Genomic DNA, 283,459 nt, shown 5'->3' with positions numbered 1-283,459 from the left:
TGCCCGGGCGAATGGCAGACTCTGCCGCCACCTCTCCCAGGGGCGTCTGGGAGCCTGAGAGGAACCTCATCCGGCTCCCCCTCCTCTCCCTGTCTCCAGTTACTCTCAGGGAACCCGTCACCTGGCACCCTCCCCTGAGGCCTGAGAAACCCAGCCCTTTTCACAAGGAGAAACGGAGGGGCTTGTCTGGGGTCACTCAAGCCTTCCTGGTAGATATGGAGCCGAAGGCAGGACTCCTGCACACTGCCCCCCATGCCCCAACCGCCTGGGACCCTGGCCTCTCCAGGCACCAGGAAGCCGCTGTCAGTACAGTCACACCCCACCCCCTTCCCTCTTGGCCTTCCAGGGCTCCGCCAGGGGAGCCCTAGTTCGCTAGGCCCAGGAGAGGCCCAGGAGTGCCAGCGTGTCTGGGCCTAGGGAGCCTGCCCTGCCCCGCCTCTTGCCCGGCTGTGTGGTTCCAGCTGTGCCTGCCTCCTAAACCAAGACAAGACTGGCATTGGGAACGTGGGCTGGTGTCTACTGGTGGGGGTGGGGTCAGAGACCATTAGGACTGGACTAGCCAGGGATGCACCCATCTCCCACATTTATTGACTCCCAAAATAGCTCCTTTAAATATTTGTGGGATTTGATCAGGACTGAGAATGACGGCCTGTTCCAGTGGGGGAACCCTGCAGTTTTCTCTAGGGATAAGGGAGGGGGGTGGGGCTCTGGGCAAGGGAAGGAAACTCAGGAGCCCCCCCTTCCCTTGGCGTCCTTCACTCGATATGGGGAAGGGTGAGAGTTAGCCACCTTGGATGGTGGAAAAGAGTTTCTCCTGCCTGCTCTGATGTTGGACAAGTCACTTTTCCTTTCTGAACCTCAGTTTCCTCATCCGCAAAATGGACATAACAGTTCTAACCCGGTAGGGATGTTGAGAAGGTTGTTGACAGTAACACTTCCTTCTGGCACCTAACTGGTGGTTTCCTTCTCCCCCATTCCCCTTCCCGCTGCCTGTCATGTGGACCTTCAACATGATACTTAGTGTGGTGGAAAGAGTTTTGGGGGGCTCAGAGCCTGTCTACGTCTGTGGAGGAAAGAAGAGGAAAGAAGAGCCTTCCTATTAGGCAGACCCCAGTAAGCCCAGAGTGCCATCCTGGAGCCTTCTAGACCCAGAATAAGCGAGGTCGAATCCCCACCTGTCCCTGGTTATTAAATCAGTTTTCTGATCTGTAAACTGTTAATAACAGGAGTACCCACCACAGATTTTTTTTGGGTTAACTGAAATCATGTTTTGCCTGGCATAGAGAAAGAGGTCAGTAAATGGTAACTACTGCTTTTGTCCCTCTACCTTTTACATAGTGTTTTTGCCTCCATTAGTGCATTTGCTCCTCAGAGGTGACAGAGCAGGGATTCCTATCAGATTCATTTCTCAGATAAAGGAGCCTGAGGCTCAGGGAAGTGGAGTCACTGGCCCCGACATGGCCACAAGTAGAGAGGGAAGCCATGCGGTGTGTCTGGGGTGGAAGTGCTGGGGCAGCCTGGCCTGTGGTGGTGTCCCAGCCAGGCCTTGGACCCAACCCTCAAGAAGGTCTGAGCACTGTGCTTGAGTTTTGGGGTCAGGCTGAAGCCACTGGAGTTAAGGTTATATATTTTTTTTTAATGTTTAATTTTTATTTATTTATATTTTCTTATTAGTCACCCATTTTATACACATCAGTGTGTACAAGATTAGATTTGATACCCGCTGTTGGCTGTGACTTGCTCCTCACCCCTCAAGGCCCTCAGCTGGGATCAGCGTGATCATTGTTTTATTTGCAGAGAAACTGGAGCCCAGAGAAGGACTTGCCTGAGGTCCCAGAGCAAAGCCAGCGGCAGACAGCTTTCTTTGCCCTGAACCTCATGGCTCCCTGTCTCCCAGTTAGTGCTGACTTTGAAGGAGGGCTCTCTCCTTCTCCCACACGTGGCTTTTCCCCCCACCTCTTTGGAAACCATAAATATTCTGTCTCAGTCCCTGCCCTGGGTTTTCCTTTCGTCCAGCTGCCTGGAAGGGTGGTTCACCCTGGCCCCTCCATACGCTTATTTCCAAGAGGACTCCCTCTGACCCTCGGGCTCCTCTACGGGTTGTCAGAGAACTCCATGAGAATGGGTAAAAACAAAGCTGGTTTCAACAAAGCTGGTTCATGGTGGTAGGCGGGGGACGGAAGATCTATTCATCCTTATTTATAATGTTTATAATGAAAAATATAAATAAAGCCCAAACCATAATACGTATTGAGCACTGACTGTGTGTCGGGCACTGTTAGAGGTGTCGGTGAGTCTGCGGAATGCGTCCATCTCTCTTCAGATAGCGCCAGCCCTCTGGGGGAGGAGGTAGACAGCATGACCAGGGTGCAGATAAGTGGGGTGCTTGTGGGTAGTGGTGACGCCAAGAGGAGAAAGATAAAGCAGGTGAGGAAATGATGGGTGGTGTCTTTGTTTGGGTTCTTCTAGAAGCAGATGCTGAGATAGGGATCTGAGTAAAGTCACTTATTTGGGAAGAGATCCCAGGAAATGTTCGTAGGAGAAGCAAGAAGGGAAAGGAGTCCAAAGAGTGGACAACACGAAGCCAGTTTCCATTGTGGGCGGCTGGGATGCCACCTGTGGGGAGCTCTGGAGCAGTTACTCCATTTGAGGGGCAGTTCCTGTCAGTGGTGGGAGGGGGCTGCTGGGAACAGGAGCTCTTACTGCCCCAGCCCCCATGGGCATCTGAGTCTCCGGCAGCCAGAGAGTGGCGTGTCAGGTGGCGTGTGTGGAAATGGTACCCGCCGAGGAGATAAAGGTGGGGCACTGAGAGTGTCAGTGCAGGGGGTCAGGGAAGGCCTCTCGGAGAAGGTGTGGAACACACATAAGAATACAGTACAAGGAGGGAGGAATCTGGGAACAGCATTCCAGCCAGAGGGAACAGCAAGTGCAAGGGACATTTAACTGGAGGCTGGGACGCTGCTTCTCACAGGTCTGGCGGCAGAGGGAGGGGTGTGTGGCTTGAAGGAGTCAGGTCACCCACTGCCCACTGAAAGTGAGCCAGACGCTCCTTTCAGGCAGCCTCCAGGACAGGATACCCGTTCTTGGATGACCCCGAGCCTGGCCCTGCTCATGGGAAGGGGCTTGGTGGGCTGCAGGAGAGGGCAGAGAGCACAGCTATGGATTCAAGGCCCAGCACTGTGGATTGAGTCATGGCCAGACACCTCTGAGCGTCTTCATCTGTGAAATGGGAGTCCTACTATATCCTTGACTCTTCTCATAAAGTACTGCAAATGGCTATGTACACATTAAGGCTCTTTGCACTTGACCCTTGGTAATGACACAACACTCACACTTGGTATCTACCAGGTACCGTTCTAAGCCTACCTCGTGTATACTAATTTCATCCTCACAGCAACCCCATAGGGTGGGTACAGTTGTTGTCCCCATTTTTAAATGACGAAACCAAGGACCAGGGAGGTAGAGTGACTATGAACCCCACAGCCCGTCTCCAGACCTCATCATTTTAACCTTGACAGCATATTTTTTTCTTACAGTAAAGTAGGTACTTAGGAATGGTAGCTGCTGCTATTATCTTTTTTTTTTTTTTTTTTTTTTTGGCCGTGCCCCACAGCTTGCAGGATCTTATTTCCCGACCAGGGATTGAACCCGGGCCCCCGCAGTGAAAGCGCCGAGTCCTAAACACTGGACCGCAGGGAATTACCTTTTTGAAATTATTATTTTCTTTTGATAGTCTTAACAACTTCTCCAATTTGCCTCGCACTTTTCACATGCTGAGCCTTTTTCTGATGATGCTCCTGCAGGCCTGAGCCCATTTGTCAGATAAGGAGACTGTGGCCTAGGGAAGCAACCACACTCCAGGTCACAGCAGAGCTTGGGTCCTCTTTTGAGGTGTCACTCTGTGGCTTCTGAGGCCATATCCCCACCAGGCCGGAGGAGGCTGGAGGCCAGGACCCCTGCTGGAGGTTCCCCCCTGGCCCATGGGTTTGGCTGCAGCTCCGATGTTCCAGGCACCAGCCAGGCTGGGTCTCCCAGGGCAGCAGAAGGGGCACAAGGGCACAAGAGCTCTGACGCCTGCGCAGGGGCCCGCTTAATAAGAAAAGAGTATATGTTTGCAGCTACAAGTTAGACTGGGCATATGGTCCATCCATCCCCAGCTAATTCTGACAGCAGTTCATCTGTAAAATCGTAAAGTTAAAATAGTGCAGTCATTACCCACGACCGGGCCAAAAATAACGAGGACCGGAACAGCGCTGTGGACTCAGGCCTGTATTTGCCTGGGGGCCTCTGGGAGCTCTTCCTGAAACCCTGGGCTCCTCCTGGGAAGGAGCACATGGCCTCCAGCCTATCCGAGGTGGCTGGATGGTGACCGGGCCGGTGTGGCAGTGAACCCTACCTCTGTCTTTATTGAGTGCTCTTTGGTTCCGGTTTCTTCAGGGAGGGAGTGGGGTGTGAGAGAACTTATACCTCACTGAAGAGATGAATCATGCCCAGAAGTATGGGCGCGGAGGCAGGGTTCCCTGGAGGGGCAGGAGGATCTCTGCTGGGCCTGGGAGGGGCAGGGAGAAGTAGAATGAGACAGCAGCAACATTGAGCGGGGATGCCCCTTCTCCATACTAGCTCCTGGGGGAGGCAGACATGCGTGGCAGTCCTTCAAGAGGAAAACACACAGCAGGCAGCAGCTTGGTGGTTGTGATATGGCTGTGGGAGGAAGAGAAGGAGATCCATACTCAGGAGGGGCAGAGAAACCCCTGACAGCAGGGACAGGCCCCAGGAGGCAAAACCATGGGTGGGGCCCTGTGCTAAGCACATTACATTTTATTGGCTCATTATCTCATCAAAGGGTCACCACAGCCCTGTGAGCTGGAGACATTTGCTTCTCCCACTTTATAGAAGAGAGAGCTGAGGCTCAGGGAAATTAACTTGCTCAGGCTCACTCAGTGGATTCGAGGATTCAGGCCCTTGCTCTTAACCACTAGGCTATACTGCCTCAAAGAAGGCCTTCCTGGAGGAGGCTGGGTGCGAGGGGTTTCAATCAAGCAAAGGGAAGGGCATTTCTGGTAGAGGGAGCTCCTTGAGCAAAGGCACAGAAGTGGGAAAGTAAATGTAACGTCATGGGAAGAAGCTGTGTCTAATTGGATCGTCTGCTGTGTGCGTGCCTGCATGTGTGTGTGTGTGCTTGCGTGCAGGGATATTGGGGGGAGACGAGGCTGGGCAACCTGTAATTTCGCAACAGTCCTTGTGGGAGTTGCCTGTAGTGCTTTGGGAGCTGGGGTCCCTCTGGTTGCTGTGTGACCTTGCACAAGTCCCATCCTTCTCTGGGCCTCAGTTTTATCGTCTGTCAAGTGAGGAGGTTGGGCAGAGGGTCTCTGAGGCTGATGAGTGGCAACCAGTCTACCAGGGCTCTGTTCCAGGAGGCCATAGAAGAGGGGAAGGGTCAGGCCAGGGAAGGAGGATTGCAGAAAAATGCCGAGTATTTCAGAGGTCAGGGGGGACTGGGGAATGTTTTGACAGCAAAGAGGTCGTCTGTGACCTTGGCAAGCTTTGGCCCTTTTGGAATGGAGGGAGCGGAAGTGGATTTGGAGAGGGGCCAGGAAAGGGCTGAGCTGGCGGAAATGGGAGAGAGAAGACATGAAAATGGGGAGAGGAAGGATGTTTGCTGTGGGGCAGGGATGGGTAATGAGATGAACAAGGCCACCCCTGATGGATTGGTATTGCCAGCCAGGAGCCTTTTATTGAGAAACAGTCCAAAGCCTTTAAATCAGAGGGAATAGGGCTGCAGTTGATTAGCAATGTCTGCCAAGGACACAGGCGACAGGCATGGCAGCACATAGTCTGCCGCCCTTGCTTAGATGAATATTGAGTTGAAAGTGGTGGTCCAGGCATCTCCATACAGAGAGGAAGCCTCAGGAATTAAGAATTATGGGGGGAAATACCTCTGGCTCTAGGAACTTCTCCATGACCTTTTGCTAAACTGAGGGTAGTTTGCCTCATGGCAAGATAGCGTTCGCCTGATGGTTAGGAACTTGGGCTTTAAGTGTCAAATAGACAAATAATTTGGCAAATTACTTGTCCTTTGAGCCTCAGTTTCCTCCTCTGTGAAATGGGAATGAAAGAATGCCAGCTTGCGAGGTAGCCGTGAGTGTTAGAGGTAGTGGTGAGAGCTGCTGCTTTGTTGTTACTGTAGCTCTGTTTTGCCCTGACGGTGGCAATATTCTTGGTTTCTTTGAGAGCAAGGCCCATGTCTGAGTTGCTCCAGGGTTCCCATCACCAAACCCAGGACTGGGACACCTCGGGGACTTTCTGATTCTCTTTGGAGGATCAAATGAAATAGACTCATGGTTGATGGGACAGAGGATGGGGTCACTTTGGGGTCTTCTCAGTGGGGGTTGGCTTCATGTGGGGTGGAGGCCTAAGGGCAGAGGCTGGAGGGCAGTGGTCCAGGGTCCAGAGCTGAGGATGGGGTTGGGGCGTTGCAGGCCTGAAAGCCTTGGGGTTGTCTGGGTTCCTTCACTCAGGAATGCCAGCTGCATGCCAGGCTCTGGATGACAGGTTAACAAATTCCTCCTCACCTGGGTCTCAGTTTGGGAGACGAGGTACTCCTGTGAATTCTTGTATGACCCCTCCCACAGTGAAGACCACACTTCCCCTCCTGTCCCTCTGCCTGCTCAGGGCCTTCTCTCATGTGGGTGGGGTGAAATGGAGGCCTCTTTTCAACTCTCCCTCCTGGTCTGTTTCACCACCCAGTGAGCCAGGCTCATCCCCTCATTTCCCAACCTTCCTGACCTCAGTCGTGATCAGAGCTTTCAGAGGACCCTTCCCATGTGTCCTGCTGTGTGCCGTTGCTGTAGCCCAGGCATTATTAGTCTCAAAGAGGAGAGGGGCCTTCCCCAAGACCATGCAGGTGGGGGGAAGCAGAGCTGGGATTCGAACCCAGGTCTTCCGGATTCAGTGGCCTTCCTATGATGGTTTTTGAGCAGTCACCTCCCCCTTTCCCCACTAAGCCTTACCCCACGCCCACCCTCCTTGGGCTGCTGTCTCTTTCCTGGTCTCCCTCCTCCCTACCTTTTGGTCTCTGTGGCTGTGCAGATGGAGGAAAGCAGGCCAGGCTGGGGCCATGGGAACCACCCAGTTTTGAATTCTGACTCCAACCCTTTCCTCATTGTATGTGGCCTTTGTCTGACGACTTCACCTCTCTGAGCCTCAGTTTCCTAATCCGTAAAGTGGGAATAACACCCATCTCACCGGATTGCGTTGAAGATTCAATAAGAAAATGGCATGGTTTGCCCTCAGCAAGTGTTAACATTGAAGTTAAGAGTTTGGGCTTCGGATTTGAAAATAAGAGTTTGATTCTTGGCTGTTGCACTTGCTGGCTCTGTGGATTTGGTCATGTGATTTCGCCTCCCTGGGCCTCAGTGTCTTTGTCTGTAAATGGGTATGATAAAAGTGTCTGCCTCATAGGTCCTCATGAGGGTCAATGAGAAGATTTTATGTAACACTTCCTACCATGGTGCCTGGTACGTACTAGAAAATGTTATTCCTTTATTAAAGATAAAAGTAATGATAGATGGGGGGACCCCAATGTCCCTGCTGGGTCTTCCTAGGAGACGGGGGCTGCAGACGCTGCCGCTGTGGTGGGCCCTGCCCAGCGGGGTCTGAGCGCCTGTCCTCCTGTGCCCAGAGCTGCCCGAGAACTGGACAGACACTCGGGAGACGCTGCTCGAGGGCATGCTCTTCAGCCTCAAGTACCTGGGCATGACGCTGGTGGAGCAGCCCAAGGGTGAGGAGCTGTCGGCCGCCGCCGTCAAGAGGATCGTGGCCACGGTGAGCCCAGTCAGGGTGGGGCGTGGGAGCACGAGGAAGGGGTAGCTCCTTCTGGGGCTTGGGGGGTCAGCACCCATCCCCTGCATATCACCCTGACTGAACGTGTTACAGCTGCCCTGCCCCTGCGTCCCCCCGCGTCCAGCTTAGAGAGTCGAGAGGGCAGCCATTGGGCTGGCAGGGTCCGGCCAGTGTCCTCCTCTCCAGCTGCTGTGGCCGTGGCCTCTCTAAGCCTCCCCTCCCTCAGCTCAGGCCACCGGCCGAGGGTTGGTAGCTTCGTGCCAGGGAGGGATAGTGGGAGGGCTGCTGGCACCCAGCCACTTGCCCTGTGGCCTGAGGGACTGGATTTCCTCCCCAGCTCTGAGTGAGCACGTGCCCTATGAGTTCGCCTCTCTTGGTGGTCTCGGCCCCCTCTGCTCAGGCCCTGGCAGGTACAGTGGGTGGAGCGTGGAGTCCCCATCCTGCTGGGCTGTGATAGTGCGTTCAGCCCTCAAAGTCTGAGGTCCCTCCTAGCTGTGTGTCCTTGGGCAACTCCCTTAACCCCTCTGAGTCTGGTTTCTCCTGAGGCAAGTCCCTGCCGCCTGTGAGGATGACTCGAGGTCCCGTGCTTGGCAGACAGCAGGTACTCAGTGAGTGACATTTGCCCCTATTTTTATTAGAAGAAGGTCTTGGCTGAATTGTCTTCCCCATCATGTCTGCCGGTCACCTAAGGTGAGGCCTCCCGTGGGCCTCGCGTCTGGGGCTTAGAGCAGCTGGGTGTAGCCCACGAGGGTGGGTCCCAAGTGGGTAGGTAGGCTTCTCTGACCCACGTCTGCCCCAAGGCCAAGGCCAGTGGGAAGAAGCTGCAGAAGGTGACTCTCAAGGTGTCGCCACGGGGGATCATCCTGACCGACAACATCACCAACCAGCTCATTGAGAACGTGTCCATTTACAGGTACGCTCAGCATTGCCCACATTCAGTCTGCTGCTCGGGGCAGCGGATGGAGTGCTTTGTCTGAATCCAGACCCTACCACTTCCTATCTGGGTGACCTGGGGGCCTTAGTTCCCTCATCTGTGTGTGGGGTTGGAAGCAGGTCCCGCCCGGTGTGCGGTTATGAAGCCCTGGATGCCCCGCGCCTGGCTCACAGTGAGCGTGTGGCTAATGGCAGTTGCTGCTGCCATTATCACTAGTTGCAGCCGGCCTGGGACACCCCTGCCCCCCACCCCACCCCCAAGTGTGCTGCTGAGTCAGGCTTGGAGCAGAGAGCTGCACAGTCACTGCCTTTTTCGCTGGGAATGCAGCAGCTCAGCTCTGGACATCTGGCCAGGTGTCCAGGGAGGTCTCAGGCAGAGTCTGAGGCCAGAGTGTAGATGATCTCTGTAGAGGGTGGGCACTGTTCACAGGGCAACAGACCCGGCCCTTGGAGCCTCAGGCTGTCCCCGCCTCTCTCTTAGCTGGTCAGTTGTAAAATTTCAGAGCTGGAAGAGACAGGCAGCTCAGGTCCATTTTCCAGGTGGGGAAGCTGAGACCCAGAGAGGCAATTGCCCAAGGCCACGTGGTGAGATAGTGGCCGAGCTACGCCCAGGACACCGAGGCCAGAGTTCTGTCAGGCCTCTCGTCCCTGCACTCTCTTGCCTTGTCTCCGAGCAGGTGGCTCAGCTGGCTGGAGCAAAGCCAGTACTGGGGTTGGGGGGTGGTGGTGGGAGGGTGGATGTGTGTTGAGGGCATGGTTTTCGAGTTTCTAGCTGGTGTCCAAGTACCTGCTCTGCTGAGGTCTGTGCCGGGTGAGCAATCAGACCCAGCCCCTGCCTTCAAGGAGCTTCCAGTCTAGGAGGGGATGGAGCAGAGGACATGGGAGATAGAGTATAAGTGTTTCCCAAGAGGGCAGAGAAGGAGAGGCCTGCCTGGGGAAACTTGGGAGGACCTCTCACGGGAGGAGGCGCCTTGCTGGGGCTTGAAAAATAGAATCTAGTTGAGTGATACCGAAGACCCAGGGCATTGAGGACAGGAGGCTGGATCCCCTGGGTTGGAGAAGAGGCAGTTGGGAACCTGGCACCCCCTCCTTCTGCCCACCTGGGGGTTTTAAGTGGTGATGATCCCTTTGTCAATGCCTGTGATTGAAACTGGGGCCGCATGAGGTGAGGGCGTCTGCTGAGCTTCTGTCCCACCCCTGGGCTGCCAGCTCCTCTTCTGATTGGGATTCCCAGGATGACTGGAGACAGCGGGGAGGGATCAGACAAGGGGGGAGAAGGTGTTTCAAGAGAAGGGAGCTGCTGTGTCTCCCTCCTACGCCCCCGCCCTACTCCCAGCTCCTTTTCCCCTGGCCACAGCTCCAAGAGAAGCTGTCATTAGTCTCAGTCACCCTGGGAGAGATGGGCCTGTAACTCATCTGACCTGTGCGCAGGGGTGTGATCAAAGGGAGGGCAGGTGGGGGACACTCAGGTGAAGGGCATTGTGGGCAGGGTAGTGTCCTGCCCCCCTTTCCAGCTGGTTAGCACAAACTCTTAAGAGGCAGCATGGCAGTGGTTATGGCCTCCGGAAACTAGCCTGGTGGTCTGAGACTCTTAGCCTTAGTATTCTCACCTGAAAAGTGGGGATAGTACTAGAACGCATCTCAGAGGGCAGTGAGGTGATATCTAGAACATTGCCTGGTGTACAGTAAGGGCTCACCTACTACTATTTAGGGATGTGGCTCAGTAGAGGGGGGATGTGCCCTTCCTCCAGTCTTTTTTTTTAAATTTAATTTATTTATTTTTGGCTGTGTTGGGTCTTCATTGCTGCATGTGGGCTTTCTCTAGTTGCAGTGAGCGGAAGCTACTCTTCATTGTGGTGCGCGGGCTTCCCATTGCAGTGGCTTCTCTTGTTGCAGAGCACGGGCTCTAGGCACACGGGCTCAGTAGTTGTGGCTCGTGGGCTGTAGAGCGCGGGCTCAGTTGTTGTGGCGCACGGGCTTAGTTGCTCCGCGGCATGTGGGATCTTCCCGGACCAGGGCTCGAACCTGTGTCCCCTGCATTGGCAGACGGATTCTTAACCACTGTGCCACCAGGGAAGCCCTTCCTCCAGTCTTTACCACCACTCCTTCTTGCCTAGCCTGGGTTTCCCCACTCTCCCGCACCCCATGGATGGCCCAGGATGCTAGGCCCAGAGTCCCACCCTGGTGGAGTGGGATGGCAGGCTTTCTGGAACTCAGGGGAGATGCTCTAAGGGGCTTTCGGGATGCAGTCAGGCCCCTGTGCCGGAGTCTGGTGACACTTGCCACTTGCCTTTCAGAATCTCCTACTGCACAGCAGACAAGATGCATGACAAAGTGTTTGCGTACATCGCACAGAGCCAGCACAACGAGAATCTTGAGTGCCACGCTTTCCTCTGCACCAAGCGGAAGATGGTCAGTGGGGAGAGGCTGGGCTTGAGCAGGCTCTAGCCTCGCCTTGGCAGCCCTGCCTTGGGGGCCCTGACTGGGGGGAAGGCAGGACCCAAAGGTGACATCAGTTAAAGAAAGTCTGAAGTCCCTGGGAACCTCAAGTGGGTGCTGAGAGCTGAGGGCACCGTGTAGGGCTACAGTCAGGTGGGCCACCTGTCAGGATGGGCTGCCCTCGGCTGGCCTGTGGGCAGCGACAAGCCCTCGTTCCCAGTGAGTGCCCTGAGCCGCTTCCTCTCTACAATGTGATTTGATGGATTTGAGGTCTGGGGCGGGGGGGGTCTCCTGTCACTATAAGGTGCAGGGCCTTATAGGGATTAGTCTCTAGAGACTGGTGATCAGAGGTGCCCAGTGTGAAAGGCAAAGGCGAGAGCCCTCAGAGGACCCGGCTCGCTGTGGCCGGAGAAGGGAGGGAAATGGCCATATTTTGGTACCTACTCTGTGCCTGTTTCAGTGGTAATCTTTAAGGTACCGTCTCATTTACTCCTCGGAACAACTCTGCAAGGTGGGCGCTGTAACTGCATTCATTGTTTTTATTTTTAATTTTTTGTTAATTTTTTTTAATTTTTATTTTTTTGCGGTACGCGGGCCTCTCACTGTTGTGGCCTCTCCCGTTGCGGAGCACAGGCTCCGGATGCGCAGGCTCAGCGGCCATGGCTCACGGGCCCAGCCACTCCGCGGCATGTGGGATCTTCCCAGACTGGGGCACGAACCCGTGTCCCCTGCATCGGCAGGTGGACTCTCAACCACTGCGCCACCAGGGAAGCCCTTATTTTTATTTTTAATGAGGAAACAGCCTCACAGAGGTCAGCTCTCTTGCTGAAGATGATGTAGCTAGCTGTCATCTAGCAGAGGGTGCCGTTAGCTAGCAGAGGGTCTAAACCCACGTTTCTTCTCTCTTTGCATGGCTGTGAGGAGCCAGGAGTCCCTCACCCCATTTCCAGGACGCCCTGACACATCTAGCTGGGACGAGCTGGACCTCAGTGGTCTCTGGGCTTTTGTCTTGAACTTCGTGGCAAGCAGCTGGAGGGAGTCAGCCTTTGGCATTGAAGTTTTTGTTTCTGAGGCCCCCGAGATCTGAGCATCCGCCCTGTAAGGAGGTTCCCGACATTTATTGATTTAGTATTGTCCTCTGTTAACCTCTGTGTGCGAAGCCCAGAGCCCCAGTTCCTGTGCCCTGTGGTCCTTGTAGCCAAGGAGACAGGATCCATTCCCCTTCCCATGTCATCAAGGACATATCCAGGACATCACAGTCTTAAAGTGACCCCCACCCCGCCCAGGCTTTCTGCTACCCCTCAGGGCCCTCTTCTCCAACTTCAGAGCCAGTGGAGCATCTTCCAGTCTCCCTCTCTGCTCTGTCATCACATTGCTATTTCTGACTCTCACCCTCCTGCCTCCCTCTCATAAGGTCCTTTGTGATTGGGCCCGCTGGGTAATCCAGGATAATCCCCCATCTCAAAGTCCTTAACTTAATCACATCTGCAAAGTTCCTTTTGACATGTATAGTAACATTCACAGGTTCTAGGGATCAGTATGTGGACATCTTACCAGGGGGTGGGGTGGGGTGGGGTGGAGGGAGTACGATTCAGCCTACCACAGGTCTTGTGGGAGGAGCACTGTAGGAGGAGACAGACCAGGGGCCTGATCCTCTGTGACTGTGGATAAGACCCTGACCTTCTTTGGGCTGCATGCCATCAACAGAATGAGGAGGTCACCTCAATGACCTCCAGGATTGTTCTGAAAGGTCTCAGTTTCTTTTGTGCACCTTGTTTCTTCCCTGCAGACTCGATGTCGCCAGCCACTCACCCGGGGCCTCATGATGCCCTAGGTCCCTGAGCTGCGGTGGCTTCTCCCGTGACAGCCTTGTTCCCACAGAACAAGCTCATTATGTCCCCATTGTTTGTCTCTTCCTCCCCACTGACCAGAGCAGGCACTGGGCAGGGGCAGCTGGCCCTCAGCCATTGCTGCAGTGCAGGGGCTCCCAACATGTAGAGGCTTCCTCTGGGATGGGGAGGTCGGGGGTAAAAGCAAGTGGATGCTGGCCCAGTGGCTAAGGGAGCCTGGCCTTGGGCCAGAGGACTTTAGACAGGCTTGAACAAAACCCGTCTACCCCAGGCCAAGAGGTCAGGTACTGGGGAAAACAGCCAGCCTGCTTGGCGCTGACAGCAGAGCCATCGGGCAGAGGGACGGGCTCCTGCTGGACACCCAGGGCCCAGACTCTTCGCTTTTGGCCCATGTGCATCAGGAGCGGCTGGATATTGGCTTGTCCATCTCCAGCCTTTCCCACCTGGCCTCCCCATTTCAGGGAGCCCTGGGGAGGTCCCTTGGAGAGACAGCCCAGCCCAGGGCGGTGTCAGTAGACCACCTGATGTGTGTGGTGTCCTTGTGGCTCCCAAGGCCTCAGCTGAGCCCAAGCTGCCAGTGTGTTATGGCCTTGTGGTCTGGCCACGTTGGAGACCTTGAGACTCTCAGGGCGGAGCGGACGTCTCTGAGGAGGAGGCAGGAGGTGAAATGGGCGCCTCAGTCCACATCCCGCCTGCTGGCAGGTCCCTCCACGTGCTTGCTGCTGCCTGTCCCAGGCTGAGCTCCGTGTCGGGCACTGGGGACCCAGGGTGGCCGTGAAGATGCGAACCAGGCAACGGGAGAGAAGAGCCGGGATTCAGTAACGGGCATACAGGGAGCTTGGTTCTCAGGCGGAGGTTATTAAGTCACTCTGGAGGTGGCACATGAAGAGTTCTCAGAGGAGACATTTTGAGGTGGGCTTTGAAGGTTGAGTAGTAAGTAGGAGTTTGCCAGGCCAAGCAAAATGGGGCAGGGTGGTGGGGGGGGGGTGCACTCCAGCACAGGAATCAGCACGTGCAAAGACACAGAGGTGCAAAGTGAAGTGGTATGATTGGGGGTTGGGGGTTCAGACGTCACCAGAGCCTGGGTGGATGGCTAGGTAGAGTCAGCCTCAGGGGAGCCTTGAATTTGCACGCTGACGTAGCCCTCAGTCGTTCTGGCCAAGGGCCCAGAGCCTCCACATCCCCACCCTTCCTTGCTGGGCTGCCTGAATGAGCAAGAAGCCTAGGACCCACCCAGATCGAGGGGCAGATGGGTCCCTTTCTGGGTCACCCACCAGTTCAGCTCAGCTCAGGCAGCCCAACCGCCTGGCCTCTCTTTCCCTGTGGCTTCTATTGGGCATGGCCAGGATAAGGTTCTGTACAAAGAAGTGTTTCCATCTGCCCACCTGGGAGCCCTCAGCCAGCACTTCAGCCTCTGGGCTCTGAAGTGAAGGTGCCGTTGCTGGCATCGGTGGGGAGCCCAGGGTTGTAGTACAGGTGGGCTCCCTGATTCCACCTGGGGTCGGGCGCGGCAGGGCTATTCTCCCTCCCAGGCCACTGGCATTCCTCAGGTCATCCTTTTGTGCAGTGATTTATGCTTCTGGGCAGCAGGGCTGTACAGGGCACCTGGCCCGACTTGGTTTGAGAACCTGGTTGGGGTCCTGGATTCCGGGGTCCTGGCCCAGCTCTGCAGCCCTAAGCTAGACCTGGTCCCCGTGAGAAGCTAATAGCCTGGTTACCCAGAACAAGACAGGGACGTCAAAAACTAGGCAAGGCAGTACCTGGTCAGGGTAATAAGACAGACCCAGAGGCCAGAGGCACTCAGGAGGGGCAGGCTCCTGGCCTGCGGAGTCAAGGAGGGCTTTTCGGTGGGCAGGCCTGAGCAATCCTTCCATCGCTAGTGCCTAGATTCCTGCAGTCGCCCAGGAAAACGGGGCCCACCCCCTCCCAGTCTCTGCCCAGCCACCTGCATGCATCTGCATCTTGAGTTATATTGGGTTTAACTTGCAGCTCAGGACTTCGGGGTGAAAGGGCGGGGATGTATGCAAATGAACAAGCAGATTTATGCAAAAACAGTGTCAGGCTTGTGCCCTCAGATTTCCTGGAGGCAAAAATAATGGCGTTCCCATCTCCCTGCCACACTGGGTGACCAGCCCTTGCTTGGGTGTATAGTGATCTGACTCTGGCTGGTAATTAGCCCATATATTTATTTCATGGGCAATTCTCAATGGTAACTGGGTCTATTAAACTTGATCCAGACGTGACAGCTTAAATTGTAAACAGCTGTGAAGAGTTTCATACTTAATTACCATATTTAAGTTTTGCCATAAAGCGCCCGTACTTCCATCAAAAATGTAAATGACAGAGACATTCAAATGAGATTTTATACTTCGTGAAATTTAATTGGCATGGATCAGTCAGCTTGTTTAGGGATTTTAAATTTTAAAAAAGTTTTAAAGGCAGTAGCCACAGATTCATTTCTCAATTAAATTGAGTTGTCTGGCGGAGGCGAAGGGAGTGGGGCCGAGGCGGGTTAGGCCTGAACCTGTCGTACACTTGAAAGAGTCTGGCGGCTTTCTTCCCCAGGCCGAGCTTGCAGAGGACGCTACATGTCGCTTCCGGCTACAGTTGCGAGCTCTGGGACTTCCACTCCCAGAAGCTGAACTGATTAACTCTGAACTGGAATCAGAGAGGAAAGGGCTGGGTTGAAGGTGGGCTAAGGGTAGGTCCTGGCTGGAGTGTAAGGCCTCAGGAGACCTGCCCCTGGGCAAATGCAATTCAGCCACCATCCTAGACACCCCTGGAGGGCTCTGGGAAACAGGGGTGTTCAGAGTCGATGCTTGCCTTCAGGGAGCACCCAGGTGGGGTGACACAGGCATGTGAGCTGGTGACACTTTCATATGCGTGACACCAGAGAGAGGTAGGCAGGGCTGTGGAAGCCCAGTGCCTGTGACGCGACATGATGTGACGTGAGAGAGGTGGTGACATTTGAGTTGGGTTTGAAGGAGTAGATGGGAGTCCCCCAGGGATTGAGGGACAAGGTGTGGCCCTTCTTTACAGGTGGGTTATGGCACTGGATGGTTTTAGTCTTCTGCCCTGGGCCCTCATTGACATATCGCGCCTGCCAGGAAATGTAGAAGCCTCCTCCTGCCTCTCTGGCATTCAGTCATAAGCCCCTCTGACCCAGCGTAGTAGTAACCAGAGTCTAACCTTTGCCTCTCCAGCTGTGGCTCATTCAGGCAGTGGCGGGGCCCTTTCCAACTCTGGCTTTTCTGTTCTCTCATTTTAAGGACTAAGTTACTGTGTGCAGTCCTCAGGTAATTAGAGAGGACTTCTCGGAGGAAATAAGCCTCACAGTTACTTGCATTTAGGGGAACTCAAAGGCGAAGGAAAAAAGTAGAGGTGAATAGCCATTGCCAAGGTGGGGACTGGAGTACCCGTGGGAATCTTGGCTGGGCTCCACGTAGTGAAGAGGGGGCCCAGCTGCCTGGGGAAGGTGTGACCTCATTACCTCAGCTTTGGTGGTGTGGGAGGGGCCAGGACGCTGCCTCCACCAATCAGGCATTCCAGAGCCTGGGACAGCCAGGGTGGGCCTGGCCTGGAGTCCCTGGGCCTCCAGTTGAGACTTGCGTTTACCTGCCTAACACTGTACCCCTCCCTCGACCCCACTTCCTGTTTTTCAGGCCCAGGCTGTCACCCTCACAGTAGCCCAGGCCTTCAAAGTTGCTTTTGAGTTTTGGCAGGTATCCAAGGAAGGTGAGTCTTGTTTGCGGACATGGTGGGTGGGGTGTGCAGGGGCATTGAAGGCGACCAGCAGAGCAGTTGGGGCGGGGAGGATGGTAAAGGCTCTGGAGTCAGGCCTGGACTGGTCGTCCGCTTCATCGCCTGTCTGGTTTGTGGCTTTGCACAGGCCCCTTCACCTCCGAGTCTCAGTTTCCCCATCTGAAGAATTGGGAGCAGTTGTCTCCGTCCCCCAGGGTCCTTGTGAGGATTAAGTGAAATATGCAGAGTTCCTTTTCTCCATTCTGGAGACCTAACACCTGCCCGCTGAGACTGGCCACAGCCTACCCCTTGCCCAGTGATGGCTAGGGATGGAGTGCTGGGGTCGGGGGCTCCAACGCGCTGTGCCTTGGTCCCACAGAGAAGGAGAAGAGGGAGAAAACCAGCGAAGACGGAGGGGACATCCTGGCGGGGGGCCGCCGAGACAGCACCCCTTCGCTGAAGAGCCGTGAGTCTTGGGCGGGGGAGGGGCTGCATGGCATGGGACCCTTCATCCAGAGGGCCCCCCTCCCTCCTGGGCTGGGGTAAACTCCTGGGTTTTTATCTTTGTTTTGGTGTTAAATAAATAATGCTTGTTTATTATAGAGAAATTAGCAAATGCAGGTAAAGGGGGAAAATTACTTGTTTTGGTGCATGTTCCTCCAGATATGTCCCTGTACAGGTATATAAACCTGTGTATACATCTCTCCCTATACACTTTACATCTTGTTGTGTGATCTCTTAAAAAACTTAATACCTGTTGTGAATATGGGTTTCAGCCTAAACCATGAGTGGGAGAGAGCTTCCCACCCTGTGGGCAGCCGTCCAGCTGCTTCGGGAGGTGCAAGGTGGGGCTCTGGGTGGTCTGGGTGGAAAGGGCTGGAAAGGCCATGCCCAAGGAGGGAGTCGGGACCAGGGTAGCCCAGGAGGCTCCAGGATGGGGCTGGGAGACAGGAACCTCCTCTCCTCCTGACGTACCTGACCCCTCATAGTGGTCGCCACTGGGAACCTGCTGGACCTGGAAGAGACAGCCAAGGCCCCACTGTCCACGGTCAGTGCTAACACCGCTAACATGGACGAGGCACCGCGACCTCAAGCCTTAAACAGCAGCAGCGTTGTCTGGGTGAGTGGTCGTGTGGCCTGGGGACCCCCCAGGATCCAGTGAGCCTTGGCCTGATCCCTGGATGAGGCCTAAGGCAGCTCCAAGGTGCAGACCCTGGAGCCCGTGACTTGCAGGCCTCCAGGAGGGCCTGACCCAGCCCAGCAGCCAGACCCAGGGTAGGGGATGAACAATGTCCCCTTTGAACCTAGGGCTGCGTCCCCAGCAGCCTTGGCTCCCGGCACAGCTGTCTCCTCACAATGCCTGGCCTCTTGGCCTGAGCATCCATGGCTCTGCCCACTGCAGGACCAGCCAAAGGCCCCCTTGTTCTCGGCATGGGCACTTCGCTCCTGAAGCCTCTCCCCGTCGGCCCCCTGAACGCGGAGCCTGAGACTCAGGCAGGCAGCCTGGCCCTTGACTCACTCTGTGACCCGGGGCAAGCACTCTGACCTCTCTTTGTCTCAGCTTTTTCACTTCTTTAGTGATGATGATGACCTCTGCCTGCAGAATCTCCCAGAGGAACATAATTTTTTAATTTAAAAAATTAGAAATTTTTTTCATTTGGAAATAATTTCAGACTGATAAAAAATTACAGAAATGGTACAAAGAATTCCTGTTCCTCTTCATACAGATTCCTCAGTTGTTAACATCTTACATAACCACGTTACAAAGATCAAAATTGTTAACATTTATGCAACACTTATATAATCTACAGACCTGATTCACATTTCTCCACTTGTCCCTCCAATGTCCTTTTTCTAGTCCAGGATCTATTGCAGAATGACATGTTACTTTACTTGTCATGTCTCTTTTTTTTTTACGTTTTTGCAAAATCTTTTTTTTTAATCTGTATTAGAGTATAATTGCTTTACACTGTTGTTTTAGTTTCTGCTGTACAACTAAGTGAATCAGCCACATGTATACATATGTCCCCATATCCGTTCCTTCTTGCATCTCCCTCCCACCCTCCCTATCCCACCGCTCTAGGTTGTCACAAAGCATCGAACTGATCTCCCTGTGCTATGCACGTCTCTTTAATTTTAAAAATCTGGAACATTGATGGACTTGAAAACCTATCAAATCCCATTGCCTGTTGGGGGCCACCCAGTGTCCCCCAAGCAGGCGCTGCGAGCCTGTTCTCTGCAGTCTGGGAACCAGCCTTGCCACCTGCCCGTCCTCCCGGAGGCTGTGGAGGGAGCCTTGCCCATTGTTTTCCCACCTAGGCTGTGGCATTCCTGCCATCAGCTATCCCTTGTGAGCTTGGAATTTGGGCTCAGCTTCTGAAAGTGGATGAAAGCTAGAAAACCTTCTTCCCATCCTCCCTCTTGGAATTTGAAAGCTGTAGAGGTCGTCCGGTCCAACCCCCTCATTTTGTGGAAGGAAAAGCTGAGTCTCAAAGAGGAGCAGTGACTTGCCTAAGGTGTTGCTGAGTCGTGGCAGAGCTGGGAATTGAACCCCCAGGTCTTTAGGCACCTAGGTGCCCTTTCTCCTGTCCCACATCCCAGGTTTGGGTCCCTGTGCTGAGATGCTGGTGGCAGTAGCCAGGTGGGAGGCCTGCCTGTGCCTGTTCCTCTAGGCGCCCACCAGACTCTTACGCTTGTGTGCCACGTCCCTATAGCTTACCCAGGGCTGGGACAAACCCCGGCTGCGAGCACGGGCTCCCCCTCTGAGGGTTCTTATCTCCTGCTTTGTTTTCCCCAAGGAGCTGGATGATGGCCTGGATGAAGCATTTTCAAGGTAACGTTAGGTGGGCTCCTGGTGCTGGGGGAGGAGGCCTGGCCCTTGGGGGTTGGTCTCCAGGGCCCTTTGCCATGTCTGAGAATGTGAACTCTGACCTTCCCCAGAGCAAAAATCTCAACTCAGATACCTCCAGGGGTGGGGAGCTCACTATCTGGCTAGGTCTGCCAGAAAGTTCTTGCTGTTGAATCAAAAGCTATTCCTGGTGACCGCTCTACCACAGGTTGAGCTGAACTGAACACACTACAGCTCAGGTTGGCTTCCTCTTCCTACACCTGGTGTAGCCTTCAAAAATGGGCTTTTCTGCAGGCTTTGTTCCTTCCAGAGGTTTTGCATTTATGGAAAGGGGCAGGGAGAAGGCAGTGGGTTTTTTTTTGTTTTTTTTGGTTTTTTTTTGGCAGTACGTGGGCCTCTCACTGTTGTGGCCTCTCCCGTTGCGGAGCACAGGCTCCGGACACGCAGGCTCAGCGGCCATGGCTCACGGGCCCAGCCGCTCCACGGCATGTGGGATCTTCCCAGACCGGGGCACGAACCCGTGTCCCCTGCATCGGCAGGCAGGCTCTCAACCACTGCGCCACCAGGGAAGCTCAAAGGCAGTGTTTAATTAAGCCCATGGAGCATTACGTAGAGGAGGGATGTGAGTCCCATTAGGAGATATTTGGTCTAACCAGAGGCTGGTGGCATTTCCCCCTTTTCCAGGGGCCATCTCTGTCCATGGCTGCCTTCAGCTTGGGGACACGCCACCAAGAAGGCTGGCTGAGGAGAGGCCTGGGCAGCTCAGGCTTCCGAGCACTGGGCCCTGGTCAGCCAGGCCTTCCTTTCTCCCTTGGGACCCTCAGCAGCCCCCTACAGCCCTCCCCCACTTCCCCATCCCCTTCCTGCCAGAACCAGTGGAAACCTCTCGGTGCAGCCCAGGTCGGGGGAGCGGCGTATGTGGCCCCTTCATGATTCTTTTTACCATCTTCCCAGCTTCTCTGACTGACTACAACCCCCTTGTTTGAAGGAAATCTTTCATTCACTTTTTCCAGATTACTAAATTGTCTTGTGCCCTTAATGAACAACTTGGAAAATCAGCAAAGCGTTAAACAGGAAATAACACCATCCCATAATCCCACAGCCCTGACTTTGGGGCTTAATTCACGCTAATCCTATACATATACATTTTTTTGCATTGATCAGCTCATCATATTTGCATTTGGGGATCCTGATTTTCACTTACTGCTGGTGTATCAGGAGCATTTCTCCAGGCTGTTAAAAACTCCTTGTAAACACCTCATTCACTGACTGCCTCATGTTCTTTTAAGGACATGGGCCGTAATTTATTTAACTCTCCCTATTCTTGGTACGTTCAGTTGTGCCCCTTTTTGAATTTACTTTGTGAACAGCACTGTGTTGAACATAGTTAAAGCCAGTGGTCTTCCATGGTTGCCCCAGGCTCGCTCTCACGCATGCCCCTCTCTGCGCTGGCAGCGCTGCCCTTTCTCCTCTTTCCTGGCATTTCCTGATGGAGCTGTGGACGGTGTGGGTGCCCCAGCCTCTCCGTGGTGGGAACGCCACTGCCTGCCCCACAGTTTTCTGAGCCCCTTGACCCTCAAGGGTAGGCTCTCTGGTTAGAGGCGCCACCTCTACTGACATCCGGGTCTTGCTTCTTTGGCCATGTGTCCTGCCGTTTTCCCACCCACGTCCTCTCACTTCTGACCCTGGTGCTGGCCAGGCTGGACCAGCTCCTCGGGGCCCCGCCAGCCCCTTGCCTGGGCCCCCGGCTCACACAGCTCTGCCTTCCAGGCTTGCCCAATCTCGGACGAACCCTCAGGTCCTGGACACTGGACTGACAGCACAGGACATTCATTACGCCCAGTGCCTCTCTCCTGTCGACTGGGACAAGCCTGACAGCGGTGGCGCCGAGCCGGATGACCTCTTCAACTTCTGAGGCCTGGGGCTGGCGGGACACGTGACAAACCAAAGCCACCCACGTCGGGGGCGGGGGCCAGCTCCAGGACCCCCAGCCAGTGTCCTTCAGTCGGCAGCGCTGTCAGTCTGCAGATGAGAGCTGCAACCAGTCAAGCAGAGGGAAGGAGAGATTCTTTTTTAACCCAGTTCTTTCTCTGAGAACTGAAAGTTGCCTTGAATATTTATTCAGTGACTCCTGGTTCAACTCAGAAGCTGGTTGTGCATCAGGCGCGAGCGCAGTGTTATAACCAGCTTTCTGCCCTCTCTTGAGCGAGCTCTGCTCCACTGTGGGTGTCAGGATGGTGGCCAAAGCATTTCTTGTCCCTTCTCTTCAAGGGCCCAGATTTCCCTGGAGGTGCCCTTGCTCCTTACTGAAAGTAGTCGGATCGTTCATTTCTGTCATCCTTTGAGCACAGGAGGGCGACACAGCCGCGGGAGGAGACTGTGACATCCAGCCCGCCTTCCGTGGGGGGCCCAGCGGGCCGGGGCTTGGGCTCCTGGCCCTGGGGGCTCTCAGAGACAGAGGGGCAGCCCCTGACCAAAGACAACACGTGGCAGGCACTTTAAAGCACACACAGCAGGTGTGGCCCCCAGCTCCTCGACGGTGCTGCGTTGCGTAGAGCTTTCTTTCTGCCCTTCTTCCGAGAGACGAGGCCCAAAGTCCCCGGCGGTGCTTGGAACCGGTGTAACTGGCTGCCCTGGACTCCCAGAGTCTGCCTGCCGCGGTGGGGTCATCTGTGTGACCACCTCCTGCAGAGCTCCCATCCCGCCCTTCCCCCTCCACGTGGATGAAGTTTTCCCGCGCCGCTCTTTGGTCTGAGCCCCACCTCCCCGTACTTCCTGAGATAGTGCGTGAAACCTAACACCTAGATTTGTTTGCGAATGTTTGGTTGCCAGTTTCTAGATGAGGAAACTGAGACCACGCGCGTGGAAGGGGTAGAGTCAGGAGTAGAACCCAGATCTGGTGCCAAAGCTGCCTTCTCACCCACACCTCTCACAACTCGCACCTCCTTTTTTCTAGCTTTGTTGTCCTCCCAGGAACCAAAAAGCCCCAGCTATTTTCTGACCAAAATGTGTTTCATAACAAACCATCTGGTGCCTTTACTCACGTAACTGGCATGAGCCTGTGTGCCCTGCTAGCTGTCTCGCTGTTGATTTCTGTGGAAATGGAAGTGTTTGAAGTCTGCTAATTCAGAGGGTGAAACAGAACCAAACTTCATAAGCATCACGCTGTTCCTTCCTGATGCTCCGACCCCAGGTCGGGGACGTACCAGCAGCAACCTGCCTTCAGAGTCTCCCCTCCTCTCCTTTCACCCCCATGGGGCTCCCAGCAAAGCCGCCAGCACCTTCTTCATCCTCGGGTGCCTCCCAGGCCTGGCTTTACCAAGCTTAAGTCTCTGGTGATAGTCGGAGCAGGTTTCACCAGCCCAGGAAACACACCGTTTCTTAGAATCTACGTATCTAACTAAGCATCTGAATCAAAACACAGAGACAGGAGTGCCTGGGTGAGAGGTGGGGTGGGATTGCCTTTATCAAAATGTAAAGATAACTTCCGTTCCCTGGCCCAGCTCCTGCACCCCCGCTGCCCACCCCAGATCTCCTTGGTATCAGCCCCTGTATTTGTCATGAGGCAACAGGGCTTGGACCTGACACAGGCCACCCTTGGCACGAGAGTCCAGGAGACCTGAGAAAGGCTGTGCTGTGTTTGTGTGAGTCTCCATGGGGCCTTCATCTGGTCTCTGGCCAACAGTGGTCAGTGTGCTCCCCTTGTGTCTACAAATAAGTTTTGTTGTGCTTTACTTTGTGTTGCTGTAAAGGAAGTTCTAATGAGGAAAAAAATAAGTAATAAATGTTCTCTTTTTGAAATACAAAGAGCACTTGCGTGGAGTGTCGTGGTGGCCGCGTAGGAGCGTGGCCTTGGGCAGCCCCTGCCCTGGGTGGTTGGAGCAGTGGTGGCCACAGACCCAGACATGGGGGATAACGGTCTGTGAGGGCCCCCTTGCCACCAGGCAGATGGGTTGTGCCATGAGGTCATCTCTGGATAGCTTAGTGAGCTCAGCACTGGAGAGGCCTCTGAAAACCTAGGTCAAGGCCTCCTAACCAGGGTCTGTGACCCCTTGAAATGTACATTATACGTGTGGCCACACATGCATTTTTCTTGGGGATGGTGTCTCTCATTTCCATCACATTCTCAAATGAGTCCATGATGTTTATTCATTTGACAGACTTTGTGCTAAACACAAACCAGGCCTGGGATTCAGTGCTGGGGACAGCAGTCCAGACACCCTCCCTGTCCATGTGGACTCAGAACGTGTGGCTTGGGTGTGATTGGGGACTAGGGTGGGGGATGAAGGAAAGTGTGTTTTCGTGACTTGGGAGACCCAAGGTCTAGCTCTGGCTCTGCCACCTGGGGCTGTGACACTGGATCAGTCACTTCTTTCCTTGAGCCTCAGTTTCCCCATCTGGGAAAAGGGTACAACAGTCACCACCCTTTCTGCCTCCCTGGGTTTTGTGAGATTCGGGTGACAATTATATTGTTGGTGATGTACTTAGATGGCTCAAAGCTTATCTCAGAGCAAAAGGCAATTGGGACCAAATACATTTAAGGAAGTCAAAGTCAAATTGATAACAATGGGGGCTACTGTTAACTGAGCTCTTCGTCTGTGCCCAGGGCCGTGCCAGGCTCTCAACTCTAGCTCATCGTGGCGCTCCTGTCGAGCCCCGTGGTGCTAGCTCCCTTTCCTGCTGCAGGCACCGAGGCTGCAGGCGCTGCTGCCAGGGCTTGACAGACCACAGCCCAGACTCCGATCTCTGTGGCCCTTGACCCTGCCACGTCCTGATCCCCCGGGGGGCCACGTCTGCAGTCATGCTGCCTGTGGCCTCCTGTAGAGCCGCGCAGAAAGGCCGCTCTCTTCAAGCTCCAGTGGGGGTCTTCTCGGACATTTACCTCTTTGTCCCTTTCAAATAGTGATCGTAAAAATATCCGGAACCCAGGGGCGGAGACCTCTGATATCAGCCATCGTCCGGCAGACTGGCTGTGAATTCTGAGTGGATGGTAGATGACTAAGAAATTCTCTCCTTTCTTCTTCTCCCATAATCTGAGAAGACACTCAACAAGTCCGTCTTTCGGTTTAAATTTGGCCAACGCCTTTAGTCTCCGGATGTCTCAAATTATGAATCCTGAGCACTCGCCATCTGCTCTTTCATGCATAACGGATGAAGCTGCAGAGAACAAAGTCGCCTTTCAGATTTGATGTGACCTTCAGCTTCGCTGGGTGGATGTTGGGCTCTCCTCTCCCAGGGGGAGAGCCCATCCCAATTAAATCTCTCCAAGGACTTTCTGACAAGCCCGGAGAGTGAATCTGGGCGCATTCTGGGCCCTCGGTGCTTGTCTGGGGTCTGTTCTTCACCTGGCCTTCTTCCCTCTACCACTCCCCATGCACGGAGTACAGAGGTGGCCTCTTTGTTATCAGGGAGTGAGCTTTTCCCCAGGGCGTACATGCCAGGCCCTGTTAGTCCTTTACACCTAACATCAGAGATACTAGTCTAACAACCATGCCAGGAGGTGGGTGGTCCTAGTACCATTTTCAAGATGAGGGTCAAGGAGGATAAGTGAATTGACCAAAATCTCACAGCCAGTAAGGAATGGACCTTGGGTTTGAACCCCAGTCTGCCTGACGCCAGAGCTTGTATATTTCCACGGCACTACCTACCCTGTAGAGTGAAGGGCAAAGCCAAGCCGAGCTGCCCATGTCCTGTTCTGGGGAGCCTCTACCATGGCACAGATGGGAGCGGCAGGGCCCAGGCCAGGCTAGGTACCTGGGGCAGGGGGCCGTCTTCACAGACTGGTGGAAATAGATCTTTCCCACTGCTAGGGGGTGCCCTTGGGGCTGCTCCTCTGGACATGACCAGTTGAGGACTCGGCGGGGCGTGTCTCATCACATCAGGGCCCTGTCTTGCCCCCAGCCAGCACTGCCCAGCCTATGTTTGTGTGGGGTGGACAGAGGCCCAGAGTGAGCTTTGGTGTCCCTCGAGGGGGAAGGTGTCCTCTGGGAGTAGACTCAGTGTGTCGGGGTGGTGAATGCCAGCCTCAGAGGGCCCGGGAAGGAGGGGAACACATCTCTGGAACACTGGCAGCATCTGAACCCGTTAACTAGTTTAAGCTGCTGCACAGTGACTGTGCTAGGAGGTGTTATTAGCCCATTTTAGAGACGATGACACTGAGGCCCACAGTGTTTATGTGACCTGCCAGCCTCGCACAGCTGGGAAGAGGCAGGCCTGGGATGCAGAGCCCCTGTGTTCTCCACTGTCGCAAGGTGACCCTGCCCCTCTGCAGATTACTCGGAACGTTTGGGCAACACAATGTCCTCGCTTACTTAGGAGCTTCTGAGCCCAACACATGGGTGCTGGGTCAAACTGGTGCCTTTGCTTCCAGCCAGGACAGATGTGGGCTGTGTCCTAAGTCCTTGTGCCAAGCGACAATTCTGACCACAACTCCTGAGCCCCAGCACGGGGTAGGGCTGCTGGGACCTGTCTCGACCTCTTCACAGGCCAGGGTTTGCGGGTCCTGGTGCTCTGGAAAGCTCCTGGGCGTGGGCTAGGCTTGTACCACACCACGGGGACATTAGAAGTCAGAGCTGGAAGCCAGGGAGAATTCCTGGAAGAGGGGTGTTCCAGCTGGGCCTTGAAGGAGGGGAGAAAGGTTAGGAGCTCTGAGACGCCAGGGCTGGGTCTGATTCACCTGAACCTCAGTGCCCAGCATAGCACCTGGCACAGAGTGGCCGTCAGTGACTCGAGTCAGCTCATCAAAAGGGGGACAACCAGCCCAGCTTCCTGTAAGAACCTGCTGAGAGCAGGGGCAGCCTCGGATTGGCAGGCAAGGCTGGAGTCTCTGCAGCCCAAAGATCCACTTTGCAGTTACCGGTTCTGAAGGCAAAGCCACTCGATGGTCAACGTCCCCATGCACACTTGCCTTTGGCTCTCTGGGCCTCCGTCACGCAGCCAGCAGCCAAGCACTCCCAGCCCAGCCTGGTTTAGTGAAACATGTGGTCCACTCTCTGCCCTGACCGAAGATCTTGATTTTCAAAATGTCTTCAAAGCAGGAGTCTAGAATTTTCAGAGCTAGAAGAGCCATAATGGTCCTCCAGCCCACCTTCTTTGCTTATAGTCGGGGACTGGGGCCCACAGAGGGACGGGCCGTGTGGGCAGTTGAGAAGCAGAGCTGAGATGGGAGTGTTATTCTTTTCCAGGGACCCCATGCCCTGTCCCCCATCCACCCCATAGAGAGAGAGGTCCCTTCCCCACGTGTGCTGGGAGGGCTGATGTGCTTGAGGTCTGCAGGGCTTGTGGGAAAGTGGAAATGATTAGATAAGAAGAGCCTGGAGAAAGGGCATTGGTGAATTCTCAAGCATGTAATAAGCATCAGCTCATCACCCGTCTCTTCACGGCGCCTCCTCCAGGGCCCCAAGGTCTCATCTGCTGCTCCAGCTGCTGGCACAGACGCCTGGAAGAGAGAGCAGAGAGCTGTGATTATGAGCGCGGCCCCTAGAGCCAGACTGGGTTTGAATCTCAGGTTTGCCACTTATTAGGCATGTAAGTGACTGAAGAGCGGTTGACTCAATAGTCTGGGTCTCAGTTTACTCCTGTATAAAATAGGATGATAACAGCACCATCCACACGGGACTTTTTGAGGAGCTAATGAATGAGTTGGTACTTGTGAGGTGCTGAGAACTCCGCCCACTGTGGCTGTCAATTGCCGTGAGGGCTGCTGGGGGAGGGGGACATGCAGGACCAGTCTCACCGCAGGGCTGTGGCCCCACCCAAGATGGCAAAGGCGGGCACTTCCCTGGCAGTCCAGTGGTTAAGACTCCGCGCTTCCACTGCAGGGGGCACGGGTTCGATCCCTGGTCGGGGAACTAAGATCCCTCATGCTGCGCGACACGGCCCGAAAAATAAAAAAGATGGCAAAGGGGGAGGAGCCATGTCCTACCAGCTTCCATCCTGATGCCACCCAAGTGCACGCTCTGGCCCTTCTCTACCATCAAAGTGTGCCCCAGGAAAAACTCCAGAAACTTCGATATCCAGTCAGGATTCAGGCAAGAATACCTTCCACTCCAGCTGTTTCAAGTAGGAAATAAATCTCTTAATATATTCGGCTCACGAAACCGCTGGGAGGGCTGGGGGTGTGAAGGAGGCCCCGCAAGGGTTCAGGGAATCAGGAAAGGCTGGAGCCGAGGGAGCTGCAGCCAGTGGCCCGGCGGCTCTCTCCTCCTAAGGTTGGTTCTGTGAGATCCGATCTCACTGGCAGAAGCCGATGTGAAGCCTGCTGGCCAAGGGAGGTGCGAAAAGTGGTTCCCAGGCGTCTAGCCTCCGAGAGGGCACGTAGAAAGGGAGGGAGAAGGCGCTGAGACCACCGGGGAGCCCCGTCCTCCCCTGACACTCCTGTGGGAGGTGGGGGACAGGGAAACCGGGGTGCTGGGCCAGAGGAAACCTCACCACCGTGTGGACTGTCAGATGCTGTGTGGAGAGCAGACACATGTTATCTTCGATCCTCACGACAGCCGTGTGAGAGACAAGCCTGAGAGGTGAAGTGACAGGACCAGGGCTGGACCCCAGGTCTGTATGCACATCAGCTTGGACCCTGCCTCTGGGTGCTCCCGGAGCCAGGCTGGCGGTCAGGAGTGATTCGTTCAGCACCCATTGACGGAGCACCAACCATGCACACCAGGCTGGGTGCCGGGTGCTAGGAGCATGGCAACAAACAAAACAACGAAGATCCCATCCCACGGAGTTGCATTCCACTGGGGGAGGGGGATACTGACCCTCCCCGCTCCCCAAAAATGTACTAGGAAGAAAAAAAAAAAGCCAGGGCTGGGGATAGAGGGGGAGGCGGGCAGTGCTGCTTTATACAGGGGTGGGAGGTCAGGGAGGTTTGAGCAAAGGACCTAACGAAAGTGGGAGGAAAGAGCACTTGAGACAGAAGACACAGCAAGTGTACCCCCTCCTCGGCCCCGCCCCAGGCAGGGGGGAGAGTGAGATGTGAGAGAACAGAAGGGGCGAGGAGGTCAGTATGGCCGGAAGGAGAGAGCTGGGAGATGAGGTCAGAGAGCAGGTGGGCACCGGGGACCTGGGGCAGGGGCGGGGCTTCTGACTTGCTTGAGATGGAGTGGGAGGTCTGTGCAGAGAAAGACAAGATCACAGAGGCTGCAGAGACCCCCGGGGGCTGAGGCAGTCGTCCAGGGTCAGGCCCAAGAGAAAGCGGGCTCAGGGCTAGAAAAGGGGCGGGTGGGAGCTTGACAACGGGACGCACTTTCTCCTCTGTTTCCGACGGAGGCCCGGGTTTGAGGCGTCACCGAGTCTGTGAGTCTGGGTCCCAGGCTTGTGCATCCTTGTGTGATGTGGAGGGCTGCTCACTCCAGGTCCCTGCCGGCGTCAGGCTGTGGTGCGAGTGTCCCTGGGCACGTGTGTCATTCCTCTGGGAGTGTGGAGTGAGCATGTGTCAGCTCTGTGGTCTGTGTTGTGCTGCAGGCGTGCGTATCTGAACGTGAGCATGTGGACGTCTGGTCTGGTGGGGAGCAGGCCTGTGTATTTCTTTGTGCATGTGTGGGTGCCTGCTTGTCTGTAGGGGGCAGCAATGGGGAACGTCTTTAATTTTGGCCCCTTCACTACTATCTAGTTCCCCTGCTTCCTTGACGTTCTGCAGAGCTCAGCTCTAATTTTTACAGCAAATCAGAACAGATGCCCCTGGGACCCAGGGGGGTTGGCATATGCTTCTTGGGGACTTGGGTTGAAGGTCTGTCCCGTGGGGTTATCTGACAGCTGAAGTAGGGAGGATGCCCAGCCCCTGGTTCCCGCATTGGCAGTGTTTTAAACCCAGAGGCCCCCTCCCTCCCCAGGGACTGAGTTGGACCAGGGCTTTCACCACCCAGTTAGGAAGACTGTCTGAAGTTTGGGCCCTGCCAGCCCTCAGTAAGAGTCAGATTCCTAAGCCTGGAGGCCTTCAGGAGAAGCCAGGACTTCAGCACTGTGGAAAGAGCACAGAATTAGGAGTCAGAGGGACCTGGGTTCAAATCCCACTTCTGTCACTTACTAGACATAGTAACTAGTTCATAACCGTGGTCAAATGATGGCTTGGTTTCGTCTCTGTAGAGTGTGGACCTACCTCATGATGTCATTCTGAGGATTCAATGAGAAGTTACTATGTGCCAGGCCCTGTGCTAAGGGCTTTGCATGAATCACCTCATTAAATCCTCACCATGACCCTCTCGAGTGGATGGTGTTCCCATTTTACTGAAGAAGAAACTGAGGCCCAGAGAGGTGAAGTTACTGGCCCAGTGTCACTCAGGGGGAATGGGAGAGCCTGGCTTTAAAAAGGCAGTGTGACTTCAAAAGTAGCAGCGTGACAGTGAATATAAAGCCGAGTGCCTGACTTTTGGTAGGAGTTTGGTCAGTGGTGGTTGTTATTACTGATGCCACACGGCTGTCAAATTCTTGACCCCCAAAGGATAGCTCTGGACTCTCCTTTCTCCTTTTAAATTTTAAAGAGGGCAGTGGAAAAGCACCAGACTTGGGAGAGTGAAGTTCAGACCCTGACTCTGACTCATTCACTGTGTGACCTTGTACTAGTCACCTCCCCTCCCTGAGCTCCATTTTTCCTCATCTGTACAGCGAGGACACTCATTTCTGGCCTGCCTGTAAGGATCAGGTGTGTGCAAAAGAGCTTGCAGCCTAAGTTGACTGTGTCCTCCCCAAAAGATTTGTCCAAACCCCCAGTACGTCAGAATGTGACCTTATTTGGAAACAGGGTCTTTACAGAGGTGATCAATTAAAACAAGGTTATCAGGGTGGTGTCCTTATAAAATGGGGAAATTTGGACACAGGGCCAGCCAGGCGCAGAGCGAAGGCTGTGTGAAGAGACACAGGGAGGAGGCCATGTGAAGGCCAGGGTTATGCTGGCACAAGCCGAGGAACATCTGGGGCAATCAGAAGCTGGAAGAGGCGAAGCAGGATCTTCCCCTACAGGTGAAGGGGGGGATACGGCCCTGCTGACGCTTTGATTTTGGTCTTCTGGCCTCCAGAACTGTGAGACAATACATTCCTGTTGTTCTAAGCCACCCACTTTGCAGTATAGGTTTCCACACGATCCCAAAGTTCCTATGAAACCTTTTGTAAGCTGAAATGGTATAAAGCGAAGAAGCGGTTACTTAGCACACATCTTGCTAACGATGCAGAACATAAATCCAGTTAAAGCACAGATGCTCTCAGACACAGTTCAAAGCTAAAGTGGCTTGAGATGCTTTGATGCTGAGACGCTGAGGGTAGTTTCCTGGAAAGGAGCTTGGCGGTGCCACTCTCACCCCTTGGGGTGCACGCTGAGTCTATGACGGCTGCTGCAAAACAAACGCTGAACGCCATTCTCGCTTTTTCGTAAATGCTAAAATCCTCTATTTATTTTATTCATCTTTTTTGGCTGCGTCAGGACTTAGTTGCGGCACTCAGGGTCTTCGTTGAGACATGCGGGATCTTCCTCGTGGCGCAGGCTCTTTGCTGTGGCTCAGGGGCTTCTCTCTTGTTGTGGTGCTCGGGCTTCTCTCTAGTTGTGGCGTGCGGGTATTCTCTCTCTAGTTGTGGCACGGGGGCTCCAGGGCGCGTGGGCTCTGTAGTTTGCAGCACGCAGGCTCTCTGGTTGAGGCGCACGAGCTCAGTAGTTGTAGTGCACGGGCTTAGTTACCCTGTCGCACGTGGGGTCTTAGTTCCCCGACCAGGGATCGAACCCGTGTCCCCTGCATTGGAAGGCGGATTCTTTACCACTGGACCACCAGGGAAGTCCCCGAAAATCCTCTTTGGATGTCTTCCAGTTGGGGAAAACAGGAACTAACATAGGTCTTTCGTAAACGTGAAGTGGCATAAAGCATACTTCTGAAAAGCGGGGGATGCATGTTCCTTGTTACAGCAGCCCCAGGAAACTACAACAGGTCTGTGACATAAGATCCATAATGCCCACCATTTTTTTCTGGGGATACAAGCGTGCACCCCATTGACGCTGTGAAGAGAGCGAGGTTCAGAGAGGTGAGGTCATCAGCCCATCACACAACAGGTGAACACAGTGCCAGGACCGAACCAGGGTCCTCCTGACCCCAAAGTCAGTGCTACTCTGCCGAGCAACAGAGCCTGAGGCTGGAGGCCAGGTGACCGGGGGAGCCTGGGGCAGCCCAGGAGCGGGGGCCCGGCCCTTCAGCTTTGCTCTGCAGCCTTTCCCCATCCTCCTCTGAGCTCTGGGGCAGTCGCCCTGCCCCGCCTGCCTCCAGGGCTATTGGGTCTCACGGCCTGGGTCACTAGGACACACAGAGTATCCCCGGCCAACTGGCACTTGCAGGGGGAGGTGGCAGCTGGTGGCTCCCTGGTGTCAGAGCCAGAGAGCCAGGTTCAAGTCCTGACTCCACCGCTGCCTGATTGGCTTGAGTTTGTCACCACCCCCCTCTCTGAGCCTCAGTTTCTCTGTCTGTGAAATGGGACCGTGAACCATCTCTGCCTTCCCTGAAGGGTGGTCTAAAGGTACATTGAGGTCAGGTGTGGGTAGAAGCTCAGAGACTGCTGTGACGGGGCTGTTGCCTAGGCAGGGCCTGTGAGTGGAGGGTATAAAGTCCTGCCTGGGGTCCCCAGGGCACTGTGTCCCCAGTGCTGGCTGGTGGGTCTGGTCTAAGGCAGAGTGGGAAGGAAGATGGGCCAGGTTTGGGAAGATTCTAAAAGTTCTGCCTCCCCCGTTCAGCTCCCCTGACCTGGGTCCTCTCTCAGCCCCCTAGGGTTGCTGTGGCGAAGGGGAGATGGACTAGGATGATTCATGGTTATAACTTATCAAGCACTTAGTCTGTGCCTAATTTTTGTTTTAAGGTAACTTTACAACAGCTCTCTGCAGAGTAGGTGATGTTGGTCCCATTTTACAGGTGAGGAAACTGAGGCTCAGAGAGACAACGTGACTTGCCTCAGGTAACACAGCCAAGAAGGGGCAGGGCCAGGATTTGAGGCCAGGCCTCACTCAACACACCCTGTCAGCCCGACATTCGGTGGAAACTGGGGTGGGGCCCAGAGAGGGGATGGACCTTGACTAAGGCCACATGGAAGGGCAGGGGTCGGACCTCAGGTCCAGGCCTTTCTTCCTCTTCAGAGAGCAGGGCTGAAGGGAGAGGCGGACACCCACGTGTTTAGCAAACCCCAGTTACAAGCCTGGAGCCTTTGCCTGCCTCTCCTGGTGTGGAGGAGGCCATGTGTTGCCAGGCGGAGGCGTCAGGCTGGCCTGAGGCACAGACCGGAAGAGGGCCAGTGTGGCCAGGCCAGTGTTTGGGCTCTAAGAACAGACTGACTTCTGCCCAAAGCATGGCTGAAGGGTGCCTCAGTCAGGGGTGGCTCAGGCCCGTGGCAATGTCCTGTGAGCATGGCATTCAGTCCCAGCCCTGCTGAGTCACCCCCAGGCAGAAAAGGCCCAACGCCGTGTCAGTTCCACTGCCCAGGAAAGATCGCGAGAGGATGTCTTGAACGCGGCAGCTTTATTGCAGTAAGTTTGTCGATTCAGCTCATTACATTTAATTAGGATTATTTAATTAGAATCTTAATAAAAGAGTAAAACAGGAAGGAGGCTGAGAAGCAGAGGTAAGCAAATCTGTGCTGAGCGTATGCAGTAGACCCAGCTGGGCGGTGGAGTGGCGCAGGGGCTGCCAGGACATTTGCCTGGAAGGTTGGGGATAGGGGTGCGCATGTTCCGGGACCACCAGGGCCCAGGGATCTGGCAGTGGGGAGAAGGGAGCTGAGGGCCTGGGGCCGGGCTCTCACCCACCCATTCCGTGTGCCGGCTCCTGGCCTGAGGACACTGGGCCTGTGGAGATGAGTAGGACCCGTTTCTTGCCCTCAAGGGAAATAGACAAGAAGCCAGACAGTTACAGTGCCCAGTACCCCTGGGGGGCAGAGTTCACTGCAGCAGCCATAGACGGGTGTCTCACCTGGGCTGGGGGTGGAAATCTTTCTGGAACATTGATGTCTGCCTGCGGTGACACCTGAACATTGAGTTGCAGTTACGACAAGGAAGAGGAGAGCTTCGAGCAGGCTTCGGGGAGGCTCCTGTGGGAGGCAGGGAAGAGTGGAGGTTCAGAGTAAGGACCTGGATCCGGGTGGCTGGTTCCCCATCCCAGCGCCACATCTGTGGGCTCTAGCAAGTTACCCCACCCCTCGGAGCCTCATTTTCCTCACCTGTGAATGAGATCCACAGCGGAACCCGTCTCCTAGGGCTCTTGTGTAGTTAGATGAGCTGATTCACGGACAGCATTGGACCAGCGGCTGGTACATGGTCAGTGCTATGTGCACTAGCTCTTAGGATTCTTCTTCTTCTCCTCCAGGGTGAGATGTTCGGGGTGGTCAGTTACACATGTCTGGGCGGGGGTCTAGCTCTGATGGTCATCAGTGAAGCCACGGGTGTGGGTGGGCACCTCAAGAGAGAATGGTGGGCACTGCTGCCACCCATCACCTCCACTTCCTCTTTCCTCATTCCCTGAAGGACCCAGTTTGTTCAGAGACCTGCCCCCAGCAGAGCCCTTGCTCTTCCCGGCAGCTGATCCCACGCCCCAGCTCCAGAGGGGGTCTGGGGAGACTCAGGCAAGCATGGTCCTGGCATTCCCCTGCTTCTGGATCTCCGTGAGGCTGGAGAGCCGGCCTGGTTCCAGAGTCAGGGGAGGTTCTCCCTCTCCCCACCTCCCTCCCCCTGCCTCTCCCATCTCCCCCCTCCCCCTCCCCTTTCCCTCCCTGTCTCCTCACACTCTCCCTCTTCCTCTCCCTCCTGGGAACCTACACAAGCAGGTGGTTCCATTGCCACCCCTTAGGGAATGAGAGCTGGGATAAAGCCAGTGATGTGCTGGTGTTTTTTCCTCTCCAACTGAAAAAAAAAAAAAAAAAAAAAAAAAGCCCTGATTTGTAGCGCTTGCTGATTTCCGTGGTGTAAATATCTCCTCCACAGCCAATTTCAAACTGCCAACATGATGCCACTGAACACAGAGTTAGGACAACACACAATCACCTCTTGCAAGCCAGCATGAACCAGCTCCAGTGCGGCTAGATGTAGTCAACCCGGAGGAGGGCAGAGCTGAGAGAGAAGAGCATGGGCACCTCTGACAGCACTGGGAGCTGCTGGGAGCTGTGCATTCCAGGAGTCTGCCTTCCCTGGACCTCCACTGTCGCAGAGTTTTCTGTTGCTTGCAGCCAAATGCATCCCATGTGCTGTGGGGATGCAGAGTAAGAAGAGAAGCGGACCCAGGGTCAGCCTCAAGGAACCACCAGCATGAATGCAGCGGGCAGAGGAAGAAGAGGCTGTGAACTCAGCTGCCACTGTAGTTTGACAATGCAAAGGATCACGCTTTGCATTTGGTTTTCCACAAACTTAATCCTACTGCAGTAAAAGATAAGAGAACTTTTAGTCCAGTTATAGAAAGTTCCTAGGCTCCAGTTTATGCCTTGAGTCAAGAATTTAGGTATTGAAGTTTGTTATTCTTTTTCTTTTAATTGTGTCATAGAATTATGAAATTTCTTTTCTAGTGTCATAGATGCAGCCACCCCATCTTTGCAATCGTGCCATTTTTGTGTTCAATGGCCGTGACCACTGAGGCCCTCACAGCTTTGCCTTCAATGGCACTCTTTTCCAGATGGCCACAGGCCATAATTTAATTAATTAATTTAACTTAATTAGCTGTTTCACCACTACATACCACAGGCTGCTAGATTCTCATCCTGGATACTAACTGGATTTTGGCCACCTTCAGCCCCAACTAGAATAGATGATTATTTCCTTCCTTTCCCTGAGGGTGTCTTGTCTGAAACCCACCCAGTCAGACCAATTTCCAAACCAGTCAAGTTTCTTGGTTGAAAACAATGGAAACTGACGGTCATTAATTTAAGCAGAACAGGAATTTATTGGAAGGACACCAAGGAGCTCACAGAATCGACTGAGAGCGGGGCTCAGGGAAAGGGCGGATGTGAAGGAGGCTGGCAGCTCAGGACACAGGCAAGGGGCCCGTGTGGGCAGCGTGTGGGTCTGGTGCTGCTGCCAGGGCCGCCTTCGCTGGGCATCACGGCCTGGGCACGGCCTCTGGTCCCCAGGAATGACCCCCGCCCCGACTGTCCTCTGTAGCACCGTAGTGGTCCCTGAATTCAGGGTGGGCTCCTGATTGACGGGTGGAGTCTGGTCACGTGCCTGGTCCTACTGACCCGGGGGCATGTCAGCCTCTGCAATGGGAGGGCAGAGCCGCCTTCCTCTAAGATTCACCCCACAGGGGAGTCCCCCAAACAAGAAAGGGGTTTGAATGCTGAGCAGGAGAAAAAACAAAATCATAGAAACGGCGAATATTCGCCTTGGCTAGGCACCGTGCTAACGTTTTGCCTGAATTATCTCTTAATCTTCACAATTATTTTCGGAGCGGCATTACTTCTATCAACCTCACATTACAGTTAGGGAAACAAGCTCTGAGCTTCTTTATCAGTAATAACCCCAGACTTTTGGGGTACTGTGAAGACCAGCCTGGACGCCTCAGAGCCAGGCTTCTGGAGGGGTTGCCCTAAATGGGGCATCACAGAGGTGGAAGGAACGTGTCCAGTCTGAGCACTGCCTAATTCTAGATGCTACTGCTGTTGGCCTGCCTGGAACAGGTCCTGGACCAAGGGGGCACCATCCTGGGGACGGTGGCAGACACAGCTGAGCCACCAAGAGCAAACGGTGTGTCAGGAACGTGTGCTTTCTGGTGGGCCTCAGCACACGGGCCGTCTGTCACGAAGCTGGCTGCAGCCAACAGCCTGAGGTGGTGCCCACTGCTATGTAAGCAGAGTTGCTGGGTTCTGAGAAACAGAGGTGTGAGCCCCCTCGCCCCACAACTAGGAAGAGGAGAAGGCATCTGAAAGGGAGAGAGAAGCCAGCCAAAACCCAAGCACGGACCCAGGAGCCTCCTGCTGGTGGCCCAGGTCTCCCCCATCAGACCAGGAGTTTCTGAACCTGAGTCGGGGCAGGGAGTCTCCCCGCTTAGACGAGGCTCCTGCGAGTGGAGTGTTATCTCTTCCAACATATCAGGAGGTCCTGTGTGCAGGGCTATGTCCCCCATCTCCGACTGGGGCTTCTAAGGGAGGAGTGTCTCTTCCTTCAGACTAGGGGCACCTGAAGGCAGGGCTGAGGGTTCTAAGAAGTCTGTGTCAGCGAGAGCCGTGCAGTTTGGAGGAGCAAGACCAGCAGAGCTGGATGGAACCTGGTCACACTGAAGGGGAATTGAGACCTAGAGAGGGGCAGGGGCCTGCAGAGTTCATCCCCCAGGGGATAGCTGTCCAAGACAATATCCTAGGACTCTTGCCTCCCAGCCAGGAGGAATTGGGGTGACAGGGGAAGTGTGGCCTTAGGAATGCAGCTCCCAGAGCCAGGCAGGAGGGGGCAACTCTGTGGGGACCAAGGCTTGGCCCTGGGCTGCCGACCCCACCCCTTGGAAACGCCTCTGGTTGTTCTGTCCTGGATGTTTGCATCCTTGGCCAGGTTCCTGGGCAATTGCCTCATCCCACGGTGGCCAACAGATGTGCACAGCTGGAGGAGGGGCTCTGGGTGGAATCCAGTCCTGCCCGGTGCCAGCCTGGGCCAGGGAGCTGGGACTCTGGGTCCTGGTCCCCGCCTCCACCTCTACCTGGTTGTGTGGCCCTGGGTAAGGCCGTGGCCTCCCGGGGCCTCAGTTTCTTCTCTGTCTCATGGGGAAGACTCTTCTTTCATCAGATGTTGACTGAGGAGCCGGGCACATCCAGCGGTCCCTGCCTTCAAGTATTTTATGCGCCTTGGAGAGCTGACGTCGAACATCTGTAGCAGTTTGTGGAGCTCTCGGCCTACAGGGGGCTTCACAGGAAGCGGTTTCATTTTTCTCCGATCTCTGGCCCCAGCTGTGCGGTGGCAGATCCCAGGGTGCTGTGGTCACTTTGTTATTACAAGGCCATCTGTTTGAAATCCCAGTCTCAGAGGCAATTCAAAGCTTTTCCTTCCTTTGTCCCCAGCTACCAGGCTTATGGGACTTGGAGAGTAGTGGGTATGTGTGTGTGTGTGCGTGCACGCACGCGCGCGCGTGTGTGTGTTACCCCGCACGGGGGGCTGGCAGCAGGGGTGCTGGTTCTTTCCTGGTGTCCTGAGTCTAGTATCTTAGAGTATTTGGGGTTCCATGGTCTTCTCCTGGGATACTTCCCCCCTCCATCTTTTTAAAATGAAATTTTTTATTTTTAAGAAATTGTGGTAAAATATACAGAACATAAAATCTACCGTCTTATCCATTTTTAAGTGTACAGCTCAGTGGCGTTAAGTACATTCACACTGTCGTGCAACCACCACTACTGTCCATCTCCAGAACTTCTTTATCATCCCAGGGTAAATCCCCCTCATTTTAAAATGATAGCTGTATTGAGACATGATTCACATAACATACAATTCACCCATTTAAAGTGTACACGTTAGTGGTTTTGAGTCCAGTCGCAGGGTTGTACAACTAGTATTACAATCAAGTTGAAAACATTCCATCAGCCAAAAGGACATTCCCTTCCGTGAAACACCTCAACCCCATCCTCCGTGACCAGCCCCGCCCCTTAGCCAACCACTGATCTATGTTCTGTCTCTGGATTTGCCTGTTCTGGACGGTCCCTATAAATGGAATCACACACCACGTGGCCTTCTGTGTCTGGCTTTTTTCACTTAGCATAATGGCTTCAATGTCCGGCTATGTGGTAGCAGGTGTCAGGGCTTCATTCCTCCCTCTCCATTCTTAAGGTGTAGCCTCTCTGGTGTAGGGGCTGAGAGAATCAGGGCTCAGCAGGCAACAGCTCTGTGTTACCACTCACGGCCGGGCTGCTCTCTGTGGATTGATGCTGCTGGCGGCCCAGCCAGTGCCCTCAGCGTGGCAGGTGTCTGAGTGCTGGCTCACCGCCTTGCACGTGTGTGCGTTCCTCGTGGGTCCTGAGGGGTCAGTCCCTCCCCTCTCTGATTGTCAGTTTCCTCATTTGTCAAATACCTTTCTGAATTTATTTTACTCCCATTTTACAGATGGCCCAGAGAGGGGAGGCGAGGCAGTGGCGCCCAGGCCCCCAACACCCAGCCCAGGGCTCTTTCCTCTACCCCTGGCCATTGTCCTCTCAGGAGTCTGGGCCGGGCCAGTCCCAGGGGACTCACAGTGGGCAGTGGATGCGAGGTCCAGCTTTCTGAAGATGAGCAGCACTGGGGTTCTCACGATAGTCGTGCTGGGGGTACCGCAGCCTGAGCCACCTCCCCTCTCTGCACCCATCTCTGGGCCTGCCTGGAAGCTGACTCTGATTGTCCTGGGGCCCCATTGATGTGTGCAGACGTTCCCCACAGACGCCAGGCTCCAGCAGTGCCACAGTGTTCCCAAGGGGCTCATACCCAGATCCCTGCATCCCATACACCACGTGGCGGGATCTGGGGCCCAGCATGGCAGTGGTGGTGCAGTTTGGGCTGTGTCTGGGCTCGCTGGGCCTCTCGTGCCCACTCCTGGGCAGGGCTCTTCATCCAGGCCTCAGGGCCTGGGAAGACAGAGACCTAATGGTCCTTAATCCAATCTCAGATGCAGATTCACATCCTGGAGCCCCAGCCCAAGGCTTAACCTTGACTCAGGTTCCAGGCTAAGATCCCAAACTGTCCCTAGACTGAGACTTGCCCCCAGCTCCATTCCAAGCCCTGATCACAGTCCCAGACTGAGCCCTGCCCCTGGTTCCAGGCTGAGCCCTTACCAAAGATTAAGCTCTAAACCGAGCCCCCAATCAACTTGACTCTGGTCGGAAATTCAATCAGGAGCCAGCTCTAATTTCAGTCCTGACCTCAGTCCGTGGCTGAACTGTGACCATGGCCACAGACTGATCTCTACTTTCCAAACAACAAACTAACCCTTGACCTGAAATGTAACCCAAGTGGGAGCCCAGGAGCCCATCACAGGGCAGAATTTGTGCTGGACCTAGAAGGAAAGTTAGTGCTTCACTGGGCAGAGTTGTGGGGACTATGTTCACGGAGGCTCAGAGGGGGAGAGTGGAGAAGGAAGTGGCATCTCAAAGAGGAGAAGCGAGTGGCCGGGGGAGTACTGCTGTCCAAATGGGGAGAGGGTGGAAGGACTCCGGACTCAGAATCCATAGCTGTGGTTCTAAGATAGGCTCCCTCATCTATTGCAACCTTATTTGGGAGGAAGCGCTGGCCTCTCTGTTGTTGCTTCTTCATCTTAAAATGGATCCACCTGGGCTTCCCCGGTGGCGCAGTGGTTAAGAACCCGCCTGCCAATGCACGGGACAGGAGTTTGAGCCCTGGTCCGGGAAGATCCCACATGCCATGGAGCAACTAATCCCATGAGCCACAACTACTGAGCCTGCGCGCCACAACTACTGAAGCCCACGTGCCTAGAGCCCGTGCTCCGCAACAAGAGAAGCCACCACAATGAGAAGCCCACACACCACAAAGAAGAGTAGCCCCTGCTCACCACAACTAGAGAAAGCCCGCGCGCAGCAACCGACCCAATGCAACCAAAAATGAATAATAAATTAATTAATTAATTATTTTTTAAATCATAAAAAAAAAGTATCCACCTGCTTTCCTCTTGGGTCATGTAGCTCCCTGAGAGTGTAGTCAAGATATCTTGCCCTTAGTTCTTCTTACATACGGACCCTTTGCCTGGACCACTCCTCTTTCCTTGCCCACTCCTGCATCCCCAAAGCGAAATGCCCCTTCCTCTAGGCAGCCTTCCTGAAGTGCTTTGTGGTAGACATAACATGAGCCCTGATCACCCTTCAGTGAAAGATTTGGTGCCCTGGGTCTGGCGCGCTGTCTGCAGGCAGCCTTCACATTTCAGCGGTCACCCGCTTCAGGGCTGCCCACATCCAGTGACTGATGAGGGACTGATGGCAGGAGGAGAATCAAAGACCTCCTTGCAGCCATCTCTGACCAACCCCAGACAACTCCCTTCCTGCCCCTCCCTTCCTGCCCCTCCCTTCCTCAGGTGTTGATCTCAGAACACTCCCCGCTAAGCACCTACATGCTGACCTCCATCTCAGATTCTGCCTCCAGAGAACCCAGCCTGTGACACCCCCAGGCCAAGTCCTAAATTACACCCATGGCACTTGGTCACCTCCTTTAGAACACTTATGAGAATGTAGGGTCCTTCCTTTTTCCTGTCTCCTTGTACTGGAATTGTCACGCAGAGGGCATGGACACAGCAGTAGCAGCACACGGTGCATATGGAGATCGCAGGGGGAAAGCTCAGAGGCAGAGACGTAGTAGGGTCTGCAGTGCCCTGAGCTCTCATCATCCCCCTCCTGGGTTCTCAGCACGGCAGGCACGTCCTCCACAGGGCCAGTGCTGCTGCAGAGGGGCCTGCCCCAGCCAGCCAGCTGGACATGCAACCGTCACCAAGAGAAAGGACCCACTCTGGACTGTTGGCCAAAGAGGTAAGAGGGAATGCGTAACTTCTCTAAGTAACAAGAAATACAACAAGGGATGTCTGGGTGTTAGTGACACTAGGGAGTATGCTTGCCAAGGCCCAGGGCTGCACCCCAAGGACGCGGAAGAGTCTTGAAGAGTGTCAGCAGGCAGGAACACGGATACGCACCAAAGCTGGGGTTGGCTGTTGCCTGCAGACGAGGCTGGTGCAGCCCAGCCAGCTCTCTGCTAAGCTACCAGAAGTGGGAAGAAAATGAGCCTCCAAGGCTCTTCAGACTTGTCTCTCATCAAAAATGTATGCTTGGTGAGGGTAGGAGCTGAGTCTGTCTTGTTCCCTGCTCAATAAATTGGATGTGTGTTATGGATGAATAAATAAATAGATCAAGAGATCAGGAATGGAAAAGCAATTTACACTTCTGAAGCATTATGCGAGACAGGGGATAACTGGGGAGAAAGGCTTCTTCTAGAAGTTATTCCTTAGGAGAGGCCAAAAAAATAAAGTCTATTAATAGATTCAATTAATAAACGTCAGCCAAGGTAAAGGTTAACAGGAAGCACCTCCGCAAATGTTGGCGGTCTCTCAGGCAGGGCTCGGGGTTGGCTGGCATGCAGGCAAAGAAGGCATCCTCCCTCCTGTTTGCTCAGAGCACGGTCTCAGCCCTGGGGGAGCCTCATCCCTACATCCTGAGTGGGGGCCACAGCCCAGATGCTTCCTGGAAGCTCACCCCACTCCAGCCACGCTGGCCCCTTCTGTGTTCCGTAAACACACCAAGCCTGTTTGTACCTCGGGGTCTTCCCCCTTGCTGTTCCTATTGTCCCTCTTCCCCTCACTTCCTTCAGGTTTCTGTGCAAACATCACCTCCTCAGAGAGGCATTTTCTGACCCCAATCTAAAATAGCAGCCTCTGTCCCCATCACTGCCCATCTTTAAAAGAAAATTCGGGCTTCCCTGGTGGCGCAGTGGTTGAGAGTCCGCCTGCCGATGCAGGGAACACGGGTTCGTGCCCCGGTCCGGGAAGATCCCACATGCCGCGGAGCGGCTGGGCCCGTGAGCCATGGCCGCTGAGCCTGCGCGTCCGGAGCCTGTGCTCCGCAACGGGAGAGGCCACAGCAGTGAGAGGCCCGCGTACCGCCAAAATAAAATAAAAATAAAGTCCTGAAGGCAAGAGAGAGCCTGGGAAGTTGATAGAATGTAAAAAAGTTTTGTGTGTCTGGATCAGAGTGGGGAGGGGGAAGAGGCACAGAAGAGACTGGATGGTGGGCAGGGGTCCGCTCACAAAGCATCTAGAGCAGACGATAAGGCAGGAAGTAACGTGACCAGATCATATTTCTGCTTACCAGTGTTTTCTAAACATTCATAATCTTCGGGAACTTTGCCATATCTGGCATCTCTTAACCCAGTGATAAATACTATTCACTTAATACTTTACATGTAACCGACTCATTTTACTTAAATACGTTCATTTAAAAGGGAAACCCGGGCTTCCCTGGTGGCACAGTGGTTGAGAGTCCGCCTGCCGATGCAGGGGACACGGGTTCGTGCCCCGGTCTGGGAAGATCCCACGTGCCGCGGAGCAGCTGGGCCCGTGAGCCATGGCCGCTGAGCCTGCGCGTCCGGAGCCTGTGCTCTGCAACGGGAGAGGCCGCAACAGTGAGAGGCCCGCGTACCGCAAAAAAAAAAAAAAAAAGGAAACCCTTTGTAAACTATCCTAACTTCTGTCATATACACAAACTAACAGTAAAACTAAACCTAATGAAAGCGAAATAATGTTCCATGTCACCACCTGCTAAGGTTCTGATTCCGAAGTCTACCTTCTCCTGTTAAAAAAAAGAGATTAACATGTCGGCAAGGTGCTAAAGATGAGATAGCACTAAACGGGACTTTCTCCTTGACTAGATCATCAGAAAGATTCAAAGAGGATTCAAAGGAAATATTAATATCTTTCTTACTGTGTGAGGCAGTGTTACTTCAGCTGTATCTGGATTTCTTCTAAGATTATTTCATAATGACATAAAATAATCTTAAACATGACCAGTGGTACGATTTCCACAGCGACTCGCTATAAACCTTTCAGATGTCTTTGAGTGAACAGAAGTAGGGTATGGAAGACAAAATGGGGTAGATGGCCAAGAAAACTGAAAAAGCCAATCAATCAAATTGTATCCCTTCACTCCATTACATTGTAAAACCTTCCATCTCACCACCTGGACATCCACCAGCCTGCCCATACGCCCACCCACCTTTTTGCTTATCTGCTTGCCCACCCACAAATCCATTTACTTACCCATTGTTCACCTGCTTCCCCATATACCTGAGTATCTTCTCACCTGCCAAATACATGCACCCATTCCCTCCATACAACTACTCTCCTAAACATTGCCCATCCACTCCCCTGTCTACCTATCTACCTATTATCCATCCATCCATCCATCCATCCATCCTTCCATCCATCCCATACATTACATTCCACACTTAGCGTCTTGACCCCTAATTCTCCTGTTCCTTCTAAAATAGAAACTGTGGCTATGACCCCTTTAGCTGAGTTCTGATTTGGGTGTTCATTGCCTCTTACAAGCTTCAGTCCTCCCTGAGCTTCCCTTTGGGTTGTCCCCAGATGGAATCTCTGAAAATCACCTTATTCTTGCTGCCCTTGACCTCTTCCCTTCATACACTTCTCCTCACCAGGGGTCTTATTTTCCTATAACCGTACCAGGGCAGAGTCCTAGATTGTCAAAGATGAAAGGGAAGGTAGAGACCGCTGAGCCCAAAGCTTTCAGTTTCTAGATGGGAAAGCAGAGTGGGCAGGTCACAGGATGAGCCAGTCACAGTATTAGGAACCTTTTTATTTCTCAAGATAAATCCTCCGGTGCCTATAAACTACTCCTGCATTTCTAAAATGTCAGGGCTCAAAGCAACCTTAGACATCATCTCTGAGTGGTTTTCCAGATGGGCCTCACAGGGTGGGTGTTTTGAGTGGTCTAGTCTCCAATTCCCTACAGCCCTACTTAACTAGAGGATGGGAGTATGTGGGATATTTTTTGAACAAAGGGTTTTGCTGCTAAGAGGAAAAAAATGTTTAAACTCTTTGTTCTCAACCAGTGCCCTCATTTTATGGACAAGGAAGTAGGTTCAGAGAGAAGGTTCCTGCTCAAGGTCACACATCAGGTAAGTTGCAGAGCAAGTGTGCTAACCCAGGTTTCTTGGCCTTGTCTTTTTCCTTTGCTGAGCATCTGCTGGCTTTAGAGGGACCTGAGTTATGGCAGCCAGGGAAGAAGGAATGCTATTCTTCTAGCCCAGGAATTCCTAGGGAGGGCCAATGATCCCAATCACTACTTACGGACTGAGGACATATATTTTAAAAATTAACTGTGGTCCTCTGGATTCCTTGGCTCCCTTCACTGGGAACTGGATGCCAAGAGGAGGCAAGCAGGGGCACCAGTTTTACTCCCAACCTCTCTTTTATGATGACCCCCTCTCCTCAGCAGCATCTCTTTGCTCTACAAAATTCTGCCTGTTAAGCTTATGGGCACAGAGCACACTTTGTCCACTGTGACTGTGGACTTTGCCACTGAAACTGATAATCCCTCTTGGGAGAGACACGAGATGTTCTCCTCCCCTGACGCACAGTGTGCGCTGCTCTCCGCTCCCTAGTGGATGGCGGCAGTGTCAGGGCTCTGTGGACACCTCTGGCTCGGTGGTATTTGAAATGCCACCTATCGACGTTCTCTAGGAGGGGGGCCAAGCTCCACAGCGCCGACCTTGTCCTGAGACCCTCCACCTGCGCCTCCTGTCACTCTCAGAGTTTTCTGGGCTCGTCAACATTTGCTGAAGTGTCATCCTTGCTTATTTGCAGGTCAGCTTTAAGCCCTGCCCCTGGCCTTTTAACACAGGTAAACTCTCTTTGCATAACATAATCATCTGTTAAGAGCAGGCTCTGGAATCAGGCCACCTGAGTGCAAATTCCAGCTGCATTGCTTACTGGTTATGTGCTCTTTGGCAAATTACTTAATCTCTCTGGGCCTCAGTTTCCTCATCTGTAAAAATGGAGAGATAAAATAATAGGAAGATACTTGGGCTGGGCTCTGAGGAAGAGGGGGGAGAAGGGGAGAGGGAAAAGAATTGTGGGCAGAAGGGAACAGCATGTACAAAGGCCCTGTGGAAAGAGGAAACAGAGCACTTTACCTGGGACTGAAAGAAGACCCAGGACCATGGAGACGCCCTAGCTTGGCTTACTCAGCATCTTTCGTAGTGTGCCTTCCTGTACTAGACAGACCTAGAAGCTAGACTTCTGAAGCCAAGCATACAGATGCGATTTAGGTTCTGTTAACCATGGACATTAACACAGGAAGGCTGAGGTCATACTTTTCTGATTTTCAGTCAAGCGGAGTTCTGGGTTGTTTTTTTTCTGCAGCTGCTGTTGCAGAGGGTTCAGGGTCTAGCCCCTTGTTCGTGATTGCAGAAGAAGAGCTGGGGGCACCCCACCTGCTGGCAGGGATCAGGGCAGAGTATAGTCCTGCAGCCAGCAGTGGTGGTGGCAGCAACCAGATTCCCAGCTTCCCAGTCATGACAGAGGCTGCAGTGTTACTCTGGGGATCTCAGCCTAGGACCAACCTCTCCAGCCCTCCCAGCAGTGTGTGAGCACTGTTTCCCTGTATTACATTCCTTTCTGCTTAAATGGACTGCGGTGGTTTCTGTGATCTGCAGCTGAGCTGGACTGTGGTGGACAAAAGAAGGCCACACATTCTTCCCATCAAGGAATGGAGCTCGTTTCCCCTCCCCTCGGCCTGGGCTGGCTTGTGACTTCTTCACCAAAAGAAAGTGGTGGAGGTGATACTCTATCAATTCCAGGCCAAGCCTTGATGTTAAGAGGGGGAGGTTTTTGCTTTTTAACCTGTGGAAAGTTCACTCTTGAGAGACGCTCTCCGAATCCAGCTGGCACGCAGTGAGAATCCCAAGCCACATGGAGAGGCCCCGTGTGGCCTCTATCTGACAGTTCTAGTTGAACTCTCAGGCAACAGCCAGCATCACCCACCAGACACGTGAGTGATCACCTTGGAAGCCCAGCCCAGTCATGCCTGCAGATGGTTCCAGACCCAGAAGAACCACACAGCTGAGCCTAGTCAAACCCAAGAATCACGAGAGAACTAAGATTTGGGGTGATTTGGGGGGCGGCAATAGACAACCCAAATACTGACGTGTACAGGCAGATGGAGTAAAAGGAAGTGGGATGAAGCTGGAGAAGATTATGTGGAGCCTGGTAAGCCACGGTTAGGAGTTTTGTTACTATTCTAAAAGCAGTGGGAAACTGCGGAAAGATTTTAGGTAGAAAGGTGACCCTATGGCATTTCCCTTTCAAAGGCATCACCTTGCCTGCTGTGTGGGGAACAGACTGGAGGGGGAGCCAGAGAGGTGAGCCAGCCTGGAGATAAATGCAGGTGTTGAGGCAAGAGCTGAAGGTGGTTTGGACGGGAGAGTGGGGTGGGGCTGGGGGTTAATGGTTGAAAGGGAGCAAAGTGGATGATCAGTGATATTTAGGAGATAAAATTATAATGACTTGGGGAGTGCTGGTAATCTATGTGGGCTTTACCTAACTAGTTCCTTCTATTCTCTGTGCCCCATACCTCTACAGAGTCGACAGTGGAGAGAGCAAGGACTCAGGTATCAGACACATTAATCCCAGTTTACTACTTAGCTGCTGTGTTACCTTGGGCAAGTCACCTAACTTCTCTGGACTGCAGTTTTCCTCAAACGGGGGCAATATGAAGCATGATCACAGTAGGTCCACTTGTTTACTGAACAGTGCCTGGCACATAGCAGGCACACAATAAATCTTTGTTGGATGAATTTAGTGGGTTGGAATTAATGAGCTACAAAGAAGAAATGACCTTATTTTTCTCCTCCTCCTGAAAACTTCTGTCAAGGAGGGCTTTCCCTTCCTGCATGTCTCCGAGCCAAAGCTGAAAAGAAAGCTCCTGGAGCAGGACCTGGAGGAGGCCACTGTCTGGCTGGATGGAGAAAGGGGAGGCACAGAGAGAGCAGGGGCCGGGAAGTTGACAGGAACAGGCTAAAGGGTATGTGTTTGGGGCCACGTCCTGTCCTCTCGGGCCTCAGGGCCCTCATCTTAGCCTGGGTGGTTGAAGCAAATGTTCTGCCCACCAGCCATTCCTGCTCCAGGCCCCTTGCTCATTCTTTCTAACTCTGCATGGCAGCCTGGCCTTTCTGCTGCCCCTTGCAGAGTCCTCCTCCGGGGAGAGACCGCTTCTGCTGGGTTTCTGTGTCCGCCACCCTCCCCAACACGGACACCTGGGGCCTGGCCCCAAGCGGGCTGTGCCTGCCCATGCGAGGGACGGCCTCTCTCCCCCCGCAGTCCTCAGGCCCTCAGGAGCAGTAACTGGGTGCAGGGGAAGACAAGGCAGAGAAGGGGCCCACTCTCCTGTTTTGAGCCCCTCCCGCCCTTGGCCCCTGTAGGTAATCACTGAGCCTTTTGGGGGTTCTGTAGTATAAGTTGGGTTACCTCTAGCTTTCTCTGTTGGCAGTTTAGGGTTCAGGGTTCTTGGTTGCCCTAAGTTACAACCCACTGATCTGCTTTTCGGCCTTCCAAATTTTGTTAATGTTATCTCCTCTTCTGGGCTAATTATCCTTGTGGTTTTATGCCTTAAAAAAAAAAAATCCCTTTTGCCTTCATGTTAGTGGAGGGTCAGGAGGGAGTGGAGTTATGTGTGTGTGCTCGATCTGTCTTATTTAGCCAGAATTCATAGTCAGTCTAATTTAATCTTCACAACAATACCAAGGGGCCGTATTATTATTCTCATTCTCAGAGGCTCGGAGAAGAAGTCCACAGAACTAATAAGTGGTGGAACCTGGTGCCACCCACAGCCCTTGGTCTCCAACACTCTTCACCTCACACAGCTCTCCTGGCAGTGCTCAGAGAAGGCTGTGTCCTCCTCACTTCCACAGAAGTTGGCATCGTATGTGGTCAAAGCTCAGTTTGCCGGAAGGACGCCGTGGGGTGATCATACCTTCCTCCATCTGAACGTGTCCTCTGACCATGCCTTCTGTAGGAGCCGAGGCATTGTAAGAGTGGTAAATGCAATTAAGAATGGGAATGACCTTAATGTCCAACAGCAGTGGATTGGGTAAACAAATTTTGGTCTCCCCGTTTAAAATATCCTATCTGGCTGTCAGAATGATAAGGCAGAAGAATATTTAACTTCATGGAAAAATGCTCCTGACGTATTGGGACATTGAAGAAGTACACTTTCTTTCTTTCTTTCTTTTTATTTTTTTGCGGTATACAGGCCTCTCACTGCTGTGGCCTCTCCCATTGTGGAGCACAGGCTCCGGACACGCAGGCTCAGCGGCCATGGCTCACGGGCCCAGCTGCTCCACGGCATGTGGGATCTTCCCGGACCGGGCCACGAACCCGTGTCCCCTGCATTGGCAGGTGGACTCTCAACCACTGCGCCACCAGGGAAGCCCGAAGAAGTACATTTTCTAAGCAGTGGGTGCTGTATAGCTACAATAACACATACATAATAACAAATTAATAAAAGAGGAACTAACATTTACCTGAAACCCTTGATCCTTGAGTACAGGTCCCAAGCCAACATCCAAAGTTAAAAGGGATCCTGTCTACCCCAGGGTATGAAATCAAATTCACCCTCTCCCACCCTTACGCCCTACTCTGCCCCCAGCACCCCATAATTCCTCATGACCTTGAAGTCTACAGTTCATATCCTGTGGAGGGAAAGTGCATCGGCTGCTCCCCTACCCTCGCCTCCACCTGGGGTTTTGTGAATCTACTCCTGGAATACTGTGGGTATTGAGAACATGCTAAATAATCATAGTTTTTTTCTTTACTTTTACCTGGGCCACTGGAAAGCTCCCGCCCTCTTTTTCTTGGAGGAAGAGTAGGGCTGAGTGATTAGCTAAAGTGTGGGAAATGACAGCCATTTGTTATCCTGGAAGAAGAAGTCCCCCCACTGCAGGCGAAATGAGGAAAAATAGAACTAAAATCTAGCCACAAGCTATGTTACAAGACACTGGATTTCCTTTGCTAAAGATCCTCTGAGATGGGATAAAGATTTATGTATTCAGCCACCTTAGAATAGTGTGTGTCAGCGTGAGGGTTATTAGCCATTATCGCTGTGCTGTCCGGTCCAGTAGCTACTAGCCACACGGGGCTTGTGGCACGCTTGAAACGTGGCTAGTCTGGATTGAAATGTGCTATAAATGTAAAATACACACTGGATCAGGAAGACCCGGCATGTAAAAAAAAAAAATGTAGCCGATCTCATTCCTGATTTTTAAAATAATAATCGAAATGATAATATTTCGGATATATTGGATTAAATAAAATATATTATTAAATTTAATTTAACCTTAAACATTTCCTTAAGTTAAAAACTTTTTTAAAGCCCTGTGGTCTCAGTGCCTCAACACAGCACCTATTAATTTCTCATGTAAGCTCCGTGCCAGCGCAGCCAAAGCAGATGTGCAGAAGGTCCTGCTCGTCATAGTCACGCAGGGACTCTGGCTGAGGGAGCAGCTGCCATCTAGATCACTGTCAGTCACCTTGCCAGAGGGAAAGCCAGAGCTCTGGAGGATATGGCCCTGGCAATTAAATGTTCTGGCCTAGAAGTGACACCCGTTGTTTCTGCTCACAGCTCATTGGCTGGAACCAGTCACATGGCTCTACTTAACCACAAGGGGGCAGGGCGATCCTACCCTGTGCCCCAAGGGCAGAGATCCAGAAATACTTGGTGGACATGACTAGCTTGGTTTCTATCGGCTTTTTTTTATTCTTTAGAATATATAGAATTGAATAATAGTAAAAAGTAGAGTGGAATAAAATAGGAAATATCAGAGGGCATCACAAAATTTTAAAGTTATGATTGAGGCTCAATAAATATTTGTGAGATGGTGAAAATTCTTTCTGAAAAGGGATCATAGCCACAACGAACATGTCTTTCTTGCTTTATCACTAACAAAGTGTTTGCCCACTGGTTATCTCATGTGGGGTGTTATGGGCCCCCTTTATGGATGACGAAACTGGCTCAGAGAAGTGAGTGATCTGCCCGGGTCACGCCGTCAAATGGCAGAGCTGGGACTTGGGACTAGTAAGATACTAATGCAACTCCCTCATCAAACCCCAAACTTTTTTCTCTTTCATTTATCAACCCCGATAACTTGCTATTCTTTACTTCTTTTAATAATACTAACATTTAACATATACTGAGTTTAATACTATTATCATTGCTATTTTATAGCCGAGGAAACTGAGGCTCAAACAGATGAGATGACCACCCAAGGTTACACAGCCCCTGGTAAGCTCGGCAGGACTTGGGTTCATAGGCAGGTCTATGAGAGTCAAGGCTGTAGTTGTAATGCTCTTTTGCCACTCTGGCTTTTTGAGCTGGTTCTGGAAATCACTTGAATGGCATAATGGATAAGTTTTGAGGGAACTTCCCATGATTGTTTGGTTCACGTGGTTCCTGCAACTCCTGCCTATTACCTTGGGCCCTTCTTACATTCCTAATCCCAGAGGGGCAGATAGTTTGAGATCCTGCATAGAATCTGGAGCCTCAATAACCCACGGACATTAAGAAACACACACACACGCGCACACTAAACAAAAGATAAAGACTCCCTGATATTAGTAAGTGGAACCGGATGACTAAGTTATGCCAGGGTTACCTTTTAAAGATCCTGTTTCATTTCTAGCTTTATGGGGCTTGATGTAAGCTTTTGGAAATGTACTTTTATGAGATTCAAAGATAGTTATTCTACATGTCCTTTAAAAGTGCCCATACCATAAATAATAATAACTAATATTTAGTTCCTGCTATATGCCAGGCACTGTGCTAAGACATTAACGTGGATTATTTCATTTAACCCTCAATGACATCAGTGAGGTAAATGTAACCCAGGACTGTGGAAGTGAGAAGAAACCTTATGATACGTGTGGAAGTGGCCTTAGCTGGGATTCTCAAGTACTGATGAGATCCAGCCTCTGCTCTGCCTCTAACTGCAAATTACTTACGGGCACTTTGATCCTTAGATTTCACATCTGCAACATTCTACCTTTGAGCTGGATGATCTAGAAACTCCTGGAGAGGAGGGGCTTATCTGAGCAGTGCTTAGCGCAAGAGGACTGCATAAACAGCACTATTATGACAATCCAGATAGAGACCATATTTTCTGAAATGAAAATCGGTGTGTACAGTCTGGCAAATGAAAGCCCTCATAGAGACCATGAACAGAGTATTTGAAATTGGAACTTCCCTGGAAACCCTGAGTTACAAAGTTTCAGTCTGGTTGCTAGCTTGTTTGCCACTGGGAAATGAAGCAGCACTAATTCTTATCTTATAACATTGGTTCACACTTATCCACTGCTCATGGTGCACCAGACTCTGTGCTAAGACATTTACAACGGTTGGCTCCTGTAGTCCTCACAACCACCCTATGTGATCATCTCCATTTCACAGATGAGGAAGCTGGGGCTTCAAGAGATGAGCCATTTTCCCAGGGTCTCGCTACTGGTAGGAGATGGAGTCCAGACTGGCGCTCTGACTCCAGGGTCCTCATTCTTACCACCCTGCTTTCCCTTCTCCAGCGTACTGAGGACTTAGCTTGGGGAGGTAGATCAAGAACAAGTCCAACCCAGGCCCTGCTCACATGGAAGATGAGTAGAACATATGCTTCGGGCTCTTTGCAGCCAGTTATCTCATGTATTCCTCCCGTCATCTTTCTGAGGTATGCATTACTATTGACCCCATTTGACAGATGGAGAACTTGAGGCTCAGAGAGTTCAGACAAGTTGCCCAAGATGAACTAGCCAATGTGTGGCAAAGCCGAGATTCAAACCCAGGCCTCTCTGACTTCAAAGCCTTGGCTTTAAGCCAGGGTTTCTCACCCTTGGCACAGCTGACATTTGGGGCTGGACAGTTGGGAAGGGGGGACTGTCCTGTTCACTGGAAAATGTCTGATAGCATCCTTGACTTCTATCCACTAGATGCCAGTAGAACACTCCTCCCCCAATTGTGACAACCACAATTATCTCCAGACGTTGTCAAATGTTCCCTGGGGGCAAAATTGCTCCCCGCTGAGAACTCTTGCTTCCGGCTGGCTGACTGGGCCACCTCAGGACTGGGGACTCAGGCACAGTGTTGAAAAGAAACTTTCATGATCTTCTTTTAAGAGACTGAGAGCAGGTGTTCTGGCTCTGTGCCCCTGAAATTAGCCACCCCCTGCACAACAAGGTACCGACCGGGACCTGCAGCCTGCTGGAGAGAGTCAGGGACACCTGCGGGAACTTTTGTCTCTAGACCAGCCTGGTGTGCTCTCACCCAGCAGGCCCCGTCATCCGTGCCTCTCTTGCCCGGGCTGAATTTGTCTGGAGGCCTTTAAGGAAGCTGCCCGATGATCGTCTCTTGGCTCAGTTTAGCTTTATCTCTAGTTTTTGATCTTAAATGGAACTAATGACCATTTGAGATTCAGATTCCACACCAACTGCCCAGAACCTTCTCAATGAGCAGACTGGAAGCCCCGTACAGCCTAATTCACGGCTCGCACCTCAACAAATGCCCCTGGCAAGTTAGACACCTGGAATCCTTGCAGACATCTCCCTCTCTATCAACGTGGAATCTCAAGCCATCACCAAGTCCTCTCAGTTTGGGATTCTAAGCATGATTTGGACCCTGGGGTCTTGTGCATCTCCGATCTCCCCAATCCAAGCCACCATAGGCTACTGCAACATCCTCTGAAAGGCACCCACATCATTCACTCCTGCCTCCCGGTCTGTTTTCACACTGTAGCTATAGTAGCCTTTTAAAAATGTTAATCTGAATCCACCCACCCACCTACCCCTTCACGCACATCCCTACTCCTGTCCTAAGTCATTCAGTGATGCGTCCTGTCTTTCCCCTTCACTCTCTCTACTCCAGACATACTGGCTTGTCTGTTCTCAAAAGCATCATATTCTCTCCACTGCAGGGTTTTTGCATATGCTGTCCCCTCAGCCTGGGTGTTCTCACAATCCCTCTTTGCTTAGGTAACTACACTCATCCTTAGAGGATGTCTTCCCTGACCACTTCTCACTCAACCCGAGTCTAGGTCCATCTCCATCGTTACATGTTCTTAGAGCAGCCTCTCTCTCTTTCCTCACTTTTATCTCAGCTTGCAGGGTTATTTGGGGGTTGTTTATTTGTTTAGATTCCTCTTCCCCATAAGACTGTAAGCTCCACAATGGGAACAACGTGTCTGTTTTTGCTCGTCATTGCATCACCAAAGCACAGTATATTGCCTGGAATATAGCAGGTGCTCTTTACATACTTATTGAATGGCTGAATGAGCTCATATAATCCTCCCAACAAGCCTGTGAAAATTCTGCCTGAGTCCAGTGCTCTTTCCCTGCTCTGACTTCCTATAGCACCTGCTCTCTTGGCATTATATGATGGGGAGCAATAGACGCTGAAAGACATGAAGGGCTCTGGAGCCTGACCAACTGGATTCAAATCCCCCCTCTGCCACTTCCCAGCTGTGTGACATTGGGTAAGAGCCTTAACATCTCTGTGCTTTAGTTTCCTCTTCTATAAAATGCCAGTAATAATAGTACCTGTCTCATGGGATGGTTGTAAGGATTAAATAAGTGAGCTTCTACGAATTCTGTTATAAGGGTTTGGCACATAGTGTGTGCCCCATTAATCTTAGTTACTATTTGTATTATTAACAGAAAGAGCATTGATTCTGGGATTAGATGAGTCTGGTTTTCTCTCATATTTGCAAATTATTCCCTGGGTGGACAAGTCACGTCACACCCCTGAGCCTGAGTTTCCCCATCTGTTAAGTTGGGATCTCAAAGCCTACTTCTGAGAAGGCCATTGTGAGAGTAGATAGGATGAGAACAAAGCGCTCAGCACAGTGCCCAGTGCATGGTAGTTCCCTTCCTGATGGGTTGAATTGGTCCCCGTTGCCTCTTAGACAAGAAGTTCCCTGAAGTTAGGCTTCACATCTGCCTTATTCAGGGCTGTTTTCCCCAGCCCCTCTGTACCTGGCACATAGTAGGTGTTCAACAAGTAGTTCTTTACTGAGTGAATGAATCAATACTGACAGGGACCATGCTTTGCTCATCTTTGACCAACCCGAGACTAGTGCAATACCTAGTATCTAATTTCAATAAATGTTTGTTGACAGAATAGATTTTTAAAATGCTATTCATTTCTGTTCCCAGTCCCACTTAAGTGTCTGAACTGAACTGAGAAAGATACTTGTTAACTTATCCTGAATCTCTCTAGCCTTAGTATTTTTATTTGTAAAATGAGGCTACTAATAATATCTACCTCGTAAGAGTGCTCTGAAAAGTAAATGAAGCAATATGTGTTCAGCACATTGAAAATGTTGGCTCATTATTATTCCCTTCCCTGAGCCTTGGTTTCCTCATCTGTGAAATGGGCATCCACTCCCACATTTATTCATTCATTACTCAACAAACACAGCACCCATATGTGAGGTATTGTAGTTAAGACCTAGGGCAGTTAGAGAAGTGAACGAGCCATGGTCCCTGCCGTGAGGATCTAAGTTTGCTGTGGGACAGTGTATGAATAATAAAAATCCAGTGAGAGAAGAGCCGTAATGTGTGTGAAGTCTATGGGGGTTAGGCGTATGGGGGTGGGATGGGAGCTCCAGAGTTTCAGTGAGCTTGCTAGGGAGATTATAAAAGGTTATGGTATCACCAGCTTGGTGTAATCACCAACATGACATCAGTTTGAAACAGAGTTGTACCCTCTGGGCTCTGGTTTTTGTAGGCTGAATCTGTGGAATCCTGATGCGGCCTCACTTTCTACCCTGGCTCACCAGCAATCCAGAGACTGGTCTAGGTGTCACAATCACAGTGAGGATCCAGTTCAAACAGATACAGCCTTCTGAGACTCTGCCTTGCCTTCCTCCCCTTCTCCTGGGTCCTCCCTTCTCAGGGGACTGAACAGTGATTCCCCTACACTCTCCATGTGGAATGATGTGCGGTGCCTCCAATGCCTGCTGGGTTCCTGCCTAGTTCTCCAAAGACAAGCCTCCCCCTTCCCAAGGTGGGTTCCGGAAGGGAGATTCTTGGGCGTTGGAGATTGGAAGAAGCCAGACCAGGTCTCTGGGCTCCTGCACCCAAGTGGACCACATGCTTGTCTCTGATGTTCACAGCTGGTTTCAGGGAACTGAGTGCCGCCAATCAAACTCAGGAGAGACTGAAACATCTAAATTAGAATTTTACATTTAAGCCAGGTGTGCTTGTGGGGTTGGGAGGGACGAGTCATCTCCAGTGACCAAAATATTTGCACCTGTTACCCAGAGCTATCTTTTATTCTCAATTGAAAGAAATTTACATGCCAAGGGTATTTAAACATCAGGGGAGGGTCTGCTGTCAGTGGCCTGGCCAGAGGCAGAAGGATGTCTGAGTCCCAACGGCCAAGGGTAACAGGCCTCAGGGAATAAGCAAGATTTACGAGAGCCCGTCTGGGCCGCTTCTTCTGTCGGAAAGGCCTCCCTGCAGTATTTTCTGTCTCATCAACGCTGCATTTCATTTTAAATTGCAGCTGAAAGCAGATATTTTCCCTCTTGCCTATTACACCTCTTAATTTGTCTCTCCCTCTGCTGTTATTTGTCTCTATAAAGTGTTTTGCGTGAAAGCCCCACACAGCACAATGTTTCTTTGCCTTGGGTTTAATAGGAGGGGAAGGCACAGAGAGACTTGAGTCTCAGGAGGAAAGTGTGAGGGCCTTGAGGTCGAGACACATCTGTGTCTGGGAATATACGCCTGGCAGTGTGTACGTGTGTTTGGACCTATCTGTTGTGTGAGTGTCTGTGGGATGTGTGTACATGTCAATATTTGTACTAATATGTATTACATGTGCTTTGGTATAATCACTTATACTTAAGTGCTTTGGTATAATCACATACCTAAATTAAGTGTATGTTTGTGTGCAGGTACACACCCACATGCAGTCTCTGAGTGCATCTGGAGCTACGCATAGAAGCACACATGTGCACATAAACACGCAGGCATCTGGGTACGCATGTCACATGCTGTGTGTGGTCTTCTACGCACACGACCAAGGTTCCTTCTCCTTCCTTGCACTCAAACCACTGTGCTTAGCATCCCTCCCTGCCCCACCCAGGGGCCCAGGCCTGGTTTGGGGCCCGTAGGCAAAGGAAGGCAGAGCTGTGGTCTGCGGGGGGTGCAGTGGAAACACTGCCTTAGCCAGGCCCAGCCCGTCCTCACAGCGTGCCACAGCAGCACCACCGCGGCTCCCGCGGAAGCTCTCGGGGCCCCTGGGCAGGCCCCCGCCCCCTGCCAATCCTGGACTGGCACTGAGGGGTGAGTGAGGTTACCGAAAGACCGCCAGAGCCCTCCAGACAAGCTGGATCTCCTGCCCCCTCTAGGGGACCAACAACCGGAGCGGCGAGGGTTGGGGGTACGGGGGACGTCTCGGTCGCTCCCAGTCCAGCGAATGCTGGGCACTAACCAATGGACGACTGCGGCCCAACGGGGATCCCTCCGAGGCAGCCAATGACCTCGCTCTTCTCTCCACCCCCGCCAACCCCGCGCAGCTGGACCATTGGTGCTGGCGGGATGGGGGGGAGTGTGCGCGGCGCTGGCCCTTCGAGGGAGGGGGCGTGGCTTGGAGTCCCAGCTCCTCTCCCCACCCGGGCTTTGGCCCCCGCACTCCCTACCCCAGCCGCGAGGCCATTGGCCGGGCTACAGCGCCGCGGCGGAGGTGGACCACGGGGCGCGCAGTGGGCGTGGCCCGAGGGCGTGGCCCGGCGGGAGGCGGGGCCGCGGGTGCTGTCTCAGTGAAAACCCGAGCTGCCGCGGCAGCGGCGGGGGCGTTCTGGTGGTGTGCGCGCCTGTGGGGCGCAGGCTCGGCAGCGGCGGCGGCGCGGCGGCTCAGTCTACGGCGGCAGCGGCCCGTCTGGAGCGGCCGCGGTGAGGACGCCAGCTGCGGCTGGGGAGGCGCAGCCGGGACTGCGCGCTCCGCGGAGCCGGCGGGGACCGGGAACAGGTGATCCCAGCAGGAACCCGGAGCCCTACCGAGTTGGCTGGGCGGGAGCCCGCACTCCCGGGCGCAGCTGCAGCCGCCCCGCCGCGGCTGGTCGCGAAAGGCGCCGGGCTCCAGACAGGGGGCCCGGCATCCCTCCGCTCCCGGGGGCCCGGGAAGACCCTGCTCCGCAAGCTCAGAAGTGCCTGCCCTCTCTCCCCGGAGCCCGCTCTGCGGCGGAGCAAAGTTGTAGACGTGTCCCTATAGCCAAGCCCCGGCACTGTCGCGACCCGGCCGGGCCGGCGCGCTCTCGGAGCGCAGCTGACACGCCGGCCCCGCCGCCACCTCTCCCCCGGAGCCGACCCCCTCTGGAAACTGCTTCTGAGGCCAAAACTTTGGGCCGAGGGGCTGAGGGCGGCTCGGAGCGGGGACGAGGCCTGCGTGCGCCCCTCCGCGCCGACAGCCTGGGCGCCGCGGACGGCATGTGACGGCCCCGGCGGCCGCCGCAGCGCGGGAAAGCGCGGGCCCCGCGGGCTCCGGCCGCTGCGAGGAGGGGCCGCGCGGCGGCCGGAGGGAAGGCTGCGGCGCGCGGTCGACCCCTGCGGGCCCGGGCCCCGAGCCGTACCGCCTCGCTCGCCCGGGCCCCGCCGAGGCTGCTGCTCCCCCGTCCCGGCGCGGGAGGACTCGCTCCAAACTCCCTGAACTTCAGGAGCAGCCCCCGCAGGGCGAAACTCTCAGGGGCCCCCACCCCGGGCGGCGCCCCTCGACGACCTCCCCTCGCCGAGCCCCCTGCTGACAAGTGCCTGGACTCCCAGGGCCTCAGGGGCCCGGCCGGATCTGACTGTCCCCAGCCCCGTGTCCGGCAACGATGCTCATGAGGAAAGTGCCCGGCTTCGTCCCGGCCTCCCCGTGGGGGCTGCGGCTGCCGCAGAAGTTCCTCTTCCTTCTCTTCCTCTCCGGCCTCGTCACCCTGTGCTTCGGGGCCCTGTTCCTGCTGCCCAGCTCCTCTCGCCTCAAGCGCCTCTTCCTGGCCCCCCGGACCCAGCAGCCCGGCCTGGAGGCAGTGGCGCAAGTCGCCGGCCACCCCCTGACCCGCGAGCAGGAGTCGCCTCCGAACCCGGCCCCCGCGGCTCCAGCCCCGGGTGAGGACGACCCCAGGAGCCAAGCCAGTCCCCGCCGCAGGAAAGGGTGGCTGCGGCGCACCCGCCCCACCGGGCCGCGGGAGGAGGCCACGGCGGCCCGGGGCAGCAGCGCCACGGCCCTCAGACCGCAGGAGGGGAGCATCTCCTCTAGCTTTGACGTCAACGCCTTCCGAAGCCGCCTCCGCCACCCGGTCCTGGGCACTAGGGCCGACGAGAGTAAGGAGCCCCAGAGCCTAGTTCAAAGCCAGCGGGAGAAAATCAAGGAGGTAAGGACTCTTCTCCCCGCACAAAAGAAAAGACCCTCTTGTGCTTCCATCCATTTCCCCTGGGCCCAGTCACTCCCGGGCTCCCTGGTCTACTCTAGGTCCTCCAGGCACACTCTATACCCTCCTCCCTCCTCCCAAACTTCCCACCTTCACTCCTGCCTGCACAGTTTTCCACTACCGGGTTCAGTTAATCATCCGCACCCCCGATGGTAGCTGAACCACTGGACCAACTTTCCCCCACCCCCAGACTCTGGTCTTTCCAGTCCAGTCCTCAGCCCAGGTGGGGCCTGCTCCCTCCCTTTGTGGAGATGTTAATAAGATTTTTGTGGAGTTGCTAGTTAGGCTTATTAATGGACACCCTTTCTGTTTGAAGGGGCCAAGAGCCATGTTGTTTCTCACTGTGTGTCTTTAAATTGTGACATCTCCCAACCCCCTTTAGGATCTACACCTGGAAAGCCAGGATTTGGGAGGTATTTGGTGACCTGCAAGTATTTTGCAGTCTAGCCAGCAACCTACAAGCCAGAGGATGTTGTGCATTCTTGATAACTGTTTCTATTGAGCTTTGGAACAACTGTACGTAATTGCGTGTGATGCAAGGAGCAATGATCCCTAAGGCGGTGGGAATGTTACAGAAGCTCTGAGGTTATTGGCTTAATGTAGCAGGTCTTGGACTTGTTCCCTGTAGGGATTGTACCAGAGAGGGGTTAGAAGGGTCACTTTGAGTCTGAATCTTAGTCTTAATTTAAGAAACCAAAAGCAAACGCAGCCTCACCGTGGCTTGAAGACAGTTGCCAAGCCACCACTGATAACTAAATGTTCTGCTCAGTCCCTGTTAGAGCTGCCTACTGTTGGAGCCGCCTGCGCAAGGTTTTTGCCCAGCACTGCAGAGGGGGCTGCAGTGACACCCCCGGGCCACGAGGGGGCTGTGGGCAAGCAGTGGGCCAGGGTCTCCTCCCTAGAAAGGAGAGGATGCTCCCCCCATCCCCGTGGACCCAGAATGAAAGGACTGCTTCTGCCTGGACTTCTTGGTTTGCTGCAGAGCAGTCAGCAAGTCTGCCGTGATTTCCAGGGAGAGCAGGCAGCAAGAGTCAGGACCTGCCCTGTCCAGACCTGCTCAGAGCCAGTGGAGAGCTTAGCTGTCCTCCTCTCCTTGTCCAGTATATCCTGTCTCCCAACGCCCACCTCTCCCTACTTATCTCTGCTGTTGTTACTCAGCCTTCTATGCTAAGGAGACTCTATCTTAACTAGCAATCACTGGACATTTTGTGATGTCAGTAGAGGAAACCACAAAGACGAGTCCTTGTTTCCTGTGTGCAAGCACACACTCTCAGTTTCCAAATCCTTGTTGAAATCCCAAAGGTTAATTGAAGCCTGGAACTTGCAGTAGCTAAGAAAGGGGCATCATTTCTCCCCCACTGTTTAAGGAGCTGTGTTGTTGAATACGCACCTGAACCACCCCAGCTCCCTTTCCTAAAGCTGCCTCTGAAAACATTAACCCTTTCAGACCTCCTTGGAGAGCAGTAACCCGCAGTGAAATTACGTTTAAACTATATGCATGCAGTTTTTCACGGGGTGTAGAGCTGCCATCAGATCTTTAAAAGGATGCCCCAAAGGATGAAGAGTTACCTACTGCCCTCTTCAAAAGGTGCTTTCTGCATTTGTATCTAGATATGGGACCCATTTCTGAGAGCCTGCGGTTGGGAGCCATGTGGGAAGGAGGGTGGGCTGTCTAGCGGGGGACCAGGTTCTGCCCCTCAATACAAAGAGAACCTCCCTTGTGGGCAGAGGCTGGGGGTGGTGGGAGGTGTGGGGACTCTTCTTTGCAGGTGGATGTAAAGTAACACAATGGGTGGAGGTCTGTGTTGGTTGCCAGATGTCTGGATCTTTCTATCTGGCATCGCTGTACACCCCTGGTAGTAGCTGGAAGCCTGCTTGTCTATACCTGCAGTTGTTCAATGAGCCCCCTCTTACTATCTTGAAGACGTTAAGCTCCTCAGAATGGAGGGGACGGGACTATATACACTATTATATTTTGAAGCCCGTTTTCTCTTCAGGCTTCTTGAGTTTGGACCTCTCCCGGTCCCCAAACAACCTGAAAAAATGTGGGGCAGAGTGTTTGTTTTAGCTGTTAACACAGAGTTAACTTCCCTGGTGTCCCACCTGATGAGGAATGCAGTTGACAATTGCTGGAGGATGTCTTTATTTCCTTCTCATTTAAATTTCTATCTGTGCCATGCCCATGGGTAGATCATTTTAGAAAGGTGCCTGTTTTCATAAAAGGGACTGTTGCTTTCCTCTCTGGCTTGTTTTTTTTCCAGACGTGGATTGATTAGACCCCAGGAGCAGAGGGACAGCTAGCATCAGATAAAAAGGGCTCTGTTCTTATAAGATGAGGTTTTTAAAGCGAAAGTAAACTTCAAGAGAGATTCAGAGAGGGTGATAAATGAGAGTGAATAAAGGCTGGACACTTGGGCTCTAGATCAATGAAGCATACTTATGAACATTCTAGTTTGAGAGATGGACATGGGCTCAAGGTCTCTGCTGATAAGATGGGCTGAAGCTGCATGTTCTGGGTGTAGACACATCAGGAAACAATCTGTCACTAGAACCAATGTTTTCTTCTCAGTTCGCAATTTTGGAACCTTGGAGGAGGCAGTGTGGTGGAAAGGGTAACCCGGAGGACATTGATTCGAGTCTCAGCTCAACTGTCTGACTTTGGACAAGCCACCTCCTCTCCTTCCCGGACCTTATTTTTCCTTCTGTAAAATGGAATGAGAGAGGGGGGAAGAGGCTGGTCACAAATTCTTGCTTCCAGACCTGGCCCCTAAGCAGACTGCCAGTCTGGCCAGGGACTCCATAGCAGCTGGGCTTTTCCCAGCTGTTTTCGGCATGTCTTAGTTCCATGAAGTAAGGGAAAATGTTGTGTTGTTGTTGATGATGGTGATGGTGTTCACTGTTGTATCCCTAGCACCTAGTCAAGAGTAGATATTCACACAGTTGATTAAGTTAAGTATTCCTCTCACCCATATTGAACTTTAGAGATGGGATTGAACAGTGACAGGTCCTCATCTTGGGATCATGGAGAGTAAAGGGACTGGCGAGAATGAAAAACGGCTTGCTAGCAGCCTTTCCTTTCAGATCTGATGATTATATAGGAAATTATTGTGATAATTATTTTAGGGGACCTTGGTCATAGGTGGGTTTCTCTTCAAGTTCAATAGACTTTTCTCACACATGACAAGAGTTGGGAGTGAATAGCTTGTCAGGGTTACATCCCAGTGAAAGGTTTCACACTACGTTGTGTCCTACTAATGATGGTAGGTTGCTGATCTGGAAGTTGTCCCTTCAGTGAAGGGAGCTTTTGTTAAAGGGAATTGGGCAGAGTAGGGCTGTGAGAACATAGCACTGGAGTGGGGCTGCCCCTAGCCCATAGGAAGAATGTGGATTGAATTTTACCCCCATCCCCGTCCCCTCTGCCCAGTGCCCTTATGCACCGCTGTATGTGGCAGTCGCCCTGAGTGTCCAGCCTGGGTTCAAGTCCTAGCCATGCCATCAACCCTGGTCTCAGGGGGAAATTCCTGTTTATCACTGGGCCTCAGTTTTCGTGGTAAAATGAAGAGACTGGCATTTAGGGGAGCCTTTTCTCTCCCTCGCTCCCACCTGTTTACTGTTCTGTTTATGGATCTGCCCAAGCACCTAGAATAGGATATGACGCTTAGTTGGAGCCCAGATACTTAGTTGGAGCCCGGAGTGGCTACAGAAAAGACCTATAAACTAACAGTTAAGGTTACTGGTGGCAGGAGCTGGGTCTTCTTCCTGAGGGTACATGGAATTCTAAGAGTCCTAGAGTAGGGGCCACAGCAAGGTTTGGGGGCTTGGCTCTGTGACCCAAGAAGCCTTTTAGAAGTTGCAGTAATTTTCCAAGTGCAAGTCTAACTTAAAGGGACTGGAGAGGTGGCAGCCGTGAGTAGAATCTTTCATGCCTGGATAGCAGGCATCTGGAGGATGCCCGAATCACCCTGGAGTCTCTGAGACTTGGCAGGGAGTGCCCCAGCTCTTGCCTTCCATGTCTGCTGTGTTAAGCCTCCAGGATATTGCTCGTTGTGATGTGTGACTATGTCTGAATAAGTCATCTTGGCAAATGGTCTTTGCTCCCCATTAACGGGCTGGTTCGTTGGTCATGTGTGGTTTCTCTGTATATCTGATTTATCGCTGCTAGTCCCAGGGACAGGTAGAAAAATTGAAAGGCTTTGTGTTCTTTGTAGCATGTGAATCTGAGGCTGTGAGATGTTCAGGATAATTAATATTAGGAGCACCTCAGATTTAAATAGCTTTCCTTCGAAGAGCTCTGTTTCAGTTGAAAATCCACTGAAGATTTTTCCCCCTTGTCCTTCAGTTTCTGTCTTGTCCTGCTCTATGATACATTTAATATAGACGGGAAGATTGCCCTATAGTAACCAGACAGGTCCCTTGGGAGACCCTTACATCATAAGCCCAGCTATACACTTCATTCTTCTTCCTTAGAACTGAGCACTGCAAGTAGACCAAAGCTTAGACCTTGTCCCCACCAGGTGTATGACTTAACACCCACAGGTTGGGTGGATCTCTGCTTTCATTGTGAGCTGCACCACAATTTTAGGGACTTGGTGCAGGCATTCCAAGAGCAATTGCTTCCCAGGCCTCACATCCTTAACTCTGTCTTTAGTGTTAGCTTCAGAAACAAATAGTACAATGACTTTTAAAAGTCAGCTGCTTATTTCACACTGTAGTTAGCAGGGCGGGTAAGAACATAGATTACCCTGCAGTTTTCAGAGTGACTGATTTACATCTGAGCCCAAGAAATGCCTTTTCTCTAGCTTTTCCCGAAGACTGATCCATTACTCCACCAAAAAATAAATATTGTGATATATATCAGGCATACTTTGCTCAAAGGACTCACGTCTTTTCTCTTACTGAAGAAAATAAATCAGGCTCGCAGATTGGAAAGCCCCACGCAGGGAAGCTGTTTGGTAATCTAGGTGGGCAACGAGCCTGTGGGTACTGTCTCTGGCGTGGGGAAGGTGCCTGAGTCTGCATCCTAAGTCAAGTCTGCACTAAGGGAGGTGATGGAGACTTCAGGAAATTCTCTCGCTGCCTTGCTTTCTTTAGCCAGGTCAGGAAAGACTTAACAAGGGTATTATGGACAGGATTCAGGAGAGCATAATGGGCATTTATTACATTAACTTTAAAAGAGGGGCCATACTTGGAGCAGGGATGAATGTCATGAACCGAGGATTATTATTATTCCAGTTCTGTGCATCTGCAGTCCAAAAAGACCACCCTCGTTCAAATAAGCTCTGGTTCTTGATTTCCCACTAACCTGGGGCCAAGGCCTTATGCACAAGTATTTGCATAATTTGGGGAAAACAACAGACTTTTTAAGCTCTGTATTCTCATGGCAGATGATGGTAAGAAAAAAACTGGAGATTCCTTAAGGACTTCTGAGGACTCGAGGACCTCAGTCCCACTCCCCTTCCCTCTTTCACCCCCACTAGGCTCTGGGGGCTAGTTAATAGCCAAGGCAGTATGGTTTTGTTTCTCTTAAATGCAGGGTGTGGCTGAGGTCGCTGTCAGACCTGTTTTTTGGTGTCTCCATCCCCAAAGAGAACTGAAGCCACGGAGACCATAGCTGCAGTCTGTGGCCTCAGTGTGGTGGTCCAGCTGTAGGTATTTCTTCCCTTGAGAAGGCTGTTTTCTAAGATTTGGGTTGAGGGCTCTCCAAACTCAATAGGCAGGTGGTCAGAACAGCTCTTACTCACAAGGGGGTCTGAGTATGTCTCTTAACTCTGAATTTTCATTAATTAAAGGCTAAGACTAGGGAGGTTGTCCGTCTGTTTTAGTGCAGTACCAGAGTGGCAACTTTTACAGAAGGAACTTGGGCATATCGATTAGTGTCCTAAAGAGATATGCTCTCACCTGGCATGCTCTGGGAGTCAGCTGCTCTACAGGCGAAACTTTTAGGCAAATACCTTTCACTAAGTAACGACCATTTTCAGTGGCTGAATAATAGTATATTCTTCTCCCCTCGTTCCACCTCTGCCATGACTTGGGGTCGCCATAAAATCCACTGTGCAATACAGCATGTCCCATAGGGCCTGATGAGTCATTTAGGTAAGACTGCCGGCCTCTCAATGACTGTGTTTTGTGTTCTCATCTTATTTTTTTTACAACAACCCTGTGATGCAGGTGCTACCTATTTATTTCAGTATAACTTACATATAGGGAAACGCACAGATCTTAAATAAAAGTTTGCTCAATTGCAGAAAACCGTATAAACCACACCCCTACGAAGATATAGAACATTCCCATCATCTGAGAAAGTTCCCTCTGCTCCTTCCCAAGCAGTCTCCCATCATCCACCCCCATCACTGTTTTGATTTGTTGCCAGAGATTAGTTTCACCTGTTCTAGAACTTCAACTAAATGGAGTAGTACAATATATGCTATTCTGCTCAAAGCTTCTTTCACTGAGGCTAATGTTTTTGAAATTCATTCATGTTGTGTGTATCAGTGTTTCATTCCTTTTCATTTTTGAGATGTATTCTGTTGTATGAATATCCCACAATTTGTTTATCCATTCACCTGTGGTTGGACTTTTTGGTTGTTTCCAGTGTTTGGCTATCAAGCTGTTATGAACATTTTATGCACAATTCTTTATGTAGGTATATTTTCATTTCTTTTGTGTCAATATCTAGGAGTATAATTGCTGGCTCATAGAGTAAATGTATGTTTAACTTTATAAGAAACTGGAAACACTTTTCCCAAGTAGTTAGACCCACCAGCAAAGTGTTGAGAGTTCTGCATTTCCATCAACACTTGGTATTGTCCACATTTTTAGGTTTAGCCATGATATTTGATGTGTAGTGATATTTAATTGTGGTGTTTTAAAAAATATATTTATTTATTTATTCATTCATTCATTTATTTTGGCTGGGCTGGGTCTTAGTTGCGGCATGCCGGATCTTCATTGTGGCGTGCAGGATCTTTAGTTGTGGCATGAGGACTTCTTAGTTGCGGCATGCAGACTCTTAGTTGCGACATGCATGCAGGATCTAGTTCCCTGACCAGGGATCGAACCCAGAACCCCTGCATTGGGAACGTAGAGTCTTACCCACTGGACCACCATGGAAGTCCCTTAATTGTGTGTGTGTGGTTTTTAAAAATTAATTAATTAATTTTTAGTTTTGTCTGTGCTGGGTCTTCGTTGCTGCATGCAGGCTTTCTCTAGTTGTGGCAAGCAGGGGCTACTCTTCGTTGTGGTGCATGGGCTTCTCTTGTTGTGGAGCATGGGCTCTAGGTTCATGGGCTTCAGTAGTTGTGTCACACAGGCTCAGTAGTTGTGGTGCACAGGCTCAGTAGTTGTGGTGCACAGGCTTAGTTGCTCTGTGGCATGTGGGATCTTCCTGGACCAGGGCTTGAACCCGTGTCCCCTGCATTGGCAGGCAGCTTTCTTAACCACTGTGCCACCAGGGAAGTCCCCTTAGTTGTGGTTTTAATTTTTGTTTCCCTTTTAACTATTGATATTGAACATCTTTTCATATGTTTATCTGCCATTTCTTTATCTTTCTTTTAAGTCTCTGTTCAGATCTTTTGCCCCCCTTTTTTAAATTAAAAAAATTGAGTGTTTATTATCTTATTGAATTTTAGAAATCCTTTGCTCATTTTGGATATGTCCTTTGTCAGATGTATATACTCATACTCTATGGTTTGTCTTTTCATTTTCTTAATAGTGTCAGTCAAAGAGCAGAAGTTTTAAATTTTGATGAAGTCCAGTGTATCAATGTTTTCTTTTATGGTTAGTGCTTTTGTGTGTACTTTAAATAAAGAATTCTTTGTCTACCCCAAGGTCATGAAGATAGTATCCTTTTAATTCCAGAAGCTTTATCATTTTAGTTTTTACATTTAGGTCTCTCATCTGCTTCAAATTAATTTCTGTATATGGTGTGAGGTAGGGGTTGAGGTTCTTTATTTTCATTTAAATATCCAGTTGTTTAGCACCATTTGTTGAAAAAGCTTTCTTTTCCCCATTGAATTGCTTTGATGCCATGTTAGCTTAATTTACTATATGTATGTAGCTGTATTTCTGGACACTTCTGTTCTATTGATTTGTCTTTATGCCAATTCATACTATTTTTTTTTTTAGTGTAATTATTAGTATGAGTGTGTTTGAGCTAACCGTGTTTTTTTTAGAGTTCTCGTTCATTTTTTTGTATCATTAATTTTTTATTTTTTTAATTAAAAATATTTTATTGGAGTATAGTTGATTTACAATGTTGTGTTACTGTCAGGTGTACAGCAAAGTGAATCAGGTATACATATACATATTTCCACTCTTTTTTAGATTCTTTTCCCATATAGGCCATTACAGAGTATTGAGTAGAGTTCCCTGTGCTATACAGTAGGTTCTTATTAGTTATCTATTTTGTGTATAGTAGTGTGTATATGTTAATCCCAATCTCCCAATTTATCTGCCCCCCCACACCTTATCCCCTGATACGCATAAGTTTGTTTTTCTAGATCTGTGACTCTACTCCTGTTTTGTAAGTAAGTTCATTTGTACCCTTTTTTTAGATTCCACATATAAGTGATATCATATGATATTTGTCTTTCTGTGTCTGACTTCACTTAGTATGACAATCTCTAGGTCCATCCATGTTGCTGCAAATGGCATTATTTTGTTCTTTTTTATGGCTGAGTAATAAGCCAACCATCTTGCTATTTGTTTCCTGGGGTTTTTTGGTTTTTTTAAAGTTTTTTATTGAAGTATAGTTGATTTACAATGTTGTGTTAGTTTCAGGTGTAGAGCAAAGTGATTCAGATATATATATATATATATATATATATATATAAAAAACCTTTTTCAGATTCTTTTCCATTATAGGTTATTATAGGATATTGAATATAGTTCCCTGTGCTATACAGTAGGTCCTTGTTTCAATTCATACTGACTTGATGCTGGGGCTTTATAGTAAGTCTTAAAAACAGGTCGCATGATTTCTCCAACTTTGAACTTCTTTTTCAAAATGGCTTTAGTTATTATAAGTCCTTTGCATTTCTGCCTACATTTGAGAATAAGCATGTCAGTTTCTATGACAAATCCTGCTGGGATTCTGATTGGATTTGCCTTGAACCTATAAATTGAATTCCTCTGAACATTTCTTTTAGTGTAGGTCTACTGGTGACAAATGCTTGCAGCTTTTGTTTTCTGAAAGTGTCTCTATTTTGCCCTCCTTTTAAAAGGGTATTTTTGCTTGATATAGAATTTTAAGTTGACTTTTCCTCACTTTCTTTACATGAAAGACCCATTGTCTTGTAACTTGCGTTGTTTCTGATAAGAGATTAGAGTATATTCCCCTGCACGTAATGTCTTTCCCTTCCCATTGGATGCTATTAAGATTCTCTCTTTATTTTTAAGTTATTTGACTATGCTGTGCCTAAATGTGGATGTGATTGTTTATCCTTCTTGGGGCTTGTTGAGATTCTTGTGTCTATAGGTTGATATTTTTCTTCAAGTTTGGAAAAATTTTGGCCCATATTTTTCCTACCCTAATCTGTCTTTCTTCTAGAACTCAACTTACATATAAGTTAATTTGCTTGATATTTTCCTAGAAGTCACTAAGTCTGTGCTCATTTTCTTTTCAGTCTTTATCTCTGTGCTTTGGTGTGGATAATTTATATTAACCCATCTTCAATTTCACTGAACTTTTCTTCTGTAATATCTAATCTGTTGTTAAGCCCACCCAGTGAATTTTTAATTTTCAGGTATTTTTTTACTTCTAGAATTTCCATTTGGGCCTTTTTCATTGTTTTGGGCTCTCCAATGTTTCACATCTGTTCACGCATTGTTTCCAGATTTTCTTTTAAGTCCTAAGGCGTATTTGTAATAGCTTTTCAAAAAGTCTTTTTTGGCCAACATCTTTGTCATCATTGGGTCTGTCCCTGTTGACTGTTTTCTCTCGTGGTTATGGGTCACATTTTCCTACAACTTCATGTAACACTAGTCATTTGTAAAAATGTTATGCCAAATATTGTGAATGCTACTTTTTTGAGATTCTAGATTCATCTGCTTTTAAGCAGTTTTTCTCCCCTCTTTCTGTTAGGCTGTCAGCTGTCACTTCTTTTGGCTGTCAGGATACCTGCCTCTGGCTGCTTTGTTCGCTACTCTTCCTATTTTGCTATTTTCTAACCTGCAGATGGCTAGGAGACCATTCAGTCTAGCTTGTTAGCATTATATATAAAGTACAAATAAGTAGACCTTGAGTAAGTCTCTGAAGACTCCTGAATCAAGTGCACGAACTTTACTGTGTATATTTTGGTATAGATTAGATATTTAAAGGTTTCTATTTATTTTTGGTAATTGGTATTGGATGCATGAAATATAATTTTTTGTTGAAATTATATCCTGAATAGATACAGTAATCCTCAAAGGGTACCTTAATTTCTGGTTGATGTCATCTTAAACTATTTGTGCATTTTTTGCTCATCTGCTTTTAGGTGTTAGAAGAAATATTTGCTGATATCTGTGATGTTCCAGCAGTCTCCATTAGTGTGGCTTTCAGGATTTTTTAATCTGTCAAATATTTTCTCTGGTCTCCCTACCTTAAGTGTAATGATTACTTTTTAAAACTTTGTTTGTAAATCCCCACATTAAAAAAAAAAAACTATTTGTATAGTCCAAATTGCTGATTACTGGTTAGACGGAAGCTAAATATATATGGCTGAAGGATTTCCAAGGACTCTTCTGTGGGATCTGATCGCCTATCTTCCCTCACTCAGGAAAGTTCAATACGAAGTAAATGTAGTGTTTCATTGCAAAGGCTGCCTTTAATTTCACTTGTGTCACTTGGGGTGGGTGGGAGTGTTGAATTAAAGTTACAAATCTCTTATTTAAGATCCCTCTCCCCCATTTTCATTCCTGGAATGAGCTTTTAAGAGGTTAAACCTAAACTTTGCCAAGTAAATGCTGATCTCCTGGGAAGACATTTTGGCACCTTTTTTGTTTTTCTGTACTTGTGTTCTTGACGTAAATCAGCAAATCTTCCTCCTTTCCAACTCTCCCAGAAGCCATTCTCCATGTCTGTCACATACCTTACAGAGCTCTGGAGTAGCCTTGGTTTTTAATTATTAGGATCAGTGGGAAAAGAAGACTTGAGTTTCTTGCTTTCAGAACTGGACCTTTTAGAGAACAACCGATAAATATAATCAATTTTGCTCCTTTAGAGTATAAGGAAACCCTTTATAGAGAAAGGTTCATGTTTTGACAGAAAAATAGCTCAGTTTAGAGACTTCTCTAGCAGTTTCAGATACAGGCCTTTTGGGGTGTATGACTACGTAAAGGGCAGAGACTTCACACTGATGTAGTCTCAGAGGTGGTCTTGTGTAATAGCCACCCTATAATCGTGGTAGGAGCTCTGTGTCTGATTATTGATCCTTGAGTAACTAAGAATGGTAGCAGAGTGGTGTCCATCTAGATGGGACTGAGGGAGACAAACAACATTAGACATTTTCTGTGATTAGGCACTGGATTCGATTACGGCATAATTAGATTCTCTGTGCTCTGAGTAAAGGGCTCTTAAACTTGGCCCAGTGGGAGCAGAATTCTGGTTTGTCAGCCCTGGAATTGAAGTTTTCTTGCATGTTAGAAAAGTGGTTTCTGACTCTCTGGCCCCTGTACCATCCATTGTCTTTTAAATTCTCCCAGGGAGAATTTTCAGGAGGCCTGCTTGGAGGGCAGTGGGGCCTGGACTGGGCTAATACCTATCCCCTCGTGGACAGATCAAATCAGAGATTCCTTGTGTGTATTCTTAGTAGAGCCCTAGCATCCCGTTAAGAGTTTAGCTGATCCCCACAACAGCCTTGTGGCGTACACGGCGTGGACCATAATCCCATTTTATAGCTCAGATAATGCACACCCTGCAAAGGCAGTGACCATCTCCAGGCCCCGCCAATTTAAATTGTGATGCACTGACTCAGACCTCCTCTCCTGACTCTTTGGTTGACGTTCTTTCTATTATGTTATCTGAGGGCTCAAGGGTGACAATTTAGAAGGAGAGTTTTCACTTTGGGATGAAATAACGTAGAAATTGTCATAGTCTTGGTAGACGTTCAAAAGAACTGGTCTCATGAATCTTTAGAACAGGGATTCTATCCTTGAGTGCAGTCTGGAATCACCCGGGGGAACTTAGTAAATACTGATGCCTGAGTTCCTATCCCAGAGGTTCTGATTTAATTGGTCAGGAGTACAGCCTGAGCGTTGGGATTTTTAAACACTTCCCAGATGATTCTAACGTACAGCTATGCTTTAGAACTCGCCTGTTGCAGTTTTGTCTTCACCGAAGCTGTATCTCCTTTCTGGCTATATTTCCCTTTTACCCACTTTTGGAAGAGGTTGGAAATTTTCTATATTTACTAAGACCTAGACCAGGATCAGGTAAGAAAAAAAAAATGAGCTAGAGAAAAGACTCAATTAAAACAGTTTTCCAGTGTTGAGAACATATAACGTTAACATCAAGAGAAGTCACACGTTTATTAAAATTTCAAGAAAAAATCTTGGAAACACTATCTATTGAGCCTCAGTTATACACTGAAAGCTATGTGAGCTAAAGGAAAAGTAGAGATGAGTCTCTGGCTTTAAGAAATTTTATAGCTTGATAGTGTCATGCGTCAGAATCACTTCCCACTACATACGGATGCATGGAGGAAGGGAAGCATTGGTTAGCTGCATAAATATTTGCCTGTCCCACCTAGATTTTTTGGGGGGAAGCAGGCAGAACATAAACATCTGGAATGAAAATATTTGCTTGTCCAGAAGTTGATTTCCCAAAAGGCCATCAACCTCCCTCCTATGGCTGCCTCTGCCCCTTTCCAGTTAACAGAGTAGCCTTTCACATTGCTGCTTGGGCCCTAAAATCAAGTAACAGATGCTCAGGCAACAGATATTGAAGAAGTGAAAGAACTGAACCCAGTCCCAGGTGTTCAGACTCAGGCAGCAATGCTGCAATTTCGTAGCATCACTGCCTTGCCAGGTGCTGGATGTTACTGAACCTGAGCATTGCTGTTCTGGGTGGATCAGATCAAATCTACCCAGGCCACCTCTGCGTGGAAGCTGCAGGAGGTGAGACTGTGCCATAGATGAGTGTGAGTATCCTTCCCACGGCTTAGTGACGGTCCCCCCCCCAACGCCGAGAGCTCTGTTTCCGTGCAAGAAACCTTTGAATTCTCAACCTGTGTCAAGTTGCAATCTTTCGTCAGTCTGCCCCAACTATTTCTAGCAAATTGTTTGGCTGACATGGCATATAGAACAAGTCCTATTCATGCCAAACTCATTTCATTCCAGCTTCAAGCAATAGACATTTAGTGTAGGAGCATTAATGGAGAGGCAAACTTCAGAGAAGAAATTTCCTTCTGTTGCTAAATCTTACGTTAAACCATGCTTACTCAGAGCCCTCTGGCTGCAGGAAACAGTGACAAGGGTGGAACTTGGCAGATGGCTGTAGCTGTGGCTTCCTGGAGGCCTGTGCGGGGAGACGATTGTTTGTATATTGGTTTTCATTTATGTATTGGTCTTATTTTCATCTTCCTGAGGTGCCCAGATGCCATGGTGATAGATTGGTTGGAAACGACTCATTTATCAGGGTTCCGTGGGGGACGTAGTTTTCTTTCTCGTGTGCAGTAGAGTCTAAAACGTTTAATTAGATGCTGAGGCATTTCTGCATGGGTCCCTCTCTTCCGGCCCTCCCAGGTGGATGCCATTCCTTAGTTTGGAGAGGGTCTGGGGCTTTCCTGGGCCCAACTTCCTCTCCCTTCATTTTCTCTTGATACAATCCTCAGTCCTTCCTCCTTATAGCTGCTGTTTTTTTCCCCCATCATTTTTGTTCTAGAAACCACCTTCATGTGACTGCTGGAGTTGCAGAGCAGATTCGTGTTGGAAATCTAGTTGTCAAACAGGTCCAAACCAGACCTTACGAAATAATGTAGTTGAGCTGATACACAGCGAGAGGAATATTAACTACGTGCTGCTTGTGTGTTTTATTCCAGCTCAACTTTTCCAGAGAGCTCACCTTGTTCTTACCGCCTGCCAGGCAATGCCCTAGATGCTGAGGATGCAAAGATGAGGCTTCTGTCTCCTGAGTACCACATCTAGTCAGGGTGCGACAGGTGTGTGTGTGTGTATATAATTGTAGCACCATGGAGGTGCCCAAATCAAGGGGTGAACAGAGGGCTGGGAGTCACATCAACTTGAGGTGAGCTTGGGGGAAAGGTTGGTGTTTCAGGCAAATGTGGAGAATACCAGGCGTACTGGGCTCCTCGGAGAGCAAGAGGCTCCATGTGCTGCATCTGGGGGGGTGTTCCAGGTGTGGATGTGGAAGGCGAAGTTTGGAATGGCCAAGGTTTCTACCTGGCGTCAATGGGGACCTCAGGAAGTGGGGACAGTGAGAAATCCTGGGAGGGGGAGATGAGTTGAATTCCAGACACAATAAAAATGATATGCCTTTGAAATCCAGGTGGTTGGAAATACTGGTTTGGGACTGTTTGCGGTGATGGCACAGGAGATGCGGATTTAGAATGGAGTGCTGGGGGCTGAAGACTTGAGCGCAAAGCCATTCGAGGAAAGCCTGGACAGAGAGGCGCAGGGGTCAGAGCCTTCAGGAGCATAAGTGTTTTAGAGAAGGAACGGAGATTTGGGGAGCAGATAGAGGCAGGTGGCCGAGGGACCAAGAGAGCTTCCTTTTTCCTTTCACCAATGGTTCTGCCACGCCTGGCTGCCCGCTGAGCCCTGTACGCAGCTCCTGGGCTGGTGTGGGCTTGCAGCCCGGTGCCCTCTCCTGAGCGGCCTGCCTTTAGTTTCCTCTCTTCTTCAACCACCTCCTGGCTTCAGAGCACTGCCTTCACTGGTCACAGACCCCTCGGCTTTCCTTCCTTGCTGGCATCGAAGATTAGAGAGTCTGTCTCTCCCCTTTGTCTTCTGATTGTATATCAGGGCCTCTGCTAAAAAGAGCCGGTGTTCTGAGCTGTCTGCTCTTTGATTTCCAATTGAGAGCCCAAGAGCCAACCTGAGGACGGTGTGTGACTCTTTCCCGGCCTGATGCTGAGTGAGCTCAGCCTTGTAGCAGAACATGGGGAGCCCTTCCTTCATCTCCTTTCTAGAAACAGGGTGTGTGCATCCTCCGGCCTGACCACACACTAAAGATTCACAGGCCAGCTCCTTCCTCAGCGAAGGAGGCGGCCACGTGTTGGGGGAAGAGGCACGGTTTAATCTTCACTGCTGTGGAGGAAAGGAAGACACTGTGGAGTGGTGACAATGCATTTTGTCTTTTCCCTGTGACCGTAAGCGGTGACCAGATCCCACCACGTTCTTCTCAGCTTGTGGCCAGCATCTCTGCTCCAATGGGAGTGTTCTCTTGAAACGAAGCCCCTGACCACTAAAGGGAGGGTCATTTGGCAAAGTCCCTGCTGAAACTGCCATCTAAGGCATGTCTAAGTGGCATTCTCACCCAGGCCACCCTTCCAGACTTTCTCCTGAGAGCTGAGCCCCACCAGTGCTGCATGAGGTACCCTGTGTCCCGGCCTCAGCCTGGGATTGAAAATAGGCTGGACCGTACATCTAGAAGAAATCCTGAAAGCTCTGGTTCAAAGCAGTCCCTGTCTGGTTGCAACCTGGCAGTCCTGGCTTTTTCCGCCTTGGCCAAATCATTCTGACTTTTCCTATGGTGGTTTGAGCATCTTACAGTCTGAATATTTAGGTCTGCTCATCCTCCTGGGATAACAGGTGCGACGCGGCCAGTGCTGGTTAATGCAGGTTTATAGTTATCGTCGCAGGGCTGAAAGGTGTGTGATGTCTTTCTCCCTCATGGTCACCGTGTTTTCAACAGCAGCCTGGGTTGGGTTGTTCAGCCTCCTCAGAGAGGCTCTGAAAGCTGAAGTGAGTTCCTGTTCCTTCGTCTGTGCCTGTCCTCATACAGTGTTTATGTTGGTTGTAGCAGCCCCACCAGCTAAGGTGAAAGTGTCCAACTCCCTGACTCTGTTCACATTTGCAGTGCTGCCCCTGGGGGGCCCAAGCCAGCACCCCCTCTCCAGTCCTGGAGCTCCGGAGACCCCAAAGCCTTAGCAAGGCTGCAGAGGCTGCTCGGGGCACCAAGGAACTGCATGCACTGCTCTGTGAGGTGGTGACTGTTTTTTTTAATTACAGGTAGAATACGCATAACATTTATCTTTTTTTTTAATTTTGAGCCTTCTTTTAATTAATTAATTTATTTTTTAAAATTTTTGGCTGTGTTGGGGTCTTCGTTTCTGCGCGAGGGCTTTCTCTAGTTGTGGCAAGCAGGGACCACCCTTCATCGCGGTGCGCGGGCCTCTCACCGCCGCGGCCTCTCTTGTTGCGGAGCACAGGCTCCACAGGCTCAGGCTCAGTAGTTGTGGCTCACGGGCCCAGCCGCTCCGCGGCATGTGGGATCCTCCCAGACCAGGGCTCGAACCCGCGTCCCCTGCATTAGCAGGTACACTCTCAACCACTGCGCCACCAGGGAAGCCCACATGTATCATTTTAACCGTTTTAAAGCGTACAATTCCGAAGCGTTACGTGCATTCGCAGTGTTGTGTGATCATCACCACTGTCTCATTCTGGAACTTTTTCATCCCCCCAAGTGGAAACCCTATACCCACGGAGCAGCCACGTCCCATCTCCCACCCCCACCTCAGCCCCTGGCAACCACCAAGCTGCTTTCTGTTTCTATGCATTTTTCTATTCTGGGTCTTTTACATAAATGGAATCATACAATATGTGGCCTTTATGATGTTTTCAAGGCTCTGCCATGTTGCAGCATGTGTCAATCTTATTTCTTTTTCTGTCTGAATAATAGTCCATTGAATGGATATACCGCATATTGTTTATCCATTCACCTGTTGACGGCCTTTTGGGTTACTTCTACCTTTTGGCTATTATGAATAATGCTGCTATGAACATTCATGTACTATCTTTGGGTGAACATATGTCTTCAGTCCTTTTAAGAGTGGAATACTGGGTATATGATAATTCTATGTTTAACTTATTGAGGAATCGCCAGTTTTCCACAGCAGAAAACTGTGGAAATGTTTATGTTCTCATCAGCAGTATGAGGGGAGGTGGTGACTTCTGGAGCCAAGTATGCCAGCCCCTCTGGCATAAACCAAAGTAGTTATCTGGGGTGAGCCTCAGTGTAGGGGAGCTGGGACCAGGGGCGTCAGAAGTGAGCAGGGAGGGGCTGCAGGGCCTGGGAACTTGGACAGAGTTCACAGGTGCAGCTGGGCAGGCCAGGGCCTGGCCCTTAGTGGTGGTTGAGCCTCTCCGGTGTGGTGGACGCGTGTGATGGGAAGGGTACAGGGCAGTGCCGTGGGCAGTGGAAGGGCCACGTGGTGGGCTCAGGAGGGCTGATCCAGGTGGTGTCTGTGAGTGGAAAGTGTTAGACCCTGAGCCTGGGATGGTGGCAGAGTGTGTCCTCACCCCAGGGAGGACAGGTTACAAGTAGAACAAGGAGGCAGGTCCAAGCCCAGCTCATAGATTAGGCTGATGGTGGGGAGGTGAGGGTGGCAGGAAAGGAGTGCTGTGACGGGGGAAAGGGGCACTTCACTGGGCTCCAGTATGGAGGTGCTGTCTCTTACCCTGAAGCAATGCTGCTCTCCTAAGGCAGAGGCATCTGGGGTTGAGTTCTGAATCAAGCATGTGAAGTGAATCACATGCGGTCAAAACTATTCTTGAAAACTTCTCATTGCCAGGACCCAGGCCCTTGGAAACTCAAAAGGCAAAATTTAGCTTCTCTTGTTTGCTTTCCAGTGGTGGCTTCTCTTTCCTTGAAACACGGAGGCCAAGGTCTAGTTTGAGTGGGAAGGAGTAATGGAGAGAATAAGGAGGTTGGGGGAGGGGTGGCAGGTAGGTAGAATTGAATATTTGAGCCCTTCTGGCTGCTGTACTGACTGGCTTAGGACCCTAGGGTAGGTGTGCGGCCAGGGAGGATCAGAAAGGCCAACATCAGAGCCTCTGGGGCTGGGGAGGTGTTGCAGGGCTGTACTCTCACCCTTGCTGTACCAGCTCCTGGAGAGACTTGGAGTCAGGCCACCGTAAATCCACAGCAGCCCCAATGGGCACAAACAGAGTTGGGGTGGCCCCTTCTACATAGCCATGCTCTGGCAGCCCAGGCTGCATCTGGCAGAGGTCCCCTTAGGGGTGCATGGGCCAAGCCAGTGCCGCCTTATAAACAGTGCTATAGTTTATCAGCATTGCAGTTTAGTAGGGATGCTTCCACATCCGCTGCCTCCTTGAAGCATTTGGTAATCAGGAAGCATATTCCCCATGTACAAATGGAGGTTTAGAAAAAGAATGGTTTTCGAATTTCCATGATTAGGAAGAGACAGAACTAGGACACCCACCTGGGACTTCTGGCTCTAGATTTCAGCATTCTGTTTAGTTTGTTCTTCTTAGGGAAGCTGTCTGATACTGGTGCTAATCTTTTCCTGTACTCTCTTTGGTAGAACAGATGATAGTCTAGGGGTCATGAGGTGCTGGGGAGGGATCAGGGTGGTGTCTGGTGCTCATGCAGGTAGCTCTCCCTCTCTTCAGGCTCTCGTCAAGAGTGAGATGGATCTGTTTTCCCTGCCTCTGCCGAGGCCATCCTGGCCCCCCAGCTCTGTGCCCCATCTGTGTAGGCCCCTTTCTGGGCAGCAGCCTCTCAAAGAGACAGCCCTCATCTAAAGCTGAGGTTTTGGGGTCAAGCCTCGATTCTGACGAGGCAGTTAGCATCTCTGGCTGCAGCCTCAGCTTTCAGCAAATGGTAAACTCTACTTGAGGGCAACATTCAATTATGAAAATCTATTTCTCTTGCCACATTCAGAAAGTCTCCTAATGTGCCTTTGTGCACTCACAAACTTAGTGACACATCACTAAATGTGTATGTGGTTGCCATGGAAATGTCTCTCTTCTAACATGGCACTCCAAGAGCAAAGAGAAGGGAAGTTTTCTTTGTAAAGAGAAAAGCAGAGCAGAACTTGGCTAATTGTCATCATACGAATCCCCAAACTGTCATTCTTCCCTGACTACCAGTCTCCTGCTTGCTGTCAACGACATAATGGTGGAAACCCAATCAGCCCGCTGCGTTTCTTTGGGAGTTTCACGAGCACTGTTCTTAACCTTTACGCCAAGTGTGCGCCAGGAAGGACCCCAGGACTCTTGATTTGAGTTTTCACCTAACTTGGAAATGGTACCTTCCCGCGCCGCCTAGCACCCACCACGCACACGCACTTGCATCTCAGGAGGGCTCTTGGCACCAGTTTCTTTGCAGAACGTGCAGGCTGAGCAGGTCTTCTGAAGGTGCTTTGTGTTTTCCACCAGAGACTCTGAGCTTCAGTTTTTGTCGTTGTGACCAATGCACCATACAATGGCATACAGAGCACGCTAATACTAAGGCGCCTTTTGAATGTCAGAAATCCCAGGTATTCTCCTAGCAGCGGTGTGAATCCACAGACTGTGGGGAGAAATGGAGCAGGAGACCTAAGAGAGACCTAAGTCTGGCTGATGCCTTCCTGTCTCTCTGGCTCACCCTGACCCTGTTCTCACCTCTGTCCTGTAGACTTTATCTTGACCGAGCCTCTCTGCGGCCAAAGAAGTCCTCATATTTCTGGACTTTACCAGCAGCTTCTGAGGGGATCCTTGGTCCGTATTGGCTGAGCCTTTGACTGCACCTGCTGTCCCAGTCTTGGGGCTGGGTAGCTGTTCTTAATGGTGTTGAAGTTCAAGCTGTTGGCCTTTTTGCTGCTATGGTTTGCCAGTGGTGAGCTCTGAGATGGGAACCTCTGCCTCTTGCCCTGAATACCTGCCTAGGAACCTAGCTGTTCTTTCCATTCTCAGCTGCTCCGTATTTCTCTGCGGGACCCCTTGTCCTGTGAGGCTCTGCTGTCATTTCCCAAGCAGGAGATGCTTTCAGGGAGGCCATCTGCCCATACATGTGTTTCTGTTCCTGGCATCAAGTACACATGCGGCTTCTGGGCTGGAGGGACCAAGAGTGCTGGACTCCCTGCCTCCAAGGGGACCTCAGGGTTCCTGGGGTTCTGAGAGGCTGCCTGATGCTCTTCTACAGCTTTCCTGCCTCTGATGGAAGGATCTGGCTCCTGCCCAACGCCACAGGGTGAACCAAGAGGTTGAGCATATTTCAGCCTTGTTGCTTTTCATGTTGAAAATGCCAGGGTGCTCCATCTTGCCCATAACTGTACTGGATCCTAAGAAGACCTTTAGCCACTGGCCATGCTGAGTTGCCAAAGTGATGGGACAGAACCAGCTTCTGACTCAAAAAGCAGAGGGTATAAATGCTGGCAGCCCCCGTGTACACAGATCTGCAATCCCCAATGCAGTCAGGGTCCTGTGCGTCTCCAATTACCCTGGGCATGAGGCAGGTCTTCCCTGCCACAAAACAGATTGTCCTTTTTGCTTTTATAACTCAGGTCCTCAGCGTTGTTTCTTACCCAACATTTATTTCTCCTACCCTCAAGGGATGGATGAGGAGGTATCTGGTTCATTGCTGAGCTGTGACCTTGGTAAACACGTGTAAGTTTGACCAAGAGCTGAAGGGTCTAATGAGAAACTCTGTAGGAGTTTGGAGCCTTTTGTTGACACATCAGTGCCTGGTGCTTACCATGCCACGGCCTCTAAGAGACTGGCCAACCTCTGCGGCAACCACGGCTCCAGGCTGCTTCCGTGTAGTTGCTTCTGAGCTCGTTTGGGGGCCTGTATTGGGAGTTCCTGAGAGAGGCCGGGTCAGCCATTGTCCCCTTGACTCTGTGGCCTCTCTGTGGCTCTGAGTCTCCCCTCCAGCAAGGGACAGGGACTTCTAACCATAGGACACTCTCTTTGAGACAACACAGAACTTATCTCTGACATGTCACATCCTGAGTTCTCTTCCTGCCATTTTAGACTCATATCTCTACCGCATTTGGGTGTATAAATGGCTGTTCGGAGAGCCGGCTGCCCTTTTTTGCCATTGGCTTGTGCAAGTAAATATCAATTTAGTCCTTACAGAATAAAAATAAAGGAGGCTTGGTTGTCTCCCTAATCCACAAACCCTGTAATTCTCACCTGGAAAACCTGGCTCTCCTGTTTCAAATCAGTTTTAGGACAAAGGCTCAAGGAAGGCTTTATTGCTCTTACAGGAGCCTATTTTTTCATTTGTCCATTTAGTAAATAAGCACCCCTCCAAGGACAGCTGGAGGGGATTGGCTTGGCAGAAAGGGCGTCTATGACCGCAGTAAGAGTCAGGGAGGGAAGCTTGGCTCTGGAGAGATTTCCACCTGCTGGACACTTGGAATGGGGTCCACCGACTAACAAGCAAACATTCTAGAGATCAGTGGATGCCGAGACTCAGGGGCAGCCACCGCTGAGTTCTGGAGTGCCGACTGGAAGCCCTCTCCCAGCCTTTCTTCTGTCCCAGAGGGGACGTGCAGACCCACCCTTGCCGAGACTCCTGTTGTAACCAGGCCCAGCTGGGCAGAAAGACAAACTGCCCAGCTTGAGAGGCGAGTGTGGGCTCTTGGTTGCTCTGGCCCGGGGCCCTGAGCTCATTTGGCTCCTCAGCTGTACTTTAAGCCTCTGTCCCAGCTCACAGTCTTGTTCTGGGGCTGGGAGGGTTGCTCCTGGCTGCTTGCTGCCCTGCAGGTAGTTGGAGTGGGACAGATTCCTGTCCCCACTCTGCCCTTGTCATCTGTGAGCAGCTTCCCAGCAGGTAGGAAGAGTACCCCACGCCCAGCCCTGTGGCCAGGACCCTTCAGCATCGGGCAGTGTCCATCTTTTCTGTGTGTGCGGGGCCGTGACGCAAGTTGAGAGAAACACCATTTCTTCAAGGAAGATGCTCTCTGCAGGGAGAGGCTAATGTGTGTTCCTCTGACTCTTGTCACTGAACAGGTCACACAGAATTAACCTGCTCATCCTTTAACCACAGGCAGGTCCTTCTGGCCTGTTAGAGGGCATTCTAATTGCTCCCCTGGCCGGGGCCTGAGGTCAGCGGTCAGAAAGAAGGAAGGATGTTTCCCATGGGGAAAATCTGTACTTTGCGGGGAATAGGAGGCTTATCCCAGGTGTCCTCCCACTCCTGGGTTGTGGGATTTAGAAATGCGATTAAGTCTTGTTCCATCTGAGGCATGTCAGCACCAGGACCCACGTCAGGGCCACCCTGCTACCTGCCGGCGGTGGCAGAGGCTGGCCTGGGCAGGGATTGCTGAGAGCTCTGGGGACCCAGAGGGCCTGTCCCACTTCCCAGCAATGACCACCCAAAGCCAAGTGCTTTATTCTTCCGATGAGCCCCTCATAGCAGCTCCTGACCCCTAAGAGTCTGCCCGGCTGACCCTGAGGCCTCCAGTCCCTTCCCGAGGACACGGGAGATGCTCTGCTCCCGGCTCAGCACTGAGGAGCCTGTGCCCCTTGTGGGGGCTGGAAGGCCTGTGGTTCCCATCGAGGCCCCCCGACTTCTGCCTCACGACCGCTGCCGCCTTCCGGGTCGCTGTTGGGAAACAAAGGGCTTCTCTGAGTGGCCCTGGGACTCTTGAGAGTCCTCCTTGCTGCCAAAGAAGTTTGCTCAGTGCAGCGGAGTCGCGTTCTCCTGGAAAGTGAGACTCTGCTAATGTGTTCTCAAGTTCTGTTCCAGCTGGCATCCGCCATTCCTGCTCCGTGGGCTGGAAGGCCCCCAGCACCCCGCTCAGGCATGGGGCTGAGCCACTGGCAGCACTTGGCACGAGGCTGTTTAGCAAAGACCGAAGCCTGCTGCCGGCCTCAAGTCAGGCCATCTTTTCCTCTGGCTCAGTGGGTCTTGCGAGCTGGGACCAGAGCCTCACCAGGCACTATCATGAAGGTGCTTTGTCCCAAAGAGAGCTTGGGTGTCCTCCTACCAACATGCAAGATGAACAGGGGGCCTTAAACAAGGTACTTAACCGCTGCCCCAGTTTCCTCTTCTGGGCAATGGAACCATCCTCAGGGTTGGAGTCTGCATCAGGTGCTTGGCCAAGTTCCTGGCACAAAATAGGTGTTTAATCAATATTAGCTTCTACTGTAATGTCTCTGCTGAGACCCCTGAAAATTCCCCATCACTGCTGGTCATAAGCCCCAGCTCTGCAAGGGGCTTATAGGAAACCATCTTTTTGTGCTGTGATGTGGCTACTCTGCGTGGCCCGTTCAGATGCCTTCTTATTAGATGTCCTGTCACCCTGCCCTGGATGAGGTCCTCTGGCTTCTCAGGTGAGGAGCTCCACAGACTCCCTGATTTTCCTGAACCCTCTTGGATCCAGTAGGTGTCACTGTCCTGAGCTGAGGGGCCATGTCAGAGAGGCTATTGGTCCTTCAGCTGCTTTCCCCAGAACTGGGCTGTTGTGGCTGCCCTCAGCTTCCCTCTAGTCTGGCTCCTGGGGGAAATTTGCTGAGTGGCCCGGCTCTTTTCTAGGGGACAGGGGGTGAGGCATGTTTGGGAGGACAGTACTGGGGAACTGCTCTGTCTCTGAAACTTGCTATCTATCTATTCCAGTGCTTTTCAACTGGGGTAACATTTGGCAATGTCTGGAGACATTTTTAGGTGTCACAACTGGGGATGCTGTTAGCATCCAGTGGGTAGAGGCCAGGGATGCTGATAAACATTGACATTATACAAGACAGCCTCCCACGAAAAAGAATTATCCAGTCCAAAATGTCAGTAGTGCCAAGGTGGAAAAACTCTGATCTATTTCCGGCTGGACAGAGAGAGGACTTCGACAACTCTGAGGACTGTAGAGCAGCAGCATCCAGATAGATGAGCCTGAGTCCTTCATCCCTTCCTATCCCCCAGTCCAAGAACCTAGAATCACTTTTCTCTTACTGATGTGCTGTGCAACTGTGGACAAATTGAGCCCTCTGAGCCTTAGTTTTTATTCCCGAACGCAGGGATACTGGGGGTTGCCTTTCCAGATGCCGATCTGTCAAAGACTTCAAATCTGGAGTAGAGATTGTTGTCTTAGGGGACCCCAGGCTGCTATACTGATTCATGAGGCACCTGACTCCTTCCAGAGGGCAAGGCTTTGTAAAAGGAAAGCTGTTCTGACTTATATTTTGAAGGGACTGCTGAGCCGGATCCAGGCTCTGAGTTAAGGAAGCACCATCCCAAGGGGTGGGTGGGTGCTCACCCCCGAGCTCTCCCAGGTCCCAGGACCGTGCTGTTGCCAAAGCAGTTTTTCTCTCCTCCAAATAATTGTCCTTTTTTTTATGCTTAGCGAGCTTCTGCTTTAATCTGTGTGTGGCCGCATTGGGAAGCCTGACTTGACGGCAGATGCCGTGGGATGTAATCTTCTCACGTTTAGGCTGTAAATTCTCCGTGGTTCCAGAGTGCTGTGGAGTTCACCCGAACATGTGCTGTCCTCTGATAATTGAAGTGGCTTAAAACAAAGCAAGGCCTATTGGTTTGAAATAAACCATCTTGTGAGCTAGGCTATTTTAAAGTGAAAAGAAAACTTAGAGCATATCTCTGATTGAGGGCTCCAACCTGTCTCATCCCCAAAGGTCATGGATTAAGGAATTGATTTACTCTGTGATCTTGAGCAAGCCTTTTGACTTCTCCAGGTCCGAGTTTCATCTCTGAAAGGTGGGGCCCAAACTAGGTCTCTGAGTCTCCTTCCTGCCGCAGCCTCTCTTTCAGGATTTCGTGGCACTTAGGGCGGGAACGTGTGGTTGATTACTCCTCCTCCAGGGCTAAAATTGCCCCTTCTGAAAGGTGACACCAAGCTGTAGAAATGACCCTCTCTCCTCGCTTCATAGTTACGATTCTCAGACACTCTCAAAATACCAGATGACAGGGATTCCCTGGGGGCGCAGTGGTTGAGAGTCCGCCTGCCGATGCAGGGGACACGGGTTTGTGCCCCGGTCTGGGAAGATCCCATATGCCGCGGAGCGGCTGGGCCCGTGAGCCATGGCCGCTGAGCCTGCGCGTCCGGAGCCTGTGCTCCACAACGGGAGAGGCCGCAACAGTGAGAGGCCCGCGTACCGCAAAAAAAAAAAAAAAAAAACCAGATGACAGGTTTAGTTACACAGAACTGGCCGACACTCGTAGTTTAAATCTCTCTTCTTGGCTCCAAGGGAGTGAGAAGAGTTTGGTGAATAACGAGTGGAAAACTCTTCTCTGGTCTGTCCCCGGCCCTTGGGCAGGAGATGATGGATGTGTGGGGCAGAGGGAGGCTGGTTAGAAGGCAGCAGGCAATGTTCCGCCCAGCATTGCTCTTCAACTCCTGGTTTCTCGCCTCGGCTCTGTTGTCAGCCTCAGATCAGGGGTACTGACTTCCATGTCTATTGGTTGAAATCTCTTCCTTTTTAAAACCCTCTGGAAAATGCCAATTGTCCTTCAGGGACTTGTGCCAGGAGTTACTAGGACAACATAAAGAAATTCACTCTTACCAAAACCTCAATTCTCCTGTTGCAGTTTGACCTAAAGAAAAACATCTTATCCTTGAACCTCTTCCTCTTCCTCTTCCTCTTCCTCTTCTGGGGGTGGGAGGTGGGGTGGGGTGGAGTGTCTCCAGTAGGCTATAAAGCTGATGTGGGTCGTAGGTTGGAATGATCGTGTCCTTTTATTTTATTTGTTTATTTATTTATTTATTTATTTTTTGCGGTACGCGGGCCTCTCTCTGTTTTGGCCTCTCCCGTCGCGGAGCACAGGCTCCGGACACATAGGCTCAGTGGCCATGGCTCACGGGCCTAGCCGCTTTGTGGCATGTGGGATCCTCCCAGGCCAGGGCACGAACCCATGTCCCCTGCATTCGCAGGCGGACTCTCAACCACTGCGCCACCAGGGAAGCCCCCTTATTTGTTTATTTTTTAAAGATTTTATTTTTGGCTGCGTCAGGTCTTTGTTCCTGTGTGCAGGCATTCTCTAGTTGCGGCGAGCGGGGGCTACTCTTCATTGCGGTGCGCAGGCTTCTCATCCAGGTGGCTTCTCTTGTTGTGGAGCACGGGCTCTAAGTGCGTGGGCTTCAGTAGTTGTGGTACGTGGGCTCAGTAGTTGTGGCTCGCAGGCTCAGTAACTGTGGCTTGCGGGCTCTAGAACGCAGGCTCAGTAGTTGTGGCGCACAGGCTTAGTTGCTTCGCGGCATGTGGGATCTTCCCGGACCAGGGCTCGAACCCGTGTTCCCTGCATTGGCGGGCGGATTCTCATCCACTGTGCCACCAGGGAAGTGCCAATCATGTCCTTTTAAAAGACATCATTTCATGCTACAGCTACAGGTACATCTGGCACCTCCTCCAGGACAAGCTATTTGCAGGTTTTAGTAGTGCTTTGCCAAAGTGTTAGCTGAAACACTTTCCTCAGTTCTATAGGTCAACTTCATATTTGGAATAAATAAGCCTGTGTGTTAAATTCCTTCTTGGTCTCTACCTCATGCAGGTAATTCCATGTGTGTTTCTCTGCTGTATGTCAGGCTGTGCTTATGTTTGCTTAATTGCAGTGGTTCATTTGAAAGGCGCTGTTAGAAGTGGAAAATGAAAGAAGACACTTGTTTGGTCATGACCACACTGGCATCTTGCTGTTTAGGTTCATTGATCAGGGAGAAGTCAAAGAGGAGAGAGACAGGGATGGATAGACCAACCTGGGTCATAACCAGGTAAAGGAAAGGTCTCGTGTGTGGGATCCAGTCAGTAAATGGGTCCCAGGGCCTTCAACTCTCAAAACACGAGCCTGTCATGGCCACGCTCACCATTACCCAGTGGACAGTTCTGTGTCCTGGAACCCTGTCCTAGGAGCGAAGGAACTTTCAGATGGAGAAAGCCGCTCTCAACATGTGCCTTTTTCCAGAGGCTGGGGAGAAGGAGGGGCAAGGGTTATGAGGCAGGGGTGGAGGTGAGTGGGGTGCTTGAAATGGAGGAACAAAGCCGTGAAGCAGGGCTCTGAGACTTGAAGTGGTGGCACCTTTCTTTTTCAGTGGGAGATGCTTACCTGCTAGTGAAGCATCCTTATACACAGCAATTATGGTCTTCATTATTCTTTAGCAAGAAGTAATTTCCTGGTCATCTGTCACTTTAAGACTAAGGGCCTTCCACTCCCTCTGCTGAGCATATAGTAGCTTGTTGTACATCAGTTCTATTTATGTCCCATTTGGGAGCTCTGGGGGCTGCCCTTTGACAAACACACAAAAAGAGATTGATATAGCAAGAGCCATAGAAAATTGAGAAGGCAGGACTGGGGAGCTCGGTAACCTTGTGTTAAGCCCTGTTACCCATGGGGGCCTTGGCCTCAGTAAGTAATCAGTGGCTACCACTGTCTTCCTTTCATATGTCATCCTTACTATAGAATAAAAACACTCATGTAACTTGCGCTGCGAGTCACCCGTCCTGTAGTGTGGTTGGGGGACTTGAACTCTAGGCTGCGGCCTGCCTCTGGATGGAAGGGCCTGGCCCACCACCTGGACACCTGCCCACTTTGAGGGCTCACCCACTTAAGAAGCATTTACAGCCAGGCCCCTGTTGTGCTCCTCCCCGTTCCCCATGCCCACTTCCCTGCCCCCCAGGCCTTGAATGGTCTAAACAAGACCACATCTCCTGTTCTACAAGAACACCTGGTCTCGCTCTGGATGGCCTAGCAGATGTCAGTCATTCAAAGCCAAAACTCAGTAACCACTACCAGGGAGTAGGCCTTTCCCATAGGTTATTAATCTTCACCATGGTTCTAGCCAACAGAGATGACTCTCCTTGAGTTTCAGTTGAGGCAGCTGAGGCTCAGAGATGTTAAGCAACCTGCGCAGAGTCACACAGCTAGAAAGTGGCAGAGCCAGCGTGGGAGCCTTGGTTATCCCATTCTGCCCTTGATCATAAGATGCACTGTAGACTCTAAGAGCTGGCGTGAGTGCGGAGGGGCCTGGAGGCTTCCTGGGAATGAAGGGCAGCGGCCCAGAGGTTGGAATGAGCCTGGTAAGGAGACAGCCTGCTCTTCCCCCAATCTGCCTCCTGATGTTCTTTACCTTCTCTGAGGTCCCTCGCATTTGCGTAGCCCATTACCTCTTACATAGCCTTTCTTCTTTCTCTCTTGTGGTCTTTAAAATAGTCCTCAAAAGTGACCTTTTCTTTCCAGATGAGGAAACTGAGGCTCATGGAGAGGGCCTTGTCCAAGACGGTGTAGCGAACCATAGCGTTAGCAGGACTTTGGGGTCCTGAGTCGTGTTTTCTCCGTTTTCTGTTCCCCACCCCACCCCTACCCCAGTCCCCCAGCTCCACCCCCACCATTGCTGGTGTTTTCCTGTGTCTCCTAAATCTCAGCTTGACTGTTGTTTGAGAGGGACCCTGGGCTGGGTCCTGGCATAACCAAGACTCACTCAGCCCATTCCCTCCCCCCTCCCACCCACAGGCCCTCTGAGGCCCTCCCCGAAGCACCTCTCATTTCCCTGGGTCTCCCCGATCCATCAAACTGAATCTGCACACACCGTGAAGATGCCAAGAGAGGTGGGCCTCTTCCTGGTGTTACCTGCACGGTCAGTCCTGGCAGCGGCGGCAGCAGCAGCAATGATGGCCCTGCCTGCCTCTCCCTCGTTCCTGAGCCCGTGGCTCAGGCGAGAAGCATTAGGGAGGGCGAGAGCCATCACGGGGCTGAGGGCGCTCATTCATTCCCAGCACCTGACAGAGGACTTAGGTGTAGGGTCACTGCTTGCCTGGATGTTCTGGTGTCGCACAACTGCACCCAGCTGGGTCTCGGGAGTGACTTGATGAGCCTCTGAATCTGCAGGGTTTGGGGGTTTGTCTTGTTGCTGAGATGGCACCTGGGCAGCCTGCAAAGTCAGGGCCACTTTGTTCTAGATCATTGTCTCCTGGGCCGTTTTCCCACTCCCCATGCCCCATGGGGTCAACCCGGCTTGTGGTTCTGCCTCTGTAGTTCCCCTGGCTCTGTCCTCCCACCTCCGCCTCAGACCTCTTACCTGGCTGACTTGGAGAAGCTTCTGGTATGGCCCTCAGGCCACAGTTTTCTACCATATGTGCTTCATGACCTAGAAAGCGCAGTGCTGGCTATGTCCTTCTCAAGCCCTCCAAGAGGCAGTGCCAGTCCCTCCGGGGAATAGCCTGGCCTACCCTTCCTCCAGTGAACGGAGCAGCTTTTAGAAACCCTAAATCCCAAAATGTAGTTCATAAGAAATCCTTTTCTTTAATCACAAAAGTTACATGTTGTACAAACACTGATATAGCAGCTTTCTAGCTTTTCTGATTGCACGGTCCTGGGTGAGTCCATTGACGCTGCATCTCCTGTGATCCCAAAGCAGGGCTGGGCCTGCCTGTGGAATGCGCCCACTGATGTGCTAGAGCTGAGTCGTGAGAGCCATTGTTAAATTTTCAGAAATTTGGTGAGCTGATTGTTAAAAACAGCCATATTTTTAAATTATATTAATTTACAATTAAATAAATTATACTAAAAGCAATGGTAGAAAATACTCAAATCTCATTACTTCCGAAGTAATTTACTACACTTTATTATTTATCTATGCTCCTTTTTTGGGGGGTGCGGGGCATGCTGTGTGGCTTGTGGGATCTTAGTTCCCTGAACAGGGATCGGACCTGGGCCCTCAGCAGTAAAAGCACAGAGTCCTAACCACAGAACCACCAGGGAATTCCATACCTGTACTCTTGAGGTTACATATGTCTACTGTATCTGTACTTAATGGTGTGCTACTGTGTGTCTCTACCCAACATCGTTTTGGTATGGGAATATTTACACCACAAGCAATTGGCCAACACTATAAATCAAGATTTTATTTATTGTTTTGATAATTATCTAGACTTAGGAAAGTGGTGGAGAAGATCTTAATTAATAGTGCAGCGTAAACTTTAAAATGTATCATTGTAAATAAAAAGTGCAAAAAATTGAAAATAACATTTTTCTGGTTTTCAAAAACTACCATCCAATTCAGCAAAGATTCCACTCACATCACTGACAAACAAATGAAATCTGGTGTGTTTTCATTATTTCATTTTTGTCTTACTATTTAAGGTCAACAAAAATATTGACCAGTGCTTGTGTGGGAACCACACATCTGTCAGCACATCACAGGATTTGCTGCAGGTCCCACGTATTTGACCACTACCATGCCTTTGACTGGCGTGCCCAAGTCCCCTTTCATTCACTGACATTTATTTAACAAATACATATTGAGTGTATACTATGTGCCAGGCACCAGAGACACAGGAACGGACAAAACAGACAATAACAGAATAAACATGTCGACTGCATTTTCAGACCCTTCCCTCCTTAAAGGCACAAGTGCTCCCTCTCTGCATCTTGATCTCCCCCACCCAGGGTGAGCTCTGCCTCCATCCTGGTCCCGTCTTTCAGCTTTTCGCTGCTGGGGATGAGCCTCAGCTCGAGGAGGACAGAGTCTGAGCAGAGTCATGCGTGAAGGGCTTGGAACTTGAATGAAGGCCCAGGATTGAATGTTGAAGCAGCTTTTGGGACAAAGCCAGTAAGAGAAATCAGTTTCTTTAGAGTTTGTGAAAATGGGATGCATCCTTCCCACCTAAAGAATGGTTAGCTGTTCTCTGCACTGTGGGGCGGAAGATCTAAAATGAGACCTTTGCACTTGAAAGGGCTTCAAAATATTTAATATAAGAAATATCACAGGATAGCCTGCTGATTCACTCATCTGTTTGTTCAGCAAATACAAGTGCCTACCCAGCCGGGTGCTTGCAAGCTCTATGTACTGCCAAGCCTGATGATCTGCGGTCTCTCCTTGAGGGATTTTCAAACTTGTGGGGCAGTTGATAATCCAGGTTGCTGGCCAGTGAGCACAGCGGTCAGCATGCCCCCAGCCCCCCCGGAAGCCTTCCTCCTCTCTGTGGAATCAGGCCCCCACGGGCATCCAGTCTCCTCTTTCTCTGTTCTCCCCCTACTTAGCATCGATCTCAGTTTGCAGTAATTATATACCTGAGTGTGTGTTTGATGGATGTCTGTCTCTCTTACAAGAATGTCAGCTCCAGGAGGGCAGGCAGGGATCCATATCTGTCCTGCTCACAGGGCCCGGCATCAGTAGGCAATCAGGATAAACTTGTTAAATGAGTGAATGAAGGACAGAGCAAGTTTGGAGGAGGGAGACTGATGCAGGTGAGAAGCCCAGAGGGCATCTGGAGGGAGAGGCTTTTGAGCTGGAAGAATGAAGCCTTCATTCTTCCACTTACGGCAGGTGAGGCAAACTCTTGCATTTGTCAAGGTCCCGCCCGAACCTTACCTCCATTGCACAGCTTTTTCTTACCCCTTCTCTCTGGAGAGGTATCTATGACAGAACACAGCACTTTGCATTATAGCTTTTATGTGATTCTTAACCTTTCTTAGGTCACAGAATCTATGCTAATCTGATAAAAACTATAAACCTTCCTCCCCAGAATAATGCTTATGGCATGCAAATGCACACGCACAAACACGCAGTTTTAAGTTCAGTTTCCAGGGGTTCACAGGCTCCCATTCCCTCCATAAACCCCACATTAAGAACCCTGCTTTAAAAAATGTGATTCCCCACGGCAGGCACATCCTGCCCCTCTGTAGCCCCCATATCTAGCACAGTTCTTGGCATATAGACCTTAATGTGGAATATTGGGTGGATACATAGAAGCATTGAATGGGTAGGTGGGCATTTTAAAAAGTGTCCTGATTTGCCACGACCTGTGTAGAGGCAAGCTAAAAATTCCATTGACATCATCAGGGGAGAGGGTCAGCTTGAGCAGAGAATGGCAGCATTCCTTATACCACCGATCTGTCCTGGCCCTAGGAGTGTGGTTCTGCCCATACCTGGGAAGCCCACCAACTCCATAAGACCATTTTCCAAATAAAAACTTAGAACATGGTGTCTGACACGTTGTCTGATAATGGCGTAGAATATTTGAAATTGGGCGCGTCTCAGAAAATTAGGGGTTGTGTGATTTCAGGGGAACATAACTTAGTCCTGAGGCTGATTGGGTTGCTCTTAGAGTTTCTGTAAATCCCAGAAGGGGATGATCGGGGTCTAGGCTGCGCTCCCCATGGTGACCAGGTTAGTCCTCCCATCTTAGGTAGTGAGACTCAGCACGGCAGCCCGTTTGTCCTCCACGTTCTTCTCTATGGTCAGCTGTGTCACTAATTCCTAGTGTGGTACCGCTAAATGCTGCCCATCTTCTGCTCATTACCACCACTTCCCCCCGCAAAAGGGTGGTGTATATGAATCCCTACCTTTTAAACTGTTCAACTCTAGAATCTTAAAAAAAATTTTTTTTTTTTGCTTCTATTTAAATCCCTATTTTTCACATTGGGGCGTTTGACAGTGTTGATTTTTAGACACCAGAATAGTTCAAAACCATGGGGGGAAAAAACCCTACAGTACTAGCTTTTGCTTGGAAAACAGTTGTCAAGGAAATAGATTTTGCAAAACATTTCCTCCCAGGAGAGCTCTCTCTTTCCATGTATCCCCACACTGAACATTATTCTCCTGTGCGATGTGGTAGGCAAAAGTACCATTGGCAGGTAATTTGTCTAGCCAACACCTAATTATGAATTAAAGCCCTTGCTGGCATGTTCTCAGGTTGGCAGCCGATGGTGGACCAAGTTCCAGTTCAGTTTATAGTGCATCTGAAACGTTCTTGGACTTACAGGAAGATATTTTGGCCCTGGCTATAGACCGGGGAATAGAATTCTGTAAACTCTATTAGCAGACAGTGGAAGTGCCTGATATAGATGGAGCTGAAATTGCAGAACGTTGTTCGATTAAAAGAAAAGGTGAAGGCTCATGGGGCAGAGGCTGTGACTCAAGGCATTCACATAAGGAGATACTTATCTCATGATTAGAGTGCTGGCGGCCCAGACACCAGCCAGTGGTACTTGGAAGATCTGTCACTGTTAGACATGCCAACACATGTATGAACTGCTCAGTTGTGAGCAGACCTCATAAGCGAGGCTGGTGGATTTAATTATCACTTGTGAGAACTTAGTCAAGAAAGTGCTGGCCCGGTTAGAGTTGTGGCCAGCGACACTGGCAGGTGGTTAATTACAGATTTCTCCAGTCCATGGAAGTGCAGGTCCATGTGTAGACAGGAGGAGAGTTGGTGACAAAGAAGCAAAGAAATGATCGTGTCTCCATTATTCTCATTTGTGCTGGGATCTGTTGTACTTGCAGTAATCTTTAATTATAAAAATTAATACTATGGGATGGTTATCAATGTTATCATTTTTTGTTATGTTGCCTGGTAATGTCCGTTTGTGCCCAAGACATGCATGTTTCTATAGTTACAGTGTAAAGAAGTGAAACCTTCCTTGCTCTTAGCCATTTTGTCATCACAATATTCTAAAAGGCTATTTTGAGAGATGGTCGAGCCCAGTCTGTGGGGTGAAAAATGGAGCCTTTGTGACAAGAGCCTGAGTCTTTGAAAAGACTTCATTTTAACCAGAGTAGTTCACAATGTAGCGTTCCCCAGTAGCAAGACAGAAAAACGCTCCTAAACAGCTAACTGCATTCTCCTCTCCTCTTTCAGGTAACAATCTGTCCCATTACAGGGCACTCTCTAGTGCAGGACCCATTTCGCACGTCCCTGTGGACTGCATGAGAAGCCAGAAGTTGTGAATCTTTAGGTTTTTGACAATTTCCATCCTAAGGAGTGATCACTAATGGAGAAAATGGTGCATTAAGTATTGCAGGTAGAGTCTGTTTGCACCTCCCTTAGTCAGGTTATCTCCATCACCCTGCTGCTTTTGAAAATGCCCCAGGGCTTCCCCGGTAGCACAGTGGTTAAGAATCTGCCTGCCAATGCAGGGGACATGGGTTCAAGCCCTGGGCTGGGAAGATCCCACATGCCACGGAGCAACTAAGCCCATGAGCCACAACTACTGAGCCTGCGCTCTAGAGCCTACAAGGCACAACTACTGAGGCCGTGCGCTCCTAGAGCCCGTGCTCCACAACAAGAGAAGCCACCGCAATGAGAAGCCTGCGCACCGCAACAAAGAGTAGCCCCCGCTCATGGCAACTAAAGAAAGCCAACGCAGCCATAAATAAATAAATAAATAATTTATTAAAAAAAAAAAAGAAAATGCCCCATTAGTGGAAGAAATGGTGGCAGAATTATCATCAGAAGTACTCAAAATCATTCTATTTAAAGGTCACACTGGTAGAATTTTCAGATAACACTTGGCATTGCTTTTTTTTAAGTGGGAAAGTGGCTGCTCTGGGCATGGGGAGAGGACATCTTTTGGGTTTCAGATCTCTGGTTAAGGCTGTAACCCCACCAAAGTGGTGATCACTTAAAGATAATTACCTTCCACATTGTTCATGCTAAACTCTTGAGATGGACTGATTGGCATATTTAAATCTCATCTCCCAGGCATTTGCTAATTATCATAGCCTAGTTGGAGAAGAACCTAATCAAATAGCTGTTTAGAGATGCTTTGCATTTTAAAATTGTTCTGGGTTTATCCTAGAGAGGAAATGTGCCTCTGATTTTCCACTGGTTCTTTCCCTGACCGGAAGAGGGTTTAAACTTTTAATGGCTTAAATAGCCACAGCTAATCACTCAGGAAACTTCGTGCATTTACATTTTCTCTTTTGCGTCATTTCCATCCTTGACCCCCTTTCATCACCTTGAACGAAGCTTTCTCACTTGGTGGCTTCTCATCCATGAGGGGGGCCGTTGAATTCCAGCTAATGAGGCTCATCTCTTTTATTCATTTTAAGTGGTACCAACCAGGCCTGGAGTCAGATCTGAGAGTGAATGGTTATCACATGTTTCTCAGGTCCATAAATGGAATACCAAGTCCATGGTGAAAGTAAGAAGAATTTCTTGCTCAGAAAAAGAAAGACAAAAAGAGTAGCTTCTTGGGTCAGCAGGTTGAGTAGAAGCCACCCTCCTTAGAAAAGGCACCCAAGACTGGGTGCTATTTTCTTAACAGCAGCTGGAGAAGACCCTCACCCTGCCCCCACCCCTGCCAGCTGAACTGAGATCCTTTTTGTTTTGTTTTGTTTTTTCAGTATGCGGGCCTCTCACTGCTGTGGCCTCCCCCGTTGCGGAGCACAGGCTCCGGACGCACAGACTCAGCAGCCATGGCTCACGGGCACAGCCGCTCCGCGGCATGTGGGACCTTCCCGGACCGGGGCGCGAACCCGTGTCCCCTGCATCGCCAGGTGGACTCTCAACCACTGCGCCACCAGGGAAGCCCTGAACTGAGATCCTTTTATGCAATGTTCTTTTCCAGCCACTGTGCTCAAAATTGGGAAAACACGACGGTTTTCTCCTTTATACAGCATATGCGGCTGTCGGTGACAGAAATCTCACCAAGGCCTTTCTTTTGTAGGCAGTGTCTAAAACGGCCTGTCTTTGAGACTTATGTCTTTCAAGACCCTGTGAGCCACTGTCACCCGTAGTTGTACCTCAAAAGCAAATAAAGGGAAGAGGAATTTTGTGAAGGTTTTCTCAAGTCACTGTCACTGGCCGTCAGTCCGTTTGTCTGCCTTCTGTGAAAGGGTCTGTTTTGCGGGCTTGGCAGGAGCTGCCACCTCCCAGCAGCAGGTTTACAGGCCCCAGCAGGAAGCCAGATCTGGAGGCAGCTGAGAAAGAGAAAAGTCTGCTCTTTCTTATCAGAAGCCAGAGCAGCGGAGCTGGGGCAGGTGCATTCAGTTACTTGGGAGTGGGGAGTGGGGATTCGAGGAAGGTTCTGAGAGGTAGGAGCACCTCAGAATCAAGCCAGCCGAAGCCCTGTGTGAGCTTTGACTTTGATCATTCAAACAATTCAAAACGCTGTGAAACTTGAGGATCTGAGTTTTCTCTCTTTCCTTGTCTGTCCCATTAGCTCATCAAGATTAGAGTCTTTTGGTTTTCATAGTTAATTATTCTTTGGTATTCTATTTCAGGGTTTTGAAATCAAATTGCTTGATGTTTTACCCTCTCCCGTGTGATTAGGTTATCTTTTATAATAAGACTGCAATAAGCCTTTCAAGAACACAGCACTTTAGCTCAGCACTCTCAAGGAAGATGTCCTAAAGGTCCCATGAAGTTTAGTCTTGTAGGAGTCAGAAAACACCACCGGTTCCCGTTATTATGAATCCGGAAGTGCCACTGCACATCATCCATCATCACAGACCTAGAAAAATGAAAAGAAAACCTATGTTGAGCTGTCTGATTAATGCAAACTGAAGGAGTGCTTATGGGGTGGCAGCTCTTTGGCTTCATAGGATGAATGAGCTCCAGGACCTGAGTCTTTTGTATGGTGTTTGTAAGGCTGAGCAGGTCTGTTTACTGCTTTGAAATTCTTTCTCCTGGTGTGAACGGGTAACCTTATCAGTGGGTTGTACAAGGCTTTCTAGCCAAGAAAAAGAAAATATGTACTTTGGAATCTCCGCTGATGGGGCCCCAGGGGGAATAAAGAGAAAAGTCAAATGCATGTCTCAGGCTACACGTGGGAAACAGGAGGAGTTTTTTTTTTTTCAGATACTCATTAAGATCTCAGCTCAGTTATCAACTTGGAGGCCTTCCTTGGCCAACTCCACCCACTCAGTCATCCTCTCCCCCTCTTGCTTGATTTTTCTTCAAAGTGCTTATCACTCTTCAAAATTACCCTGCTTATTTCTTATTGTCCATCTCCCCACACTATACGAGCCGTGAAGGCAGGAACCTTGCCTGTCTTGTTTACTGCTGCATGTACCAGAACATGGGGTACCTAGTAGATGCTCAACACACTTTTTTAAAATGGATGTCAGGTGAGGGGAAGTTGAGAAAAGAACAGGAAGAGGCAAAGGTTGGAATCAGACCTAGGTTTGAATCCAAATCCTTCACTTATTGGCTGTGTGCCCTTGGAATAATTATTGAACCTCTCTGAGTCTCAGTTTTCTTATCTATAAAATGCTTCCCAGAGGAGCAATGGAGGATTAAATGAGATAAAGTAACGGTAACATCTGGCACAGGGGCTGGTACATGGAGGTGCTCAATAAATACTAGTTCATTCTCCAAACCTTAACGGAAACAATTGTACAGGGCGAGAAACAGGGCCCTTCACTGCCCACACGTGTCCAGAGGTTTTCAGGCCTCCTTCTTGGGTCCAGGAATGGTATCTCTGAGGAAAGTAGCACTAATCCTTTCTCGGCTCCAAGGAGAATATAGACAGTTTCACGTGGTTCTACACGCATGCGTTAAAGATGGGGTCCCAAGGATTCTGTACCCAGAGCTGGCTCTTCAAGAGATGGCAACACTGCCTAGAAGACAAGACTCCTGCCCTCCTGAAGCCTTTTGTTCTCATCCTCAGCTGAGGGCCTCCATGAGAACCCCAAAGGCCTTGAGACAGGTCACCTAGGCCCCTTGCTGTCACAGATGCCACTAACAGCCTTTAGAAAGTGTTTATCAAGGCTGATCTTCCAGATTTCCAATGGTGTTACCTCTCTAGGCAACCTGGCAACAGAGATTACTTCTCTCCATGGCCCAGTTAATGTCTCCCTGCCACTCACTGTGTGTGGTATTTTCCTTGTTTTCACGTAAACATGTTTTTTTTTTTCCTTTCTTTTAAAAAAATTCTTAACATTCAGGCGAAAAAGAACTGGTTCTGCCTCTTTTGCATTTCCAGAGACCCCAGCCTCTGCTGGGGCAGCTTTAAAGCAGGTCATGCCTCCCTTCTAACGTACTGAGCCTTCGGGAACTGGAAATTCGGACGGTTCTTGTTTTCAAAAAGAAGCAGGCCTCAGGTTGGGCCGCGTGGCAGCTGGCGGCAGCCAGTCCTCATTTTGATTCTGTGTGCCACGTGCCGTCCAGAGGTGCTGGGTTGATGTTTTGTTCATTCATTCAGTGGACAGTGGAGCAGCCTAGTGAGATGGAAGGGACACAGCCTTTTGAATCAGTCAGACCCCAGCTTCAAACACTGGCTCTGCCACTTGCCAGCTGCCTGGCCCCAAATGTTGGGAAAAGGAGACACTAATCTTACCTCAGAGGATTGTAGAGTGGGAAACAGTGTGCTGTCATGGTTAAGCATTCAGGCCCCCAAGTTGTCCTCTTGCATCCATTGCCTGGCTCTGCCACTATTTGTTCTGCATCCTTGGAAAAGTTACTTAACCCTCCAGGACTCAACTGCTTCATTCTGTAAAATAGGGGTAACAACGGTAACCCATCCTAACAGGGTTGTGGTGCAGGATGAAATGCTTCTGAAAGGCTTAGCCCAGTGCTCAGCACATGCTAGGTGTGCAGTACATGTCCACTACTGGATAATAGATAGATAATAATGTAGCCATCGTTATTACTAATGTGCTATGTTGACTTCCTCTGTTGGGCCAGCCTCATGCTAGGGGTTGGGGATGCATCGGGTCACAGAGCTCAAGGGCAGGGGAAGAGACATGAAAGAAATTATTATCCTGCAGAAGTCTTAGGTACTGTCATTGATGGATGGCAAGGGGCTGTGGCAGTGAATTCCAGAATGGTGGTACCTCTGCTCCAGAATATCAGAATTCCTTATGTAGAAAAAGGGCTATGGTGGCATGAAAGTGCATTGGAAATTTGGTGGGTTTTGTTCATTCAGTTTTTCACTGGGAAGTGCTAAGGCCCTTAAGTAGTGTATTAGTTTGCTATTGCTGTAGTCACAAATCACACAAACTTAGTGACTCAAAACAACACAAATTTATTCTTTTACAGTTCTGGAGATCAGAAGTCTAAAACAAGTCTTCCTGGGCTAAAATCAAGATGTTAGCTAGGCTGCCTTCCTTTCTGGAGGCTCTAGGGGAATATCCATTCCCTTGCCTTCTCCAGCTTCTGGAGTCCCCCTGGAATCCTTAGTTTACGGCCCCTTCCTCCATCTTCAAAGCCAGCAATGGCCAGTGGAGTCTTTTTCACATCTCACCACTTCGACTCTCCTGCCTCTTCCCTCTCACTTCTAAGGACCCTTGTGATTACATTGGGCCCACCTGGATAATCCAGGCTACTCTCCCCACCTCAAGATCAGCTGATTAGTCATCTTAATTCCATCTGAAACCGTAATTCCATTTTACCATACATACTCACAAGTTCCAGGGATTAGGACATGGGCACCTTTGGGGACCGTTATTCTGCCGACCCTAGGTGGGAAGGTGCCGTGTGAGTTTGAGGTATTGTCCAGAGGCCCCTGTGGCTGAAGCGTGGAGAGTGGGAAGGGGCCTGGGGAGAGGTCAGAGGCAGGCCTTTCAGGCACGGTGCCTTGGGGAGTTCTTGGACGCTCTTACACAGAGGAATGACATTTGATGGCTTGCATTTTTAAAGGGCTTAGTCTGTTGGTTGTATAGAGAAAGGATGTGGCGGGGGGGAGTGCCTGAGAGGAAGCGGGGAGCCCATACGGAGGTCCAGGGACAGTGGTGGACTGGAAGGAGGATGGGAAAGGGGTGAATCAGAGATGTTGTGGACAGGATTGCTGGAGAGTGAACGTGAGGTGTGGAGTAGAAGGAGACTCCAGAGGGCTCTGAGGTTTCAGGTGGATGGTGCTGATGTTTCTGGACGTGGGGAGATGATGTGGATCCCAGGGCCACAGACCACAAGTGCTAATACTTACGACAGAGTTTTCTGTGTGCCGGGAGCTGTGCCGAATGCCTTGCATGGTAATTACAAACAGCCCTCCGTATCCACGCGTTCTGCGTCCATGGATTCAGCCAACCGAAATTCAGTCTGAGGTTGGTGACTCCACAGATGCAGAGCCCAAGGATAAGGAGGACCAACGGTACCAAGCCATTTTACAGAAGGGACTTGAGCATCCATGGATTCTGATATCTGTGGGGGGCCCTGGATACCAAGGGATGACTGCAATCCTTGCAGCCCCCTTGGAGGCAGGCATGGTAATTGCTCCATTCTATGAGAAGCATAGAGTATTCTGACAAGAGCGTAGACTGCCTGGGTTCGAATCCTGGCTCTGCCACTTGCTTGCTGTGACACTTGGGCATGTGCCTCAGTTTCCTCATATGAGAAAGGGAGCAATGATAGACTAATCTTATAAAATTAGTGTGACGATTAAAGAGTTAACATATATGGAAAACACTGATGACTCATGGAAAACACTGGTTAAGCATAATATAACAGTATCCTTATCTTTAAACAAATGAGATAATCGAGGCACAGAGAGGTTAAGTATCTTGTCTAAGGACACACAGCTGCGGAAAGCTGGGATCCAAAGCCAGGCTCTTAACTACCATGCCTTACCTCCTCCTTGAGAGGACCTCTCAGAGCCGTGGTGAAAACTGCATGTGCTAATACATATAAAAGCCCTCTTCGTGGTGTTGGGCACATGCTGTATATTCCATCAGTGTGTGTATGTGGAAGTGCAGTTGTTGTTTTTTCTGTAAAATGGGGGTGATGGTGGCGCCCTCCCAACCTCACTCACAGGACCATAAGGCTCAAATCAGGAAGGCAGAGCACTTTGGAAATAGTAGAGCTACCTACACATAGGCCATTTTTATACTCAATTTCTTCAAAATGGCCTTGTTGAACCATTTCCCCTTGGAATTTCACTCACAGATGTGCTGAGGTCTTTCATACTGTCATTCATCTTTGTCCACAACTCCCCATCTCCCTGCCTCCACCCCAATGCCCAGGCTTTGACAGAAGAGAGTGGGGAGGACCCTTCACTTTGCAGTCAGGGAACCAATCTCAATGCAGTGGCAGAGCTCGATTTGCTTGTGACCTTCTCCATCAGCTCCCCTTGTTCATCTGCAGACCCTGTACCAAGATCATAAAGGTGTCCCATGGGAATGTGTCTCACCCGTTCTCGCTATCCCTGTGGCCTCACAGTTGGAGCTGTTCCCTTACTGGGCCTTCTAAAACCCTTGTTGAGGCAACTCCACCAGGCAGTAGGTGTTTCTGTCCCAGGCATCCCCCTTTCCCCTTGGTTCTCACAACACTAGCAGCCCCGGGGAGCTCCCCCTCTGTCGTCACCATCCTTACATACTTATTCAACATACTTTTATGGAGGACCTCTATGTGCTGGGCAATCTGTTAGGTGCTGGGGAGCAATAGTGAGCAAATGGAGCCTGTGTTCTGGGTGTGGGAGGAATAGATACTAATTAACCAATCACGCAATGAATGTAAAATTCTGACTTTAATAATCCTCTATAACAGGAAGATTCAACACAGTCCAGGAGGTCAGGCTTCTCTAGGACATGGAAACTAAGCTGAGATCTGAAAGATGAGTGGAATTTACCAGGAAAAAAGTAGAGCGAGGAGTGGTCCAAGGAGAGGGACTATCGTGTGCAAAGGGCCCGTGGCAGGAGGAGGCATTGCTCTTTGAGGAACTGAGAAAGCAAGCTAGTACAGCTGGGCAGAGGTGGGGAGGAGAAGCTGACGCTGGAGGCATGAATGGGGGGACTCTACAAGGCTTGATGGGCCTTACTGAGTTTGATCTTTATATCTGATGGAACTGTTTAAGTGTGTGTTGGGGGTGGGGTAAAGATATGAATAAATTTGTCCTTCGAATAATCACCATGGCTGCAGTGTGGAGAACCATGTAGGAGGCCAGAGAGGACTCCTCTAGGCCAGTTAGGAGGCTGCTGCGGGAGTCCCATGAAGAGATGGGAGGGGTATGGATTAGAGTGGTGGTGCAGAGAGAAATGGATGAAGAGGTACTTAGTAGATAAATTAATAGTGTAGCAGCCATCCTATGGCTGCTTTTTACTGAGCACATATTATGTTCCAGCTGCTGTGCTAAGCACTCGGCAAGTGTTATCTTATTTACTCTCAGGGTTATTATAAGGATTAAATATTCCTGTCCTTTTACAGATGAGGAAACTGAGACTCAGAGAGGTTAAGTCACTTACTCAAGGCTGCACAGCCAGTAGATAGCAGAGTCCTAGAGCAGCTTCTCAAACTCTAATGTGCATTTGGATAACTTGAGGATCTTGTTAAAATGCTGGCTTTGATTCAGCAGGTCTGGGGTGGGGCCCAGGATGCTGCGTTCCTAACATGCTCCCTGGGTATGCCCAGCTGTTGGTCCCTGGACCGCACTGAATAGCAAGGGTCTGTCTGCCTCTAGGTCCCACACTCTCAGCCATGGCGCCTTAGAACAGCTACAGATGGGATGAGATTTCTGAGACTGCTCAAATCTGAATCCCATCCTGGGCAGGATGTGGGCGTGCTCTCTGGACCTCAGATAGGTCAGAAGTCATATCACATTTTCACTTCCTACATTTGTCCTTCAGTAGCTCAAGCAAACCCAGAAGTGAGAGGGTTAGAGGCAGCACCTCACTGTCTACTCCCCACCCACCCCTCCACCCCTCAGCACAACCAAACCCCATCCTGCATCCGCTTCTGAGATATAGGCCAGGGGTTATGTGCATTCGCAGATGTCTCATCAGCAGTTGTCAATCAGATCATTTTGTGGGGCACCCATAGAAGGGGGTGGACTGAGAAATCTAATGTGGATGGTTTTAGGTACCAAGCTGTCAGCTGTTTCCCTGGGCTGTGCTGAAAGTGAAGGAGTAAAAAATCACCCTAACATTCTAATCTCTTCATCTGTGTGGTCATTAGATCCTGGAATCATTAGAGACCAAGCCCTTTCCCACTCAGCCCCTGCAGATGGGCCAGGTGTCACTGCTGGGAGACACCAATAAGGCTGCAAGTCGCTGTGTGAGCACTTGTCTTTAATGACTGGGAAAATCCATTTCCCTTCCTGGCAGCTTTGAGATGTTGCAACCGTGCTTCTGGGTCATTGCCAGACCTGACCCTTTCTGTGTGCGTGTTTTATTTTTATTTTTTATTTTTTTTGATTTATTTATTTATTTTTGGCTGCGTTGGGTCTTCATTGCGGCACACAGGCTTTCTCTAGTTGCGGCGGCGAGCGGGGGATACTCTTCGTTGCAGCAGGCGGGCTTTTCATTGTGGTGGCTTTTCTTGTTGCGGAGCATGGTCTCTAGGCACGCGGGCTTCAGTAGTTGTGGCACGTGGGCTCAGTAGTTGTGGCTCGCGGGCTCTAGAGCGTAGGCTCAGTTGTTGTGGCGCATGGGCTTAGGTGCTCCGAGGCATGTGGGAATCTTCCCAGACCAGGGCTCAAACCTGTGTCCCCTGCATTGGCAGGCGGATTCTTAGCCACTGCGCCACCAGGGAAGTCTGCGTGTTTTATTTTTAAAAGGGGAGGATGTCTCACTGTTTCAGTGATTGCTCCTTTCTCCCTAGCTGCCGCCAAAGAACTTTCCAATGCAAACTTTCTATTCAGTTTCCCACTCTCAAGGCGGTCCGCCAGTATTCTATTTCTTCCTCTTCTCAAACGCATCATTTCTTGCTTGGCCCCATCATTCTGGGGCCCCTCAGGCTGGGGTGGGTGTCTTTGTCTGGGCAATGCAGTGGATTCTAGTCACCTTTCTGCAGGAGAGGATTCTAGAGCTCTGAGACAGGTAGAAAGAACATCTTAAACAAAATAATGTCTGCCTCAAATTAGTAAATATTTTTCATTTTAAGAGTTCATGTCATTGCAATTTGTTCAGGTGGACAAGAACAGCTTTTGTTTGAGAAAGAACTGAAGAGGTGTCTTAGGATTCTGCTCTGATTGCTCTGCCTCTCACTGACGCTTTGTTTCCTGCCTCTGCAGAGCTCCGTGAAGGGAAGGCTTTGTGATCTATTGTTAGGTATTCTTTGAATCTATAAAGCATACACTGCTGGAAGGGAGGGGCTTCCAGACCATCCAGAGCTCCTGTCTCTAGCATGGACACGCATTCATGCACACACACACGTGCACACACACAAAAATGATGACTGCCTGGTGTGTATTTCTAGAACCCAGTGGGGGCAGAGGTGTTTAGTTCTTGTGTCTCTTGATTCTTACAGCCACGTTCTTGATTTCTCTTTCTGTAGCTCAGGCTGCCCCTACCCCCATCAGCTGCTTCACTTCTCTTGCTGGTTGGCCCCCTCTCTGACTCCTGGCTGGAAAGGCCTTTTCCTCTATCAAAACCCACTCCCTCCCAACCACCCCAAGGCCAACCACCTACACGATCCCTTTAGGCTTTAGGAGTAGCACTATAACATTTCTTCCTTATGTTTTTCATTTTAACCATCTTTCATTTTCACCTTACAAACATTTCTAGATATTCATTATAGAAAATCCAGAAAGTATAGGTCAATAATAAGAAAAAAATAACCACTAAACCTCTCACTATCTGACATAACCACTGTCAGCACTTTTGTGCATTTCCTTCCAGTATTTTTTTTTTCCTTTAAAACACTCGTACATAGTCCAGTGATCTTCATACCATGTAACTTGGTATCCTGCTTTTCCAACTAGTATTATATAATGAACATCTTTGTGTGTCTCTCCCTATATAGTGATATTTAGTTTATATCACTAAACATTTGGAAACACAATTTTTAATACCCGTTTCATACTTTACATCTCATACTTTAGCTCTTGCATGATTATTTTTAATTGGGAACAATACCTATCCTGTCAAGCCCACTGAACTGCTTGATCAAATGAGAGAAAGTGTGCAGAGAGCTGCACAAATATGCGCAATGATCATTCATGATGTTAGTTTTATCTTCCCAAGTGAACTACTTTGTATGTTGTCACGGAATTGTTATATACTTTCCTATTCAACTTTTGCACAGCAGTGGGCAAAACTAGCTGTCTGGGTTTAATCTTTAAAAGGGAACATACTTATTAATAACTTTTAATTTTTTTCCTAGCAATTTCTTAGAGGCTCTGGCCTAAGGAACTTACCTGAAATATAGAAAAGGGAGTGTGCACAAAGATGTCCATTATGGCATTATTTACAATAACCCCAAAATAGAAATCACTGACATGTACAATTATATGGGAGGAAGGTTAAGTAAATGATGCTGAACCTACTTGCGAAGTTATTATATAGCTGTCTAAAATGATGTTTACAAAGCCTTTGTAATAAAATGGAAGATGTTTATGTCATCATCACTGGAAGAAGCAAAGATAAATGAAAAAGAGTGGAAAGAAAGACACCAAAGTGGCAACAGTGGTTATAATGTTTAAACGATAGATGATTATTTTCTTTCTCTCTGTTTTTCTGCAATGAGCTTGTATACCTTGGATGCATTAAAAGATAGGTGGGTAGGTAGGTAGGTAGATGGATGGATAGATAGATAGACAGATCAACCTTATTTTTTAAACTATTGGAAAGGATGTAAGCAGAAGAGGCGAGTACGGGGCACAGAACTGAGTTCAAGTGAAAGTAGTGACCCACAGGTGGGAGAAAAGGGCATGGGGGGCTGAGCCCAGACGGGGCTGGAACTTCTGGAAAATGCTTAGAACCACAAAAGGTGCCTTTTAGTTTATTTTTGGAGCAGGAAGAACAGAGTAAGGATGGGCACCTCATTTGAACATGGTAATATAATTATAAAAGGAGAAACCAAAATTGCTAGTTCCTCATTTGCTCCATCCTCTGACCAGCGTGGGCGGGACAGGCTTGGTGAGGGGAATGTGAAAGCCCAATAGGGCTTTTGAGGAACCGAGGGGTAAGCGGAGCCACAAGGAGACTGGCAACAAGCACATTCTATCATAATTTATACAAGTGGGGGAAAACAGAATTCTGTCATGTATAAATCTGGGTGGAAATGACATCAACATCCTGCAACGTTCCCTAATTTTTTTTTTTTTTCTTTTTTTTTTTGCGGTACACAGGCCTCTCACTGCTGTGGCCTCTCCCGTTGCGGAGCACAGTTCAGGGCTTCCCTGCTGGCGCAGTGGTTGAGAGTCCGCCTGCTGATTCAGGGGACATGGGTTCGTGCCCGGGTCCGGGAAGATCCCACATGCTGCGGAACGGCTGGGCCCGTGAGCCATGGCCGCTGAGCCTGCGCGTCCGGAGCCTGTGCTCCGCAACGGGAGAGGCCACAACAGTGAGAGGCCCGAGTACCGCAAAAAAAAAAAAAAAAAAAAAAAATTCAGACTTTTAGAAAAGTGGCAAAAGATACTACAAAGATTCACATTTACCCTTCACCCAGATTCCTCAAATGTTAGTGTTTTACCCTGTTTGCTTTGTGTACACTCTTCTCTCTCTCTTTCTACACACACACACACACATACACACACACACACACGAGGTTTCTGAACTATTTGGGAGTAAGTTGCAAGCATAATGCCTCTTACCCCTAAATACTTCATTGTGTATTTCCAAAAGGTTGGTTCTACTTTTCTATATAACCATAGTAAAACCAGAAAATTAACGTTGACACAATACTATCTGATCCCTATACCCCATTCACATTTTGTCAATTATCTTGATGATTGTCCTTTATAGTAATAATAATAATAGTAGTTGTTATTATTTCTGCTCCAGGATCACATCCAAGGTCACGTATTACATTTAGTTCACGTCTCTTTAGTCTCCTTCAGGCTGGAACAGTTCCTCAGTCTTTCCTCTTCTTTCACGACCTTGATGTTTTTGAAAAGTAAAGGCCATTTACGTTGTAGGTTGTCTGTCTCTCAGTTTGGGTTTGTCTGATCTTTCCTCATGATTCGGTTCAGGTTTGCATTCTTGGCAGGATTACCACTGAAATGACGTGTGTTCTTCTTAGTGTGTCACATCAAATGGCATGTGATATCTATTTGTCCCCATTAATAGTTTTTAAAAATATAAATTAATAACAGCTTTACTGAGTTATAATTCACATATGATAAAATTCACCATTTTAAAGTGTAAAATCCAGTGGATTTTAGTATATTCCCAGAGTTGTACAGTCATCATCACAATCAATTTAGAACATTTTCATCGTCCCAAAAGGCCCCATACCCATTAGCCATCATTCTCCATGTCTTTTTCCCTCACCCCTGGTGACTACTAATCTACTTTCTGTCTATAGGTGTGCCTATCCTGGACATTTCATATACATGGAATCATATGCCGTATGGCCTTTTGTGTCTGGCTTCTTTCACTAAGCACAGTGTTTTCAAGGTTCATCCACGTTGGAGCATGTATCAGCACTGCATTCCTTTCTATGGCCAAATAATACTCCATTGTATCTATTTACACATTTTGTTGGTTCATTCATCAGTCAATGGACATTTGGGTTGCTTCCACTTTGGGGCTATTACAAATAGTGCTGCTATGCACATTGTGTACAACTTTCTGTATGGACATATGTTTTTAATTTTCTAGGGTGTATGTCAGGGTACCCAATACCACCGCTAGGTTCAGTGATTCACCAGGAGGGCACATAGTCCCATTCCTGGCTGATTTACTACAGTGAAAGGACACAAAGCAAAATCATCAAAGGGGAAATGTGCATACAGAGAAGCCCTGGGGAAACCAGACCCGGCACGCAAGAGTCCTCTCTGGGTGGAGTCACCCAGAACACACTCCATTCCTTCAGCACTGAGTTGTGATGACACGTGTGAGATGCCATCCACCAGGAAGTTCATTAGAGACTCAGTGCCCAAGGTTTTTACTGGGGGCTGGTCATGTAAGTACCCTCGGCCTAACATGTACCGAAATTCCAGACCCCCGGAAGGAAGGCAGGTGTTCAGCATACACCACATTGTTTGTACAGTCTCAGTGCAGTAAACCACCCTTACCCATCAGAGAATGGTGAGAACACTCACTAAATCCAAGTTCCCAGGCACCGGCCAAGGGCCAAATCTGCAAGCAGAGCCTTTCTAGGGATAGAAGTCTCAGGCCTACTGTGTTAACTCTGTTCTGCACGAGTCTACACCCAGGAGTGGAATTGCTGGGTCACATCGTAACTCCATATTTAACTTTTTATGCCACAGTGTTTTCCAAAGCAACTGCACCATTTTCATTTCCACCCGCAATTGATGAGGGTTTCCACTTCTCCACAGCCTGGCCCACACTTGTTATTGTCCATCTTGTTGATTATAGCCATCTGGTGTGACTGATAGGTTTTTAAGTTAGTGATTTGCAGGCATTTAGAACCAAAAATGAGGATCCGTAGGAGCCAAAATGTGTTCTCTAAGAACAAATCATACCAGCCTAACCCCTGATTTTTCTTTAAAGAAAAAAAAAAGCATCTGTTTTCTCTGTACTCGCTGTACGGGGGGCAGAGTGCTTCTGTATTTCAGTCCTGTCCTTCATAGTATCTTCGTATACAAAAATGGAGACACAGGGCTTGGACTGATTACCTGGAAGATTCCTCACTTGTTGACAGATGACACTCAAAGAGCAGTGCTGGAGCCAGGTGAGGGGCCCCTGCTGCTGTTTCCCCAACTCTGTCCTCAGCCCAGCCATTTAATGTTTCTCTCTAAAACTTGGGGGAGACACAGATGGCGGTCCCATGAAAGCAGGCAGAATACCCAAAACACACAGACACACACACAGTGAATGATAAGATCTGGTTCCCGAAAGATCCTGACAGCACGGAATGAGTATGGAGAGTCCAGTGAGATGCAGTTGTTAGGGACAAATGGCAAGTCCACACCCACAGGGTCTGGTCCAGATGTAACCAGGGAGAGTTGGCACTTCGGTTTCTGCTTATTACCAAAAGCCAACCGTAACAAATGGGTGACGAAGTCTGGGCACCCTGGAAAAACGTTGTGATGTGTATCTGCAGTTTCAGGGGATTTAGAGCTCTGCCATCAGGTGATCTGTCGAAGGAGCCGGGCTGTTCAGCCGGCCAACAGGCAGCCTAAGGTGACTTGAGAGTTGGCTCCCCCTGGATGAAGATCTGTGGTGGGAGCATCTGAGCTGTCTTCCCCATGGCCCGTAGGGAAAAGCAGATTTAGATTGATTAAGAAAGAACTTTGTGAAACTCTGCAATTGAATGAGCTGCCTGCTAAGGAGGTAAGCACCCTTTCACTGGGGGTGTTCAAAGAGAGATTACTTAGTCTTTTTAAGGAACTTGCATGGGGCAGGAGGTGGCCTGAGTTCTTTGAAGCCTTAGAACTGCCTAAACATGAAGCCAGGGACTGTCCGTCTCTAAAGGCAAGTCCAGGGGCTGCCCAAGGCACATATCACCAGTTCCAGAGTGAGATTAGCCTTTCTGTAGGTCACCCTCTTCTTGTGCCCCTCACAATCCTACTTGTCCATCAGGACACTTGGGTGCCCGTGAAGCTCCCCTTGAGACACGCGCTTGCCTTCTTCTGAGCACCTCTGTTACTCAGAAGCCCCCCCACCCCATCCCCCCGACCCATTACCTATTTTACCTGTGATGTGTGTGGTCCACACGTCAAGTCTCCCAGCCATGTGTTAAGCTCCAGAGCCAATTTTCTTGTTTGTTCTTACTTTCATTGAGCAAATACTTAATGAGCACCTATTATGTGTCAGCCCCCTGGTGAGTTGCCAGGCACGCAGCAGTGACTAGGGGATGGGGGCACTGACCAAATAGTCGCGAGTATAAGAGTTTAACTGCAGGCTGCTGTGGGACCTGACATCAGGAATGTGGGGAGGTCGTGGGGGCCTGGCTGGGGAGGAAGACTCCCTGCAAAAGTACCCTTTCAGCTGAGAGTTGAAGGAAGATAAGCAGTTGGCAGGAAAGTGGAGGGAGGGGTCCGGGGGAGCAGTCCCACCGTGGCTGCAGCCCAAACTGCGGCCGAGCACAGGCTAGGACACCTGGTAGGTTGGGGCGCATTAGGAAGAGAAGTAAGGACCACCTGGCTGGGGGCTTTCCCCGTCATCCCCGCTTATCCAGCGCCTGGGCTTGCGAGCCGAGGTGGGAGACACAAGGATTAGCGTTCGAGGGTCTGTGTGTCCTTGTGCACGTGTGTGTGTGTGAGAGCAGCTCTAATTGCCTTCTGAATCCTGTCCCAAGCGACACAGGGATTATTTGTGCCTTCCTTCCTCTCCGTTGATGTGGATGACTGTGAGAACGGGCCACGTTCCAACATCCCCACGTCCCTGCAGTGACAGCTCCTTTGAGAACATGTAGATACCCATGGTTCTCTTAATTACTCCTGCACACCCACTTCTCTCTCTCAAGCAGGTGGGGTTTGGGGGTAGGGTGCAGTCCTCCCCCTCCAGACCTCTGCTCCTGCTTTCCTGCTGCCATTTCTGTTTTAACAGCCTCCTGCTGCTCCCCTACCCATCCCCCACCCCTCCCTCCCCTCACACTGACTTAATCGAGGCCCGCCCCCCCAGAATAAGAGAGACTGAGGGAGGAGGCCAGTCTCCCTTAAGCGCTCATACCCAGCAATTAGTTTCCCTTATTGCCAATTCAAGATAATAACCAAGGAATATAACCAAGGAATATAACCAAGTAGAAAATAACCAAGGAATGGAACCAGGGCTCAAAACCTGTGTCAAGTGCTTGGCACGCAGTACCGTGACATTTGCATGTGTGTCTCCTGGGAAGCCACACATCAGGCCAAGCATGGGGGTGGGGTCTGCTGGCCTGGGAGTTGAAAGAGCTGTATTCCAGCCCTGCTGGCTGTGCCACCCTGACCACCTTCCATCTCTGAGCCTCAGTTTCATCATCTATGAAGTGGAGAGATGGTACTAGATTATTCTGCCATTTCACGGAGAGCCCAGGACACAGACCTGTCAGGTCTGCCCTCCTGGTCTGTGTGTTTTGGCCCCAGGGGTGAGCATGGCAATGGTTACTGTCCAGGTGTGCCTGGAAGAGATGGCTGCTAGACCTTGGCACCAGGAGTGGCAGAGCATGGAGAACGCAGGTGGCGATGTCCAGAAAGACAGTGCTGAGGCAGGAAGGTGGGCTGGGAGATGGAAGGAGAAAAGCAGAAGGGTGCCAGACAGTGTCTGGAAGTGAGCTGGGAAATAGAAATAAACACATATAGTAGACTGCTGGTTCTCAGATGTGGCCCATGGACCACGTGGGGATGTGTTAGAAAGACAGGATGTCAGGCCCCACCCCAGACCTGCTGGATCAGAAACTCAAGGATGGGGCCCAACAGCCTGTTTTAACAAGCTCTCTAGGTGATTCTGATGCACGCCAAAGTCTGAGAACTAATAAGGTGGATGAAAGAGGGGTGGATGGATGAGGCTTGGAGAACCAGATGGGTATTTTAAAGGCTGAGCAGGAAAGAGGACTCGTGTTTGTTGATCACTTGCTGTGTGAAGTCAAAAACTGGGCATTTCCAGCTACTTGCTTTCATTTAAACCTTTCAGGATTGTGGCAAAGCAGCCCTTGTTATTCCCATCTCAAAGATGAGGCAGCTGAGGCTTGGAGACATTCAGTTGCTTGCCAAAGTCAAAGAGCTAGTGGCAGGGGTAGGATTAGAACCTGGGCCTCCCGGCCCCGAAGCCTGAGTTCTCTCCACGACACCAGGCTGCCTCCCACCTGCCTGTCCTTCAGCTGTGCCTCCGCTGCCTGGGCTGGCTCCCTTCTCAGCCCCATGGTCACCGCAGAGGCCTGCTCTGCTGTCCTTTTTCTGCAGCCTGCCATCAGAGGCAAAAGGGAGACCCTGGGGGGGGGGGCGGGAGAGCAGGGCTGGGGACAGATTGTTGCCTTGCGTTCCTCCAGCCTCCAGTGCTAAGTGCAGTTAGGAGACAAAGGTGCTTGTATGCTTGTGATGCTGCCGAGGGGCTAACATGGTTGCCTTAACGTAGTAAGAACTCATGCATGCACTGGGTGACAGAGCTGACGGATACTCATTGCCAAGCCTGTGCAGGGTGCTTTGGGGGAACCGAGGCAAAGAAAATGTAGTTTCTGGCTTCAAAGAGTTTGTGGTCCAGAACCAGTAAAACAAAAACTAACAGTGACCGGCTGGGGTGCTAGGAGGCCTGGGAGAGCCAGCCTGGGTCAAGCCAAGTGCAGGAGGAGTTCAAAGAGACTCAAGCAGTGACTTTAGGGGACAGACCTAAGGCTTCGGAGCCAGAGGGCATGGGTTCAATTCCCAGCATGCTCACTCACTCCCTGGGTAATCCTGGGCGAGTAACCTCATGTCTCGACCTGTCTCCTTATCTACAAAATGGAGTTAACAACCCCTAGCTCAAGGGGCGGTTCTATTGGATTCTAACAGGCATCCCTCGTTGAGTTTTGTTTCCTTCCATTCAGAGGGTCACTTTAGGTCCGGGAAGTCTTCATGGAAGAGGTGGCTTTTCACTTTGGCACTGATGGATGGCTAGAATGTACTTAGTGCCTTTTGTGCCTTCTCTGAGGAATCTATGGGTAGATGCAGGACACGTGGGGTTGTCGGAGAACGGCCTTCCAGGCATAACTATGAATAGAACGGTGGTGAGAGGAAGTCGTCTTTCTCAATGTGGAAGATTGTTTTTATAATGTGGTTTCAAATCCTGTTGCAAAGGGCAAGGCCAGGTGGCCAGCCCGCGCTATTGGGAATCTCCACGCTCAGGGTCTGTTTCTGCTCTTTCTTACAGATGATGCAGTTCGCCTGGCAGAGCTACAAGCGCTATGCGATGGGGAAAAACGAGCTCCGGCCCCTCACAAGAGACGGCTACGAGGGGAACATGTTCGGTGAGCTGACGTCGGAAGACCCCCTGCCCCTGGGGGCCGAGCAGAATTTCATTTTTGACTTTTTCTCTCCTGAGCTATGTCCCTGTTTCTCCAGAGCTGGGGGCTCCCAAGTCTGACTTCCTCCAGGGTTGTCTAGGCTTGTGAGCCTTCTAGGTTTGGGGGGAACCCACATGCTTCTCCCTCACCTCACACACTTCTTTATATGCACCTGTTGTTAATTTTCAGAGCAGACAAACTTGGAAATGTGAGTGGGGGCAGTGAGTGACGGACACTAGTTGCCATGGAGAAGGTGGGCAGATCTGAAGGACACAGAGGATTGGGTTTAAATCCGCTCCTCCAAGTGGCTGTAAAATGATCTTGGGTGTTTTCCTAGAGAAACCAAACATGTATCTGATAAGCTGGGCACACGCGTTGCCTTTAGGGTCTTGGGTGTGTGTCTCTCGCCGGATGGCTTGGTGGACAGTCACAGTTAGGGAGCAGCACGGGTGCTGCTGTGTGTTGGCAGCTTGAGTCTGACCTGTAGCCACACTTGCCAACATCTCGGTCCTTTGCAGCCGTGAGATCCTCCTCAGCCAGAGCCTCGAAAGCCCTTCTCACCTGGAGAGACTGCAAAGTGCCTCACTGTGGGCACAGCTTTAGATATCAAATGTAATTCCCGGACAAATCACCAGCGCCCCTCTCTGCAGTCCCTTCACATGAAAAGATGCTGGAGGCACCTGGCTTCCTTCTTCCCTGTGAGACAGGAGCTATCTGGGGAGCTCGAAACAGAAATTCATCACCTGTATTCCCCACCCCTTAGAGACACAGGCTCCTGACATCAAGAACCAAAGAGCTAAGTCAGATGAAAATCCCCAGAAAATTTTCAAAAGCAGGTTTACAAGGCCCCCCATGCGTAGGGCAGTGTATTTGTGTTACGGGAAAAGGGACACAGGACCTACCTTCCTCCATGTCACCAGGCAGCATCCCAACGCTTCTGGCTGTTCAGGCAGTTCACTCCCCTTGGGTAGGGGGGTGTGATTTGGGGTAGCTGCTGCTGCTGCTTTTCCCCCCTGCTTATCATAGGCATGTAGGGGAAAAGAGAAAGTATCAGAAAGTGTAAAGCAGGCCAAAAATAACTCGTTCTACCATGTAGATGCAGCCTCTGTGCACATCTCGTCTTATTTCCTTCCAGTCTTTTCTTCAGTACACTTCCCCCACCCATATACAGTATTATGTTCTTCCTTTTCTTTTTTTTTTTAACTGAATGTTACATCATATGTGTTTCCCTAACTCGTGTAAATTTTTTCATAAAGAATATTTTTAATGGCTGCAGTTATTGCATGGATGTGCCATAATTCGTTTAACCATCCCACTAATGTTGGACAAAGGTCCTTTCCAATTTTTCACTATTAAAAATAACACGGCAGGGCTTCCCTGGTGGCGCAGTGGTTGAGAGTCCGCCTGCCGATGCAGGGGACACGGGTTCGTGCCCCGGTCCGGGAGGATCCCACGTGCCGCGGAGCGGCTGGGCCTGTGAGCCATGGCCGCTGAGCCTGCGCATCTGGAGCCTGTGCTCTGCAACGGGAGAGGCCACAGCAGTGAGAGGCCCGAGTACCGCAAAAAAAAAACAACAAAACACGGCAGTTATCATCTTTGTGCATAAAGCGTTGTCTTAGGATAGGTTCTGAGAGAGGACTCCTGAGTCGTGGGGAGGAAGACAGGTGTTTCCTTAACCTCAGATATGAAATGTGTGGATTCTAGTTTCAGAGGCTCGCTGCCTGACCCGTCCAGATCATAGACTTCCCCAACACCCACATCAGCCCTGGGGAAAGACGGCTGGTGTGGCTCTCATCAAAGTTGTTGGAGCTTTGGCTACTACTATAAATGAGGGACATAATCCTCTCTCTCTCCACAGTGTGCAAATATTCAGGGAATTGGTGGAGGTTGGGGGGAGGCTGTTGATCTCTGAAACTGCGGAGCATGGGCCTAGCTATTGCTGTGACCATCCACGGGGATAGAGGGAGCACTGCTGGGAGGAACTGGGCTAAACCAAGTCCCATTTTCTGAAATTCCTCAGGGCCTGTGATTTAAATCTCAACCCTTTGGCCCCTTTCCCATCACTGAGCCTCAGGAAGAGTGGGCAGCTTGGAATTATGCAGAGAAACCTGGACCTTGAACCAGAAGACCTGGGAGCGAGTCCTCACTCTGCCCTGAACTATCTGTGTGGCCAAGTCACTTGACCTCTCTGGGCCCCTGTTCGTTCATCTTGCACACTCAGGTTGCTATGAGAGCGTGCAGGAACGTGCAAAGGGCCAAGTATATATGAGTGATATAGGATTTCCACAGTAGTAAGTGTGGTCGGCAGTTGCCCAGGTGAGCCCATGGAGGGTTCTGGGGTCCCCTGTCTCCCAAGAGCGGCCTTGGCTAAGGCCCTGGGTACCCGATCATCCTGTGCCTGCAGCAGTCCTGGCAGTGAGACAGGGCCTTCCTTCTGTAGCCAGCCACTGAGCTGCAGTGGGAGGCTGGCTCCTGGGTAGGGCCCCAGGCACTGGGCAGGGAGAAGCTAGTCTTGATTTTCTTACACTTTCATTCAGCAGCTGCTTGTGTAGTGCCATGCCCGGTGCTGACTGCTGGGGATGCAGGGATAAATGACACAGTGAAAACTCCACCAGCTCTGCAGAGACGTACACTGGCAACCCTTCCTCGGAGCCTCTCTGGGGTCTGTCTAGGTGCTCTCAGAATGAGGCGCACGTAGAAGGGATCATGATCAATGATGTGACCAGTCCTTCACTGGCTTGTGGCTCTAGGTCCCTGGAGCCCAACAAGTTCAAAATGACTTCACTCCTTCCTGGTTGAGTGACCTTGAGTGTTCTCTGAGCCTGAGTTTTCTGTAAAGTAGAACTAATGAAAACATCATACCCCCAGCCCAAGGCCTGCCTGACACACAGAACCATCTTAATAGCTGGTACTTATGCTTATTGTTGCCACAAATGGGTCTGATGATACAGATGCTTATGCCAACACCCCCAGAGGAGGAGAGTTGAGGGGCATTCGAGGAACCTGGAGGAGGTTCTAGTTTGGGTTGGACCCATGAGGGGCTTGGAAGCCAGACTGTTCTGGATGATAGGAGTTGAACTGGCCTGAATGAAGCTGCTTCTCACGCCGCTGGCTTCTTTTGCTGGACTCACACGGGCTTGAGGGTGGCCTCGTTCCTGGGCTGTGGCAGCCGCCATCATCAGTCACCTCACTGTAGGCTGGGCCCTGCAGGGCATGGTCAGATGGCAGCTGTCCCCACCCTGCCCTGCCTGGCTGAGTGGATGTTCAGGGTCCCTGAGGAGCCTCCTGCATCCTGGTGCATATCAGTCTGCCACGGGCCCTTGCAGGCTCCTCCCTGGGCCTGTGGGGCCAAGAGAGCTGCATACGGGGTAGAGTAACAAGTTCACACTGGTGCCTAGCTTTGCAGGATTTACACGGGATGCAACGAAGACATCGGCTGCAGAGCCTGGTCTCCCCCCGTGTGGCAGTTCACCAAACTGAATTTACCCTCCCCACCACCCGTGCGCCCCTCCCCAAATCTGTTCTCACTTTGAAAGTAAGACCTCTGGGTGAGGCACCTCTCAAGCCAGTTTTTGTGTCCTGAGCAATTCAGTGTTAAAGTCTCTTCCTATTTACCGCAATCTGGCTCAGCAGGTCCTGCCAGAAAATGCCCCCAAGACCCTAGCGGCTGCCAGCAAAGTGGACGCGGCCTGTTCCTCACGGGCACAGGGCCGGCACTCGATGGTGATGCTCTCATCACTGTGAAGTCACAGGGGTGAGTCTGCCACTTGAAGAACACATTCGAGGAGGGCAGTGTAGAGGAACCAGCCATAAAGCAGCAGCTGGTGATGCCGTAAAGCACAGTGGCTCAGTACTCAGAGGCCCAGCTTCCTTACCTGTAAAAGGGGCTGCTCCTAGGACCTGGGGGAAGCCAGCCGAAGAGCATGGACTCTGAGGCCAGATGGCTTGGATTTGCATGCTGCTCTGCCACTGCCCATCTGTGTGACCTTAGGCAAGTTTCTTCACCTTTCTGGGCCTCAGTTTCCAGCCTTAAATTGGGGACAACAGTAATACCTACTCGCAGGATTGTTTCGAGAACCAAATGAGTTAATTTGTGAGAAGTGCTTATATTCAGGCCTGGCACACAGGAAGCATTCTTCAAGTTCAGCTGCTACGAGGATGACATAAGGCCCTTAGGACAGTGTGTGCTTCTCCCATTTTGACTGGGCTATGACCGAGTCTCCTGGACCCAGGGACCCACGTGCGGACTCCAGGGCTTTCCCAGCCCTGATCCCTCCTGCCCTGTTCCCCTCAGCCCTCAAGCGCCTGTGGCAGAGATCACGGATGGGCAGCCCACTGGTAGTCAGTGTACCTCTCACCCTTTCATTTGTAGCAGCTTACAATGGAATTTTTAAGAGGGAAGAGTCAGGGGAAAGTTAGGGCTCAAGGCTATGGAATAAATCGGCCTCCTGACAGCAGAAGGGTTTCCAGGAGAATAGTGGGAGCTCATACCCAATGCCAGCTGTCAGCCTTAAAGCACTTAATGACATTAATCCTCCCAAGAACTCAGAGTGATCACAAGAGCTCCATTCTCCCTTGGCATTGGGGAAATCGGTACTGGGCGCACAGTCTTGAGAGGTCCCCAGCAGAGAGGCCCTTTGGTGGCAAGTCCAACTGCCTCATCTTAGAGTTGCGGAAACCCAGCTCAGAGAGGGGAAGGGACTCAACCGGGGTGACACAGCATGTTAATTGTAGGTGTGGAATTTGAATCCTGGTGGCCTAGTCCCAGCCCAGTGCTCTTTGCACCACCCACTCTGAGATTAGCCAAATTGTCCAAGCCCAGATTGTCAAAGCACAGGCCTCTGGTTCTGGCCAGATCACCACCAGGAACTAGACGTTCTCAGAACTCTAGCAAGAGCAGATTGTCTTTCAGGAGGTGTATGATTTGGGAGCCAAGAGCCCACCTGCTTCCTGTACATGCATCATACCAGGCACCGTAGCTGTATTCTCTCGTGTCCTCCTCACAGCCCTGCTAAGGTATAAATTACCCCCTTATCCCCATTTCACAGATGAGGAAACTGAGACTTGGCAAGATTTAGGACTTGCTTAGTCACACAGTTATCAAGCAGAGACTTAATCACAGGTCTGCTGGACTCCAAAGCCCAATCCACAGACCACCATGTGGCCCTGTCCTCCAGTGACCACGTGTGTGGCTGTAGAGAAGGGAGCAGGGGCAGAGGGATGGTCTCAGGGTTGGTGGTATTGCATCTTCTACTCCAGTGCCCTCACAGAAACCCAGAAAGACATGTATTTCAGGTCAGGGTCTGCGGCCACCCATCTGAAGGCATCATGATTTATTGGACATCAGCTGACTATTCAGGGCCTGGGAAAAAGATTCAGATTTCCCTCTTTCCTCCCACCATAGGAAAATATTTAATCTCTGCCATTAACCTAAAAACAGCTACTTACAAGACATGCCGTTGGCTGTCAGCATAATGAGCTGAGAAGAGCATGGATTGGAGAATCAGACCAGCCTGAGTCTGAATTCCGGCTCTGCCACTTACTAGTCATGTGACCTTGGGCGAGTTTCTTAAACTCTCTGCACCTCAGTTTCTCCATCTGTACAATGAGGACAGTGGTGAGGAGTAGATAAAGTTGATGTTTGTAAAACCTGCCCATATGCTTAGATAGACTTGCCCATATGCACTCATTAACTATAAGCTACCGCTGTTATTATTATATCAGTTATAAAATAATTGTGAGAATAATTATATCCTGAGACAAAAACAAACAGTGTGTGGCACACAGTAGGCTCTGGATAAATATTGTCAGATGAATGAATTGCCCCCTGCAGTCTCTGCCTGCCCTGTTTTCCCTTAAGCCCTTCCTCCTGGTCCTGCTGTGCTCAGTTCCTCTCATCCTCTGCAGCTGCTTTGACCTCCTCCATCACAAAGTGCATTAGGAATCGGCAAACTGACCCTGAAAGAGCAGCAGTCCTGCTTAGTCAGCGGCTCTGATCTTGGGCATCTTCTCTGTGGAGGATAGAGGTGCTTGTATAGCCAGAAGCGCCGTCCCTCTGCTCCAAGCTGGCCCAGGGTGACCGTGAGAGCCCCAAATTGGATTCTGCCTCTGCCTGGTGAATCCCTGATAGAACTGCCCAACCAAATCCCCATCTCAAGGGATGATTATGGCCTTGGGTGAGTTAAGAGGGAAAATGAACACAGCACGATTTTTCAGATCACAGGCTGGGAATGTTCGGCCTTGGAAGAGAAAAAAATAATCTTTGCCTTGTAAACAGAGCAAATATGATGTTGAAGAGGGAATAAATCCAGGCCCCAAGATGTCATTTTTACAATTGCATTTTGGCATGTGACTTAGTGCCTTCTGCAAAACGTTCACAGTCTCCTACACAGACACACACACACCAATCTTACCGGGTCTTTATTGTGGGCGGAGAGCTGCACTGCAGTGTGGCTGCCGGGAGAACTGCATACTTTGCAGATAGACAGTTTGTGAAAACCACTTGCTTCCCAGTTTCCACAGGTCTCCATGCTGTTTCCACGGTTCTCTGTGTTTGTTTCCGGGTGGCAGCGGTTTTGACTTTGGAGTTGTGCCTGGTTCAAATCCCTGGTGTTTACCAGCTGAATTAAATTGGACAAGTCACAGAGTTCTCTGAACCTCAGTTTACTCACCTGTAAAAGGAGGCAGGCGGGGCTAGGTAGCCCCAGTACAGTGCCTGGCACCCAGTAAGTCTTCATAAAACATTAGGTTGTTTCTTCCCTGAGTGCAGACACACCCTTCCCAGTCCGTTTCCTATCTCCTCTCTTATCGGGTAACAGGGCACTTGGACTTGTCTGGCTGAAAATACTATATCTGCTCTTATAAGTTTTGTTTTCCGGAGGTTTTTCTTTTTTTTTTTCTTTTCTGAAAAACAAAAACAACACACCAAATATCCATAGTTCTTAGAAAATTGATGTCAGGTTGTGTCGCTCCCTGATTCTGGCAGGCCCGTGGTGCACATTCCTGACCCAGGCTCCGAGTTTGATTTGAGAAAGAGCTGTCATCAGCCTCCTCGGAGGTGGCAATGTTGCAATTCCTTGGGTAGAATGGGTCAGGCTTAAGGGCAACAAGCAGATCTTCCCGGCAGTCACATGTCTTGGGAGCCCCGGCTGCTCCATCTGGAGGCCAGAGGCTGTCAAAGCACGGGGGAAATGGATTAGAAGCACCAGTCACTGGCAGATGGCCTTTGGCACAAGGAGGGAAATTGCATAAAAATATGGACCCCACACATGTGAAGGACAGATAGGACTGGCCGTTGCTGGTCAGATGCTGCAGCTCCATGGGGGCCTCCCTGTGGCCTTGAATGACACATCCACGGTTCCTCAGCCACCTTCTAAAGACCAGGATGTCCCTCGGGTCACACTGGGTGATGAGCAAAGCAGAGCGCTCACCTCTAAATTAGCCTGCTGGACTTTCACGCTCTCAGGCTGCCGACCATTCAGGGCGCGCTGCTCTGCACCCTCCTCCCGAAAAGGTTTGTTTTTTTCCCAAGCAGTTTCTAATTAAGATGCATCTTAGCTGTTTTCTTTTTCTTTTTGTTTAAAAGGCTTCCCACCAGCACAGAGCATGATTTATTTCTCTAGAAAATCTAGCAGCAGGTTGTTGTAAAAAGAAAACTCGAGGCTCGGAGCCTCGGGTCCCCATCCCAGCCCTGGCGCCAGCAGCCATGGGAGCCGGCGACCTCCCCTGGGCCCCGGGCCCCGTCTCGGCTTCAGTACAAAGAGGTTTGCACCCTGGCCCCTCGCTGTCCTCTCTGTGATTCTCGGTTGGTTACTAGGCTGATTTCTTTCTTTCTCTTTTTTTTTTTTTTTTCGCCTCTGAGTGGCTATTTGGGCTATGCCGATTCTCTTGAAATCTGAAATTTTAGTAGCAAGTTTTGCTTCTGTTGGGGAGGAGTGAGTGAGTCAGGGTATCTATTCCCAGAGCAAGTCGCTAGGGATGCATAAGATGATTCATATTGAAACTGACATTCCCTCCAGGGGGTGACGTGTTCCTGCCCAATTTACAAAGACCTTTCCTTCCTTGGAAACAAGGCAGAGCCCACAGCAGACAGCCAGCCCTCTTTTCTTCGCACCGCACTGATGGCGAGCACTTGCCAAATTTCCCAGCAAACTCAGTGACAAATAGGTACGTGGATTCGCAGAATCTCAGACTGTCTGTGCCAGTTGGATTCTTTGAAACCATCTGGTCCAGTGGCTAAGACTGGGGAAAGAGGCACAAGGGGGACAGGGACTCAGGAAGGCCTAATAACCAGGACTTGAACTCTGGTACTTTGACGTGAGCCTCTTTTTTTTTTTTCTTTTTAATTACTTTTTAAAAATTGAGATGTAACTTATAACTTACATACAGTAAAATGCACAAATCTTAAGTGCACAGCCCCATGAGTTTTTACATGTGGATGCACCCCTTGATCTGCACCCACAGATCAAGATAGAGAGCACTTCTGTTACCCTCCAGAAGGTTCCCCCAGACCCTTCTTGGTCCCCAAGGGCCATTGCTGTTCTGACTTCTATCACCTTAGATTCGTGTTGTCTGCCTTAAAATTTCATATCGTACTGTATGTACTTTTATGGTTTACTTTTCTTTCACATAATTAGGTCATGAAGGGTTCATTCTTTTTCAAGTGTATCCATTCTACTGTTCCTGGACATTTTTGTTCCCAGCATTTGGTAATTATGAGTAAAGCTGCTATAAACAGTTTTTGTTTGTCTCTTAATTTAACATTTAGTGAGTGCTTCAGCCGTGCTCTGGAGAGGGCAGGGCCCCTGCTCTTCCTGCCTTGACTTACGGGTGAATCAGGGCTCTCAGGCCAGCTGCCTCAAGTGCCCCTTGCAGCAGAAGGAACAGTCGGCCGAGACCTCCTTCACTACCCCCTCCCCACACTGTCTCACCAGCCCACCCAGCTGTGACACATGGGCACAGATGGCATGAACTGGAGCTTCTTTAGTTCAGCTACTAGGCTAGGAAAGGGGTCTTAATAGAGAAAATGTTGACCTTGGAGTCAGAAGACTTGAGTTGTCCAAACCCTGGCTCCACCACTAACCCACTGGGTAGGTGTCCCATTTCCTTTTCTGAGCCTCAGTTTTCTCTCCTGTGGAATGGGGATGATGACACCTTCTCACAGGTTGTCATTGGGATCACAGGAGATGATCCCACCATTTCTTTATCTGCCAGTGATCATTCAGTGCCTACTGTGTGCCACTAGACCCTGCTCGAGACACGGGAAACAGCAGGGACCAAGATGGACACCCACGTGGATGTCCCAGGCTAGTGAGGAGACTTAGGCATGAACTTGTAGTTTCAATTAAGGCAGTATGAATGCCATGAGGTACAAGCTCACACCAAGGGCTCCTTAACTCATCCTTGGAGGGATGGGCTTCAGAAAGATTTCCTGGGGGAGATGGCCTCAACTGAGGCCTGAAGCATGAATGAAGAAGCATAAGAGAGGGATCACGGGCACAGAAACACATGTGCAAAGGCCTCGAAGGGGAGATTGAGCACAACTGTGGCTCCTTGGGGTCTAAAAGGTGTTCAGTGTGACTAGAGAGGATGAGGGCATAGTGAGAGACCATCTGTGAGCAGCTGGCATATTAAGGGGACCTGTGAATGCTCCCCAGTGTTTTCTCCCCACCCCAGACCCCAAGAGCCAGGAGACCCGGCTTCTCATGGCTTCTGCTCTGTGACCCAGGCAAGGCCTGTTCCGTCTGTGAGCTCATTTCCCCACCATACGACGTGGGTGTCTGGCATATGGGCTCTCATGTTACTTCTAGGCCCTAAAGAGTAGGTGATTGGGCCACTCTGGGGTGTGTTTCACCCTGGCTGATGAAAGCCTGGTGCGGCCGAGTGGGCCACTGGCTCAGCGATGGAGGCAGAGGTGCTGCACTGGCTGTGGTGGCCACTCCTCTGGAAGGTGGGGGCCAGGACTTCACATCCCCCCGCCAGGGGCTTCTGAGGCAGGCAGCTTGGTTCTCTGCTCCACAGACGGCTGCTCTCCCAAGCATAAATGGTCGGCATGAGAACCATGCAGCGATCAATAGGAATTGTTGAAAAATTCTGAAGAGAGCCTGGAGGAAGACAAAGAGACCCGGAAGTGTGTTGTCAGCACAATTTGGGGCTAATACTCAAGTCTGTTTTTTCATCAAGTCTGAAAGGCGGTTTAAAATCCACTGCTCTTGTTTTCTTTTGTTTTGTTTTGTTTTAATGACTGGATAAAGCACAATTGCATTTTCTCCCCCAATAACTTTGAATTCTGGGAATAGACCATGTGGGGATAATTGCTGTTGTCTAATCCCACCGAAGGCCAAGCCAATGATTAGGACAGGGAGGGAGCTGCCGTGCCGGAAGCCCTCTGCCGGTTTCTTACTTCCAGCAGCCAGGGCTCGACTCCCCAGATGACCCTGTTCCCGAAATAGCAGTTGCCCAGAAATGCATCTGCATGTTGTTTTGCAGCAAGTAACTGATAGCACATGGGGACATGGAGAGTTTTCATTCAATCCTGCAACTTCTCCTTGAGTACTTACTATGTGGCAGGTTCTGAGCTGGATCTGGAGCAGGGAAAGAGGGTGCAGGAAAGAACAAGACGCAGTGAGCTCATTGGAGAAAAAACGAGTGAAGTCTGCCTGTGGGTCAGACAGAACGTGTGCCCGAGCGGCACGGCTGCAAGAGAGTGTCAGCATCTACCGAGAGGTGCCGAGCAAGAAAAGTTTTCGCAAAGTTCCCCACGTTTCATTGCTGGGGAATCACAAAGACGGCGGCATTGGAGAGGAGTCCTATGGGAGGGGCTGGATCCTACCCCAGAGCTGCTCAGGGGGTAGGTTTTGACAGACACCCATGAAGGCTCTGTTACAGACAGGGGAACAGCTCAGACCAAGCTTAGGTGGTCCTGCTGGGTGGAGTGCTGGTGCTCAGAGAGGGGAGGGTGGTTGGTGGCAGGTGGTGGGGGAGGGGAGGGGAGGGCTGCAGCCTTGAAGGGAAGAAACCTCATCTGAGCAGCCAGCAGCCAGCCAGGCATTCCCTGCACAGGGCTGAACCTCTCCCTTACACACAGTGCCTAGGGCTCACAAAAGTATTTTATTTTATTTATTTCTTTTTGGCCGCACCACGCGGCATGCAGGATCTTAATTCCCCAACCAGGGATTGAACCCTGACCCCACCCCCACCCCCACCCCTACCCCGCAGCGAAAGCGCCAAGTCCTAACCACTGGATGGCCAGGGAATTCCCTCACAAAAGTATTTTAATTTTAATTTCTTTTAAAATCAGAAGAAAAATATGAATATAATAATGAATATAAAATAATGAATCCAGCTTCTTTATACGAATGCAATTGTAAAAGAGCGTTTTTAATATTTTTTACAAAGGTGGGGCCCATGAAAGTCATAAGCAGCCCTGCATCCTTGTCTTCCTCACCAGGTGAGGGTTCCGAAAGCCTGCAACTGCTGACTTGTCGGGAAGGATCCCCTTCCTTCTCGTTGTTGTCAGGAAAGCTGGCAGTAACCCTACCAACAACTTGGATTTTCTGTCTCTTGTTACAGCTGGGCCGGCAGGGCCTTGCTGCAGGTGCCCACCTGCAGCACAGGCACCTTCTTGGGAGTTTCGTTTTCCCTTACGGTGCCTCTTTGAAGTGGTGTCAGTGTGATGAGGAAACTGAGGCTCTGAGAGGAATAACTAACCCAAGCCTGCAAAGAGGCAGAGCGGCGGTTCCAACGCAGGCTTGTCTGCCTCCAAAGACCCCATGTCCTGTTCCCTCTGCCCCAGGGACTGTGAGCCCCCCACAGGCCAGGAGTCCCTGCGTCACCTGCCTTGTGTGACACCAGCATGTCATCAGGCCCAGAGGGCCCTTTGGGGTGTCCAGAGGTAACGGTGAAGGGCAAAGAAGGGTCTGTGTGTGTTTATTGATTAAAAGGAGGTTGTGACGTTCTGTTGACACGGCTCGGCCCTGGTCCATCGCATCCCTCTTCCCTGCATTAGGCTGTAAAAGTGCAGCCAAAGTAATTACTTGTCTTCCCCAAACCAAGGAGGACAAAATCCCGAACACCTCGGGCGAGGCTATCTCACGACACTCACCACTGTCTGAGAAGATGTCACACAGGGGCTGCACTGGGGAAAGCGCCTCTCCCGTTCTTGCCCAAATCCACAGCGGGGTCCTTCTTTCCACTGGGGATATGCCTTCATCTGAAAGGCCTTGAATTCCTGGGACATGGGGCACACCCAGCCCCAGATGTAAGTGCAGAAGCAAATCCCTTGGCGAGCGAGACAGCCTCTCTGGGCTCCCCCACATTCCCAGGGTGGGGGATGTGACTCTGCCTCCCCCTTCAGGGTGCAAAGCTGGGCAGCTCCACAGAGACCAGCCCCCAAAACATCCCAGAGCCTGAAGCTCAACACGATGGCTGGGGAGGAAGCAAAACCTGAGAAAGGATCCTGGTGAGTTAAGGCAGTTACACCAACTGGTTGGGAGCACAGGTTTGGCACCAGGCGGCCTGGTCACCATTTTCTGGCTGTGTGACCTTGGGTGATTAAATTAACCTCTCTGTGCCACAGTTTTCTCTCCTAGAAAAAACAAGAATAATAGCGTGTACCTCATAGAGTGGTGGTTGTGAGCATTCCGTTAGTTAATACGTGTGAAGGGCTCAGGGCAGGACCAATAAACAGTAGCTGCTGTTATCATCATCATCATCTTTACCATTAATATGGTCAGAGCGGCCCAGGGAAGCAGGAGGGTTGGGTCCTCTCCCTGCTCTGCCAGTGATTGTCTGTGCGACCTTGGACGACACACTTTCTCCCCTCTCCCTGGCAGTCTTGCTATCTATGAAATGAGTAGTGTGGGCCAACGTGTAGCTCTTAACCAGGGAAAAGCATCAGAATTACCCGTAGGCTTTTGCAACATAGACTTCTGGGCTCTATCCCCAGAAATTCTGATTCAGTGGGTCTGGATCTGGCCCAGGGACCTGTGTTAAGAGTAGAATCTCCACTGGTGGTTCTGATACACGAGCCAGGTTAGGAACCACTGGACCTTCCTGGGCCTAAAGGACATTGTTCCTGAAGTGATCAGTCCCCCTCCTGCGGACCCATTAGCCCAGGTGGCGCCATTGGCAAGGGCAAGCCCCCTGCGCCACTGTGAATGCTGAGTCTGTCACCTGGGTGGGGGGTCTCGCTTCACTGGATGTGGCAGGCCAGCCCCCAGTTCAGCAGGAAGGCTGTGGTGGCCTGGAGAGCAGCCATATGGTGTGACTGGGTCCAGCACGTCTAGGGGTTTCATCCAGCAGATGTTCAGTGAGCATGGCATTTGCAAATGGTAGGCAAAGCGGTTGTGAAAAGGGGGTCCCTTCTGGCCACATGGTACTTGGGAACTAATCCTACCCCCAGGTAACAGGATATTCTCAGTGTAACTTTGAACTGTTTCTGAAGTGTGGTTGAGAAGGGGCTGGGGGTGTGGATGGATGTCAGCCCCACATTCCTGTGGAGCCAGGGAGAGGATTTTGGCTGCTTTTGATAAGAAAAACCTCAAAGGAGCTTTATCATCACAAAGAGTCCATCTCCTTGGGCACTGGTGGGGCCCCATCTTCCCCCACTGGAGTTCATCCCACTGCCCAGCCCCCCGCAGACCCCTGCCTGGCACACTGACCCGGCTCCTTGCCCCTTCGGCACATCCCCACTCCCTTCTCTGATGGTCAGAACCAGCCAGGACACTAGGAGACCTTGGCCCTGTCTCTCTCCCAGGGCTGAGTAGCAGGACAGCCTCTCTCCATCCATCCCTTTTATCTTCCTTCTTGCCTCCAACCCCAGATGTTCCCTTTGTGAAATAAATTGGATTTGTGTTTTTCTCTTTGAAGAACACGCTCTGTAGTATAACCTGCTTCCTCAAGGTAGGCACAGCTTCTGACTGACCCTTACATCCAGTGCCAGCACTGGGCCGCAATACAGATGCTGGAAATGGGCAGGTGAGCAAACCAGTTGCTCCTGTCCTGAGACCCGATCATGGGCAGTGGCACCGTGCAGCCCCCCCGTGTGGAGAGCAGAGGCCGTCAGGCTGCTGGGCACAGGCTTGCTATAGAATCTCAGTGGTTATTATAGCTTACGCATTTAACCACTTCAATTTGGCGTATGACTTGAGGTGCTGGGTAAGCATCTTGTCAACTTCAACACAGCTGACAAAGTTATGACATGAATGTTTAGACTTTGCAGTTTCCCCCGACCTCCAGCTGATCCTGTGAAAATGTCTCCTTCCAGAGAGCTGATTTGTGCCCCAGATTTTCCCATCTCAGCGAGAAGCGTCTCTTTGCAAGGTAAAATAGAAATTCGTTGTCATTCTGATACTCTAGTTTTGTGTTCCTGGCCAGGGAGGCATATTCTGTGTCCGGTTTGTTGCTGACTTTCAAGGTTGGTGTCCCAAAGGACGGAGCGATGGGGAAGGACGTATAAGGATGGCCGGAGACGCTCTCATTTTTAAGCTACTCTTCTCAGACACTAAACCTTGAAACGTGGGATTTTCTCTCTTAAGGCTGTCATTCTTCATGCCTCTTCTCAGTTGGAGAGTAATGAAGTTTGAACAAATCCTTTTATCCGTGTTGGAATTATCTGAGTATGAAAATCCTTTTCTACCCTTAAAATTACTCCATCTCTTTTTTCCTTTAAATAAATAAATAAATAAATGTAGTATATGCCCATTGTAGGGAAATTAGAAATTCCAAATAAGAACCAGAAAGAAAGGCTCCCGAAGTTCCATCATTCAGAGGTGACCCATAGTTTTGTGTGTCTCTCCAGTTATGTCCCCATATAAATGAATAGAGATAAATATGTATTTTTAAATAAATGGAATCATATGATAAATACTGTCTTGTGACCTGCTTTTTCACTTAACAGCATTTTGTGATCACCTTTTCAAGCTGTTAAACACTAAACAACTATATTGTCGTACTTAATGGCTACGTCGTAGTCTATTGTATGGACAGACTATATGTGTATATATGTACATATACACACGTGTACATATATATATATAATGTGTATGTTCACACACATTATATATATACACATACATTTTGTGTATTTTTTTCTTATCCTATTACTTTACATTTAGGTTATTTCTGATTTTTTTTTTTTTTTGCCATTCTAGAATCTTTCTAATTCAGTTCCCTAATCTTTGCATACTTGTCCTAATGTTTTCTTAAGATAAGTTTTTAGTACAGAACTAGCTAACATGTTCAACTGTTTACCACATGCCACTCTACTGAGTGCTTTAAATATGTTATTTATTGAATCCTACAAATAATTCTATACAGAAATATCTACATTTTACAGATGAGGACACTGAGGCCCAGAGTGGTTATGTACTTTGGCCAGGGTCACACAGCTGGCAAACTGCAGAGCCAGGACTGGAACCCAAGCTCTTTGATCCTTTTCCTTTTCATGGAAAAGTTTAAGTCTGCATGGCCTTCCACTGAATGGTTTAAAGGTACCTTTTCCCTACTTTGTCTCCTCCAGCTCTTTACTCTGTGACTGCCATACTTGAGGCCTGGCCTCTCGGAGTCCTGTCACACCCACAATTGCATAATAGGAACAGGAAAGGAAGAATTGGTGGTGTCTTTGTCATGCCACTATGATGTAGATGTGGTTCTCTGTCCCTGGGAGGTAGCTTCTTGGGAGCCATCCAGAGCAAGGAAGATGAGGTGACTGGAGGCCCACTTTAGGGAAGCTGTGAGGTCTCTGCACAACTCAGCAGGGTTGGCCGGCCTGCAGGCTGGGCTGAGGTATGGCCGGGCTGAGCGTGTGCTGTGCTTAGAGGCTCTGTGCTCCTCCGGGAGCAGGTTCCATGTGGGACCCGGGCTCTGGCTGGGGGAATCCTCGGAGGCCACTCTGGGAGAGTCGGGCATGCGCAAGGGATATGGAGGTTTGCTTGGTGAGAATGCTGCTGGACTGGGCAAATCCAAGGCCAGAGCCTAGAAGGGAAGGCCTGTTTTGCAGGAACTCACCAGTGAGCACTAGGAGGACAGGCTTCTGGGCCCGGAGTGAGGCCAGGGCCCTCTTCTCACGTCCCTCACTGGGGCTGGCTCATCATCAGTGGATCTGCCCTTTGGGAGGAATCAGAGGTCCCGCTGCCTCGGAACTTGAAGCTCTGCCTTGGAGCTGGGGCTTGGGGTGTGGCTGGGCCTGGTACATAAGCAGAACAAGGCAGAGCGTCTCTGAGGACCAGAGGCTCAAGGATTCCACCTTGGCCACCTCGCAGGGAAAGTGTGTCTTGGCCCAGCAGAAGAGACTGATGGGGAGGGCTTGCCCTCCACTGGGCCCAGTTATCTCTTCCTGATTTATCCATAGATTGAGCCTGATGATCTGACTCATATTCATTCAACTAATCACGCGAGTTATTTCTGCAATTTAGGTCTTCGAATAAGTGCATTTGGTTGCTGAATATGTGATCAGCCACAGATTTCTCATTCTTTAAAACCCAGGGAGCGGAAATGCCAATGTAGAAAGCCATCACACGCAGCAGAGATTTCTGAAGCGCTAAAATCAGCCCATTCAAGGCTCTGGCCTCTGGACCTCCCATCACATAGCCAGTTGGCCTATCAGTGCTCCATGCAGAGTCCAGGTAGGGGGTCTTTATCCGTAAAACATGGGAGGATGACAATCAATAGATAATCTGCTCACGTTCATTTTACTTAACCAGAGAATTGGTTTGCCTCTGCAGTAACTTGATCTGGGGAAGAAAATGCATTTGGGGGGCTTCAAAAGGGTGTGGGCCAACTGGGAAAAACTACTGCAGTCTTTGAGGTTGGAACGGTCAGCGTCCCTTCTCCCTGCCCAGAACTTTGCTGTAACCTTGAACGACAACTTCGCCTCTCCCTCCTTATCATTATCATCACAGTCGTCATCACCAGCCAGGCCCCTGGTACAGGGAAGCAGTCACAGGACAGGACGTACCATTCATTCATTCATTGGTTTATTCAACGAGCCATTGTGGAACTCCTACAGAGCTCCAAGTATTGGATTCGATGCTAGAGATTTCAGAGAAAAGCCAGCGCTGGGTCCCGGTCTGACATGGCTCGTGTCTCACAGGGAAGACAGCGACAAACTGTTAAGAGGCAGATGTTGGGAAACAAGCGCTGGGAGCAGAAAGGAAGAGGCCTCCAGCCCCTGCCCCGATGCAGGCTCTCAGCTTCCGCTTCTTATCTGCGGGTGACTGGGATGGACCACGTCAGAAGTCTCAGACCAACTATAGAGAAGCTGTTTTTGTTCATTTCTCTGTGAAGCATTGGATGCTGTAAACAGGTGGGCCAGAGCTTGGTCGATGGAAAAGGTGTCCCAGGGGTTGGTGACAGCTGTGCTGCAGACCTCAGATTCTTCCTGTTTCCCAAAACCAGTAACACGAATTTTCCCCAGAGTGCAGAAGAGGTGAAGGTCTCCAGTCGAAATAAGTATTTTGGGGCAGAACCCAAAGACCATGGCCTGAGATAACAAGACGTTCTGGAGCCGTAATTCCGGACAGCCTTTCATGCCTCCAGACTTACAGCCTCATTTTATTTGACCTCAAAACGTGTATGTTTTTTAAAAAACAAACCTACTGGAATAGCATAAATGGTTCATTTCTTTCCAGGTGGTTCCTTTGAGAGACTAGCTCACATTCCCCGATGCTGCCCAGCCTGAAGCAGCTCTAGCCTCCCATCTGAGAGCTGCTTTTAGGAGTCGAAGCCTGAACCATGCATTGTCACATCCTGCTAATTTGTTGTCACTCACCAGACTGGGACCCCAATAAACTCTGTTTCTAGAAAGTAGGTCTCTGCCTACTGCTGTGGAGATTCAAAACCTGGGTTTGAATTTTGCTTTGCCATTTGTTATTATCATCACATTGGGCAAATCATTCAGCTTCCCTGAATTTGTTTCCTCATGTGTAACGTGGGCATAATACCATCTCACCCGGCTGTGGTGATAGCACACAAAAGCACCTAACTTCGTGCCAGGAGCACTGTAGTAATAACCCCCTCTCTCTCCATCTCTCTGTTCCCCACTCCACCTTATTTGTGAGATATATAGTAGAAAGAACACTGGATTGAGTCAGGCAGGAGGACTCTGTGATCCTAGGTCAGAAATTTACCTCTCAGACCTCAGTATCCTCATCTGTAAAATGGGGATACCATTTCCTAACTCTGGCCAACCTCAAAGGGTTAGGGTTGGAAGGATTAAACAAGAAGAATCATATGACTATTTTTTAAATGTAAAATGTTGGACAACGGCATATGTGATCTTAGAACTGGGGTGGTGAGGAGTTCAATCCCCAGACAGTACCAAAGAGCCACTGTCTTGGAAAGTATCTAAGAAAGTCCCTGGTGAATTTCTTACTCATTCAGCATCACCTGGGGCTTGGACACTTGCATGTTCCTGAGCCCAGGAACATGGGAATCTGAAGCCCATGCACTTCACCAGGGCTCTGTAAGGCTCTTTAGTTGTGTCAGTCAATCAGACATGGTTGCTGCCCTGACCTCTTGGTTACAGTAAATGTCCTTTCAAGTATGAGAGCCTGAGATTGGCGGTTGGGGGGACAGTGCATGAGAGTTCCAGTTGTTCCACATCCTCACCGGTGCTGACCGGATGGTCAGTCTTTTTAATTTCAGCCCTTCTTGGGGTGGGGCAGGGAGACACTATCTTCTTCGAATTCTTGAAATGTATTTATTCACTCTGTACTTTTGTTCATTCCTCACTCTAGGCTAAGCATGAGAGAGAACAGAGATGAATAATCATGGTGTGTGCTGCCCCGGGCTTGCGTCAGACAGCTGGGGTATGAGTCTAGCCACTTCCCAGCTTTACTAACCTTGGACAAATTCATCTCACTGAGCCTTGGTTTCCTCATCTGTAAGATGGGGTTGGTACCTCAAAGAAATGTGACGGTTAACTTCAATGACTTATGTAGAAGGCCTGGCCTGCACAGATGCTCAGTGAATGTTAGCTGTGACTTGTTATCCATATGTTTTGCCTGCTGACTGACACATGGTATGAGGCGCCAAAGGTTTAAGAAAAAAGTGTGAGAGGAGAATTTAACAATAATAGTAACTTACATTTATTGAACACTTACTGTGTGCCAAGTGCTGTTCTAAGTGCCTTTTATAAATTACTATTAATATTAAAAGTCCTATTGATTTCCATAATTTTTTACAAATTGGGAAAAGACCACTGTGGTTTGATTCTCATGGCAGAACAGATGGTTACAATGTGTGGGAACCCAATGGCTTCCTGGGAGCATGATTCTAGAACCTCAGAGGTAGTGAGCTGGAAACTAATGATGTGTACTTTGCCTTTTTATGGTTGCTCGGTGACCATCACATACCTGCCCCTGCCCTTTGTTCAGAACCCGAGCGCTGATGACTTAGAAAGATGAAAAGAAATGGGTACTTAAAGAAAGATCAGTGTTTGGTATAGTTGGAAGGGCCCTGAGTGAGTGGTTGCCATATGTGGATTCTTGTCACTGGCAGATGTGGTTTTAGGAAAGTTCTCTCCCCCTCTGGGCTTCAGGGTGCCCGCTTGTTTGGAATGCTGAGCTCTATGTATCAGTTAGCTATTGCTGTGTAACAAACCATCCTGAAACTTAGTGACTTAAAACAAAACCATTTATTATTTCTCATGAGTCTGTGGGTCTTGGCTAGGCTAACTCATACATCTGTAGTCAGCTGATGAGTCACCTGGGAGCCCTTAGGTCTAGGATGGCCTTGGTTGGATGACCTAGCTTTGCTACGTGTGGACCTGAACTTCTTCTCATGGCAGAGACAAGGGTCTAAAAGAACAAGTGGAAGCATGCATATCCTCTTAAGACCAAGGCTCAGAAGGCACACCGTTACTCCCTTCACATTCTGTTGGCCAAGCAAGTTAAAAGGCCAGCCAGGATACAAGGGATGAGGAGAAGGACTCCACCTCTTGATGAAAGCAGCTGCTGAGTCACATTGCCAAAGGCATGGCTTCAGGGAAGGGTGGAGAATCAAGATTTTTTTGCAGTCCACCACGCTCAGATTCCTCCCTGCTCTAAAATCTCTAAAATCAAATAGTTCATGGATCAGAGTGAAAGAAGGATGTTGAATTCCCATCGTCTCAGGCCAAGGCTAGATATGCCTTTCCTGGATTTGGGGTAAATTGCCCAAGTACCCAGTCAGTGTTGGTGCTGAGCTCAGCTCCAAACGGACAGAACTAAAGGACATGTTTTTACTCACTCTGCATTTATTGAGCACCACTGTGTGCCAGATAGTGAGCTAAGCTCTAAGGAGGTAGACTAGCCCGTGCTCTCAAAGCACCCTCAGTCCTTCAGGATAACAGACGCGTGAGGCATTATAACACAGCACACCGGTGTTCGTGGGGTCATGGAGAAGGCACCCCTGGGCTTGTTTTATCACCAGTGACCTCCCTACGGTTTGGGCTTCCTTCAGCAGATCCATGGGCCTCTTTTCAGACCACATATGAATCAGGAAGCCTTAGGGCCTGACAGTTCCATTTAAACTCCGTGGCTCCAGAGTCAGACAGCCCCGTCCAAACCCCTCCGGCACTGGGCAGCCAGGAAGTGGAAAAATAGAACTAGGTGTCCAGAGCTGGTGTGTGGATTTGATTAGTCTCCTCCTGTGCGCTAAGATTATCTCTGTCTGCTATTTGTAGCCACAAAACAAAGCTACAGGTTACCCATGCACTTGCAAGCAACTGGGGCTTCCGAGGGAGTTATATAAACCTTCTCATTTCCTGCAGCCCCTCCTCAAATAGACACCCAGCTGGCATTTTTTCTTAAACATCACTCATTTTTTAAAGGGGAAAAATGTTGATGGCATTGAAATAGATCACACTTTAAAATGCAGAGTAGCAGAGAGACCGTTCAAATTATTCTCTTAATAGAGTCCTTCAGAGTGAGGAAGTGACGAGGGAACATAATCACTTCTTTTGTCATCTGAGCAAAATCTAAGGACTGCAATCCATTTGTCTGCAAATGTGTGTCTTCAGTACAAATTGCAGCAAGCAATCCATTCCCAGGGTAAATGGTCTTTAATTAAAGTCAGTCTCGGTGGTGGAGGGAAGATGAGGGTTGTTTGAAGCCCAAACTAATATAAATCTCCCCTTGAAAAATAAAAAAACTATATATATATATTTTTTAATTACGTATTTTCCTTGATTTGATAATTAGGGAAAAGCTTTGTTTATAAGTGAGACTATTCTGGCTCTTATTCATGAATAAAAATTTTGGTAGTGAGGCCTCTGAAAAGCAATGGGAAAAATTTCTGTAGCAGTCCTGGTAAAAACACATCCTCAAGCACTGATTTTTGTAGCTGAAGTGCATTATGTGTTTTGCGTGAGCTTTTGAAAGCTTAGGTAAATGAGGTGGCTCAGAAAACAGATAAAAATCCTGGGAGGAAATTATACCGATCCAAAAGAAGATAAGTGTCCACTAATTCCCAGATTAACATTTTAGACTCCTGTGTTTTTATAGGGGAATTTTTGCAATGCTGATAACGTGAGATTGGTTTACAATGTCACATACCAGGAAGAATCAACAAGACCTTGTTTAAGTTCTCAGAGTCAGCTACAGTTGAAAGGAAGTGGAGTTAATGCAGTAACCCGATAGTGCCCTGGTCCCTGTATTAGATGGCAGCACTGCTCCCAAGATGACATATTTTAAGGGTGACATTGACCTTAAGGTCAATTGTGTTAGTGTGTACTCTCTGGGTTGCAAGAGACAAAGGCTCAAGCCCATTTGGTTTAACCCCCCAAAACATTAATTAGATCACTTAGTTGAAATCACTAGGATTGGACTTCAGGCACAGCTTGATCCAGGCATCGAATTGAAGTCACCAAGACTCAATTCCTCCTTCTCTGTCTCTGTGCTGTACTCTCTCTCAGTGGGCTTCATTCTCAGATCAGCTGTTCCTTGATGATAGCAATTTGGCTACAGCTACTTTATCTTCCATCCACTCAATTTGTGTGTGGTATAAAAGAGCTAGTGCCACTTTCTTGGTTGTTTCTAGATTGTTCACTTGAAGTCCCAAGATTAGCTCTGACAAGCTTTAATTGGGCCTGTGGCTCTGTCTGTCCCTAACATATCCTTATGTCCAGAGGGATGAAAGGTATGGATTGGCTGACGTCTAGATCACTCATCCCCACTGTGGGGCATCTAGACAGTCCCACCCCAAGAAGAGCATAGACTAGAAGTGAGGGAGGAGGGGAGGTACCCCAGAAAGCAGTTTGGGGACCTGTTAACCAAAAGGATCGGCAAATGCTGGCCTGTGAAACCTCGGGTTTCTGTTACATCAGTCTTTCATTCTTTCCTTCAGCAAATACCTGAGATCCCACAACAAGCCTTCTGGAGCTAGGTGCAAGGATTATGGGGATGAACAGGAGGGCTTAGGCCTTGCCCTCAGAGAGCAAACACGTAGTCTACCTTGTGTTTATTAGTCTGCTCAAGGGCCATAATAAAATGCCACAGGCCAGGTGGCTTAAACAACAGAAATTTATTTCTCACAGCTCTGGAGGCTGGGAAGTCCTACATCAAGGTGCTGGCAAGGTGGGTTTCATTCTGAGGCCTCTTCTCTTGGTTTGTAGGCAGTCACCATCTTGCTGTGTGCTCACATCTCGAGTGACTTCTTTGTGTACTTGTGGAGCGAGAGCAAGGGAGTGGAGGAGGAGGAGAGAGAGAGAATGCACCAGCTCTCTGGTGTCTCTTCGTATAAGGGCACTAATCCCATCAGAGGGCCCCACCCTCATGACCTCATCTCACTCTAATTATTTCCTAAAAACCCCATCTCCAAATACTATTGCACTGGGGGGTTAGGGTTTCAACATATGAATTTTGGGGACACACAAACGTTCATTCCGTAACATCACGCTGGGGCTTCAGCCATGCCGTGGTCTTCCAGCCAACTCAGTGTTTCTCCTGAGCACCTGCTGAGTTCCAAGCCCTGGAAACAGAAAAACGAGGAACACCAGGGCCCTGCCCTCAAGCAGTACAGTCAAATCATGATGGTGGTGTCCAGGAGTCTGTGACACTGGGGACATGTTCATGTCACCTCTCTTTACCTTTGCCCAATTTATTACTTAGGATTGGATTCTACTGGAACTAATAGAAAATCCAAAATAGCAATAGCTTAAACAAAAGAGAAGCTTATCCCTTTCTCACTTACAAGTCCAGGTAGTTAGTCTAGGACTGGTGTGGTGACTCCACTTCACTGGGGACTCAGGGTCCACCCTTCATTCTCAGTAGTGGCTTCTACCTTGTGGTCCAAGGTGGCTGCTCTGGCTCCAGTCATCATGTCCACATTTCAGCCAGCAGAAAGGGAAAAGGGGGAAGAGAAGGAATGTCCCTTCACTTTAAACATACTCTCCAGAAGTTGCACACCCCACTTCCACTTACATCCCCTTGGCCAGCACTTGTGCACATGCCTACTCCTAGCTGCAAGGGAGGCTGGGAAATGTAGTCTTTATTCTCATGGCCATGTGCTCAGATAGAATTATGGCTTCTGTTTCTATAGATATCAAGAGAGAATGGATATTAGGGGGCAACTAGCAGTCTCAACCATACTTATACTGTTTGCTCTGCTTGACAGGTCCCTGCCTTTTCTTCCATATGTCTCTCAAGTTCATTTTTAAAAACCAAGCTACACACTGCCTCCTCCATGAAACCTCCTTGATTTTAACCCCAGTTGAATCAATAGCACTATCTTTTTCTTTTCACTTTCAAATAAACTATATTGATGTATAATTTCTTACAATAAAAGGCACCCAGGGCTTCCCTGGTGGCACAGTGGTTGAGAGTCCGCCTGCGAAGGCAGGGGACGCGGGTTCATGCCCCGGTCCGGGAAGATCCCACATGCCGCGGAGCGGCTAGGCCCGTGAGCCATGGCCGCTGAGCCTGCGCATCCGGAGCCTGTGCTCCGCAACGGGAGAGGCCACAACAGTGAGAGGCCCGCATACCGCAAAAAAAAAAAAAGACACCCAGTTTTAAGTGTACCTTTCAATGCATTTTGAGAAATTAACCACCACCAAAATCAAGATACAGAATATTTTTACCTCTGAAAGTTCCCTCATGCCCCTTGACAGTTCATCCTTCTTCAACTGCTGGCCCAGACCATCACTGATCTGCCTCCTGTCACTCTAGATTAGTTTGAACCTTCTAGAGTCTCTTATAAATAGAATGATACAGTGTGTACTCTTGTGTCAGGTTCTTTCACTTAACATAATGTTTTTAAAGTTCATCCACATTGTCATATGTATAATAGTTTGTGCCTTTTTATTGCTGAGTAGTATTCCATTGTATAGCCATTCCACAGTTGGTTTTTTTCCATTTACCAGTTGATGGACATTTGGGTTGTTTCCAGTTTGGGGCTATTACAAATAATGCTGTTTTGTATATCATGTACAAGTTTTTGTGTGGATGTATGTTTTCATTTCTCTTGTGTGTACACCCAGGAGTGAAACTGTTGGGTCATGTGTTAAGTGTATGGTTAACTTTGTAAGAAACTACCTAACTGTCTTTTTTCAAAGTGGGTGTACCATTCTCCATCCCCACCAGCAGTGTTTGAGAGTTCCAGTTGCTCCACATCCTCTTCTCTCTCTCTTTGGTTCTACTCTGGAAAATTTCCTCAAATTTATCATCCAGCTCTTCTGTAGGTTTTTTTTTTCTTCTTCTGTCAGACTGTGTATTAATTAACAAGAGTTCTGTTTTACTTCCTGAATGTTCTTTTTTGAGCATCCTGATCTTGTCTCATGGGTGCAACATTTTCTTTTGTCTCTCTGAGGATATTTTTTTTGTAGTTTTCTTCTTCCTGCAGAGCCTCTGCGTCCTCTAAATATACTTTTCCTGATTGTTTGGGTATATGTATGCCTATCGCACATGTGAGTTTTCTCTCAAATGTTTGAGGATCCTTGGCTGTGTGCATGTTAAATGGGGGCCAGAAAAGAAGATGGTTGGGGCTCCAGTGTGCCCCACGCCCACTCACCCCACCCCCCAATGTGGTGAATGGGTTTTGTTGGCTGATGCCTCACTGCAGGGTGATGCGACAGGGAACTCTGGATGTACGCCGGTTTTTGCTTTCTACGGCTGGTCAGAGTCTGCATTGAAGATGTTTCCATTCTCCTATCTGAAAGTGAATTCCTGACCTCCGCTTGCCCAGAGCCAGGTGGGCAGAGGGCTGGAGGACAATGTGGGGCAGTCCAGAAACCTTTCCCTAACCCCCATGCTCTCGGGATGGTGCCCCTGCCTCTGCCAGGTCTCCCACAGTCCAGAGGCCTTCTGTCTTAACTCCCTCCCAAGTCTCAACCCCTAGTTTTCTGCTGGGACGAGAGGGAGACATTTTCGTGGCTGGGTAGACATAAAAGAAAAGGGGTCGTACTGCCTTTAAGGCTGACTTTCAATAAATCCTTCCAGAGGTGCCCGGTGTTGCCACCCATTGCAGACCCTGTGCGGTTCTCTGGTGTGACCTGAACGCGTGTGCTTTCAGCATCTTGGCTTTGATTCTGCTTCCCTGGCTTCGCTAAGTCAGTGCTACAATGTCTCTCTCCTTAATAGAGGCCAAGACTGTTGCTCTTGCCTCTCCTCTGTTTGTTTTGTCCTTCTGAATTGATGCTTAAAAAAAAAATCTCATACTGTTGTTTCAGTGGAGTTTTGGCGTGGGGGGTAGAAATCGGGGCTACTGCATTCATCTAACTCGCTCTCCTTAACCGTAATCTCTTGCTCTTCTAACTGCTTGGTTCCCTGAGCCTTGGCATCATCATCTATAAAATGGGGCAGGTGATCCCTTTCCTGACAGCTGCCCAGGAGCCTTGGTGAGGATTAGATTAGGTTTTTTACTCATCTAATATTTACTGTTCAAATACCAGGGTTCTAAGTGATGCGTGGCTGAGGGTAGAGGGTACCTTCTAGAGGCTGGGGCTGGAGAATAGGCCAGTCCAGGCTGAGGGATACTTTCTCAGTTATCTGTTGCCACAATGATACTGCAAAACACATACCCAGAAACCTCACTGGCATGTAACACTAAGTTTTTATTTAGCCTGGGAGTCTTCAGGGTTTAGCAGCTCCAGGCTGGGTCGGCTAAGTGACTCTGCTGATCTTGACTGGGGGCGGCTGACTGTGAGCTGACCTAGGAGACCCTTGGACAACTGGGACAACTGGTCAGTTCAGCTCTGCTCCACATGTCTCTCGTTTTCAGTCGTCTACTCCCGGGATGTTCTCATGTTGATGGCAAAGGGGCAAGAAAGCCAGCCTCTGCTTACATCACATTTGCTGTCATTGGCTAAAGTTAGCCACATGGCTGAGGCCAGAGTAAGCGGACAGGGCAGGAAACCCTGCTCAGAGGGGCAGAGGGCATGGACACAGGGAGAAGTGAGAAACCAGGGCATCAATGCAACCTCTGTGCCATGGGTGTGCAGGTATGGCTCTGGAACAGAGCGCGCCCCACCTTCAAGCTTTCTTCTACTAAACCCACAATACTTCGCCTAAACCACGAAGCTGGGGTCCTGCTACCCTGACTTGTATTCAGTTGAAAGAGTCAGTCCTTTACTCACTACTCAGAGGAAATGCTCTCCATCTTTAAAACAATCAGGAATGATCTCTCCGATAGAGAAATGCACTCCCCAGGCTTGGGCTGGGCTGTAGATCACAGGCAACTGATTTAATCTGCTTAATTCTTTGATTCAATCAGGAGTTAGCTTAATTATTTTCTTGCTTCTCACCTCTTCTGAATCCATTCTGGAAACTGATTATGTCTTTAACACCAGCCCAGAGATAAGTATTTCAATTGGGAAATGTAATTAGCCAAGGAAAATGGATGTGGGTGCCGCCTTTTGTCCAAGCACCATTAAAATCCAACTCTGGTCAGTACCAACGTGGTGGAAGACAAAGGGCGCAGTTTGCTTCTCTCCGGACTGGAGAGGAACGCCCAGCAGGAAGTGGGGAGTTAGGCATCTTAGAGACGGAGGCTCATTCATTCAGTCATTCAGGAGGCATTTCTAGGCCAGTTCTGGGCTGATGCCAGAGATGCAGAGGTGAATTGGCCATGTCCCTTGGCCCAAAGAGTTCTCCTCCTAGAGGAAAGTATCCACACGTGATTGTGAGATACGCAGTGCTGGAAATACGAAGGAAGGAGCAGCTGACTCTACCTCTGGAGCTTCACAGAGCAGGTAGTATCCAACTGGGCCTTGAAGGATGAGCTAGAGCTGCCCAGGCAGAGAAGAGTAGAACTGCCTTCTAGGCGGAGTGCACAGCATGTGCAAGGGCACGGTGGAGTGAGAGCCCGGGAACTGTTGTAGAGGCAGATTAGGCAGGTTAGGGCAAAGCCGCCGGGGGCCTCCTAGGCCCTCCTGCGGCCCCCCAGAGCACAGGTGTGCACTGTGTCCTCAGGCCATCCCATCTCACCTTCCAGTGCCCCTCTCCCCGCCCCATCCTCCTTCTCCACCCCACTCTGCCTTTCAGAAGGAGTTCTAGAAGAATTCTCCTGAAGTGTTTGGGTTTTTTTGTTTTTTTTGCGGTATGCGGGCCTCTCACTGTCGCCGCCTCTCCCGGTGCGGAGCACAGGCTCCGGACGCACAGGCTCAGCGGCCATGGCTCACGGGCCCAGCCGCTCCGCGGCATGTGGGACCTTCCCGGACCGGGGCACGCACCCATGTTCCCTGCATCGGCAGGCGGACTCCCAACCACTGCGCCACCAGGGAAGCCCTGAAGTGTTTGTTTTAACAGAAGTTTAGGATACATGACTTTGGTGGGAGACTCTGAACAGTCTGAAAGCTGGGGGGTGGATTCAGGACAACTAAGAACAACAGACTTGGGTTCTACAGCTGAAGAATAGGCAGGTGGAACAGGAGGGCTGACAGCCTGGGCAGAGGTACGGCGGTGGAGTATGCTGAACTGAGTGTGACGATAGCATGAAAGGAGAGGTGGGTACTAAGCTGCCCAGGAGGGCGGGAGCTACGTCACACAGGGCCTTTTAGAGGGTAGTTGGAGACCAGCTCCTTGGCCTTGGCCTCTGTGGTGGGAGGACTGCAGGCATGGGGGCCTCTCTAACACTGCCTGGGCTATAGCTGCTGCTGCAGTCCCTCTCCTGCAAGTCCTCACTATTTCAAAAGCTGTACGTGCTCAGGGCAGTGGTCGCTGGTTTGCTTGGATCTCTGCCTGAGACTGAAGGCTGTCTGGAATGCAGTGGGGTGGAGAGGTTACCTGGCCAGGTGGCTCCTGCACCTGGGAGAGGGAGGGAGGCCCTCCTGCTGCCAGGGCCAAGGAAACGATGAGCCACCACACCTGTGCCCACCTGGCTCCTATACACCTTTACCTTCAGCCATCGTTACAAGGAAAAATACAGCCAAGGAAGACCACGAGCTAACAGAAGTTGCCAGGCCCCGCCTCACTCTGAGACGCCCACCCAACTGTCTACCAGATCCCATCCCATCTGATCCATGCACGCTTGAGTTTTTAATGGAGTGGTGACCAGCATGTGTGCAATTTTATCTGCTTGTTTCACTTGATAGGATCTGGTAGCCTCTTTCCCTGCCCTCCCTAAGTGGGACCCTTCTCGCTGGCGAGGCAACTGGTATTGGGAGAGAGCACCAACACTGTAGGCATTAAGGCTATGGTTACTGCTTACTTGCTGTGTGACCTTGGGCAAGTTGCTTAACCTCTCTGAGCCTCCAGATGTCATCTGAAAATGGAAATACTATAACCTCTGCTGGAGAGTTGACAAAATGCTCGGTTTGGTGCTTGGTATGTAGGACCTACTAGCCAAGTGACCGTGATTATTATGGGACGTTTATAGGGTGCAGCTCAGATTACTGCCTAGTGCACTGGCTGGGTTACCTTGAGCACCAGTGGTTTAATCTCCATGAGCTTCAGTTTCCTCCTCAGTGGAATAAGGGTGATGGCACACGTAAGGGTGGGCGTGAGGCTCAGACAAATTAATTATTGTGTGAAAGACTGTGGAAGTTGATGCTTTTTGTCCTTATTTTTTTTGATTCTTCTCTGTCTCTCCATAGAGCCTGGCCCAGGGTGTTGATGGTTTTTACTGTCAGGTGATTTGAGAGCCCCTCTCATGTCCCCAGCTAGCACTGGCAAGTGGACATTGGGCAAAGTGAGAGCACAGGAGACAGAGGAGGTCGGTGTCTGCAACCACCTGCCTAAGAACGGGGCCGCGGGACCATGTGTACAGGATGAGGTGGCCCTGCCCCTGAATCCAGGCTCCAGAGGCTGAGGGTGGGGCATTCTCCATCGCTACCTCTAAGCTATGGGTGAGGAAACCCTCTCAGCAGAAGGACATGTAATGACCAGGATCCTGTTAAAGTTGTCGTTGCTCAGATCCAGCTCAGCACTTCACATACCGCTCAGGCCTTCCTCCTGTCTTCTTATGGGGTCTCAGCACCAGTGCTGGGCTGGGAGTGCAGGACTGCTTAGGGGTGGAGTGCAGGGTGAGCCTCAGCTACCAGTGCGGGCTTCCATCCTGAACCCCTGCTCCCTGCCAGACTGGCTGGCGGAACTGTGAACCGCACGAGGTTCTCAAATCTCCAGAGAGAGCAAGCGTGTGCCCCAAGCACAGAACCTGGCAGGAGGACCCCAGAGCAGGAGGATGTGGGGCTATGCAGAGAAATGACAAGGTTTTGATAATAGTGTCTACCTGACATGTCTGAAAAATCAGACGTGCATCTCCCTGGCAGGGCATGCAATTTCCTGTTAATGAGTTGTGAGAGGCTGGATCAAGTTATCAGGGAGGCAGGGCCAACTCCTTCCCAGGGGAGCCACCAGGAGACAGAAGCCAGGCCCCAGTCCCTCCCCCAGGGGGCTCAGCCCTTTGGGCAGCATCTCTGCCAAGCAGCAGAACTAAAGTCTGGAGTGAGGGTCTCCAATCTGAGTCAGGATCTGCTGATAGATCTGGACCCCTTGCCTGGAGCTTCTCCAAGACCTTGGCTGCACTCCCCCTGCCTCAGCAGGGGCTGTACAAAGTCCACTCCCCTTCGGGCTCTCGGGGAGACCAAAGCCACAACACCAGCAGTGAATGGCATCTCTGTAGCCTTCCCTGCTTGCAAAGCACCACTCACATTTGTCATCTTATTAGCCCTTCACGAAAATCTGCATTAGAGAAACTGAGGCCCAGAGAGGCGAAATAACATGCCCGAGGTCATTCTGTATAATGGGTGTATTTATTTAAGGTAATGCTAGATGCTATAACAGATAAACCCAGAGACCTTTTTATGGATTGAGAACAGACATTTACTTCTTGCTCATGTAAAGTCAAATTGATGGGAGGAGGAGGGAGCTTTGCTCATCACAGTCACTCGGGGACCCAGGGTGATGGAGCTTCCATCATCTTCAGATTGTGACTCCCAAGGTCACCTCAGCCTTGGAGGGTCCCACAGGGGGTTTTATGGACCAGGCCTCAAAATGTATGTAAATTATACCCATATTCCCTTGGCCAGAACTTGCTCATAGGGCCCCACCTAAATGCAAGGAGGGTGGGCAATGCAGTTCCTGACTAGGTATAGTAGTTTCCCCACAACGGCTCTGCCTTCCTTAGAAGGGGAACATGGTCTTTGCTGGACCTAATAGAGGGTGTTTTCCTTAAACAAAGGCTGGGGACCCTGGATCAGAGTTTGATGGGAGGTGGTCACTTAAAAGTCAACAAGTGACCAACATGTACTAAGACCTGGAAGAAGACACAGGATGTTCCTGACCCTTTGAGTTCACAGACACTGCCCCAGCCTTCAATAAAGTCCAAACTCCTCAGCCTGGCATTCACCGACCTTCACAGGAGGACTCCAGCGCAGCTTGCAGCATTCCCTCTCTCGTCCCCCTCCCCACGTACCCTGTGCTCCTCCCTGACCAACCCCTCACCTCAGGGCCTTTGCACGTGCTGTGCCCTCTGCCTGGAATGTTCTTCCTCCAACTCTCCACCCTGCAGACTCCTGCTTGTCCTTCTTGATCCCAATCAGAGGTCATCTGTGAGGCTTCCTTCAGCAGAATTAGCTGCTTAGCCAGCATTGACTGAGAGCTCAATGTGTACCAGGTACTACGTGAAAGGCTTTATGGGAATGAACTCATACGTAACCCCCCAAGCCTATGAGCTGGCCATCCCACTTTATAGATGAGGAGCCCAAGTCTCTGAGAGGTTCAGAAACCTGCGTGAGGTCACACAGTGGGTGGCAAAGACAAATTCCAAACCCAGGTCTCTATGTTCGCAGCTGAGACTTAATCACTGGGTAAACGTCCACCTTTTATTAGCACCTGTCACAATCCATCACAATTATTTGCTTACTTAATAGTGTGCTCTGAATCCGCTGTCATCCTGAGAAAGCAGCTGCAGACTCCCTGAGGGCAGAAGTCCCAGCTGATCATCCTGGAATTTCCCTCACCATTGCCACCATGCCGAGGTCTGGGTGGCACTTTTCTCTCGAATAAACTCCTTATCCTCCGAGAACCAGAACCAGAAATTCCTCAGATTATCATCTGTCATAATCCCCTCCCTGCTTGCCTGTCAGTTTTTGAAAGTTAACCTGAAACCATTTGAAAATGATCTGAGAGGCACAGCCCAGCCTTCTCCATGCATGATTAAGTGCGATGGCTTTTTAATGATTTGAGCTGTGCCTTCCGTGAATTGACAAAAGTGGATTACCATATATTTCTGAAAACTGTGCTGCTGAAATCAGATTCTTTTTCATTTTCTCAGTCATCCTCACAGACCTTTGCTGAGAATGACAAATACTTGGGCTTTAATTGTTTAGTCGCACGAGGGTGGCACCTCCCAAGTTCTGAGAACTGCTCTCGCTGGGACAGCAGTGAAAGGCTTCCTGGGGTTCGATCTTTAGGAAATTGAACTGTGTGTTTTCCCTGAAGCAGAGGGAGCTGTCTTCTGGGGCGCAGCACGTTTGCTACATTTGTGAATTGCATAGGCCCCCAGATCTAAATCAGAGGCAGTTCTCACCCAGGAAACATGCTCAGAGCTGTCATGCTAGGGATGAGGAGTGGGTGGACGTGGGAAGGTGGGTGAGGGGCCTCTCCCTGTTCAGCCCATGCACAGACCCTTCCCTTGTGCTCCCTCTTTCTGCCAGACTCTGTGCCACATCCAAGCCACCCACACCTTCAAGCGGGGTGTTATTAGTCCCTTTTGACAGATGCAGACTCATGGCTCAGAGAGCTTAAGCAACATGGTTGTGACCACACAACTGGTAATATATAGAACCAGCGGTCAAACATTTTGACTAGAAGCCTGTGCTTTTTCCACTATCACGTCTGCCTATTAAAAAAGTCAAATAAAATTAAATGAAAGGTGACTCAGAGGCACCTCCTGTGACCCATTTACATTTAAAGAAAAAAAACACCTTCCCTGTCCACCTATTAGTGCAGTCTCTCTAATAATATGCATTATCTGACATTATCCCCATTTCACAGATGAGGATGTTGAGGCTTATGTGGGTAAAGTAGCTAACCAGAGATCACACAGCTAGGAACAGTGAGGTAGGATTTTGTTCTGCGTCTCCCTGGCTCCAAAATAAATTCCTCACCTCATCCTCTGTAGGAAATAAAAATCTGCCCAGAGATCCCCCATCTAAGTTAGGTGGTCAACACAGGTAGGTCTGCCAATGGGAAGCCTGTGTTAGTTTCTGTGTAAAATGCATGCACGTGTCCTTTCAGTTAGGGGAGGGTCGGGGCGGCTTCTATCAGTTTCTGGAAGGGGCCTATGGATTAAGGAAAGGGGAGGTCCCTGGTCTGTAGAGGAGGGCAAGTCACCCTCCTGTTCTTCCCTGCATTCTGACGGTGAATCGGGTGGGGCCATCGTGGGCCTGATGGGGAGAGGGCCAGAGCTGCTCTGGCCTCTGCTCATGCTTGCTCGGGCTCCTTCTCAGTTCTCTCTCCAGATTAACTCCATATACGTTTACTCAGACCCTACCGAGCGCCCAGCATCGTAGATGATTCCGAGATGAATATGAAAAGATCTCTGCCTTCCAGGCTCCTGCCTGTGAGAGAGACAGAGCAACACAGACCCTCCTGTGAGTTGGCCTGGCCAAGTGATCAGCAGTGGGACCCAGAATGGTGCAGGGAGGAAGCGTCACTCCCTTGAGGGGATTGGGAAGGCTTCCTGGAGGCTGAGCATCACGGGCGGGGCTCCTGTGGGGAGAGGCACCAGCTCCTCTCACATAGGTGGTACCTGCTATAGAGGGGCACTGCTCCAGCCCACGGGTGGAAGGTGCTGCCGGACCCTGAGGAGATGGCCTGGGGGTCTTGTGGTTGTGGGCAACTCCCTGGGGCCCTCTCAGACCCTCTGAACCTGGCCAAGTTCCCAGAAATTGCACAGGAGCAGGATGGCACAGCAGTGAAATGCGGAGCCTCCGAGGCAGCCGGCCTGAGTTGAATCCTGGCTCCCCCATTCATCACCTTGGGAAATTTGACCTCTCTCAGCCTCAGTTTCCCCATCTGGAAAAGAGCAACACAAATTGCACCCTCCTCATAGGGTTGCTGGGAAGCTTTTTAAAGAGGTGCTTCCATCTGCCTCCACACAGGCTCAGTTGAGGCTGGCCGTGGAACGGCTGCTGCATCCACTGTGTGATCTCTAACCCTCAGGATGGGGTATGGTTGTCCCCATTGTACAGATAAGGAAACTGAGGCAGCTAGTAAGTGTGGCTCCAGGGCTCTGCCCTTTCTGCTGGCCCATTCCCTGCAGCTCAGCCATCCCAGCGACTAGAAGGACCCTCCGCTGGGGCGCAGCTCTGTACCAGGCTCTCCCGGCACTGCCTCTGCCATCTCTTTATGCTTCTTGGGGTGAATAGGGCCTCTTTGATGTCCTTGCTTTTCCCCTTTCCAGTAATCATCAGTCATCTTGTTATCACAGCCACACATCTGTGCCTCTTGACTCTGGTCCACAGGCTGTTTGCCATGATCAATGCATAGCTCTGTGTGGCCACCACGTATATCCAAGATGACATTGTGACCTTGCATCCATGGGCCTGGGAGGCCCTGGTGCTTCCAGAGGGCAGCTGGAGGCTCCCCCAGCGGGGCTGAAGTGAGGCGACTGGCTGATGGTGCCCTGTGCTCTTGGTCAATTCTTCTTGCCCCTGGACTGGTAACCAGCTCCCCACCAGCTAGGGGCGCCTCCAGCCACCTTCATGGGACCCCAAAGCACAGGCCCAGGTGCTCCCTGCCTCCCTCCGACCCAACCTAAGTGACTAGTGGGCTCTCACCAACCCAGACGGGTAGCTCCCTGAATTACTCTACGTGGGGTCTCCCTCCAGGACACTTCACACAGCAGCTTGAGTATCACTTTAAAACACCAGGCAGATGGGGGTCTCCCTAAGCCATCCACACAAGCCTCCCCGAGCCGCCAAGGCCCTGTGTGGTCTGCCTCCACACCCCGTCACCACCCACCATGTTCCCTTTCTCACCACCCCCACACCACCTCTCTGCTCCACAAACAGGCCAAGACGTCCCCGCTCCATTCTATTTGCTGTGCATCTGCCTGGCCCGACCCCCTCTTTCCTCCTGTCTTCCTTCAGGCCTCAGCTCAAATGCCGCCCTCTCCTGACTGTACACCCGCTCTCTTTCCCTTTATCACATTTGGTCCTTTGTAACTCGGTGTCATCCGTGTGACACCCGGTTGGTGTCTTTCTCCCCCACCAGACCTTCAGCTCCTTGAGGGTGGGGACCAGAACCGTCCATTCTCCAGCACCACGCACATCCTGAGCACTCCAAAATATGCTTTTGGGTAAATGAATAAATATTGAGCAAGTGACTTAATTCCTTGAAATTTCAATCTTCATCTGTAAAAGAGGGACAATGATAGCGTTTTCACGAGGTTTAAAAAAGATGTGTATAATACGGTGCCTGGCACAAAGCACTATCTGCAGCTGTTCTTATTAACCTCTGTGGTTGGCATTTAGGAGAATCTCACATTCCACAAGTGAACTTCGGTTGGATGTCTGCCCTGGGCCAGGATTTCAGAGCACCATGGAGTTGGTCTCTGCCCCCTTACACCCCCCCACACCTCACACCACATTAGGAACAGCCTCTGGTGAGGTCACTGGCTCCCTGGAGGCTTCCTCGTCTAGGTGTGAGGCAGTGGGCGGAGGGCATCCTTCAGTAGATCTCAACGATGCCTTTGCTCTTCAGGCTTCGATTAAACAGGCTTAGATTCAGCCCTGAAGACACTCACTGCCTGGGATGGACTTGAGAAAAGGACACGGATGACACAGATTACTATAATGAAAGTTGAAAGCAATTCTTTTAATAAAAGTTCAGAGGAGGGCAACCTCAGGTCCACGTGGGGCAATCAGGGATGTCTTCGTGGAGGAAGCAGCATTTTCTCCAAGACTTAAAGTAGACATTGGGTTTGGACATTTGTGGAGACATTTTGGGTTAGAGGAGAGCCTTCCAAGCAGAAGGAACAGCTTGAATAAAGGGCTGGAAGGCGAGAAACAGTGGACCTCATAGAATCTGTAGTCCAGCTAGAGTATGGAAAACGTGACAAGACCATTAAGAAATAGGGCTGGGGGGCTTCCCTGGCAGTCCAATGGTTAAGACTCCATGCTTCCACTGCAGGGGGCACAGGTTCAATCCCTGGTCGGGGAACTAAGATCCCACATGCCACACGGCCAGTGAGTGAGTGAGTGAGTGAGTGAATAAATAAATAAATAAATAAGTGCTTTTGGATAAAAAAAGAAATAGGGCTGGAAGGGCATTATATCAGTCAGCTATTTCCAAAAATAATGCCACGTAACAAATTACTCCACAGTGAGTGGCAGGCAACAGTGAGCGTTTATTTCTCGTTCATATAGCTACAGATAGGCTGGGGTTTGGTTTATCTAGGCTGTGCTCAGCGGGTCCAGGTCTGCTCCACCTATCTCTCATCCTTCATGGACCTCCATGGCTATTTTAGACTTGCTCTTCTCCAGGTGAAAGGTGGACACACAGGAGGGCAACCCCCCCATGCAAGCTTATTTCAAACCTCTGTTCAAGTCACATCCACTAATCCCATTGGCAAGTCTCATGGCTAAGCCTGAAGTCAGAGCCAGTTTTAATTCCCTACCCACCATGAGGCCAAAGCAGGTTACATGGACAAGACCAAGGTTGATGGGACAGGGATGTTTACCCTTCCCATGGAAGTAGAGGGATAGTACTGGGCAATTATCTAATTTACAGGTAGAAGCCAGAGTATGGAGGGACTCTGGGTCTGCCCTCAGGAGCTTCCCATAGCAGCAGTCGGATTTAGTGTCTCTTGGGGCGAGCAGCCAGGGCTCCGGCCTTTGCTCTTCTTCCCACTGAGGCAAGAAGTGTGTTAAAAATATCACAGTGCCTGCCCAGCTTGGTCCCGACTTCCCGAGAGCCCATACCTCCTGCCCGCCTAATCTGCGAGGGATCCTACCTTTGCCTTCTTCTGCTGGAACTGAGCCTTATGGTAACAGCCCCGTGCATTGAGCACCTACTCTGTGCTGGGTGTATCAAATTCTCTTGTACTGAGTGCCTGCTGAGAGCTCTTTGTATACATTCATCTGAACTGGCCACGCCCTTCTGAAAAGGAGACGGATTGTCCAATTTTTCTGAGGCCCAGAGATGTCAAGTCAGTTGCCCAAGATCACACAGCTGGGAAGGGATGAAGCTGGGATAACCAAACCCATAAGGTCAGATGGTGTGTAAGGTGGTGTCTGGTTACAGCTCTGCCCTGAGCTGCTGTGTGACTTTGGAGGATCCTGGGTACTAATTTCTCCATGTGCTTTTTCTTCTCTCAGAGATGCTCTGAGATAAAAGCACTTCAGAGCTTGCTACACAGCGCTGTCGCAGGGAATTTTTTTGAATACCAGTTTCCAGGTCAGACTGCACCCTCAGCTCTTCTTTAAAAACAAACAAAACGTTAACATTTTTAAACATACCTGGTTTTCCAACGAGGAACCCTGTCCAGTAGACTGCCTCAGTGAACCGTGTCAGGCCATTCGTCACAGTGAACCTCATCCAGCGGTCGACCACAGCAAACATTCTCCATCCGGCTGTGGCAGCAAAGCGTGGCATCTGTTTGGGAAGAGTGGAGGAAGGCATTAGTTCCACCAGGGCCCCGACGTCTGCAGCTGTCCATCTTATTCCTCTGACAGTGTTTTCCTTGGATAGCTGGCCGCTGCTCTGAGTGGTGTGTTTTCTCCGAGGCCAAGAGGCCTTGTAAAGTGTTTGGAAATCCCTAAGAAAGCGCTGTGGGCATTTCCACCAGTCGTTTATTCATTCAACAGCCATTTGTTCTTGCCTTCTCAGTGCCTGGCCTGGGGATGGATGGTACGGCTCCTGGGAAGAGTCCGAGCCAGCCACTGCCCTTTGGGATTCACAGGCAAAGATGTACGGTGTAGTGGGAACAGTGCTATGACGGAGCACCTGCAGCAGAGCAGGGCGGGCTTGCAGAGGAGGGAGTGGTCAGCTCTGCTTGTGGCTCTGGAACGTTTGAGAGAAGACACAATGCTCTTGCATCAGCAGACACTGCAGGGTGTTTAGGGAGCTGCTAGTGGTCTGCTCTGGGTAGAGCATTGCATGCAAAGAGAGCAGGAGGGAGGTGAGACTAGAGAGGTTGCCAAGGCCTGGACCACAGGCACCCTGCATACTGTGCCCAGGACTTTGAACTTGGAGAACAGGAGGCTTTGAGGGCTTTTTTTAAGGGCAGTGACATGGTCAGACCTGATCACCTTTTATTAATCAGCCTCTAGTAAGAGCATTCTGTTGGGTTCCAAGAAGAGTTTGTAAAAAATTCTTTAGTCCTTCCGGAGGCACCAAGAAACCTTTTTCTGGAAACACTCAGCCCCTCAACACAACGTTATGTGATCCAGGAAATAACCATCATGGAAAGATTCAGGGAAAATATTCCTATTGGAAAACAAACAAACAGATAACCCAGACCTGATAAAAATGGAGAGGTCCTAATCCCTAAAAAGATTTTATGCAGCCAGAAGACCTGATGTGGTTTTAAAGAATGTACTTTGGGGTAGTGGGGATATCGCTTTAATTCATCTTCATAGAAACCCATGTGGCAGAACATTCCAGCTGCTACTGCTGCATAACAAATTACTCCAAAATTTACTGGCTTAAAACAATTATTTTATTATGCTCACAGATCCAGGGGGCTAGGAATTCAGAAAGGTCACAGTGGGGACAGCTCTCTCTGCCAGGATATATGGGCCCTGACCTGGGAAGGCTTGAAGGCTGAGGGTGACTTGACAGCTGGAAACTTCTGGAAGCTTTTTCATTCACATGTCTGGAATTGTTGCAGACTGTTGGCTGGAACCGCAGATGGGCTGTCAGTCAGAAAACATACGTATGGCTTCTCCATCTATTCTCTCCTTGTGGGCTACCTTGGGCTTCCTCACAGTATGGCGGCTGGTCCCAAGAGCCAGCATTCCAAGAGACAGGAAGTAGAAACTGCCTGTTTCCTAAGGTCTGGGCCTGGGAACTAGAAAATCATCCATTTTGCTTTATTTTGTTATTCCAGGTAGTCACAAATTTCCACGCAGTTTCAAGGAGAGGAGTGTGGAAAGAGGTCCTCTTGTGGGATGGGATATCCTACGGCATCCGTCTTTGGGAACTGTGACCTGCCCCACAGCCATATTGGTTTCTTTGGAAGCTGAGAAAAACATTTGTGTTGTTTTCTTTACCGATTAAGAAAAGTCTCTGTGGATTATATCCTCAAATTAAATGCAACCATTAGGATTTGGCTCTGGGGATACTGTGGTAATAGGCTACGCCTTGGGTGATTTTTGTTTCTATCTAAACGTTCTTCCTGGAGCTTATGTTTTCCAGCCTGACCCATTTCTCTTTGCTAATATAATGTCACATAAAAACCTCATCATCATTAATATTGCAGAGTCAGGAGAGGGGATACAAACCACAGTCCAGCAGGGCAGGGTGGTTCCTGGCCAGGCAGCCCCCAGGGGAGGAGGTTATAAGAGCCTGGGGTCCATTCCCTTGTAGAGCCCGACACGCATGACAGATAGCTCTGTGCAGGGCACTGGTGTGGACACACTCAGCCCCCCTGGCCGATGTGGCCACAGCCTGCGGAGGGTCTCCTCTGTCTACTGGCACCAGCCCCTAGAGCAGACAGTTGAGCTGCCCTGGTGACCTGGGTGGTCACAGAAGATACCCGGCAGTAGGCTCAGTCTGTTCAACTGACACGTTGACCTTTAATGCCTCTGGGTGCCAGACTATAGCCAGGCACTGAGAGATATGAATGAGCCACGGTCCCCTCGAAGCCTTCCCTGCCCAGGAGGAGGGGGCCCTTTATTCCCAAATACTTGTCGTGTACCTGTGATGGGCAGGAAAGTGTTCTAGGCAGTGGAGGGCAGCAGTGCACAAAACAGAGCTCTCCCCGCCAGGAGTTTTACGCTCCATCAGGAAGACAGTAAATAGGGAAGCAGACCCACGTGTAACGTTGCTAGGAATAAAGGCACTGGGGAAAAATAAAGAGGGAACAGGAAGAGCGATGGGGGTGCTATTTCAGCAGAGCGATCGCAAGGGCCAAGGCCAGGACTCTAAGGCTTGGAGGGCGCCAGGAGCAGCAAGGAACTGGAGTGGAGGGAGAGAAGCCAGGCAGGGAGAGGAGGCCAGGGCCAGATCACAGCCTCCGAGGCAGGGGGGAGCCCTGGGAGGGTTTTGAGCAGAGGAACGGCATGATAGGACTTGCATTTCTGAAGGCGGCAGCCCAGAGGAGATGAGGAGTGAGTGGCGGCTGGAACCCTTGTGAAGACAGAGCCGCCAGGATTTGCTGTGGGACCAGATGTGGGGGCAAGAGACGCAAAGTCAAGGGCTTGGGGCCACAGCTCTTGGGAGGAGGGGGCTGGCACCCACCGAGGTGGGAAGCCTGTGGGAGGGGCAGGTTTGGAGGGAGGCGCAGGATTTGCTTTCAGACGAGTTAAAGGTGAGATGTGTGTGGACCTCCGAAATGTGAGTAAGGAGTTATTGGAGAGCGAGTCTGGGCTCCCGAGGTCAAGGTCCTGGCTGGAAATTTAAATCTGGGAACCATCAGCATGTGGATGGTATTTAAGCTGTGAGACCAGATTGAATCACTAAAGGAAGGAAGGTGGACAGAGAAGAGGCCCAAGGATGGAGCCCCAGGCGCCCCGGTCTCTAGAGGCCTGGTGATGAGGAAGAACCAGCAAAGGAGACTGGGAAGGAGCAACCACAGGGTGAAAAGGAGAAGCACGAGGAAGAGCGGCATCCTGAAGGCAGATCCAGCACAGAGTGAGCATGGTGCCAAGGTGCCGGTGCAGGTGCCCGAGACGGGCCAGCTGGTCTCCTGCCCTCCAGCCTGCCCACCCCCACTGGCAGCCATCTCTCAAGCGTGGAGACAACTCTGCTGCAGACTGCGCCCCTGCTATTTCGGAGGACGGGGCAGTAAATTGACGAACCCTTTAGAGTGATGAGAAAGGAGCACTTGTCGTGGCAACGAGGGTACACGGAGTAGGGGCATGGAGGGTGGACCCTGAAGGGCTGGGGAAGACTTCTCAGGGAGGGTGAGACTTCATGCAGACTGTGGGGTGAGGATCACAGTGGCTTCCTGGGTGAGGAGGCACTGGGCAGGCTCTGGACGCCTCAGGAGCAGGTGGAATGAGGAAGGCAACTCCTAGCCAAGTTTGTAGAAGAGTCACAGAAGTCAGGGAATGTGCTGAAGCTGCAGGGAATAGGGAGGGGCCCAGTAGGGTTGGGAGCTCTGGCCTTTGGGGCCGCTTGGAGACAAGGCAGGGAAGGGGTGTGAGAGAAGCATGAGCCTCAATGATCTCATGATCTAGTTAGGGGGCAAGACAGAGCCCCACAGTGCAGGGCGGGAATGGAGGGTGCCTGAGTCGGAAGCCCAAGAAAGTGCTACGGGAGCTCTCTGGGCGGGAGGAGGTTGTCTGGGTGCAATCAGGGAAGGCTGCCAGTGGGAGGTGACCTTGAAGAAGGTGTAGGCTTTGCCCAGAGGCACAGAAGAGCTTTCTTGTCAGAGGAGACCCCACATGCAAAGGTAGGAAGGCCAGAGGATGCAGCCTCTGTCCAGGAAGCAGAGCTTGATGCGAGATATTAGCTAGATCCTTTGGATTCAGACCCAAAAGACTTTACGCGCGCGCGCGTGCGCACACACACACGCACACACACACACACAACTCTTTATTGTATGGTTGTACTGTGAAGCCACTGCAGGTTCCTGAGCTGGGAATGGACACAGTGGCTGGTTTTCGGGAGACAGATCAGGCGACAATATACAGGGTGGGAAGGAAGGGGTCCGGGAGGTAGGTAGACCCTTTTGGAGGCAGGTGTACACCCAGGTCAGGGGTGGGAAGCAGCAGACACAGGTGGGAGCCATATGACACTTTTCTTTTAAGTTGGGTCAAGGCTCTTGCAAGCCGCGTCTTGTGCCTACACTGCCCAACAGGGTGGTGAGAGACCAGTAATACAGGAGTGTCACAAGGCCTCAGTGACCCCAGAAGACTTTGTGGCGGGGCTGCCCAGGGCCAGCTGGGGACAAGGAGGGCCACACTTCTGTTTGTGGGGACCAGCTCATGTGTACCCAACATCATGCCAACTCCTTTCCATCCACCCCCCCACTTAACCCTCCCAGCAGCCTTACGAGGTTGGTCCTACTGTAATCTCCATTTTTTCAGATGAGAAAAATGAGGCTCAGTGAGGTACGATGACTTGCCCTGCACACAGCTAGTACATAGTGGAGCCAGGATTTGAACCCACATCTCCTTGGCCAGGCCAGTATTTCAAGGTGAGCTAAGGGACCCCAGAAATAAGAACAATGAACTGATTTGTCAAGCACTTACACCATGCCAGGCATGTACAGGTGTCTTTATCAGGTGTCTTTAGGCTGGGCAGTATATGATACCTTTGTCCCAGCTCAGGAACCTTCAGTGGCACCTCAGTACCCCAGCCCAGTGGTCTTCACCTCATTTTACAGATGAGAACTTTGACACTTAGAGCAGATGGGTTGCTGGCCCAGGCTGGGATGTGAACCCAGAGCTGTGTTCTTTTAACAGAAGAACACAGGAAGGGGGGCCAGCAGGGGCCTTTGTGAACAGCAGCAGTTCAGAGCTAGAGCCGGGAGGGTGGGCCGCCCAGGAGAGTGGGCCGCCCAGGCCCAGGGAAGCTTCCAAGCTGGCCACCTGACTCTTTGTGCCCCACTGGCTCTTCACATACAAGTTGTGGGCCTGCTGACTGAATAGGCGGCTGTCTTTTTCCCTGGGGAGCTGCCCCAGGTCAGCTGCAGGTGCAGATAGAGTTGAATTCGGGATAGGGCCTTCTCTCCTGCCCGGCCTGGCCGCCAGGTAACCTCTGGCCTGAAACGGAAAGCTTTCCAATAAGTGCCTTGCTGGCCTGCAGCCCAGCTGTGTGGTAGGTGGGAGCGGAGAAGCAGGAGGACTTGGACACCCGAGAGCAGGGGCAGAACCTTGCCAACAAATCTTTTAGCGAGTTGCCTCCTCAGCCGGCTGCCTCGGGAGTGTTCGGGAAGGACAGCTGGTCACGAGGAGCCCTGGCTGCCCTCCCGGCCCAGCCAATGCCCTGGGGCCTCGGGACGCAGGGTTGGCCCAGGAGACGGAGGGCCTGTGGGGTGAAAACACCAGGCAGCCCGGGGCAGGATCCAGAAATCGGGTACTCTGGGCCACCTCTCCCTTGACCTTGAAGGACACACAGCTTGGGCTTCTCTTCTCTTCGCGTCAGAGCAGCCTCCTGCCCCCGCAGGGGAGGGGGACGTAGCAAGCAGATCTGAAATTGTTTTCCCAGGGAATTGAGAGGCCCTCTTGTGGAAAACACACTACACGTGGCCCGGCCTGGGGCCCCATTCCTCCCTTGGGCTAATCTTGGACGGGACCTCTCTGGGGTCCTCATCTATGAAATCTAGGGGTGAGGCAGCCGCATCTCAAAAATCCCTCCAGGCCCTTAAGAAGTCAGGTGTGAGGCCCTGTGGTTAACAGGGAGGGACCCTGACATCAGAGCCAGGAGTGTGGACCCCAGACCTGTGCCCTTTGGCCTGGGCTTGTCTCAGTCCCTCTCTGGTCATGTGTGGCCCATCTGGGTCCCAAGGCCTGAGCACCTCAGGAGGGTAAGGAGTTGCCACGAACCGTGCTCAGCCTTGGACACCTACAGGGGAAGCAGCCAGGATAAACCAGAAAAAGACCAACTTGGTTTGGCTTTGAGTGTTTTCCTACTAATCCTTAAGTGTAGGAGGGGTTGACATTCTGGAAATTCACTTCAACTCAAAAGCCGAAGCCGTCCCAGGACACGTGTCTCTGGATTGGGAAACGCCTGCATCCCCCAGCCCTCCCCTCCCTCCACTCTTCCTTGCAAACCCTCCCTTCTGGAAATGTGTCTTTAACCTCCAGACTTAACTTTCTCTCAACTTCTCCCGGATCTCCCTCCCATCCTTTTCCAAGCCGTGCCCTTTATCTGACCTTGCTGCCCAGCCTAGAGAGGTGGTTAAGTGTTTGAGTTTCACAAGGATTCTCTGCCTGCGAAGTCAACACAAGTGAGCAGTTAAGGAAGCACTAATTAAGGAGATTAGACGCTAGCTCTGAACGCAGGAGTGCCCGCCAAGCCGTACTTCAGACTCAAGTGGGGCTCAGCACCTGTCAGGGAGCTCTAGTGTCCGCTGGGGGAAGGTGGAGGCTGTGAGTCTCAGTGCTTTGAGCCTCTGCAAGGAGGACATTGAAGGAACAATTACTCCTCTGAAGTTACCCTCTAGTCCCGAAAGGAAATTGCTGCTGCCTGCGATGACTGAAGTTGTGAGGAGTTGATGGGAGGCCACCATCTCTTCCAGGAAGCCCCCCAGATGGCCCCAGGCACATCTCTTTCTCCCTCATTTCTTCCTTTACCATCCTCTAGAAGGCAGGCTCTGGTTGTCCCATGTCCGAGGTTCTTCCTCATCGCTCTGCTGTCCAGTCTGTGATGTGGAAACATGCACAATTTTCTCAGCCTTTACTCCCAGGACAAGAGTCTAAGGCCCCAGTGGCAGGGGCCAGGCCTCAAAGCTCACGCTTTGTGTACCCACTGGCCTAGAGCAAGAGTGGCCACGGAATCTTTGGTTTGTGCATTTGTTTAGTTTCTTTGTCCAAACTGTCTTTCCGTTTTTTTTTTAAAACAGAAATAAATTTCTGGTTATAAAAATAATCCATGGGGCTTCCCTGGTGGCGCAGTGGTTGAGAGTCCGCCTGCCGATGCAGGGGACACGGGTTCGTGCCCCAGTCCGGGAGGATTCCACATGCCGCAGAGCGGCTGGGCCCGTGAGCCATGGCCGCTGAGCCTGCGCGTCCGGAGCCTGTGCTCCGCAACGGGAGAGGCCACAACAGTGAGAGGCCCGCGTACTGCAAAAAAAAAAAAAAAAAAAATCCATGAGCTGAAGAAATCAAAAAGCACCTGTAATCCCAGCACTCGGCATTAACCACTGAATCACTTCCTGCCGGACTTGATTCTGTTCAGGCTCGTCCACGTTGGCAAACAGTAAAGAAATTATATTGTGCTTTTTTTTTTTTGCAATCTACTTTTTTTTACCTTAACAGATCCCATGCGTATCTCCCCAACTAACATAGGTCTTTCTCAGTTGTGTGAATGTCTGCATAGTGTCCTATTTTATACATGAGCCACAATTTGTATAACTACTCTCCTATTATTGGACTTGGAGGGTTTTTTTCCCAACTTTTACCCATTATATATGATACGGCAATAAATACCTTCCTGGGTAAATATTTATGAACATCTTTTTGTTCTTAGAATAAAATAAAGAATGGCATTGAAGCGTCAGCGGACTGGCACATTTGTTAAGATTTTGTGGACCAAATGACAGTTCACCCGCCCACCCGCCACCCCCAGCATGACAGAGAAGTGGTGGGCGCCCAGCTGGCCCTGATGGTTGACTTGCTGGCAGATGTAAGAGTGGACCAAGGTCTGGGAAGCAGCTCATCCCTTGAACTCAGTCTCTCCAACCCCCGCCCCCCCCACTGCTGCCCTGAGGAAGAAGCAGCCCATGGGGGGACTCTGGGTCCTGGATGTGCCTTCAAAGGCTGGTGGCCCTGGAGTCTCCCTGGATCGTGCCTAGGAGCCTGCCCAGGCATTTAGAGGAGGCCCGGGGAATGGTGGCTTGTGTGACTGGGGTGGAAAGGACGAGATTGACCCATCCTCTGTGCCTGCAGGAGGCCTCAGTGGGGCAACGGTCATTGATTCCCTCGACACCCTCTACCTCATGGAGCTGAAGGAGGAGTTCCAGGAGGCCAAGGCCTGGGTGGAAGAGAGCTTCCACCTGAACGTGGTGAGTCAAAGACCTCCGGGGTAGTAGAGCCAGAAGGGGCCCGAGAGGTCAGTGACCCGCTCCTCCCAGGCTGCCCAGCAGAGCATTCTTGGAAGCAGGGTTCCATGCACCCTGTTCCAAGGCCCCTCTCCTCAGACCAGCCTTGAGGTGGGGGATGTCCCCCCAGCCCTGGCCGGCCCTTGAGTATTTACTAGCCGGAACTCCCTGGGGTGGAAGACAGACATTCTTGCCCTCCCTAGGGTGCCAGGCACATTGCTACCACGCAGGAAGCCCCTTCTGGGACTGACTCTGTCAGACAGAACAGCAGCAACAGGGGAAGCGACCCTGGGAAGGGAGAAGTGGTTATCTGCTCAGAGATGCCCTAACCTAGAGGTCCCCATCCACCCCTGTGCTGCCCTCTTGAGAGTGAGAGGGGCAGGGGGAGCTGTCCGGTTTGAGGCCATGACCAGGCTTGGGGCCCTCTTGGTTTCTAGCCTTGCAGGCATCCCTGGTCAGGGACCAGGGCCTTGGGGCGGGGATGCTCATGTATATGGGTGGTACAAAAGCCTTAAATACCAGATGCCTCTCCCACTGATCTCTCAGCCCAGACTAAAGTAACAGATCCATCCTGGAGGTCTCAGCTCCCCACAGGGAGAGGCTGTTTAGGTGGTTTGGGGGAGCAAGACATGGAGACAGATGGGTAGGGGGAAGGGTCACATCAAAACACACTGTCGGGCTCCATCTGGGGCTCCACAAGTGACAGATTCTGCTATGAACCGGGACAGCTCCTGGCAGGATGGAGGCCTCTGCTCCTGGAGAGGCCCATGTCAGAGCAGAGCAGGGCAGAGAGACAAAGTAGGGAAAGTCCGGGAAGGCAACGCTACAAGAGAGCCTCTGGCTCAGCTCGCAGCCTGGGAAAAGTCATCTAACCTTCCTGGGACTTACTTTCCCAACCGAAAGATGGTACAATGATAGTGCCTAATTCACAGGCTTGTGAGGACTGACCACCACGGAGGGCTGTGAAAAGCATTTTACGACACTATAAACTCCAGTACAGATAAAGTGGTGTCATCGTCACTGTGATGACGTTGAGGCTTGTTACGACTTCTGCTGGTCTGTGTGAGGCGAGGAAGTTCAGAATCCTCCCATTTCCTACGGTATCAGAGGCAGAAGGAAGGAGTGTCTCCATAGCCCACCTTGACCCCTCCGCAGATGGTGGGTAGAGAGCGGGCCTCAGGCAGCTGCCTGAGGAGCCAGGTGGTGGCAGGGCTGGGCAAGCCTAGGGACATTCACACAGGCTGGGACAGATTGGGAGTGTCCCTGGAAGAAAGCAAGGTGGGGTCTCCCCACCTCTCTGAGCCTGGGCTTTCTCACCTGAAGAGTGGGAAGGATGCCTTCACCAAGGACTGTAAGGCAAAAGAGAGTAGCTGTGCAAGTGCTCTGTTACTGGAAAAGCTCTCCCAGATAAAAAGATGACCATTGCCGTCATCAGTAACAAAAGACCGTGATGTGGGAAGTATGCCAAGGGGAGCCCTTGCGGGGCAGGGGGTTTATAACAGGCACCTTTATGAAGCCATGCCCAGCACTGGGAAGGCACTGGGCAGGCATCTCACCTGCCCCACTCAGGATCTCATATCCACCCTGCTCGGGATGAAGAAGCTCAGGCAGGGAAAAGCTAAATATGTTGCCCGAAGTTTGAAAGCCAAGTGAGTGACTCAGGTGGGATTTTAACCCAGATCTGGCCCTCGGCATGATGCCTCAGTACCCCTGCTTTGCAGTCCACACTTCAGAAAGAAAACAACAGTGATTAAGGCAAGTGTGGGTGTGCCCTGAGGGCTACAGAGCTGAGGCTGAGAAACTGCTGGTTGCCTACTAGGATCTGCCTGGCACCCCTCCTTTCCGCCTCAGAACCTCCTGTGAGAACCTTCCACTTGCCCTGTCACCCCAAAGGACCACATCATCCTCCTGCTAAGCCAGGGGGCTCTCTCGGGAAGGAGGGGGCCAGACGGGAGGAGGATTTGCCTCTCCTCAGGCTAAGCTTCAGCCAGCAGCTGCCCACACAAGTTCCTGAGCTCCTTGGAGAGCAGCCAGGCCTAACTTTGCTCTGATGGCCTCCAGCAAAGGCTGGGGAAGGAAGCCAAGCCCAGTGTTTATTTGGAACTCTGTAAATGTTCAGGAGCTGCCCGCCAGGCAGGTGCTCATCCCTTTCACCTTTTGCTCTGAAAACCACCACCAAAGGTAGCCTGGCCCGCTGGGCAAGGGCTTGGAGCCCGGCACAGGTGTGGCCGGGTCAGTGGCGCAGGGGCAGTGGCAGGTGTGACCTGTCTCAAGGGCCTGGCTGCCTCAGGAAGCCCTGTGGGCATCTCACGAATGTCCCCACTGCCCCCCCCCCCGTCTTTCTGCCCCACAGAGTGGAGAAGCATCCTTGTTCGAAGTGAACATCCGGTACATCGGAGGACTTCTCTCGGCCTTCTACCTGACGGGAGAGGAGGTAAGTTGGCCTTTCAAAGCCCCTGGACCATCCAGGCTGGAAAGGGCTTAGGAGAACATCCCACCCCCTCATTTTACCAATGAGGAAACAGGGATTCGAGGGGATCTGAATCCCATCTCCATGGTGCCACCCACAGATTCTTCCTTCAATTTTGCTGCCCAGGGGAGCCCAGGTGGCTCCCACAGTTGCTAGTAAATTCTCCAAGGGCAGCAGTTGGGGCTGCCCACCATCCTCACAGCTCGCCATAGGGCACCTGCAATATCTGTGCTCCGTCCAGGCTTGTGCTGCTGCTGGACTGTTTTTCCCACATGCTGGTTCTCAGGACTGATAAAGCCAAGACCGTTGTTTCACCATTTCCTCCTCGAGCCCCTTGGCCTTGGCCTGCTCCACAGCCATCCCCTTGCCCTCTGCTCCCGGACCAGACACCAGCCAAACTCCAGGTCTCAAGGGGGCGACTGGGGAGGTGGGCAGCCACTGCCAGCCACTCGGCCCAGGCGAACCGCGTTGGCTTCCAGAAGGAGGGCCGTGAAGGGCGGCGAGAATGCAGAGCCCTGGGCACAGAGTCAGAAAACCTGCGTCTCATCCCTACGCGGCACCTGCCTGTGGCCTTGAGCAAGTCCCTTCTCCCGCCCCTAGACCTCATACCTTCCCCACAGTGGGGTGGTCCTAACCCCCAGGGGTCAGAGAGCTCTTGTGAAATGGGACGAGTGGGAAAGGGTTTGGCCCCAGGGCTGAAGGGCTCCAAAGCCCATGTTCTCTGCACTGCAAGGAATCCTGAGAACACAGAAATGGGAGACTTCATCCCTTGTGAGCGCCTGGGAAAGCACAGCCTGAGGATCTGGGGGGAGGCTGGCAGAATCCCCAGCGCATGGGTCACCCGTCAGTTGTGTGGCCCCTACGCAGAGCGGCTGCCCTGCTCGGCACAGCCGCAGCTCTGTCCGCTTGGAGACATAATTATCCTGCCCCCTGCTGGTGGGGAGCCTCTGCCGCTGCTGTCAGAGAAAGCCCTGCCGCTTCCCTTCCAGCAAGTGGCGCGGATGGGCGGAGGCCACGCGGGCGGAGGCAGCGGGCGGCGAGCACTTGATCTCTCCGGCCGCTCGGGGCCCCTCTCCATCAAGCCTAATCTCCTCAGCAGAGATTACCGCTTGTACCAATTTGTCCCCAAATGATTGTCCATGGGAAACCTGCGCGCCACCCAAGGCCTGAATTTCATTTGAAAACCCCAGGACAGGAAAATGATGTGGAGCAGAAAGAGGCGCCATGCTCTGCACGGGCACCGGCCAGCCTCCCGTCCAGGATGCGGGTGGAGCCGTGCAGCTCAGGGCTCACAGGGGTGGGTGTGGGGCCAGCGATTTCTGGGGGGCAGACCAGGCAGTGGGGTGTGGTAGGAGTACCTGTGTCCAGAAGGCCCAAGGGGGAGCCCGAGTGGCTCAGAGCCCCTGGGCAGGCAGGCTTCCGGGTTATGGGCGCAGCCCCGTCCTCCAGCCACGCCTCCCTGACCCCTCCGTGCCCAAAACCTCCCCGCGCAGAGACCGGCGTACATGCAGCTGCGGAGACTGAGATTTAGGAAAGGGAGCCGGTGCGGGTCGCACAGGCTCCTGTGTCTTTCCACCGTGGGTCTGAGTTCTAGACCTTGTTCAGCCTGGCCCAGCATCACTGCTTATCACCAGGGCTCGGCCACACCAGACTGAGGCCTCCATCCTCTCTCCATCCTCCATCTCGCATACAGGGGGTGCCTGTGGAGTGGGTCTTTCCCACGGTGTTTGTGGAATGAACGGTGAAGGAGATCCCACACCCCTTCCTGGGCTGAGGCCTTTCTTGCTTCAGAGGGAACCTGCAGGAGGTGGATCCCCTGCTGGGTAGGGCGGGAGGTGGGGGGTCCCACAGAGACTCTGCTTCCACGAGAATAACAGGAACAACCCCAGCTGCACCAGGTGACATTTGCAAAGCACTTTACAGTTTTTATAGCATATTCATTTATGTGCATCCTCTCGTCTGATTTCTAGAAGACCCCTTTGAAGAAGCCAGGGCACACGTCACTGTTCCTTTGTGCAGATGAGGCTCAGAGACAGTACCTGGTTCACGCAGGGTCACACAGCTGCTGAGTGGGGAGATCTGAGCCTGGGCTCTGACTCCCAGTCAAGAGCCCTTTCCACTCTCAGGATGTAATTTTTGCTGGTCTCTCTCACCTCTGTTCTGGAACCACTAGGCCCCCGCCCATTGCGTGCCATGGCTGTCTGAGGCCATCTCTCTCTGTGTTGGTGAGGTGGCTCGGTGTCCTGGAAAAGAGCCACTTAATAGCTCCATAACCTTGGACAACTTGCTTCTCTGAGACTCAGTTTTGTTTTCCTCAAAGTGGGTCAACACCTTCCCCACAAGCCTGTTGCAAGGATCAAAGGTGACGTAGGTAAGACACATCATTTCCAAATGATAAGGAGGACAGGTGTTCTGTTCCGCATGGTACCACTCCTGTCCAGTCACACCTGCAGCATCCTCCCTGGGATGGTTGAGGCTCTGCCATGCCAGCCTGCATCAGGGCCTTCCAAAGAAGGAGACGTGGTTTGCTGGCAGAGAGGAGCATTTCAGAGGAGTTAGCTTGGCGTCCTCAGGCAGAGGGCAGCCTGGAGCCCCAGCCTTGGGTCAGGTTCCCGTGGGTTCCTGCGTTCCTTCGTGCCTCTGTGCTCAGCCTCCCCGGGGGGCAAATGATGAGATCAGGACCTTCAAACAAGAGCCCCTTGTTGTTGCTAAATCAGTGGCTTCTGGGGTGACTCGAGGCTTTGGAATTTGAATTCTAGACAAGCTCCCTCAGGATTCTGCTGTGGCTGCCCCAGTGCCCACTTCTAGGACCCACTGTCGCACTGGACGTTATCATCTTCTGTCACCCATCACTACCAGGCCCCAGGTGCAATTCTTCCCTCTCCCTCCCACCCTCCCTCCTTCCTAAACAAGAACTACACCCGCCCCACAGAGGCTTCTAATCCACAGCCCAGGTAGTGTTCACAAACTCCTCCCCGCTGCGGTCCCCAAACAGCTGCCTCAGAACCTTTAAATTGCACATGTTAGAAGGAGAGACCTCAAGAAGACTTCATTTTGCAACAACACGCAGGCAGTCGGCACACTGGGTCTCCCTGGAGCCCCAGAAGTGAAAGGAAACGCTTGTTGTCCCAGCAGGAGTGGTTGCTTAAGGACTTGCTTCTCAGCTTTTCAAAAATAAATAATGTTATTGTGGGTTTGCTTTTTTTTTTTTTTTTTTTTTTGGTGTGGTACGCGGGCCTCTCACTGTTGTGGCCTCTCCCATTGCGGAGCACAGGCTCCGGACGTGCAGGCTCAGCGGCCATGGCTCACGGGCCCAGCCGCTCCGCGGCATGTGGGATCCTCCCGGACCGGGGCACGAACCCGTGTCCCCTGCATCGGCAGGTGGACTCTCAACCACTGCGCCACCAGGGAAGCCCTGTGGGTTTGCTTTAATTGTAAAAATAGCACAGAAAATAGAGTTAAGCCAAAAGAAGAAAATTAAAATCCCCCATGAGCCTAGTCCTCTGAGAAGACCATGGTTAATAGTTAAGTGTATTCCCAACCTTTCCTCAGGCATCCATTTGTATATAATTTTTACAAAAGTTGAATTACACCATTGTGAAATGTTTTCTCTTAATAGATTATAAACCGTTTTTTGCTATGAAATAAACGTCTCCGACATCACTTCAGCAGCGGCATGGTATCCACTGCATGGATAAGCCATCGTTTCACCACCTCCCTGTGGCTTGATGTTTAGAGTATTTCCAGTTTTTCTATACTATTCTAAACAACACTGGAATAAGTAGCCATGAAGTTAAGTCTTTGCAACATCCTTGATGATTTATTCCCTTAGAATAAATTCCTAGGAGCCAGAAGGTCACAGGTGCTTTTGAATTAACCAGAAGAAGAGTTTGAGGGGCTTAGAGCCTCGTGCAAGGGCCCTGACACCTGGGACCTCCCTGTGGCTCCCTGACCATCACATCACCGGTTTAGCCATTCACCTTTGCCGCTGTAAAATAGGGACAATGGGCAGAATCAGAATGTCAGAGAGGAAAGGCCCTTCCCCTGGGTTTACAGGTGTGAAGGCAGAGGTTTGCTGAGAAGCAAACGGAAGCCAGGTTGGGAAGCAAGGCCGGGAGCTCCCCATCCCATGCTCGTTACACTCTATCCGAATGTGTTTCTCACACACTCAGCTTGGGGTGCACTGGCCCCGCCGTGCAGGCAGGCACTGACCATTGGTGACCCGCTGCCCTGACCTCTCCGTGTTCCCAGCACAGCATAATCACTGAGCCTTCGTCCTAGTCCTGGCCCTGCAGTAAGGGCTTTACAACTATTATCTAATTTTCATTCCTCCAGCAACCCTCTGAGGAAGGCAATATTGCCCTGGATTTATAAACGAGGGAGGAAATTGAGCCAGGAATTCATGGACTCAGGTTCACGTCCAGGCCTGACTGACCCCAGAGCCTAACGCACCTCCCACTCTGGGTCCAGCAGCCTTGGCAGGTTTATCCGCCAGGATTCACAGTGCCCTTTGACCCTTCCTTGCAGGTGTTCCGAATAAAGGCCATCAAGCTGGGGGAGAAACTCCTGCCGGCCTTCGATACCCCCACGGGAATCCCAAAAGGCGTGGTGAACTTCAAAAGGTAGGATGCCGTCTGGTCTCCCACTTGTGGCTTCGGCTGCATCTGCGTGGAAACTGAGACACAGGGTGGGATGAATGCCGCCGCAGGAATCACGGGGGTCGTGGCACAGTGACACCTAGCCTCGGCCAGGAGCTCCCCTGAGCTGGCGTCGGTCACTAAACCTGGTTCTCGGGTTTAGGCCACGCAAGACCTGATCTTTCTGGCATGGAGATGGGGCCGCCATTCCTCTGTGATCATCTCGTAACACTGCCGTGACTCACAGCCCCGCCGCTGTGCCCCAACTGCCCTCCCTTCCCAGCTGGGATCCCGGGCTGGGATCACACCTCCCACCACAAGCAGGAACCCAAAGCTGCTGGGGAGTCAGGACCCTGGGCAGAGGGACCCTGGTTTGCTGACCCCTCAGCCCCTGTCAGCCCAGAGGGGCTGTCAGAACCCAGAGGGGCTTCTGGGAGCATCAAGCCCATGGAGGCTCAGACTCCGAGGAGGAAAAACCCTGGCCGAGGTCATAGAAGCCAGTAACGGACCATCCAGGACATGAGCCCAGGACTTCCAACTCCATTTTCAATAATATTTATTGTGATTCCTCCCTGTAAAAATAAATCCTCATTGCAAAAAAAATGTGGATTATACCAGAAGTGTTGGATAAGACCCAGAAAATCACCTGTGACTCCACTAGTCAAGAAACCACTGGTATGTTTCTTTCTACCAACTGTTTTAAAACATTAGTTTTTATTGGCCACTTGCATCGTTTCCCCTCCTGATAGGTTGCGTAATTCGGCGTGTGAACTAGAGTCTTTCTGGACGTTCACCAGGTCACAGAGCCAGAGTAGAAGGGACCCGGGGTGACACAGCTAGAGCAGGTGGGGCCCGGGCCGCAGCTCCGTCCCGCTCCAAAGCCCCCCGGGGACTTAGTACCCCGCTGCTTCCCTCTGTGAGGGTGGGAGCCAGATGTGGCACTGAGACCCAGAGGGGAAAGGACGGGCTCAGAGTCAAGGGAATAGTGGCCAGCCGGCTTTAGGATCCACTGAGGAGCATGAATTTTGCTCCTGGAGACCCCAGTGCACCCCACTGTCTTGCCTCCCTCGCTCTCTTCCTCCCCTGGGCTGCCATTTCTCACCATTTCCCTCGCTATCAGAGCCCAGCTCAGATGCCACCTTCTCCAGAAGCCACAAGTGTCCTTGCCTCTCCTGGCCTCCAGGCACTTTATCTGCTTCCTGTGGCCCTTGTCACACTCAGTCTTCACGTTCCCCCATCGGCCCCGGAGCTTCCTGAGGGCAGGATCCATGTCCCCGTCTTTCTTTGTTCATTCCTTCAACAAATGTTCACGTGAGCCAGTGTGTGCGGCATGAGAGACCGACTCTGATGACTGCTGTCCTTACCATTTATTGAGCGATCACTCTGCGCCTGGCATATGCTAAGGGTTTCGCTCAACGCCTCAGAGCACACTCCTTACAGCAGGCCTTTAGGGTGGGTATTTATATTATGCCCATTGCCCAAGGTCTTCTAGCTCACAGGCAATGGGGCCAGGTTTTAACCCATTTTGTTACAGATCAAAAGCTCTGCTCCCGATACCCACCTGGCCCTCCCTCAGGCAGGAGCCCTGCCACCCTCGCGATGCATGGAGCAGACCTGGAGACCTGGTAGAAGGCACGTGCCGGTCCCCAGGCACCCAGGGAGCCCTCTGGGACCATTCTTGAGACCATCCTACAACCTGAGCCTGGGGGGAGGGCTGTAATATGTCCATCACACTGGACTTTCTGTTCCATCTCCTGAAGCGCTTTCTTATCTCAGGGATCTCAGTCCAACAGGGGAGGGGAGGCAGGGGCCCTGGGCTCAGGTGGAGTGCCCAAGGCCCCCTTACTTCCTGGGGAGGTCGCACCCTCTAGGGCCTTGCCAAGAAGGGAGGACTCGGCCTGCTCAGCATCTTCACCTTCTTCATCTTCATCTCTGTGGTCAGAAAGGATTCCTGGGGTGTGATGTCACTTAAATCTCACTGCAGGCCAGGGAGGGGCCCTCAGGGCCCATCAAACCCCCATCTCGGTGCCAGGGTTGACTCCTCAGACCCTGACACTTTGATCCCTGCTCAGATTCCTTTCCCACCAACACTGATCTTGGAGAAACACAGCCAGACGTCTTGGAGCCAAGACACAAACACCCCGTCTTTCTGGATCCCTGTCCCGGGTCCAGCTTCTCAGGCCTCACTTAGCTCAGGCACCCCTCCCTCCTCCACGCATTGGTACCCCCTGACTCCAAGCAAGCCCCACAAGCTGCAGCCCTGGTTGCCTGCCTTACCCGTGTCCTGCAGAGCCCGGACCTGATCCCCCGCAGATCCTGACATTTCTGATTAAGAAAGCACGTTTATTTTTAGGCTGTTTGCATGCTGCCAGTGCTGTATACATATGTATGTGTATGCATATTTCCTGGCAACACCTCCCTCTCATTTTCTGGGTAAGAGAGTCTATTGCTAAAAATGCCTCCCCATTCCACCAGGGAAAACGTCAGGGATGTATACAGCCCGCGTGGCGCTGAGTGTTCCCTTTGGAGAGGGCCTGCTGGTGGGAGCTGGGTCCACACTGCTGCCCCTGGTCAGTGCAGGGCTGGCTGTGAGCAGTTCGGACCTGGGCCCTAGTAGGGGGGGCAGTAACTAGGCCCTGTCCCCAAACTGCCCGTTGAGGAGGACCCTGAAGGGAGGTGGTCCCCAAGTGAGTGTGACCGCTCCCCCTCCCTGGTGGCAGGCCTGGGAGGCGGAGGCAGGGGCAGCCATGACCTGTGACCTGCAGGACCACTGAACTCTGGGAGCGGGGCGGTGGCCAGTCCAAGGGCCTCCGCAGCTGAATCAATCTCACTGGCTCTCTCACACACCCAGCCTCACACACACCTATGCACCCTACTGCCACTCACCCAAATCACGAGGACTCAGATACGCAGGCTCACCTTTGTCACACGCACTCTCCCACCTCTATATATGTGCGCAGATTCACACACAAAGATGCGTTTACATGTGCACGTTTCTGCTACACACTTACACATCGTAATAATTGTGCACGTTTTTGAAGGTTCACTGTGTCCCAGGCACAATGACGTGGGTTCTCTCTTTTCAGCACACAACAACCACGTGGGCCCCATTTTAACAGTGAAGAAACAGAGAGGTGAGGTAACTTACCCAGGTCACACAGCAGCAAAGCAAAGTTAGAATTAGAATCGTGGTCTGTCTGGCTCCAGAGTTAACGATTTCACCATACACATGTGTGCACACACAGGCACACACATGAAGAAGCTTCCACCAGGCTGGGGAGGGGCATTGTGGAGCAGCCCCTCCCACCGGGGGAGAGTCCACTTGGAGACTTAAAAGGCAAGGAGGGGAGCAGAGGGCAGAGCTTCCATCAGCCCATTGCCTCATGAGGCTGATCAGAAGACCTCCTGGTCTCTGGATGCTGCCCAGAACAGATGCATTTGGGGCACAAAGTACCTAGGATTTGGATTTGAGATCAGCTCTACCAGCACTGTCACTTACTGTGTGACCTTGGAAAAGTGTCTTCCACTCTCTGAGTCTGAGTATCCTAACCTATGAAATAAGAATCTTGGTATCTACCTCTAAAGTTAGATGTGAAGGTAAAACAAGATACCGCTGCTGCCTGGCACATTAGGAACTTAACTCTAACAAACAACACATAATTTAGATGTGCGTAATTACATAATGGTAACAATGACAGTCATCGTGTGCCTCATTTATATCTCACAATGGCTCTATGAGGTGTGGGTACTGTCATTTAACAGATGAGGAGACTGGGGTCTAGAAGAATTCACTGACCCTTCACTGACCCTCCTGAGGTCTCCTAAGCTGGGAACTGGGGGAGCCAGCATTTGAAGCCAGGCAGGAGAGAAGAAGGTGCCTGGCCTACCGCCCGCCTCTGCCCAGGGCGGCTGGACCACAGGAGGCCCACTTGGGAGGGTGAGCATTGAGAGGGAGGGGAGAGGAGGGAGAGGCTCCTGTGGGGGAAAATGAGAACAAAAGATGGCTGGTGGCTGGGTTTTTTTTTTTACCTTGAATTTCTCTGCGAGGGCAGGAAGCATCAATTATTCAGGAAGCCCCTCTGTGGGTACCTGCAGCTCCCACTGAGATCACAGGCTGGAGAGAGAGGTCTCTTGGCGTGGGGGGAAGAGGGACAGAGAGGGGTCAGCTTCCCCTTCCCTCGAGGTGCTATGGGGCCGTCTCGGGCACCCCTTAGGGAAGTGCTCTCTGAGGTTTGAATCCTGCCTCCACCCCCTACCAGCTCTGAGCTTCTGAAAGTGACTCACTTCCCTTTCTGAGCCTATTTCCTCAGGGTTTAACGATGCTTTGCCTTGTGGGCTTTAAATGAGGTCATGATGCAAACGCCTGCCCCAGTGCCTGCATCTGGAAGCTGTTTGATTTACTATCTAGGAGCCAAATTTCCCCTCTCTGTGCAACCCATCCCTCCCCACCTGCCCCCAAGTCAGGAAAATACCCAAGGAAGCAGGGATGTTTACTGAGATCACCTGCTCCAGAAGATCCTAAGACTCAATTCCATCTGTTTCTGGAAGATGGAAGAGTTTCCTCACTTTCCTGAAACCACATCAGAGAGGAGAAGAGCAGCCTTAGGGGAGCCCCAGTCCACCCCAGATAAAGCGGTGCCCCTCAGCTGGCAAACTGTGACCTCCCAGACCCACGCCTGCCTTCCTAGGTCCTGTCCCTGGGAGACAGAGGGATGACAGAGGCCAGTTCCCAGGGAGCCAGAGCTACCACAGCAAGGAAGCAGAGGGGCTTCCAGAGGCCCCGGCAGAGCCAGCCCCCCAGCCTGCCACACACTGACTGCACCTTGGAGGCCCTACGGATAGGGGGCGCTCACTCCACCCCGCTCTGTGCCCACCCACTGTCACCCCGCAACCTCCCTGCAGAGAGAGGTTGACCCTTGTCTCCCTGGTTGTCCTAAATGTCCCACAGGAAAGAGCATCATGATACACATGAGGGCTCAGATCAGGGAGAGGAAGCAGCTTACCCAAGGCCACCCCCATTCTGCATCTTCCTCTTCTCTCTCAATCCCCGCAAAGCCCTAGGAGCGGAGACTGGGACGCATTATCCTCACTCAGTCTGACGGATACAGAAACTAAGGTACACGGGAAGAAATGGTTTGCCCAAGACCTCGCTGCTAACAGACTTGAACCTGTGCCTCCTGGCTGCAGGTCCCAGGGAGATTTTAAGTGACAGCTCCTGGAAAGGCAGCATCCTGGCCTCTTATCATGTAATGAGACGACAGGCCAGCAGCTGCACAGTGACTGGGACAAGCTCTGGCGTCAGAGCAGCCTTGGGTCCCCACTGTTCCATTTACTGTGTGATCGGGCAGTGATTTCACTGTCCTGTGCCTTGTTTTCCTCATCTGTGAAAGGGGCAGATGGGAGGATTTCCCGAGGCCCTGCCCCTGCACTCTTCCTCCTTGAAAGCACCCAGTACTTTCAAGGAAGGGGAGGAAGCGGTTAGTTGACAGCCTCCTCCTCTGCTGGTGATCCATCTAAGGTGTTCGTGAGACATGTACGTGCTCAGCGAGTGAGGAGACCTTTGCTCCGAGAGCCCCTGCTGCTTTCATTCCTAACCTCGGACCTCCCAGGGTCCAGCAGCCCCAGGTGTGTGGTCTTAGCAGGTCCACCCACCCTTCAGGTGTGGGTTCCACGAAGTTCCAGGGGCCGTTGTGTGTCCGTGAGCAGCACTGGCTGGGGGGGGGGAGGGAGGGGCCAGATGGGATCCCTGCTCTCTTCAACTGCCCCCTTCGGACCCCAGCCATGCACCATTTACCCTCCACAAGCAGCAACAATGATTATGAGCCATTGACGAGTGGATAGAAATAGTGTTCTGTTGGTGGGGGGGGGGGGTCTTTGTGGCCCCTGACAGCATTATCAGTATCACCTGTAAATTTAGCATCACGTGTGTGCCAGGTCTTGGCCACCAAGGCAGCTCTGCTAATATTCTTCTGGAGCCTACACGTCTTGCAGAAGCTGCTTGACCATAGAAACAAAGACTATTGCCTGTCAGACAGGCCTGGGTGACCTTCGGCAAGTTTCTCACCAGCCTCAGTGTCCTCATCAGCTAAATGGGGCTAAGGATAGTACCGACCCCCAGGGAGGGTTAACTGGGATTGCACGGCGAAGCTCCTAGTCCAGTGCCTGGCAATGGGGCAGAGGAGCCAGCTCTGCTGGCAGAGGGTGACCGAGGCTGCTTCTGTCTTTCAGCGGCTCCAACAGGAGCTGGGGCTGGGCCGTGGCAGGGGGCAGCAGCATCCTGGCGGAGTTTGGATCCCTGCACTTGGAGTTCTTACACCTCACCCAGCTCTCTGGCAACCAGGTCTTCGCAGAAAAGGCAAGTCTTCTCCCCTGCTCCCTCTTCTCCACACGGAGAGCGAAGGGTGGGCACTCGGCCCGTGACGGGGAAATGGACTGCGGGCCAGCTGGAGGGTGTGTGGGGAGCCCGAAGGCCTCCAGCCACTGCCAGCATAGCAGATAGTTGCCTAATCGTAACCGATGCCAGGCGCCAGGGAAGGTGAGTGCAGGGAGTCAGCAGCATTCTACAGAGGGCGCGGCAGAGACATAGCTGCCAGCGAGAAGGTTTTCCCTGGTACATGTGCGCCCGCTGGCAACCACACACGTGTGAAATCCGGAGAAAGTGCAACAACGGAAATCCAGGCACCAGTTTGCGTTGGCAGGAATTGGCCACCCGGCACAAAAGTCCCCTTTCCAGAGACATTTAACTTCTTCGAGTGAGATCTGCCTGCCTTTCCCCTTCCAGATGCCCATCTAGCACATGCTGTCAGCAGGCTGGCAAAGCAATTTCACTCCACAGCAGAGGCTCACGTCTGTTCCTTCTCGTCGTTACCAGGCTGGCGAAGGCCACAAGGGGCTCAGAGCGCTAGCACCCAGGCCTTCGTCCATCCTGACAGCTGCCCATCCCTGCCCCGCTGTGAAGCCCTCCAGAAGGAGCGGTTCCTCAGTGTCACAGCCCTTGGCAGTCCTACTGTCTGCAAGTGTCTCCGTAGGTCTAACCCTCAACCCGAGGAAGAGAAGTGGACACACACCTCCCTCTGATGGTGCTTGCCCCTTCCTGAGTCCTGCCCCTATAGGGAGATGAAGCCCTGGCCTCCAGGAAGAAGGAGACCCCCACTCCCAAAGCCTTCTCTTCCCCCCAGATGTTAGTCTCTCGGAACGCCAAGGGAGCTGGGAGGTCACAGAGTCACACCTCTACCCAGTGGCTCTCAGTCTTTTGTCAGCCAGCCAGCCCCAAAGCATCATCTAGCATGCTGGTGAAGAAGCGGATTTCTGAGTGTCGCCCCAGGCCCAGGAGTCTGTATTTGAAATAAGCACCCATGTGCTCTTTGATGCCAGGTTTAGGACCACTGCTTGCTCAGTGTGGGAATCCACCCGAGCTTTCTTGACAAGCTCAGAGAAGAGCTTTCAACCCCTTGATTGCTTCCTCTGCACTGGGGCTCACTACCAGCCTCAAACAGCCCCTCGTGTTGTCAGACCTCCCTCCAGAAGCTCTTCCTTATATTCAGAGGACTCTGCCTCCCTGGGATACCCCACCTCAAGAGCTCATGGAATAAATTCAATCCCACTTCCGATGCGTCTTCTCCTCTGGTCTTTTTTCCTGCCTCCAGGCCCTCCCTGCCCCCAGCCTCCCTATTTCCACTGCTCTTGAGCCAGACCCCTCTAGGAACACCACGGCCGGCTCAGAGCGGAGGGAGACGAGCAGCTTGCTCTAGTTCCTGCTAGTCTGGAGATACCACTGCCTGGGCACCTACGATGTGCTGGGTACCGTATAGTAGCTCTGATTTTCCCACCAACCCTATGAGGTGTGTCTTCTGTCATCCCCATTTTACAGAGGAGGAAACTGAGACTCAGAGAGGTTAAATCACTTGTCCTGGGTCATCCAGCTGGTAAGGGATAAAGCCGAGACTCAAACCCAGGACTTTCTGGCTCTGAAACCCACGATCTTCAAGACAGATCAGTTCAGCAGGCTTCCGGATTTTTCTCAAGGGTCCGTCCACCTCGTGGTCTCTCTGTGTCTCTTTACATTCACGTTCTCCAGCTACTTTCATCTGCCAGTCATTGCCTCCCACAGAGGCGATTATTGGCAGTCAACAAATTGGCCCAAATTCTAGAAGCGCCCGCACCCTCCGGGGGAGCTAATTTAGCCCGTTTCACTGCTCACCACAAGGACAGTCGAGAATAACTCGGGTACAAGCACATTCCCGTCCGCCATAATGGGCTCCGTTAACATAAATGGATATGAGACCTGATGTGGCAAAGCAAAGTGCCGTCCCCCGGAAAGAAAGGTCTGACAGCTAAAAGGCTGCTTTCCCTGCTCCTTACCTTGTAGATAAATCTGCGAGCGTGCTACAGCTCCATCCCCGAGGGCCCTTCTGTCCTGCAGAGTCTGTGCTGGGAGGATTTCATGTACCGCCAGACAGCAGACCCTGATGGATCAAGCCTTCCTGAATCCCGCATTGTGCCCTTTGTAGCCCAAAAGGTTGCAGATCCAGCCTCCTGATCCAGCGGGTGTGGCCTCTGCTACTCGCTGCTGCGTGGTCCCTGCCCTGATCCGTGTTGGAGCCGGGGCTGCTCCCTGTGGTCAGAGGGGCCTGACTCACGTCCTGGCTCTAACACTTACAAACCCCGTGACCATGGGCAAGTGACTGACGCTCTCTGAGATCCGGCTTTCTCGTCTGTTAGACTGAGATAATAATAATACCGTATAGGTTGTTATGAGGGTTGGAGATAATGTATCTAATGGGTCTGGCTCACAGCAACTGAGAAACGTTGACAGCGTTGTAGCGTTGTAGCTGTTGTTAATAAAGCCCCGAGATGCCTATTAGGGTACAGGGATGTTGAGGGGCGCAGGCCTCCCCTCTGGAACGGTTCCCACAGTATCTGATAACATAACATGTTACCAAGCTGAACCGTGTGAAATTGCCAATATAACCGTTTCTGACCTGTTAAAAAGACAGTTCTGTCTAGCCCTTACAAATGAGCTACTGTCACTTATACGAACGCCCTCCTCAAAAGACCCGTCCCCAAAATCCACACGCAATGAGGAAGGGGTGAGGTGGGGGAGGGGCAAGTGGCAGGGCCCCGGGCAGAGCAGTCAGCGCAGAGGTGGAGGGTCAGGCCCCACTGTGGCCGCACCCCGCCCTTGAACACAGGGGCAGGACCGCCTCACACCCCCGGGTTGGAGCCGGCTGCTAGTTACACAGCTCTCCCTTCCTGCCTCGTCGGAATGGTTTCCTCTCTGGACCCGAACCAGCTGCCTCAGTCCTCAGTGGGCTGGGACCCGGCTGGCTTCTTGGAGAGAATGAAGACGTGCCTGGTGTCCATCTCTTGGCAGGTCAGGAACATCCGAAAGGTCCTTAGGGATATTGACAAGCCCTTCGGCCTCTACCCCAACTTCCTCAGCCCGGTGAGCGGGAACTGGATGCAACGTGAGTACAGGGGCGCCGCTGCCCCTCCTCCAGCGGATTCCTGCCCAGCTTCCCGGCCTGGCTGGGCGAGGCACCCAGCTGAGTGAGGAGCCACGTACCAGCAAGGCATTGGCTCGGAGCTCCTGGATGCCACCCTCCTGCCACCCTCGGGGCATCGTGGGGAGTGTTCGTTTCTGTTGCCATTGCTGTTGTGACGGATGTGGTGGCTGCTGGCTAGTGAGGCCCTGCCCTGTGCGTCCCCCGCATGCTAGCTGTCTCCAGCCTTCCGTCTCTTACAGTGCCCACCGAAACCTCCTTCATCCTCCCCCAGACTTGCAGGGGTGCTCCCGTTAGATGTTTACTCCAAAAGCAGCTCTAAGAAAGGCCATGCATCCTCTCCCAGCCCCTTTCATCTGGTTCCCTACCTCCAACTTTAATTTCTTAAAAAATGTGTAAGCAGACCCTAACTATACAGCCATATAAAAATCAGGAGTTCATCACTGGTATCTTACACCTGTTAGAATTGGCCCTAGGATTTCCTGCTGTTTATGTTCAGAGGCTTTTTTTTTCAGCCAGACAGTTGTGGGTCACCTTTGGAGCCTCATTCGCAGCCCCCAGCTCCACCCACTGAAACAATGGGATTTGAAGGTCTCTCAGGCAGGGGAGTGTTAAAGTCTTCCACCTCCTGGGATTGCACCCCTATCGAGAAGCACTGCTCTGCCTTGCCCTTCTGTCCGAGGCCCTGGTTGTGTGATCACAGTCAGCACAAATTGGGGGCAGCACGTTCCATGGGCCCTGCCTCTAGGGGCTTCCCAAGACTTGCCCAGAGCCCCTACCTCCACTGCCTCTACCCAAAAAAGGACCCCTCTCCCTTTCCCTGCCTCCAGCCCCAATTGTTATGGCATTAGCAAGGGCTCAGCGACAAAGTAGACCTGAGTCTAATTACTGCATGCCTGAATCTTCATCCCTTGGAGCTTTGGTTTCCTCTCCTGCAAAATGGGAGAAGAGCTGGAGATGTGTTCTTTGTGCACCGTAGAGGGGCGTGGGAGCAATGGTCAGAAGCTGCAGGAAACAGACTTCAGTTCATCTTCCAAAGATGACATGGGTTGTCCCAAATGGTCATGAGCGCCCATCACCAAAAGTATGCAAGCAGGGCCTGGAGGGCCAGCTGGCCAGCCGGCAGGGATACTGTGAGGAAACTGCAGAGGCCTGTCCTTCCATCCCAGAGCCTCCATGATCCACATCCAGGAGACCCAGAAAGTTCGACGGGGGAATTTTCCTTGGTGATGACCTCACTCCCCAGGAGCCTCCTGCAAAAACCACTTACAGAAACGCAAAGTTTTTTTGTTTTGTTTTGTTTTGTTTTGTTTTTTGTAGTACGCGGGCCTCTCACTGTTGCGGCCTCTCCCGTTGCGGAGCACAGGCTCCGGACGCGCAGGCTCAGCGGCCATGGCTCACTGGGCCCAGCCGCTCTGCAGCATGTGGGATCTTCCCAGACCGGGGCACGAACCCATGTCCCCTGCATCGGCAGACAGACTCTCAACCACTGCGCCACCAGGGAAGCCCAGATATGCAAAGTATTTTTAACCAAAACACACTGCCAAATTCAAAAGTGCCGGGAGAAAATGAAGGTTTGAATTACAGATTATGGCCATGGGAAGAGACAGTTCAATAACCGTTCCTGCCTTTAATTGCAAGGCCTGACTGGGTAAAGAGATAAACTAAGCAGCTGCCCGCCTTAGCTGCTCCAGGACAATGCAGCAAAACCCATAAAAAGAAGGAGAGGGGCGTGCTTCCCAGTCTGAATAGCTACCTTGGCAAATTACAGGGGAGCCGCCCCCCTCTTCCCCTTCCCCGCTGAGAAGCATAATTTTCTTTTCAGGCTGCACCTGGGGTCGCAAGGCCGGGCAGAGTCAGTCACATATGGAAAATTGTCTCATATTAATAAAATATGAATCGCAGGCCTGCCAAATTTCAGAGGGAAGGTTATAAAGAAAGCCCTGATCACCGGGGTGCCTGCTTTCCTCCTCCCCTGGCTTTGGCGCCTGGGGTCATCCCAGGTTTTCTGTGGTTTCCTTGGGTGTTTTGGTCTGTTTTTGTCTTTTTAGTATTTTTTGTTTTTGTTCTTGTTTTTTGATGATTGTGTAATTTTCCAGCAAATGATAACATTCCCCACTTGCATAAGCTAAGTTCACATTCTTTTCTCTCCTGGAATCCTCTTCGTAGCCCATTGCAACCAGAGGAATTGCCCCTTAAAGAGACAAAGGGCTAATGAGGGCTGCATCCCAGTCCCAGACCTCTGCTCTCACCTGCTCCCCACTCCTGCCTGAAGCTCAGCTTCAGGGTAGCCGGGGAGGCTGAGACTCTCCTGCCGCTAGGACTGCACAGCCAGGATAGGTCCAGCAGGCACAGAAGAGACCAGTCCTAGCAGAGCCGCTGAGAGCTCGAAGAGCTGCCAGCCCTTTGGCTTGGCCCCTGGCGTGGCTCGTCCTCCTTGTCCACTGCCCGAATCCCACACTTTCCTCAGCGGGCGGGAAGTGGCAAGTCCAGGTTCTCTCCCGTGGCTGTGGGAGTGTGAGCTGCCCGCCAGCTCCACCCCGGCCACCTCCCCCAGCTTCATGCCACTTTCCCGCCAGCGATTCCCAGGTGTATAGGGTGGCTGCCTCCTGCTGCCAAGTGTGGTGGGCGCGTTGTTGACACGATCAGGAAGCAGCAGAACCCATCTCTGCTCACGCACACCAACTCTCCCTTCTACATTTTACAGATCAGGAGACAGGCCCAGGGGCTCTGGCCTGCCCTGAGCTAATGATGGATCCACGTCTCTAATTCCCACTCCTGCACTTCTCCCCACGTGCCCCTCGGTGCGGGGAAGACACCCCCCACCTGTGCACTGCAGCTGAGGCCCCGGGAGACTACACACATGTCCCCAAGAGGGTGTCCTATCTCAAACACCTGTGGAACTCCTGCTGACCTGGCTCCCGTCTCCCGCGCACACCTGCCAGGTGAAGCCCTTGACCTTGTCCCTCACACACACTCTGCAATCACATGGTGAAGTCCAGTCTCTTTGGCTTTGACGTTCAAGGCTCTTCTGAGCACAGCCCCCACATGCCTGCCTTTGTCTCATTCAGGACTTACTGGGCGTCTGCAGTGTGCCACACAGGTATTGGGCATAGATGAGAGTCATACAGGGTCCCTCCCCACACAGCCCACAGCCTAGCGGGGGAGGTAGACCCACAAACAGGTACCGATGACACAGCGCTGGGAGCCGCTGAGGGCAAGGCTCGCACCTAGCGACGGTGGGACAGCTGCTCCAAGCACTTCCCGCAGGAGGGCGCTGGGCCAGAGGGTGCAGGTGCCTTATTTCCCTCACATCACCCTGCAGGGACCTCAATGTTATGGGGACACGGAGGAAAGCCCTTCTGAGCTGAGGTGAAGCAGTGAGGGGGTGTCAGCCACACAAGGTAGGGAAGGGTATTCCTGGCAGAGGGGTCATCACATGTGAGACAGAGTGGGCAGGGGGCTAGCAGTGTTTGGGGTGGCAGAGGAGCCGTGAGAGGAGGCAAGCCCAGGAGATGAGCGTGGAGGTGCCCGTGCCCCCGGCTGAGTGCCATGAGCGGGGGCCCCTTCTGTGCAGGCTGCCCCGGTCTGAATTCCGGCCTCCCCACCCCTGCCTTGCACAGACCTCGCGCCCCGGCCGTGGACACGCCATCCACATGCCGGGCCTGGCACAGCCCTGCCCTCCCTCTGGGCTTGCCCAGCTGTGTCCTCCCCCTGGGAACAGGGGCAAGGGGGACGCTGTGCTGGTTCCGTCTTTTCAGGTAACAAAGTCCAGCCCACGCTGGTCCCCCCCGCACGTCTCCCTAAGCCTCAGGCTTTACCTGGTCTGTTCGCATTTTCACTAGTGCTCCTTCCGTTCCTGAACCCTTGCTGGGCCGGGGCTTGTTTACGGAGGGGGCTGGAGGGGGCCCCTGTTTACTGTGGGGGCCTCCTGTCAGCCCCCTTTCCTGGTTCCCAGCTGTCTGACCCTCTGATTTTTGATCTGACCCTCCCTCTTCCCACTTGCCCTTTCTTTCTCTCTGCATCTTTGTTTTCATTCTCTGGTTGACTGTGTAAACCTGCAGAAAGTGAGAGCTCTACCAGCTCGGTGGCTTTGGCCGAGCTATTTAGGCTCACTCTCAGTTTTCCCATCTGGGAAATGGGGTTCGTAGTGCTTACCTTACAGGGTTCTTGGGAAGATTGTTATAAATGATACAGTGAAGCTCCCGGCCCACAGTAGACCCTCGATAAAGGGTAGCTGTTGCTGTATTCTCTATTTCTTTCTCTCTCCCCCCACCCACTTTCCCTCCCCTCTCTTCTTCTAACCCCTCTTTCTCCAGAGGAGCTGAAAATCCTCTTCCCATCCCCCCCACCCCGCCTTCCTCCACCCCCTTCCCTTCCTCACTGTCTTGCTGCTTAACAGGGAGCCGCAGTTTTCTCCTTGTTTTATCTATTAAACACCTTTGTGTTTCCCTGTTGTTAATTGTGATTGAAGCACCGCCGTGTCTTGCTTCTGTAATTAAGTGCTCCTCTGTCAGCCATCCCTCTCCTGGGGTAGCCCTGGGTGGAGACACCTGCCCGTTCAGCCACACCTGGAGTTCCTCCTCCACCAGGGCGGACGGAGGGCTCCTCAAACCCGGTTTTCCTTCCCTCTGCTCCTTTGAACCCCATTTATCCCAATTTGCTAAATTTAAACTTGGCTTTCCCAGAACAGCTTTGTGCTCTGACCAACTAAATTAAGCCTCTCGTTGCTCCTTTCCGTGGCCTTTTATGAACCTGCCCAGCATTAATTACCATGTTTGTCACCAGGTAATAAAAATCTCTGAACTCCCTGCCACCGGATTATCTTTTTCAAGAAATGCAACCCATTTACGGTTAATAACCAGAGACCCTGCCCCGTCCTCCGCCTGCAAAAGCAACACGATGACATGATTTATAGCAGCCGAAGGAGCCCCTGCATTTCCATGAGGGACGATGGTGCTCAAGCTGGCCCTGGCTCCCCCGGTCGCAGGCCATGCCTTCCCCCCAGCCCCCCTTCTGTCGGGGGCTCCGAGGCTGCGGATTAAATGCTCGCTCCCCACCGAGTCGCGGCGGCCTCAGCAGGTGGAGATAATGTTCCTGTCCTCTCTCCCCTCACAGACCATGTCTCGGTTGGAGGACTCGGGGACAGTTTTTACGAATATTTGATCAAATCCTGGCTGATGTCGGCCAAGACAGATATGGAGGCTAAAGATATGTACTACGAAGCCTTGGAGGTAAGACAGGCGCCTGATTCTTCATGGGTGGTCAGTCACTCGCCACCGGTTCCCACGTGGGTTCCTGAGAGCCGGAGGGCTTGCTCCCCACCACACCCCTACGGTGAACTGTCCTCCCAGAGGGAGGACAAGACAGTCCCCTCCCCAGCCTGTTGCTTGACTCTTCTCAAACACCTTGAAATTAGGGCCATGTGAGCATCCTCATTTCACAGATGCAAAACCCAAGCTCAAGGAGGTGAAGTCATTTGTCCGAGGTCTCACAGGAAGCAGCAGGCAGTCTGATTCAGCAACCACGGTGTCTGTGTTTCTGTTGATGTGTCAGAGCCCAGAACACAGCCAGACTAGGAGCCCCCAAGCGAGGCTGCCAAAGCAAGACCCTCGGCCATCTTCCTGTGGAACCAGAGGTGACATACTTAGCACATCCCGGCTGGGAGGGGCCTCCCTCAGTGGAGCACCCACTTCTCTTCCTTCTCTTTATGTGGATGGAAACCAAGGCCCAGAGAGGGGAAGGCACTTGCTCAAAGCCACACAGCACAGAACTGGCAGAGCTGGAGCTAGAGCCAGGTCTCCAAAGCCAGCCGCCAGGTTCTCCCCACTGTCCCTCAGCTCTGCTGGTCTGTCTACAGGGCATGGAGTGAACAGGGATGCTAAGCTCAGATGGGTCCCTCCAAAGAGGCGGAGACTGTAGGACAGAGGGGGAGTCGGTTAGAATCCCAGCAGCCCCATCAATAGATACCTTTGAGCCCAGCTAAAGAAAAGGCACTGGGCAGGCTCCGGGCCTCAGTTTCCTCATCAAGTACGTTGAACAGGTTGGATCTATTCTGCTACCGCCGTGGTCTAAGCTAACTGGATTCCTCGCTCCAGCCCTCCCCACTCTAAGTCAGTTCTTCCGCAGCAGCCAGAGTAGCTGTAAGTGCACGTCCCTCCGCTCATGACTCCCTTAGCGCTCGGAATAAACCAGACTCCTCACCTTTGCCCACAGTCCCTGATCTGGGACTGCCAGTCACTCTGAGCTCCCTCCCCTTTGCCCTCTGAGCTCTCGTTCCCACCTCAGGGCTTCCGTACCTGCTGTTCCTTCTACCTGGAGTATCATCCAGGTGGCTGGGTCCTGCTTATTGGTCAACTCAGATGCCACTGAATTAGCCTTCCCCAGCGTCTCTCTCTCTCACATACCTGAGGCGTATTATTATCAGCGTCTAAAATGATCACATGTGTGTATCTGTTTACTTGTTTATTGTCTATCTTCCTGAGCTGTCTAGAGCAAGGATTTTGTCTACTCATTCACTGTATACGTCACTCCCAAAACAGTGCTTGGTACCTGGGAGGCATACAGTCACTATTTTGTGAACAAATAAATGGATGAGGGGAAGGCAGGAAGGAAGGGAGGGAGGGAGGGAGAGGGGACGGAAAGATGAGTGGGTAGGTGAACACGTGGATGATTGAATGGATGGACGGGTGGGTGGGAGGATGGATGGGTAAGTGGATATGGTGGATAGGTGGGTAGATATGGGTGGATGGGTGGGTGTGGGCAGCAGACTGGATGGATGAATGATATCTAGCTACACTCTGATCACATGAATCCGGCCAGGAATGGTAGTCCTTAAAGGAGGCACATTGGAACAGGCCTCCGGAGCCGTGGGTCCTTTAAACTGTGGGCTCAGTAATGAGTTTTCCCTGCCCAGCTCCCTGGCACCAAGACCTGAGTCATGAAGCAGGTCCCAGGATTCCAGTCCCAGCTCAGTCTGGCTCAGCCCCGTCCACTCCAGGCTTCTGAGCGGAGCTTCCACTGCAGCCTGCGGCTCCTGGCAAGGATTAGCGGTCAGGTTCAGCGGTGGCCAGGTGTGCTGCCTGGAGAGGCCCTTTCTGCCCTTGCTGCCTTTCTTGCAGAGTAAACATAGAGTTCACGAGCAGCCCAGTTCCTAGCCCTCAGGGAACACTGTAGCTGAGGCTTCAAGGGAAGAAATGGCCATAAATTATTTAAGCAAACGGGGAGTTTTATAGAAGTGCTCGATTGAACAGGCTAGAACTCAGCTTTGCTCCCACCTTTTATCTCCCCAGTGAAAAGCCTGAAGTGTCTCTGACCCTGGGTAAAGGCTGGGCCTCTGGCAAGTTTGGGGCTTTGAAGAATGTTCTGGTGGTTGTCAGCCTTGTTGGCATGTTAAAAACCACCTGGGGAGCTGTAAAACCCCAATGCCCAGGCTGCACCCCAACAAGGTGACATCAGAACCTCTGGGCTGGGGCCCAGGCCATAGCCTTGAAAGCTTCCCTGGGGGCTCCAGTATGTGGGTTAGACCAGTGTCCAGCTAGGGTGGGGGTGAGGGCTTCAGACAGATCAGCTGGGCACACCCGGGGTCACGGAGGAGGGGCAGCGAGAAGAACAGGGAGCTTCTGTCCCTGCGGCCTCCTCCAGGCAGGCGCGCTGGGTGCCTGGCCTTAGTTAGCCCCTTCTCGCAGATGATGAAACTGAGGCTCTGAAAGGCCCAGGGTCACCCGGCAACACGGCAGAGCCAAGACGCAAACACGGTCTCGCTGACTCTGGATCCAGGGCCCCTGCCTCTGCTCACCAGCTGGCGAATTGCTGGGGAGCCTGGCTGGCCCGAAGGCCCTCTCAGAAGTGCGCAGATGGGGTGCCCTCCAGGAGGTAGAGGAAGGAACCGTCAGTGCCAGGCGCTTAGCCAGCGTCTTTGAGTAGCTTCATAACCATCCCAGGAATTATTATTCCCGTTTTACAGTTGAGGAAAGGGAGTCTTCAGCAAAGGGAAGTAACTTGCCCAAAGTCACCCAACTCTCAAATTGCAGAGCTGGGATTCAAACTCAGCTCTCTACTATGTCTCTTGCTATGATTTTAGCCTTTTTACCAGTCGGTTGCCCGACCGTGCTATCTTGTGTTTTGCTAAGGGTTTTAGAAAGGCTTGGGGCTTTTGTTTTTTACCTTTGCGTTTGCTTGTCTAAATTATATCCTCAAAGAGAGACTGGCCTATCATTTCCTCTTTACCACAACTACTTAGCCTGGGGTTAACCCCAAATAGAAATAACCAGTGGGAGACAGTCTTGAAGGTACAGGTTTCCAGCTACAGTGTGAAGCTTCCTGGGATCTCCCGGGATGTCTGTGTCCTCTCCCCAGTGCTGGCAGTGATAACTGAACCAGGTTTCTGTGCCCGGGACTAGCCCTGCCACCCCTCCCGCACCAGCACCCTTAGCGACGCAGAGCAGCTACCGTGGACCCAGCTCTGCCCAGGAGCCAGGGCCCGGCCCGGACGCGGCAGCCCTCCAGGCTGCCTCCGTGCTCCTCCCCACAGGGAGCAGATGCCTTGGCGCGCCAGTCGCTTCATCAGAGCTTCCCCATCTGCTGCTCAGTGAGGGTCCTGCAGGTAGCCCACCGGCCTGGGCCTTACAGCAGAAGGCAAAGGACAAGACAGATCGAGGAACGAATGTTGTTTGAGCACCTCCCACATGCCAGGCACTGGCTGGAGGATGGTAGTGGTGGCTTCTGCCGTCACCTGGCACTCAGAGTCCTGGGACAAAGGCAGACGTTCCACAGAAATATATACACATAGGCGCACACAGGTGGGAACGACACCTCGTAGAAAGATAACAGGGTAGCAGCGTAATGGGGCCACAATGGTTTAGACCAAGGAAGAGGCATCCTGGAGGGGCTCAGACGCAGAGCTAGAGGTAGCAGAGCTGGGATGGGATCTTGGGGGAGAAGCAGTAGTTGCCGCAAAGCCCCGAGGCAGGAAGAAAAGGTCTTTGTGGAGGTCACCAGCGCAGAGACCTTCTCTGGCCTCACTCCGCAAAGTAGGACCTCCTCCCCGAGCTTTTTTCTGCCTCGTCCCCTTAATTTGTTTCATTCAGAATGTTGATCACAAATTGGGATTCTCGGGTGTATTTGCTTTTGTTGGGACGTCTCTGTGCCCACGGGTGAGCTCCCTGAGTCCAGGTCCAGACCCATCTTCAGGGCTGTGTTCCCTGCACGGAGCACAGTGCTGGCACCAAGAGGCGCTCACGAAATGTTCACTGGGGGAGGGGGCACAGGAATGAAACGAGGCCTGCGGCGTGGCTGGAGCGGGGACGGGGGCGGGGCGACTGGAGAGGAATCATAATAGCCGGCACTTATTGAGCCTCGCTGTGCGAAGAAATATAGGCTAAGCTCCGCAGACACATCCCGCTGAATCCTCACAGCCCTGTGAAGGGGTTCATGCTCTCATCCCCATATTATATGTGAGGAAATTGAGGCACAGAGAGAACGTAGAACCTGCGCAATGTCACACAGCTCGGAACTGGTGGAGGCGGGGTTTGAACCAGAGTCTACACCCGGGAGCCATGTCCGTGGCATCAGGTTAAACCTCAGGGTGTACATCAGGGAGTCTCGGAGGCCCTGCTGGACTTTCGTCTGAGGGCACTTGGAAACCATGGGAGGGCATTAAACAGGCCCAAGACGCAGTCAGGACCAGTACGTACAGAGTGCACCCCACCGCCCGCCCACCCCAGAGGATAGACGGGAGGGCAAGAGTGGAGGCAGAGGCCTGGCCAGGGCCCCAGAGGCTCCGCCCTGGATTAGGACCCATGGAGTCCAGCCTTGCAGCTGTGTGGGTGGCTGCCGCCATCACCTCAGTCTCCACGGCTCCCAAGGGACTAACGGCAGGCAGTCAGGGGCGCGATGGCCTGACACCTACACCCCCCAACATCCTGGGAGTCTTTCCCAACAGCATCACCTCTTGGGGGACCAGGGGAGGGCTCTGAAAGCCCCTTGCCACCAAAAGGAGCAGCCATTGGGTAATGGAAGGAGCCGGGCTTGCGCATCGGGGGGTCCTTGTCTTGACCGTGGTGTGGTGGGTGACCTGGGACACGCCACTCAACCCCTGTGTCTAGGGAGAGCAGTACAGCCCATGTGCCTGGCTTTTTGTGAGCATTAAATGAGGAAGCCTGTGGTAAGGGCCTGTAGAGGGCAACTGTTACTGTCTATGGTCCTTTTTGAGAATCTGATCAAATATTACTGACCCTCTTCCCATGACAATGCCCTGAAGTGTCACCTACAATTCTAGGGGCACTCTGGACCCCTTCCAGCCCATCCACAGGCCAGCTGGGCTTCAGGTTAAGATTCCCTAACAGAGGATATAATGGAGATGGATAATAATTTTTAAAGATATTTTTTTCCAAAAATTTTTTGAATGTAGACGTTTTAAAAGTCTGTGTAAGAGACTGGCCCTGGGGAGCTGCCTTGTGTCCCAGCCCCCCAGCAAGCACCAGGCCTCAGCTGGGTGAGTGGCAGAACCTCCCACCAGCCCCATCAGGGACCGCCCCCAGCCAAGGCCGGCAGGCCTCCTTTGTCTGGGATGGAGGGCTTGACAGAGCTGCTGCCTCTCCAAAATGTTCACTTTCCGTCCTCTCCCTTCCCTTCTCTGTACCCTCCCACGCCCTTCCTCCCCGCCCAATTCCCACCTTGCTCCCAGGCAATAGAGACCCACTTGCTGAATGTCTCTCCCGGGGGGCTGACCTACATTGCTGAGTGGCGAGGGGGGATTCTGGACCACAAGATGGGGCACCTGGCCTGTTTCTCCGGGGGCATGATCGCCCTCGGCGCTGAGGATGCCAAGGAAGAAAAGAGGGCCCACTACCGGGAGCTCGCAGCCCAGATCACCAAGACGTGCCACGAATCGTACGCCCGCTCAGGTAACCCTGCAAGGGGAAGGGGCTGCAGGAAAGACTGAGGCTAGACGCCAGGAAGAACTGGAAAGACCAGGAGAGTGGCAGTGAGTGAAGGGAACACACGGACTTAGGGAAGCCTCACCTTGGAGGTTACCCGGAATTTGAATGAGGGGTGCGCTATACACACACAGAGACTGTGCCCTCAGTTAGAGGGAACACGGTGCTGTGTTAGCACTTTGTGTGTGCCGGGTGTCATTCAGCACTGGACATACATCATCGCTGACCCTCACAACACAGATGAGGAAACTGAGGCTCAGAGATGACCCGGCCAAGTTCCCATGGGAGGGGCTCAGAGCAGAGGGTCCTCCAGCCCCTGAGGCAGAAACATTGGCTTCCTGAGCCTTTAGCAAATTCCTTCTCCCTGAGCCCCTACCCCTAAACGTATCTCTGCCTTTCCTCCCTGGAACGCTCCCATTCAGAGGGTCTCACCACCTCCTGGCACCACCCCATAATCACCCTCTGATCCAAGACCCCCGGAAAGCTTGAGAGCTTCTGCACCATCCGCGCCAGCACTCACCGCAGCACTGTCAAACGCTAGACTCAGAAGCCACATGAGAGAATGTGAATCCAGCTCCTCATTTTACATGCAGGGAAACTGAGTCAGCCCAGAGCGGGGACCTGGCTTAGCCAAAGCCACACCGTGTATGAGTAGCTAAGCCGGGGCTAGAACCCAGGTCTCCTGATGCCCAGCCCCATCTTGTGTGCTGCCTTTCTAAACAACACCCCTCAGAAAAAGCCCCGGGCCCCCCTGACCCCAGAAGGGGCCCACCGCTCTGAGTTGTAAACCCAGCCTTGGTTGGAGGAGAGGACCTAAGATCTGCAGTAAAAGATCTTGGCTCAAATGCCACTCTGCCGCTCAGCAGCTGGTGGCCTCTGTTTTCTCATCTGTTCGATGGGAACAATAACACAGGTCTCCTGGGCCCCACAGGAAGTGCTTGGCCCACGCCTTCAGCCAGCAGCATGGGAGGCGTTTGTTAGCAGTCCACCGAAAACGTGTCTGTGAGCGCGCCAGTGGAATCCAGAGCTCCTGGAGCTGTTTTCAGGAAGCCAGCAATTCGCAGTGGGTCCTTAAAACCGGTCTTCAATTCCCTTCAAAGAGCTCTGCCAGCACCACAAACAAATAGGAAATCTCAGGAATAATAAAAGCTTGCTATTTGTCGGGGACAATCAGCCCAGACCATAAAAGGCAGTCGCTTAGTAAAGCATGTTGTTACAACCAGCCCGGCTCGTCCACGGATGGCTGCAGCAATCGCTCTTGCCCTCACCCCATTAGCAGCTTGGCGAAACGGCTGTGTTCTGATGGCCAAGAGCAGCTGTGCCATCTGAGAGGATCAGAGGAGCCAGGATCTGCCTAATTCCTCTTCCATGAAGCCCTCCATGAATGAGTAGGCTGTCCTGCAAAGCTCCAATATGTCTCTGAGAAAAAGCAGCCCAGGGCCTCTTGGGGTCCTGAGCCCTAATGGGAGGTGGGGGGCCCACATTAGGACCAGAGCTGGGCCCTCCGCTGACCTGACAGGATATGCAGGCATTAAAGGGAGGATGATCTGACCCACATACCCTAAATTTTGGACCTAAAGAGTCAGACCCAGGGGAGAAAGAGAGAGAGGACAGCCTGGGGAAAGGGCATCAGACAGATCCAGGGTCACATCCCAGCTCGGCCACAACTTGCTGTGTTACCTTGGACAAATTACATAGCCTCTCTGATCCTCAGTTTCCACATGCGCGAGAGGCAGGTACAAGTATCTGCCTTACCAAAACAACATTTTTTAAGGATTGCAATAAATGCATGTAAAGCACCCAGCACAGCCCTTGAACTCCTAAATGGTGGCGGCAGTGGTGGCTATAATGGTGGCCATCCAGAAAACAGGAACAGCAGCAAACTGACCGAAACCAAACAATGACAACGAAACCCAGACCTCGTCAGGCCTTCTTTATTCAGCTCCCTCTGCCTGAATACGTGCCTTCCGGGCGAATCTTCCCTCACCTCCACCTCAGCAGTCTCCCACACTGTCAGCTCTGGAAGGCTGGCTCTGGGACGTGTCAAAAGCAGTTCCCAGAGAAAGGGGGTCTGTGGAGAAGCATCGTTGCAATATTAGCAAATTAAAGGGTCTGGTAAGTCCTGTAGACAGGAGGCTCTCACTCTGTTTAACCCACTGTTCCCCAAATGTGCTTAAAACTCCAACCGCTTCTTGGCCGAGCGCTGGTTAACACCCTGCAGGGCTAATGTTTCACCCAAACGTTTGTCTCCCCGGACTGCTGGGAAGTTCATTTGGATTCTCAGGGTCTAAACTGCAGACGTTTCGAGGCCTAAGGGCGTTGCTTTGGCCAGCCCAGGCCAGCCCATCACCAGCCGGCCCCGGCCAGGGCTACCACGCCACTTCCGTCTCTCCTGGGGCACTGGGATCCCGAAGAGCAGGAGGTGGGAGGTCTGACCCAGGCCCCCTGGTTGGTCATTCCTGCAGATACCAAACTGGGGCCCGAAGCCTTCTGGTTTAACTCAGGCAGAGAGGCCGTGGCCACGCAGACGAGCGAGAGCTACTACATCCTGCGGCCCGAGGTGGTGGAGAGTTACATGTACCTGTGGCGGCAGACCCACGACCCCATCTACAGGGAGTGGGGCTGGGAAGTGGTGATGGTGAGTGGCGGGGCGCAGGGGGAGGGTGGTGAACCGGTGGCAGGTGCCCTTGAGAATTCACAGTCAGGGTCCAAACCCAAGAGGAAGGGCAAGCCAGGCTGGCATCTGGCTAAAGTTGAGAGTGCAAAGGGTCAAGGTTTGGTTGCAGAGCCAGGAGTCCCCAGCCGGCCAGGAGCAGGCCAGGAACTCGTGAAGAGTGTTCTGAGTGCCCAATAATGTCAGCAAACTGAGAGGGGCGAACGCAGGGCAGCAGTCAGAGGTGGCCCAGCACACGCGTGGTCACTGCTCTCCGACGCTGAGGCCTGGACAGGTGACTAGATTTCTCCTCTCAAACAGGAACGGGCTGCCAGCTCACCTCCCTCCTCTCCCCGAAGCTAGCCCAGCCCTGGGCAGCCCCCTCTCTGGGCTCTGCTCCCCCAATCCCCTTCCTTCTTTGGGGCAGGTATCAAAGGCAGGGTTGGGGATTCCAGAAGGTTCTTGGATGGATGCCAAGCTTTCTCTGCTGTTCTCCCCCGGGCCCACTGCTCTCGGAGGCACAGACTTGGTGGGGAGAGCCACACTCCCAGAGCACGTGCTCAGCTGGGGCGTGGGCCCTGCTCAGGCTCCCTGACATGCTTCATTGGCCAGAATCCCTCTGCTTTCCTGAAGACCCTGGTTCTTGACCTTTGAAAGCCAAGTGTTTTGTGCTCCTGGGCCCCACCCACAGACCCTCAGTGGGTACAACTTGCATTTCTGTACAAAAGGCAGGCACAGCCTCTGGCCCAGGGACTACACCTCTACAGGGAATCCCTGGGGCGTGCCAAGTCCAGTCCCCAAATCCCAGCCCGCAAACATCACCAGCCCCTTCCCTGACCTCTGTCCACCACTGTGGGTGAGTCTGTCAGGTCAGTCTAGTTCCCCGAGAGGCAGAGAAGCTTCCTCGAAGTTCACACCAGGTGAAGCGCTCAGGCCGGGCAGGGACTAAGTTCTCAGCGTGGGCCCAGGGAGCGTGGTGACGGCAGGAATTCGGCCTGCTGCCCCCACCAATGCTGGGGTCCCCAGCCAAGGGGTGGGAGGGCCTGCCTGTTCGAGAGCTGGGCAGGCGGAATCTTGGGGGGGCGCCTCTCCTCTCCCCACACCACGGCTGCCTTCCTTTCCTTCAGGCCTTGGAGAAATACTGTCGGACGGAAGCCGGCTTCTCTGGGATCCAAGACGTATACAGTAAGGTTCCCGACCACGACAACAAGCAGCAGACTTTCTTTCTGGCGGAGACACTAAAGTGAGTTGGGGCTCGGCTGGCGTTCTTCCCAGAGGGCAACTGGGCTTTTCTTAGGGAAGGGGGAGGGGGCGGGGGGGGCAGGGGGCAGCAGTCCCTTCCTTCACCATCAGTCAAGTTCTGCTGTCCCGGGAGCGGGGCCCAAGAGGGACGGAGGCTTGGGGTCCAGGTGCGGGCCTTGGGCCAGGCCAGTTTCTCCACGCAGAGTGAGGCCGGGCTGGACTCCACCCCCCTAAGCATTAGCTATGTGAGAAGTTAACTTCTTTAACCTGTCTCCTCAAGTTACTTAAGTTCTCTGAAACTGTGCCCTTCTGTAAAATGGGCAGAGTAATAACCATGATGGTGTCAAGCCCGGTCACTGCAGCAGTTGTGCTGCTGCGCTGTTCCCCTCCTTTCTTGGGGGAAAGTTGGCCTCCTCGCTGTTCCCTAAAGCAGTCCCCTTGTGCTTTAGCTCCTTAGGATGGATTGGATGGTCTGTTCCTTCCATTAAAAACCCCCATGGCTTGGAAACCTGCAGTTCTGGAGTCGCGACTCCCTGTGCGTTTTAGCGCCCGGACATCTACTTGAATGTCGAGTCTCCTGGTACATAAGGAAACAGGCCGAGTCCTGGGGTAGCCCTCAGGCCTCCCTGCAAAAAAAAAGAGAGAATCTAGGCCACACAGGGTCCTCAGAGGGCCAGGTGGGGAAAGCACCTGAGGGAAGCTGGTTGGGGCAGAGGTACAGAGTGGGGGCTGGGGCAGCGCCAGGATGAACCGGCTCCGTCTGACCTAAAGCTCAGTGCTCCCCTCGACGTCCACAGCTCCTTCCTGGGGACGAGCCCTCCGGGCAGATTTGGGGTCTCCGACCTCCCTGCGCCCTTGGGCACAGGCCAGTCACGGAGGCCCCTGAGATTCCTTCGCAGTGGGTGCCCCCTTCCCCAGAGCGCTGACAGGCTGTGTCTTGCTCCCCTCCCTGCCGGGGCACAGGTATCTCTATCTTCTGTTCTCTGAAGATGACATGCTCTCGCTGGAAGACTGGGTGTTCAACACGGAGGCCCACCCGCTCCCCGTGAGCCACCCGGACAGCTCTGGCAGGGGCGGGGCCTGACTCCCACCACCCGTCGCCTTGCACTCCAGGACCACCTTTACGGGATCTGGGGCTGTTCTCAAACGGATTGGAGATGTGGGCCCCTGCCTGGCGGACCCGGCAGATGTGTTGGACGAGCAACTTCTTTTCCTCTGTGAGGAGACAGGACTCGGAGACACAGCGATGTCACACCAGGCCCAGACATTCCTTTCCACGGAGAATGTCTATGAAACCTGCTCACTTGCCATTCCAGGGCCAAAGCACCGGAGGTTTGCATCGCAGCCTCGTGTATTTGATTCACGTCCTTTCGTTTTGGAGGTTTTTTGGTTTTTGCTTGATTTTGCCTTTTCTCTACAGTTGTGTTTTCTCACAGATTTTAAATATAGTTTTCAAAATCATGTGCTTTCAAAAATGGTGTTCTCCAATAAACTAAACCTTAAAGTGTTTGCACACACACACACAAAATCTTGACCCCATTTTCTATATTTTGAATTCCTTTTGCCCAACGTTTACTCTATGTTCAATTATGTGTCATTTTCCTTATAATTTGAGGAGGGGTTTCCCTTTGATTTGGGCCTAAGTGTTACGAATCACTAGTGCTGTTTTCAGTATTGTAATGGAAAAATCTGTAAAGTTACAATAAAGGAGTTTATTGAATAAGAAATACAATTGGGTTCATCGCACATCAGTGACTCCTGGGGAGACCATTGCAATGCTATCATCGGAAAGAATAATCAACCAGCAGTTGATTTAAGGTATAAAGATGCCAACTTCTATTACCTCCCCTTGAACTGGTCCTAATAGATTCAGGAAGGGTGAGGGCAACCCTTTAAATGAAGTTGGATATTTATACTTACATCAAGGCTTGGAAGAGGCCCAGAGAGGAGCAGCAACTTGCCTGAGGTCCCACAGCCAGTAAAGGCAGAGGTGAAACCCCTAGGGTTTGCTCACCACCCCAGTCCAGGGTTCATCTATTCCATCATTCAGCAGATGCTTGGTGAGTGCCTGCAGGGGACCAGACGTGGGGGCGCAGCTGTGAGTGGGACAGTCATAAGCCCCGCCCTCAGGGAGCATACAGCCAAGCAGGGACACACAGACCATGAAGGAGAATGACTGCAAGTTACGTGAAGTGCTCCAAAGGAGACAAGCAGGCTGAGGCACTAATGTCTGGACCTGCCTTCGAGGGTCAAGGAGAGCCTCTCTGAGCAGATGACCTTCAAGCTGAGAGCTGGAAGGTAAGTCTACCCCACAGATCCACTCTCCTCCTGACCGTCACCCCTGGGAGGAGGCCGTTCTGCAGGGCAAGGAGGTCGGGCCCCAACGCTGAGGAGAGAGCTTCCCCTCCCTCACCCTCACCCCTCTGCAGCGTGTCCACACAGCTGACTTCACAGGACAATACCGAGTCCTTCCCCAGGCTCAGCCACTTCATTTTGGTTGTTAGTGAACTTGAGTAGCCCCTGGGGTGTTGGGGCCCTGGGCCAGGTGACCTGGCTTTAAACCCTCACTGTGGGAACCTGGGCAGGTCACCTGTCTCCCTGAGCCGCTCTTTTCCATCAGGCAGAGAGCAGACCCTCCACCTCACAAGGTTCTCCTAAGTGGGATGCCGCTGGTGCCCTGGAGCTGTGGGAAGTGCTGCTTCCTTGTTCTGGAGACTCAGATGCTTCCGGCATGTTCTTAAGCAGTAGTTAGAGCTACAGGGAAGCTGTGGCTATAGCAGGATCCCGCGCCTTTGGTAAATAAGTTGCTGCCTGAACCCAGAAAATCACTTCACTCTTGACAGGCACCAAGATAGTGTGGCTCCAGTGACCTGCTAGGGCCCATTTTTTAAAAAGCAAAACACAAAATTGATTACACAGATATTATAGAAAGGTTAGAAAGCTTATCTTTATGACAAGCTGAAAGAAAAATCATTCACCTTCCTACCCTCCAGAATAAATACTGTTACATTTTCTTCTAGATATTTCTCTATGAAGGGACAGAGTATATTCTGCAAACACGGTGTCAACTGTGGCATCCTGTTTTGTTATAATCTGCTCTGCACCAAATGCTATATTATGAACATCTTTCCACGTCAACATACATTTATCTCATTGCTGTACCTGGTGGGTAGTGTTCCATCATGGGCTGTATCACACTTTCTGGATCTGAGCCCCAATTGTTGGGCATTTGGGTTTGTGTCAGTTTAGATTTTTAGCTACAAACAATAGAAACCGACTCTAACTTAAGCAAAAAAAAAAGAATTAAAATGCCTTGGAGTGGCTCATGGAATCTCAGGAGAGTGAACAGCCAGACATCAAGAAGGACTAGGCAGGGCTTCCCCGGTGGCACAGTGGTTGAGAGTCCGCCTGCCGATGCAGGGGACACGGGTTCGTGCCCCGGTCCGGGAAGATCCCACATGCCGCGGAGTGGCTGGGCCCGTGAGCCATGGCCGCTGAGCCTGCGCGCCCGGAGCCTGTGCTCCTCAACGGGAGAGGCCACAACAGTGAGAGGCCCGCGTACCACAAAAAAAAACCAAAAAGAAAACAAACAAACAAAAAAAAACAAACAAGGAAGGACGAGGAAGAGGATTTGATTTGGCCACGGATCCAGTTTGCAAGAACCAGGAGGCAGCCTCCTCAAGCACCACCACCAGGACGGGTGAATCCAGATGTTCGCTCCAGATGCTACTGTGTCTCTTTTCAAGGACCTGAGCTTCCAAATGGTCTGGCCTGGGTCACGTGCCTCCAGCCAAAGGGAGGGCGAGGCATCTTGACTCACAGGCCCACCGAGACCCCATGTAATGGGCAAAAGGCTGTTCCCTGGAGAAAAAAATGAGGCTTGCTACCAAAATAACAGACCTGCCTGCTGGCAGAGCAAAAACAGCAGGACTGTTCGCAGGCGTGACTTTAATTTTTTTCAGCATTATAAGAGAGTTATGAAGGCATACTGGACCCGTTCCATTTTCCCCGGTCCAACTCCTTGGAGTCAGTCCCTGGAATGTCTCTCCAGGGCAGAGCCACTTAGCAGTTCCCCAAGACCCCAGGCTTCCCCGCTGGGCCTGTGTCGCTGTCCCCGCTCCTCCCCACAGCATTCTTGTCTTCTGCGTTATCGCTGGGAGCAAGCTGTAAAAATGAATATTTTAAAATTCATCCTCCAGGAAAGCCCTTGCAGGTGGCGAAATACCATCCTTTGGGCAACTTAACTCCATTCCGGGGATAAAAATAAGTAAGACCCAAGGCAGACTGAGAGGAGAGAGGAATTAAGGGATGAGTCATCCTCGCTGAAGGAGGCTCAGGAACCATTCCCAGAGCAGACCCCTCCATCCCCAGCCGGGGTGGGGTGGGGAGGCCAGCGTGCTGCCGGTCTCACGTTAAGCCTCGTGTTTGCCTTTGCTGCAGATGGAACCGCCTTTTTCACCTGTTTTCTTCATGGATGGGCTTGATGCTGGTTCCTTCCCAGAAGGCTTCACTAGCACCTGGCTTTAGGCACTGGGGCCTGCGGGGCATCACGTCCCTGGGAAGGGGGGGGGGGGACACAGCCCTTTGCAAGACGCCTCCCTTAAAGGACTGTGTGTTTGTTCAGACTGGCTTTATACACCACATTGTGTCTTTGGCGATTTGCAAAGTTCAAAAGCCAAACGCGTTGGTAAGAAAGGCAAAACTAGAAAATCTGTTTTTAAAGGCAGCATCCCTGAGATCCAGGATGTGAGTCTTAGTTCTGTTCTCTTTACTTTGGAGAGGTGACCCCATCATGGTTTAAGAAGGTGCTAGCTGTGGGGAATGGGCCAGCTCCTCCATAGGGAGCTAACCTTGGAAGCATGCTGACTGATCACGTGGCACAGAGATGCTCAGCCCTCTGACTCATGCTTAATCACACACTACTGGGGGGACAGGTTGCAGATGCTATTTTTTGTATCTAAAAATATCTGATTGGTTTCCTATATTTGGGACAATATTTTGATCCCACTCAGCCTGTCTCTTAAGTCCGAGCTTCTCAAACTTGAATGTGCACCTGAACCACCTGGGGGTCTTATTAAAACGCAGGTTCTTATTCAGTGGGTCTGGCATGGAGTGTTTCTAACAAGCTCCCAGGAGATGCTGCTGCTGCCGGTCCTTGAACCACACTTTGAGTAGCACGGCCTCAATGAATGGCCAGTCCTTTAGTTTCTGCCCTTTAAGTGCATCCCTGGAGTTGTAACTTCTCCAGAAAAAAGTAGAAGGGCTTGGGTGCTGGGATGGCATCTATCGGTACCTTGGCTACAGAGGGACCTACCTCAGAACAGGTGTCTATCACCTACGCCAGTGGTTCCCGCTCCTCCAGGACAGTCAAGATAAGACAGGAGCAGGCCCCCTGGGGGCTTAGAACAATGCTGCCCAGTAGAACGTTCTGTGATGATGGAAATGTTCAAAAGGGTGAGCATTTGAACTGCTGTCCAAAAGGGTGGCCACACGTGGATACTGAGCACTTAAAATGTGGCAAATGCAACTGAAGAACTAAATTTTTAATTTTATTTCATTTTAATTAAATTTAAGTAGCCACGTGTGTGGTTACCGGCCACCATTTGGACAGTGCAGCCTTAGAGCTCAGAGAGCCAGTCCTCTGCTGGCTGACTCCCTGCCCCACTGGAGCCTCCACCACCTGCATCGTTACAGAAAGAATCTTAGCACAAAAGCTATTGTTTGGGGGCTTCCCTGGTGGCGCAGTGGTTGGGAGTCTGCCTGCCAATGCCGGGGGCACGGGTTCGTGCCCCGGCATGGGAAGATCCCACATGCTGCGGAGCGGCTGGGCCCGTGAGCCATGGCTGCTGGGCCTGCATGTCCGGAGCCTGTGCTCCGCAACGGGAGAGGCCGTGGCAGTGGGAGGCCCGCGTACCGCAAAAAAAAAAAAAAAAAAAAAAAAAACACATATTGTTTGGGGACCGGATGATTCCCTTGAACATACGTGGTTATTTTTATATGCATTCCAGCCTCTGTTTTCTGCAAAAGCCCCTGGTTTTTGCTTTGTTTTGTGTTTTTTCTCACTCACTGTTTATCTGCAGATTGGTGTGCATTCGGTCAGGTTGAAGATAAGAAAGGCAGAATGGCAAGCCAGGAGAGGAGGAACACAGGCCAAAACCGAATGGACCTGGGTTCAGCTCCACCCTGCCCTTTCTCTGGGCTGTGTGACCTTGCGCAAGCCCCTTAACCTCCCTGAGCCTCTGCTTTTCCATCTGTGGAAAGGGAGGGTGGTTTCCTTAGTGTAGGAACTCAATACATATAGTGATGATTGTTATTGTTATTATGTGAACACTCTTCTTAAACTATAAACCGTGCGTAAATGTGAGGCAAAACACTGCTGTCAAAAATTATTATTATTTTTTTAACAAAATGTTATGAAACTTGGAGGAAACCGCATCAACCAGGCCCAAGAGACAGACCAAACTCTCAAAGCAATAAATCTGAACATTTTCTGTTTTTCGCATAGAACAAGCACATTGCCGTTAGCCCTGAATCTGGAAAATAGGGAAATTGGGATGAAGATTTATAGGCTGTCCAAGGGCTTCCAGGGGCCAGCCTGCTTGTGAAGGATGCTCAGGCGGGGGTGGAGGGCTGGAGAAGATGCTGAGAGCTTGCCCAGGACGCTGGCAGAGTGGGGTCTCTGCTTTGGAGGGTGTTTGAGGTCCTTTCCATCTTTCCTCTTCATGGAGACCCTGAATACTTCCTACAACTTTGGAAGGGAGGCAAGGCCGGCAGCTATTTACGGAGGAGGAAGCTGATTTGATTAGTCCACCTCTCGTCCCATGGAGAGAGTGGGGAGACAGGCCAGAGCTGCTTATCACCCTCCACGTGGGGACGTCCCCAATCTGGGGGCTAAGATGAGAGCATGCCGAGTAGAGGGAAAGGTTTCACACACACACACACACATACACACATACGTACGCATGCATTCGCATGCACACACACACACTCGCACACATGTACACCCTCACATGCACACACCCACTCACACATTCACACATATACACATGCACAAACACCCAATCACACCCACTCACATGCACACACATACACACACACACAAACACACCCCTTGACTTCCCTCTCCTAAGCCTTAGGATTTATTGGCCAACCTGGCAGTCATCAGGGGTTGGCTGTCTCCCGGTGGGGGGGGTGTGTGTGTGTGGGGGGGAGATGACCCAGATAGTCCCAGCTCCATCAGGAGCCCCTCACCGCCAGTCCCCTGAGACCTGGAAGGTTGGGGGGGAGGTGCGGATTCTGCACTGGCCCACAGAATGATTCACAACTGGACAGTCATTAGATCCGTGGCTCCCAGAGTGTGGAACTGGGTCGCAGCACCAGCAGCACCTGGCAGCTTGTTAGAAATGCACATTCTCAGGCCCCGCCCCAGACCCACTGAATCAGCAGCTCTGGGGGCGCCCAGCAGCCTGTTTGTAATAAGCCCTCTGGTGACTCTCACTCAGGCAGAGGTGGGAGAACCGATGCTGGCTGACCTCCAAGGCCACCCGACACCCCAGAGCAAAACCTATGCCTGGTCAGTCTCCTTCCCATATCCCTCCTGCCTCAATTCTGAGTGTGTGGCTTATCAGAGGTTCTGCCATAAACCAAAGAAGAAGAAGAAGACCGCCCCCTCTTTGAACAACAGGAACACCCTCCCATCACTTAATTCTCTCCTCAAAAGAATAAATAAAATAAAATTCACAATGAAATCTCTTTGTCACAGAAACTGAAACCCAAGGAAATTGAAGTCCAGACACCTCCTTCTCCAAGTTTTATGCTGCACAGTCTTGACCAGAATAAAAATTCTGCTCTCAGCTTTTCTCCTTAGATGTCAGGCCCTCTCAGATGTTGGGGTTCCTGCATCCCTGGGGGTGGCCCTGTCGCCTCCTCCGATGTTGAATTAACCTGACCCCGAGTTTCCAGAGCATCTTGCTTTTCTGGGGTCAGACTCAGTAGGACGTGAAGAATCCCAGCGACAGCCAGAGGTTAGAATCTACAAGCAAACTCCTCTTCCTCTGGCTGTCATCCCTGCAGGGTGATGCTCCAGAGCCCTGCTAATCCAGACCCATGATGCCCTCAGCATGCAGGGGCTGGAACAGTGACAGAGTCCCAGGTGGAGAAAAGCCTCAGCCCTTCCAGGGGCCACGTGGTGTAGCATCGAGGGCCACTTCCTCTAACCTGGAGGAGAAACCCTGTACACGCTTGGCCTCCTCCCAAGGACGGAGGCATTAGGGATACTTCCATCTTCTGAAATTCTTTAGAGAATTTCAACTGTGGCAGTCCTAGGCCTTAGGACCTGCCTGGGACCCTCTCCAGGCACGATTCTTCATATTTTTAACGACCAGGTACCTTTGCTCCTGGTTGCTGGGGCCCAGTGCTGATTGGAGTGTGGGCTCTGCCCAGGTCACATTCTCCACCCCTCCTATGTGCAGGAGACCCCACATTTGTAACAGGTCCGTTCCCTACCAGGCCATCTGCTCTTTTCTCTCCGCATTTCTCTATCCAGTAAGTTCTTAAGGTTGGGTTATGGGGCTCATTGCTGCTGCCCTGGGCACTGTTCTGGAATCCTCCAGGCTTTGTAATTCAACAAATAACCGTTAGCCATCTCTGCTGCGCAATGAGCAAGGTGCTAAAACTGCAGCTGAGAACAAGACAGACAAGGTGGCTCTTCCCACGGGGCTTCCAGGCTAGTGACCGACATGTAAACATATCTGTCAGGTGAGTGCAGGCGGAGGCCACAGACAGGGGACATGTGAGAGTAACGGGGTGGGGACACAGATGGGGAGGTCAGGGGAGCTGACACGTGTGACAGAGCATCCCAGGCAGAGGGAACAGCGAGTGCAAAGGCTCAGGGGTGGGAAGTTCTAGTGTGTCTGAGGAGCGGGAAGCTAGCAAGCCAGGGGGAGGCGCTGTCCTACCAGCTGGAAGAGGTCGGACAGACGGGGCTCCACCCTGCAGGCCTCTAGAACTGGGCGGAGTTTGATTTTAACCTAACAGCCGCAAGAAGCTAGGAAGGGTTTGAAGCTGGGGCGTGAGATGACCTACTTTCCATTTTGAAAGTTTCCTCTCACTTCTGAGTGGAGAGGCCTAAGAATTCTTTTTTTCCCCTTAACATCTGTCTCAGTGGAAAACCATTCTTGGGTTCCTAAGCAGAAGCTTCTGGAACCAGTGCCCCCAGGAGCGCAGAGAGAGGCCAGTGCCCTCTGCCATGTGTTCCTGCGGCCCGTCCTCAGCCTCTGGACTCTTCCGATCTCGGGCCTGGGAGACTTCAAGCCACCAGAGCTGTCCTTTGACCTTCGTTCCTGCAGCTTCCACTCCACTCTGCTCCCCACCCCCCATCCACCCCCACTCCTTTCAAGGAAGCCCAGCTGTGTTTTAAAAATAGAAGCCTCTTACAAAGATGGCTCTTCTCCTTCCCTTGTACATGCGGAACCAAGGCTGTTTGTGGGGTCCAGGGCCTTCCTCTCTTTTCTCTTTGGAACCTTCTGGGTTTGTGGCAGGTACGAAGTCAAGTTGGGTTCTGGGTCTCAAACACAATACTTTGTCCGCCTTCACCCCCTCCCCGTGGGGAATGCCGGCCAGGAGACGGCCTGCCATGGGCGTCCCCCACAGGCCTGGATTCCACCCAATTGCCCACGCCATCCCCCCACCCTGCTCTGCCTTGGAGTCCTCCCAGCACTTCCAGGAGGGTCCTGACTCCGCACATTTCCAGGGCTTTCCCTCTGTCACATGGCTCCCCACCTACAATCACCATGTGGCCTCCACACCTTCTCTGCCCAACGCTCACCTGCTGGCCAAGGGGTCCACCCTGACTGCTGCCGCCCACCGTGGCTTTGAGGGCCCCCGGAGGGGTGCCCTGCCCCCGGCTCTCCGGGGAACATCTGACAGTGCTCTCTGAGATCCTGCCTCTGTCTCTGTTAAATCTCTCCAGGATCCCTCCCATTGAGGAACACTTCCAATGCCTCCAACCCCTTGCTCCCATCTTGAGAGACTGGCAGCCCCCTCTTCCCTTTTCATCTTCGTCTCTGCGCTCGCCCTGCCCTTAAGGAAGTCCCTCCCTTGCTCCACCTCAATCACCATGTTTTCCTTCATTTTACTTTCATTTTTCTGCTTCAAATCAGTCCTGTTTCTCCTTGAGTTTTTAAATGAAACTTTTTTAAAAAAAACTTTTTTGGGGAGGGGTGGTAACTTCTTATTTTTTATTTAGCCCCCCAAACTGAAAATAGAGTGAAAAACAGTTGAAAATTGCCTAATGTCATAGGAATGTTTACTAAAAAAAAAATAATGAAACCTTTTCGATTGAGGTTTAATGTAATCCAGTAACACGTGTAAAGGACAGTAATTTTAAATTCACAGCTCAGGAAATGTTGACCCGTGTACAGCCCTTATGACCACCTCCCCCATCAAGACAGAACATTCCCAGCCCCCGGAAAACTCCCTCCTGCTGCTTCCTGTCAATACCTGCCATCCCCAGAGTGAATCCTATGCTGACCTCGTCCACCGCTAATTTCAGCACAAAATCTTTTAATTCCCTTCTTGGTCTTTGAATTATAAAAATTCCACTGAGTTTTCCTCTGTCTCAATTTGTAAGAGACAATGTATAACGATTTATCTCCTATATAATAAGGGCCCTCACACTTTTTGTCTGGCCATCATAAAGCCCTTTTCTATCCTTTGTGGTTAAAACCTCTGAAGTACACAACTAAGATCAGAGCTTATGAAATAAAGCATCCTGGAGGCACCTGAGATATGTCCGTCCCTTGTAGGGCGGCCGGCTCATCCCAGCTGGCCTGGGACTTTGCAGCTGTTCATAGTGAGTGACCCTCAGTCCTGGGCACACCGGGAGGTTGATCCCAACCCCTAGTTCTCTCCGTGGCCACAGTTCAAAACAGACACGAGGAGCAGAGCGTGGGGCTGTTAACTCCATCTTCCTGTGCCTGACACTGTTTAAAGGCCCCCAAATGTCAGATTCATTTTCTGTAGCTTGTGTGGAACTTGGCTGTCTTTGCATTTGAAACTCTCAGCTTCCAGTCCTGAATGAGCAACAGGATCACGGGGAGGGTGGTTTTATAAAAAGGAAAAATTCTTCCGGATTTGGCATTCAATGCTTAGCTCTCCAAAAATCCCAGAGAGGAAAACTCAGCTAGTGCTCGCTGAGCCCGGTGAGTCTCAATCCTGACTGTGCCTCAGAATCGCTGGTGCACTTGGGAAAAACGCTCCACACCAACTGGGGTGGGGGTCGGGCTGGGCTCTGGTCTCTATTCAAAGGCCCCAGGCGACGCTGGTGGCAGCCAGGCTAGCGATGCTGAGGATAAAGCAGTGCATGTGGGCAGAGTCCCAGGGGCCGTCCCGACCCCAGGAAACCTCTCTCTGCCTGGACAGCATGAGAGTCTAGCCAAAGGCTGTCATGACCCCTACAATCAATCTATTTTCTGGCTAATCACAGCCCCAGCCCCGCGCCTGTGAGTCCAGCCAAAGCCACTCAGCATTCCAAGGCTCGGTCACATTTGTGGCCACATACAGCTGCTGTGGCCACACAGGCCAAAGGCCTCTTCTCTCTCCTTTGAGATCTCATTGAATCTGGTGGCTTTAGGTGTCATCCAGAGCCTGGGGACTCCCAAGTCTCTAGCCCAGGCATTGCCCCCTGCAGCTCCAGACTCCCCCACACTGCCTCCCTGACAGCTTCATGCTTTGCTCCACACGGGCAGCTCAGGCATCTCCACGCTGCAGCCCCGACCCAGCTCCCCGCAGCCCGGGCCTCTCAGGCTTCCCCGCCTCGGGAATCGCACCACCATCTACCTGAGCTCAAGCCCAAACCGATGCTTGTCTTTGCTCTCACCGCCCTCCTCTGACCCATCAGCAAGCCCTGTCTCTCATCAGCCGCCACATCGTTGGCTGCATCCTCCCACCTCTCTCCAGGAGCCCAGGCCCCGACATCTAAGGGCTGGGAGCTGAACGAGCCTCCTGTCTCCCTCTTTCCACTCCTGCTCCCCTCAGTCTATCCTTTACCCAGAAACCAGAACGGTCTTTTTAAAAATGCTTTACCGGGGACTTCCCTGGTGGCGCAGTGGCTAAGAATCCGCCTGCCAATGCAGGGGACACAGGTTCGAGCCCTGGTCCGGGAAGATCTCACATGCCGCAGAGCAACTAAGCCCGTGTGCCACAACTACTGAGCCCGCGCACCACAACTACTGAAGCCCATGTGCATAGAGCCCATGCTCCACAACAAGAGAAGCCACCGCAGTGAGAAGCACGGGCACCGCAACAAAGAGTAGCCCCCACGCGCTGCAACTAGAGAAAACCCGCACGCAGCAACGAAGACCCTACGCAGCCAAAAATAAATAAATAAAATAAATAAAATTTTTTAAATGCTCTATGGGTTTATAATTTATATGCCATAAAATTCACCCATTTAGAGCAGACAATTCATGCTTTTTAGTATATTCACAGAGTTGTACGACCATCACCATAATCTAATTTTAGAACATTTCATACCCCCGAAAGAAGCGTTGTAGCCCTCAGCCGACACTCCCTGTCCTCTCTCCTCCCCTTCCCCACTCCAGCCCCTTCCCCACTCCAGCCCCAGGCAACCACTAATGTACTTTCTGTCTCTGTAGATCTACCCATTCTGGACATTTCACATAAAGGGAATCATACAGTATGTGGTCTCTGTGTCTGGCTTCTTTCATTCCGTTCTTTCATTCAGTATAATGTTTTTGAGGTTTGTTCACACTGTAACACACATCAGCCCTTCAATTCTTTTAATTGAATAATACCCATTGTATGGCTACACCACATTTTGTTTATCCACTCATGAATCGAAATCTGGGTTGTTTCTCTTTTTTGGCTACTAGAAAGGTCTTTTTAAAAACAAATCACATGCCACTCCCCTGCTTAAAACCTTATGATGGTCTCCCATCATATATAAGTGAAACTTGTTGCCATGGCCTGCAAGCTCCTTGATGACATGGCCCCAGCCTCTGTCACCCAGCTTTTCTCCTGTCACTCTCCCCGTAACTCACTCTGCCTTCTTCACGTTTCTTGGACACACCAAGCTTGTTTCTACCCCTGGGCTTTTGCCCAGAAGAGGAAGGGGCATCGCAGGCAGGAAGAGGACACTTGTTTCTTCTTCCCTCTGCCTGGGATGCCCTTCCTCCGCTCTCCACAGAGCTGGCCTCTTCTTTTCACTCAGGTTGCAATGTAAGTGTTGCCTCCTAGCTGAAGTCACCTACCCCCACCTGTGTCACTCTGTAGCACCTTGTTTTACCCCTTCGTGCTCACCATTATCTGAAATTATCTTCTCTGTATGTTCATCACCTCGCTCCTCCTACTAGAATATTTAGCTCCAAGGCAGGAAGTACCCTGTCTGTCTTCTTCGCTACTGTGCTCCTGGGACGTAGCATAGCTGCCGGCACAGAGTAGACACTGAGTTTGTTGAGAGGCCCACGGGGTCCAGACAGGTAAAGCCACTCCTGCAATGGCACCAGAAGCCTCAGTTTTCCCAAGTGACACTTTGCTCCCATTTGGAATGCCGGTCCTATTACTGACTGCCAAGATGTTAGTGCTGGGTCTGAGGCGAATCACCCCTCTGACTCTCCAAGGTCTCAGACGACAGGGGAGAAACACAGAGCCACATGGCTCTCACTACCCCCCAACCTCACTCCCACCCCCACCGGTTTATTATCTCAGTAGAGCTAGTGTAGAAAATCCTAATTTCATCTTACTGCCTGGAGAGTGGCAGAGCCTTCTGCCGGAGAGAGACCCGTTCCTGGCGAGCTAAGCCCAGGAGACAGGAAGCAGAAAAAAAGAGGATGCTTCCAGAAAGCAGGCAGGTGTGGTTGTGTGTGTGAGAGAGAAAGAACCACAGGCAGGGTTTGAGGCAGTGACCCTGCCACCAAGGCTACAGCAAGGCCCGGCCCTCCCTCCTCTTCCAGTGGGCGGGTGGAGTTTGGGGAGTATTTACACCGACCCCCCGGCTCGTGGAAGCGGAACTCCTGTGCCTCGAGGCAGAAGCAGGGACACCGTGGGCAGGGAGCCGCCCTCAGCAGTCTGAAGGTGCCTGGAGGTGCAACGTTCCTCCCTTCTGGTGACTGCATTGTCTCCAGGATGAAGCCCAAGATTTCCACACGCTGGGTGGAGCCCCGCCTGTCTTTCCTGCATCCTCTCCCTTCACACCACCCTCAGTCCCTCTGCCCAGAACCACTGGACTGCGTCCTCACAATCCCATGGACGTGCCCCCAGGCCTTTGCCTCTGTTCTTCCAGTCCCTGGAATGCTCTTCCCAGGGCCCCGGCTGGTGACCTCCTGAACTCAGGCCTGCCTGGACTTCAACTCCGTGAAGCCTCTCCTGACCCCTGCCGACAGTCAGGGGGACCCTCCCCTGCATACATCCCTCTTGCCGGGCACTCACCTCCAGGGAGTCAGCGTATCCCTGGAGGATACTTGTCTAGAAGACCAGACTCCACTTTCCTCTCCGATGGATCCCCAATGCCAGAACAGAGCAAAGAAGACCCTCAATAACAATGTGTTGAATGGGTGAATGAGTGATGCCCCTGCTAACCGGTGAGCTCCTCAAGGACATGGCCAACATGCCACTTACCTTGGTGCAGTTTCCAATTGCTGCTACTACCAAATACCACCCTTGCCCTCTCAGGGGCCAGAGACAAGGTGCCAAAGAGCTCCTGTAGGGCGCTGGCCACAACTGCCCCGCTGGCCCAATCTTTCAAGGCTCTGCCCTGCTGTGCCCTGGCCCTTGGTTTGGAGGCAAGCCCTCCTGGGAACAGAAGGACACCCAGCCCTGCTCCAGTGCCAAGGCCCAGAGCTGACGTCTCCCCGGAGCTGGGTCCCAAGATTGACCCTTTTCCCAGAGGCTCACTGACCTGATTCAAATCCTGCAAGCCCACCCCTGCCCTCCAGAAACCCCTTGAGCTTTGAGACACACGCCCCTCCCAATCTCAGCCACATCTCTCCAGCCCTGGGCCACCGAGACCAGTGGGGTGTCTGTGTCTTTAACAAAAAGCAAGTGTAACAAGTAAAAGTAACCTGGCAAAGAAAACTTCCCTCATTTGTTTTCCAGGGGCCTTGGCTCATCAATCTTCCCGCCTAACCTGCTCTGTGCTCTGTTAGCTTTGCTTCCTGATAGAATGGAATTTGGTTTTCTAATAGCATCTGTCATATGCAAGGTGTCCCCAAACATTAGCGGTAACGAGTTGGAAGTGGCACCGTTGGACGCCTTCGGAAGCCAACGCTAGATGTCAGGCCCTCAATGGGTCCCTTCGAGGATATGGGGCCAGAGCTGGGCACCCCCCCCCCAACTCTTGGTCCCTGGGAGGCAAATCACCCAAAAGACATGGGAGTGCCCACGATGTGCTGGGTCACGCATGGTCACTGGAAAGGTAGGGCCCTGCCCACATGGCACTATCATGGCTGGTTACCCATGAAGGACAGAAGTGGTGGTAGAGACCAGCCCCTCCCCGCACTCAGTCGTTTGGACCATCCCCTGGGAGGCAGCATGGCAAGAGATTTGGACTCAGATAGACCTGAGTGCCAGGGCTAAGGCTCCTCACTTTTATTTGATGATGATGATGATGATGATGTCCTTGCCTCACAGCTTGCGGGATCTTAGTTCCCCGATCAGGGATCGAACCTGGGCCCCAGCAGTGAAAACGCGGAGTCCTGACCTCTGGATCGCCAGAGAATTCCCAGGCTCCTCAATTTTAAAATGAGACAAACAAACCTCACGTCACTGCGTGGCTTGAGGACAAAATGAGACGGCATGAATCTCCCAGCACCAAGGCCAGCACAGAGTGGGTGCTCAGTACCTTTTAAATCCCCCCTGACATCCCAGACCTGGGAGGTGCACGTGCAGCGCCGCTGCTCCCCTGGGCTCGGGGTTCTTGTCTAGAGGATTTGTCAGCTGCTGCCCTCTCGTGGGCAATGCACGCAAAGCCATCCCCGGCCTCCCGGGGCCTTGATATAACGGAAGAGAGGCCCAGTGGAACCAAGGTTTCTGGGGACTTGAAAGAACTTCCTCAGACTCGACTCGCTTCTATTCCCAAGGCCATCCTCCAAGTGTTGTTCTCCGGAAAAACCACTCCTGTGGCCGGGGCAGGTCCCGCAGGGGAGAGCGGGTAACTCACAGCCGGTCTTGACTTGCGCCTGGGAACCACCACCCCTGCCAACCCGGGTATTTCGTCTTCCCCACAACCCACAGAAGGGCCTCTTTGAAACCTCCTTATAGGCGAGGAAACTTTGGCCCCGCGGGTGAGGGTTTAGGGCCGCACCACCTGTGTTGGCCTTAATCAGGTAGTTCCCATCCCTGATGAACTGGCAGTGGTGGCCTTCCAGCCGGACCATGAAGGGAATAGGGAGGGTTGAACTTCGGAGCTTTTCTGTTTCTAGAGGACTGAAGACCTTTTAGCAAGCAGGTGGGATAAGGGTGGAGAGTGGGGTGCCCGGCGGCCGCTGGAGGACGGCAGTGCCCTTCTCTGGCCTCCCTCACATCTGTCAAGAAAGGTGGACACAGGCCTGGCGGCCCCGGAGTCCCTTCCCAGGGAAAGCTTCGGCTGTGCGGGTCCTCCCCACCCCGGCCCAGCCCCTCCTTCTCCCAGTCCTCCGCCTGGAAGTGCTCCCGGCTCCGCCAGGCAAGATGAGACGCGGAGGCCCGGTTTCGTTTTCGGAGACCAAGTACCAGAAGGAGGCACCGACTGGCAGGAACGGGCCTGTGGAGCAGGGGTCCCGGCGCCCCCTTACGGACTCGTGCGCCCACTGAACCCGCTGTGCGCCGGACCCCGCGCCCCAGCCCGCCCCGCCCCGGCGCCCAGGCCCGCCCCCTGCCCCGCCCGCGCCCGCGCCGCCGCGGGTCAGCGTCCCCGGCCACCCGTCCGGAGCCGCCGCGAGCCGCCGCCATGGGCCGGGCCCGGCCGGGCGAGTGCGAGCCGTCCAGCCCCGGCCCCGCCGCGCCGCCCGCGGCCCCGCCGCGCCGCACCCGCGCCCTGGCGCTGCTCGGAGCGCTCCTCGCCGCCGCCGCCGCTGCCGCCGCCGCCCGGGCCTTCGCTCGCCACGCCGAGGCCCAGGCGGCCGCGCGGCAGGTCCGAGCCGGCGGGGAGGGCGCGGCGGCCGGGAGACTCGGGTGGGCCGGGGCAGCGGTGGGGCTCGCAGAGGGACCGGGCTCCGAGGGGCGGGGGTCGGGTGGGGGCCGGAGGGCCGGGAAGGCGGCAGGGAAGTGATAGGAAAACGGGGCTCCAGGGGTCGGGCAGACTTGGAAGGACTGATGGGGGAGGTGAGAGGACTGGCCCAGTGTGAGGCAGGAGCTGGGACAGGCTGCAGGGGGACAGTGCAGACAAAGCGTAGAGCAAAGGTGGGACCCGAGCATCTGGACTGGCCGGCAGTGCTGGGACGGTGGGGAGGGGAGACCGGAGAGGACAATGGGTGGACCAAGAGGGTGACACGAGATGGGCGGGATGGGCCCAGATAGAAAGGGGGCACTTAGAGAGTGGACAGTGGATGAAGGCTCAGCGTGAAGCAGGGACCAGGAGGGATGGGAAGGGGGACTGGGGCCCTGGGGCGTGCAGAGGTGGCGTTTGGACAGATGGGCTGGGAGATGGGATGAGAGAACCCAGGAGGATGTGGCGGGAGCAGCTCCCTCCGCCCGTTTGGGATGCCAGTTGGGTGTACAACTGCTCAGCCCAGCCACCTCCTCCCGAGCAGGACTCGGCGCTGAGAGCCCTGGGGACAGAAGGCCTCTTCCTCTTTTCCTCTCTGGACACTGACGGGGACATGTACCTCAGCCCCGAGGAGTTCAAGCCCATTGCTGAGAAGCTGACAGGTACCGGGAGAGGCTGGGGACTAGGCAGGAGGGAGCCGGGGCACCGCCCTGGACTTCTTGGTCTGTGTCTTCTGTGTCTGCCCTGAACAGAAGGGCTGCCTGGAGTAGGGGGAGGATGGTGCGTCCTGGCAGCCCTGGGGTCCTCCCAGCTCTGACACTTTCCGGCTGGTGGTTTGGGCGAGCTGCTTCAACATGGGCACCCACACATACTCGCACACCCAAGCCTGTTCTCCTCACGTGTGACTAAAACTAGTTAACATTCCCTGACCACCTTCTCAGGACCAGACATGGCTTTAAGCGCCTCCTGTGAGTCATCTCTTTAATCATCACAGTGCCTGTGAGACGGACACTGTCCTGATCCTCACGTGCATAGTTTAGGAGACGGAGGCGCAGGAAGGGTCTCCAGCCTGCGCAGGCTGGAAAGGTGCAGAGCCAGGATTAGGGGCCTTCTGTCTTCAGGTCCTGCACCGGCTCATTTGAAGCTTAGAGAAAAATGTCTGCAAAGTGCCCACCATTGCAGTAGGTAGTCAATAGACGGGAGCTATTACCATTACTGCTCAATATTAAACTGCTCGGGAGCTGTCAGATTCCTATCCCACCTTGTTACCCATTGTTGCCTGGTTGTAATCAGTGATTTTTATTGTAAAGATGAGGGGCCGAAGCATTCTAATGAATTATAAAATGCCTCTCTCACTGCTCCATCACCACCCTAACCTCTGTGTCCATATCTTGGGATGTTTCTTGAACTTATGAACTTGGGCATCTACTTGTTACCCAAATTGCCTGGTGTAAGTAGGTCAATAGATGGGAAAGACTAGAAAGAGGCACGGGCTGCTCTCAGGCAGGTAAGCGCCAAAGGACCGTGATGGGCTTTCTGTGTCTCAGGATGGGTCAGGTAGGTCAGCCACGTGCTGACCCGCTGGCCTTTGGTCACTGCCGGAGGAGGAGGGTCAGATGAAAAATGCTAATTTGCTGGAGCGGTGTGTCGGTGCCTCCCAGGGGCAGTCAGTACTGTCATGAAAGCAGATGGGCAGATACACAGCTCAGCCCTGTGTGGATTTGCTTTGACTTCTTATTTTGCACACACTTCTCCGAGCAGCCACACAGCCACCTCCTTGTCCTTTTTTATGGCCAGAGAGCAAGAGTTCCCTCACGATGACGTGTTGGCCAAGCTTGCTGGGCTTGCGGGTGCTTTTAATTTTTTCACGCAAATCTTTTTCTCCATCAGGGGGAAAAGAGTCTCTCCCTCAGTTACCTCCTAGGCCACTGTGAGTGCAAAACGGGACCAAGTTTCTGGGAGAACAAAAAACAAAACCAGAGAAACACCAAATCTAAGCAGGAAGTAGAGGCAAAGAGTCCTCTCTAGTTGGTACAGTTGTGTGCGTTTAACTTTCTGCTTTATACCTTAAAAGTTTTACAAGTTGTCAGTAGTGAGCAAATTTTACTTGTAAGTCAGGAAATAAACCTTTTTATTAAAAAACCAAAGAGCCATAAAATGCTGGGCGTCATTCATAATTACCTGTGACAACAGTTATGTAATTGGATAAGCAAGCCAGCTGGTATAACGCTGCACATTCCCGTTGTTCCCTTCCCCGGAGGTTTCCAGGTTGCTGTTCTGAAATTTTGTTGCCTTGACTTACAAATGCAGAAGTAGCCATGGTTCTTAAGAACAGGGCTTTGCATCAGGAGCCACTGGGGAGCGTTCATCGGGAGCACGTTTTCCAGATTCTAGCCCCTGAAGACTCTGACTCAGTAGGTCTGAGGGGGGTCCTGGGCATCGGTAGTTTAAAAAGGCATCCTGGTGATTCTGATGCTTCCTGGTTAAGAATGCACCCATTTTAATGCACCCATTCAGTCTGTCAGTCCAGCCTGTCAACAAATGCCAGGCGTGGTCTCTACCAGCAAGAGAGCAGTTGTAACAGGACCCACCCATGCTTCGTCCCATTATCTGTGTCGTGGGACCCTGCCCTGCTGTTAGGCACCCCTTCTGCAGTAGGCATCATGCCTCCCTTAAAGCCTTCATCGTGACTCCCTCCACCCTTGAAAGACTACAGACTTGGCAGGTCTCTGAGCAGGAAGAGATCTGACAAATCAAGTTCAGCCACTGCCAGTCCAGCCCCTCGTACTGATGGGGAAATGGGCCACCCAGGAAACAGGGAGAAGCAGGTGTCCTCACTTCTGGACCAGTGCTCTTTCTGGGACACCAAAGATGACCTGATTCCACGTCCCCTGACCTCTCTGAGCAGCCTTTGCTCTCCATGAGACCCTCATGACGGGACAGGCACGGGAGCGTGGGCTCCATCTCTAATGTGGGAAAACCGGAGAGGATGAGTGATTTGCCCCAAATTGTCCAGGAAATGGAGCCAACCTCACCCCCGAGCTGGGCTGAGGGAAGGGGGACAGTGAGAATGGCCTTTCTGCAGCCAGCCTGGCCTGGTGGAAAGAGCACACATTAGAGTCAGAATTAGGTTTGAGCCCTAGCCCTGTGGATCCCCAACCATGAAACCACCGGTAATAGCAATACAGCTGACATTTATTACGGGTTTACTCTGTACTAGGCCTGGATTATCTCATTTAATCCTCATAACAAGCCACTGGGCCGACCATCACACAAGCTGGTGAGGAGTGGGGCTAGGATTTGAACCCAGGTCGTCTGGTTCCTAAGCCTTTGAGGAAACTTTTGAGATCTTAATGCCCCCGCAAGAAGGTTGTGGTTGATCGTAGGTTTAGAGTAAAACAGGCCTGGATTTGAATCCTGATTCACACACTACCTAGCTGTGTGTCCTTGGGGAAGTGACTTCACCTCTCTGAGCCCCCAGTTTCTCATTTGTAAAATGAAATTGATAATACTGCCTTCACAGGGTTACTGTGAAACTAAAATGTGATATACATTGGAGAAAATGTGTATGTGTGATATACCATGTGGTATACATATGTACACATTATATATCATACATATACAATTTGTGTATGTTTGATAAACGATGTGATCTATATTGTTACTTTGTTGATTGTTACCTGTTACAGCCCCACCCCCACCCCCATCCCTGCCAGGCCTGGCTCCCTTAATCCCTGGCCAGTGTGGACATCCTGAGAGAAGTGAGGCCCTGCCATCTAAGGCAGGACCCCTCTCCAGCGACCTGTATCTCACAGGGTCAACTCCTTCGGCCAGCTATGAGGAGGAGGATCTGCCCCCTGACCCCAGCGAGGAGACACTCACCATAGAAGCCCGTTTCCAGCCTCTGCTGCCAGAGTCCATGACCAAGAGCAAAGATGGGTTCCTAGGGGTAAGTTGGGGCAGGGGGTCCCCCACAGGCGGAACCAGAGACAGAGGGACCATCTGTGTGCGCTCACCTCCTGAGAATGGGTCTGTGCTCTGCTCATCTTTCCTTCTTTCTGTCTTTCCTCCCATCTTTTATCAGCACCCTCTGTGCACCCAGTGCGCCAGGCCCTGGGGGTCCAGAAGTGGGTGCGATGCTGTCCCTGCTGTCCAGGCACACAGTCTGGTAGGGGAGGTAGGAGGGATAGGCATGAGCCTCTGACCCAGAGTGGGGATCTGGGTGGCCTCCTGGAGGGAATGACATTTGACAGTGACTGCAGGGGACGAGGCCTCAGCCCGCTGTCAGCAGGGGTGGGAGAAGGATCCGGCTGGAGGAAACAGCAAGTGCAGAGACCGAGCGGATGCAGCCGCAGCCCTTGTAATCATTACTTGCTGCAAGTCAGTCTTTCCCCCCAGGCTGTGAGTTTCCTCAGGGCAAGGCCGGTGACTCACACATTTGTGCCTCCCCAGGCCCCTAGCACAGTGCCTGGAGCCTGACAGGTGCTCCATTGAGCCCCGATGAACCCGGACCTGAGGTTCAACCCCTGGCAACGGCTGTAGGGTGGGGATGACCCTGACAGTGCCATCCTAACCCGCCCTGTGGTTAGGACCCGAGGCCCTGTGGACAGGGTCTCAATCCCTCCCAGGCCCTGCCCGCCTTTCCCGCTGTCTCCCCTGCGCTCTCCTCTCAGCTTTGCGCTACTCCAGATGTCCGGGCTTTCTTCCAGCTGAGAGCCTTCTCATATGCTGGTCCCTCAGCCAGGAACAACCTTCCCTCTTTGCCTCACTCACAGCCCCTCAGCTTTTACAGCTCAGCTGAACTGTCATTTCAGCAGGAGATGCCAGGCAGGCCACTGAGGGCAGAGAGAAGGGGTGGCTGGACCCAGGGCACGGGGGACACGTGCAGGGGCATCCTGGTCAGTGGGGCTGGAAGAGAAGTTGCCAGATGGCAAAGGGCCTCAGCTGCCTAACTTTGGCCTCCGTTCTGCAGCAGCAAAATACCATAGCAGATTTTGAAAGAGGAGAATTCTCTCATCAGATCTGGGCTCTCCAAACTGGCAGCTGGGGAGAAAAGGGAGGCAAGAAGACCAGTTCCCAGGAGGGAGGGGGAGACAGGTGGGGGGAGGCCATGGTGATGGAGAGGAAAGGCAGCCCGGGGGATGCTGGGAAAGGAAGAAAGGTAGGGTGTGGCTACTAATGGAAAGGGAGGGAGGGGGAGTTGAGGTGACTCGGGCTTCTGGCTGGTGGCCAGGTGCATGGGGCCCATTGCCCGATGGGGGTTGGAGGTCTGGTAGGGAGGGTATGAGGTCAGTTTGGACTGTTGAAGTTGAGTTCCCTGAGAGATGTCCAGGGGGAGAGTCCAGTAAGATCTGGGTGGAGAAAGGCCCGGCATTGATGGGCTGAAGTGATGTCTGAGCAGATGAGTCCCTCCTACAGGGCAGAGAGAACAGGGTGGGGCAGGTGCAGGGGGCCCACCTGCACGTACAGGGGAGATGGGTCCGGAGCAGCACCCCAGCCCTGCGTCCCTAGCTCAGCCCCCTATTGTGGGCCGCTCCGCTAGGAGCTTGCCAGCCTGTGAACAGGACGCAGCAGGCGGGCAGGCTCTGCCTGGCCCCGCAAGCCAGCCCCGCTTTGAGAACTTGCCTGTGAAACCCCTCTCCTCCCACCTCAGCTTCCCACTGAGCCCGGGTCCCATCACCAGGGAGGTCAAAGGTGGGGCAGCTCCCTGGTGGCTGAGCACCCTGAGGGGTGCCAGGCACTCACTGTCCTGGCGGCCACTGATGGTGGCCCAGAAAGGCAGGGAGGAGCTACTGAAGGTGCAGCTTTGACCAGGGGACCTGCATGCCCCAAGGTTCCGCCTCTGCTCCAGGCAGATGTGCAGAGAGGCCTGCAGAGCGTCTGACCCTCATTCTCTCCCACCCTTCAGCTCAGCAGCTACCAGTGGGGTGGATTACTGATGAGGAAATGGCTCAGGGAAGGCCTTTTGCCAGGGGTGCCCAGCCAGCGTGGCCCAGGCTATAATTGAAGCAGGGTGCTCTCTGGGGGTGCCCTTCCTTCCCCTTCTCTGCGGTCTCATCCTGCTCTTGGCCCTAGAGGTTTCACCCAAAGGTGGCTGCCACCTCCCTCCGCAGACTTAACTCCAAACCTAAACTCTGACTCGTCAGCGGGACATTAGCTGCAGGGAGGAGACTTGGTGGGGGGATTAGAGAGCAGAAAGCAAGGCCAGTGGGCGGGGAGAAGAAACCCAGGGCAGGGCGGGGCACCCAGGGTTGGTCTGCTGGCAGACCAGACAAGAGGCAGGCAGGACTGTGTGAGGCCCGGGACCTGGGCTTGGAGAGGGAGGGAAGAGGCCGTGAGAAGCCCCCTCACAGAGCCCCCTGTTCCAGTCCTGGGGGGCCCCTCCAGCTGCCTCTGCTCCCCTGCCCTCGAGCGAGCTGTTCCGGCCTGGGCTGGACCTGAGGGGCCGCAGGGGCACGGCTTCTCTGGGCAAGGGGCCGGGGAAGGTGAGATGAGCCTCAGCTCTGGCAGGAGAGTGCCAGGCTCGTGGCCGTGAGCAGGCAGGAGCCTCCCGGGTCCCTCTGCTTCCTGGGCTTGTGGGTTGGCTCAGGGCTCGAGGAGACCTCCGCACACGCCTGGGACGTTCTCAGTGCCCCAGAGCTTCGACTTTCCTCTGCCCCAGGTCTCCCGCCTGGCCCTGTCCGGCCTCCGCAACTGGACGACCGCAGCCTCGCCAAGCGCGGTGTTTGCCGCCCGCCACTTCCGGCCCTTTCTTCCCCCTCGGGGCCACGCGGAGCTAGGCGAGCCCTGGTGGATCATCCCCAGTGAGCTGAGCGTCTTCACCGGCTATCTGTCCAACAACCGCTTCTACCCACCGCCCCCCAAGGGCAAGGAGGTGAGGGTAGCCCGTGGCAAGCCCCGGGGCCCTGCCCCCCAGCCCCAGCACGGCCCCTCCCCATCGGCAGCTGGACCCCCGGGGCCACGCCTACCCCACCTGCTCTCTGGCCTGCCTCTGGCCCCGCCCCCACCTGGGCCCCAGGTCCAGAGCTGACCCTCACCCAGGGGAGCTGGGCCCAGCAAGCCAGCCCAGGTCCCACTGCCCTCCCCCCAGGTCATCATCCACCGGCTCCTGAGCATGTTCCACCCTCGGCCCTTCGTGAAGACCCGCTTTGCCCCTCAGGGGGCCGTCGCCTGCCTGACCGCCACCAGCGACTTCTACTACACCGTGATGTTCCGGTGAGGGGTCCTGGCAGCCCCATCCTTGCCTCCCACCTGGGCCTGGGACTCCAGGGAAGCACAGATGGGTTGAGCACCAGGAGGCAGGGCCTGACTCAAAGCCCCCAGCTCCACCACTTACCACCCTGTGGTCCCGGGCAAGCAGCCTTGGCTCTCTGAGCCTCACTTTCCTCATTGTGCATCAGGGCGGTGGTGACTTCCTCCAGGAGGAAGAGAAAAGGTGTTGAATGTGCTTAGCATGGGGTTGTTGGCCGTGATTGTCATCCACACAGAAGGGGGTGCGTAAGAGCTGTGACACCAGGCCACACACGCCCTGGAGGGCTCAGAGGAGACTTGGGCAAGGCTTCCGGGGAAGGCAGCACATGAACTGGGCCCTGAAGGATGGGCAGCACTTGGAGGGCGTCCCTTCTGCCTGCCCCACACACGTCTTCCTCCCCCGTCCAGCCCTTTGCCCTGCACAGAGTCTGGCCAAGAGTTCCAGGCTTTGGGGCAGAAGTGAGAGGGCAGGTGGGCAGGCTCTGCTCAGCAGGGAACCTGCTCCCAGCCGGGCCCTTTCCCTCCAGCATCCACGCGGAGTTCCAGCTCAGCGAGCCGCCCGACTTCCCCTTCTGGTTCTCACCCGGCCAGTTCACGGGCCACATCATCCTCTCCAAAGATGCCACCCACGTCCGTGACTTCCGGCTCTTCGTGCCCAACCACAGGTGAGAGCCTTGGCTCCGGCCCCGGCACCCTGCTCCTGTTTCCCCCCACCAGCTCCAGGAGCTCAGATGCAGGGGCCCAGAGGCCCCCGCAGTCTCTCCCCAGAGCTACTTCTCTTGGGAGGGGCCTAGAGCTGACCCAGGAGGAGGTAGCTTGAGGTGGGCTGAAGGGGGTCATTCCATCGTCTGATAGGTGCGTCCCAGGTGCTCTGTGGGCCTGGCCTCCCAGCTCAGTGCTGGGACTCAACGCAGCGGCCGACAGCCCCTCCCTGAAGATGGAACTGCCCCCCACACCCGCCCCATACTGTTGACAGACCTCCAACAGACCCGTAACCACAGCCTGCTCACGCCACCCTAGGCGAAGGCCAGCAGGTGGGGAGGGACCCAGCTGGTCAGGGTCCAGGAAGGCCTCCCAAAGGAAGGGACGTCTATGCAGCGACCTGGGGGCTGAGGAAAGTTTAGCCAGGCAGAGGGAAGGGCACATACAAAGGCCTAAGCAGCAGGCCCTCCACGCCTGCAGTTGCTACCACAGACCCTGGGGGGCCAGGGGGCGGCTCCTGGGAGGGCTCAATGCCAGTCACCTGCCTGCTTGCCTGCCTGACCGCTCAGGGGCGGCCTCTTGGCAGGGAAGCAGGGGACGCAGAGAGTCTTTCCAGATTCCTCCCTGATAGCACGCAGCCGCTTAGTGAACCTGAGTGACTCTGTGCAGGGACAAGACCTGGGCTGAGAGATGAGGGGCCCAGAGCGAAGTCTCAGCCGTGGCACCCGTGGCTGTGGGCAAGGCCCTGGACCCCTCCAGGCCTCAGTTTCCTCATCTGCTAGATGGGAGGCTGGCTCCTGGCCAGGAGTGAGGGGGTCATTGGGACAGCCTGGGAAGAGAAAGTTGCCCCCAGGACCAGGAGCGGTTTCCTCTCAGTCCCCCGAGGGAGGGAGCATCCTGGGCCCACGGGGAAAATGAGGAGGAAGGACGAGCTCTCCTCCTCCTTCCTCGCTCATCGGGCAAGCCCCTGTGCTGCAGGGGCTCAGCCCAGGGTTGGAGGTGGGGTCCTGGACTGAATGAAACAGAAGGAGGGGGCAACTGCTCCTGGGCCTGTGTCTCAGGCCTAGACCACGAGACCGCTGACCGGCTCTGAGGGCACCCAGCTCACCCTGACTGCTTCACCTGCCCAAGGTGGTTGGTTGTCTGTCCTGGGGCGCCCCCATGTGGCGGATCTGCAGGTTGCACATGCTCAGGCCAGACTTCCCGCTGGGGGAGGCACTGATGAGTGCTGCCTCAAAGAGTCATGGATCGTGGACAGTGCATGAGCCATGGGTATGGAAGCCCTTCGTGAACTGTAAAGGGCTGGGCCAGTGGAGGGTGGTATGGTCACAGTGCCTTCCAAAGAGGCGGCCTGGGGAGAGGAAAGGACCCAGGCTCTGCCGTCAGAACTTCAGTGGCTCTGGGACCTTGGGTTCACCCTGCCAAGTCTCAGCATCCTCATCTATAAAATAGGGTCAGCTGCATGCTTTCAGTGAGATAAAGTCCGACATCTGGTTAATGGGCCTTGATGACGGTGGTGTTCTTCCCTGGCCACCCTCTCGCCTGTCCCCAGGTCTCTGAATGTGGACATGGAGTGGCTGTACGGGGCCAGCGAGAGCAGCAACATGGAGGTGGACATCGGCTACATACCCCAGGTGAGTGCACAGGGGGTCCCTACCCAGGTAGGAAGGTGGGGCTCAGCCTGGCTGCAGGGAGGCCCAGCTGGCTAGGAGCCTTGGGGCAGTGAAAGACAGAGTTCCTGCAGGCTGAAGCCACTGTCCCCAAAGCAGGATCCTAGGAAGCCACCTGTTCTTCCTAGCCAGCATCTGCCATGGGTCCTCAGATGGCTTCACACTGGCTGGACACTGGCTCTGTCCTGGACTCACTGCACAGCCTTGACCAGGCCCTTCCCTTCCCTGGGCCTGTCTCCCCACCTCTGCAATGAGTGGCGTATCTTTGAGGATCTCTCGGGGCCCCTGGAGGACTCAGGCCCCTCGCTGAGACGTCCCTCAGTGACATCATCCCTCACTGACCTCTGGCCTAGATGGAGCTGGAGGCCATGGGCCCCTCAGTGCCCTCTGTGATCCTGGACGAGGATGGCAACATGATCGACAGCCGCCTGCCCTCAGGGGAGCCCCTCCAGTTTGTGTTTGAGGAGATCACGTGGCAGCAGGAGCTGAGCTGGGAGGAGGCCGCCCGGCGCCTGGAGGTGGCCATGTACCCCTTCAAGAAGGTGAGGCCAGACAGGGTAAGGGGCGGGGTTGGGATCCCTGGGGCTGGGTCCAGAGCTGTGGGAGCAGCGGGTGGGCACTGGGCGTGGGATGCCGTGCAGGGCTTGCTGCTGAGGCTGCCTCCCTGTGGGGCCCAGCCTGGGCCGGGGAGCCTCCCCTTTGCCCTTTAGAACTTGGAGGAGGCATCCCCTGGCTCAGCATCACCCCTTCACACAGACACACAGACACACACAGACACACACTGCAAACATACATGCATATGTACACGCACACGTATATACACTACAGACACACACTACATGCACATCACACACTCAGCCCCTGAATGGGACCCTGGCGGCACACGATAGCTTCTCTCTGTCTCGACTTGGCCCCAGGTCACCTACCTGCCGTTCACCAAGGCCTTTGAGCGAGCCAAGGCCGAGAACAAGCTGGTGCACTCAGTCCTGCTGTGGGGGGCCCTGGACGACCAGTCCTGCTGAGGTGAGGGAGACCCTTCCAGTCTGAGGGGAGAAAGGGGGGCAGACTTCATACCTTGTGGGTGCAGGAGGCCCTGAGACCAATGGCGCTCTCCTGTGTCAGTATGAGGGACTCAGGGACGACATGGGGTGGGGTGTGGGGTGAGGGCTCGCAGGCTTCTGCGCTAAGCCCAGAGGAAGCTGCTGGACACAATAGAAAGAGCCCAGCTCAGCCATTTTCAGCCTGGAGACCTTGGCCAAGTAACTCCTTCCCTGAGCCTCAGTTTTCTCAGCAGTAAGAGGGTAATGTACTTACCTCCCAGAGTTGTGAAAACAGACGTGAAAGTGCCTGTACTCTGTGCAGTGTTTCACACGAGTGAGAGAAGGTAGTGCCAGAGCCTGGGCTGCATTCACTTATTCAGAAAATTCAACGAAGACCCACTGGTGCAAAGTTCTTTGGGTGCCTGACATTGGGTACAAAGATGAGCAAACAATGGCCCTGCCCACATGCAGCCAATCGACAAACATCCTGGGCACCTCCCGTGCCGAGCCATAGGCTAGGTGTTGGGCACCTTGCACTGAGGAAGTCAGAATCAGCCCCAGTTCTCAGGGAGCACACAGTGTGTGCAGAAGGCAGACGGTGAATGAACAAGTACAAGCGTGGTGAATTTACACAAGGCATGGTCCTGAGTGGCACGAGAGTGTGTAACGGGGGGTGGCGGGGTCAGGGGAGGCTTCTTTAGAGAAAGTGACATATAACCTGAGACTTCGAAGGATGAGGAGGATGAGTTTTCCAAGTGACAGAGGAAGTGTTTTAGGCAGAAGAATTGTCTGTGCAAAGGCCCTGGGACACAGGTTAGTGGATTTAAGAAGCTGTCACTGTCGAGAAGCCCCTGGGCCAGGCAGACCCCCAGCCAAGTCTCAGCCCAGGATGCCAGTATGTTACTGAAGTTAGTTACAGCTGCCATTTATTCCTCACCTCCTCTGTGGTAGATGCTTTGAATCTGTTTTTTCACCTGGCTGCACTGACCGTTCTACAGTTGATGAGGTTTACTGCTGGTAGAAAACCCAGTGAGACATGCAGGGTGCCTCACCCACCTGGCCTTCCCTCTCCCGGAACAGGTTCAGGGCGGACTCTCCGGGAAACTGTCCTGGAAAGTTCGCCCATCCTCACCCTCCTCAACGAGAGCTTCATCAGCACCTGGTCCCTAGTGAAGGAACTGGAGGACCTGCAGGTGAGTGGCAGGCGGGCAGGAAGAGCCCCATGGCAGCCCCTGGGACAGTGCTGGGAGCCGAGGTGTCAGGAGTGTGCCCAACTGTCCCCATAGAACAACCAGGAGAACCCATCCCACCAGAAGCTGGCCAGCCTGCACCTGGAGAAGTACAGCTTCCCCGTGGAGATGATGATCTGCCTGCCCAATGGCACCGTGGTAGGTCCCCCACCACTCATCCCTGGCCCCGGGCCAGGCACCACGGGGCAGAGGAAGTGGCAAACAAGGGGCACGGCTTACAGACCTCATCAGGCTCCAGGTCTGGCTCTACCACTTCCTGGCTGGTGTCTTAGCCAGTCCGAGCCTCAGTTATCCCCTGATGTCCCCTCGGCCTGCCTCGTGCAGATGTCGGGACGCTCCCTCAGAAAGGGAACCTCAACAGCACTTTGGGCACCTGGCAGCAGTGGGCATGGTCTAGCAGCAGAGCGGACAGGAACGTGACCTGGAAGGGAAGGCTCACCTCAGACCATTGCAGCCAGTCCTGGGATGGAAGGGAGGGAGGGACGGACAGGCCTCGTGACAGGCAGAGAGGACCTGGGGACGCCCCAGGCTGAGCCAGGCTTCAAGACCCTCTCTCTCCCTAAGGGCCCCTTACACAGCATTCACGTCGTTGCGTTGGGTTCTCACGGGAGCTTTGGGAGATAGATGAGCACGAATGCTGATCTCACAAACAAGGAAACTGAGGCTCAGAAAGGTTCAGAGACTTGGCAAAAGCTGCATAATTAAGAAGTACAGCTGCCGGGAATTCCCTGCGGTCCAGCGGTTAAGACTTGGCGCCTTCACTGCTGCGGGCCTGGGTTCAGTCCCTGGTGGGGGAATTAAGATTCCACAAGCCGTGTAGCGCAGCCAAAAAAAAAAAAAGAAAGAAAGAAAGAAAAAAAAAGAAATGGAGCTGACTTTCCAAACACGCGCCCGCCTGTGAGCCTCAGCGTCACCCGCTCTTCTGAGCAGAGCTGCCCCTTATCCTTTAAGTCCCAAGGGGTGGTCAGTGTGGGACTGAGGGATGGAAGCGGTGGGGAGCAGTGCAGGAGCAAGAGCTGGGGCTGGCCTGGAATGGGGGCGTCCGGTGAGGGCTTGGTGGCAAGGAGGAGGGTGCCAGCCAAGGGCCTTCTGTCTGAAGTTCAGAAGAGGAAAGGTCCGGGGGAGCCGGCCAGCTCGCACCCGTCCACAGGCGCCCATTGTGGTGGACTTGGCCCAGCCAGGGGTGGCGAAGCTGGGCGGACAGGACTCTACCTGGGCTGCGGGTGGCCTGTGCTCTCCCACCCGCTCGATTTGTTTGTTCGTTTACCGGGCACCTGCCCTTAAGGTGCCCCTACCTGGAACGGGAGGCAGATGGGGACACAGGCGTGTGGGCGTTTCGACAGAAGTGAGTGCGGAGTTCAGGCCTTCTGGGAACAGAGGAGAGAGGTCATGGGGCGCGGAGGCAGGGTAGGGAAAGGTGATGCCGGAAGGCATTAGGTTTCACCTGGTGGGCGAAGTGTGGAGCCCTGGAGTCAGAGGGCCCTGTGAGCAGAGGAGGAGGGGGAACGGGTAGCCCCTGCCGTCCGCCATCAGCCTCAGCGAGAACAGTTGAGGCCGCGGGGGCACTGAGCCCGGCTGGGCCCCCGCTCTCCTCACCCCACCCTTCTCCCAGGTCCACCACATCAACGCCAACTACTTCTTGGACATCACCTCTGTGAAGCCTGAGGACATCGAGAACAATGTCTTCAGCTTCTCATCCACCTTTGAAGACCCGTCCACAGCCACCTACATGCAGTTCCTGAAGGAGGGCCTCCGGCGCGGCCTGCCCCTCCTCCAGGCCTAGTGCGCCTGCTGGGCAGTGAAAAGCCTACTGGACGGGCAGCTGGACAGGCCCCTCTGCCCCGGAGCCAGAGCAGCCCTCGCACATTTCACCTTCCACCTCTCAGGCTGCCCGTGGGCTGCGGCCATCCGAGCTTTGCCTCAGTGAAGGGGGGACAGGGGGTCCTTGGCTGACCAGGTGGATGAACCTCGAGCTCCAGCTGCCACCATCAGCCTTTTACTACCCACCTGGCTCCGGAAGCCGCTTGGGACCCCAGAAGAGGGCCCGGGGTCATCTCCCTGGACCTCACTCACTCAGGCACATAGTCCCGGCCCTTGCAGGGCGAGTAGTAGGGAAGAGTGGGTGCTAGGAAGACAGGGCCACCCCTCTCCTTACCTTCACCCCGTCCCAAAGGAAACATCAAGAAGCCCTGGCCTGAGTGTGTGGGCAGGCTGCCAGGGAAGCGCTCCTGTTTCTCTGGCGCCTTCTTCCTCGCATAGCCCTGACCTCCTGTGCTTGGTGTCCCCAGTGGAGTCAGTCTCAGCTGGAGACAGCCTTCTGGAAGCTCTGGGTAGGACCCTCCTTCAGAAGCGGAAATCGTACTGTACCCCTGCTGCTCCCCAGACCACTCAATCCAGCCTAACAAGAGGACCCCCCCGCCTATTTCAGGACTTACTGGAAGCCAGCTCTCTAGGGAGGTTTACCACGAAGTAAGCTTCTGCCCTTGGCAAGGAGTCCGCTGAGGCCCAGGGCCATGGCACCCCTACCGCCTACCCCAGCACAGGCCACGGCGGGACTGCAGGAGCCAGCGTCCCTGTAACACCTCCTGCCCCTCAGACCTCCGCTCCATGGAAGTGTATCCTAGTCAGAGAACACAGCATCCCCCAGAGCTGGCACTGTCCCAGCCATCAGGCAGCCCAGACCAGCCCGTCCACCACTGGGTGGCCACTGACTCTCCTTGGCCTCTCTTAGGGCCTTGGTCCACATCCTGAGCCACTGACCACGGCCAGTCTCTTTTTTATACACGCAGGAAAAGTGTTTTTATGTGAACTTTCTCACAGTTTATATGTATTTTTGATAGCCCCGGCACTGAGGAGAAAGGAGGGGGCAGTGGTACCCCCCAGCAACTGCCCCATGATGGCTGGATCTGAAAGCCTAGGTGGATCCAGCTTGATGTCTTTGCAGTTGCTGCTGTGGGAAGAAACACCCCTCTCTTCCTTCTCCTCTTCCAACTGTTTAAAAATAGTCCTCAGAGGGTCAGTATACCCCCTGCTCTATCCTTGTCCTCTGCTCAGGCCCGTGAGGGGCCCTTGGGCTTTCCTAAAGCCCCCTCCGCTGCCCACCCCTGCCCTCGCTTATGCCCCCTCCGCCACCCCACAGGGGGACTCCCTCCTGATCCTGGAAGAGGAAGGCAGGCAAACATTTCCTCAGATGCGCTCCCAGGCCTCCCACCTGTCACTGGAGCTTCCACACTGAGTCTTCCTCACAGACTGTCATGTTCTCAGTGTTGTATCAAGTATCGTAATAATGGCCAGTTACCAAGAGCTTTCTCTACCTAAAGCACTTGGTTAAGGTCACGTGCATTTCCTCATTTAATCCTCACAACAGACGTGAGGCAGATATTAACCATTCCCATTTTGCAGATGAAGGAATTGGGTCTCAGGAAAGTGAAGTGACTTGCCCGAGGTCACTCAGTGGTAGGGTTGAGATTCAGCCTGTGTCTTGATGTTGGAGTGTTTTGTCTTGCACTACACATGCCATCCCCCACCCCGTCCCCTCTCTCCCGTGTCTGTTTTCACTGAGATGAGAAACAAAGCCTTTCAAACCAGAATGTCTTATTCCTCTCTGTTCTCCAGAGCAAATGAGGCGTGAGCCAACAAGCTCAGCCCAGTTCTTTGTGTCCCTTCTGGAAGGCGGTGCTTCCATGCGGCTTACAGGGAGGGAGGGCACCGAGCCTGTCTCAGTGCTTCCAGGCACGGGTGGCAGTAGCCTGTCCCATGAGCCACCCAGTGTCAGCAGGCTCAGCCCTCCCACCTCGCAGGCTTTTCCCCTCACTCTGGTCTGGGAAGGCCGGCAGCGTGATGAGCGACCCGTACCCTGTGAAAGGTGAAGCATGCTTGGGCTTTCTGCATCCTCACCTGATGCCTCTGCCTCACCCCCCACCTGAGCCCTGAGGCTCATGGTGGGGGAGGGCCCCAGCTGCCCTCTTTTGTCACCCCTCTGCCACTTCCCTCCCCTGTCCCCAGTGTGTCCTATAATAAAATTGGAGATTAGGGTGGTTCTAAGTGCCTTTCCTTTGAGCTGGATGTTCAGTTCTGTCCTCGGTCTCATTCCTCTGCCGGGATTGGCTTGGCAGGTGGGCAAGGGAGCATGGCTGGAATGCCTTTGGAGACTATCTTATTTGTCACCAGAAGGCTTGAGTGATTTGCTTAAAATAAATTTGTGATAGACCTAGAGGAAGAACTTACTATTTTTAGAATCTGGTGCTCTGTGTTGAGAAAGATTCTGAATTTAAACCCATCATCTTAGAAGCAGGGCATGAGACAGGCATTAGGTAAATTTCTTTGAGGGTGTGAACTTCAGGAAAAACCTGTAAAAGAAGGATTGAAGCAGAAGGGGGAAAGGAAGAACCTTGAGCAGGGGTAGAGTCTCAAAGCCAAGCCTTGGCCAGATCGCAGGAGCAGGGCTCTAGAGCACAAACCACACTGCCAAGTTGAACTGGCCTCTTGTACCCTGTATCAGTCAGTCAGTGCTTTAGTGGGTAGGGTAACTTACCAGGTTAGGGCTTCCATTCTGAGAATGGGGCAGCTGTGAGTAGCCAACACAGCTGCTGGGGGATGGATTCACAGGTTGGGTAAAAGGGATCTTTGGGGAGAACCAAGGAAAGGCAACTAGAGTGGATTTGCAAGATCTGCCATTGCCCAGGATGGGAAAGCAATGATTAAAGCAACAATTTGTCATCGCGGAAAGAGGGCTGGACCTGAAACTCCAATTTCATCATTTGAAATATGGTGGGGATCAGGGTGGACACAGTCTCTGACTAGGACCAGCTACATAGTTTGCAGGATCCAGTGCAAAATGAAAATGCAGGGCCCTGTTGAAGAAAACTGTTTTGTTAATTTCAAGAGGTCAACAACAGGGCATTAAAGCGAGAACGAGTCAGTCTGAGCATGAGGCCTGTGTGACTGCACAGGTTCTCCCTGCCATGAAGCCCATCCATCCCTGGCAGTTAGGACTTGCAAGCTTTGAGCCCGAAAAACTGCAGCCTGGGAGCCAGGCACAGCCACGTGCTGAAGTCAGAGGAGGGCATGTGACCCAGGCCTGGATGCCGTGGAGACAGGACCCTGGAGGTTTGAGCACGAAGAGGGAGTGGGTGAGTGAGACTGGAAGGAATGTGGGTCTCTTTCGCAATGCCTCTGGTGTCTTTCCCCATCAATCTACCCATCTGATCAACCAACTCACTGTACCGTGTGTGTGTGTGTGTGTGTGTGTGTGTGTGTATGAGAAAGAGAGAGAGAGAGATACATAAAGGCTAAAATAAAAGAAAGCTACAAAGCACTGGAGGGCAGGAGTCAGAGAAGAGGCGCATTCTTGCTGCAGAGAAGACTGTGGAGGGTCTTGGCTGGGAAGCATGAACTGTGAAGGCACCAGGGCGAGATGAGGCAACCAAGCAGTAAGTCTGGGGCCTTGAACGCCAGAGGGAGGATTCTGAAGTTTGCACTAGGGGTGGGGACAGCAGTCACCGATCAATTGGGGGGCCGAATAGCAACTCAGACCCCTTCCAGAAGTCGCTTCGGGACTAAGCGCGGAGAGCGCCAAGGAGGCCGAGACCAGCGGCGGATGAGACCAGGCAGGCCTCAGGGATCTCCAAGCGCAATCAGCTTTTCCCCAGGGCTTTGACAGGCTGGGGCGCGGCCTCGGGTGGGCGTGCCTCCTCCCTCGGGATCGGCAAGTGCACCGCCCCCCCCTGCCCCGCGCAGAGCCCTCGCTCGCCCCGCCCCCAGCAGGGCCCGCCTTCCTAGGGCGAGCGCCGCCGCGGCTCGGTGCGCAGCTGCTAGGGATCGCTTCCGGGGGGCGGGTCAGCGGAAGTGAGGGCGGTTGAGGCTGGGCGGCCGGCTGTGGTAGGAGGGGCCGTGAGGTGAGTGAGTCCGGAGCCGCAGTGTGAGGTGAGACTAGGTCCGAGCGCCGCCCCGGAGCGGGAGCGCGGCCTTCCGGCCCGGCTGTCGCGCGGCCTAGTGCCGGGCGCTGTGCGGTGCCCGCGGCTGCTGTGCCCGCGCCGGTTCTCGCGGGAGCCCGTGTCGTCCGCCTCACTATGTCAGGGGGGAAACTGAGTCCCCAGGGGCAGTTGCTCGCCCGAGTCAGCCAGCTGCACCAGAGCCTTCTCGTTTCGGCCGCCTCCTCGCTCCTTCCGGGACCCGGCCCCGGGCCTGTGGGTCCAAGGGCCGCCCGAGCTGCGGCGAAAACTTGGCCGACCTTGGCCCTGTCGGGTCGGGCTGTTGCGGGGGAGGGGAGGCGTGTCCCGGGCAAGGTCCTCGCGGCGGCTCCCCCGGCGCAGAACTGCGCTGAGCGCGGCGACCTCGGCGGGGACCGGGGTGATGCGGCCAGGACCCACTCGGGAGGCGCTGCGTCTCCGGCGGGGGACCGCGTGTAAACACTGGGGCAGCAGCGTCGGAAGGGGCAGTGCGCGCGCAGAGGTGGTGGGAACCAGCCGGCGCAGCCAGCGAGCTGGGGGCGTCTTCTAGCCAGACGCTTGTGGAGGGTTCAAGGCTAAGTCGGCGTTCTCGTTGGTCCGTGTCTTAATTGAACAAATGCTCGAGTGCCTGCTGTGTACTGAACGAGCGCTGGGCTGTGCCTGGGAAGTCCCCGCCCTTCGGACAAACTGCACAGCACACCGTTACCTAGTTACTGCTGCTCGAAGGAAACGCGGGGTGCCGGGCGGAGAAGGGGAGGCGATGCTTGAGTTGAGCTCCAGAAATGATTAAGGATGAGCTTGGAGAAGGGGGTGCTGGTGTTTCGAGCAGAGGCAATAGTGTGGACAAGGCCAGCGTGGCTGGAGGGCAAGGCTAAAGCAGGTGTGGCTGTGAAGTGTGCAGGGACCAGAGTGGACAGGCCTTGTAGGCTGCGGGGAGTTGGGTACACAGGGCAGAGAAAGATGAGGTTGGGCCTGATTGGGGACGGCCTGCTGGCCATGCAGAGGAGTCTAGACGTTATCCTCTTGGCTCTAGCAAGCATAGGGGGTTTGAAGCATGGCAGGGATATGATTAGCACTGTGTTCTAGAGAGATTCCCCTGGCTGTCGTGTGAGGGTTAGGCCCAGCTGAGTTTGGAGGTAAGTTTGGAGAGGAAGTGGCTGCAGTGACTAAAGTGAGAAACACAGGGAAACAGTGTTGTATGGAGCTTGTGGCAGCCACTGAAATTCAGCAAAGAGCCCGGCACACAAAAGGACTTTGATAAAAGGCTTGAATTTGCTGAGAAGATGGAGCCCGTGCAGGAGGCAGCAGGGTCTGCAGACTTTCTACTGCCGTGACCACTGAGTGACCTTAAACCAGTCCCTTCCTCTCTCTAGCTTCTTTTCCTCATGTATTGTAAAGTGAGTGAGTGATACCTCCTCTCCTAGCGGTAGAAGATAGACCCTCCAAGGGAGGTTTCCAGAAAGAGCTGCTTCGGTCAGCGCAGCCCAGCCCCTCTTCAGAGGCTGCCCTTGGCTCCCCAGTGACTTCTTACCCAGGACATTCCCAGCCCTTGAACACCGCACCCCACCCCCCACCATCTACCTTTGCGGCCTTACCATACTCTGCTCTTTACATATCTCTTCACATTCCTTTCCTAGACCTGTGGTGGTGTTGCTGTTTTCCTTCCCTTCTTACCCCCTCTGAAGTCACCTTGTGGCCTTGGGGCCGGGGGCTGAACTCACCTGGCCACCTGCCTGGTGTGCCTTTCTTAAGCAGTGATATTCAGTCTCTGCTAGAATTATGTATTCAGGTCCTATCTCTCGTCTAGATTATGAGTTCCTTGAGAGCATGGCTGTGTCTTACTCCTTCCATAGCCCCTACAGTGCCCAGCACAGGGCCTGGTACAGAGTGAGTATTGTTGGTGTTTGATGAACAAGGGACTGAATGAGCTCATTGACTGCAGCTGCTCACCATGCAAGGGCAGCTGTGAGGAATCCAGTCAGCAGCAACTCCACCCATCTGTGTCTTGCTTTAACAGTTCATTAAGTACTTTAAAATCCCGTTTCACTGATTGACTCTTAAGGTAACTTAGAGTGGCAGCTCTTCCTGTCATCTTTTTACAGATGGAGAAACCAACATTCAGAAAGTTCCTGTGACTTGCCTGTGGCTACTAAGCCAGTAGATGGCTGAGCCAGGATAAACACTTGGCTCTTTTCCCCTGTAGCCCAGTAGACAGTTTGGCTACCGGTGGTTGGCTGTTCTTTGTACTGTTGTCTGTTTTACCTCTTCCCCTTATGGGGGCCCAGCAGCGCTAGGCTGGGTGGCACATGCTGGCCTTTTTACATCTTATCCCCAGGAATGAATGTTGGGCTTGGATGGTACCTACAACTCTGGCTTTCCCATGAGCTTTTTTAACTTCCAAAGGGTTCTGTTTAATCTTAAGAAGCTTGCTTGTTGTTTTCTCTTTCTTATCAACTTAAAAAAAATTTTTTTTATTATAGTTGATTTACAATGTCATGTTTCTGGTGTACAGCACAGTGATTCAGTTATACGTATATATTCTTTAGAAGTTTTGCCTCAGGAAACCTAAGGGCTCAGGAAGGCTCCCAGGGTTGGCCAAGCTCGTGTAGCGAATCTGAAATAGAACCTTTAAGGGTCTGGATTTGTTGTTGGGTGAGGGAAGCCTCTTCGGCTGGTTTTCTCCCCCTGTGAAATGTCAGAGAAGCCTCAGCGTTAGTCATGGGTCTGCAGGGCCTGGTTTTGTGGGGCTTGTGTGGTGGCCACTGAGTCTCCTGTGGGGGGTCTTTCACAGGAAGAGGAGTCTGGTTCCTTAAGATGGCCTGATATGAAGGCGTCACGCCTCCTGCGTCCCCAAGCCTCCAGAGCTGCCCTGTGGCTGCCTTGTCCTTCAAGTGCAGGAGCCAGTCGAAATGTCGGGAATGGAAGCCAGTGTGGTAAGGGGCATTCCCAGGGCAAGGGTGTGGTGGGGAAGGTTAAGCACTGGACCTGCTGCAGTTCTGAGATTCTCAAGTTAATTCTTCCCCAACCCAGGCCTGGAATTGAAGGGTCCTCCCTTCCATCCCCTCCCCCAAGGCAGAACCAACTATGATCTTGGGGCAGTTAAGGAGTCAATGTGTTTCCATCATTCTGTGCAGAGGGAAGGGAGGGCAGCCTGGCTGATCCCTACACCCGGCTAATTCCTCACCCTTTCACTGGACCCTCCCAGCATTGACTGTGCCTCGACAGCAGCAGGTGTCCCCTTAGGTGGCTGGCCAAGGTGAAGGTTGGCCCCTGCTAAAGGGGACAAGGGGAGAGGATGGGGACAGTAGTTGGATGTTCTCTGAGGTTGTGGCCGTCCCTGTCTCTTTCTGCTCTAGACCATCCCAATCTGGCAAAACAAGCCGCATGGGGCTGCTCGAAGTGTAGTGAGAAGAATCGGGACCAACCTGCCCCTGAAGCCATGTCCCCGGGCATCCTTTGAGGTAAGTGACCTGGAAGGGCAGACAGAGTAGAGGCTCAGAGTGTATGGGAGGCTGGTGCTGCTTCTGTGCCCCAGACTCCTTGGCGTTGCCAAGGCAGGTTGCTTTCCTGGTCACTTCTTCTAGCTACCTATTTTCAGTGTTTCCCTGAGGCCATTATGCCCCATCCTCTTCCTTCTGGCCAAGTCTAACCATTCCTTTACTGGGCTATTTCAGTCTCACCTCTGTGCCTAGGGGGCCTTTAGTACCCACTCTGCAGCACAGATTCTTGTCTGGCCCAAGTAAGACCCCTCGTGCAGTGGAAAGCTAAGTAACTTTATTAGTCCCAGCTGCCTCCCTCTGAGAGCTAATGGTTAAGCATCAGCTCCAGGATAGATGGTTAAGGTGTGTGCATTTGGGGAGCTGGGACACAAAAGAGATACTTCAGCTTTCTGCCTACACAAAGGAGACAGAAATATATGCCTGAAAGGATGTGGGCCCAGGGCGAAACAAAAATGAAGGAGCTGAGTTTGTATGTCACATGGCTGAGCTGCAAAGTCTGTGTAGGAGCTTGATCTGGAGTCTCTGAATTGGTGTCAGGGTTGGTATTAGTCAGGAGTGGGTTGCGGGGGTGTTGTCCCTTGACCCAGATTGCCAGTTACTGTGTAGGGCAGGAAGTGGCCCTAGCTGCCTTAAGCATCAGGAGCAAAGGGAAGGACAGCTAGGGAGTGTGAGTCTGTCAGGGTTGCCCTCACGCTCGGCTGTAGCCCCTCCAGTCCTTTGCCTGCATGCTGCTGGGCAGAGATGATCAAGGGCACGGGCTCCCACGGAGCAGGAGTAGTATTAGTAATACTAGCTAACATTTACTGAGCCCATACAATGTGCCAGGCTCTGTGCTAAGTACTTTATATATATGTTAACTCATTTAATTGCCAATAGCAGAGGAGCACTCTGGGTAATCAAGGAAAGCAGATGGAGGCTTCCCCTAAATGGCCCATCTTAGCATTAGCTCCTGGGTCAGTGGAAGTCTTCCTCTGTAACCCTGGAGTATCACTTCACTCCTGCGAGACCCAGGTTCCCTATCAAAAAGCCAGAGCTATCAACTCCTGATCTACCTACCAAACAGTCTATAACAGAAACATCTGAATTTAACTCATGTATAGGTGGATTTTTGAGAAATTATCTCTAGATTTGTTGTAAATTGATTACTTTAAATATTTGAAGGGAATCTTGCTGATTTATTATTCTTTAATTTACCCATATAAAAATATTAAATTATGAAAAGTAAAAAAGGAGAAAGGGAAACAAATTACCTATAATCACACAGTCATGGCACAATAACTGTTAATGTTTTAGTGTAGTTCTTTTCAATCTTTTTCTAAATGCATGGTTCTTTCTTTGTTGTAATCAGTAAGTACATAATTGAACCTTCCAAATTTTTCATTTAACATGGTGTCACTCAGTCTCTCTGTTCCCTAGTTGTTCATTTGGGTGAAGGAGCAATTTAAGGAGTTACATTATGATTCCTTTTGTATAATTATTTTTTTATTTAAATCTAAATAGTCAGATTATCAAGTTTGCTTCTAACAGTGTTTGTTGCGTTAACATGTAGATCCCAGTTAGCTACAAAGGTGTTGTAAGGAGCTTGCCAGGAGAGATTTCCTGTTGCTGTAACAGATTGTCCATGTCCTTGCACCTGTATTCTCACAACCAGAAGGCAAGACGCTCTTAGGCCGTGGGCATCTGTTAAAAAGTAACTCTGGCCAGTACCACTGAAGACCCCTTTGCTCTAGCCAGGGGTCAGCAGAGAGCCAGAGAGTAAATATTAGTTTGGCCAAAAAGTTCATTGGGTTAGTGAATACATTCAATAACGTTCTTGGTGAAAATGAAAAATGTCATTTATTTTTTACTTAAAACCGAACTAGGGCTTCCCTCGTGGCACAGCGGTTAAGAATCTGCCTGCTAATGCAGGGGACACAGGTTCGATCCCTGGCCCTGGAAGGTCCCACATGCTGTGGAGCAACTAAGCCCGTGCGCCACAACTACTGAGCCTGCACTCTAGAGCCTGTGAGCCACAGCTGCTGAGCCCACGTGGCACAACTACTGAAGCCCGTGCGCCTAGAGCCCGTGCTCTGCAACAAGAGAAGCCACGACAATGAGAAACCCGCACACCACAATGAAGAGTAGCCTCCACTCACCACAACTAGAGAAAGCCCACGCAAAGCAACAAAGACCCAACACAGCCAAAAAATAAATAAATTAAAAAAAAAAAAAAAAAGAACTTTTTGGCCAACCAGTATTTTAGGCTCTGAGCCATACTGCTCTCCATTACAACTACTTACTTCTGCTGTTATAGCTTAAAAGCCACCACAGATGATACTTAAACAAATGGGTATGACCATTTTTCCAGTAAAACACTGTATATAAAAACAGGTCCCATCCCCGCTCTTGGCCACCGTGCTTTGCTTGGAGGATACAACACGCTCATGACTGGTCTCTGCACCTTCCCATCCAGTAGCCAGAGTAATCTTTTAAAACCTCAAATCTGATCCTTACTTACTCAGAATCTTCCAGTGGCTCATTATTGATCTTAGAATCAAGCTCCTAATTCACTTTCCAGTCTCTCCCAACTCCCCACCCCACCAATCCAATTCCAGCCATGCTGAATTACTTGAAATTTCACAGACTCTTGCTTCTGGCCTCTTATTCAAGCTATTTCCAACTGGGACCTCCTCTACGAAGACTTCCCTATACATTAGGTGTTCCTCCTTTGTATTTTGCTCAGTCTCCAGTTGTTTCATCATGAAGGCAGTAAATGTTGATGAATTTTGCTTCCCTACAGACCCTGCCCAACATCTCTGACCTCTGTCTGAGGGATGTGCCCCCAGTCCCTACTCTGGCTGACATCGCCTGGATTGCTGCGGATGAAGAGGAGACTTATGCCCGGGTCAGGTAGCGGAGGCAATAGCCTACCAGCTGGGGAATGAAAAGCTTCTTCCCAGATGAGGTGGTAGGCAGCAGGAAGAGTGAGAGGTGGAGGGCAACAGGAATGAGAGCTGTGGGCTCAGAGTGGGAGCAGAACCTGGCTGTATTACTCGTGTAGGAGTGGTTGAAGGAATTTTGGAAGCAGTGCAGTGGCCCGCTCTCTCTGACACACTGTCTTTCCCTGGTCCAGGAGCGATACACGCCCCCTGAGGCACACCTGGAAGCCCAGCCCTCTGATCGTCATTCAGCGCAATGCCTCAGTGCCCAACCTCCGTGGGTCGGAGGAGAGGCTCCTGGCCTTGAAGAAGCCAGCCCTGCCAGCCCTCAGCCGCACCACAGAGCTGCAGGAGGAGCTGAGCCACCTGCGCAGCCAGATTGCTAAAATAGTGGCAGCTGATGCAGGTAAGAGCCCCTGAGCTAGGACTAGGATATAGCAGGCTGTTCCTTTTTGCTTAGCTTTTGGACAGGATAGGGATAAGGATGGTCCTTGGTTCGGGGGTGTTTGGGCCTAGGGCTCTGAGGTTGCCATGAGGCCTGGCTAGCCTGTTACAATCTTTGGATGGTTTCCGTCAGCCATTTTGGGGCTGACTGGTTGGGTTAGGAACAAAATCTTCACTTAACCTGGGGCCCCAGGCAGATTCCCCGCCTTGGCCACAAAAACCAACACTCTCTTCCAAGTGTCTTTAAGATCATGTCTTCCATGAGCGCTCATGGCTTTCCTTTTCAATATGAGAAATAAGCATTCCCTACAACTAAGAGACATTCCTCTTTGTAAGCACCTATCTCCCCTTTCCTTGCCTTTTCCAGCAGAGACCCTCCACCCATTCCTCCACCTTTCTGTCTGCAGTTAAGGCAGAACCACTGGAAATGAATGGGATGACCAGATGCAGGAAATACTAACAGGTGGATCTCTCCCAAGGTGCTCAGTGTTTAACCCTCATATTCCTCCCATTCTCAGTTTTGCTCCTCACTGACTCGTAGTCATAGCTCCCAAACCTTGTCAGTTGGTAGAACACATAAAAATCACGGTGTTCTCTTTGAAATCTTCATGTATTTAATTCCCTCATATGGCAGTTTTATAGAGGAAATGGACCTGAATTTTCCATTTATATTTGTTGGCTACTTTTTTGTCCCTAGAATGTTCCCTAGAAACTTAGAAATTGAGGAAATTCTATCCATTAAAATCTGGGCACTAGGAGGACCATCACCACTCTGGTTTTTTGCTTCAGAACAATTCTTTCAGTCACAGATAGCTGGATTCAAAGGAGCACAGTCAGAAGCACTGGCCTAATTAGAGAAAAGGACAAATTCAGGCCTTGGTTCTGCACTGTTGCTTCAGTCTAAAGAGTGCTGTCACTCCACAGCCCACTGCAGAATGGGAGCTTTTAGGAGGCAAGGCCCTTATGGGGTGGTTTTCTTCTGCCCTCCTGGAACACTGGAAGAGCCCAGTACTGCTACATCTTCTTGAGATCCTGAGAGGGGAAGGTAGTGGAGGAACCCAGGATGTCATGGTGTCAGCGTAGGAAATGAATGTTTGGTAGGCAGTGCTTGCAGGGAGATGTAACTGCTGTATTTTAGCCCCAATGTCCATCCATGCCTATTGTTTTCTCTTTCAGCTTCGGCTTCATTAACGCCAGATTTCTTATCTCCAGGAAGTTCAAATGTCTCTTCTCCCTTACCTTGTTTTGGATCCTCATTCCACTCTACAACTTCCTTTGTCATTAGTGACATCACCGAGGAGACCGAGGTAGAGGTCCCTGAGCTTCCATCAGTCCCCCTGCTTTGTTCTGCCAGCCCTGAATGTTGCAAACCAGAACACAAGGCTACCTGCAGCTCGTCTGAAGAAGATGACTGCGTCTCTCTGTCCAAGGCCAGCAGCTTTGCAGATATGATGGGTATCCTAAAGGACTTTCACCGGGTGAAGCAGAGCCAAGATCTGTAAGTGTATTATAAGGAGCTGTGATGATCTGTTTATTGTTTAAGTTGCCTGTGGCCAATTATCTAATAGAAAGTACTTACATAGTAAGTCCTCAATAGTAGTCATTTGTTATTTCATTCACAAAGCTTGCTGCCTGCTTGCTAGTGCCTGGGTCCCCAGTTTGAGGAAAGAGCAACACTTTACATTTGGTTGGGGTGACCTAACCCAACCAAATGTTGTTAGACTAATAGGGATTTTACAAGAAACCTCATCTAATCCAGCTTCTGTCCCCCAGAGGGGCTTCACCACTTCAGTTTTCATACTGCTAGTGACAAGTGTCCCCATGCCCCACCCTTCAAAACATAATTGCGTAATAGTTATTTTAGTATCTCAAAAAAGTAGACTTATTTGGTGAAAGGAACATTTCCTTTAAACACAGTGGTCCATTATTCAAACCAGCCCTGCAAATTCAGAGATTTATGAACAAGGCTTTTGAGACTCCTAGGTAGTTCCTAAACCTGGCTGCCTATCAGAATTGCTCAGATTTATTTAAAAAAAATACACCTTAAACTTAACAAAGCAGAACCCCCAAGGAGTAGAGCTCTAGGTGTTTCTGATGTCAGTGTAAGGGGATGTGGGAAATACCTACCATGAGAAACTCATCTAGCAGAGAAGCCCTAGAGCTCCAGCCTGAAGGAGTCACCACCTTGCAGTGTTTCCCTACCGCACAGCACATACCAGAAGAGCTTATTCAAATGCAGGTTCCTGGGCATTGAAATATTTGACATCCAGACCTCAAAATCCAGAGGCCAGATGTGCAGCTGTATTTGTTAATGCAGTTAAAAAGCTGTTTTGGGGGGTGGGGAGGTGAGGGCTGTCTCCTGAGCTGACGAAGTTCCTCTTAAAGGAACAGTGACTCACCTCGCACAAGGATCCTTTTGTGGCCCCATTTTCTTCTGAAAACTAGACAAGGGTCCTGGTAGTCGATTCTGTAGGAAAGTTACTTTTACCTTCCTTCTCTGGCCATACGGACCCGCAGTTCTTTGGTCTCCTGCATTCCCAAATTCAGCTGCTGCTGCTGCCTTGGGGCCACACTGAGCCTTTTTCTTCTGGTCAATGTTTTATAGATTGGACTCTCCAACTTTCTTATACCTGCCTCTTGTACCATATTAGATCTGTGACCCCCTACTGCCAAGCCCTTCCTCTCACTTGTGTCCTGGGCCCTTTCCTCCTTTGTTGATAGGAGGAGCTGGGGGTTGATGACTAAGGAGCTGGCTTGATGACTAAGAACGGGAAAGTAGCGCCATCTTCAGGGTTCAGAAATGTGACAGACTGAAGGCAGTTCCTCTTTTTGTTTTCAAGGTTTAATAATCAATCTTGGCCTTTACATCTAGCATAATGACCAATAAAATGCTTTCATGAGGATGTATGTATGTAAGAGTTCACTAGAATTTCAAGCAACTGTTTTCCAGGAAAATACCTGATGTTATCAGGTAATTTGAACCTACCCTAATCTGAAACTGGTTTTGTTCCCACGGGTCCCTTATGATGTGAACATTTTACTATAAATTCTGGATTGCTTATAAAAAACCTCTCAGTTTCCCTGACAGGGAGACGAGGTAATAGTAAATCCTCAGCACACCTTTTCCTCAGAACGAATAAATGTCAGAAAAGCCAAGAGTCATCAGTCATTTCCCCTGCTGACCTGGGGAAATGCTACTAAGAAAAGATAGGGCCAGAAGGTGGGAGCAGAAGCTTAGCCACCACAGGCCAATACCAACAGGTTTGCCCACATTTTGTAGCCATTTTAGGAAACAGCAAAGCCATGTCTAGTTAAGAGATGAGATTTGTAACCAGCAAGCTTGGTTTTGAACTGTGGATTCACCACTTACTGAGTGACTAATGACTTTGGGTAAATTCATAACCTCAATGTGCTTCAGTTTCCTCATCTGTAAAAGGATTGTAGTAGCTCCTACCTCATAAGAGTGTTGTGAGGATTAAATGAGATTGTATTCCAACACACAAAACACTGCCCAGGGCAGAGTAAGTACTCAATAAATACAAGCTATTATTGTGTCTCTAGGAACCGGAGTTTATTGAAGGAGGAAGACCCAGCCCTCCTTATCTCTGAGGTCCTAAGGAGGAAGTTTGCGCTGAAGGAAGAAGATATCAGTAGAAAAGGAAACTGATGGCACTCAGCTCTGCAAACTCAGTCTCATGCTCCTGGAATTCTTTCAATAGCTGCCTTCCTCACTGCAGATGTTTCTGCCTCTCAATTAGAAATCTTCTGCAACAGTCTGGCCAAAAGCTAGAGCTTGGACTAAGAGAAGAGCTGCATTATATGTTTTCTGTACTTCAAACCTTAGCAGAAGCTGCCTGTTTTGAGCTGAGACACGTTACAGGTAATTGTGTAGGTTGGAATGTCCCAGTTTAAAGGGTGAGATAGAAGTTTCTGGTTTTTCCTTGCCCCTGTGTGAAAATAGGTCCTAAATGAATGACTGACTTCACTGCACTAGACCCCATAACTGGTCTCACTGAACACTTTGTGCCCAGCTGTCACTTACTCTCAGCCAGTTCCTTGCAGCAGAGCAGGGCTGAGGGGAGGGGGCTATGTTTATGTACATGTTCACAGGGCAGGGAAAATCTTATGCTGCTCCATCATGAACTGACACCAGTGCCCAGCAATCACTCTCTCCCCCTTCTCTGTCCAACACCTACATGTTGAGGTCGAGCCACTGGACCAGCTGACACTTGGGCTACTGGGAGGCCTGGGCTGTTTTTTCTTAAATATATTTTGTAATACTGTACAACCAAATCTACCCTCCAAGGCCCTGGGCCCTCATTGGTTCCACTAATTGAAAGCTCTTTCTCTTCCATGGACTTTAGTGTAAGTCCAGTAGGAAAGAGAAATGGAGATGGGAAAGAGAGTACCATCCTTCTTCCAGGCCCTTGACTGCTCCTTTGCATTGGGCCAAGGTTTGTACCTACCACACCATGCATGACTCAGATGCCCTCAGGTCCCTTTTCTCTACAGTATGTATCCTGTGTGTGTTTGGGTTGAAGCACTACCTGACATTAAAGGAAGGATTTGGAGAGATATTGCATTTGCTGTGTCCATCTCTGAGTCGTGATCACCCAGTATCTCCCACAGGTATAGAATTTCTATTAATTTTAAGGTATATGAACTTCTTTAAACAGGTTCCTGGCTTCCCCTTGCCTTTAGAAGAGAAGGCTTCCCTAGGGAGCTTCTTATCTCTTTCTTTACAGAGAGATTTTGTCCTAACCTTTCAAAGCCGGTCCCGTCTTATAACTTGCAAGCTTGCCCCCCAGAGGCTTATTTTTAAGCCTCTTAGGTACCACACCTGCAACATGGGAAACTGCCACCTAGTGGATGTCTTGAGTAGAACACAAGTCAAATTAGACGTGTTCAGACCCATGGCAATGACAGCAGAGTTGCGTTTTCAAAAATAAAATTGGTAAGTTTTAATTACCAGCAGAGCCAGCTTTGTAAACATTTATTTGGATTCATAGTTTTACAATGGGAGTTCTCTCCCACCTTGTAGTAGAAGAATGATATAGTCCCATTTAGATCGTTATATAGGTCAGCCTTTTTTAGGGAGATGTTTAAACATATAGTATATAACTTTAAAATGGTGTAAAGTTACCACCAAAATAAAATAACAAAACTACCTAATCATCTACCTCTCTCTCTATCCTCCCTGCCCCTGTACACCTGGGTCTAGGAGATTTGCCTTATCACTCAAAAAAGTGTCAAGAATAATGGTCACAGCTTAGGTCGCATGGGTAAGATTACAGCCAGAGATTAAAAGAAAGACCACACATCCATAAAAAGCAGTATCCCAGTCAGGCATCTGAAAGGGCAAAGAGGTGGCTCTGTGCAGGCTGAGTAGCAGGCTCTTCAGTGGAGAGATGAGCACCTGGCCTGCCTCCTCAGTGTTCACCATAGACTCATGCAGGGAATATACCAGCCACCTCCTCCTCAGGGAGGGGCATGATGCCAATCATACTGTTTCAACAAGCGGCCACCTGCTTTATTTACCAAAGAAAATGCTCAATAGTAACAGCATCATCCCATGCCTCCCTCCCACCCAAGATCATTCTCCTGAACGACCTTTCTAAAACAAAGATCTTACATTCCCCTACTCCAATATACTCACCCCCTGAAGATACTTTCTTACATGTCATTTCAAGGTACTTTTGGAACCAAACCCTCACAAAGACATTTAGACTTGGTGCCTGATAACTTGATTACCTTCAGAGTCCTGGGTAAAGAGCAAATCAGTCTGCAGATTTAACTGAGTGGTCCTACCCTGGCACTGAGCCCAAGGGCTGTTAGGAAGCTGTCCTAAGCCCTGATTTTGGTCATTGGTTACATCTCGGAAAGGAGCTCTAGAGTTGTGGGCAATGACCCTCTGGCCCTGAGAATCCTGGGTGAAAAGCTGACTCCAGGAGTCCTTGTCATTCTTTTCGCTGTCCCAGGAAAACACAGGAATAGGACAAGGGCTTTGTTTCACTGCTTCTTTGTTTGCTCCACTCCAGGAATCCTGGTATGTTTGAAGGAGGATGGGGGCCTGCCTGTTTCTTTTGGCAGACACCTTTTCCAAGTTAGTCTTATCCAAGAGCTGACGGCCCTTGTGCCCAGGCGTTTTACTGTGTCTCTCCACATTCTGATGATAGTTCTTTTTCTTAGATCCATAAGGCCATTCCCTTTTCCAGGAAGAATCCTCTTCTTCCTTTTGGTCCAGTAAGCAAGAACTCTCCAGGTCTTGGGTGAAGGAACAGGCCAGTGATGCTTTACTCTCTCCAGCACAGACAAAGGTATCAGGCTGGAACAAAGACAGCACAGTCACGCATGGGCTTCCTATTCCATGGTGGTAAGAAGCCTGGAAGGACTGAGGAGAAAGTCTAGCTTCCTGGATGTCTGCAGGGGTTGAAGTGGCTAAAGGGGGTGCCATGCAATCATCCCCCAAGCCCTGGATCAGATGGTCTAGCTGGGTTGCATCTTCCTTAGACTCTTTGTTGGTCTGACTTTCTATATGAGACGAAACACTCCTCTGGTCACCACCATTTGTCTTTCCTAGTAAAACAAGACGAACAAATATTATTCTGCAGGAAAACTCCACCTGAGTAGGATTTAGGTGGCTTTTTCTGAAATCAGTATCAGCTACCATAACTACTAGTGCAGGGGTCTTAGGACTCTTCACAGATCTTTGTAGCCGATCTTCCTGCTTTCAATCTCTTTTCTTTCCTGAATGATCTAAAACACAGCTCTTATATTCCCCTACTCAAATATATAGATGCTTCCCATGACCTACCTAATAAAAGTCAAACATGTTATACAGTCAGACCACAGCCTACTTTTCCAGTTGAGTGGGGTTTGTTTAACATAGGCCACATCAGTTTTGCTTTTGTTTTTTATTTAACATAGTTTCTGCTAAATAGTGATCCTGGCCAAATATCACCCCTGGATATTATCCTTTGAGAAACATGTTCAATATACACCATTTTTGTAAAGTCTCAAAGATCACATTGACCAGCCAACGCTGAGAAACCTTCTGGTGACAGTGAGAAAGAATATGGGTCTCCTGCTCCCCAAAAATTTCATGGGAAAGGGAGTAAAGACACAATTAGATGCTAAGTCCATCAGTAGAAAGGACAATTAAAAAAACTATTACTGTCCAGCCTGTCTACTTTATCAGGTGTGGAATGGATCCTGTCTGCCTTAAAAATAGATGACGTGGAATTCCTACTCCCCCCCCACCAAATTATGCTAAGATCTAATTACAAACAAGGCTGAATGACTGATTTCTTCTTTCCTTTCCAAGAAATATACTACAGAAATTGTTTTGTAAAAGCGTTCTCAACTGGCCTAAGACTTCAATACAGACTATGTAGAAAATATCAGAATTTTGAAATGGAAAGTGGTTTTGAGAAAAATCTGCCCTTGTTACTTAAAGCAAAAGAGTTTAAGTTTTTGTTTGTGGTAGGGAGAAGGCATTTTGAAGGTTTATGCAAAGCAATCCTGGGAACGGCACCAAGAGTTAGAGCTCTCTTCCCAGCACCCTTCAACTGGCAAGAACCCTGCTCTGTAAGCCCCAGCCTGGTCTGAGGCAGCTGGTTTCTGAAGAGGAACATGCAAACAAAGAACTGCCAAAGGATGATGAAACACAAGCCAACTTTATGCCAAGCTTTCTAAGAAAAAAGCTCTTTTGAATTTTGATTAATTTGAGAAGCTTCATATAGACATATCAATTATCAATTAATCTTATACAGACTGCTAATTGTGGCCAATCCAAGACGTATATCTTACTAATGGCACATCAGCTCCCCTCTGCACCCCCAACTCCCAAGTATGCCTTTCCTCACTGCTCTGTCAGGGAATACCAATATTTTTCTGGTTCTGTTTAGACTGAGATAAACAGAACCAGAAAAGTATGTTTGTAAAAGTATGTATATATTGCTTTCCAAAAGACGATGCTTTCTTGTGTTTTAAAACATCTAATAGGTCAGCTAAGTTCAACACAATGCACTAATGGCACCACTTCTCGTAGATATTCCAGCATGGAAAAATGAATGCACTCCCTTTTGGTCCCTGGTTGTTTCCAGTCCAGTCACCATACCTGGCTGCAAGGTGAAGAAGGAAGCAATGCTGGTCTGCCGGGTGCCTGCAGGTGGACGACTTCTTTGAGTAAAAGAAATGTTAGCCTTTTTCTCTCCAGGAAAGAGTGTTAGCATTTTGGTACCTGACTTGATTAAATGTGTCTGAGAAGGGGGAGAAAAAGAATAAGAGAAACCTATTAATATCAAAACAGCTGCCAAAAAAAAAAAAAAAAACCAGCTGCCAGACAGGATTCAGTAAACACCAGTTACCCTCTTGGAAACACACTAGACCTCTTGGATTCGACTCATATCCTCTAGTCTTTGCTGTACATCGCCTTCCACCAATTTCTGCCAACTGATAGTGTTTGTTTTTCCTCAAGAATCACATATTCCAACCATAGCCCATTCTTTCTGCTTCCCCATGGAAATCAGGCAGGCTGACTAAACAAACAGGAAGGGATTCCACAGGTGATATTATTCTCTCCTTTATATTTAAAGATAATTAATGAAACTAGGGACCTCTCTGGCAGTCCAGTAGTTAAGACTCTGTGTGCCCAATGCAGGGAGCCCGGGTTTGATCCCTGGTCAGGGAACTAGATCCTGCATGCTGCAACTAAAAAAAAAGATCCCGCGTGCCGCAACTGAAGATTGTGCACACAGCAACGAAGATCCCGCATGCAACTAAGACCTGGTGCAGCCAAATACATGAATAAGTAAATAACTTTTTTTAATAATAGATAATTAATGATTCTACATCAGTAGCAGTTGATACATTTTTAATAGTTTTCAAATAGTCACACAGTGGTTAACAGCATGGCTCCTGAGTCACACAGCTTCTGTTCAAACCAGTACCAATTCTGCCACTGCCAATTACTAGCTGCATGACCCTCTAGAAGTTGTCTGATCTCTGTCTCATTCTCATGTGTGAAATGGGAACAATAATAGTACCAAGCCCATAGGGCAGTTACGAGGATTTGGTGAGTTAATTCACATAAAAGGCTTACAAAGTTCTGGCACATATACAGCATTTAATAATAGTTGGCTATTATTCAGAGGAGGAGCAATGAAACAGCAACAGTCTTACTACATTTTCATCTCCCCGCCCTTTATACTTCGAGTATGAACTGGAAGATGGGCCAGAAAGGTTTGGAATGTGTCAACTTTTATACCTTATCCTTATTTAATGTAATTTGGTTTTGTTTCCATTTGCTTGTTATGGAATGCTTGAGAAGTAGGGAGAATAGGATTATATTCAATTCAATTTGGCTGTGAAAGCCACAGAAGAAATGAGATTTGCCAATATCCATGTACCAAGTTGGAAGTAGGCCTGAAACTTGAACCTAAATTATTAATTCTAGCCCAAAGTTGACTTCATTTCATTTTTACATTTGGAAACTAAAATGTACTTTAAGTGGTTAAAAGATGGAAGAAATTCTGGACGTAAAATTCATACTTTGACTTGGAGTACTGGTGTGGAACATTCTCTTCCACCATACAAAACTGGATAAAATACATGAAACAACTGATTTTAGACAATGGATAACAGGCAGTGCAGAACTGTGATCCCCAAGAGCAGGAAAACAAATGAGGTGAACCCTGGGACACCCTAGCTTTCTGCTTGGAAGCACTTGTCAGAATGCAATGCATACAGAGAGTACTCAGGCAAAGCATTGCAGTCTTGATAAACTGAGTAGACTGAGATTGGAATTTGGGGAAGATAAGGTGGCTGGGATTTGCAGTGCAGAGAAATACATCCAGAAGTCTACATAGAGATCCCTTCAGTCCATTACTGAATACTAACCTACAAGTGTGTTAGGTGAAACCCCGTGAGGCCAGACAAAGAAATGCCAGGAACTGCAAGGTGAACAATTCCCAGAGCTCACACAGGGCTGGGAGAGTTCCCACTAGGCAAAGTGGAAAGACCTTTTTAGTACCAGTGGCATTCAGCAGAATTAGCAGAAGGATCACCCCTTAGCAGTAGAGCTAAACTAGCTGCAGAGCAAAAACTTCCAAACCTGTCCTAACAAAGCTTAAAAGCAAGCTTGATTAGCAAGTAACTACCTGCCAAAACAAATTTCAGCATTCTTTAAAGACAGTAAAATCCAGATACCCAGCCATGTAGCACACAACAAAAAATTGCTAGATATGTGAAACAGCAGGAAAACAATCCATAATGGGGGCTGGGGGTGGCGTGGGGGATCGGTTAAATGGAAACAGAAATATCAGGGATGACAGAATTAGCAGACAAACTTTACAATAAATATGCTCAAGGATTTAAAGGAAAATGTGAAAATACTGAGAAAAAGAACATACAAAAAATTCACTAGATGGGCTTAACAACAGATTAGAGACTACAGGAAAAAAATAACAGTGGACCTGAAGTCACAGCAATACAAACTATCCAAAATGAAGCAGAGAGAGAAACAAACTGAAAATAAATTCTTAATGGTCTGTGGGGTATCAAGCATACATATAATGAGAATTCCAAAAAACAAGGTGAAAGTGGGCAGAAAATATACTTAAAGAAATAATGGCCCAAATTTTTCCAAATTTGATGAAAACTACAAACAACTGTGATTGTCTTTTTCAAAGACCAATTCAAAGGCAATTCAAAGACCAATACAAGATCTCCCATTTCACATGCTTTTCTTATAATTTGCCCTTGCTACTCTTCCCATCAAGTGGTGAGTCATATTCCCTTACCTTGAACTGGTGAAGAACTTTGTGACTGCCTGACCAATAAAGTATGATAGAAGCAACACTACATGATTTCCAAGACTGGGTCATAAAAATGCCATGCACTTCTCTGCCTTGCTTTCTTGAGATGCTCACTCTTGGAACCAGGCCCCCATGCTATGAGAAAACCCAAGCAGGCACATGGCTCTTTAAATTGTATGGGAGACACATCCTAGATATGGGAAATAATGTGAGTTAGTATGCCAACAAGTATCTATAGGCTAGGTACTAGGAAACAGTAATGAACAAAACAAGTGTTTCTGCCCTGATAAAGCTTACAGCTTAAGGGGGAAAACAGACAAACTAGTAATAGTTATTTAAATTACTACATGTATGCTAAATCCTATAACGACAACTTATAGAAAACTACAGATTATCGGAAAACAGTTAAGACCTCAATTAGCAAAACGTCTGGGAATAAGCTTTTTACCAAATTGGCCATACTTATCAGGATTAGACTCCATCCTTGGGTCAGAGCGATGTCAGGAGTAATACTGCCCCAGATATAGACCTCTCAGAAAATCCATGGCTTCAAGTATTTACATTTATCTCAGTAGAATGTTAAGACTGTGAGTGAGAGGAGGTAATCTGGAACTGAGGAGGGCCCAGGTACAAAGCCCTTCAGCTGATTATCCCTACCTCAAAATAAAGGCAGCCCCTGTATGTACATTACATAGTATAAGAAGGCCTATCTAATAGGCATCGGTTTCCTACAGGACCAAACCCCATGGTAAGCCACAGCCTACATATTGACAATTTTTACCCTCAAGAATGCCCTGAAGAACCTAACTTCAAGAGGCACGTTCCCTCCAAAACTAAAGAATCTCTAATCCTTTGGTATATCACATTCGTGGCCCAGTCGTTTTCTTCTTTCATAGTGGTAGAAGGAAAAACTGACTTCTTACAACTATGGAGCTCCTGCTACTCTTGCTATATTACAAGGATCCCCTATGACGTGTTCCTACAGAGAATGATGCTTTGGGGTGGGGGGGGCAAGGATTACCCCAAAAGTGATCCTTTCTTATACTCACAACTCTAGTAGCAAAGCAAATCTGGGATCATATACACCACCTCTCTTACTATTAGAAAATGTTTTCATGCCCCCATAGCATTTAAATTCTGTAGAGCCCTCATTCTATCTGCAAGTTTGTCTTAAAGCTCTACTTTTTTTTTTTTTTTTTGCGGCAGGCGGGCCCCTCACCGCCGTGGCCTCTCCCATTGCAGAGCACAGGCTCAAGGTACACCCATTGAAAACTGTGAAGATTTTCCTCCCAAAGTAATCTAACAATAGAAAATTATTGCAAGAATCTTCTCTAGAATGACCTGGCACTGTTTTTTCATCTAAACCTAATGAAAATTCAGCAATGATAAGAGAAAAGCAATTTCTTCTAAGTATCACAACTCCTAAACTAGAGACCTGATATGTCTACACCCATGAGCAACACTAAGTCTCATACAAAGGTGCTTCTTGCTAATGAGATTTTTCTCACTTAAAGGATGCCATGTATGTCAGAGTTCATTGTAGTACAATGTTTAGTACATTTATCATCAGTTTTGCCCTAATAAAGACTATTGAAAATCTGTTTAAACATCCTGCTTTAACTACTTCCAAAATAGGAATGGCCACATGTGACCCTCTCAATAGTAGAGATGACAGTCCCATGAAAGAAAGAAGAGCACTGGGCTCACTTAAATGGGAAAGTAGGTGCCTCAACTGAAACACAATGGAGGGGGCATCCCCACTCTGGGACAACTCTGCGAATCAGCCTAGATGTCAACTTTGTGAATAGAAGCATTGTGTGTGTGTGTGTGTGTGTGTGTGTGTGTGTGTGTGTGTGTGTAACACAGATGATATAGATATAGATACAGATAGAGATAGAGATATACTGAAGCAGAGCAGAATTTGTCACCCCAAAATATGCCTCCTTGGCATAAGGATTATTTTAGGCTGATTATTTTTAAGAAAAAGCAGACATAGGAAAAGCTCTGAGTATAAGTTACCCTTTTGTAAGAGACATTTATATTAAGGGAAATCTCCATTTGTAAGGCTGTCTTCCTCTCTGTACCAGGAAGAGGATGACTCTAAATCTCTTGAAATTCTCATCAATGGAGAAGGCAACAACTTACATCTGCGTAACAACCTTACCCTTGTTCACTGTGTTTTTCCTGGTAACCTCTCATAACTGACTCTCCACCCCCAACATCTTCTTTTGTCTTTAGCTGAAAATGGTGTTTAAGGTGATAGCTTTAGCCATTTCTGAGAGTTAGGTTTTCCTGCGTCTCTCTCATCTATGCAGGAGATATACGTTATTAAACTTTTGTTTGATTTTTCTTTTGTTAATCTGTCTTATATCAATTTAATTATTAGACAAGCCAAAGAACCCAGAAGGGAACAAGGGAAATTTTTTCTGCCTCTACGATACACATACACACGCACACACATACACACACACACACATACACACAAATCAGCCTATACTGTTTCTCCCAATTTCCAATCACTATTTCAAGTTATATTTTTAACTTTTTTCTCTATAATCATCCTCTACTTACTCAGGTACCAATTATTGGTTCCTAAATGTAAACAGAACCGAAGGGAAGATGCAAAGGTCCTTTAAAAGGTGAGAAACACTGAGGGCTGCAGATAACTGGACCAAAGTCACAGCTTAAAAAACATATTTAAGGGCTTCCCTGGTGGCGCAGTGTTTAAGAATCCGCCTGCCAACGCAGGGGACGCAGGTTCAAGCCCTGGTCCAGGAAGATCCCACATGCCGCGGAGCAACTAAGCCCGTGCGCCACAACTACTGAAGCCCACTCACCTAGAGCCCATGCTCCGCAACAAGAGAAGCCAATGCAATTAGAAGCCCGCGCACTACAATGAAGAGTAGCCCCCACTCGCCACAACTAGAGAAAGACCGCATGCAGCAACAAAGACCCAACACAGCCAAAGATAAATAAAAATAAAATAAATAAATTTAATTTTTTAAAAAACATATTTAAGTAACACCCCTCTCCCCTCACGAAAGCCCACATTTAGGTCCTTCTTGAGCATAGCTATATTTTAGATATATACTTAAGAAACCAAGGGTAGTCGTCAGTTAGCTCTCTTAAACTATAACTTGCTTAATGAATAATATCATGTAACCTGCCTTTACTGACCAAGCTTGCTTTAACTTTTCTTGCAAACTGCATACCCTCCAAGCTTCAAGTAGCTTAGACAACATGTCACAAGACTCCTTTAACCACTCCCTATAGATAACACCTCTGACTTATGGGTCACTCACTATACTAATGGTTGCTTAAGTTGTATTTCAGGAGCATGGAGCTAGTCTTACTCAATTCAAACCAGTCGAGACCACCAACCATTCAACTAGGCCTGCTCGAGTGTCAGATAGATGACTTTTTGATGTCAGAGGGCCAAAAATTCCACCCTCAGATCACGCTAACACTGCCATTTTCTGACCATGCGTCCCATGATAGAAGCATGTAACTCAGATATGCCTGCACAGAACACCCATTGCTCCACCTTTTTCTTGCCTCCAATCATCCTTCCCCGAGACAGGAGGGAATGGGGCAGGGCACAACCTTTAAAAGAATGGCATAGATGTTGACGATATGTCAAAAACTGGTTAGAACCTACTAGGCCCAGGACGGCGGAAGATTTGACTTGCAGTACATCTTGAGCCTCATTATATGCTCACTGTAACACATGAGCAGGCTAAGTGACACATCCACAGGCGCCATGACAGTTCTGAGGCTGACCATAATAGGCCAGAAGTGGGGGGTGGCCCAATTCCTGGAAATCCCTGCCCCTTCTCCAAAATAGTTGGAATAATCTTCCCACTTATTAGCCTATGAAATTACCCAGCCCATAAAAACTAACCAGCCCCACACCTTGGGGCCGCTTCTTGCCTTCTGAGAATGACCGCATTCTGCCTATGCAATGTGTATCTCTCTAAATAAAATGCTTTCACATCACTATGGGTCGCTCTAGAATTCTTTCCTTCGCGAAGCCAAGGACCCTCACTTGGTGGCCTATCCCAGGAACTCATCCAAGACCTGGGACATGATCACCCTCTCACGCCCCATTCTCCTGCAACATCCCCAACACCTCAGACTACCCTGCCTCTTTATCTCATAAATATCCCAAGCCCCTCACCTTCAGGGAGGCAGATATGAGATTTGTTCTCTCATCTCCTTGCTTGGCTACCTTGTAAATAAACCCTTTCTCTACTGCAAACCTCAGCATCTCAATATTCGGCTTGCTGCACATCAGGCAAACAAACCTGGTTCAATAACACTAACTTTTAGAGATCAACAATCCAACAAAACAAAACAAAACACTTCAACTTCTACTATCCTGGATTGAGCCCATGTTATTTCTTACCTTAACTTCTGCAATATATTCCTCCAGCCTACCTTTCACTGTACCACTTACTTTCCTATAACAACTATTGGGTTTATCTTCATAGAGACACCTCCCATTATGTCAAACACCTTCCATGAATTTCCAACATGGCAAGAGTTTACCCTCCTAATCTCACCTTCAACTCCTCTACGTATACCCTACACATTAGCCAAACTGAATTACTCCCATGTAGGAAAGTATCTTACCCAAAGAGAGGTCTGGCCTTTGCCCTCAGCTAATAGGAAGCAACCTCTAATGTCCTGACAGGAGTGTCTTTGTTTACCCTGAGGCCTTGGGCCACACCAGATAGTCTGTACTAACAATGTGATCTATGGCAAGAGCTCTGGGCCAAACAGTATCAGCTTGACCTGAACAGGGAACAGAAACTAAGGTCAGCCGCACAAGTATCAACCATATCTACAAGACTAAGCCCCAGTAAAAGCTCCAAGGCTCAGTGAGCTTCCATGACTGGCTATACTCTGTGTGTACTGTCACTGGTAGAGGACACTGGGAGTAATGAGTGCTGTCCAATATGCCACTGGAAGGACAGTGGAAATGTCATGCTTGCAATCCTCCTAGATTCTGTCCTATGTGCTTGAAACTCACCTAGAATCTGCCCCTTTAATCTTTAATCTGTATCTCTTTGCTGTAATAAACTGTAACCGTGAAGAGACTCCACTCTCAAAGGGTACACACACTGGGACTCAGGGCAGAAGCAGTAATTTGAAAGAAGCCTGGGTCAGACGTACCTGCTGATCTTGGAAAGTCTCCTGGAGAGGCAGGAGGCAACTAGAGATCACCCTGGGGACACAGACACTGGGGCTGGCAAGCCTATTTTGGAATCCCCCTTTTAGCTTATTATTAGCTTCAGCACCCAGCCCTACCCCTGCCCACCAGCCTATAGGCACCAGTACTGGGATGCCTCAGGCCAAGTAACTAACTGGGTGGGGACACAGCCCCACCCACAAGCAGACAGGCTGCCTTAAGACCCCCTGCTAAGCCTACAATCACCCCTGAACACGGCCCTCCCCACCAAAGGGGCCAGGACCCAGCCCCAAACACCAGTACACAGGCACTTGACCCAGGACCCCTAGGGCTCTGCAGTCAGAGAAGCTGGGACCCAACTCCACCCATCAGTGGGCAGACACCAGCCCCCAAACCCACTGCACTCCAGCCCCCTCACCAGCAAACCTGTTCTAGCCTCCAGACCAGCCTTACCCACCAGCAGGAGGACACAAGCCCCAAGACAGCCACAGCCCTGCTGCCTGCTATGACAGGACCCAACTCATCCACCAGCAGGCCAGCATCAGGCCTGGGACCCTGGGCCCTGCAGCCAGATATCAGGACCTTGTTCTGTCCGCCAGTGGGCGGGCACAAGCCCCAGGATCTGGCTTCACCAACACGGCACTATAATAGGGAAGAACAAATCTGACTCCATATTAGATCTGTTTCTTTTACTTTAACCTTTGTATTCTACTTCTTTTGCTACAAGAATGTTGCCTATAGCCGGAAATATAAGGATAGCCCATTCTCAAGGCTCTGACCTTTAAAGATATAACACTTTTCCATTTACATAAAGAAAAAAAGTTGCAGAACAGAAAATAACCTTTGTCTCAGTTGGAAGTTTATGGGAACATCATGACCTGACCTACATGGACAGCTGCAAGAACAAAGGATTCCAGCATCAAGAAGTTTGTAACAACCAACCACACCCCCTCCCCCTTTAGTATAAAAAAAGCCTGAATTCTAACTTGGGTAAAATGGTTCTTTGGGACACTAGTCCACCATCTTCTCAGTTTGCTGGCTTTCCAAATAAAGTCACTATTCCTTGCCCTAACAACTCATCTCTTGATTTATCGAGAGGGGGCCAGCCACACCTACCAAACAGCCCATAGTAGTCAGCCTGCCACAACAGAAGGACCCTCACAGGCCACACAAGGGGCACTTGGACCAGAAGGGAGTGCACTGCTGGGACACACAGAATGTCTCCTACAAAAGGCCACTTCTCCAAGGCAGGGAAACATAACCAACCTACCAGATACAAAGAAATAAAAACAGCAAGTAGGTAAAATGAGGCAACAGAGGAACATGCTCCAAATGAAGACACAAGATAAAATCTCAGAAGAACTAAGTGAAGTGGTGATAGCCAATCTACCCAAAAAAGAGTTTAAGATAATGATCATAAAGATGACCAAAGAACTCAGGAGTAGAATGGATAAACAGCATGGGAAGTTAGAAGTTTTTAACAAACAAAATATAAAGAACAGCCAAATAGAGGTGAAGAATACAATAACTGAACTTAAAAATAAACTAGAAGGAATCAACAGTAGACTAAATAATATAGAGGAATGGATGAGCAAGCTGGAAGACAGAGTAGTGGAAATCACTGAAGCTGAACAGAAAAAGAGAATAAAAAGAAATGAGGAAAGTTTAACACATTATTGACCAGAGACACATTAATAGGTCTTTGCTACCTGAATGTTATTGACCGCAGATATTTCAATATTCACTTACATAACAAATCACCAGCCATAGGCATTAGTTTCTGCCAAAATCCCCTGGTCAATAATGAGTTAAGAGACCTCTGGAATAACATCAAGCACACTAATATTCACATTACAGGGGTACCAGAAGGAGGAGAGAGAGAAAGGGGCAGAGAACATATGTGAAGACATAATAGCTGAAAAATTCCTTAACTTGGGAAAGGAAAAGTACACCTAAATCCAAGAAGCACAGAGAGTCCCAAACAGGATCAACCCAAAGAGGACCATACCAAGACACACTGCAACTAAAATGGCAAAAATTAAAGATAAAGAGAGAATATTAAAAGCAGCAAGGGGAAAGCAACAAGTTACATACAAGGGAACTCCCATAAGGATATCAGCTGACTTTTCAGTAGAAACTCTACAGGCCAGAAGGGAGTGGCATGATATATTTAAAGTGATGAAAGGGAAAAACCTACAAACAAGAATACTCTACCTGGCAAGGCTCTCATTCAGATTTGATGGCGAGATCAAAAGTTTTAAGGCAAGCCAAAGCTGAGAGTTAAGCACCACCAAACCAGCTTTACAAGAAATGTTTAAGGGATTTCTCTAAGCAAAAAAAAAAAAAAAAAAAAAGGCCATAACTAGAAACATAAAAATTTATGAAAGGAAAAAGCTTATTGATAAAGGCAAATATACAGTAAAGGTAGTAAGTCATCTACACACAAAATTAGTAGTAGGGAAATTAAAAGACAAAAGAAGTAAAATCATCTATATGCACAATAAGCAGTTAAGGGATACACAAAGCAAACAGAAAAAGACTGACAAAATTCAACATCCATTTATGATAAAACTCTCTAGAAAATGTGAATAGAGGAAACATACCTCAACATAATAAAGGCCATATATAAGTCCATAACCAACATCATACTCAATGGTGAAAAGCTGAAAGCATTTTCTCTAAGATCACGAACAAGACAAGGATGCCCACTCTAGCCACTTTTATTCAACACAGTAGTGGAAATCCTAGCCACAGCTATCAGATAAGAAAAAAAAATAAAAGGGATCCAAATTAGAAAGGAAGAAGTAAAACTGTCACTGTTCGTAGATATCATAATATTTTACATAGAAAATCCTAAAATTGCTACCAAAAATAAAAATACAAGAGGTCATCAATGAATTTGGGTAAAGTTGTAGGATACAAAATTAATAAACAGAAATCTGTTGCATTTCTATACACTAACAATGAACTATCAGAAAGAGAAATTAAGGAAACACTTACAATCACATCAAAAATAATAAAATATCCAGGATTTCCCTCGTGGCGCAGTGGTTAAGAATCCGCCTGCCAATTCAGGGAACACAGGTTCGAGTCCTGGTCCGGGAAGATCCCACATGCTGTGGAGCAACTAAGCCCATGCACCACAACTACTGAGCCTGCACTCTAGAGACCATGAGCCACAACTGCTAGAGCCCACGAGCCACAATTGCTGAAGCCCACGTGCCTAGAGCCCATGCTCTGCAACAAGAGAAGCCACAGCAATGAGAAGCCCATGCACTGCAACAAAGAGTAGCCCCTGGGCTTCCCTGGTGGCGCAGTGGTTGAGAGTCCGCCTGTCGATGCAGGGGACACAGGTTCATGTCCCGGTCCAGGAAGATCCCACATGCCGCGGAGCGGCTAGGCCCATGAGCCATGGCCGCTGAGCCTGCGCGTCCAGAGTCTGCGCTCCACAACGGGAGAGGCCACAACAGTGAGAGGCCCGCGTACTGCAAAAAAAAAAAGAGTAGCCCCTGCTTACCACAACTAGAGAAAGCCTGCGCGCAGCAACAAAGACCCAACGCAGCCAAGAATAAATAAATTGATTAATTTAAAAAACAAAAAAGACCACAAATAACAAATGTTGGCAAGGATGTGGAGAAAAGGAAACCCCTGTACACTGCTGGAGGAAATATAAATTGATGCAGCCACAATGGAAAACAGTATGGAGGCTCCTTAAGAAAACTAAAACTAGAGCTACCATATGATCCAGCAATCCCAATCCTGGGCATATATCTGGAAAAGATGAAAACTCTAATTCAAAAACATACATGCACCCAAATGTTCAGAGCAGCATTATTTACAACTGCCAAGATATGGAAGCAACTTAACTGTCCATCAACAGAGGAATGGATAAAGAAGAATGTGGGGCGTATATATATATATATATATATATATATATATATATATATATATATATATACACACACACACATATACATATAGATATACATACAATGGGGTAGTTCCCTGGCAGTCCAGTTGTTATGACTCAGCGCTTTCACTGTCATGGCCCCAGGTTCAATCCCTGGTTGGGGAACTAAGATCCCGCAAGCCACGTGGCACAGCCAAAATACACACACACACACACACAGGAATACTACTCAGCCATAAAAAAGAATGAAATTTTGCCATCTGCAACAGGAATGGACCTGGAGGGTATTATGCTTAGTGAAATAAGTAAGACAGAGAAAGACAAATACTGTCTTCCTATCACTTGTGGAATCTAAAAAGTAAAACAAACTAGTGAATATAAAAACAACAACAAAACAGATTCACAGATAAAGAGAACAAACTAGTGGTTACCAGTGGGGAGAAGGAAGGAGGGAGTGGCAAGATAGGGGTAAAGGATTAAGAAATACAAACTACTACATATAAAATAAGCTACAAGGGTATATTGTACAGTACAGGGAATATAGCAAATTTTTTTTCTTTTTTTTTTTTGCGGTACGCGGGCCTCTCACTGTTGTGGCCTCTCCTGTTGCAGAGCACAGGCTCCAGACGCGCAGGCTCAGTGGCCATGGCTCACAGGCCCAGCTGCTCCGCGACATGTGGGATCTTCCCGGACCGGGGCACGAACCCGTGTCCCCTGCATTGGCAGGCGGACTCTCAACCACTGCGCCACCAGGGAAGCCCTATAGCAAATATTTTAAAATAACTATAAATAGAGTATAATCTATAAAAATTTTGAATCACTGTTGTACACCTGAAACTAATATAATATTGTAAATCAACTACACCTCAATTAAAAATAACAATTTAAGAAACTGTAACCATGAGTATAACAGCTTTCAGTGAGTTCTGTGAGTCCTTCTAAGTATTATCAAACCTGTCAATGGTTTGCGGGACCCCTGAGGGGAAGCAAAATTTGCCACCCTAAAGTATGTCTGTTTGGCATAAGGATTATTTTAGACTGATTATTTTTTTTAATTTATTTATTTATTTTTGGCTATGTTGGGTCTTTGTTGCTGCGCGTGGGCTTTCTCTAGTTGTGGCAAGCGGGGGCCACTCTTCATTGCAGTGCATGGGCTCCTCATTGCGGTGGCTTCTCTTGTTGCAGAGCACGGGCTCTAGATGCACGGACTTCATTAGTTGTGGCTCACGGGCTCAGTAGTTGTTGCTGTGGGATCTAGAGCACAGGATCAGCAGTTGTGGCCCACAGGCTTAGTTGCTCCGCAGCATGTGGGATCTTCTTGGACCAGGGCTCGAACTCGTGTCCCCTGCATTAGCAGGCGGATTCTTAACCACTACGCCACCAGGGAAGTCCTAGGCTGATTATTTTTAAGAGCATACACAGGAGAAGCTCTGAAAACCAAGAAGTTACCCTTTTGTAAAAGAAATTTACATTTATAAGGGAAATCTCCATTTGTAAGGGTGTCCTCCTCTCTGTACCTGGAAGAGAAGGATGACTCTACATCTCTAGAAACTCTTATCAACAGAAAAGGCAAAGGCTTAAATCTGTATAACAACCTTACCCTTGTTTACTGTGCTTTTCCTAATAACCTCCCATAACTGGCCTTCCCCAACCCCCAACATCTTTTGTCTTTAGTGGGAGATGTTATTTAAAGTGATGGCTTGGGCCATTTATGGTAGCTACTCAGTTTTCCTGGGTATCTCCCAGTATAAAGGAGACATATGTTATTAAACTTGTTTGTTTTTCTCCCATTAATTTGTCTTTTATTACAGGGGTGTCTCAGCCAAGAACCTAGGAGGGCAGATGGAATATTATTTTTCCTCCCGCATGAAACAGAGGGCTAACCTGATTAGGCCTGCCAAACCTAACCTGCCTCTCTTGCTTTTAATCCCTTGCTTTTAGTTCATTTAAAAACCCATATAGCTAACAGTCAGTAGCCAAGATAGATAAATAGATAGATTCATACGCCCTCTGATGTATGAATCACTACACTAACAGTTGCTTAAGTTGTTTTTCAGGTACTTGGAGCTAGTTCTTGCCCAGTTCAGACCAGTTGAAACCACCGACCATTCAACTGGGCCTTTGTGAGTGTCCAATGGATGACCTTTTGATGCCAGAGGGCCAAAAACTCCACCCTCAGAACATGCCACAATTTTCTGAACATGCATCCTATGAAGAGCCATGAAGCTTAACTACACCTGCACAGACCACTGATTACCTCACTTCTCTTACCTCCAATCACCTTTCCCCACACCTCGAACTACCCTGCCTCTTTATCCCATAAATATCCTTAAACCCTATCTTCGGGGAGGTGGACATGAGATTTGTTCTCCCAGTCTCCTAGCTTGGCTGCCTCCTGAATAAACATTTTCTCTGCTGCAAACCTTGGTGTCTCAGTGTTTGGCTTGCTGTGCACTGGGCAAACGAACATGATTTGGTAACACCTATAACCGCAAACTTGGAGTTGGATGTCAGAAGTGAAGGTGGTCCTGGGGATTCTCTAACTTTCACCCGCTGTTTCACAAACATCTCTTATATTTCCTGCCACTATGCCACTATTCATAATGTCCCTAGAATACCTACTTCACCTCCACTGCTTTCCAACAATATCTAACCCCTGCTTTAAGGTCTACCTCAAATGCCACCTTCCACAAAGCCTTTCTATTGTAACAGCTTTATTGAGATATAATTCAGTTACCATAAAATTCACCCATTTAAGTATACAGTTAAGTGTTTTTTAGTATATTCACAGAATTATGTAAACATCACCACAATCAAATTTTAGAATATTTTTCATTACCCCCAAAAGAAACCCTGTATCCATTAGCAGTCATTCCCCATTCTCATCCTACCCCAGCCCCAAGAAACCACTGACTTACTTTCTGTCTCTTAAGGATTTAACAATTCTGGACCTTTCATATATCATACAATATTGGTCTTTTGTGACTGGCTTCTTTCACTGAGCACATTTTGGAGGTTCATCCATGTTTTAGCGTGTATAGGTAACTTCATTCCCCTTTTATTGACAAATAATATTCCACCGTATAGATACACCATTTTATCTATCCGTTCATCAATTAATGGACAATTGGGTTGTTTCTACTCTTTAGCTATTATGAGAAATGCTACTGTGAACATTCATGTACAAGTTTCTGTGTGGACATATGTTTTCATGTCCACTGGGTATATACCTAGGAGTAAAACTATTGGGTCATATGGTAACTATGTTTAACATTTTGAGGAATTGCCAAACTATTTTCCAAACTGCCTAAACCATTTTATGTGCACCAGCAGTTTATGAGAGCTCCAATTTGTCCACATGCTTGTCAACACTTGATATTATCAGTCTTTTTGATTACAGCCAACCTAGCATGTGTGAAGTGGTATCTCATTCTGGTTTCGATTTGCATTTCCCTAATGACTAAAAATGCTGAGTATCAAGTCTCTACCTGAATAGATAAAGAGACTGAACTAGTAATTTTAAAACTTCCTGCAAAAAAAAAAAAAAAGCCCACCGTTCCATTGACAGATGAATGGATAAAGACATGGTATGTACAATATATGTATACATACATACATACTGTGGAATACTACTCAGCCATAAAAAAGAATGAAATTTTGCCATTTGCAGCAACAACTTGGAGGGCATTATGCTAAGTGAAACAAGTCAGACAGAGAAAGACAAATACTGTATGATATCACTTATATGTGGAATCTAAAAAATACAACAAACTAGTGAATGTAATGAAAAAGAAGCAGACTCAGAACTAGTGGTTACCAATGGCGGGGGAGGATGGGTAATACGGGGTAGGGGCTTAAGAGGTACAAACTATTAGATATAAAATAAACTACAGAAGGCGGAGTGAAGATGGAGGTGTGGGAAGACACTGAGTTAGCATCTCCCCACAACTAGGGTGGCTGCCGGCCGTTGGTGGGACACCCTGACACCCAATGAGATGGGAGGAACCCCCAAGTGAACCAGTAGGACATGGGGGAACAGATGGGGGAGGAGAAGTGGAGGCCAGACAGGATTGGCGCCCCTGAGGCCAGGGAGATCAGGAGAGGTAGGCAAGAGGGGCCCTCTGGGAGGAGTGACAAAGGAGCAGAGGGCATTTGCCCTGCCCACTTGGGCCCAGGAGCCCGCTGAGCTCCCAGGCCGGTCCCCTGCCCTCCAAAGCCCTCTCCAGGCCACGTGGGTCCTGGGGGCATAGGAAGAAGGCCAAAGGGAAAACAGGAGAGGCAGGTAGGAGGGGCCCTCCAAGACAGGAGGAGCAGGAGGAGCAGGAGAGGAGAGGAGACCTCGAGTTTGCCCCACCCACTCGAGCCCAGGAAGCCTGCTGGGCTCCCAGGTGAGGTCCCCCGCCCTCTGAGACCAGGTTGGGGGCGAACGCCTGTGCCCCTTCTGTTCCTTGAGCCTAAGCCCACCCCACACAGCCCCCAGTGCCTTTTCCAGCCCTGTGGGTCCTAAGCATAGGCCCCGCCCACCACCCAAACCTCACCCTTGCTTAGGCCCCACCCTCCACAGCCAAGGCCTTTTCCTGGGCTTTCTTTTTTATTTGTTTTTATCTCTTTTCCCTCTTCTTTTTTACTATTGTGGTACTGTTGTACCTTCTGGTTGTTGATTCATCTATATTTTTATTTTTATATTCTTTCTAACATGCCTGTTAGTTTCCGAGTCTAATTTTATTTTTAACTTTGTTATTGTTCTCTCTTTTTTTTTTTATTTTTTTGCCACCCCACACAGTTTGCGGGATCTTGGTTCACAAGCCAGGGGTCAGGTCGAAGCTCCTGCAGTGGGAGCTTCATGTCAGAACCACTGGACAAACAGAGAACCTCAGACCCCAGAGATTATTCATCAGAGTGAGGTCTCACAGTGGTCCTCATCTCAGCACCAAGACCCAGCTCTATCCAACAGCCTACAAACTCCAGTGTTGGAAGCCTCAGGCCAAACAACCAGTAAGACAGGAACATATTCCCATTCATTAAAAAAAAAGAGAGACAGCAAAAAAATATGTCACAGATGAAGGGGCAAGGTAAAAACCTACAAGACCAAATAAATGAAGAGGAAATAGGCAATCTACCTGAAGAAGAATGCAGAGTAATGATAGTAGAGATGATCCAGAATCTCAGAAATAGAATGGAGGCATGAATTGAGAAAATACAAGAAATGTTTAACAAAGATCTAGAAGAACTAAAGAACAAACAAACAGAGATAAACAACACAATAAATGAAATAAAAAATACACCAGAAGGAATCAATAACAGAATTAACTGAGGCAGAAGAACGAATAAGTGAGCTGGAAGACAAAATGGTGGAAATAACTGCCGAGGAGCAGAATAAAGAAAAAAGAATGTAAAGAATTGAAGACAGTCTCAGAGACCTCTGGGATAACACCAAATGCACCAACATTTGAATTATAGGGGTCCCAGAAGAAGAGAAAAAGAATGGGTATGAGAAAATATTTGAAGAGATTATAGTCAAAAACTTCCCTAATGGGAAAGAAAATAGTCACTCAAGTCCAGGAATCAGAGAGTCCCATACAGGATAAACCCGAGGAAAAACACACTGAGACACATATTAATCAAACTAACAAAAATTAAATTCAAAGAAAAAATATTAAAAGCAGCAAGGGGAAAAAAACAACATATAAAAGAATCCCCATAAGGTTATCAGCTGAATTTTCAGCAGGAACTCTGCAGGCCAGAAGGGAGTGGCAGGATATACTGAAAGTGATGAAAGAGAAAAACCTACAACCAAGATTACTCTACCCAGCAAGGATCTCATTCAGATTCGATGGAGAAGTCAAAAGCTTTTCACACAAGCAAAAGCTAAGAGAATTTTAGCACCACCAAACCACCTTTACAACAAATGCTAAGGAAACTTCTCTAGGTGGGAAACAGAAGCGAAGAAAAAGACCCACAAAAACCCAAAACAATTAAGAAAACGGTAATAGGAACATACATATCAATAATAACCTTGGGGCTTCCCTGGTGGCACAGCGGTTGAGAGTCCACCTGCCAATGCAGGGGACACGGGTTCATGCCCCGGTCCGGGAAGATCCCACATGCCGTGGAGCGGCTAGGCCCGTGAGCCATGGCCGCTGAGCCTGCGCATCCAGAGCCTGTGCTCCGCCACAGGAGAGGCCACAACAGTGAGAGGCCCGCGTACCTCAAAAAAATAAAAAATAAATAAAATAACCTTGAATGTAAATGGATTAAATGCCCCAACCAAAAGACACAGACTGGCTGAATGGATACAAAAACAAGACCCATATATACACTGTCTACAAGAGACCCACTTCAGACCTAGGGACACATACAGACTGAAGGTGAAGGGATGGAAAAAGATACTCCATGCAAATGGAAATCAAAAGAAAGCTGGAGTAGCAATACTCATATCCGATAAAATAGACTCTAAAATAAAGACTATTATAAGAGACAAAAAAGGACACTACATAATGATCAAAGGATCAATCCAAGAAGAAGATATAACAATTATAAATGTTTATGGGCCCAACATAGGAGCACCTCAATACATAAGGCAAACGCTAACAACCATGAAAGGACAGTAACACAATAATAGTAGGGGATTTGGGGCTTCCCTGGTGGCGCAGTGGTTGAGAGTCCGCCTGCTGGTGCAGGGGACACAGGTTCGTGCCCCGGTCCAGGAGGATCCCACATGCCACGGAGCGGCTGGGCCCGTGAGCCATGGCCGCTGGGTCTGCGTGTCCGGAGCCTGTGCTCCGCAGCAGGAGAGGCCACAACGGTGAGAGGCCCACGTACCGCAAAAAAAAAAAAAAAGAAAAAATAGTAGGGGATTTTAACACACCGCTACACCAATGGACAGATCATCCAAACAGAAAATAAATAAGGAAACACAAGCTTTAAATGACACAATGGACCAGATAGATTTAATTGATATTTATAGAACATTCCACCCAAAAGTGGCAGAATACACTTTCTTCTCAAGTGCACATGGAACATTCTCCAGGATAGATCACATCTTGGGTCACAAATCAAGCCTCAGAAAATTTAAGAAAATTGAATCATATCAAGCATCTTTTCTGACCACAACGCTATGAGACTGGAAATCAATTACAGAAAAAACTGTAAAAAACACAAATACATGGAGGCTAAACAATGCGCTACTAAATAACGAAGAGATCACCGAAGAAATCAAAGAACAAATTAAAAAATACACAGAAACAAATGACAACGAAAACACGATGACCCAAAACCTGTGGGACGCAACAAAAGCAGTTCTAAGAGGGAAGTTTATAGCAATTCAATCTCACCTCAAGAAACAAGAGGGGGGACCTTGAAGATGGCGGAAGAGTAAGACGCGGAGATCACCTTCCTCCCCACAGATACACCAGAAATACATCTACACGTGGAACAACTCCTACAGAACACCTACTGAAGGCTGGCAGAAGACCTCAGACCTCCCAAAAGGCAAGAAACTCCCCACGTACCTGGGTAGGGCAAAAGAAAAAAAGAAAAAACAGAGACAAAAGAATAGGGACGGCACCTGCACCAGTGGGAGGGAGCTGTGAAGGAGGAAAAGTTTCTACACACTAGGAAGCCCCTTCGCGGGCGGAGACTGCGGGAGGCGGAGGGGGGAGCTTCGGAGCCACGGAGGAGTGCACAGCAACAGGGGTGCGTAGGGCAAAACGGGGAGATTCCCGCACAAAGGATCGGTGCCGACCAGCACTCACCAGCCCGAGGGGCTTGTCTGCTCACCCGCCGGGGCGGGCGGGGCTGCGAGCTGAGGCTCGGTTTCGGTCGGAGCGCAGGGAGAGGACTGGGGTTGGCAGCTTGAACATAGCCTGAAGGGATTTGTGCACCACGGCTAGCCGGGAGGGAGTCCGGGAAAAAGTCTGCACCTGCCAAAGAGGCAAGAGACTTTTTCTTCCCTCTTTGTTTCCTGGTGCGCGAGGAGAGGGGTTGAAGAGCGCTGCTTAAAGGAACTCCAGAGACGGGCGCGAGCCGCGGCTAAAAGCACGGACCCCAGGGACGGGCGGGAGACGCTAAGGCTGCTGCTGCCGCCACCAAGGGGCCTGTGTGCGAGCACAGGTCACTATCCACACCCCTCTTCCGCGGAGCCTGTGCAGCCCGCCACTGCCAAGGTCCCGGGATCCAGGGACAACTTCCCCGGGAGAACGCACGGCGGGCCTCAGGCTGGTGCAACGTCACGCCGGCCTCTGCCGCCGCAGGCCCACCCCGCACGCAGTGCCCCTCCCTCCCCCCGGCCTGAGTGCGCCAGAGCCCCCGAATCAGCGGCTCCTTTAACACTGTCCTGTCTGAGCAAAAAACAGACGCCCTCCAGCGACCTACACGCAGAGGCAGGGCCAAATCCAAAGCTGAGCCCCTGTGAGCTGTGAGAACAAAGAAGAGAAAGGGAAATCTCTCCCAGCAGCCTCAGAAACAGCGGATTAAAGCTCCACAATCAACTTGATGTACCCTGCATCTGTGGAATACATGAATAGACAACGAATCATCCCAAATTGAGGAGGTGGGCTTCGAGAGCAAGATCTGATTTTTTCCCCTTTTCCTCTTTTTGTGAATGTGTATGTGTATGCTTCTGTGTGAGATCTTGTCAGTATAGTTTTGCTTCCACCATGTGTCCTAGGGCTCTATCCGTCCACGGTTTTTTTTAAATTTTTTTCTTAATAATTAATTTTAATAACTTTATTATACTTTACCTTCTTTCTTTCTTTCTTTCTTTCTTTCTTTCTTTCTTTCTTTCTTTCTTTCCTTTCTTCCTTCCTTCCTTCCCTCCTTTAGACAACAAATCATCCCAAATTGAGGAGGTGGTCTCTGAGAGCAAGATTTATGATTTTTTTCCCCTTTACCTCTTTTTGTGAGGGTGTATGTGTATGCTTCTGTGTAAGATTTTGTCTGTATAGCTTTGCTTCCACCATTTGTCCTAAGGTTCTATCCGTCCCTTTTTTTTTCTAAATAATTATTTTTTAATTCAATAACTTTATTATACTTTATTTTATTTTACTGTATCTTCTTTCTTTCTGTCTTTTTTCTTTCCTTCCCTCCTTCCTTCCTTCCTCCCTCCCTCCCTCCCTCCTTTCTTTCCTTCTTGCCTTCTTTCCTTCTTTGCTTCTTTCTTTCTTCCTTCCCTCCTTTCTTTCTTTCTTTCTTTCTTCATACTGCTATTAATTCTCTCTACTTTTTCTCCCTTTTATTCTGAGCCGTGTGGATGAAAGGCTCTTGGTGCTCCAGCCAGGAGTCAGGGCTCTGCCTCTGAGGTGGGAGAGCCAACTTCAGGACACTGGTCAACAAGAGACCTCCCAGCTCCACATAATATCAAACGGCGAAAATCTCCCAGAGACCTCCATCTTAACACCAGCACCCAGCTTCACTCAACGACCAGCAAGCTACAGTGCTGGACAACCTATGCCAAACAACTACCAAAACAGGAACACAACCCCACCCATTAGCAGAGAGGCTGCCTAAAATCATAATAAGGCCACAGACACCCCAAAACACACCACCAGACGTGAACCTGCCCACTAGAGAGACAAGATCCAGCCTCATCCACCACAACACAGGCACTAGTCCCCTCCACCAGGAAGCCTACACAACCCACTGAACCAACCTTAGCCACTGGAGACAGACATCAAAAACAGCAGGAACTACGAACCTGCAGCCTGCAAAAAGGAGACCCCAAACACAGTAAGATAAGCAAAATGAGAAGACAGAAAAACACACAGCAGATAAAGGAGCAAGATAAAAATGCACCAGATCTAACAAATGAAGAGGATATAGGCAGTCTACCTGAAAAAGAATTCAGACTAATGATAGTAAGGATGATCCAAAATCTTGGAAATAGAATGGACAAAATGCAAGAAACAGTTAACAAGGACCTAGAAGAAATAAAGGTGAAACAAGCAACGATGAACAACACAATAAATGAAATTAAAAGTACTCTAGATGGGATCAATAGCAGAATAACTGAGGCAGAAGAACGGATAAGTGACCTGGAAGATAAAATAGTGGAAATAACTACTGCAGAGCAGAATAAAGAAAAAAGAATGAAAAGAACTGAGGACAGTCTCAGAGACCTCTGGGACAACATTAAATGCACCAACATTCGAATTATAGGGGTTCCAGAAGAAGAAGAGAAAAAGAAAGGGACTGAGAAAATATTTGAAGAGATTATAGTTGAAAACTTCCCTAATATGGGAAAGGAAATAGTTAATCAAGTCCAGGAAACACAGAGAGTCCCATACAGGATAAATCCAAGGAGAAATACGCCAAGACACATATTAATCAAACTGTCAAAAATTAAATACAAAGAAAGCATATTAAAAGCAGCAAGGAAAAAACAACAAATAACACACAAGGGAATCCCCATAAGGTTAACAGCTGATCTCTCAGCAGAAACCCTACAAGCCAGAAGGGAGTGGCAGGACATATTGAAAGTGATGAAGGAGAAAAACCTGCAACCAAGATTACTCTACCCAGCAAGGATCTCATTCAGATTTGATGGAGAAATTAAAACCTTTACAGACAAGCAAAAGCTGAGAGAGTTCAGCACCACCAAACCAGCTTTACAACAAATGCTAAAGGAACTTCTCTAGACAAGAAACACAAGAGAAGGAAAAGACCTATAATAACGAACCCAAAACAATTTAGAAAATGGGAATAGGAACATACATATTGATAATTACCTTAAATGTAAATGGATTAAATGCTCCAACCAAAAGACACAGATTGGCTGAATGGATATAAAAACAAGACCCTTATATATGCTGTCTACAAGAGACCCACTTCAGACCTAGAGACACATACAGACTGAAAGTAAGGGGATGGAAAAAGATATTCCATGCAAATGGAAACCAAAAGAAAGCTGGAGTAGCAATTCTCATATCAGACAAAATAGACTTTAAAATAAGGACTATTAAAAGAGACAAAGAAGGACACTACATAATGATCAAGGGTTTAATCCAAGAAGAAGATATAACAATTGTAAATATTTATGCACCCAACATAGGAGCACCTCAATACATAAGGCAAATACTAACAGCCATAAAAGGGGAAATCGACAGTAACACATTCATAGTAGGGGACTTTAACACCCCACTTTCACCCATGGACAGATCATCCAAAATGAAAATAAATAAGGAAACACAAGCTTTAAATGATACATTAAACAAGATGGACTTAATTGATATTTATAGGACACTTCATCCAAAAACAACAGAATACACATTTTTCTCAAGTGCTCATGGAACATTCTCCAGGATAGATCATATCTTGGGTCACAAATCAAGCCTTGGTAAATTTAAGAAAATTGAAATTGTATAAAGTATCTTTTCCGACCACACGCCATGAGACTAGGTATCAATTACAGGAAAAGATCTGTAAAAAATACAAACACATGGAGGCTAAACAATACACTACTTAATAATGAAGTGATCACTGAAGAAATCAAAGAGGAAATAAAAAAATACCTAGAAACAAATGACAATGGAGACACAACGACCCAAAACCTATGGGATGCAGCAAAAGCAGTTCTAAGGGGGAAGTTTATAGCAATACAAGCCCACCTTAAGAAGCAGGAAACATCTCGAATAAACAACTTAACCTTGCACCTCAAGCAATTAGGGAAAGAAGAACAAAAAAACCCCAAAGCTAGCAGAAGGAAAGAAATCATAAAGATCAGATCAGAAATAAATGAAAAAGAAATGAAGGAAACAATAGCAAAGATCAATAAAACAAAAAGCTGGTTCTTTGAGAAGATAAACAAAATAGATAAACCTTTAGCCAGACTCATCAAGAAAAAAAGGGAGAAGACTCAAATCAATAGAATTAGAAATGAAAAAGGAGAAGTAACAACTGACACTGCAGAAATAAAAAAGATCATGAGAGATTACTACAAGCAACTCTATGCCAATAAAATGGACAATCTGGAAGAAATGGACAAATTCTTAGAAATGCACAACCTGCCAAGACTGAATCAGGAAGAAATAGAAAATATGAACAGACCAATCACAAGCACTGAAATTGAAACTGTGATTAAAAATCTTCCAACAAACAAAAGCCCAGGACCAGATGGCTTCACAGGCAAATTCTATCAAACATTTAGAGAAGAGCTAACACCTATCCTTCTCAAACGCTTCCAAAATATAGCAGAGGGAGGAACACTCCCAAATTCCTTCTACGAGGCCACCATCACCTTGATACCAAAACCAGACAAGGATGTCACAAAGAAAGAAAACTACAGGCCAATATCACTGATGAACACAGATGCAAAAATCCTCAACAAAATACTAGCAAACAGAATCCAACAGCACATTAAAAGGATCATACACCATGATCAAGTGGGGTTTATTCCAGGAATGCAAGGATTCTTCAATATACACAAATCTAGCAATGTGATAAACCATATTAACAAATTGAAGGAGAAAAACCATATGATCATCCAATAGATGCAGAGAAAGCTTTTGACAAAATTCAACACCCATTTATGATAAAAACCCTGCAGAAAGTAGGCATAGAGGAAACTTTCCTCAACATAATAAAGGCCATATATGACAAGCCCACAGCCAACATCATCCTCAATGGTGAAAAACTGAAAGCATTTCCACTAAGATCAGGAACAAGACAAGGTTGCCCACTCTCACCACTCTTATTGAACATAGTTTTGCAAGTTTTAGCCACAGCAATCAGAGAAGAAAAGGAAATAAAAGGAATCCAAATCAGAAAAGAAGTAAAGCTGTTACTGTTTTTAGATGACATGATACTATACATAGAGAATCCTAAAGATGCTACCAGAAAACTACTAGAGCTAATCAATGAATTTGGTAAAGTAGCACGATACAAAATTAATGCACAGAAATCTCTGGCATTCCTATATACTATATACTATATATACTATATACTATATACTAATGATGAAAAATCTGAAATTGAAATCAAGAAAACACTCCCATTTACCACTGCAACAAAAAGAATAAAATATCTAGGAATAAACCTACCTAAGGTAGGTTTAGACCTGTATGCAGAAAATTATAAGACACTGATGAAAGAAATTAAAGATGATACAAATAGATGGAGAGATATACCATGTTCTTGGATTGGAAGAATCAACATTGTGAAAATGACTCTACTACCCAAAGCAATCTATAGATTCAATGCAATCCCTATCAAACTACCACTGGCATTTTTCACAGAACTAGAACAAAAAATTTCACAATTTGTATGGAAACACAAAAGACCCCGAATAGCCAAAGCAATCTTGAGAACGAAAAAAGGAGCTGGAGGAATCAGGCTCCCTGACTTCAGACTATACTACAAAGCTACAGTAATCAAGACAGTATGGTACTGGCACAAAAACAGAAATATAGATCAATGGAACAGGATAGAAAGCCCAGAGATAAACCCACGCACATATGGACACCTTATCTTTGATAAAGGTGGCAGGAAAGTACAGTGGAGAAAGGACAGCCTCTTCAATAAGTGGTGCTGGGAAAACTGGACAGATACATGTAAAAGTATGAGATTAGATCAGTCCCTAACACCATACACAAAAATAAGCTCAAAATGGATTAAAGACCTAAAGGTAAGGCCAGAAACTATCAAACTCTTAGAGGAAAACATAGGCAGAACACTCTATGACATAAATCACAGCAAGATCCTTTCTGACCCACCTCCTAGAGTAATGGAAATAAAAACAAAAATAAACAAATGGAACCTAATGAAACTTCAAAGCTTTTGCAAAGGAAACCATAAACAAGACCAAAAGACAACCCTCAGAATGGGAGAAAATATTTGCAAATGAAGCAACTGACAAAGGATTAATCTCCAAAATTTACAAGCAGCTCATGCAGCTCAATAACAAAAAAACAAACAACCCAATCCAAAAATGGGCAGAAGATCTAAATAGACATTTCTCCAAAGAAGATATACAGACTGCCAACAAACACATGAAAGAATGCTCAACATCATTAATCATTAGAGAAATGCAAATCAAAACTACAATGAAATATCATCTCACACCAGTCAGAATGGTCATCATCAAAAAATCTAGAAACAATAAATGCTGGAGAGGGTGTGGAGAAAAGGGAACACTCTTGCACTGCTGGTGGGAATGTGAGTTGGTTCAGCCACTATGGAGAACAGTATGGAGGTTCCTTAACAAACTAAAAATAGAACTACCATATGACCCAGCAATCCCACTACTGGGCATATACCCTGAGAAAACCAAAATTCAAAAACAGTCATGTACCAAAATGTTCACTGCAGCTCTATTTACAATAGCCCGGAGATGGAAACAACCTAAGTGCCCATCATCGGATGAATGGATAAAGAAGATGTGGCACATATATACAATGGAATATTACTCAGCTATAAAAAGAAACGAAATTGAGCTATTTGTTATGAGGTGGATAGACCTAGAGTCTGTCATACAGAGTGAAGTAAGTCAGAAAGAAAAAGACAAATACCGTATGCTAACACATATATATGGAATTTAAGGAAAAAAAAATGTCATGAAGAACCTAGGGGTAAGACAGGAATAAAGACACAGACCTACTGGAGAACAGACTTGAGGATATGGGGAGGGGGAAGGGTGAGCTGTGACAGGGCGAGAGAGAGTCATGGACATATACACACTAACAAACGTAAGGTAGATAGCTAGTGGGAAGCAGCCGCACGGCACAGGGATTTTGGCTTGGTGCTTTGTGACAGCCTGGAGGGGTGGGATAGGAAGGGTGGGAGGGAGGGAGACGCAAGAGGGAAGAGATATGGGAACATATGTATATGTATAACTGATCACTTTGTTATAAAGCAGAAACTAACACACCATTGTAAAGCAATTATACCCCAATAAAGATGTTTAAAAAAAATCCTTAAAAAAGAAAAAGAAAAGAAACAAGAAAAATCTCAAATAAACTATCTAACCCAACACTTAAAACAACTAGAGAGGGCTTCCCTGGTGGCACAGTGGTTGAGAGTCCACCTGCTGATGCAGGGGACGCGGGTTCGTGCCCTGGTCCAGGAGGATCCCACATGCCACAGAGCAGCTGGGCCCGTGAGCCATGGCCACTGAGCCTGCACGTCCAGAGCCTGTGCTCCGCAACAGGAGAGGCCACAGCAGTGAGAGGCCCATGTACCACAAAAAAAAAAAAAAAAAAACTAGAGAAAGAAGAACAAAGAAAACCCAAAGTCAGTAGAAGGAAAGAAATCATAAAAATCAGAGCAGAAATAAATGAAATAGAAACAAAGAAAACAATAGCAAAGACCAATAAAACTAAAAGCTGGTTCCTTGAGAAGATAAACAAAATAGATAAACCCTTACCCAGACTCATCAAGAAAAAAAGGGAGAGGACTCAAATCAATAAAATTAGAAATGAAAAAGGAGAAATCACAACTGACACTGTAGAAATACAAAGGATTATAAGAGACTACTACAAACAACTATATGCCAATAAAATGGACAACCACAAAGAAACGGACAAATTCTTGGAGAGGTACAATTTTCCAAGACTGAACCACGAAGAATTAGAAAATATAAACAGACCTATCACAAGTAACGAAACTGAAACCGTAATTAAAAATCTTCCAACAAACGGAAGTCCAGGACTAGATGGCTTCACAGGAGAATTCTACCAAACATTCAAAGAGCAAACACCAGTCCTTCTCAAACTCTTCCAAAAAATTGCAGAGGTAGAAACACTCCCAAAATCATTCTACGAAGCCACCATCACCCTGATAACAAAACCAGAAAAAGATATCACAAAAAAATAAAATTAATGACCAATATCACTGATGAACACATATGCAAAAATCCTGAACAAAATACTAGCAAAAGAAATTGAACAACACATTAAAAGGATCATACACCATGATCAAGTGGGATTTATCCCAGGTGTGCAAGGATTCTTCAATATACACAAATCAATCAATGTGATACACCACATTAACAAATTGAATAAAAACCGTATGATCCTCTCAGATGCAGAAAAAGCTTTTGACAAAATTCAACACCCATTTATGATAAAAACTCTCCAGAAAATGGGCACAGAGGGAACCTACGTCAACATAATAAAGGCCATATACGACAAACCCACAGCTAGCATCATACTCAATGGTGACAAACTGAAAGCATCTCCACTAAGATCAGGAACAAGACAAGAATGTCCACTCTCGCCACTCTTATTCAACATAGTTTTGGAAGTCCTAGCCACAGCAATCAGAGAAGAAAAAGAAATGAAAGGAATACAAATTGGAAAAGAAGAAGTAAAACTGTCACTGTTTGCATCACTGTATACACAGAAAATCCTAAATATGCCACCAGAAAACTACTAGAACTAATCAATGCATTTGGTAAGGCTGCGGGATACAAAATTAATGCACAGAAATCACCAGCATTCCTATACACCAACAATGAAAAATCAGAAAGAGAAATTAAGGAAACAATCCCATTTACCATCACAACAAAAAGAATAAAATACCTAGGAATAAACCTGCCTCAGGAGGCAAAAGACCTGTACTCAGAAAACTATAAAACACTGATGAAAGAAATCAAAGATGACGTAAACAGATGGAGAAATATACCATGTTCTTGGATTGGAAGAATCAATATTGTGAAAATGACTATGCTACCCAAAGCAATCTACAGATTCAATGCAATCCCCATCAAACTACCAATGGCATTCTTCACAGAATTAGAACAAAAAATTTTACAATTCGTATGGAAACATAAAAGACCCCAAATATCCAAAGCAATCTTGAGAAAGAAAAACATGGTTGGAGGAATCAGGCTCCCTGACTTCAAACTATACCACAAAGTTACTGTAATCAAGACAGTATGGTACTGGCACAAAAACAGAAATATAGATCAATGGTACAGGATAGAATGCCCAGAGATAAACCCACGCACATATGGTCACCTAATTTATGACAAAGGAGGCAAGAACATACAATGGAGAAAGGACAGCCTCTTCAATAAGTGGTGCTGGGAAAACTGGACAGCTACATGTAAAAGAATGATATTAGAACACCATCTAACACCATACACAAAAATAAACTCCGAATGGATTAAAGACCTAAATGTAAGACCAGACACTCTAAAACTCTTAGAGGAAAACACAGGAAAAACACTCTTTGACATAAACCACAGCAAGAGCTTTTTTGACCCACCTTCTAGAGTAACGGAAATAAAACCCAAAATAAACAAATGGGACTTAATCAAACTTAAAACCTTTTGCACAGCAAAGGAAACCATAAACAAGACAAAAAGACAACTCTCAGAATGGGAGAAAATATTTGCAAATGAAACAATGGACAAAGGATTAATTTCCAAAATATACAAACAGCTCATGGAGCTCAATATCAAAAAAACAAAACAATCCAATTAAAAAATGGGCAGAAGACCTAAATAGACATTTCACCAAGGAAGACATACAGATGGCCAAGAGGCACATGAAAAGATGCTCAACATCACTAATTATTAGAGAAATGCATATCAAAACTACAATGAGGTATCACCTCACGCCAGTCATGATGGCTATTATCAAAAATCTAGAAACAGGGCTTCTCTGGTGGCGCAGTGGTTGAGAGTCTGCCTGTCGATGCAGGGGATGCAGGTTTGTGCCCCAGTCCAGGAAGATCCCACATGTCGCGGAGCAACTAAATCAGTGTGCCACAACTACTGAGCCTGTGCTCTTGAGCCCGTGAGCCACAACTACTGAGCCCACATGCCACAGCTACTGAAGCCTACACGCCTAAAGCTCGTGCTCCACAACAAAGAGAAGCCACCGCAATGAGAAGCCCACACACCGCAATAAAGAGTAGCCCCCGCTCACTGCAACTAGAGAAAGCTCACGCACAGCAACAAAGACCCAAAGCAGCCAAAAATAAATAAATTTTAAAAAGAGAGACATGTACCACAATGTTCACTGCAGCACTACTTACAACAGCCAGGACATGGCACCAACCTAAGTGTCCATCGACAGATGAATGGATAAAGAAGATGTGGCACATATATATAATGAAATATTACTCAGCCATAAAAAGAAACAAAATTGAGTTATTTGTAGTGAGGTGGATGGACCTAGAGTCTGTCATACAGAGTGAAGTAAGTCAGAAAGAGAAAAATACCGTATTCTTACACATATATATGGAATCTAAAAAAAAAAAAGAAAAAAATGGGACTGATGAACCTAGTTGCAGAGCAGGAATAAAGATGTAGACACAGAGAATAGACCTGAGGACATGGGGTGGGAGGGGGAAGCTGGAGCAAAGTGAGAGTAGCATTGACATATATACACTACTGAATGTAAAATAGTTAGCTAGTGGGAATAGCAGCATAGCACAGGGAGATCAACTGTGCTTTGCAATGACCTAGATGGGTGGGGTAGGGAGGATGGGAGGGAGGCTCAAGAGGGAGGGGATATGGGGACATATGTATGCATATGGCTGATTCACTTTGGTGTACAACAGAAACAAACACAGTATTGTGAAGCAATTATACTCCAATAAAGATCTATTAAAAAATAAATAAACAAAATAAAATAAGCTACAAGGATATATTGTACAACAAAGGGAATATAGCCAGTATTTTATAACTATAAATGAAGTATAACCTTTAAAAACTGTGAATCACTATATTGTACACCTTTAACTTATATAATATTGTACAGCAACTACAATTTTTTTTAGTTTAATATAAGTAACTAAATAAATAAATGCCACTGTGTGCTGCCTGGAGAGGCTGGGAATTTTCAAAAACCAGCTAGGCTATGCTTCTTTTTAACAGACCTTCCTTCAGCTTCTCTCTCTCCTCTAGCTTTCTGCTATAACCAGCCAAAAAAAAAAACCCAGCTAGCACATTTAACACTCTGCCTGGAAATCTCCTTGGCTACATCATCCAGTTCATTAGGTACATTTTCTACCTTCCACTTTACTACAGCCAACAATGTTGCTAAACTTTGTCAACACGTAACCAGTTTCCAAGATTTTTCTCACTTTCCTTTAAACCCTCACCCACAGCCTCCTCAAAGGTCATCAGACTTCTAGAAACAGTTCTTTAAAAGCTCTTCAAGCTTTCACTAGCATTCCCTTCAAAGTCCTTCCAGCTGCCACCCACTGCTCCATTCCATTTGCATTTCTGAAAGCCAAGCCCACCAGATAGATTAACCCATTCACTCATTTGCTCATTCAATAAATATTTACTGAGCACCTATTACATGCCAGAAAGTTTCTGAAGGACTGCCTAATGGAACTTTCATTCTAGTAGGGGAAGAAAGACAATAAATGAAAAAGTAAATATGCAGCATATAATATGTCTGATGGTGAAAAGTGCTATGGAGAAAAACAAAGCAAGATTAAGGTAGTTAGAAGTATGGAGAGTAGAGGATAAGGGAAAGGATGGTTAAGAAAAAACTCAGTTAAGTTCACATTTGAACAAATGAAGGAGCAGAGAAATGTGGCTCTCTAATCCCTTTGCACTTCAGGCACAAGTATATAAAAGTCCCAAGCACAGATGTACTTGCCTTGAAAGACAGCAAGGCCAGTATGGTTGGAGCAGAGGCAGAGCGAAGAGTAGATGAGGTCTAAAAGGCATAAGAGGGCACACGAGACCAGATGGTGTCTTATGGGTATTAAAAAGATTTTGGTTTTTACTAGAAGGTAAGAAACCACTAGATGGTTTTAAACTTAACAGTGAGCAAAGGGTCATTCTGGCTCAGGTGGCAGCAGTAGAAACAGTAGGAAAGAATGACATTCTAAATACATTTGAAGGCACAGTCCATAGCATTTGCTGATGGACTGAAAGTTAATAAAGTTGCAGAATGTCAGAGTGGCATTCAGTGCTCCTCCAAGGCTGGCGGAGAAACCACTGATGACTCGGCCAAGATTTCTGATATCTTTGCACTTCCGTCTCCCTCTTAGTTATGTCCACTTCTCCTTCTCTGCTACATATCTCAAGGGTAGGGAACTAAACTGCATCATAGATGAAGAAGAAACAGAAATTATTTTCTAAGTCATAATGACATTTTAAATATAATACACTTAAGAGACAGCAAATATACAAATCAAATGCTAAATCTTTTTTTTTTTTGCGGTACACGGGCCTCTCACTGTTGTGGCCTCTCCCGTTGCAGAGCACAGGCTCCGGACAGCAGCCATGGCTCACGGGCCCAGCCACTCCACGGCATGTGGGATCCTCCCGGACCGGGGCACGAACCCGTGTCCCCTGCATTGGCAGGTGGACTCTCAACCACTGCGCCACCAGGGAAGCCCTAAATCTTTTTACCTCCAGGCCCTCTGCATTGGGAGCGCTGAGCCTTAGCCACTGGACCACCTGGGACGTCCCAAAATGGTCTTTTTAAAAACCCATACTAAAACCCGTATGTCTCACATGGAAAGTGCTCCATCATATATTTAGTGAAAGGTCAGTAGCAGAACAAACTGTCTGATATAATCTCATTTGTGGGGGAAATACATCCATATTTTTATTTATCTATCTATCTATCTATTATCTGTGCTTCTGACCAATTGGCTATAGATTCGGGGTTCCAACAACCCCCTCCTACTCAGGATGCCAATCCCAAATCCAGGTTATTAACTATACTTCTGACCAGCTGGCTATAGATCAGAGGTCCCCACAACCCCCTCCTTAGGTTCAACTGCTAGAGTGGCTCACAGGAACATATTACTTGCTAGATCACCGGTTTATTATAAAAGGATATAACTCAGGAACAGCCAGATAGAAGAGACGCATAGGGCAAGGTATGTGGGAAGGGGTACGGGGCTTCCATGCCCTCTCCAGGCGCGCCACTCTCCCTGCACCTCCACATGTTCACCAACCTGGAAACTCTCTGAACCCTGTCCATTTGGGTTTTTAATGGAGGCTTTATTACATAGACATGATTGATTTAGGCAATGGCCATTGGCAACTGAATTCAATCTCCAGCCCTTCTCTCCTTAGAGGTAGGGGAATGGAGGGAGTGAAAGTTCCAACCCTCTAATCACGTGGATGGCTTTCCTGGCAACCAGCCCATCCTTAGGTTACCTAAGGGCTTTCCAAAAGTCACCTCATTAAATATAAAAGACACCATTATCACTCATAACACAGGAAATTCCAAGGGTTTTAGGAGCTGTGAGCCAAGAACCAAAGACAAAGACCAAATATATATGAAAAATATAAAACAGAGATAATGACAGTACCTACTTCATTGAATTTTGAGTACCTGCCACTGATAAGGCATGTAACGTCCCAGCAAAGTGCCTGACACATAGAAAGTAATCAATAAATTACATATTGCTATTATCTGTACATCTTTTCTTCCCCACAAGACTGTAAGCAACTTAAGAGCAAGAACTCTGCCGTTACTGTCTGCTTTGAGCCTGTTTTTCATGTGTAAAATGGGTATCACTATATTACTACTACATAGAATTCCACCAAATAAGATAACTCAACAAATTCCAGCACAGTGTCCAGCTTAAAATGCTCAATAAACATTAACTATTATCATCCCATACTTTTGTTTCTTTGTAATGACTAACAGAGAATCTTGCGCATGTGCCAAACCTGGGTGGGCTTTCCAGTTCTCCTAGTTGGGTGAACCCGGGTTCACTACCTCACCTCAGTTTCCACATATTAAATACTTAATACAGTATGTGGCACCCAGCGGATGCTTAATAAATATTAGGCCAGCTCCCCTCCCCGTCTCTTCTTCTTTTTCCCCTAAAGTTACATGCTCTGGGCAGGTAGATGGCCGGCAACCTGACAAGTAGGGAAGAAACGGACCTCGGGGCGAGAACTTCCGAAGTTTGCACATGCACCCACCCCTCCGTATTTCAGCCTCTGCTACCGTCTTGAAGGGACTCCGAGTTAAGGGGTCTGCTGCATTACGCTCCTCGGAGCAAATTTTCTCTCCACCCTCTTCCCTCACCTCGAAACCTCGCTGCCCCGGTCTCTCCACACACACCCCACCCCACCCCCCCGCCAGCCTGCCTGCCTTCCGCCCCCATTTTCTCTCCACCCTTCCCAAACCCCATTTTTCAACCTTCTTCAGACTCCAGCCCCTCTCTCCCATGAATAGCCAAAGCTATTCGCTCTCGGTCCCCGAGTCTATCTCCACATCACATCTAGGTCCTCCCAAACTCCTCACTTCTCACACCTCCGGGCCTCTAACCCCTCCCCCAACACCCTCTCTCGCCTCAACGCCCTACCTGCGTTTTCCGCCTCTTCAGCGCCGCCGCGTCCAGCCACACGCCGCAGGCCTCCTCCTCCTTCGGGCCTCTGCGCCTCATGGCCGCTGAGGAGACTAAGACTACGGGATAACGGAGTGAGGGTCCGGCCGCCTCAGGGAACCGCCATAACTGACTCCGCCGACGTTCGAATCTCGCGCCAACGCTGGGAGCGGAGCTACGCCGCGGCCGCCCCCGCTCAGGCACCGCCCCCAGCGTCAGCCCCGCCCCTTCCCTAAACCCTGCCAGCCTGACCCCTTAATGTTACCAAGGCCACGTTCTTGCTGGTTTTCTCATTCAGAAGTTGTATTCCAGAACTGTGCTGTGTGAACGCGTTCGCGACACTGCACAAGGAATGCACATTTTCTTTTTGCTGAGTTAGTTGCACTTTCTTACTGATAACTATCAGGGCTCAGGGTTTTCCTTGTCTTATCGCTGAATCCTCAGGAACATCTCAAAAGGAAGAGGAGAGGAGGCGCTGATCCGCCAACTGCCAAGCTGGGGTCCTCAGTGCTACCTTAAATGGATTACTTTTGTAATTCAAAACAAGAAACAAAAAGCTAAGTATAACTATGAAACCTCATGGGAGAAGATTTAGAAAACATTAAGTAGAATAAAACTAAAAATTTGCAGTCAAGAATTAGCTTTCAGTATTGCTTTTCTCGCTTACTGTGTGGCCTTGGATTTTAAAGAGGATCAAATAAGGTTTGTGAAAGTACTTTGTAAATTCTGAGAGCCCCTCAGAGATGCAGAAATGCTGGCAACCATAACCACAATCTCCATAGATGTACTATATGTATAACAGGATATTTTAGCAGTGGAGTGACACTTCTTATTCATTCAGGGGTTTTTTTGCTTTTCTTACCTGTACTTCCTAATTTTCCTTCACTGTACATATATTACCATACATTGCTTATGTACTGTGGAAAAGGCAACACTGTAAACATTAACATATAACAATATCATAAAAGTTAACATATAAGATCTTCCTTGATTGAAAAACCAAAAAGTGAAATCTTTGTCAAATCATGTATTTTAAAACACATTCTTTTAACTTCTAAAACTTATTTAGTAATAAAACTGCCCCACCTTTCCTACCAAAAAAAAAAGTTCACATATATAGTGAATAAGACCCCAACCCCACCCCCAGGCAAAGATAAGACAGGATCTGTCCCCTCCTCCCTATGCCCACCTCCAGCCTCCCCATGAAAACCTCCTCCAACACAGTGAACAGATTCAAGGGGCACCAGGGCTCCCTCTCTAGGATAGGAGACAAAAAGCAAAGAGGCAGCTCTTATCACAGTCACTTTATTGTATCCAGGACACGAGAGTCCAGACCACTCCTAATTCCAGCCGCAGTGAGCTCCTTCTTCCATACCTCTTGGCCTTTGGACAGGTTCTTCCCTCTACCTGGAATGCCCTTCCTCTTCTCCATCTGTAAACTCCTATTCACCCTCCCCAACCCAAGACCCTGAGGATCCCAGGCAACACTAATTATTCCCTCCTCAGTGCTTCCCCTGACAGTTCATTCCGATATTAAAGCCTTTACCATCCTGCATTGATCCACGGAGCCCAGTCAGTGGCCTGCCTCTGAGCAGAGGCCCAAGAAACACTGAATGGATAAACACTGAATCATGAACAAGGGAACCAGGAAAGACACTGGGAACAGGATGTGTGGGACGTAGAGGCCAGAGGTAGGAGGGTCAGGGCTCACTGTCTGGGATAGTGGCTGAAGAGGCATGGGGCACTGGATGGGATCCATTTCTGCCTGGCACAATCTTCTATCTTTGGGGGCTCTCTGCAGCACCAAAACTTCAGGCTGGGGTTCAAGAATGGTAAGATCCTGCACATATTTTGGGCCTGCCCTTTCCCTATCCACCAGTGAAATCTGGGTAGAGGGCAGTTGCTGACGCTTCCTCTGTCTCTCAGCTCAGATTTGACTCTGACCTAAATCCCAACTTCAACCCCTCAGAGATAATCTGGAAGGCCCAGGCCAGGGTCTTGGCCCCAGCTGATCCTCCATCCTCACCCCTGAGAGGCAATGGGGGGAGGCAAACCAGGGTGCCCCACATCTCTCTCTTTCCCTCTCGCAGGGCAGGGAGCTGGGGCAGGCCCTGAAGTGGACCCCAGCAGCTCCAGCCAATCCTCAAATCCAAGGACTGGCCAGTGCCCCCGCTTGGCAGCTGAGGCGTGCACAGAGAAGTCACTGCGGGCCAGACACAAGCAATTTTATCAGGCCTTGTTCCCATCTGGAGCCAAGCCCAGACCCTTGGGCCCCCACTATACCTCCCTCCCTAAAAGCTGCCACCCCCCTTCACTGGGTCTTCCGATCGAGACTGAGTTTGCGCCGTACCAGCTGGCTCAGAAGGAATGCAGTGAGGATGCTGCTGCCTACAGTAAGCAAGAAGAGGCCGGAGAAGTTGTGGGGCCAGCGGGTGTGCAAAGGCTCATAGATGGGCCGCCGGGCCTCGTAGTCCAGCGCCACGGCCTCCAGCTGAGCCAGCGTGCACAGTACCAAGAAGACATGGAAGAGCTGGTGGCCCTGCCCAAAGACATGGCAGCTGCCAGGGAACCAGCGCTCAGGCACGAAGGCAGAGAAGAAAGTGGCCGCCAGCAGAAAGAAGACCACCTGGCATTTGTGGTAGAGAAGAGCCGGGTCGTCCGTGGCAGGGTTGGGGGACACGAGGATGCGGTGCACCACGGGGCTGATGTCCAGTGCGTAGGCCAGTGCCGAAGGCACCTCCTGGCAAGTGCGGCCCAGCAGGCCGGGCTTCTGGATGTACTTGTTGTAGCAGGAGCCAGCGCAGGAAAGCCAGGCGAGAAAGGCAGCCATGGGCAGGTAAAAGGTCTGCACCTGGGCATGCCAGGCGGGCTCAATGGCATAGTAGAAGTGTGCCAGGGCACTGCCAAACTGGTACACAGCCACACCCACGTAGTCCAGGAAGAAGAAGCTGTAATGCCAGAACTCGGACTTGGCCTGCAGGAGGTGAGCCAAGGCACTGAGGGAGAGGTAGGTGACGGAGGCAAGAACAATGATGAAGAGGGGCAGGGCGTGCAGGTCTCCCCGGAAGTCCACGGTCCCCACAAAGATGGCCAGCCGCAGCAGCAGCACCAGGGCCGCCAGCAGGTGGGTCCAGACGTTCACCGCCTCGTTGTGCTGCTGGAACAGTGTGCGGAAGTAGAAGCGCCAGGTCCTATGCAGCGGCCGGTAGCCCACATAGATGTATGGCTTCCAGAAGATGGGCGGCACCTCGGCTCGGTCCACCGTGAACACAGGCTCTGGCTGCACAGACGGCCGAGGCATCTGGTGGACCTGCCGCAAACTGGGCAGGAGGTGGCTGAGCTTCTGGGCCACCATTGTGGCCATGGCTGTGGGCGTGGCGAGGAGCTGGGAGAGAGGCCCGAGCAAGGTTAGGGGGCTGGTGTCCTCACCCTCCTGCCCCATGAGCAGCAGCTGGGGGGCTGTGCTCTTCCCCACCCCGTTATCCCTACACTGAGTTTAAGAGGAGGGGAGTTGTCCTAAGGGAGAGCTCAGCTCTGACTCATGATTGTTCTTCTCCCTATTGTATCTCGAGTGTCTAGAACAGTGCCTGGCACATAGTAGGTGTTCAGTAAATGTTTGAGGCATGTGTTAAAGAGGCTCACTATGTCATCCTACCTCTTTCCAGTCCAGGCTCTATACAGCAACCCTCATTGTTTTCTCCTGTGTTCATGTTGCCATCAGCGTTTACCTGACAATGACCTTGCTAACAGACCTGCTGCCTCTACCTTTAACTCCTTCGGAGTGGCCAGGGTCTGCCATTGACCCTCCATCACCCTACATGATCTGGTCCCTACTACCTTTCCTAGCCTTATTACTCAACCACAGTGCATTTCACATCCAGCGACAGCCTCATCAAAACCGTGGGCCTGCTGTTTCACATGTCTATAGCTCTGCACAAGCTGTTCCCTCCATCTGAGCCATTTACCTCATCTTGCCCATCTGGCAAACTCTTATTCATCCCTCAAAACCCATTTCTTCTGTGACACTTTCCCTGGAGGTCCTCCGATGATGATCCCTCTAACTTGAGTGCCTACAATCCTTTGACCATTATAATACTTCTCACGGGCATTAAATTGTTAATGTGAGCTCCTCCAGGGTAGGCAGTTTGTCTTATTATTTTGTGAACCCCTGGTGCTTAGCAGGTAGCTGGTGCTCAATGTTTGTTGAATGAAAAAACAACATAATAGCATCCTGATAATACTTCATAGCCTTCAAGGCCCAACTCGAAAAGCCACTTTTTTCCCAAAAGACCCTAGTAACAACTGATCCTATAAAAACAGCCCTTACCCTCAGCCACACCCTCACTCAAAAGTTCCCCCCTCCAGCCCTTCCACCATTGCTAATTGCAAATAAATCCAATCTAACCCCTCACCTGGCATTCAAGACCCCATGACCTGCTCCCACCCTCATTTCCCACCTAACCCAAATGTCAGACCCTGTGCCAACTTCCTTTCCCTCTACTGAAATCCTTTAAAACCAGTACAAGCTGTCACCTCCGGGGGACTTCCTTAATGCCCCCTTACTTCTCCCTGTGGGAGATCTATAATGGGTTATACAATTTAGCATTTAAAACACATTCATTCATTTAGCAAACACTTACTGAGCCCCTTCTCTGCTTCATGTCCTGTGCTGGATCCCAAAGGTGGGGGTGGGCAGGAGAGTGGAAAAGAATTTGATCCCTGCCTTCAGGAACTTCATGATATGGTAGAGGTAACAGAGAGGAAAACAAAGCATAGCAAATGCTTACACAGCATGTGCTATGTGTCCGTGTCTTAAGCACTTTATGCATATTTGACTCATTTAAGCATCATAGCACCCTATCAGATAGGTATTATCATTATGCTCATTTTTCATATAAGGAAACTGAGGCACAGAGAAGTTAAGTACCCTGCCTAGGAAGTGGCAGAGGCATGATATAAACTCAGTTTGCAATCTTAACCACTTCCTTAAACTGCCCTTTGCAAAACAAGGTGGCAAGTACTATTAATCATTTCATAATTATATACTGCTTTTGCCTGGTACCAGTTGCTTAATTCAGGCTTATCATTATCCACTGTTTCATTCATTAAATCAAATATCTGTTGAAAAACTAGCCAGACAACTAGCTAGACAGACAACTCCCCTCCCTCATATTCTCCCCCAAGAAGCTTATTGGACTCAGCAGCCAGATGTACTCTGTCCATCATTCATCAGATATTTATTGCAACTTCCTTTGCACCAGTCATTCTAAGAGGCAAGAAGATCTGCACTCAAGTTCCCCGCCACCAGCAGCACCGTGATCACCCCCAAAGCCACCCAATAATTCGCACATGGTCCAAGTAAATGCAATGTGCTTGCTATGCAAAGACAACATCAAGACAAGCCCCCAGCCCACACACCTCCACACCCCGAGCCTGATTTGCACCCCTGAGCTCCTCCTGCATTACATTCTGGAGTCAGCTCTGCTCTCTGGCCTTTCCTCATCTGGTAGGGAGGAAAGAATTAAATGTCATTACACCACTACTTTCTATTCCCAGACAGCCTGGCAGGTTTAGGAAGAAGACCTTGCTGATGAACTAATTAGTGGGGCCACTTCTGTCCAGAGCATAAGAACTCCCCTGGTTGAGGAGCCAGCACTGGATTTCTTCTCCTCCCCAAGAGACAGGGCTTTAGCCTCAACAGTCTGGCCTTTACCCTTGTCTACAACTTTGTCTTCCCAACTCAGAACTTCAGGGGACCAGAAAAGGCCTCTGAAAGCATCTCGCAGCTCTTTTGTTTTACATTGAGAAAACAAGAGCCCAGAGACAGCAAGCCCTTCCCCAGAGTTGCCCAATCCAGCCACGTTTCCATTCCACCATGAGGGCAAAGACCAGGGAATGATGACATTCGATGGTGCCTTAGTTCCTGAGTCCCTGTGATCTGTCAAGTCCAGTCCGATGCTCCACATCCCACTCTTAGAACTTCCCAAGTAATAACAGCATATTAAAGGCTCGGAGAAGGTCTGACCAAAGAAGGCTGCTTCACTTTGTTGAACCTACATTTGCCAAGCTTACATGACCAAGGATTCCTTTCCCAGTAATGATTATATTATAAAGCTAGCTGAAATGTAGTAAGTGTTTACTATATGCTCACTCTTCATAGCCTTGTTGCAATTAATTCTCATAACTAGCCTGTAAGGTAGGTATTACTATGCCCATTTTGTTGTTGAGTGAAATTCAGAGAGGTTGGGAGCTCCTTAGCCAAGGCCATACAGAGAGAAGGAGAGGGAGAGAGAGAGATGGAGCCAGGATCCGGACCCAGCTCCCCGAATGCAAAGCACAGATACTCTCAGCCACTCCTGCTGCCCTGCTTCTTGTCACACCTAACTGCATCCCAAAGAACTACTTTGGAAAACACTGGTCTAAAGCAGGCAACCAGGTCCTTTCCCATAAATTATTTCCTTAGGCTTCTAGCAACTGACTTGCATCCAGGGACATCAGACTCACCCAGTTGCCAGCTACCCACTCTCTCTGCACCAATGAAGCCCTGGCTCACAGCTACCTCCTCAGGTGGGCGATAGCTCACTCGCAGCCCTTCCCCTCCCCCAGACACAGTGGGCCCTAAGCACAGAACCCAGAGGCTGCATACTGGGATGACAGAGGTCAAGTTGCCCTATTTCCTTTAGACCTTTAGACCAGTGGCCCCATTCCATTTGAATAGCTCTATTTTCAGAGTTAGTTCCCATCTCCTGACTCCATGGAAAGGGGCACTGGATCCAGGGGAAAGAAGCAGGGGCAGGAGTCTAGCAAGAGCCAGAAGGATGAGGGTGAGTATTCAGAGGGCACCCTCAGGGCATCCTTTGAGTAGTCTGCCCACCAGGCTGCCAGAACCTGGCTGTTCCAGGCATCCCACCCCAATCCAGTACACCTCCATGGCCCCCCTCCAAGTCTCCCTAATTGCACTGGTTACCTAAGGATTTCTCTTGAACCCAGGGGCTGATGACTTCTGCTGTGGAACAGGGCAAATTCGCCAGATGCCAAGCACTGGGTGGCACTTCCACAGGTGAGGGTCTACAGGGGTGGGGCTTCCAGGGACTATAGGGGTCTTGTGTGATGTCACCAGAGGGTGGGGCTAAAGACAACCTCCACCCTCTCCCCTCCCCCGATCACCACTCCCACGTTGGTCAAATCCAGGCTAAACTCTGCATCCCTAGCCAGGCCTCAGCTGCAGAAGGAAGCTCGTGGTTAACCTTGGCATGAAACATTTGGGGAAACCGAGGGCTAGCTGAAATGTTGTGACTTACCCAAGATCACACAGCAAGGCGGGCAAAGCTAGGCTGAGACCAGGTGTCCAGGGCCTGGTTCATGGATGTGAGGCAAACTTGACTGGCTTCTGTCCTCTACTCACTGGGAATCACAATGAAAGGAAGTTAGGAACCAAGGAGAAAAGAGACACTATAAAGGCTCGTGAAGGAGATGGACTTCAGATTTGGACAAACCAGGTTTGACTCCTGATTCCATAATATACTAGCTGTGTGACCTAAGACAAGTGTCTCACCTTCTCTGATCCTCAGCTCCCACATAAGAATTATATTATCTACCTCATAGATTGCTACAAAGATTAAATTTATGAGAACAGTTTTAGCACTGTTTAGGGATTCAATAAATGATTCCTATTATTAGTATTAATTACTAATAGTAGTAGTAATTATTATTATTAAGAGTAGTAGTATTTGAAATATCCCCAGCCTGAGTATTAGTATTTAAAATATTCCCAGCTTGAAAAATTTACTTGGGGTTCTCTTAAAAAACTCGGTCCTCTTTTAGCCCTTGATAGCTGGTTCCACTGGGTTTGGAGGCCTTAGAAAGTTAACTGTCTCTTTAAATCTTTACCCTTCTCTGAGGATGCATTTAGGGACCAAGGGAATTTGGTTGGAGTTTAATAATTAAAGTGTTCTCAGCAAAGACCATTCAGAGTAACCTCCCTGGATTCACAGGGCTCTGAAGATTTGCACTTGCCCACTGACCCAAGAGAAGTGGCTGGGAAGTGAAATCCCCAGAGAAAAGGGCCTCAAGCTCAGCAGCCCCAGGAGCCCCATCCCAGAGCAGGAGGGTAGAGGGGGTAGACTGTGCTAGCAGGTAATGCAAAAGGCCTGTGGCCTGGTTGGGGCATGTCTTGCAGGTTTGGGAGGCTCCTGGGTTGGCTGAACTTCAGAACTGGGATCTCCAGGGCCCAGGTGGGAATTCTGTCAATCTGAGCAGCACCTTCCTCCTCTCTTCTCCTAACTCCCCAGCCCTCCCAATTCACATTCCCCTTTTCTAAACTCAAGGTCAACCCCCTCACCTCCTTCCTCAACCAAGGCTTGCCACCCCTAGTTCCTCCTGGTCTCCCCCTGATACCTCTGGGGGCAAAACAGCAGACCAAGTTGTGGGGATGGGGTAATGAATAGGCTTTGGAGTGGGAGAGCCCTGGGTTATACCCATCCCACAGATTTTACTCAGTGTTTACTATATGCCAGGCACAAGGCAGGGGCACATGGTGAACGAGGCAGACAGGCTCCCTGCCCTGACAGGGCTCACCCACACAAATGAAATGCCCTTGGGCCCTGGAAAATCCAGCGCAGAGAGAAGCCACCCAGGTGGTAATCATGCAGAACTGGAGAGAGCTGCTCCCCCCAGGGAGGGCACCTACCTCTCACCTCGGGCAGATATTTCAAGAGAACCCAGGTCCCCATTTTTATGTGAGGATGGGATTTCAGGTCTGGAACTTACCAGCTGTGTGACTTTGCTAAAGTCCCTTTACCTCTCTGGGCCTGTTTCTTCATTTGAAATCGGAGGATAATAATAGCTACCTCAAGCAAAACAAAGTCACAGATGCTAGCTAGGTGTTGGCTCTGGCACAGCATGGGCTCCACTATCTTTGTTGGATTCTAGTCCTGACTCAGCCACTCAATCCCAGTGTGACCCTGGACAAGTCCCTTCCGCGCTTGGCCCTGTTTCTCCAAATGTCAAAGGACAGAGTAAATTCACCAATGACTTCAAAGGTCCCTTCAGCGCCTGAGACATTCCAGCAATATTTGTTTTAGGCTTACTGTGTGTCAAGAGCTGAAGCTTCTGCAGTGAAAAAAGCAGTTAAAACACCGCCCTCATAGAACTAATAGTCCAGCTAATTAACAGCTAAGGGTAACCCCTAAGGGTATTAATACTCTGCCCATTTGGAGCTTAACAACCTAACTAAATAGCACCTAACTCTTTTAAGTATCATTTGATTATAATTCTACTTCCTCTTTTGCCTCCTTCCTGGCATGCAAAATATTCATTGTTGCTTCTCTGGGCCCTGATGTTTCAGGAACTCCCTTAAAAACAACTTTATCTTGCCATGAAAGGCAAAGTTTAACCTCATTAGATAAAAATAACAAAAAAGCCAGACCAGTGTTAACAATGGGGCTGTCAGAGGTAAACCCTCTTGAGGGGTCCTGACAAGGATGACACAATATGGCAGAGCCTGAAATATTATTAATAAGACTAGGCACTGGGCTTCCCTGGTGGCGCAGTGGTTGAGAGTCCACCTGCCGATGCAGGGGACGCGGGTTCGTGCCCCGGTCCGGGAAGATCCCACATGCCGCGGAGCGGCTAGGCCCGTGAGCCATGGCCGCTGAGCCTGCGCGTCCGGAGCCTGTGCTCTGCAACGGGAGCGGCCACAACAGTGAGAGGCCCGCGTACCGCAAAAATTAAAAAAAATAAAAAATAAGACTAGGCACTAACATTAATAATTTACAGTAGCTTGCTGTTTACAAAGAACTTTTACACACGTCACCTCTCCCTCTCAGCAACTCTTTGAACCTGTGGCTAAGCTGTTGTCACTGCCCCAGAGCGAGGCAGGATGGCAGAGCACATCTTACTCCAAAACCAGTGCTCTTGCCCTTCAACTGCTGTGGTCAACTCCCAGGCACCCAGTGGGTGGCCACAGATTGTACAAGCAAAGTTTTCATCCCTAGCTGGCTTCTTGATATCTCAGCAACTGGGTCACCTCCCTCAATGCAAACCAATTCCCCAGTTCTACCCAACGTGTTTAAAGAAAAGTTTCCTCCATGTCTTCCAAAACTGAACAGAAAACGCTTTTGTTTTTGTAACTGCACTTTGGGCTTCCATTTGTACTGGAAAGTGTGATCAGCATGAAATAAATCACTCTTAAAAGAATTCCTAGGCTCTCAGACTCAGAACTGTTCTGAGGAAAAGGAAGCACCTGGTGGAGGAAAGCAGGCCCAGAGAGGTTGGGTGAACTAGCTAGTTTCCAGCCCAGGGGGACAGAAAAGGGACCTGGGTTTTACCACTGACCAGTTTCACCACTGACCTCTTGGCAGGGAAACTGAGGCTGGGGAAAAGCAGCCTCTCACTAAGAGGCTCATCGGTGGCACAAACCACATGATGGGAGGCTGAGTCCGTCTCTAATGGGACATCCACCTAGGAGCAGCCAGCCAGGCCCTGAGAATACATCTAACTCTTAAACTCCCCAGCCTTGGCCTGACCTGACCTCTCACTCCCACCAGGCTTGGGGCGGAGTGGAGGGGGAGGGGGGGGCCGGTGGCATGCCCCAGGGAAACCTCTAGAGGTCCTCAAAGCCTATAGTCTTGAGGCAAGTGCTTCCCTCACTGAGTGGGAGGAAACCTCATGCTCTCCCGACACCAAAGGAGGCTTCCTCCTCCCACGGGACCTAAGCTGCTTTGGAGCAAGAGCCCCTCTGAGCCCCAGCAGCGCTCTTACCACTGTTTCCGGTTTCCCAACTGGGAGCCCATCACATCACCCAGTTCCAGGTACTCACGCCCCTTTTTGCCCCCAGAATCTCACTAGATTCCTCCTTCAGTGGAAGGAGCATGCTCCGTGCCTATTCTCTTCCAAGACACCACGGCCCTCCCAGGCCAGCTCTCGCCTCTGCTCACTCCCTCACAGATGCGCTTCCCTCCGGCTCTGATGGCCCCTCTCCTCCAGTCTCCTCCCACTCCTCCCTGAGACTGTCGGCCTCCAGCTCCGCTCCTCCTTCCTGCTCCAGTCCCTCCTCAGTGGCGCCCCCACTCTAGCTGATCCCCGCTGTCAGCCTCCCACTCCCTCCCCACGTGCCCCCACCTCACCTAGCCCCGAATTTCGGCTGCACACAGCTCCCCGCGCTCCGCCCCGCGGGGAGAGCCCCCTCTGCCCGCCGCCCGCCCCCCCCACTTTTCCCCCAGCCCGGTACCGAGTTGCAAAAGGAGGCCCGACTGCGACCCGGCGGCCCTCGGCGGCCCTCTGCATCCCGGCTACAAGCGGGCAGATAAAGGGGCGGACAGGCGGAGGCTCCGCCCCGAGCCGGGGGAGGGCGGGGCGGCGGCGGGCGGCAGTGGGCCTTCGCTTGGGGCTCCGGGCCCAGGACTAGGCCGCCGCCCGCTCATCGCGCCCGCCTGGCCGGGCGCCAGCAGCCTCTACCCAATGGCGTACACGTGTTGCACGTGGAGGCGAGAGTGGTCACCCACACCGGTGACGACAGTCTTGGGAGTTCCTGTGGTTTTCGTGCTGATGGGAACTCGGAGGCCCAGAGAGCAGACGTCGTTGCTCAGCAAGCGCTCCAGCTGAGCAGTTTCCACTTCCGGCTGCCTTGGGCCACAAGCTTCCCAGTCTGGAACTGGCTGACCTGAGAGGGAGGGGGCAAGTTGTAGCAGGAGCACCCGAGTTTCCCAGCGAGAGCGTGCGGCCCAACCCTGAAGCCACTTAAACCCACACAGCCCACCTCTCCAGGATGC

The 283,459-nt window shown here is 50.5% G+C and overlaps 6 protein-coding genes across 11 annotated transcripts in view; 4 read left to right on the top strand and 2 right to left on the bottom strand.

Moving 5' to 3' along the window:
- Window positions 1-23,454, top strand: part of LDLRAP1 (low density lipoprotein receptor adaptor protein 1) — a 24,393-nt gene extending 939 nt beyond the window's left edge. Inside the window, exons 2-9 of one of the 2 annotated variants that reach the window (XM_060309473.1) lie at window positions 7,682-7,824; window positions 8,643-8,755; window positions 11,073-11,187; window positions 16,727-16,799; window positions 17,185-17,271; window positions 17,795-17,925; window positions 19,607-19,638; window positions 21,424-23,454. In XM_060309473.1, coding sequence (XP_060165456.1) covers window positions 7,682-7,824; window positions 8,643-8,755; window positions 11,073-11,187; window positions 16,727-16,799; window positions 17,185-17,271; window positions 17,795-17,925; window positions 19,607-19,638; window positions 21,424-21,568 — 839 coding nt within the window. In that variant the 3' untranslated portion in view covers window positions 21,569-23,454. Of the gene's footprint in view, window positions 1-7,681; window positions 7,825-8,642; window positions 8,756-11,072; window positions 11,188-16,726; window positions 16,800-17,184; window positions 17,272-17,794; window positions 17,926-19,603; window positions 19,639-21,423 lie in introns of both variants that reach the window. The other variant, XM_030874031.2, reaches the window with a different exon arrangement.
- Window positions 23,455-57,666: 34,212 nt separating this feature from the next.
- On the top strand, window positions 57,667-189,310 carry MAN1C1 (mannosidase alpha class 1C member 1). Its single transcript, XM_030873988.3, has 12 exons — window positions 57,667-58,498; window positions 110,713-110,809; window positions 155,988-156,103; window positions 158,493-158,573; window positions 163,137-163,231; window positions 169,475-169,601; window positions 172,620-172,713; window positions 177,868-177,983; window positions 183,437-183,656; window positions 186,155-186,327; window positions 187,470-187,585; window positions 188,548-189,310. Exons 1-12 carry the CDS (start codon window positions 57,959-57,961, stop codon window positions 188,666-188,668), a joined length of 1,896 nt encoding a protein of 631 aa, XP_030729848.2. The 5' UTR covers window positions 57,667-57,958; the 3' UTR covers window positions 188,669-189,310.
- Window positions 189,311-204,529: 15,219 nt separating this feature from the next.
- Window positions 204,530-220,755, top strand: SELENON (selenoprotein N). 3 transcript variants are annotated; one of them, XM_060309461.2, is made up of 12 exons: window positions 204,530-204,712; window positions 205,332-205,449; window positions 208,603-208,736; window positions 211,449-211,661; window positions 211,878-212,002; window positions 212,566-212,703; window positions 214,293-214,374; window positions 214,764-214,952; window positions 215,328-215,433; window positions 216,531-216,643; window positions 216,737-216,838; window positions 218,313-220,755. In XM_060309461.2, the coding sequence occupies exons 1-12, from the start codon at window positions 204,530-204,532 to the stop codon at window positions 218,481-218,483; spliced, it is 1,674 nt and encodes a 557-aa protein (XP_060165444.1). In that variant the 3' UTR covers window positions 218,484-220,755. The 3 variants fall into 3 exon arrangements, with proteins under 3 accessions (XP_060165444.1, XP_030729792.2, XP_030729784.2); XM_030873924.3 differs by lacking the exon at window positions 204,530-204,712 and having other exon boundaries at window positions 204,844-205,449; XM_030873932.3 differs by lacking the exons at window positions 204,530-204,712; window positions 216,737-216,838 and having other exon boundaries at window positions 204,843-205,449.
- Window positions 220,756-222,459: 1,704 nt separating this feature from the next.
- MTFR1L (mitochondrial fission regulator 1 like) lies at window positions 222,460-234,088 on the top strand. 3 transcript variants are annotated; one of them, XM_030873967.2, is made up of 7 exons: window positions 222,460-222,597; window positions 225,443-225,584; window positions 226,008-226,112; window positions 228,931-229,040; window positions 229,264-229,475; window positions 230,690-231,011; window positions 233,075-234,088. In XM_030873967.2, exons 2-7 carry the CDS (start codon window positions 225,561-225,563, stop codon window positions 233,178-233,180), a joined length of 879 nt encoding a protein of 292 aa, XP_030729827.1. In that variant the 5' UTR covers window positions 222,460-222,597; window positions 225,443-225,560; the 3' UTR covers window positions 233,181-234,088. The 3 variants fall into 3 exon arrangements, with proteins under 3 accessions (XP_030729827.1, XP_030729837.1, XP_030729817.1); XM_030873977.2 differs by having other exon boundaries at window positions 222,542-222,625; XM_030873957.2 differs by lacking the exon at window positions 222,460-222,597 and having other exon boundaries at window positions 222,632-225,584.
- On the bottom strand, window positions 233,081-271,748 carry AUNIP (aurora kinase A and ninein interacting protein). Its single transcript, XM_030873945.2, has 4 exons — window positions 271,668-271,748; window positions 237,633-237,774; window positions 235,265-236,089; window positions 233,081-233,311 (listed from the first exon to the last, which is right to left on the bottom strand). The coding sequence occupies exons 1-4, from the start codon at window positions 271,746-271,748 to the stop codon at window positions 233,268-233,270; spliced, it is 1,092 nt and encodes a 363-aa protein (XP_030729805.2). The 3' UTR covers window positions 233,081-233,267.
- A 1,201-nt stretch (window positions 271,749-272,949) lies between these two features.
- On the bottom strand, window positions 272,950-283,205 carry PAQR7 (progestin and adipoQ receptor family member 7). The gene is made up of 3 exons (XM_030873894.3): window positions 282,919-283,205; window positions 278,990-279,092; window positions 272,950-275,073 (listed from the first exon to the last, which is right to left on the bottom strand). The coding sequence occupies exon 3, from the start codon at window positions 275,050-275,052 to the stop codon at window positions 274,000-274,002; it is 1,053 nt and encodes a 350-aa protein (XP_030729754.1). The 5' UTR covers window positions 275,053-275,073; window positions 278,990-279,092; window positions 282,919-283,205; the 3' UTR covers window positions 272,950-273,999.
- Window positions 283,206-283,459: the final 254 nt, after the last annotated feature.

This window comes from Globicephala melas, chromosome 1 (assembly GCF_963455315.2).
Source record: "Globicephala melas chromosome 1, mGloMel1.2, whole genome shotgun sequence".
Classification (NCBI taxonomy): domain Eukaryota; kingdom Metazoa; phylum Chordata; class Mammalia; order Artiodactyla; family Delphinidae; genus Globicephala; species Globicephala melas.
This window is presented reverse-complemented; position numbering and strand designations above follow the sequence as displayed.

Excerpts from the sequence above, each read along its gene's own strand:
- MAN1C1 (XM_030873988.3), top strand. The coding sequence starts at position 57,959 with ATGCTCATGAGGAAAGTGCCCGGCTTCGTCCCGGCCTCCCCGTGGGGG. Across the intron at positions 58,499-110,712 it reads AGCGGGAGAAAATCAAGGAG|ATGATGCAGTTCGCCTGGCA; the intron begins GTAAGGACTCTT and ends TCTTTCTTACAG. Across the intron at positions 187,586-188,547 it reads TTTCTGGCGGAGACACTAAA|GTATCTCTATCTTCTGTTCT; the intron begins GTGAGTTGGGGC and ends GCCGGGGCACAG.
- MTFR1L (XM_030873967.2), top strand. The coding sequence starts at position 225,561 with ATGTCGGGAATGGAAGCCAGTGTG. Across the intron at positions 226,113-228,930 it reads GTCCCCGGGCATCCTTTGAG|ACCCTGCCCAACATCTCTGA; the intron begins GTAAGTGACCTG and ends GCTTCCCTACAG. Across the intron at positions 231,012-233,074 it reads GTGAAGCAGAGCCAAGATCT|GAACCGGAGTTTATTGAAGG; the intron begins GTAAGTGTATTA and ends TTGTGTCTCTAG.
- AUNIP (XM_030873945.2), bottom strand. The coding sequence starts at position 271,748 with ATGAGGCGCAGAGGCCCGAAGGAGGAGGAGGCCTGCGGCGTGTGGCTG. Across the intron at positions 237,775-271,667 it reads TGAAGAGGCGGAAAACGCAG|ACACATTTAATCAAGTCAGG; the intron begins GTAGGGCGTTGA and ends CCCCCTTCTCAG. Across the intron at positions 236,090-237,632 it reads CTTCTTCACCTTGCAGCCAG|GAAAGACAAATGGTGGTGAC; the intron begins GTATGGTGACTG and ends TTGTTTTACTAG.
- PAQR7 (XM_030873894.3), bottom strand. The coding sequence starts at position 275,052 with ATGGCCACAATGGTGGCCCAGAAGCTCAGCCACCTCCTGCCCAGTTTG.